At 50.0% G+C, this 288,358-nt stretch overlaps 1 protein-coding gene and 1 long non-coding RNA gene across 10 annotated transcripts in view; both read right to left on the bottom strand.

Moving 5' to 3' along the window:
• Positions 1 to 60,521: 60,521 nt before the first annotated feature.
• LOC103015049 (uncharacterized) lies at positions 60,522 to 218,604 on the bottom strand. 3 transcript variants are annotated; one of them, XR_009006454.1, is made up of 6 exons: positions 218,099 to 218,604; positions 92,086 to 92,153; positions 77,947 to 78,198; positions 68,328 to 70,391; positions 66,595 to 66,638; positions 60,522 to 62,810 (listed from the first exon to the last, which is right to left on the bottom strand). It is a non-coding gene; the product is annotated as an uncharacterized LOC103015049 (long non-coding RNA). The 3 variants fall into 3 exon arrangements; XR_451299.2 differs by lacking the exon at positions 66,595 to 66,638; XR_451300.2 differs by lacking the exons at positions 66,595 to 66,638; positions 77,947 to 78,198.
• Positions 218,605 to 252,622: 34,018 nt separating this feature from the next.
• The window catches only part of SLC39A11 (solute carrier family 39 member 11), a 426,195-nt gene continuing 390,459 nt past the window's right edge, over positions 252,623 to 288,358 (bottom strand). For all 7 annotated transcript variants that reach the window (XM_057535256.1, XM_057535258.1, XM_007185595.2 and 4 more), the window contains 3 exons: positions 257,928 to 258,026; positions 255,357 to 255,515; positions 252,623 to 254,292 (listed from right to left, as the gene is read on the bottom strand). In XM_057535256.1, coding sequence (XP_057391239.1) covers positions 254,214 to 254,292; positions 255,357 to 255,515; positions 257,928 to 258,026 — 337 coding nt within the window. In that variant the 3' untranslated portion in view covers positions 252,623 to 254,213. The remainder of the gene's footprint in view (positions 254,293 to 255,356; positions 255,516 to 257,927; positions 258,027 to 288,358) is intronic.

The raw sequence follows: 288,358 nt of genomic DNA, 5'->3' as shown, positions 1-288,358 counted from the left end.
CCCTGGGGGGCAAAACTAACCCCCGCTGAGAAGCACTGATATAGAACCTCCAAATACTATGAGGTTTATAGCAGGGACTGAAGGAATTATTACTATTATTATGAGTTCATTCTCATTTGTCTGACTGAACTGGATTGGTTGTTGTCACTGAGTAGAACAAGAAGAAAGCTGGGTATACTCATAATAATCGTTATAATTCCTTCATGGAATTAATATATATATATATATATATATATATATTAATTTTTATTGAAGTATAGTTGATTTAAAATGTTGTGTTAGTTTCAGGTGTACAGCAAAGTGATTCACTTACACACACATATGTATCTATTCTTTTTCAGATTCTTTTCCATTATAGGTTATTACAAGATATTAAGTAGAGTTCCCTGTGCTATACAGTAGGTCTTTGTTGTTTACCTATTTTATATATAGTAGTGTGTATCTGCTAATCCCAAACTCTTAATTTATCCCCCCCACCCCACCTTCCCCTTTGGGGACCATAAGTTTGTTTTCTATGTCTGTGAGTCTATTTCTGTTTTGTAAATAAGTTCATTTGCATCTTTTTTTTTTAGATTCCACATATAAGCGGTATCATAGGATATTTGTCTTTCTCTGTCTGGTTTACTTCACTTAGTATGATCATCTCTAGGTCCATCCATGTTGCTGGAAATGGCAATATTTCATGCTTTTTTATGGCTGAATAATATACGGAATTATATTTAAAATGGCAACTCCTCCACCACCCCCAGGACCCCCATCCTCCTCACCTGCTGGGAACACCGCAGCTAAACAGACCGAGGAGGTGTTGCTTTCGTGGCGCTTACATGAGCTGACATATTTACTTGGACTTAAAATATATGCTATTCATTTCATTACTTATTTCATTCACAGACAGTTCAATATCACATCTGTTCTCGGTATTTGATTATGACTTCATATCAGCGTCCTTGATCTTGACTTTAATCTCAAGGGCAAGAATCTTCCCAGGTCTTTTTTAATGACTTTTCATTTTAAAAGAGTTTTCCATTTACAGAAAAGTTGTGGTGTTGGTGGTTAGTGCCGTGACTTCCTATATGCCCCACACCAGTTTCCCCTACTGGTGACCTTTTATACATCCCTGTGGTACATTTGTCACAATTTGTGAACCAGCGTTGAGACATTGTTATTAAATAAAATCCCCAAGTTTCTCAGATTTCCTTAGTTCTTCCTAATGTTCCTTTTCTGTTCCAGGATCCCAGTCAGGACACCACATTACATTTGGTCCTCAAGTCTCCTTACCCACTTCTTAGCTGTGACGGTTTTCAGACTTTCCCTGTTTTTCATGACCTTGATAGTTTTGAAGAGTGCCGGTCAGGTATGTCAGAGAACGTCCCTCCATTTTGACTTGTCTGGTGTTTTTCTCATGAATGCACTGGGATTATGATTTTGGAGAAAGAAGGCCACAGAGGTAAAGTGCCACTCCATCATGTCATACCAGGGGTCCACGCTCTCCCTATGCCTCATCATGGTTGACACTGACCTTGACCACCTGGCTGAGGTCGTGTCACCAGGTGTCTCCACTGTTTTTCCTTCTTTCCCCTCCTTTGCTTACTGGGCTCTTTGGAAAGAAGTCACTAAGTCCCAGCTCCTTGAGGGCAGAATACCTACATAAATTATTTGGAATTCTTCTGCACAGAGAATTGTCTATTCTCCCCCATTTCATTATTTATACACTCGTTTATTTACATCAGTATGGACTCATGAGTATTTATTTTACATTTATAATCCAATTCCACGTTATTTACGTTTTGCTCAAATTGTTTCAGCTTTGGCCTTGGAGAGCTCTTTCACTGGGTTCTGGTGGTCCCTTCTACCCCCATGGTTGTGTATGTGTGTTTTTATTTGGATTTTGTTTCTATTAGTTTGCATTATTTCCTTACTTTCTGGCACTACGGATGTTCCAGGATCATCCTGGATACTTCCTGTCTCAGTCCTAAAATCAACCATTTCTCTAAGGAGCTCTCGTTCTTTTTTACTGGAGGACGGTATGAGAAACAGAGAGCTGAGTATTAGGTGTGCTCGTCGCTGCTGGGGCGTTGTTCATTCTAAGCTGTCTCAAATGACAGGGCGAGGAAATCTATATGTGTCTACTAGACCATGTTCACATACACACGTACATATTTATAAATGTTTCTATATGTAATCATCTGTATCCATATTAAGCTAAACATGAGTTCATGCTATTTCCAACTCAAATCCACTACTCCATGGATGAATCTAGCCTCCTCCCCTTGCTTATCTGTAAATTTCATCCCAACAGTGAGAACCCAGGATCCCCCCATCCCCCCCCCACATTTACTTAACTGTTCGATTCCAATGTACCCGTATCTCAGCATCAGGGCTGTTAAGCCATAGCCCCATGGGAACTAGAGCACTGTTATATACACTTCCTGCTGCCTTTAGTCTCAGAGACTAGTTTCCAAAGTTACTTCGGGCCGCACCTTTTCCTCCCAATCCCTTCAAGGACGTTGTTTCATATATTTGTAATACAGTTAGATTCTTTGGTCCCATCCTGCATTCTATCCTGGGATCGCCCAACTTCAAATAACTTTTAAAAAATTGCATACGTGAAGGTTTGCCTTTGTGCTGTGAAGTTCTATGGTTTTGGCAAATGTATATACCACTACAGTACCAAACACAATTGTCTCATTGCCCTAAAAAATCCCCTGGGCTTCACCTATTCAACTCTCTTTCCCTTCTGAAAAGAACTTCTGATTTTTTTACGCCATCTATAATTTTGCCTTTTCCAGAATATCATAAAAATGGAATCACACAGTTTTAGTTTTCCAGAATAGTTCTTTCTGCGCAGCAAACTGCATTTAAGATTCATCCACATCTTTGTGTGCCTTGATAGTTCATTCCTTTTTTGTCACTGAATAGTATTCCATTGTATATAGCATCAAACGTTCTTGACCCATTCACCAATGAAGGACATCACTGTAGCTCCCAGTTTGGGGGACCGTGAATAAAATTGCCATAAACATTCGTGTGCAGGGCATAAGTTTTCAAATCAGTTAGGTAAATATCCAGGCGTATGATTGCTGGATTGTAGGGTAAGAATATGTTTAGCTTTGTAAGACTTTCTCTGTCATTTTTTGTTTCTTTGTTTCCTTGTGTTTTTAGCAATGCTCATTACTAAGATGTCTGCAGGCAAGTATTTGATTAATAACTTTTGATGTATTAAGGGTCAGACCTTAATTGTGGATGAAGGAAGGGAAGTCCCCGGCACACCTTCCTTCATTGCCAGTATGAGATGAAACCAAAGAGGACTTTGGGTGTGTCTGTATTCTCCTGCTAACCGCTGCAGATTAAGCCCAGAGCTGCGGGTCTGGGACTGGAGCCTCCATTCAAGTTACCTCGAGGACTTGTTAAAATTCAGACTGCTAGGACCCACCCCCACAGCATCTTATTCCGTAGGTCTGGGGTGGGACCCATGGATCTGCATCTGTCAAGTTCCCTGGTGATTGGATGCTGCCGGTCCTGGACCACTCTTGGAGGACCAACTCCCTAGAGGACTCTCTTTCATGCATCCAAACCTGTCGCCACGTCTAGGATTTGCCTTCACTGCTCAGATGGGAGACGAATCTGAACGGAAGAGCTTGGGAAGGTTAAGCTGAGGGTTAGGGAAGGAGAGGCAAGGAGTCTCGACACGTTGACCCTGGGCACACCTGTCTCCTGCCATCCTGGAAGTACATGATTTTAGAGATGAAATGGACTGTCGTGGCCAAAATCCCTTCATTGTAAAAGGGAAGGCAATGAACCCAGTGGGTGGAAGCCATCTCACATGGCAACCAGGGCAGAGCCACGGTGACCTAAATCTCCTGTATCTTCCACGATAGCAGAGCTACTCTTCCTCGTTCAAGGCAGCACAGGTGCCTTCTGCGCTCAGAGGTGACGAAGGCAGAATCAAGCCCATTACGGGAGTGATGGTATTTGAATTGTTATCTCAAACGGAATTGAACAAAGCATCGCTGCTCTCATCCACACCCCCTGGACACACACACGCCCAGGGGTTCACAGCGCCAGCACTCCAAAGAAACAGAGGGTGGGAAATGGACAGGTGGGGAGGATGAAAGATCATGGTTTTTACAGCACCTCGAGCCATCATTTGACCATGCGGGATAAAGAACGCCAAGCACCTGGAAGGTGAGACCGCTGAAATTCTCGACTGAAAAACCGAGGGGGCAGGAGAACCAGAGTTGATGCCTTTAGTCCCTCCCCACAAATAAAAAACTCCAGCCATCTTGTCCTCATAACCCTGGAGATTGCTCACCTGAGCCATTCATCTTATTTGTTTAAGATAAATTCCCAACGAGGTGTTTGGAACCGGATCCAAAAAAGGAAAGAGGTGTGAGACTAGCAAAGGAAGACAGGGTGGGGACAGAAGGCTTTGTCTGCTTTTAAATATTATTCGATGATTTCCTTGAATTTCTAATAAGCAGGTTGAAGTTTAAATTGTAAGATCTCTAACAGAGTCAGAATCCAAACAGTGCAGGAGCCAGCAGACAACAATGGCCATGGCCGGATGGGTTTCAGCTTTGTTCTCTGCAAAGACAAAGCTCCCATTGATTGAGAGGAGACCTGGACGAGAGGAGGGAGAGCCCGTGGAGGGTTTTCATTACCCTGATCATCGTCCCCATGGCCAGGGGACGACGTCGGAGCAAGAAAGCATAGCCTTACCTGGCCAATGTGTTGCTGAGAATGACAATTTGGAGTGAAGCACACAGTTGATATTTGCGGTTCCTCCAGAGCAGGGTGGAGACGTAAGACCAAAAGGAGGAAAAAAGGAGACAAGCCGAGCTCTGCAAGCTCATGCATTCAGCAAAAATGTAAAAGCACAGAGTAGGTTCTTGGTGGCAAACAGCTATGTCCTGATTTGTGCTAGAGGGAAGAGGTCTTGCTGAGGGGTTATGGGAACTGAGGTCCACACTTCCTTCATTTTTTGTTTAGGAAGAATTTGCAAAACCTTTAAGCCAGAAAAGTTCATTGAATCTGTTCTCTGAGAGGCAATGGAGCAGAGTGGTGATGATACCAGGATTTTAGGGTGAAGATTTCAATCCTGCTTGGGATAATTAATATTAAATCACATCTAAGCCCCATATTCCTCGTAGGGCTTTTGTGAGCATTTAAGTGCAAACATATGCCAACATTAGCAGTGTTTTTAGCACTTATAAGCACCCAACAATTTATAGCTATTTTCCTTCGGTCTCCTTGCACCTTGAGGAAAGGGGCTCCGAGTAGCCTTTGACCATTCTTAGGATCATTCTCCATCCAAGGACCTTCAACCGGTTGCTTTCTTGCTGAAGTTTCAACATTTCTCGTTTCTTCTCGAGAACAGCTGGTCCCAATCTACTAAATAACCCCTTTGCACACTTGAAGACCATTATTAGACTCCCTTTGGCCATAAACATATGAAGAAGTGTTTAACATATGAAAAAAATGTTTAACCTCACCAGTAATCAAAGAAATCCAAATCAAAACAACAAAATGCAATTTTGGCCTATCAATTTGGTAACTTTTTTTAATGATAGTACTCAATGCTGGTGAGAGGAGGGTAAGGGGGCAATTTCGTACATTGCTGGTGGGAGCATAAATTGGTACAGTCTTTCTGGAAAGCAATTTGGCAATATGTTATCAAGACCCTGAAAATTGTCCTTACCCTTTAACCCAGTAATTCCACTTCTGGGAATCTATCTCAAGGAAATAATCGAGACTCAGACAAAGATTTCTGCTCAATGGAATTTGCTCTAGGGCACAATATTTTGACTTGTGAATAACTAAAAACTACCCAGAAGTTCAGTGATGCTGAGACACCTATTAAAAAGTTATTCAAAGTCATGTTCACAAGGACTATTCAAGGACGTGCAAAGTGGTCACTGTAAAATGCGAAACACAGGCACACAAACCGGGTACAAAACTAAACACAGTAGGATTTTAGTGGCATAATTATATATACTTACATTTTTATATGTAAATAGAAAAAGACCAGATGCAAACACAGCAAAATATTAACAGTTCTTATTAGAGGGTGATAGAATTATGGGTGCCTTTTACTTTCTTCTTTATAATTTTACAATCAAAAAAATTTGTGTGAGAGCTCTCATGGCCTTATACATGTTTCCTAAGTAGTTCAGTGTGGTCCCATTCTGCCACAATATATTGTCCACAATCTAAACAATGGAATACCAAGGGTTGTAGAGTTTCTCTAAAAAGGGCCAGATAGTGAATATGTTAGGTTTTATGGGCCATACAGTCTCTGTTGCACTTCCTCACCTCTGCTAAGGCATAGCAAAAGCAGCCATAGACAATATGACGAGTGGGCATGACTGTATTCCAGTCCATTTATATTTATAAATTAGGCAGTGGGTTCATTTTAGCCCTTGGTCTTATTGTGATGACCGCTAGACTAGATGATCTGAATCTCTCCCAGCCCCTCCCCCCAAATCTATAGTTTCAAGCAAATATAGTTGGGGAGACTTCTAGAAGGTGAAGTTCTTCCCCATACCCCTGGTGAGTCAATCGGTCCTGAAACTTTTATTCAGAAGTCAGCTAGGGGGGCGCTCTTCATGGGCCTTGTTTATTCACCGCTGACAGGTGACCCCTCTTTCAGATCATTTGGTCCCCTCCCACACTGGTCGTTTTGCACCGTCCACTTTAGCCCTTCCTGCAGATGGGTGGGGGTGGAGGAGAGTTGCGTAAAGAAAGCCAGAAATCGTAGCGATGGCAGGAAAGGGGCTGGGGACTTGGCAGAGTTTGAGATTCCATCTCTCTACCATCCACGTGGCAGTAGAGGCTTCCACGTTCCTAGCTCTGCTGTTCTTCCTTCTGGCCACTGTGTTCCAGAGGGAGGGAAGGAGAGAGGCAGAAGATTCACTGTGCGTTTGCTGTATCCCAGGCAATGTTCGAAGGGTGGCACAAAGATGTTGTTTAATGGGCCCAGTTTTATAGAGAGACAAATCCAACCCTGAGCGGGGCACATGATGCACATAAGTAAATGTGTGAGTATGATAGGAAGCTTTGGAGATTCCCTTCTTGTGACTGGAATCCTTATTCACTCACCTGTATATACACAGGTCCTCACCAGGTGTAGGAAGTCTTCCTCCCCACTCCCAGCTCTCTTTCCCTGTCCCACCTCTGGTTGTATGTTTCCAAAGGAGACACCTTGTCTTGTCTAAACCATTTCAGACATTCGGATCTTGTCCAGGAGGTAGGAATGGCATCTCAGAGCTGTCTGCATATCAGACATAGTGACGCATTAGGAGGTTCTAAGATGAAAGTGACATTCTAGTGGGATGGATCGGGAGTTTGCGGTTAGTAGATGCAAACTATTACATATAGGATGGATAAGCAACAAGGTCTTACTGTACAGCACAGGGAACTATATTCAATATCCTGGGGTAAACCATAATGGAAAAGAATATAAAAAAGAACGTATAGGACTTCCCTGGTGGTGCAGTGGTTAAGAATCTGCCTGCCAATGCAGGGGACACGGGTTCAAGCCCTGGTCCGGGAAGATCCCACATGCCGCGGAGCAACTAAGCCCATGCACCACAGCTACTGAGCCCGCATGCCACAACTACTGAAGCCTGAGCGCCTAGAGCCCGGGCTCCGCAACGAGAAGCCACCACAATGAGAAGCCCGCGTACTGCAACAAAGAGTAGCCCCCACTCGCCACAACTAGAGAAAGCCCATGCGCAGCAATGAAGACCCAACACAGCCAAAAATAAATTAAAAAATAAAAATAAATTTATATTAAAAAAGAATGTATATACGTGTATAACTGAGCCATTTGCTGTACAGCAGAAATTAATACAACATTGTAAATTAACTATACTTCAATTTAAAAAATAAATTAAAAAAAAAAGAAAAAGAAAGAGTTGAGAACTACCAAGTGAAAATGGCCCAAGTGGAAAAAAAAGCCAGTAATCCAAAGGTTCTCCCAAAGTCCTCTTTTGGTTCTTGGTTTTGATTCCCCTGACATGGTTCAGACTTACTATCATATTTCCTCTTGACTCTGAGTCCAGGAGACAGGCACTGGGGTAAGCCAACTTTCCATAGAGATTCACTCCACCATCCTGGTAGTTCAACAGTGATGAGGGAAGAGAGGAAAAGAAGGAGATTTTTGCATTAGAAAAATTAAAAGCTTCAATGTCTTATTTTGCTTATAAAATCTCTCACACCATCACCAAGACAGAAAGTATTTATACGCAACCCTGACCTCCACCTACACTCTCCAGTAGGCTGCTTGTCTTTGACTTGTTTTCCTGTTTAGGATTGACCTTAATGCATATCTTACTCTGATTTCCCTTGGATGGAAGTGTTTGATTATTGTTTTGTTGGAGGAGGGGTGTGTTGAGGGCCCACTGTAATTTCATTATTGCACACCACGTGCTATTTCTATTAAATCTTATTCAATACACACAAATTAGAAATAGCCCAGTGTACAGAAAGATCATAGGATTAGAAGTCATCCATGCCTGCTTTGAAGGTGTGTTCTCTAGAGAAGACAGGTCTCAGATTGAAATGCAGTTCTGTTACTTGCCCCCTTTGTGAATTACTATCTCTCAGGCTTATCTTTTTTCTATTTAGAGAAAAAAGAAAGCGCGGAGGTGGCAGGCATAATGGTATCCGTCAAGCAGAGCTGTCAAGTCAGAACAAGAGGCCACCTGGGAATGCCGGGCACAGTGTAGGTGCTCAAAATGTTTCATTCCCTCTTCACTCCTTAAACAAGAAATGGTGCTACCAGCTCTGGGAGATCCAGAGAAGAATGTGGTCTGGCCCTACCCCCGGCCAGGTGCCCACTCTTCAGGTTGTGGATACAGATGACTCCAACCGTGGGCATCTGTGAATGATCATGCAACGTGCTGTCGGAACAGAGAGGAGGGGGAAATTCTCTCTAACTACTGGTATTAGCGAAGGCTTCAGGGAGGGTGTGGCATTTGAGCGGAGGCTTAAAGGACAGGGATGGAGGTGCAGAAGAGTCTTCCGGGGAGCGGAATGTCAGAGCACAGGCTACAGACGGGGAAGGACAAAACACTTCAGGAAACGATGAAGCGTTCAGGATGGTTCAACACTCAGGTGCCTAAGAGTCCGGAGTGAAGGTGAGACTAAAATAATAAGGAGGCCAGATCATGATGAACTGCAAACCACTACACTGAGAAGATTACACGTTGTGATGGCTGCCCTGAGATTCTGAAACTGGGAAATGACATCTTGAGGATGTCATTTTCACAGGTTGAACACGTATCTCTGTCTGCCCGGGACAGTTCCATCCTGTAACTATTAAGACAACTCCTTTTCACTCCCCAAGGCGTTTCTGTTTGGACACTAAATTATGTGGCCACCCTAAGTTTAGATCACCTTGCTGTCAATGGGGAACAGAAACTGGGACAAAAAGAGGCTAGACCCAGACAGGCCAGTTCAAAAGCCGCCACTCCAAGTATCTGAGTGGGAAATGAGTGTCCAAAGGCAGAGAGCTCATGGGAATGGAAAGAAACTAATAGATCAAAGACCCACTTTGAAGGCAGTTTCAATAAGATCTATGGATTGATAGAGGGGAGAAGGAGTGAGAAATACGAAGGCATACGGGGTGACTGATATCTGAGATAAAAAATGCTGCATGGATGGGGCAGAAGAACAAGGAGCCAGAAGTGAGAATCTGGAGCTAAGAAGAGGTCAGAGATGGAGAGGCAGATCTGACAGGCTCCTGGGTAAAATCCTGGCTGAAGAGGGAGTGCGCGAGACCACCCAGGGGGAGGGCAAACCAGATGACCCTGGGGGAACACAGACAGAGGGTCATGAGGCATGTGCAAAAGAGACGAAGAACCGGGAGGAGGAGAATCAGGGATGCCCGGGGAGAAGGATGTTGAGGATGACTGTTTGGATCAACAGAGCCAGACGGTCCCGCAGGACTGAGGAGGATGGAGGAGGGCCATTAGGAAGACCTTTGATAGCTCCATTTCAGCAGAGTGGTGGAAGCAGGAGACAAATCGCAGTGGGCCGGGGAGTGAGTGGGAGGTCAGGAAGTGGGGTCAGTAAGCGCTGATGATTCTTGGGATAGTTCCGTCCGTGAGAAGACTGTGGTTTGAGGGAATGGTCCAGAGAAAGGAAGCAGTTGGGGGAGTTAAGTGGAACCTGAGCACATGTGAACACCAAGAGGAAGATGCTGGAAAAGAGAGGAAGATTCTAGAGATAATCATTTGGAAGAAGATGGGAGCAGATGCTTTCTGCTTGAGTGGAGAGGCCAGCCATTGACAAGAGGCAGGACTCCTCCTTCTCTGTGGAGGCTGGAAGGAAGTGGGGCTGGACCAAAAGAAACTCTTGATATGTGAGGACGATAAGATGGCAGAGTGAATGGCGGTGATGGTGTTGGCAGCCGTGATAGAAACAGTAGTGGTGCTGGCATTATGCCCAGCGGTTAATAATTATTATTACTTTTCCTCTACATGCAAGTCCCCTGCCTTGTTTAAGTTAATCCTCATGACAACCCTCTTTTACATGGGAGGTAACAGAGTCTGAGAGAGGTTCGGGAAATGGCCCACCATCCACCGTAAAAGCGGCAGAGCACGGATTTAAACCGAGGTCTTCCCGAGGGCACAGCCAGACTCCTGAGCCGCTTGGAGTCCGGATAGACCAGTGGCTTAGTCCTCGCAGCAGAGCGGGAGGTGAAGTCATCTTCTGTGAATGATGGGGGTGGCTTTGGAGGCCTGAGGAGGGAAGAGAGTTGAAACAGCTGCTGTGAAGAATGTAGCGGGGATGGGCCAGGGAAGAGAGAGGGCACGGCAGCCTCCCAGGGGCACGCCGAGAGCTTCCGGGAGATTCACCTTGTTCTTCACCCTGACTCCCAGCCCCATTTCCTGCCGAGAACCCGCACCCCACACTCTGCTCTTTTCTTTTGCTGTTCTCTCTCCTCTTATCCCTCCCTCAAGAGATAGGAGTCACGTGGCTCAAGGAGAACAGGTCAAAGATGCTTCCACCTGCTGGAAGATTGTGGGTGATGGCCAGGGAATGGAGCTGGGGAGGGAGCCCTCAAAGTCTTTGTGCTAACACAAACTCACAGCTTGAGAGGTCTAAGGAAGCAGTGCGTTCAGCGGGCAATAATGGCTGCACATGGAATGTTTGGGAGCCATGGACCAGTTGCTTGGATCCAACCAATAGGGAAAGAGAGCTGGATCCACACCCCTTCCCCCAGGCCAACTGGCCACGCCCCTCCACTCAGGCCGCCAGCTTCCATTCCATTCACTGGCCCACCCATCCCATCCCATCTCTTTCTACCGGAGAGGTATTAATTTGAGTTAGCAGTCAGTAAAGCGAATTCCTTCATTGGAGCCCAGAACTTAAATCTTTACCTCTGATTCACTGATTCAACCGCCTTGAAAATAGTAGCAGACTGAAACACACTGGCCCTCCCTCTTTGGGAGATCACCACTGAATCATTAACCGAAGGTGTTGGCCTTAGGGACAGTCCTGAAGACACAGGATTACTCCTTGTTGGATGTGGCCCGCCAGCACCAACAGAGCTATTAAACCATCGGTTGAATTAATAAAATCCATACGGGACCAGAGTCTAGAAGAAGCTGGGCTCAATTCAAATTTCCATAAAAGCAGCTAACAAAACCAGAGAATTGGCATTCAATTCTAGAAGTGCACTGGCTTCCTGCCTCCAAATGTCATTTTCAACACATCGAGACTCAGGATAGAAAAGCTGTGGGCTGATTCCAGAAGCTTTTATGAAAATCTTCTCAGGGCTCTCTTTTCCACGGGGTTAGAAACTCACTTGTAAGACAGTCATCACATATGATGCTTAAAAACAGAGAAAAAGCAGAGGAAAATGACCATGTCTTCTGTTCAGGCGAAAAGGGAATCATTTGAGGGGCTGCAAGCCAGGGGTGCTCTAATTTCTACATGTGTGGGACCAGTTGTGAGATTGGGGGCAAGGGAGAGAGAGGGGAGATGAAATTTTTCATACAGAATTCTGCTAAATTTGTGTGTATTTGGAGTCTGTGGGCAAATGTTTGAGAAGCAGTGATGTGTGTGTGTGTGTGTGTGTGTGTGTGTGTGTGTGTGTGCATACTCACACACACAGGCTCCCGGCTTCTGAAGAGGTGTGTACCATTCTCCAGCCCAAGTTAAAATCAAGAGCCCGTGCCTCTCTGTAATCCCTGGTTTAAATTGGTTTCTCCTCCCACAGGCAACAAAGTCTCCTGAAAGCCCTGGCCAAGGCCAACTCTCCAACAGCTTACCATCTTTCCCTTAAATCGCCCTGAAAAGAAGCCCAGGGGCAACGAATACCCTCCCTCTTCCAGGCGTTCCAACATTTCTCTAATTAATGCAGGAGAAAATTAATTACAGAGGGATTTTCAAGACCTCGGCATCTAATGACCAGCCTAGCTTCCCGGCCTCCCCCCGCCCGGTCCCCCCCTCCCGGCTCCCTGCAGCTCCCCATTGGTCCTGCCCTCCTCCCCCCTGCCTGGCCCCCTCCCTTCCCTTCCCAGAACCCCGAACAATACCACAGACTAATTAGGCAGGGAAAGAGTTTCTTGGCAAAGACGGCTGAGTGCTAGGTCAGTACCTTGAACAACCCAGAAGAGAAACAAAACAGCATTAAAAGAAAAAAAAAAAAGAAGAAGAAAAAAGAAAGAAAGAAAAAAACCCTGCTAATCCCAAGCGCATTTCCGCCAAATATTCTCCTTTTCAAGTGTTTTCTTCCTGGTAAACAAAGTTCTGTCGCTGGCTCTGGAGATTTTAGGACACGGTTGCTTAGTAATATTGGGGAAAACACGCCATCCTCACCTCAGCTGTATTTTGTTTCTCTTCTCTCTTGCTCACTTCCCCGAGAGGCCCTGACATTCCCACATCGCGAGGGACCGCCTGTTGGTAAAGAAGAACTGGGTTTTCTTTCTTTTTTTCTTTCTTTTTGGTCTAACTGCTTTCCCAAGCCAAGCTAGGAACAGAGATCATGTCCCCTAGGTCAGTCTTGCCCAGGAGGACCCCTCTGCAACAACAGGAAAGTTCTACGCCTGCGCTGTTCAACATGGTAGCCTCGAGCCAGGAGTGGCCGCTGAGCACTTGAAATGGGGCTCATGACACTGGGCAGCTGAAAGTTAAATGTTATTGAATTTTAACTCATTGAAATTTGAAACAGCCCCATATGGCTCAAGGCTTGGAGCGCCACAGCTCCTGACATAACCCCAGCAGAGCCACTGAAGGGACAGCCATAGTGTCTGGGTGGCTCGGTGTCATACTGAGGGACAGAGGATGCTTTAGTGTAAGGAGCACACTGGCTTCCACTTGAATGAAGCCCCATCTTCTCTCTCCGTGGCCTTGGGCATCACTGAAATCTTCTGTTACGTTCAAGACACTCACACAAGTACACCTCAGGGTATGTGTTTGGTCATGGACCCCAAGTCCCCGGCACATGGGTGGGTCCCCTGATGACCCCTTCCACCAGGAGTACTGAATACCGCTGGCATGGGCCCCTTGGCAACTGCTCTTCTGGGCTTACAGTTTTGCTCCCAGAACCCGTGCTGTTTCCCACCTCCACGCCTTTGCCCACACTTTCCCCTCACCCTGCTCGCCCTGTTCCTTTGCCTCAGCTTCAGGGATTCCTGTTCAATCCACAAGGTCCTACAGACTCAGCTTGGGCATCCCCTGAACTGGGAGGCCTTCTCTTCTCTTCTCTTGCCCTCCCTCCCCTCTCTCTGCCCTCTCTATCCAATGTGGCACCCACGAGCTCTGTGTGGCCATTCATCGCCTTGGAGTCCTGGCTAGTGCGACTGAGCAACAGAATTTTTGTTTTTAATTTTAATGATCGATTAATTTTATTATTTAATTGTATGCAATTTTAATGAGTTGAAATGGAAATGAATTGACATTGCGTTAATTGAAGCTGAAATGGCCACATGTGGCTCTCTCTCTCTCTCCCTCTCTCACCACGCCCACACACATGCGCACACCCATGCATCCCACAGTGGCCTGGATGCCATTCTGCAGCCTTGTCTCTGTGAACAGCTGCTCCTCTGCACTGACCCAGGATCTTGTCTTTTAATGATCTTTTTATAAATCTATCATCCCCATTGGAAAGTGAACCCTTAAGGACACAGCCTGTATTTGACTTTGTTTCGTTTCACTTGACAGTGGTGTCCCCCACATCCAGGATGGGGTCAGGTACACATTCATTTCTCCGTAAATATTTTTCAGCCAAGAAACAGCAATTATTCATCACAGTTTACGCCCTACATCAGGGGTCAGCAAACTATAGCCCAGAGGCCAAATCCAACCCACCACCTATGGCCCTCAAGCTAAGGTGTTTTTTGTGTGTGTGTGTGTGTGTGTGTGTTTTAATGTTTAGTTAGATTTTAAATGGTTGCCTACATAATATCCTCGATTTTGTTCTTGGCCTGCAAAACTGGAAAGAATCACTTTCTGGCCCTTTAAGAAAAAGTTTGCCGACCTCTGGTCTAGATCCTAAGAAGACAGGTTGATGAGGCCTAGTGTCACCTGCAGTCACAGAAAAGGAGAAAGCCTGCTTGGGGAGGGGTGCTGAGGAAGGGGCCCAAAGCTCGCATCTTGGGCATTTGCAACAGAGCTGAACCCAGGATGCTGGGTAAATCGGCAGGAGCCGGTCCCCGGGCCTGTGCTTCCTCTAAGCGCCTGCCTCTCCCCACTGCAAACAGCTCACGAGTGGGGCTTGGAGGGGCACATGATGTGGACTTATAAAGTTCTGCCTTGCCCACCCCCGAGCCACGGCAAATGGAAGAGGGGCTTTTCTGGCCTCCGTGTTGTGGTTTGGCTGCAGTAAGTAGCAGTTTCCACTTAAAGTCAAGCCCCCGAACGTGTTTTTCATAGCAATGGAAAGGTCTTCCAAAGCAACAGGCATAGGGCTTGGAAGCAATCATCCGGCAGGCAGGAAGCAATCCGCTCTTCCCTTTCCTGCTAAGACATGAACTGGGGTTTCTAAGAACCAAGGCAAAGATTGTTCCAGGCTCTGAGCAAGGTGAGCGACAGGAGCCCCCAGAGTTACCCCATCACCGTCTCGAGTCCCTTCTTACCCTCCACCCGCCCTCCATGTCTTCCGGACCCCCCAGCTCCGAAACAATTTGCCAAATGTCAGGGCATCTGGGAGCGCCCGGAAGGCGCCCTTGTTTCCCTGCTCCGCTCACTCTTCCCAGTGGGGAAGGGCTGAGCGCACCCAACGAGCTAAAAATTTCCCTGCTGGAGAATCTATTTTCCTTCTGCTGCTGCTTCGCAGCGAAGAGACAGGAAGCTATTTAGATATATTATCTTCTTTTTCAGAAAGTTTAGAGGAATTTTCTATTGCAGTTCACACAAACATCCCGCCTCATGGTCATTTACTCATGCCCCTCATTAGGTCACCAGCGAAGAATGCTCGTCCTGATTAAACATCATTTGACTTGCCCTACACTTGCTGTCCCAGATCCAAGGGAGGAAAAGAGTTTCCCTGGCCTGGTGGTGACCAGCCTAAAGGCCATGAAGGTCCAACATAAAGTGATTCTGACTTCCCAGGGTGCTTTATAGTTTGAGAGAGTAATTTCTATGTCAACAAGTAAGAAGGTGGCCTCTATGAACAGTTTCCGGCCAGAGAATGCTGTCTTTTCAGGGGGAATCAAAGAGAATTCTTGGCAGGAAGTAGTGAGAATGCTGTTACCAAAAATGTGATATGGATTCATGGACTAAATCAGGTCATGGAGATGAATGAGGAGCTGGAAAACGAGACCAGTGTAAACCAGAATGGCTAACTGTGATTGACCTGGTGCTATGCTCTAGACATTCTTCTAAGTGCTTTACGTGTATGAACGCATTTAAAGCTCAAGCAACTCCAGGAGGTAGGTGTTACGAGGAAATTGACCCAGAAAGTCAGATACTCACAGAAATGGCGAGTGATAGAGCTGAGATGTGGATCTGGCCTGAGTTGTCCAACAGGATTTTCTGCAATGATAGACACATCCTATATCTGTGCTTTCCAATATGGTAGCCACTAGCTACATGTGGCTCTTTGAGCACTTGAAAGCCTCGGTATGGCTGAGGAATTGAATCTTTCATTTTTTAAAACTATAATCTATTTAAATTTAAAGAGTCACATGTGGCTGGTGGCTACCATATTTCATTCCCAGACTTAGGCAGTCTGGCTCCAGAATTCACAGACTTAAACATTAGACTATCCTGCCTTTTAAATCAAAAAAGAGAATTTGGAACTATTTATTCGGATAAAGATTAAAATATAGAGACAGAGTTTAATCAATATCTTCAAAGAGAGGAACATATGAGAAATTATACTAAATGGAAATGCAAGAAAGAAAAGTTTGCTTAAACTAAAAAAGTAGGTGTTTGGGTTAGATGATTGGTAAAATATCTGTAAAGGAAAGAGGGTGAAATACCAGCACGGTTTGTCAAGAGAGGAAGTGGTTTCCTTTTGTTTAATCAATAAATTATATTGCGCTCAGATGTGACCTTATTAGGCCCCTGCTCTCTAGAGCCATGTGGTCTAGGAGGAAAACCAAGTCTAATCCCTCAAACAAATCAAGGCTGCATGATCCAGGGTGGATGGTGTTACTCAAGTCCGTTCATCCTGTTGGAATTCAGGTTAGATGTTTATCAGTAACCACAGGAGTGATCAAGGAAGTCTTCCTGGAGGAGGTGGCATTTTAGATGGCCCTTGAAGGAAATGGCTTATATTGGGACAGTAGGAAGTTAGAAAGAATGAATACAGTGGCAGACTTGGCAGGAAAAATGAACTGTTCTCGGTGACTGTCTTGGAGGCTGAGGTACAGGGATTAATCAAAAATGACTCTGAATTTTTTAGCTTGGATAAAAATAGTGGTTCTGGGGTCAGACACAGGAACTTTAGGGGTGGGTAGGAAACAGTTTAGGGAAATTATTACTTTGGTTTTGGGCATGTGGATTCTGAGGTGACAGCTTGTATAAATCTTGGACTAATGTTCACTTTTCAAGAGCCATTAAATATCTAGTTTAGATGGGAATAGGGTGGATCAGAAGGCAGTCCAAGATCACCTCCATCTAACACTGAGAGTTTGCTTTCCCTCTAAGCCTGACAAATCAGACCACGGCAGAAAGGAAGAGAAGCCACAGGACCCCAGACATATCCACGTCACCCACACACACACTGGTGACAAACACAGCCCCTGCTTTCTCTGCTACACTGAGTTGACAGACATCCGGTTACTTCATCTTGGAAGTTATATTCATTTGCTGTTTAGAACGTCCTGCCCAATGACCGATTTTCTTTTAAACGCTTTTTTCCCCTGATTATATTTGTAATACCTACTCACTGCAAAACATCTGGAAACTTCAAAAACAGAAATAAGGAAATGCAATCACACATTTACACACACACAGAGACCCACGTATGTATATGGCTGTGTGTGTTGATGTGTGTATGTATATAGTTTATAGTTTTCACCCATTTGTAGATGGTATTTTAAAATACACTTTTTAAATTTTTAAAAAATTTTTTATTGGGGTATAGTTGATTTACAATGTTGTGTTAGTTTCAGGTGTATTACAAAGTGAATCAGATATATATATATACCCATATATATCAGATATATATATCTGATATACATACCCATTCTTTTTCAGATTCTTTTCCCATATAGCTTATTACCGAATACTTAAAATACATTTTTAGCTCAGAAAAATCTGTACAATTAAACATGAAGACAATGCTAGCAAATTTTTGTTGAGTTGTCAGTATATTCTAGACTTACAGGGAAAAACATCCTTGGATCTCTGCACACAAACACTTCTAGAAGAATCTGTTACTGAAATGAATCTCTAGACTTTCCCCTTATTGCCCAGCAAGTACGTCTTTCACATCTCTTTCCACCATTTGTTTATTTTCCTTTTAACCGTATAGATTCAGAGCTACTTGTAATGGACTGAGAGGCAGCCTGTGAGAGGCCAAGAAGAGCCAGCCATTGGGGCTTAGGAGTGAAAAGTAGGGACCAAAAGAAGCAGGTGACCCACCAATATTCCAAACTTCAAATCTGGAACTCCTGACTCCAAAAGATGCCCCAGACAAGACAACAAACATTGAACCAGCGTAAGGGAAGACCGCAAGCAGACAGATATTAAGAGCCCATGGAGAGAGGGGAAATACTCCCGGGGTACAAGTGGAGTGGAAAAGGCAGAGGATGAGATAGAGTGCGACCAAGGGGAATCTGTGTGTTGTCCCTAAACTGTCCCAGGGAATCAGGGACTGAAATATTCCCTAGTGAATATTACCAGTGTAGACCAGGAATCTATGGGTAATTGAAACACACACACACACACACACACAAACACACACAAGCACACACATATACATAAGCACACGCACACACAAGCATACACATACACACACAAGCACACACACACAAACACACACACAAGCACACACACATACATACACACACACACAAGCACACACACATACACACACAAACACACACACATACACACACACACACACACACAAGCGCACAACCTCAACCAGAGATTCTTCCTTCCTGCCTTGGTTTCCTGGGGCCTCAAACTAAGGGACTAGGAGACACACACCACAAACACCAAGGGTGGATCCTTATCTGGTTCGTTTTTTCGAGAAACTGCTGGCTCCGAGCGAAGCTTGTGGGAGGAGAGAGTTGCCTCCGTGTACACTCCTTAGGGGGGGAGGAGGGGAGGCCCTTCCTCCAAAGATAACACAGCACCCCGACACCGCCTGTGATTCTCTGTGATTCTCGCTCCCAGATCTTCCTAATGAGCTGTCTGGGGGAGCGGGTGGTGATTTTCAACCGTATTTTGGCCCCTACTTGCTTTTGAGAATTCCGTCTCCGCTTTTCGATTTCATAAATGCCGTTTGCAATGACCTTTTCCTCGCTGCCATCTTTGACAGCTTCTCAGGCGTGAAACATATTTTTGTTCATTACTCGGTTGTCCACAACCTCCCCTTGCGACTGTCCAGCCCGGGTCTCCCTCCCTGCACCCTTCACCCCCATGTCAGACGTATAATGAATGACCGTTCCTTCAGACAAGGAGGTTGAAAACTTCTGGTCGCCAAGGCAACGGGGTATCCTGGGGTGGGGTGCTGGGGAGGGGGGCTGGAAGGAAAAGGGGGTGGGAAGCAGGAGCAGAGATGATATCATTCCCGAAGCCTGAAAGCAGCCAATCGGCTCACGGGGATGTGATGTCACCTCCCACCCCACCCCCTTTTAGCCTAGGTAGCCCCACTGAGAATTCTAGACAAGCATTGAACTGAAGTTGTATTGCTGTGAGAGAAAGGGGGTGGGGATGGCCAGGGCGGGGGGTGGGGGAGAGAGAGCTCTAGCCACCCTCTGCATGGCCCGAGCAGACACTAGTCTTCACTGGAGGCAGCCCCATAAAAATGTCATCGGCTTGGGCTCTCCCTGCATTACAACACAATGATTTCTTTGGGGAGAAGAAATAAAAAAACCAAAGATTTATTTTGCAGCCACACCCCCTCCTCCCTTGGAAGAGAAAAACCAACCAACAACAAGTTGTGAATGAAGTGTCTGCAGATCAGCTCCCACCAACCCAGCCTGAGAATTTTCTGAACAGAAAGACAAGAGGCAGCCGCTCACGTGGAACCCGCTGGGCACATGCGCTGCTCTCTGCAGCCCTGGGGATGGCGCAGTGGTCTGGGTGCTGCAGGGTGGGAGCCTGGTCTGGGGCAAAGTTGCCCAGCCAGGTGGTACCAGCCACTGAAAGCACTGGAGGGGAGGGAAGGTGTCTGCCCCCAGGCCATGACAGCATGGGGGGCTCAGTGCCAGGCCCCTAGGACAAGCACAGGCTGTAGCTGTAGGGAGGGGGCGGGCTCATTAGAGTGCCCACCCAAGGGCCAGCATCACCCGGGGTGCAGGGTGTGGGGTGGCGAGAGAGTTTTCCCTTGGGCCTGGGAAGCAGCGTTGTTTCACAAAAGTGTCCTCAAGAGCCCAGCCCATGGCACGGTGTGTCCAGGGGCCCAGACCAGGTTAGGGCTGCTCTCTCCTTAACCTCGAACCATGCAAAAGGTGCAGGTTCCCCAACATGGTCTTTCTGGAGTCTTTTTCTGGAGTTGTCCCACATGGACCCACCTATACCAGCTTTGAGGAAGCAGAAGCAAAGGCCCCATGTCCCCTCCGTACTGTACAGACGTTGACACCAAGGCCCAAAGAAGGGAAGGGACCAGCCCAATGACCAACAGAGTCACCAGTAAATCTGGGGCTCCAACCCACTGTTTGCTGTTCTTAGTCACAAGCCTGTGATACGTGAGTAGTATTTGAAGATGGAAAGCCTGCAATTTCAGCATCACCGGTTCACCATTTTCTTTATTTTTTTATTGAAGTATAGTTGATTTATACTGTTGTGTTAGGTTCTGGTGTACAGCAGAGTGATTCAGTTATATATATATTCTTTTTCAGCTTCTTTTCCTTTATAGGTTATTACAAGATATTGAATATAGTTCCCTGTGCTATACAGTAGGACCTTGTTGTTTACCTATTTTATATATAGTAGTTTGTATCTGCTAATCCCAAACTCCCCCCCTTTCCCCTTTGGTAACCATAGTTTTCTATGTCTGTGAGTCTGTTTCTGTTTTGTAAATAAGCTCATTTGTATCTTTTTTTTTTTTTTAAGATTCCACATATAAGTGATATCATATGGTATTTGGCTTTTTCTGTCTGACTTAACTTCACTTAGTGTGATAATCTTTAGGTCCATCCATGTTGCTGCAAATGGCATTATTTCATTCTTCTTTATGGCTGAGTAATATTCCATTGTATATATGTACCACATCTTTGTCCACTCATCTGTCAATGGACATTTAGGTTGCTTTCATGTCTTGGCTACTGTAAATAGTGCTGCAATGAACACTGGGGTGCATGTATCTTTTTGAATTAGAGTTTCCTCCAGATATATGCCCAGGAGTGGGATTGCAAGATCATATGGTAGCCCTATTTTTAGTTTTTTAAGGAACCTCCATACTGTTCTCCACAGTGGCTGCACCAGTTTACATTCCCACCAACAGTGTAGGAGGGTCCCCTTTTCTCCACACCCTCTCCAGCCTTTATTATTTCAGTTCACCATTTCCTGCACAAGTAATTACGTGGTTGGCATGAGTGCATGATGATCTCCACCCCCTTTCCTATGAGCTGTGAGCAAGGTCTCTCTGCAGACACCTGCCATGCACCCAGCCTGCGTCCAGCCTCCCTTGCCCACCAGCCCTGACACACACAGAACCATAAGGCACAGCCACGCTCCCAAGGGACCCACATCCAGGAGGGGGACAAAACGGGGGTCATGAAAACATGTGCAAATTTTACCCATGAGCGTTATGAATCGGGGCTGGGGACGCTCCAGGGAAGGGGTGACATCCATGTTTTAGCAAATACTTATTGATTTCCTACTCCGTGGCTGGTGTTGAGAATAGAAATATGGCTAAGTCTGAGTTCCACCTTCATGGCACTTATATCAAGGAAAAGAGATTGAGGCTGTAAACACACAATATCTCCCCATGAAAGCTCCAGAAGGCAGGGTCTTGGCTGTATCGATGGTGTTTAACCCCCAGCACCAAGCATGGGGCCTGGGATAGAGCAGACACTCAATGACCAAATAGAAAGATGTCTCTAACTCTGGAGACATGAGCGAGGAAGTGACACCTGAACAGGGCTTTGGGAGATAAGTAACAATTTGCCAAGTGGTAGGAGGGGCACTAATCTAAGTAGAGGGGACAACATTTGTAAAGACAGAGTGTATAAGAATAGAACAGTACAGGTTATGCTAAGATAACAAATAATGCCAAAGTCTCCATGGCTAAAAATAACGAAGGTCTACCTTTTGTTTTTGCTACACGTCTGTTACAAGTCAGCTAGTGGCTCTCCTCCATGCCCTGGCCTGTCCTCCGACCAGGCTCATGGGGTAGCCACTACTGGAATATTGTTGATCACCACAGAAGTTACTGAAAAAGAAGGCTTAGCTCTGAAGTGACAAGTCTCTTCTGCTCACAACTCATTGGCCAAAGCTGGTCACATGATCCCACCCAATGCCACCAGCCAGGAAATACAGTCTTACCACGTGCATGGTGGGCAAAGAGCTGAAAATATTTCATGAGCAGTGTTAATGACTATCATACATGGACACGTGTGTGGCATAGTTGGGGAATATTGTTGGGGAATATGAGCTGGAACAGTCCAGGAAGGCTTCATGGATGAGGTGGGCTTCAACTAGGCTCTGAAGACTAGGCAAGAGCCAGGTAGACAGAAAGAAAAAGGAAGGGCGCTCCTGACAGCAAAAATGCCTTAAGCCAAAGCCAGACACGGAATGAAGCTGGTACCAGGCAGTTGGCTGGGGGTGGGGGAGGGTAGACTAAAGCTGCAGGATTTGGTTATTTTACTGACCGAATGCCGATCCTTTCACAGTGTCAAGCAAAATTGATCCAGCATGCCCAAATGACAGGTGGGTCTCCAGGAACCCAGGCCTCCTCTGCCACGGTTGTCTCACTACACAGACACCACCAAAACTTAGTTCATAGCACCTGGCATCCAGAGCTGAGGGGCAGAGCAGCACTGCAATAAAATCACTAATGGTCTCTGGCTTCTGATAAAACTGGTTCTCGACCGCCCACCTGCCCACTGGGCCCACAGGCAAGGCTACACGGAGAAGACACTGACTCTGTGAGTCACCTGCTCAACCTCGGACATGGCTGCTTGGGGAGGGCAAGGCCTGAACCCACCTCCCACTGTACTAGGGCAGATTTCACAGGGTTTTTTTTTTTTAAGGTTTTTAATACTATAGTGTTATGTATGAACTGGATTCATCGGCTAAAGTGGTGTCTCTGGACTTTACTTACTGAATTTCAGTATCCTTAAGGATTTTGTCTTGTTGTAATCAAAGCAAAAAGAAAATGCTGTATAAAAATACCCAACTTCAGCAATGGTTAACACTCAGATCATATACTTCTTAATAAAGAGCATCTTCTGCTAATTAGCCCTGCAGAGCGAAGTACAGAGGAAATTGTTCAAGTATTGGATTTGAGAATATTGCATATGTTTGACAGAACTAATGATGTATTTAAACAATGTATTATGAAAAGCTAAATTATACAGTCTTGTAACTATGTAGAAAATATAGACTCACATAAAATCAAAATGCTAAGAATTTTTATATTTTTTCAAATTATTTTTTATTGGAGTATAGCTGATTTACAATGTTGTGTTAGTTTCAGGTGTACAGCAAAGTGAATCAGTTATCCATATACATATATCCACTCTTTTTTAGATTCTTTTCCCGTATAGGTTATTACAGAGTATTGAGTAGAGTTCCCTGTGCTGTACAGTAGGTCATTATTAGTTCCCTATTTTGTATATAGTAGTGTGTATGTGTCAGTCCCAATCTCCCAATTTATCCCTCCCCTGCCTTTCCTCCCTTGGTAAAACCATGAGTTTGTTTTCTACCTCTGTGACTCTATTTCTGTTTTGTAAATAAGTCCACTTGTACCGTTTTTTTTTTAGATTCCACATGTAAGTGATATCATGGTATTTGTCTTTCTCTGTCTGACTTACTTCACTCAGTATGACAACCTCTAGGTCCATCCATGTCGCTGCAGATGGCATTATTTCGTTCTTTTTTATGGCTGAGTAATATTTTTATATGGTTTTATATGAAGGGAGTTTGAATGTTAATAAATGTTTTCCACTTTAAAAAAATGTCAGATCAGGGTCCACAGAACCCCCAGCCGGACTGATCCGACAGGGCCAGGAAGAATCCCCATCCTCCAGCGTCCTCGCAAGGCCACCCTCCTGTCCTTGTGTCACACAGTCCCAGCCGCAGCCCCCCGACTAGGAAGCTTTGGAGACAGAAGAGTGTCTGGGAGGAGGCGTGGAGGAGGAAAAGGGCCACAGGGGCAGTGGGACTGGGGCCCTTCCTGACAGTTCAGTTTGGCTCCATTCACAAGGTCAGCGTCCTGCACTCGGGCTCCATTTGTAGCCTGTTCCCATGCAACCTTGGCTTTCTCCCTGCGGGCAAATCAGGGCATTTCCAGAAATGATTATAATCAGCCACGCTGGCCTGAGAGCTGCCCCAGAGCCCTGCCAGGACTAAAAACACACTGTTCTTCCATTTTATGAATGAGCAAACCTGTATGCTTTCTCTAAACGTTGGCGTCAATCACCAGTGTGCATTCCCATCTTGACACAAGGAAAACCACCCCAGGCTGCAAAGATGGCTTCTTCCCTGAGAGGGAGGCCCAGGGGCCACCGCCTCCATTTCTTCTGGGCCCTGGGGAGCTGCCTGCTGGGCTGTCCCCTGGCTCTGTAGAGAAAGCTCTTGCTCAGACAATGACTCAACCCCAAAGGGGCGGCAGCTCACCTCTCCAAGGGGCCCCTGGGAAGAGGTCCAGGCAAGGCCCAGCCACACCTGCTGGGGTTCAGGGCATTCTTCTAAGCTGTCCTCCTGGGAGCTCCAGGTCTCCCAGACCCATGGCTGCACCTTGCCTAGCACAGCACACACAGGGGAGCGCCTGCCTGAGTTGGCCTTTGGAAAGGGGTCTGTGCCGCCGGCTTTTTGTGTAAAAGCTCCATGTCCACTTAACTAACAAGTAATCATTAATATTACCCCTGGCCCATGTATCCAACTGTTAAACTGACGCTAATGAAATGAGTCTCAGGCACCATGACCAATATTAAAACTAAGTGTGAACTGTTAACTTAAATGACCCAGGCTGATTTATATATCGTGCCTTGCATTTAACCAGAATGGACGGTACTTTATATCAAAATGCACAGACATTTCTTCCACTCTGGCTTTATTCTTTCTTATTACTCCCCAGCCCCAGCTGGATCAGACCAGACCACACTGAACGGTCCTAGCCTTAATTGTTGGGATCATAGTTTTGCCTTCTTGTTGACAAGGGATTCCCAGTGGAAGGGAAATTTCATGGAAAATCTAGTGTTGAAAATAATGCAGTGCATGTGACTTTGGAATCTGCTGTGATAAGCAAGCTATGGAATCGGGAGAGAGAAATTATGAATTTGGGATGAACATATACACGCTACTATATCTAAAACAGATTATCAACAAGGACCTGCTGTAGAGCACAGGGAGCTCTACTCAATATTCTGTCATAACCTATACGGGGAAAGAATCTGAAACAGATTGGATATAGGTATATGGATAACTGAATCACTTTGCTGTACCCCTGAAACTAACACAACGTTGTAAATCAACTATACTCCAATACAAAATAAAAATTAAATTTAAAAAAAGTTTGAGTCTTTGTTATGATTAAAAATAAATGTGTGGGGCTTCCCTGGTGGCGCAGTGGTTGAGAGTCTGCCTGCCAATGCAGGGGACACGGGTTCGAGCCCTGGTCTGGGAGGATCCCATATGCCGCGGAGCAACTAGGTCCGTGAGCCACAGCTACTGAGCCTGCGCGTCTGGAGCCTGTGCTCCGCAGCAAGAGAGGCCGCGATAGTGAGAGGCCCGCGCACCGCGATGAAGAGTGGCCCCCGCTTGCCACAACTAGAGAAAGCCCTCGCACAGAAACGAAGACCCAACACAGCCATAAATACATAAATAAATAAATAAATAAATAAATAAATAAATAAATAAATAATAAAAATAATAAATAAATAAATAAATAAATGTGTGGGGCTGGGGGCCCATTTGGGGAGGAGGCTCCCGGAGGGGAGGGACTAACTCAGCAGACTCTGCTTCTCATCTCACCTCTTTGAGGCTGGCCTCCGGGAGGCAGGAGAAGGTCAGAATCCAGAACCGAGTTAGGGAAGCCCTGCCAAGGAAGCCCTTACTTCTTCCCGGGCATGCTGGGGTCAGAGGTCTCCCTTAATTTAGATGCAAGTGACTCATTCATCCCACAGAACACTACACTTACGCTAGCCAGCCCGCCTTTCTCCCAGCCCCACCCCGGCCTCAGGAACACAGCCCATTTTGCACACCCAAGACAGCTAGCTACTCAGCTTCCATCATCTCCCCATGAATCACAGGCTCGGTGTGGGCGGGTGGCAGCCAGGAGAAACATAGCTACAGGCAGCCGTGCTTCTCAGGCAGTCCTCGGCGGGGCACATGTGGGCGAGACCAGGAGACCAGGTGGCCACGGGACCCCGAGGCTCCTCCCTGACAGAGGGCTTGGGCGTTTGGGGTTAGGCAGCTGCTGGGATATTTCCCTCCAAAGATCTTAGAAGCTGGTGCTTCCTTAGCCAGCACTGAGGATGAGGGGGTGCTCCAGGTGGGCAGATAGCATCTTCTCCCTGTAACCACCTGCAGAAGACCAGGGGGACCAATGCAGGGGGACAGGTAAGGAGCCATCCAGCCAAGGAATGAGTCGAGGCAGCCCGGAATAAAAGATGGAGCTCACCCTCCCATCCTGGCCGACACACCTGCCCTCACCCTGCTGTGTAGCTCCAGTCGGCTTGGAGCAGGCTCACTTAGAACAAAGGCTCCAGACTCGCACTGCCAGACTTAAAAAAAAAAAGAAAATCACGACTTCGTTTTGATTCCTAGATTTATCACGTATTAGCTGTGTGGCCTTGGGCAAGTTACCTACCCTCTCTGAGCTTCACTTACTACATCAGTGCCATGGGCACGATAACAACTAAACCACTCACACAAAAGGATAAAGCGAGACGCTACATATAATGCCCTCTGCACAGTGCCTGGCACATGGTAAATGCTCGATAAACATTTTCGTCTTCCTTATTCTTCCCACCGGTGTAAACGTCACCACTGGAGGGGAGGTGCTCTTTCCTAGGCTCCTACCCTTTCCTCACTCAGCGGCTCTATGTCCTCAGGCTTATTCTGCTCACACCGGCTCTCCCTGGGGAAAGGGGCCACGGGTGGCAGGATCTACCAGCTGCCAGTTGGCATGGGGCGAGCTGAAAATCTCCCCGCAGAACCAGCTTTTTCAGCAGGTCCATTTCCACCTGGATTGCCAAGTCCCAAGGCCATGCCCGCGGGGTGTCACGTTCAAGTTCAGTGCTCCCCCTTCCTCCCGGCCTTGCCTCGCCTGCTCCTTCCGAAGCTTTCAGACAACCCCGCTGCCTCCGTCAGGCCCTAACTCGTCTGGCTGGCTTGCCTGGGTCCTGAGGCTTATCCAAACATCTTCATCGCTTTTCATAAATTCAATCCCTCCTTATCAGCTGCACCATCAGGAGGAAGGGCAGGAGGGGCTTGTGACTGAAGTGGGGGAAAGAGAAGCTCTAATTAGCCTCCTTGCTCCGAGGGGTCACCAACAGTTCAATCACCCTGGCTTCACGTGGCCCCGATCACGTAGTGGTAGCCGAGCAGTGCACACAGCATTTGCATCTGTCCCCGCCCCCTGCGTACAGGGCCGGGGTCCTGTCCCTGTTTCTCCTCTGGGCAGGAAGGCCTGCAAGTTGTAAATGGAAATGAGCTGGCTTGATACCCTCCGAACGTCAGTTCTATAAAAACAGCTTTGTCACCATTTCCCAATTCATAGGAGCTTCTCTGATCCGACTGGTCCCTGAATTAACTGCTACCACAGAACCCCAACCTCAAAACACCTCTTATTGGAATGCAAAGTGCTTTGGCCAGTCTTCCAATATTATCTCCAGGATAATGACCTGGAAAGAGTAATGGGCTCGGGAGAGCTCACCGAGACCCTGGATTCTGCCACCCTTTAGCTGTGCAACTTTGGAAAAGTTTCCTTGTCTTAAAAATAAAAAGTGGGGATGATAATACCTTTCTTCTCTACCTCCCATTGCTAGGAGTCCTGAGTCAGAACGTATGCAAATATGCTTCCTTATGTGCCAAATTCTAAACAAATGACACATATTCCTAACTATCCAGCCCACTGGATGTGTGGTAACATATTGCCACAAATAGGCTCAGAAGATGCTCCTTGCATTTTTTATTCGAATCTGCCATTCCTGAAGCCCAATTTCTTCCACAAAGACCTTGACTTGAATCAAGCATCTTGCTGATAGGGTTTAAAAGCTGTGGCTAGTTTTTCACAGTGTAACCCTGTCACACAAATGCCACCCCCAGGCGCCTCTGGACACCGACTCTTCCCGCACATTCTGTCCAGGGGACCTAACACATCTGTTCCCAGATCCCTACCTCAAATCTCCAAGATTACCAAATAAACTGGTTCAATAATCAGCATTTTGAGGACCCTCCTCTGTACTAAGCCGTGTCCTAGCTGCTAGAAAAGGTCCTTGACTTTTTCATGGTTGCCCAGAAGGATTATAGATAAATGAGACCATAGAACTTGTCATCCAAACTGGAGCACTCTTGAGAACGGACACCTGCTATTAGTAACTACGCTGGGAAAACCAGTGTAAACTGGGACTCTCTCGGGCAAATGGAGAGGTGTGGTTATGGATTTTCTAAATCTTGGGAGAGAGAGGAGAGGAGGCAGGAGCAGCTTCTCAAACAGAATTTGCAAAGCGAATGCCGAAGGGGCTAAATGAGTGGATTCTTTGGTCACCGTGCTCTCTGGGAGAAATGGAAACTCTCCTTCTCTAACTTGGTTCATTCGGGGTCCCACTGGGGAATGAGCGCCCCCTCCCCCATGCTCAGCGCAGTGCCTGGCACATTTACATGCAGTATGTGGTGGCCGGCCTGAGCTCCAAGGAAGAGACAGCTCTCAGGGAAAGAGACACAAGCCTAGATTCCCCAAGAGGTCCCAGCCCGAGCATTTATGATTATGATTATAACTGGCGTGTGTGCGGTAACCAGGCCTTCCGAGCACATTCTCATGCATTTTCTCTTTTGATCTGAAGCAGATAATGCAGACGGGAGCATGCGTCTGAAAGGCCACCCTGTGGAACAGCACACTGGCTGAGCAAGAACAAAGACCATAAATGAAGAAGGATGTTTGCACTATGCTTCCCGCTTGCCTGAAAACAGGAAGCTTCAGAGGCCTACTCTGGCGAGGTCTCCACCTCTTCCTTACCCCAAAGCTACATGGCCTCAGAGGCTTTCTTTTTATGACATTTTTTTTAATGCGGCAAATCTCTTCCAAGACCCTTTTTTTTCCCCCGTCTCGCTTTGTTGCCATGAGAAGCAGCCATGTCTGTTCTGAGGGGTCAGTGGGGGAATGAGGATGGCCAACAGCTGCCCCGTTTCCTCTCGTGTAACCTGACACACAACCTCTGCAGGACTCACCTTCCACAAGCACCTTCGAGGAGAAGTTGTCACCCGTGGGGAATGCCAGCAGTTGACCCAATTGAAACAGCTGGGCCGACTTCCAGGACTAATGACTTGGAAGAAGTCAGAGGTGGCAGGCCGTTGAGGTATGCTTTCCTGCAGATGACAAGGGCTGCAAAACTGTGAAACTGACTTGTCATGAGGATGGTATTCACTGACACCAGAAAGGAGTGGAGGAGAGCTCTTTTGCTGACAGAGGAGGACCAGGGACCAGCCAGCTAGCAGCCCTGAGGGCTGGATATGGTGGAGCGGAGGCATGAGAGCGGGTGATGTCTCTGGAAGCAGCAGGCAGAACATGGTCCGACTGGCTCCACGTGTTTCTACCCTGCAGCCTCAGCGCCTCTGGGTCTTCCAGTCTCCTGTTCTTAAATTTTAAACATGGGCAAGAGAAGAAATCTCTGAATCAGTCAGCGTCTCCAGAGAAACAGAAACAATAGGAGAGATATAGATAGATAGATAGATAGATAGATAGATGATAGATAGATAGATAGATAGATGATAGATAGATAGATAGATAGATGATAGATAGATAGATGATAGATAGATAGATAGATAGATGATAGATAATAGAGAGATACATAGATACATAGATGATAGATGATAGATAAATAGATAATAGATACATAGATGATAGATAGATACATACATACATAGATACATACATAGATATTAAGAGATTTGTCTTAAAGAATTGGCTCATGCAATTACGTTAAGGGCTGGCAAGTCTAAAATCCATAGGGCAGACAAACAGGCTGGAAATCAGGTAGGAGTTGATGCTACAGTCTTAAGACAGAATTTCTTCTCTGAGAAACCTCAGTTTTTGCTCTGAAGGCCTTCAACTGGTTGGATTAGGGCCCACCCACACTGTCAAGAATGATCTCCTTTCCTTAAGGTCAAATGGTAGTCAACGTTAACCACAACTATAAAATACATTCACAGCAACATCCAGGTTCGTGTTTGATTAAATACTAGGTACTAGAGCCTGGCCAAGGTGATCCAGGAAACTTGCCATCACAATGTCACTCGTGAGAAGTTCTCAAGCCATTTTGCAGGCTCTGCCATCCTCCTGAACAAGAACACAAAGGTCTACATTCAAGTGACAGCTTGTTAGTGGCAGGAGCGGTGGGAGGGTACTATATTCACCTCTAAATCACCAGCCCACTTCGTAGGCTGCTAGAGTGAGTAGGTACCCAGTCATGTCTCTTGAGTTGGACTGAATTAAATTGAAGATATTAATTTAGCCTCATGAAAAGTTCATGGACCTGAGAATCAGAAGACCTGGGTTCAAGTTCTAGTTTTACCATCAGTTGGCGGTGGTCTTGCAGGCAGGTCATTTTTACTCTCTGGGCCTCAGTAAGATGTATAGAAGTTGAACAGAATGTTCTTCAACCCTCATCAATGATTGTTCCCCATTAAGGACACGTGCCTTAATGCCTTCAGAGGCAGTTGCACTCCAAGAACATAGTGGTAACATCAGAGCAAATTCAAAGAGTAGACAGATGATACATAGACAGATAGAGATCATCTGTAACTAAATATATCAAGTAGAATATAAAATTATATGAGTAGATATGACGGGATCTGCAATCCACACGTTTTAAGATTTGGATCTTCCTCTTTCGTTTCTTAATCTTGGTTCTCTTTGGCCACTCACTGAAAATCTCTGGCAAAATCATATGCTTGGAATTGAGAAATAACTGCAAAGAACAGCCCAAGGACTATGGACTATGTTTACCTGTCTCCATAGCTGAAGATAATAGGGTCAAAGACAGCCACCCTGGAGAAAGACAATAAGTGCAGAAAAGGGAACAGAAAATTTGCAGAAGAAACTCAAATGGAAAAAAGCAGTAAAAGATGCTCCACCTCGTGGTAATCACAGAAACCAACATTTTAACAAGTATTTCTTTTTTTTTCCATTTGACTGGCAAAATTCAAGTGGGTTGATACTACACCGAGTTGGGGAGAGTGTGAGGAAAATGTACTCTCACACGCTATTGAAGCAGCCTTCATCGAGGTCAGCTGGGCAGATCTACCAGATTTAAATTATATTACTTAACCAAATTCTATGTTTAGGTATCTATCCCAAGGAAATACCCACTCTAGGGTGCATGTGTGTGAGTCAGTATGGGAAGGCTTATTGCAGTTTTGTGTGTAACAGTGAAAACCTACAAAAAGCCTACACATCCACAAAATGGTTAATTGGCTTGTTTATATCCAGGGTATGGAATATCAGGCAGCAGTTTAAAAAAGAATGAGGTATCCATAGCTATTGCTAGGGGGAATGGCAGAACAATGTATCTACCAGGGGCCAAATTTGTTTTAGAAGATCTATATTTGTGTGTATATATAGATACACGGATGTATACAAAAATATCTAGAAAAAAATGCACCAGGCAGCAGGAAGAAGAGTGAGTTTGGTCATGGCACGAGCAGAGACTGAATCATTCAACCTATACACGCTTGCAGTGTCTTATTTGTTTACAATAGCAATGTCACCTATCAATGTCACCTGCCAATTGTCACCTGTATAATTATAATAACAATAGAAATAACAGCAACAACAATACTAAAAGGACAAACAAAAGAAAGTGGGTAGATTTTACTGGTGCCTGATATTATCTCAGTGTCGTCCATCCTCTCTACTACCCCAAATTCTCCAAAGCTTAGCTAACTCTTAAGGAATGTGAAAGCAGAGTTCAGTAAATGCCACTGCAATATTTAAATGCTTCCCGTTAACCTTCAGTTATTGCATCAGTCAGGGTCTTGGCAGGAAATGCACAACACACTCAAATTAGTTAATTTGAGGCAAGTTAGTAAAGGGATCATTTTACAAGGTGTGGGCAGGTGCAGGAAGCGGTGAGGGGTAGTACCATCCACAGGGGCTCAGCTGCTGCCCTTGAAAGAGCAGACGCCAGTGAGCACACAGGGGGATAGAGTGGGGAGGGGCTGTGAATACCCCAGCTCCACTCTCCTCCCTCTCTCCTGTCTTCCACCAGTACGCACCATTGTCCAGAACCACGTGGAAACCAGAGAGGCAGAAAGACTTTTGATGCAGTTTATACAGGTTAGTCTCCTGGAGCACAGGTGAGGCATGTGGGAGGGGGCAAACAGGAGAAATCCACACACGTGTTGTCTATTCTAATGAGGGAAGACATGCAAACTCACAATTAGATTTTTAGCTCAAGCATCACACATCCATTTGGATGTACAGTTATCTATTAGTCTGCCCTTTACTTTCCTCTCTACCACTAACTGGCTCTGTGCCTTTGGGCACCCTCCCACCCCAGTCCTGGTCCCCTAACTTCTTGATCTGTAAGACGAGGGTGTTGAGTGGACCTAACTATTGCCGAGGTGCCTTCCAGCTCTAACTTCCATGACTATGAGTCCAGACCTCTGCCTGAGCCTTGAGTCCTTCCCATGGTTGGTAACCGTTGGTGACAGCCATCAGCTCATTGGCAGCAAGAAAACAGCCAGCGCTGAAGGACCGGGGCAGGCTGTGCATCTGCGGGGATTTTCAAGCAGCTACTGCCTCTTCCACGTGGCACAAAGAAGGTAAAACAGCTTTGCAAAAGTGGACCAATCCTTAACACTTCCTCTGCCTGTCTTCCACAGTGGAGTGGTAATTGAAATCCACGTTGTTGAACCCACAGGTGGTATTACTGATTCATCACTTCCAGACAAGAGGTAGGTATTGGGTAAAGGCAAAAATAGGTGACAGAGATTTTCACCTAGTCCAATGCCCCCTTTCCCTTCTATGCCCTGCTCAACCCCCAGCCCCCTGAGTCAGAATAAAGACAATTCAATTCCCAAGGAATGTTACCAAGAACCCTCATTTCTCAGCCAAAGATTCACATCTGAGGAATGTAATATGCCATACACATTTATATGGGCCCCTGGATACCATCGAAACAAGAGGATGGTCTTGTATACAAGTGACCCCATTGTGGTTTGGCCCTGCCCCTCCAAGGCCTTAGGTTCTGAGCTCTCCTCTCTCCCAAAGACAGCCATTCCTTTGAAATCCCAGCATCTCCTTTGTCTCCAGAACATAAGGGCTCTTGGCAGTGACCTTGAACCGAGAGTGCACAAAAGCTGAGACATAATCTAACTTCAGAAGGGTGCAGAACCCAGCTTTAAGCCCAGAAGAAGCTGTAGTCGTGATCATAATGGCTTAAAAAAAATCATTCCCCACCATCTTTCCTGCAGACTTTTGGTTTCAGTATATGGTGAGTTCACTTAAAGGCAAGAATTTTATCGTGCATTTCCTTCTAAAGTGTTACAGCTGTACTTCTACTGGGTAGGCACCCATAACAATGAGACATGGAATGGAGCCAATCAGCCAAAGAAACTGATACTGAAAAAGGAAACACATCTTACCAGTGAGAGACTCTCAGGTATGAAATAAGTCCGCCAGCAATGCAGGGCATTGCTGGAGATTGAGTCACACACCACGTTAAGATCTGTGCCAGGATGAGATACTCAGCGACCCATCTTCCCAGGTATCAGAGCTAAGAAAGAAAGGGTAAAAAGCTCTGAGGAATTCTTCCTCTGAATTTACTTGATTTTGGTTTTCAGGGGTTGAGGGTCCTGAGTATTCTCAGAATTAAATACTCAGGCCCATAGAGATGAGAACTGCCCTCTCATCTATGGACTTCCTAGAGGAAAAAGAAGGGAACAAACAGTAATTGATCATGAACAGACAAGCCAAACACTGTTCTCAGGGCTTTATAGACATCATTGTATTTTATCTTCACGGTGATGACGCCCATTTAAAAGTGTGGAAACAGAGAAAAAAGGGAAATGAAATACATTTCCCAGGATCACTGCTACCTTGCAGGGCTAATATTTAAACCTGGGTCACTCTCACTTGGAGTCCTTGCCCTGTCCACATCAGTGCACTACCTAGACGTGGGTTCAGGGAAACTGAATCTGGATTTAATAGCTTTTGAGATTTCCAAAAGGCATCACTTGTATGTTTCTGCTCTGTGGGCTGTGCCACTCTTCCCAGCTCTGGGTCTGTTTCCCCACCCTCCTGACTCAATGTAAGGGGGTCTGGCCATTGCAAAGGAAGGGCTTGCTAATGAAAAAGAATGGAAAGACTCACCAACCTCAGTACCCCCAAGGCAGAAGAGGAGCCAGGCTTGAAGCAGGACAAGCTCCCCAAAGCAAGTGTGCGGGGATAATGTTCCGGAAGTACTAACCAATGTTCACACTCCTGCCTGCACCTTACAATATTTCCTTGCACCCCTTGGCCTCTCCTCATGTAGTTAGTAAGGCTCTACTGAATCTACTGCATTAGAGAATGGGCAATACAGCAAAAAAACTAGGAAATAATAAATTCTTGTTTTTGAGTTTCAAAGAAGGCTTTGAAAGTGTATAGCAAATACAACAAATATGTATGGGAGAACATATGATGAGGGAGGGCAAAGCAGCCCTCGGATGAAGACTAAGAGAGATTCCCTGCATCAGGGGAGCAAAGGGAGCCAAGCAGAGAGAGTCGATATTCTGGGAACCAGGTAAGGGGTGCTACCAGGAGCCTTGGAGCAGTAGCTGGAAGTGTGTGGCCCTGGAGGGTCTCTGGCTGGGAACAAGAGACAACCTAGCAGTGACCAGCGTGAACGAATGGCCAGAGACCTCTTAATGTATAGTTGGAAGTCTCAGAGGAGTCCCATGTGGATAAATGATGCCGAAGGAGCATGCTTCCCAGCCCCCAGTGCCACTGCATCACCCCCGGAAACTTGATGCAACTCCAAAGACAAAGGTAAGGGCGGGGTGCGGCGGGGAGAACTTGAAATGCCCTGGTGGAATGGAGTTATAAGAAAATCAAGTTGTAGTTCTTGCATTTCTGAGTTTGTAGACAGAGGTTTGCACCTGCTCTCTGAGCCAGGCATCTCTCCAGGACAGACCCCCACCCCCCTGTCCTCTCCCCACAGCACCCAGAGTTCACACCCTCCCCTCCTTACCCCAAAGCCCCTGGGCACCTGCCCCACGGGCGTCTCTGCCACCCAGGAAGATACCCCTGCATCCCTGTGTGCTGCATACGTGGGGCTGGCTCCCTTGGAATCTTGGGCTTCAATACGCCCCATAAAAGACTGCAGCTCCGGTGACAAGCCCATCCCAGCCCGATTCATTGGCAGAGGAAAATGCTGGGGCAGGAGAAAGGCTAAGCAAGGAGAGGACACTCCCCGCCACCCACCCCGGTCTCTGGGAACACCATATCTGAAGTTTATTTGGCCACCCAAGGTGCTGGGCTCTGCCAGACCCGATAACCATTCCGGTCTGACAGGCACCCATGGCCCCCTGGAATGTGCCTTTGGCCCACCTGGTAGTTCTGTTTTCCTTTTCCTCTGAGATCCCCCTGGGCTGCTGTTTTCCCCTCATCAGCCTCCCTCCCCCCTGACTTACACAGCAGGCTCAAGAGATGTCACCCAGCCAACCTGTGAGAGGCAGGTGACAGGATACCCCACCATGGTGATTTTTTTAACTTTTAAAACCTTGGAAGCACTGCCAGGTGCAAAATAGTTTGAGTGGTAATTCTCTGCCTCTCCTTCCCCAAAACACATGTTTGTCTTTCCATAATATTGTTTGAGCATCTGTGATGCTCTGTTCTAGGAAATGGGGACCAGCTGTGAGAAGGGTCTGTGAGATCCCTGCTCCCAGAGGACGTACATGGTAGCCCAGGAGGGCAGACCCAGAGATGAGCCTCCCAGATCCCCCTTCAAGGAAGGACTCACTGCCTGGCCAGAAGGACAGCCTCAGCCACTAGCGTCTCCAAGGTCCTCTTCAGCTTTCAAGCTGAGGTCACGCTCTTCTGGGGCAGCCCCTGGTCAATGGCCGTGCAAGGTGATGGGCAAGGACCAAACCGTGTCCACCCACAGGGGTTCGTCCAGTGGGTCATCTCTGCTCCGGTGCCCCTCACGGGCCACAGAGACTTTCTAGGGCTTCACACGCTGCTGGCCCCTCCTGCCCAAGCCTGCTTCGTCCCCTTCCTTTTATAGGGGTTATTCCCATTGTAGCATCTGCTTCCTGGGGAGCCCATCCCGTACTTGGGGGGGCATGCAAACCAGGGAGGTGGCAAGCAACGACCTGTGCTATGGAGGGAGAACAGGGCAATATGCTAGTGGCTGACTTGGCAGGGGAGGACAACGTCAGCACGATGTCAAGGGCACCCGCCTTCTCTGAGAAGGTGACATTGGAGCTGAGACATGACGGAGGAGGAGTGAGCCATGCGTGGGGCATCGGGGGAAGGAGGCCAGGCAGTGTGGGGAGGAAGATGTGTGGCAGAGGTAGAGAAAGGGGTGCCTGTGGTTGGGGCACAGCCGTGAGCGAGGGGGGAGTTACGGGAGATGAGCCAACGGGGCCGACAGCGCCTTGTGCATCACACCAACGCGCCCAGCTTCTCTCGTACGTGGAGCCAGAGGATGGCAGCCCTGTATATGCCATGGTCCCCTGGGCAACCCCAGACTGTGATGAAACAATAAAACGCGGCGATACCTTGTAATTGAAACACGACTCGGGGCGTATTAGCAAGAGCTGCCCAGCCGATGTGGGCTGTGCCCGAAATGAGACAGGTGGGGATAATTCCAGTTCTGGCCACTCGGAAAACCGCACCGGAAGGCATAAGAGTGAAAGCCGTGTTGCTATGTGAATACCCATCCGAATTTGTTTTAAAAGGTGAATCACTCTCAAACCTCAGGATGTTATTCATAGCAAGTCACTTGCTCCCCTCCTCAGAACTGATGGTGACACACTCGCCTGTCACTTCTCCCTGGATTACAGCGGCTTCCCTGGAGCCGAGTGGGGATGGGGAGCGGGGTTTCCTGAAACGTGGAAGAGCTCCCACCTCCCGCCCGGACACCCGGGACGCAGCAGAAATTCCAGAGAGCCTTTCCCTGAATCAGTGTCTCTCAACTATAGGCAGTTTTGTCCCTGGCAATGTCTGGGGACATTTTTGGTGCCTACAGTTTGGGGGGAGTGGGTAGAAGCCGGGGATGCTGCCAACACCCTCCAGAGCACAGGACGATGCCAACGCGGAGTCATCTGACCCCAAACGCACGTACTGTGGAGGGTGAGGACGCCTGCCTCAGAGCAGGGTCCTGCAGGGTGCTTCCCAGACCAGCAGCTTCAGCTTTACCTGAGAACCTTAGGAACGCAAGTCCCCGCGCCCCACCCCAGATTTTCTGAATTTTCTGCCCCAGCTATTTCCTTCTTTCAAAGATGGCAGAATGAGCCTCAGACAAGACCCATTAAGAAATTCTCAGTGTTGACCTGGAAGAGGTCACCTCGCCCCTTTCCCCATCCGGATCCCAAAATTAGAGCCGATCAAACCAGGAGCGATTCTGCCTTCCCCCCAGGGGACATTGGACCATGCCTGGACACATTTTTTGGTTGTCACGTGGCGGAGGGCGGGGTGCTCCTGGCAGCTGGTGGGTAGAAGCCAGGGATGCTGTTAAACATCCTGCAATGGGAGGACAGCCCTCACCGCGTAGAATGATCCAGCCCCAAATGTCAATAGTGCCGAGTGGAGTCTGAGAAACCCTGCCCTAAATCAAGAGCCAAATTATGCATCTCGGAACCAAGGGATGCTTTCCGGCAGGTGCCTTCAGGTGAGAGCTTACAGCAGTTTGATGAACGTGACCAATGGGGGCTTCCTCGCTGTAATTCTGAAACTGCAAGCACAACCTCTGAATGTTTGCACTGTCCTGCTTATTGTAGTTCAAGTACCAAGAAGGAGTTGCCTTGCAGACCCTCCCTCGCTGGCAATCTCCTAAGGCTGGCTGGTAGGGCCAGCTGGGCTACAGACCCAGGCAGAGGTGTGGGGATGGGCAAGATGACCCTCCCGAGGGAGGTCCTTTCCAGGCAAGCATTCCTATGATAAGAACGTGAAATGTGGCAGAGTGCTGTGTTTTAATTAATTTTAGTCCCTTTCAAGACCACAGTTATTGTTATAAAAACACCGATAATACCAAACATATGTTGAATGTACACAGCCGGCTGCAGCCCTGGAGACCCGGGGACGTGAGAAGTCATATGTCATCTGGGCTGGTGAGAAATCAGCAGGCCCCCTCCCCTGTACCCTCGGAGACCCAGCACCCTCCTCGGTAGGCCTGCTGTCTCTCTGTCACCAGCCAAGCCCCTTCCCAGGCCGGCTTCTCCCCTCCCACCAAAGCTCAGGGCTCCCCTCCCCTTCCCCGCAGAATCTGCTAGTGTGGTGAGGTGTCGGGCCCTCCAGAAATCCAAGTTTAATTATTCTATTGGAGAAAGGGCTGGGGGGAGGGGGAGAGTCAAGAAAAGGCGCATTCTCTCATTTTGGAAGAATGCTTCATTATCTGCCTCTGCAGCGTGTGAAACACCTCTCGGGCTGTAGGCAGCGCTGAATTATTACGTGAGACGCTCAGGCGCCTGCGCTTTCTTCCTCCTCGCATCCCCCCCGCCCGCCCACCCTGCTGGTTGAGGGGTGCGAGCAGCATGGGCCCACTTTCCAGGGAAGCCCGGGAAAGGCCGAGAACTACAGGACAGCTCGGCGTTGTGGAAACAGGCTGCGACCTGGCCCCGTGCCTGCAGCCCCTCCAAGAACTCGTGCCCAGGAAATACGCCCCAAGAAGAGCTCTCAGGCAGGCAAGGACCCCGGAGTACCTCTGGGTCCATCTCCGCTCTTGCAAGAACAATTTCTCCTACATCCTTGGCCTCTTGTTGATCACTTCCGGTTCCCAGGGGGCCCTTGCCTCCTAAAACCACCGAAGTCCAAGTTAAGAGGTTAGGAGTTTCCTTCGTAGCTAAAATGGAACTAGAGAGATCTGCAAGGCGGTAGAACTTTGTGACCGGGAAGTGAGTTTGTCAAAGACTTCCATAGCCACAGTCTCACGTAGCATTCTCTCCTCTTGGAGATGACAGAGCAGGTATTGTGAGCCTCATCTGACGGATGAGAAAAGTGATACCTAAAGAAGTTAAGTGGCTTTTCCAAGGGCACACAGCACTTACGAGGCAGGGTCCTTGGGGGGGACCTGAGGCCCTTGCCCTCAGCAAGACATCATCACCTCGTATCTGCTCACTGACCTGCCCCAGGGGTGGATCATCCCACCCTCTTCTCAGATACTCTCTCCAACCCCGGGCTTCTGCGGCCCCTGGAACACAGGGAGGGTCTGGTCCTTGTGTTCTAGGTGGCGGCCTCCATCATCAGAAGGCGTCCATTCTCAGGTTCATGACACTCGGGTTCAGGGTTACGAGCCAGGTGCTGCTTCTCATGCTGGGTCCTCCCCAGGGAACAGGGGCTCCACCACTGGCCTTGAACATCCACCCTCTTCCTCCCCATCACCACCCCCCTCCTGTGGGATTCCCTGCAGGACTACCCTCCCCCACCCAAGGCACTGAAGGGCAGGCCAGGCCTTGAGTCCGTCATCTATGGACAAACCAAAACCTCTTTCTCATTTGTGGAGAATCTGATCCACCCAACCTTCTAAAGACCTGCGTGGGCTATATTCAATATCCTGTGATAAACCATAATGGAAAAGAATATGAAAAAGAATATATATATATATATATAACTGAGTCAGTTTGTTGTAGAGCAGAAATTAACACAACACTGTAAATCAACTATACTTCAATAAAATTAAAAAAAAAAAAAAAAAAAAAGGACCCGAGTGGGGAGTTCTTTGAGAAGAGCCCCTTAAAAAGAAAAAATGAAAAAAAAAAGAATAAACACACAGATCGGCATTATTGTATATTGTATGATTAATTCATTTAACTCTCACAAAAACTCCATAAGGTGAGTGCTATTTTTGTGCCCATTTTATGGATTAAGTAACTGAAACACAGAGTTGTCAAGTAACTTGCTGGAGGTCACATCACTAGCAAGTGGGGAAAGTATGATTAGACCATTTAAAAAAAAACAAACTATTACTAGAGAGGGAGAGATAATTGCTTATATAGGAGCCATTTCTCCAGGAATCTTTCCAGGAGGATAAAAGTCACCTTCTCATTCTTTGAAGTGTCCTGTAGTTGTGAGAACAAGACAGAATCTCAAGGGAAGATTCTGCCACACATATTCTTAGTGCACGACCATCACTTTCTCCCTTGGATGCTCTCCCACAGCTGTATTAGAATAATCGGTATAGTGAATGCTGGCTGCTGTAACAAAACGCTCCCCAGATCTCAGTGGTTTAACACAAGAAAGTTTTCTTTTTCATTCTTTTCATAGTCCGAATGAATGTTGGATGGGAAACCTTCCAGGTGGGATTTCCGATGATTGCGGGTGCCCAGCTCCCTTGATCTTGTTCTGTCGTACTCTTGGGGACAGTGAAGGAAAAAAGCAAGCACATGGATAACATCAGGAGGACATTTTACAGGGCACTGGAAATGGAGTGCATCCACTCTACCCATATTCCATCACCCAGAAGCTAGTCAGATGAAGGCCCAAACTAACTACAGGGGAGGCTGGTAAATGCTGATTTCCAATGTGCCTGGGAAGAGACTGTGGGATGGAGAGCATCTCGTGGGTCTCTACCATACCACTTCTTCCAGGTCAATGTCTTCAACTCTACCTCCATTGCATGCCCCCAGTGGTCACTCTGTTTCTCTTCAGATGTGGTGCTTAGGATTAAACATGCTCCTCTAGACACGGCCTGCTCAGGCCAGGAGACCCTGTAGCGTCACCTTTGTGGATCTGGACACCATATGTCCATTAAGGCAGCCTACCAGCATTTTTAACATTTTTAGCAAGAGTCACACTGTTGGATCAAATTAGGCTTGTGGTCAACTAAAACCCCCAGATCTCTTTCATGTGAACTGCTGCCAATGGAGGGCTCTCTAATCTAGTTCTCGTGCTTCTGAATTTTGAGACCACATGAAACTGAACAGCAATAGTTGAAACTCTTCCATCTTGTTGGGTTTGGCTGAGCATTTGGGTCCGTGGAGAGTATCAGGGATCCTAACGCTGGCATCCATCATATCGGCTTCACTCCTAGTATCATCGTAGGACTTTCTTGATCTTTTGTCAGGTCACTGATAAAAATTTAGATAAGCATGGAGACCAAGAGCCAGACTACGATTTGAAATGAGCCTTTGGTACTTTGGGTATGGTTGTTTAACCATCTGGGAATCCGCCAAACAAGACTATTTTCCAGCTCACGTTTACTCTTTTAACCAGCCAGTAAAGTCAAGTGAAACTTCATTTATTTAGAGCTTGCTCTGGGAAAGTATCTAATTTCCCCCAATATATCATTCTTATCAAATTCAATATGCTATAAACCCTAGGTAATCCACAGTCATGGTGACTTACTATTAACAGAATTCAAGCTGAAAGTTAGGTGTCCTGAATCCCAGGGCTTCCTACACCATCAGGAATATCGTGTGCACCCCACATACCAAGAAAAGACCGAGGCACGTGGCCTTGAAACAGAAACCAACCCTGCTAAAGTCGTGCCAAGTGGCTGTTAGTACATCCTCTGAAATGCCCACATACTTTCCAGCTTGCAGCTTCCCATCCATCAACCTACCTCTTTGCCCTTCCAATTAGAAAGACAAGAACTATGACTGCCAAATATCATGTTCGGTAAACTACCTGGAGTCATTCAGGTATGACTCATGTCCTGTGTGTTCATCACATGCTTGGAGGTGGCCTCCGGGGGTCTCCCATGACACTGCCCATCAAGGTCAACCTCCACACAGCTCCCAAGGTCAAACTCAGGGAGGAAGACCGGTCTGAATGAGAGAAAACCTTCAGTTACAGAAAGCTGCCAAAAATAGGGATGCTGATACTATTTTCGCCTAGAGGACATGGTCTAGAAAGGCACAGCCAAGAAGAGGTTCTGTGGGATCTGATAAGAATCCTCCCTAATTAACACACAATTGTTTCCAAGTTGCTGTTTCTAAGGGCTGAAAAGCTCCTTGCCTCAGGTAGACCAAAAGCCTCCCCCTCTCCATCAACTATTGTTTCTATCATTAATTCCCTGGACTCAACTTTTTATCATACAAAGTTTAAAGGTAAATCTAAAACATGGTGAAATTATTCTGAATTCTTAATGAATGAAATCCCTGTTAATTACCTTTTAAAAAAAAATTTCAGTTTTCAGGACCTTACTGGAGAATAGGAGAAAATCATGTGTCTTTTGTGGACTTGAGTTTTAATGCTAACATATAATATTTAACCAGACAACTTTCTATGGAAGAGTCAGGCACCGGGCTATGTGCTTTCGTTTATTATCTTAGTTTATCTGTCAAAACAATCATATGAAACACTGAGAATGAATTAGCCCCATTAACAGATGGAGCTAGTGAGGCTTGGACTGGTCACAGTTAGTGACACTTAGCCAGGAATCATATTTAAGCTCTGACTCCAGTAAGACTTTCCTTTTGTAAGGCAATATAGGCACAGTGATTAAAACCTACAGGCTTTTCATGGGCCCATGAAAACATTTGAAAGAAAAGAGAAAGAAAAAAAAAAAAAAACCACTGGCTTCAGAATATAAAGAACTATGAAAACTATCTTTACCAAATGTTCAGTTAAGCATCTACAAAATAACATTGTTAACTGGCCAATGGTAATTTAACTCAATTCTCAAATAGTTATTAATGAATATATAAAGCTTAAATCACAAGAATAGATCTTTTTTTCTGAAATCTCCAAGTTAGAAAAAAATCATAAAAGTCTCCTCATTCTTTTTTTTTCCCATAAAATTATATGTAATGTGGGGTGTGGGTGCATTTTAACTCTTTTGATAAGATGTAGGGTGGAGCCTCCAAAAATAAGAAAGCTTGGGAATTGCTAAGATCTGAAATTGTCTGTGGATTTAAGAGTCTCACCTTATTATCCCTCTGCTGCACTACATTTCGTGTCCAAGTTCATACTTCTCGGTCCCTGAGATGAAACATAAGCCAGTTGTTCTTGGTGATTTTTACATTCATTTACTCATTAACTTTTTCAATATCTTGGCTTTTAGGGTACCATCAAGTTGAATGTATAGGACTCCCCTGGTGGTGCAGTGGTTAAGAATCTGCCTGCTAAAACACAGGGGACACGGGTTCGAGTCGGGGTGTAGGATGACCCCACATGCCGTGGAGCCACTAAGCCCGTGAGCCACAACTACTGAGCCTGAGCTCTACCGTCCACAAGCCACAAGTACTGAGCCCACGTGCCACAAGTACTGAGCCCACGTGCCACAACTGCTGAAGCCTGCGTGCCTAGAGCCCACGCTCCGCAACAAGAGAAGCCACTGCAATGAGACCCCGTGTTCCCCAACAAAGAGCAGCCCCCGCTCGCCACAACTAGAGAAAGCCCATGTGCAGCAATGAAGACCCGACGCAGCCAAAAATAAAATAAATAAAATTTTTTTAAAGTCGAATGTATAAAACGATATTTCTTTATAAATAGTCTAAATTAAGGATTTAAAATACTGTAAAATTAAGGATTTGGGCTGAGTCGGATGGCCTTGGGGACACACTGGTATTTCACGATGATCAGAGCAAGGGCGGAACAATCTAGGAAACGGGCTTTGTCACACGTTCAGCAATAACCCGGCCCCGCTCAAAGGGACTATTTCGCGCCTAGGGACACGGACCAGGCTTCTTCCAGGAGGAGCCGGAAGGGCTGAAGGCACAGAAAGCTTGCCAAACCCCACGTCCACCCACTTTCTGCAGAGAAATCACACGCAGTGTCACCGGTCACGAGAGCCCCGACTTCCTGGAGGCAGTGTCCGGGCGAGGCGTCCTGGGCATTGCCCCCACTGCCAGGAGGCTCTCTGCAGCTCATGAGGCTTTGTCTGTGTCAGAAGCCAGGACAAACAGGCAAAACCAACTCCTTGATTTAGAGAAGGTTCCAGAGAACCCAGCTAGACCTGATGGTCGGGGGCAGGGCGGGGTTGTGTCAGGGCTGAGGTCACATGAGCCCGGCTAACCACCGCTTCAAACACATACCAACAGCACCTGACGCTTTTTAGAGTATTTGCTTTGGAAGATACTTTCGAACATCTGTCCTCTGACCTAAGCGCCATGTCAACTCTGGGAGCTACATGAGGCAGAATGCTTCCACTGCAATAAATAGGTGAGGCTCAGGACAGTTAAGCCACTCCCCCAAAGCCATCCAGCGATGCCAAAGCCTTCATCAGCCCAGGGCCTCTGGTCCCAAGGATAGTGTTTTTGGGGGCTGTTGCCAATGGCTATCACCCATGGTCTGAGCCTCCTAAAAGAGATACCATTGCACATCCTCCAGGTCAGGATACAGGAAAACAAAAGCAAAAACAGAACCTGGAGACTCAGGCCTGCTGGAGGAGGGCCTCAAACTACCCACGCTCTTGATTCCAAAATAGTGTTTGGGCATCTAAGGCCCGGTAACTGAAACGAGGCTTCTCATTTTTGTCCTCGGGAGGAGGCCAGCTGTCCTGGAAGGTGCAGCCTCCCCACAGCCCACTGCCCCTCCCACCCACTACGCTCCTGCTTTCCTGAGCTTGCGGGTAGAGCTGCCTTCTGGCCAGACTAAACCCCATTCTCTCTATGCTTTAGACACCGGGCATTCATCCTACCACGTGGCTTCTACCGCTACGCCAGCCGCTCACGTGGCGGGGGGGCAGCAGCGTCTCTCAGAGCAAGACTGCTGCGTGCTCTGCCACCTTAGTCCTCCCATCACAGGTAAGTCTCCCACACACCTAAGACCCAGGCAGCCCAACACAGGACTCTGCCCATTAGGAGGTGAGCTTCTTGAGGACATTCTGGGTACCGGTTCACCTCTAAAAGCCCTGTCGTGTCCACCATAGTGACTTCTCCCCCTGATCCCTCCCACACATCATTCCATAGGCATTCGTTGAGCTTCCCTGGAGAGCCAAGGCTTGTGTCAGGCACCTGGGCTACAGCTCGTACCTTTGCGGAGTTCATGGCCTAGGGGACCAAACGGATAAAGAAACAATTACTATTCAAACTGATTCATATGATGGGGGGGAGCACAGGGCAAACTGTAAACCCAGGGAAAAAGTTTGTTTAAATGTGTATAACTCAGGGAAGGCTCCCTGGAGGAGGTGATGCTGGAATAGAATCATAAAACCTGGATCAGTTTCTGTTTCCAGTCAGGGCTCTGCTGGGTCATTTGGGACCAGCCCAACCGGGCAAAAACTCTTATCCACATTCACATCAGTAGGTGCAATCTCCCGGGAATATTGCCAGGGTCTCCAGGGACCCCTGCCCCCAAGTCAGTAGCTGGTCTGTCCTATCTCCCAGGTTGGCGGCAAAGTTTCTCTAGAACCTGGAAGCTGCGGCAGCAGGGAATGTTCTGATGAGAGCCTTCCTCATGAAGGCAGGGTGGTGGCCAGAAGGATGAACCCCAGAAGTGGGCTACTCAGAACCAGTGGCCTTTGCGGGTGGTGGGGGAGATGAGGACCCACAGGTAAGCCACCAACCTTGGGCTCTCCAGGCCCCTGGAGAGTGAGATGCCGATTTGGCTTGGCAACCTTCCCAGGTGATGAGACACGGCACAAACCTCAGGGGCAGCCATGTTATTCCAGATGCCAGGCTTCTCTCCACAATCACATTAAGCTCAGCTGTTGTCTGTGCACAGGGACGAGGGCCACCTCCCAGCTGGCCGCCAGGAACGTGTGACCAGCGGCTCCGAGCTGAATTTCTACCCCATCCTGTGACTACCTGCAGGCCGGGAGCGTGTTGGCCCAACCTGGCTCCTTCCAGGAGAGGGGCAGACGCAGCTTGGTCTCTGGGCTCCAGCAGGGTCCCGTGGGATGAGGTCTGACAGCAGAGGGTCTGGGATAACCACAGCGGGCAGGGGGTGCAAACCACAGAATTACTTGAGGGGAGGAGGAAGGACATTACAGAGCAATTTCTTCCTTGCTTGTTATATGTGCCAGGTGCTGTACTAGCAGAACGGAGGCTCAGAGAGGCTGAGTAACCTGCTTGCGGTCAAACAGCCCAAGTGACTGCGCTGAGGTCGGAGCCTGGTTCCTCTGATGCCCCCCACCCTGCTCTCCCCCCCCATGATCTGGCCTGGACAAAAGCCCCTCTTCCACCCCACCCGACTGCTGTTGGATAGAAAAGCTTTTCAAACTGTCCGGAGATCAGGGGAGGGGGGCAGGACAGGAAGTGGGGCGTCCCAGAGCAGGGGCTCAGCGGTGCCGTCATCTGGGCTCAGCCGGGGAAGCCTGTGCGGTGCTGCGGGGAGGGCGAGGATGCGGAGCCCGGGCCAGGACAGAAGCAGCACCCGCTGGGTGGCTCCCCAGGCACGTCCATGCTCTGTTCCCCGGGCGCTCTTGCCCACTGTCCGCTCGGACCCCCCTTCCCATGCCCCAGAGGGGGCCCCCCAGGGGACCTGTGTGCATCCACCTGGAGCCCCTCTAGCCCCCGGCCCCACCACCCACCTCCTGCCAGCTCTGGGGAGCCAGGCGACAACCTCTCCGCCACCCGCGGAGGCGGGTGGGAACGCTGGTGCCTGGCTCGGGAGGCTCCTGGAAGCCCCGGTCACGGATCAGTGCACTCAGCCGTCGGATTAAAGGGGCTCTGGGCGAGCGCGCCTGCACGGCCGGGCCTGCCCGGCCCAGCCACTGGGGCGCCGGGCGGCCCCGAGGAGCTGTGGACGGAGGACAGGGGCTCGGCTGGCCTCAGCTTCTCCTCCCGGCTGCCGCGAAGGGCAGGGCCCCTCGGGGACCGGAGGTGGCCTTTCCTGAAGGGAGGCAGGCTCAGCGTGGCCAGAGTCCCCGGGTGGGCACCCCGGCCTGCTCTGCGGACAGCGTCCCACCCGGGTCTTGTTTAGAGTGAATCACTTGGAAGGGACCTGAAACCGTATCCTGCAGGAAATGAAAGAGCCAGGAAGAAACCAGGTCAAGCTTCATGGATTCAGGCCACCAGGAAGGAAGGCAAGGAGCGCGAGGTTTATGGAGTATCTTCTCCACGCCGGGCACGCTCGGCACACGTGAAACCTCGCCCTTCCAGCGACAAGGTTGGGCTTTACTCCTTTCACAGGTGGGCCAAGACAATACGTGATTGGCTGGTGGTTACCTAAGCGGCAGGTGGCACAGCTAGGATGCAAATCCAGGTGTGCCCAACTCCAGAGTTGAACTCTGTTCTTCATACCCAAGACCGTCAATAAACTGATCTGATGGTGGCCTCCAGACACCCTCGCCTAAGCCCCAACCCAGGAGCACAGAAGCACACAGCATGGAAATGCTCAGAGGCTACCTCCCTCTAAGAGGCAGTAGAGTGTAGACTCAAGAGCATGTAGCCCGAGTTCAAACCCCGGTTCTGCACTTACAAGCTGTGTGACTTCAGGCAAATGTCTTAACTTCTCTGTGGCTTAATTTCTTCCTATGCAAAGTAGAACTATGGATGGTCCACCCTCGGAGCTTCACAGTGAGGATGAAAGGAGGGATTCTGGGTAAAATGTTTAGGCCGGTGCTTGAATGTTGTAAGTGTTCAATAAATTGTAGCTATTATTGTTATTACTGTTACTATCAATGTCAACTCAAATGTCAGAGACCCAGCTCCTGTCACCAGACCTTCCTTCACCAAATCCCCTTGTCTAAACCCCAACCAAGGAGCAGGCTTTTCGGCAGGTTGCTGCTCAGGGCGGTCCCGCAGAGAGAGCTGAGTCAAGCAGGAGGCGAGGGCCGGGTGATTGAAAATAAACACTCATCAGCAGACCACACACTTCACCTCTTGCCCCTCCCACCGGGAACGGAGCAGGAGGAGAGCATGCGGATTCCTCATCCCAGTGGAGTCAAGGCAAACATGTTTTTCTTCTTCAAGGGAGAGGAGGCCACGTGAAACCAAAGGCAGGCATCCCCAGACTACCACCCTGGATGTCACCTAGTCACTTAGGCAGCTGCACCTGATACAAACGTGGGGAGGAGCCGGGAGCTGGGAAATCTGGGGATCATCAGCGGTTAGGAGGCCATGGGTGGGCACCTGAGCCCAGAGAGGGGTCCCACGCGCAAAGATGCACGAACACGCCTTAACTCAAGGGCCCTGGCCTCTGCAGAAGCCACAACCCTACTCAACCTTCCCCCCAGGACACAAGACACAGAGCCACAGGGCTTGGGGGACTCCAAAAGGAACACAGAGTCAGACACAGATGCCCACATAAGGTCCCTGGAGACCGGACCCTCCTTCACCCGCCACCAGGACCACGCCCAGACCCTCTCAGGGTGGTGAAAGTCCATTTTCTTTTGAAAGACAAAAGCATCTCCCCCTTCCTCCTTCCTCATGGGCCTCTGCCATAATGTGTTTCTGCAGGTTACCCGTTCTGGTATTTAACCCACGGTCCCGCCAAGGAAGCCTCCGTCTGGGTACCCCAAGGGCCCCGGGTTGCAGCCACACTAAAATAGGATCACACCTTTTAAAAGATATTTCCACCTCGCAGCCTGAAATCAGACTTCACCTTTCTCCCATCCTCCACAACCACCATGCTGGCCCTCTACACACACACACACACACACACACACACACACACACACACACACACACACACACACACACACACACACACACACACACACACACACACACACACACACACACACACACACACACACACACACACACACACACACACACACACACACACACACACACACACCCGTTTCGCTACCAGACTTCCCTAAGCCAGTTTAATTGAAAAGGCATGATTTAGGCTAATTGACAGCAGATGGGTTCAGCTGCAAAACGCAGAGAAGCATTTGCTGAACATGATTTACAGCAATGAGGCAAAACTTTCTCCTTTTTATATCTTTCTTCGAGCTCCACGGCCAAAACACCTCAGCAGAAATGAGAGGAGAAAAAAAAGTAATTAGTGTTTAATTTTTTAACAATTTTTAACTCCCTTTTTAATTGCTTTACATAAACCTGTCCTAGAATTTTACAGCCTTCAAATCTCTGTCTAAGTCTGGTCCTTGTTTCTGGTTTTAATTACAGGGAGGCTTGTCTGGCACATTAAATTAGAAGAAGAAGAAGAAAAAAAAAAGAAACACACACATGCACAATTTCAGAAATATTTTTCTGTTGGACTCCCAGCTGAACATCTAATATTTCAGCGTGTGGACGGGAAAGCTCGGCCCGGGAGGGCTCTGGTGGAAGGAAAGTAGACTAAGGGCTTCTGCAGCATTATTGCATCACCTCCTAAACTGTCTCTTACTGTTATTAGGATTGAGAGACCAGTCATAGGACAGCGTCTGATAGCCCACAGTGACCCTGAACACCTCAGTTTTGCTCAGAAGGCTTCCCAGAGAAGCTGGGCGTGTGCAGATGTCTTAGGCTTTGGGCAGACCTGAGGTTCTTATTTCCAAGCCAGGCCATCAGATCTTCTTCTCACGCCTCGGCAGTCCGTTTTAAGCAGGACAGGGACCAGTGAGGAACACAGCGTGCACAAAATGAAGGAGATGGGCCCCCGCAGTGCAGGGCGGATGGGAGCAGATTCAGGCTGCGGGATGACCCGGAGGCTGCCCCTTTGCAGAGAGAGCCGAAGCCGGGCCTGGACCTGCAATGACCGGCGGAACTTCCTGTGGTTTCCAATATGGCAGCCACTAGCCTCCATGTGGTGGTTTAAACTGAAATGAAGGAACGTTTAATAAAATCTAAAATGCCATTCCTCAGTTGCACTAGCCGCATTTCAACTGCTCTGTAGCCTCCTGTGGATAATGGCTCGTTAATGTATGGTACACGTATAGTGTATGGTACACACTATAGATCATATAGCGTACACGTGGGGCGTTTCCATCTCCGAAGAAGGTTCTGTGGCACTGGGGTGCTCCGGACTCTTGCTATTGAAAGTGTCGGCGGTGTGGGCGTCCCCGGGGGGGGGGGGGCTGGAAAGGCAAGATCTTGGGCTTCACCGAGACTTGGAAACTGCCTGCTAACAAGACCCCAGGTGATCTGAACACACATTCAGGGTCACATCCCTGACGCAGTGTGGCTGGCTGGGCCTGGAACGGAGGAATGGTCCGTGGATCCCCTTCAAGGCGTGCTCAGCGCGTGCAGATGCGCGGTAAGGGGGGGGGGTCGTGCCATAAGATGCCCTCAGGACACAACCCCGCAGGGCTGAGGCCCCCCGGCTTGTGTTCATTAGCTCCGAGGCCCCAGACCCCCGTGGCAGACCCTGCCCAGGCCCGCCCTGGGTCCCTCCAGAACTCACGCTGGGAGGCAGAGGGCTGCCTGGCGCCGCTGGGCGGGTAGCTCTGGGGGTGGGGCCAGGCCAGCACGGGCTTCCCACACATGGTCATTACCTCCCGAAAACCCGGGAGTTATTACAATTAAAACACGTTGCAGGGGGGAGAGGGGGCCGGGGGGAGGTCCCGTTAGGAAGGAACACTGGGATTAAAAGAAATTAGGGCAGTTGCCATGGCGACACAGCCAGGCCGGGCCTACCCTGTGATTATTTCAGTGGGAACGAGATGGGGGCAGATGGGGCTGGGACGGGGGGGTGCTGGGGAACCGTACCCAGCTGCACGGCTCAGATCTATGCTTTTCCTTTCAGACTGGGACACAGCAGCCCAGGAAATTCTCCCGAGGCTGATTCCTGACGGCCTTCCCGTTCTCTGGAACGACTGCTTATCCCGTGGACCACGGTGCCCCAGGAAGTCTACACCCCAGGCCTCAGTCTGGTTTCTTTTGAAACCAGGAAACACCCAAGAGGCCCCCTGCTCTCATGACCTCGTGGGTGGAATGACCTGGCCTGGTTTCCTATCAGCTCAACTCCGGCGATTAGGACACCCGGGGAAACCCAGCCACCCATTTCTCTCACCTGAAACGGGAAGCACAGGGGTGTGACGGGCGGGGTTGGAGAAACAAGGGGTGGGGATGTCTTGGAAGGGGGCCCATGCTAATGTGGGAGACAGAGATCCATGCCGGGGCTGCCTCCAGGTACCAGCAGAGGACTCGGGTCCTTGCAGAAGGGGAAGCCTAGTTTGGTACAGCTACAGGGCCTGCAGAAGAGAAAACTGTAATTAGCTCTCCGTCTCGCTGCTGGTCTCCTGGGGAGGCCCAGCAGCCCTGAGCAGGACGGAGAGGCTGTTTGGACACCTCTGGGGGAGCAGGAGAGGGGCGGGGTGATGGGGTGAGAGAGAGAAGGATCCAGTCTGCTTCTCCAGGCCGCGTAGCCGGCAAATCCCCATCTTCTCCGGTCTCATTTCCTCTCATGCCACCTTAGTGGGCTCAGGCCACAGGGAAAGGGCTAAAAGCACTAGCCCAGGTAGAGGGGTTTCACGCATAGGGAGGTTGGCTTCCATCTTGAAGGTTAACCTGACCCCAGGCAAGTCCTTGGTCCTCCTCAGGCACCCAGGCTGGAGACCTGTGAGCTGCCAAAGCCGCGGGCAGGAGACCCCATCTCGGAACCTTCTCCTCTCCTGGCCCCTCCCTCCCTTTTGAAGGCTGACTAGTTCCAACCCCAGAAACCACTGTCCCTCATCCTGACCTTCCGCAGAGCTCTCCCTGTTTGTATTTGCACCATCCAAGGTGCTCCTACGTAAAATGCATGGCGTCGATGGTAGACCCAAGTGCAAGACTTGCCTCAGTCACGGACTCAGGGCGTGAACTTGGGCGGCTCCGTCAACATCTCCAGCTCACTTTCCTTCTCTGCCAAAACACCATCTCATTCACAGCGTCATCATGAGGATGTGAGATGGTGGACTTCTGCCGCAACCAGCCTTCCCAATTTGCCCCAGTCCCGGGGGCTCTGGCGATGCAGAACTTTCAGTTTTAAAATCAGGACAGTCCCCGGCAAACTGGGACATGTTGGTCACCCTTCCAGGTACATGGTGTGCGTCTTGGAGGTCCAGCTACTATTGTATGTAGGGCCTTTGCTCCCTTGTAAAATTCTTTATACATTGTATGTATGTACACAAAAGTATGCATATATATATATATATATATATACACACATACATACATGTGTACATATAGGCATGCGCCTTTTCCAAAGAGATAAACTGGGAGGTAATTATTCACATGTCAAAAAGAATATTTACCTGGCAAAATGATAAAATGTAGCATTCTTGGGACTCTGTAGATGGAAAATTCAGAGAAACTAAGCTGATGGATTAGAAAGCGACGAGCAGTCCATTTCCCAACTGAGATCCTTTCCTTTCTGGGCGAACCCCGCAGCATTTCTAGAAGATTCTTTCGCACCCAGCATTGCTGCCCTCTTTCTGGGGGGGAAGCCGAGCACACAGCCGCCGCTGCCAGCCGCTTGTCTGGGGAAGTGCTGTCAGGAGCGGCGGTTTTCAAAAGGCTCCTGGGTGTGCTCAGCCCGGATGGGAGTTCTGAGCTGGCGTTAGCTTTTCATCACACAAGCACCCTGTTTATTTTTCTGCCCTCACCTCAGTTCAGAGAGTTCATAGACTGCCAGGTTTTAGCAACTCTGAAAGAAACTCCAGGTGGAGAGTTCACACACAAATCGAAAGCACCAATATCATGTCATCTTGCCCAAGACTTTTTTTTTTTTTTTTACCACTTAGTTCTTGGAACAATGCGTAAGAGGGGATAGGAGAGAAAGGGCGGGAATGACAAAGGGGTCCCCATCCCCTCCCGGCCCACGTCCATCTTGAAAACCCAGAGGCACAGCTGACTGGTGCAGGCAGCGTGGCCCTGTAAGGGGCTTTCAGGAGGGATGGAGTGCCGCAGGGCAGGCCAAGTTGCAGTCCTAGCTGCTGGGCCATCATCCATGGCTCCACCACAACGGACCCCCAGCCTGGAGCTCCAGCAGCAAAGGCCAGCTGGGCAAAGCGGGTGGCACCGAGGACCCCGTGTCTCTCCACCTCCCCTCCCCTCCACCTGATGCTCTCAGGTGCAGCCGGAGCCCCGTGGCTACGGTCTGTTTCCCTAGCTTCGCTCACTCCCGGTTCAAACCGGGAAGAGAAAGGGCCCAGCTGGAAACACATCCTTTCTCCTTCAAGGTGAGGTGACAGCGGGGCCAGCACAGCCAGGGCGGAGGATATTAGAAGGTGCTGAAAAGGGAGAACTCTCTTTTCTGCTCGTTGGAGGGATCAAAGTCCTTATTTAATGAAAAGAAGGCAGATCACCTCTGTGCTCCCCGGAGCCCCAGCCTCCCCGAGGCCAAAGCAGCCCCCGGCTTAAGGCTTGTATCCAAGGGAGCAGCAAATGGTCCACCTGCCCTGTAACACCGGGCAGTTGTGCCAGGGACTTTGCAGTGATGTCTGGTCTTATTAGCTCTGACTGTCATTTGGTGAGAGGTGCCCCCCGCATCTCCGAGACTAAGGCTCAGTCTTGTTTGGAAGAGAAAACTGAGCTAAAGGATTCCTGAGCCCCTCCCCATACACCCCATCTCCATCCTACCTACTTCTTCCATTGAGTTTGTCAAGCTACTTTGAACTCTCTCTCTCTCTCTCTCATCTTTAACCTCTTACAGGAGACGATGGGCCTTTTTTGTGTGCCTTTGTATCCCATGCACACAGTAAGCACTAAATAAATGTTCGTCTATCTAAACAGATTCTTTACAGCTTTCCTACTATGTCTGTCCAGGGGGTACAAAATCTCTATGGTACCCAGGCCAACGCCCCAGGAATCCAGGCAGGGTATCCTGGCCTTTCCTTGCCCCTCACCTCTCCTTTTCCACCAATTTTCCCGAAGGAGGCCCTCCTCACACCAATTAACAACGAAAAACTGCAAACAAGCCTCAGAGGAAGAAAAGTAGTAAAGAGAAAATACAAACAAACAACAACCGGGAGAAAAGAAAGAATGCAATGTGCATGAGTCCAATAGACCATGAGCTAGCATATCCCAACTCCCCCACCACCACCCCCCCCCACAGGGAACCAAACAGGAAATCTAGAATCATTACCAAATGTACTTCCCCTTCATGCCTTGCCCCAGGCCCCCGGGGTCAAGGATGCTCAGGCCCAACTAACCGGCTGGAAGCCGCAGGAGGGTGGGGCTTTGATGGATTGATTGGCATTTCCTCCCTCTCTCTTCCCTCCTGCCCTCTTGATAGGCTTTCTCGGTGGATGGCTGGTGGGAAGGGACGGAAGCCTCTTGCTGCCTCGGGGAGCCGCAGGGCTCCGGGCTTTTCCACGCAAGCCTCCCACGGTGCTGCCACAGAAGGGGGCAGGCAGCTGGTCTCCCTTGCCCCACTCTGCAGGGAGCCCTGTGACAGCCCTGGCTTTGGGAGCAAGACCTCTTGCTCTTCAAACAGATCAGAACTTTTGGCATGAAAATAAAATCTGTTCCAAGGAAGCAAGTTGTAACCCTTTTGGAGTAAAACGCAGGCCACGAGATCGAAGTAAAAAGTCAGCAGAAACCAGAGCTACAGGGACTGTGAGTTCAAGTTCATTCTCCATGGGTTATTCCTTCTGCGCGGAGCACAGCCAAGGATTGCTCCCCGGCTCTGTGCTAGCTGTCTCACCAATCCATCGAGGGTCACCCAACTCTTTTCTGTCGGGGGCCAGAGATAAATATTTTCGGCTTTGCAGGCCCCAGGGTCGCTGTTGCAAATGCTCAACTCTGCCATTACAGCACGAAAGCAGATGCAGACAATACATAGATGAAGAGGCGGGGCTGTGTTCCAATAAAACTTTATTTATAAAAACAGGCAGCTGGCCAGACTTGACGTGCCCACGGGCTATAGTTTTCTAATTTCTTGGCAAAGATTGTGCAGACAACAGGGTAATGTGATAGTTAAAGAGTATGGCCTTTGAAGTCAGGCGGACCTAGTTCATACCTCCGCCCGAGCCTTATTTATTAGCTGTGTTACCTTGGGCCAGTCACTGAACTCAATCAAGCTCAACTTCCCCATCTTTAAGATAGGATACTTATGCCTGCCTCATGGGGTACTGTGATGATGAAATGGACTAACAAAAATCGCCTGACAATCAATGCTGGCTGTCAGTCATTCTCGTCATGAGGGAAAGGAGGTGGGTGGCTTTGAGTCTTTCGTGGCTGGAAAAGCCTCTGCACACATGGGTGATGAGGGTCCGCAGCGTCTTTCTGTGCAAAAGTTCGTTTCCTGAAATTTAATATTCCATCGATTCCCTTCGTGACATGAAATCAGCGCTTGCACATTAGAATCATCTGAGGGGTTTTTCAATCTCATTGCCCATGCTGCAGCCCGGGCCAATTAAACCAGAATCTCTGGGGGTGAGACCCCCCCCAACTCCCAGCCATCCAGTTTATTTTAAAGCTACCCAGACAATTCTAGTGTGAAACCCAAGCGGAGACCCACTGGACTACTCGGATGCAGAGAACACGGAAGAGTACTCTCTTCCTTCTTGCTCAAGGTATGGTCCAGGCACGGGCAGCGTCAGCCTCACCTGGGAGCTTGTGAGAACTGCAGACTCGGGCCCCACTCCAGACCTGCCGGATCAGACCCTGCATTTGACAGAATCTCCAGGGGTTTCCTGTGCGCATCCAAGTTTGAGGAAAACCAATCTATTCCACATGGGCCCCAACAGGCTTGGTGCATTATCAGAATCCCTTGCAAAGCTCAGAACATTCCTAGACCTCATCACCAACTCACTGAATCTGAATTGCTATGGGTGGCCCAGGGCTTGGTACTTTCCCCCAATATTTTATTTGAAAACGTTCAAACACATAGAAATGTTATACCTGCATACCCACCTAGACTCTGTGATGTCAAGATGCCACTATGTTTCATCACATATCTATGCATCTATCCATCCATCGACCCATCTTACTTTTTAAACATAGGTCAAGGTAAAATGCAGACAGCAGGAGCCTTCAGCCCTAAATATTTCAGTATGTACGTGACATCGCTAATTTTTAACAAGGTTTCCTTGATGAGGCTATTCATCTAGGGACAGTCTTTTTCTCTGTCCAGAAAGAACAGTACTTAAGACTTGGTAAAAAGCATTCCTCTCCCTCCTAATTTTAAAAAAGGGATACTTCAGCCTCTCTCAGTGCTATCACTTTCAGTATTACCAGATGATTTCTGGTGTTTGACCTACTTCCACATTGCTCCATGAATCCCATCTCCTTTTTCCCTTGGTAGGACGTTAGAAGACAGTCACTCACTATTATCTCTACCGGATCTCTTGTATTTAACTCTGTTAGTCACTGGATGCTCCAAAACCTCCCCTGGGGGACTTCCCCGGTGGTCCAGTGGTTAAGACTTTGCCTTCCAATGCAGGAGGCGTGGGTTCGATCCCTGGTCAGGGAACTAAGATCCCACATGCCATGTGGTGCAGCCAAAAACTTAAAACAAAAACAAAAACAACCTCCCCTGGTGCTTTCCCTCCAAAAAGCATCTCCTGGCAAAACACTGGATCTTTTCAGCAGTGCATCTGTGGAAACTAATAGCCTTCCTCTGCACTTTCCAATTCCGTAGCTGAGACGCTGTGGAAGAGGCTTAAGGACAACACGCTCTATTGCTGCTACTTCCAGGTTTTGGAAAACCGTGGACCAGAGAGCAGCGATCTCAACTATACCTCTGGTTTTCCCTCCATCTTGGGTTTACTTGGACCGTTACCTGCCGAATACAAAACTCCAAACCCTGTCATTCAGGGCTGATGTGAACCCCAAAACTTATCAGAGATATGTTTCTGCTAGTTTAACCCAGAAAGGAGGCTGGTCCCAGGACACAAGGCAGGACCATTCATTCTAGTCAACAACTCAAGCGGTTTTAGGAAAGAGGCTCTGCCATTCCAATAGTGCACCAGCTCTGCAGAATCTTTCAGAATCTTAGAGGTGGGGCTGCATTTGGAGCCAGTCCAGCCCGCAGCCTTCCAATCCTCCCCGAGGCACTCAGACAGACAGTCATCAAAGCCCTCAGGATAAATTAATCAGAGTGATTGCCCAATCATTGCCCAGCGATTCCCAAATACTCTTTTCAACAATCTACCAAAAGGCTGTCCCAGAGTCTGAACACCGCCCAACCACACCAAGTCACTCTGTCTTACATAACAAGATAGAAGGGCCAAGAGTGAGGCAGTAGTCACTCAGAGTTTTCACCTACAAACCTAAAAAGGCCTGGGTTCTCTGACCCCCACCCCGGCCTGCTTCATGTCCGGACCACCCACTCTCTGTTTGCAACTGTCCCTCCACCCTTGAAACCTGACACCCTCCTCTGTAGGAACCACCCATGTTTAAACAAATAAATATCCCACAGTAACCAGTTCCCCGGTGGGATTCAAATAAATGTCCCAGGAAGGAGTGAGGGGGGAGGGCGAGGGTACCCTGGGCCTTCTGTGCAGCTTGGCGGCCTCAGAGCGTCCTTGGGCGGGGGTTTCGCTGCAACCATTGGGTCCGTCGGTGCTTATGTCCAAGACTAGCAATGAGACCCGCCCCCCAAATCGGGGAGGGACTTCATGGGTTGAGGGGTTCTGTACATGCCTCCTGGGGAGGTGGCGGCTGCTGGAACTCGGGGAGGAGCGGCAGGGATGCTGGAGAGCGGGTGCTCAGTCAAAGAGGAAGACCTCCCCCCCCCCCCGAAGCTGTGCAGAGATTCCCTCTGAGCTCCGGGGTAACTCAGCCATAAACCCTGAATTCCCACTGCCATTTGGGAAGGTGGAAGGGTGGGTGGCGGAGAGGAGAAGGAATCGGCTCTCGATGACTCAGAAACACTTAAATATAACCCAGAGACTCGCCTGCAGTGAGGAGGGGATGGGTGGAGAGAAGCAGGAGAGACCCACAAGTCAAAAATCTCCCTGCCTCTGACTCAATGGAGAAAACCACCGGGCGTCCTCGGTTTCACGGAACGCGGACGGCTGGGAATAAAGGCTCAGCTCTGTCACGGGTCGGTTGGTCCACAGAGTCACTAATGAAAAGGATCTTCAAGTGTATCTGAGAAATCAGAGGGAAGACGACAATTGCCCCATTGCCACTTTAAGAGAAACTCCAGGAGTGGCAGTCTTCCCCCAACCCCCACTGGAGGGAGGAGAGTCTGGCCCTCCCTCCTCAGAAGCTGCCCAGTGGGTTTATGGATGGAGGAAAATGTGGACGAGACCGTGCTAGAAAGCTGGCCGCACACCACTAGTGCATAAGGAAGAGAGGGGGGATGAGGGTGACCACGTTTCAAAAATAAACACAAACCCCAAAATAAACACTGTTAATGGAAGTGACTAATCAAGGGTGTGCTGAACTTGGTGGTTCTTGATAAGATACAGGGGGAAATGCACTTGGAAAAAATAACAGATTTTTTTTTTCCCCCTTTGATAAATAAAGCAATGGGGAGAGGGCAGGGGGGTGATGAGGGTTCATGCTTGTTTCAACCTGGCAGCAGAGACTGAAAAAAAGCACAGTTTCTCAATCCTGACACTATAGACATTTGGGGCCGGATAATCCTTTGTAGTTGGGGGCCTGTCCTGTGCATTGTAGGACGTTTAGCAGCACCCTGGGTCTCTCCCACTAGATGCTCATAGTACCCTCCCCTCTAGCTATGACAACCAGAAATATCTCCAGACACTGCAAATGGCCCCTGGGGTGCTGGGTAGGGGGACAAAACCACCCTTGCTTGAAAACCAGTGGTTTCAAATCCGGAGCACAGCTGAGTTTGAAAGTCACCTACGGGCTCCTGGAAGGGCTCAGAAGGACCAGGCAGCTGGCCAGCAGGAAAGGGATGTAGCGTCTCATGCATTTGAACATTCACTGGTCAGTAATGCTGTGCGCCAGCAGGAAGCCACCCACTGGCCTCCAGACCCACACGCCCAGAATCCTGTGGGTTAGGGAGGCCCTAAGATTTAGCCTGTTAGCAAGTGGGTACACAACTCTACTGCTTCCAAAGTTCTCCAAAAACTGTTGCCATTGGTCTCAAAGTTGCCTTGGCCGGGAAGGTGAGTGACTCTGGCCCATTTCACAGAAGAATTCTGCAGAGAAAGGACATCAGGGGTGCCAACTGGAGTCCAGTGGGCAGAGCCAGCTGTGTCACTCAACTCCAAAGGGAGCTGCAGGGGGGCCCATGGGAGTCACTTCTCAGACACCAAGTTTCTCTCGCAAGACAAAGACTGATGCGAGGGCAAGGGATGGGAGAGGGTTTTTAAAGACACGGAAGTCCCTTGGCCACCCACAACTTTCTCTCTGCCCACCAAGTTTCCTGTATTTAGCACAGCTGTCTCTTTGGTGGGGGAGGGGAGGATTACCCAAGTCCTGTAAGCAAAGAGTCAAACACCTCCTGCGCCATCTTTGCTGGCAAGCACCTCCACGGGAACCACCTTTAGTCCAGGCTGCCCCTGTGTCCAGAAGAGAATCGCATCCGAGGTCATTCTGCACCCACGCAGCCTGGCCTGCTGTGTCATGAGTCCACGGGCAGCACACATCACCAAAGCGGGTATTTGCTGCAAAAGGGCTTTCTGTTGGACGGACTCAGGAATTTTAAAATGTCGGGTGCCTATGTCACTTTGCAAGAGGGAAAATAGTTCCAGGTGCTGCTACCTTGCCTCCGTAAGCTCTGCCCAGAGATGGGCTGCTGGGCTGGAGGGGAAAGGTGATGGACGGGGACGAGATGAAGAGGGGTGAGAAGGTTATTGGCTGGTGCATCCTGCTGTGAGTCTTCGCCTTTGCCTCTCCCTCCCTCCACCCCCAATTCTGGAAGCCACCTCTCCGCCTGGCCGGGTGCTCTCCTCCTCAGCAATCTGCTTTCCACCAAAAAAAAAGTGTTCTAAATAGAGCGGAACTGAGAATGGGATGCAGCCCGGATGAAGTCTTCCCCACCCTGGAGAGCCCAGCGTCCCCGGTGGAGGGCTGGTCCACCCCCAGTGCCTCTTATTCAAAGCATTCTTGACCCTGGAGCGCCCAACCCTGACGGCAGGCATGAAGCTACCATGAATGGATTTTGCTTCTACAGCACTTTGCCTGGACTGGATCCTTCCTCCCTCCTAGGCTTTCCAGATACCTTCTCTGGCCTCCTCTCCCTGCAGGTACTACCCTCTAGGCATCCAGGGAACCCTATTCCAGGTGGGGACCAGAGGCCCGATGCATCAATGCTCACCATCAACTTGCCGAGTGAGGTTGGGTGGCTTAACTGACCCACCTGAACCTCAGCATTCCCCAAACCGAGGTCCACGAACAAGGACCGCAGTCTCTCATCACATCAGATTGTTGAATACTAATTTTTATTAAGTTAGAGACTCCCATTGCTCTCAAAGGGGCCTGGGCACCAGGCTGGGGGTGGACCTTTAGACATATCTCCTCCTGTGTTCTGGAAAAGTCTACCCAAGGCTCATCCCCACCAGGCACAGAGCCAGCAGCACATTTTGGGATCGAGGCTCAGCACATGGTTCTGTGCATTTCACTCATTAACACACACGAACAGGATTATTCCCATGCCAACCAGGTTTTATTAATGAGGGTCTCACACCCCCTGGAATAAGAACCCTTCAGCCCTCAGAAGGCAGGGCCGTGAGAAAGCCCACATCCTCCAAAGAGGAAAGTGTCTCCAACATCCTCCAACGGGCGAAAGGTCTCGCTTCGCCCTTCCCCACGTCACCAACTCGTGACCCAGGTAAGGCCCAGGACAAGTGACCCTGTGACAGCTCTGGGATGTCTCTGGGAGAAGGTTTGGGAGTGGCAGTTGGGAAGGCCATTTGCAGGCTGGGGCTCGTGGGGAAGCTGTGGTGGGGTGGCAGAGCGCACCCTCCAGCCCCCGCCCCTTCCTGGTGCCGCCCTGAGTCCAGTCTTTTAAGGACTCCAAAGCCAGAGCCACCCCGTGTCTTGTCCGTGAGTCAGCGGCACTCCGCTCCTCAGGGCCTCTCTGAATTCAGCACCACCAAGAACACCAATTCATCCAACCAGGCAAAGGCAAGGAATTTAGAAAGTGAAGTGAACTTAGGCAGAAAGTAAGTTATCACCCACACTGACCACTGTCTGCTTAGGGTGTGCCTTCCCTTCCTCCATCCCAGCACAGAAGGAAAACAGGGCAGAGGGTAATGAGGAGGGGGAGGGGGAGTTTAAAATATGCAAATAGGGGCCCTTCATAACTATGCATTTCTAAACAAGTAAACAAGAATAATCATTGTTCCAAGTTGTTTGCTTCTTTTTTTTTTTTCCCCCGCCAGTTACATCTATTTCAGAGCTAGGAAAGAATAAGTTAATCCTCTCTATCTCCTTTCTTACAAGTCTGGTTCAGAGCCCTGGAAAAAAAATTAAAATGCTGAAACAAGGTATTTTTTCCCCTCTGGATGAACTGCTTTACAATAAGCTACCTGCTGGGGTCAGGAAACCTGAGATCAATGGCTTTCTGCTCCCACGAAAACTCACAAGGGGGATTCATGCTGAAGAGCTTTCTCAAAGAGACGGTCACCCACACACAAACCTTTGTATCTGTTCCAGCTTTTATTTGAAACCATTTCTCTCCTCTGCTTCACCTCCTTCCCTCCTTCCTTCTCCCCGGAGAGCAGCTTCCATCCAGGGCAAGATGCCCGCCATGTCCTTGCCTTGTCTGGAGGTGAAGGAGTGATGGAAGAGACGAGAGAAGGAAGGCTTGGGGGGTTGCTCCCAGTGCCCCGGGAGGGAGCACAGTTTCTTTACTATTAGGTGTCTGATGCTCAGAAGGGGGAGAAACGGTCAAAATCAAAATAAATAGCCAACGGAAATAGGCAGCCGCTCCCTGGGAATGGTAATTGCCCAGAATGAACGTTTATCCAAACACATGAGGAAAATGGTTCCTGTTGAAGGACCGGGCTAGGAGCACTCCTTACTGGAAAGTAAATTTGTTTACCACGTTTCATTTGTTCCTTAGTTTTTAATGCTGTTCTGGCCCCATGTCCTGTAAACAGACCAGCTTTTCCATTCTCCGGCGGCGCCAGGAGAGCCGAAGACAGAACAGACGAGCTGGTGCTAGAATCCTGAGCGACTGAGGTCTCACAGCTACAAGAACCCACGCCCAGCCGGGGGGCTGAGAGAGGAGCTCACTGGTCTGCAGTGGAGAGGAAGGGTGTGATGTGAAATCTAGGTGTGGAAATGGGGAGAAGCCTGCCTGGCTTGTGAGATCAGCTCCTTTCTCTGCCCGGGTAGAGGAGGCAACAGAAAGGGCTTCAAGAACTCAATGCGTATGTCTGATTGAGTAGTCTGCAGGGCTTCCTTAGTCAGTTGAGGCAACTGACAAGTTCTGGAGAGAACCTGGACTTGGGGAGACAAAGCTTGACCGGTATTAGAGTCAGATGAAGCTGACGTGGTGCTGAGGGTCCCCAAGAAGGAGAATCGCCGTTCCGAGGGCTAGTATCCAGGCATCATCATCTATACTCTCGGCTGGCAACCCAGCTCTAGCCCCCAAACCAAACCAAACAACCGAAAGGGCTCCCCACAGCTGGAGAGATTCAGCGATGCCTTGTCCACACTGGGGAACCGTAGATGTAGTGGCGGAGTTCGCATTTGAAGTCTCCTGCTACCCAGGCGCAGAAATCACGTGAGCCCAGAGTCACGGCAGATGGGCCCATACAGTTCCACGTTCAGAGCGTAGAGCGAAGAGCCCACATTTATCGAGCGCCGCGTCCCTGGCACCGTTCTAAGTGCCACGCCTGCAGTAACTCGTCTAAACCTTGCAACCACCTTACGAAGCAGTTTAAAGATGAGGTTAAGTTACTCCTTGGACGTGTCACTGCTAGAGGTCTGGTGATGTCCTAAGACAGGAACCTGAGTCTCTGAATATCTGCATGAAAAAGAGCATCCTGTTTCCACCACAGCCAACTCACATCCCCCTGGAAAATGAATGGGAAAGAGGCATTAGGTAAAACAACAGAGATTTGGGGCTATTTTGTTACAGCAGCCTACAGTGACTAATACAGTTTGCACAGAGAAACTGTACCACTGCCCTTAGGGCAGGGGCCTTACGGGGTGTGCTCTAGGGCAAGTCATTGAACCTCCCTCACCTTACTTTCCTCACCTATAACAAAGAGGTCTTAATACCATCTCACAAAGTTGCTGTGATTCCAATCAGAAGCTTTGGCAGGACCTTTTAAACCGTAAAGCACTGTATGTAAGAGGTTGGGCTGTATTCTTTCCTGAACTGCCTGATTTTTCTTGGCCAAGTGTCTTACCATCTCTTGAATGTCTGAAATTGGTCTTGGTGACCAGAGCCCACAGATGACCCCCACTTTGTCCAAATTCTAATTTTACTCATTTGTACAAAGAAGAGGGGGCAGTCTTTGAGTTCTTCTCTTCCCCCAAAAGGTGAAACTTCTGCCAACCTTTCTGCTCTCCTCCCCACAGAAGGGTTGGTTCATCAGATAGCAAATGGGAACAGACTCTCCTCTCCCGGGGTCTGCTTGCTCTCAAATGGTGCGTCTCCCACCTTTGCCTTCTGTCCCCCCGTGGTAAGCCCTGGAACCCAGGAGGTCCATCCCCATTAGCAGGGGCTCTGCTCATCATAATCCAACTTCTCTGTTTGCGACTTGCTGGAAACATTCATGACAGGGTGAAGAGCAGGCAGCGTTATCCACCCAGATTCTCCAGTAATACTAACCATGAGTTTATTTGGCAAATGCGATTGATGATTTTGTGTGCGCCATTCTTGTCTGACCAGACTGTAAGACCCCGAAGGCAAAAGACATCTCATACGTGTTGTGTTTTTCTTCTGTATTTCTCCCTATTAGACACTGTGAAATTCTTTAGAAATTCTGACCTAAACTTTTGATTTTAAATTTCTCTTTCCTACCTGAAAAATCACCCCTAACTCTCAGATAACTGGCAAAAACCAGACATATTCTATTTCAAGAAGAGATTCTGCAGGGAAAGCAACCCATCAAGGAACAAGCACATTTTCTCTGCTGTTCAGAACACACTTTATTGATTAATAGGCAGACAAAAAACAGGCAACCTTAGTGGTATACACAGTAACAGATCACTAATAGGGAAAGTCAACTCAACATCTCCCTTGTATATCTACCAGGTAAAAGCCACTATGATACAACTTAAGAGCTCTGAACTTCAGGTGTCCAATGACTTTGGTATGAATCCCAGCTCTCACATATAAGACTTGAGCAAAGCCATGGATCCTTGTACATCTCTAATTTCTGAGGATGAAATGTCAATCACAGTGCCCGCCACGTGATCCTGAACATTACTGGGCATTTTAGGGATACATTTCAAAGTGTACGGAGTGACCCTGTTCCTGCTTTTATGAGAGAGAGAGAGAGACAGACAGACAGACAGAGGAATGTTGGGAGAAACAAGTTTAAAACAAGTTCAGTATAAGCATAGTAAATGACATACGAAAGGTGTTCTGGTGAGGAAGGAGGGATCAGTGTTTTGGGGTACCTAGCCAGTGCCAGATGCTTTAAGAGAATATGTGACAGAGGGAGAGGTCACAACTGGTTGAGAGGGAAGAAGAAACCCAAGAAGGCGTCCTAGAGCAGGGAGCATCTGAAATGAGCCTTGAAGGATTAACAGGATTTCAGTAGCCTGGTGGCCCAACATAGATCTTTTAAAGCATAGACTCATCCAGGAAGAATGGCCAGAGGATTAAGACTCATGCTGAGTTCAATCAAAAATCACTACTGGAGTGTGAAAGGAACTTTCTTAATTAAGCAATTCCAGAACATTCCCAACTCTTGACTGCATGAGCAGTGGTGGGGAACTGCCCGTCATATCCGGGTGGGCTGGTAAGATGCCTCCTCCGCGGACGGTGACCAGGGTGGCCTGGAAAAGGGCATAGGGGTGTGACACGGAGCAGCGCACCTTGGTGTGCTGTACCCCACAGTGGGTGGGTGTTAGCGAACACCACCCAGGAGACGCGAGTACCCCGGAACTGCAGCGCTTTAGAACAGACTGAAGATGCTTACGGCAAAGGGTAAGGTAAACTAGATGCCATCTAGTTTAGTTTCACTGCAGCTCATACGTGGAAACAGGATAGACTGGGTGGTTGTCTAGCCCCTGGAGGTCTGGATATCTCACTCCATGTGATACTGACCAGGGTTCTTGGCCTTCCTCAATCGATCGAAATTGATCAGAGGCCAGATAAGAAATTCAGGCAAGGCTTTACTGGGGCCCCTGCTGCAGCAGTGGGGAGCAAAAACAAGTAACAGGTCCCCTTGATTGCTCCCTGAGGGGGTGTGAACTTGTTCCTCATATGGGGTGAGGGGAGGGGTGTGTCCAGGGGTCGGGCCGGAGCGGTGGCTGAGGTGGTCTGCCCACCCCTTTGGTGGTGCTGTGTGCAGGGGGGCCTGCGCAGGACCCTGCTTTGGCTCCCGACACCTGTTTTCGCTCTTCAGAAACAGGCAGTTGGGTTTTTGGTCTCTTTGTATCTTGTTGTCCAGAACTTGCCCCAACTGCGCATGCACGCAGTTATTTTTAGTCCCTTATAGTTTCTTTGTATTTTGTTGCTCAGGAGTCGTTTGTGCAGCTGCAAGCACTGCAGCAAAGGGTCCCAGGTCCCAGGTCCCAGCCTGTCTCACATGGGGAGTGACAAGCTGATCAGTTCATCTTTCAGCACGTCAGGCTGGAATCATCTGTCACTGTGAAACCACTTAGAAACGGGAGATCTGTATCTTTTATCCAACGGCTGTGGTGATGCTTATTTTAAGTTTAATGAGAGGCAAGAGCTTCACCCAACAGCCTGGGACCTAACTTTTCGAAGAGCTCAAGGATGGAGGAGATGCCCGAGGACCACCTGGTGGGCTTGCAGCCCTGAGCCAGCGCGCCATGGCCAAGGGTAACCCCCAGGGCAGCCGGAGCCCTGAACACAGGTGACTTCACGCCCAGGACAACAAGTCTTCCACATCCTGCGCTCCCCGCCTCTCCAAAACCCAGGCCTGAGCTACCCTTACCCTAGAAGGTGGGAGTGGGGGGCAGGCAAAGGAGGAAGGAAAGGAGAAAGAGACGGAAAACAATTTTTAAAAAAAAAACCCTTCGGCAGAACCTGATAACCTGGAGTACACGGTGATCAGCGCTGGACAGCATACAAAAGCCAAAAGGGAGGTCCCAGGACAGGTCAACGTAAGACTTAATATTTGCCTTTCGCTAAGCAAACTAAGAAATCCCCTACAGTTTTAGCCACGCAGAGCTCCCAGTTTTTATTTACTGGTCAAAACGGCAGGTGGGTTTTTTCCCCCTCCCAGTCACCCCAGGTAAACAGCAGTCCCCCTTCCCCTCTCCGGTCATCAGTCTCTGTGTCTATTTGCCTTCTCCCTCGACAGACTCTTGCTCCGTGTAGCTGACAACAAGGGCAAGCAGCTTTGAAGTAGTCTTTGGTCATGGACTTCCCAGGACAGCCCCGTTTTTGGCCTGTGCAGCCGAAGGCAAAGGCAGAGAGAGCTACTTGTCAGACATCAGCTGCGTCAGGCAAGGTTTAGAACTTGACACATGGGAGGGACCTTGGAGGATCATCAAGGCCACCCACTTCACCCTCCCCTCTCCCATTTTATTGATGAGAAAACTGAGAGCCGGAGAAAAGGCTTGAGTGATTTATACACGATCTCGGAGCAAGTTGAAGTTAAGGCAGGACTAGAGCCAGAGAGAAAAAACAAAAAAAAAAGCAAATCTTACCTACTGTATAGCACAGGGAACTCTGCCCAATATTCTGTAATAACCTAAATGGGAAAATAATTTGAAAAAGAATAGATACATGCATATGTACAACCGAATTAACTAACACAACATCATTAATCAACTATGCTCCAATATAAAATAAAATTTTTTTAAAAAATAGCAAATCTCTTAAGTCATGAATTCTATCCAATATGGCGGCATTGTGGACGGCAGAGGTAGAAGAGGCTTTGGGGAATGTGTGGCCTGACTCCCTCATTGTACATGGAAGGACTTAAGAAGGGGGACTTTCTGAGACAAAAACTTAGGTCTCCTTGTCTTCTGACTCTGTGCTTTTTATCAGCATAAGACACCTGGACCCAGAAGTAAGATGCACTGTGGCTCAATACCCGATGAAGAAACTGACATTCGTGGACACTTGGCGGCCCATCAACTGCTCTTTAAAATTCTGCTTCCCCACCAGGTTGAATATCATCCAACCTTCTCTCCCAGGTCTCTCCCACTCTGCCAAAAAGGCTGACCTCCCCCAGGCCTGGACCATCCCTCATCTGATGTGGGAAACAGGATTCCTGCATTAGTCAGAGGTAGATCTAGATAAGAGTGATGCTTTAGACCACTTCAGGCTCTGGGAATCTGGGATTCGACGTGGATGAGAAGATAAGAAAAGAGAGAAAAAGAGGAAATTGTTGCTTTTGGCACAGCAGTGGGACTTCTTCTGGAACCAACGACCGTGTGTGGGATATGATCGAAGGAAATATCTGAAATGAGTCCATCTTTTAAAAAAGAAAAATGACACCCCCAGGAGCTGGCTAGCATTCCTTCAATGGCAGTGAAGGCAAGGAGAGTCAGAACAGGGGCAAAGACCCAGGTGCACAAGGTCGAGTCTTAACCTCTACACGTGGGTAATGAGAGAGTCCTTTCTAGGTGTTTGTGTGCTCATCTCCACCCTGACAGGCGATGACCTTCTGGGGCCACACCACGCAAGATGAGCATGATTAGCTGGAGGCCCGTGTTCCAGGGCTCCAGACGCTCATGCTTGTCTTTCAGCAGAAAAGATAGAGACATGATCCCCTCGGCAAGAAGCAACAACTTCAGGATGGCATGCCATCCTGAGAGCCTGGCTTTAGCGAACCTGAAAAGAACCTGTAATTTGCCTTCAGATTGTTCTGACTTGTCATGAACACCCCACGCTGGGCTGGCACAACCTTCTCCTCCTTCCCTGCTACCACCACCAAGTTCCGCTGCCTTATCCCAGATAAAGCCAGTGTCTGGAAAGGTAAGGGTGAGCTGGGTGGGGGGGGGGGTCCCCATTCAACACTATCTGAGTTAAACTCAAAGGTTATCTAGGAGACTTCAGACAGAAAGTACACACTTAGGCCCAATTTACATGCCCCTGATATTTTAAGGGACCCTAGAGTTCAAAGGGATTTCAGGAAGTCTTGTAGCCAACTCCTTCCCTCTCCAGACAACACCATCCCAAAGGTATTTAGCTCTTAGTCTCGCTAAGATGCAGAATTTTCTTCTTGGCTCATTATTCTACACAGTCTGTGCTTGTATGATACGCATGCGCACACACACACACGCACACACCATAGTCTTTTTTCCATTGTTTCCAGTGGCTGTATTAGTTTTTGTTTCACAGTGAACTGTTTTCTTCTCAATGGAAAAGATTCACTTCACCTTTGTAAGTAGGATTGTACGGGAAAGGAACCCCTGGTACCTTGAATACCTACCATGCCCATCTGTCCACAGCACGCTTCTGAAGGATGTGGTCTCAGCTGGTTCTTTATAGCCAGGTTTTGATTCAGTATCATGCAGTCCTGCCACCTTGGAAACAACTCATGTGGTCAAGATCGGTTGGTGCGCCTGGTCCATCTAGAGGCTGCCCAGTGGCCAATGAAGTGGCCAGACGCAAGGGCTCTGAATGGCATCTGGCCAAGCCAATCAAGAGCATCAGCCAGTTCCAGCAGATGAAGTAGAAGCAGAGGCAAGGTCATCGAGTCTCCAGTAGGGTGACCAGTTGTTCCAATTTGCTTAGGACTGCCCCAGGTTTAGCACCAAAAGTCCTGCATCCCAGGAAATCCCTCAGTCCCGGGCAAACTGGGACAGATAGTCACCATCAGCCCATCACCATGGCAGTCTCCTAGAATCAGGAGCAGCGGGTGCTGATGCCAACGGAAGATCAAGGTGAGCATGGTGGTTCAGTTTTGCTATCCCTGGAAACCACCCACTGAGACTGGGTATCTTGAATGACTTGGGCTTCTTGGGAAGGCCTGGGTGGGCAGCTGCTGAGTAGACTGTTTCCTTTCTATCAATACGTTGTTTCCATGGCAACCTGAAACACACCAGCATTTACAGAGGTGATATAAATGGGTCTGTTTTCCTTAAAACCCGAAGGAAGCTAATGTGAGGCGTGTGTATACTGGTCAAGGAAGGAAGGTGAAAGCCCACAAACAAGCTTCCCATTTCAATAGCACGAAACATCCCTCAGAGGTTCCCCTCATTTGTTTGGTGGTGAATCTGAGACGCCAAGATGGACCCCATTGCTCCCCTGACAAGACACTGACATCACTAAATGGTCATACATACGCAGCATCTACAACCCAGGGAACATGTATACGTCTGGCTTGAATTCTTTTTACAAAGGCAAGTCATCCATTTGCTTTGGAAAGAGAAAGTACACACATCTCTGGCTCTGCATTTTGGACAAGGTTGAACCACGATCAGTCTCCAGGAAAAGTTTTCAGCCACATATATGGTGGCTACAGAGTGAAAGGAACAAACAGGACTTGTGTTTCGTGGGGCCCCACCTATGGTCGGGTGTAGGTGTCACCAGCACACACTGGAGGGAGAGGGTCCTCAAGAAACACCATCAACTCTGGTCGCTGGATACTCTGTAATGAAGCATCATGTTCTGACATGGACCTCAACTGCCCAGCTGGAAGGAAGAGAGTCTTCACAGTGGACCATGCATCTGTGTAAACGAAGGCGTATTCATTTTCTGCTCCTCCAGACGCACACCTGCATGCGATCCAAACCAAGAAAGTTGAACGTGGGGGACGCTAGCCTTCAGGATCCAGCTCCCTGCCGAAGCCCCCTCCAACATCCTAGCATATTAGAGCCTGAAGGATTTCCGCACAGATGCGCAACACTCTGGAGCCTGTGGGGGCCAGATCCCACATAGATGAGAAGGGATACTATTCCAAGGCTGCTTGTACAGCAACGTGCAAACATCGGCCTCCTCAGAAGAAGCAGGAGCAAAAAGTAAGATCCCACTGACCTACATGTAGGTAACTATTCACTCTGTATCTGGGTGGGAGATAATGGAGCGAATGAGAAGAACTGCTGAGTCCAAAGGCACAGCAGACGTGGCGGGTGCAGGGGGCAAGAAAGGGTGGGGCAGAAAGCCCTCTGGTTCCCAAGGACTGGTACAGGGGAGTCTTAAGACCAGGCAGCAGCAGAAGAAACGTTTCCCACCAGAAGGAAGAAGAAGGCCCGGGACCCTGGCATCTTCTTTAATTGTAGGTGGCCTCCAGTTCATGCAGGTCAACACAAGACACTATTCCTCAGGGCAAGGGTCTTTGCTTTCTCCTCGAATGTCTTCTCCAATCCAGAAGTTTCTTTATTCTCCAAAATAAGAATTCTCAATCAAATCCAGAGCTCTTGCCTCTTAAGAGATGGTCCTATCTTAGCCAGGTCCTGTGGTGGTCCTAGTGGCAAACTTTGGCTCCACTAAGGTTCCTGGTGGGAAGTGTGGGTGAAGAGGAACAGCTCTTTACCTGTCCTGCCTTCCAGGCCTGTGGACCAAAAAACAGCGTAACAGTGAGATTCTGGCTTCTGTCCTTTCAACAGATGTCCTTCAACAATGAGCGTCACCCTACTGCCTTTAGTCCAGAATGTTCTAGCTACTGAACAGAACACACACTGCTTCTAAAAGCATTATTTTCATTAAGGAAGAAGAAAGGCCAATTTATACCATTCAAGGAACTCCCTGTATGCTGAATCATGGCTGGGAACCCTCTACACAAATCTCACCACTACACCCATAACTGATTTAAAAAAAAAAAAAAACAAACCACTGAATACAGCCTGCTCAGAGGAAGTGGAAAATTCTGTTTTTCAGCATGTCTCTGTTATGTCCATGAGATATGGGGCCGGGGGCATGGAGGTGTCAGACTACCCAGTTTACACATGGGAAAACTGAGGCACAGAGGGCACCAATGTTCTCAACATAGGATGACAAGCACCTGGTCCCTCATCCTAATGTGCACTTCAGCTGGAACGTCTCTCTGCTTTCACAAGACCCTTAACAACTAATTAGGAGATTATCCAGAGTGGATGGGGCCCCTCCAGGGAAATGGGAAGATACGACTTAACACAGTTCCCTTTCTGTAATGCTGATTGCAAGCAAATGAAGATGCACTTGGACTCGTCATGCTTTCCTGGCTTCCCACCACGCCATCTACCCCATTTCTGAGTGACAAATATGTTCATTACCATTAAATGCCCTCAGGGGACATCCCCATTTGAAAACTGCTGAGACCTATTCACGAACCCAGGTAATCCGGGCTCCACGTCTCTGGTTCCAACAATCACCATCAACCTACGAGGAATAACTTGCAAATCCATGCGTTCACAAGCACCACATTGGATGAGATGCCCTGAACGCAGATATAAACCAGACAGGCAAACCCCACCCCTGTAGGTCATAGTAGGGAGGCAACACTGTAAAGCACGAGGCCAGAAGGACAGCAATATCTGAGGGAGATGCACTAAGGCTTCTGGGGGCAGTCGGGCAACGGGCTCCCTCCGTCCCCCTAGAGACCGGCGAGGGTCGGGGCTCAGGCTGGTTCAAGGCAGCTCTCCTTCCTGTGGGCTTTGGCTGAACCCCTGGCGGGGCTGTGGGCGGCTACCGTGAAACCAGAGAGAAGGGTGCTGATTGTCAGAGATGGGAGGACACCACCTAAGGGCCTGGAGGAGGTCGAGCAGGGAGAAGACGGTTCAGGACACTTGTCTGCAGGAGAACTGTGACGGGAGAGAGAGTCTGCATGTGCACGAGCCAGCACCCCAAAAAAGCCAGCCAACGAGCCTAAGCAGAGGCACCCTGGTGCTCCGGGCGGCTCTCCGATCGGTGGCCAAGAGGGACACCAGACACCTCGCCCAGGTGTTGTCCAGGCCCTCCGGACACTCTCTTTCCTTTGGACCCCCAAACGCCCCCAATAACCTCAAAGTTCTGCTGAACGTTCTGGTTTCCTTTCCCCTCCTGGCCAGCAGCCCTCTGAGCTGCCCCAGAGGGAACCAGGGAGAAGCCCTTTCCCCAGGGAGACTCAGGCAGCTAGCAAATTAACTGGCAGCAGCCCGGTGAATCACACAGGGACTTCCTTCTTGTCGCCCGGCAACCACATGCACTTGGCAGTGGGACATTAAACACAGAGGGGAATGTCGGGAGGCATGGGCAAAATAAAATAAAAAGCAAAACACACGACCCCACCCCACCCCTCCCCGGACTCATCCCAGCCCGGCAGACCCAGCCAAGGGGGCTGGGGGAGGGGTGGAAACGAGGGCATCGACCCAGGGGAGGAAAATGAGGTTAGGACCAGCCTAAGCAGAGCCTGACACTCGCCCCTCCTCTCATCAAACTCTTCTAGGTGCAGCATTTGTATTTGGCCAAAGACACGCCTCTATTAGCTTAGAGAAAGGCAGTGGGGCCCTTGGATTAGCAGGCACCTAGAGATTTGAGAGATTACTTAGAAACCCAGCCCGGAGGGGTTAGGACCTGGGACCGCCAGGGCAGCTGTTCTTGCCTCTCCCTCCAGCATCATTCCCCAGGTTAAGTCACTCTGCCACCTCTAGGGCCGGATCCCCTTCCCCAATCTTCTCCCACTTGAATGTTTTCATGCCCGTTTCTATGGCCACTAGGAGCTGGTTAGACAAGCCTCCAAAGCACCACCTGGCCCTTCAGACCCTGCCTCTGGCCTCTTTGAAAACTCCCGGGACGGAAGTAAAATGCATGTAGAGTTGACATGTGGAACAACCCATGGGAGAAAAACTGGGGACCAGGAAAGGAAGAACAGCAGCAAGACGGCCCCTGCGACGGGCTGAATATTAGCCCCCAAAGATACTCACATCCTAATAAATCCAGCAACCTGTGAATGTTACCTACTACAGCAAAAAGTTAAGCATCTTGAGATGCAGAGATTATCCTGGAATATCGGGGGAGCCGGGGCAAATGTAATCACAGGTCTCCTTATAAGAGGGAGGCAGAGGGAGATGTGACACAGGAGAAGGAGCAGGAGATGTGATAACAAAAGCAAGAGGCTGGAGTGAGCGATTCAAGGAAGAAAGCATGAGGCAAGGGAAGCAGGTGGCCCCCCAGAAGCTAGAAAGGCCAGGAAACAAACTCTTCCCTAGAGCTTCCAGAAGGAAACAGCCCTGCAGATACCTTGACTTCAGCCCTGTGAAACTGACTAATGTAAGAGACTGTTAAGAGAATAAATGAGTCTTGATTAAAGCCACTAAGTCTGTGATAATTTCATGGCAGCACAGAGGAAACTAATCTTGTCAATCAGGGCGTATCTTGTCTGTTTCCCCACAGACCTAGAGAAGAGGGTATCACAGCATAAATACCGATGACAATGGGGAATTTGGCTTGGGGAGGTCTAACAGCCACTCTACAGGCTGAGAAGGAAAAAGTCAAGTCTCTGAGAGTAACTGAGGCAAGAAGCAGCCCAAGCTTTGAAGTGGGCTCTCAGATGACACCACTGGTGACCGTCACTGGGGCCAGTAGCTTCATCTCCGAAAGCCTCAGTTTTGCCATCTGCAAAAACAGAGATAATATTATCATCTGCCCTGCAGAGCTTTTAGGATTAAATGAGATACTGCATGAAAAGCACATGGCACGTGGCAGATGCCAAATAAATGATACCTCTTAGGAAGGATTAGACGTGCAGATATGGGCAGACGCTGTTAAGTGCCCATCCCAGTATCTCTTCTCCCTTTTCTACTAAGCAACATAACTCTCATTTTTGGCTGGCACATTGTGGCCCAGAGTAAAAAGACTATGTTTCTCAGTCTCCCTTGGCAGCTTAGCTAGGGCCATGTGACTAAGATCCGGTCAAAGAAATGGATGTGAAAAGTGTTGTGGAACTTCTGGGGAGGCTGTTCCAAAGGTGTTTGAAGGAGCCCCATTTTTCCCTATCTGCCTTTACTCCCTTCTGCTTTCAGTGAGGACATAATGGCTGGTGCCCCAGCAACCATCTTGGACTTTGAGGGGCTCCAATGAAAATGGGAGTCATGCACTAAGATAATCTAACCAGAAGGTGGAAGCCTGGATCCCTGATAACTCCAGAACTGCCATACTAGCTGTGGATGGCCTTTCTTTGGATTTCTGTTACGTGAGAGAGAATGCTCTTCTGCCCTCGTTATTAAGTCACTGTTATTTTAGACTTTTCTACTAATCATAATGGATCCAATATACCACAGACCTAGGGAAACAGGATTCAGAGTCATCCTAGAGTAGTGGTCCTCAATGTGCAGCCCTTGACAACAGCTTCAGAAGCACCTGGGAACTCAGAAATGCAAATTCCCAGGCCCTACCCCAGACTTACTGAATCAAAACCTCTGGGGGTGGAACCCAGCATTCGGTGTCTTAACAAGCCCTCTGGGTCATTCTGGTGCACACTCAAGTGTGAAACCACCATTCTAGAGCAAGGTTTCTCAAATTCTGGCACTAGTGACTTTTGGGCAGGATAATTGTTGGGCGGGGGCGGGGGCGGGGATGCTGTCCCATGCATTGTAAGACGCTCAGCAGCACCCCTGACCTCCACCCCCTGGAAGCCGGGAGAAGCCCCTCTCAGTGCTGAAAATGTCTCAGACACCGGCCTACATCTGGGGTCGGGGGCGGAGCGGGCAACAAAATCGCCCCCTGTAGAGAAACACCGCCTCTTGAGTAGCGGTTCATTCTTGACTTTGGCTGCACATTAGAATCACCTGGGAAGTTCTTCAAACTTCCTGGGCCAAACTTCTCACCCCAGCCTGGTGAGGTCGGAACCCACTAGGACGGGACAGGGCAGCAGTTAAAGCTGTCCAGGTGATGCCGACATGAGGCCAGTGCTGAGAACCGTTGCACGTTGCAAAGGGCCAGTGGGCCCAGAGGAGAGCCTGCTCCAAGCCGGAGAAGGCAGCGGCACACCTGAATCCGGACGATGGCCGGGACACAAGATACTCCTAGGCAGAAACCGTAATGAGGGCGACCCGGGTAGACTTGGGAACGAACATCCCAGCTGCCAGACGGGGTGGCTGGATGGCGTGGAATTCCTGGTGGCTGTGTCACCTCGTTTCCCATCAGAACGGGGTGGACACCTTTCAGTGTCTCCCATGAATAACAACACAAAGCCTCAGTTTCCTCCCCTAATGAACCCAGCACACAGTGAGCCAGCTCCCACCAGGCACCATAAACATGAGCTCACGCAACAGGAACAACTGTCTCAATGAAGACAGCGATACAGCGATGGGGCCTATTTAGAAACGAGGAGCCTACGTTCTCCATCCAACTGGTAAACTCCCCAGGCAGTGAAACCAGAATCCTCTCACAGGGCTACGCTCTGAGCAAAAGGAGAAACTCCACACGTATTGAATGTAGCCCTGAAAAGAAGCTTGGCTGGGGGTCCCTAAGTAGGTCGGAGTGGAAAGGGGGGAGAGAATTAAATGAGAAACCAGCCACCAAGCAAGAGGGAGAGCTGAACAGGTTGACAGGTTGACGCTCTGACTTGGTGAAAAGAAGGATGCAGTCATGTGTAAATTCTCTCTCCTGCCGGGACTTTTTCCTTCATTATTTCAGCCCCAGCCTGCCCGGCTGAAATGCTCAGCCAAGCGTTTCCTTGTTTCCTTTGGCCCAAATCGTGAAGTCCAGGATGTCACTGGGGGAGGCACGGGGAGGAGGTGGAGGAAAGGAGGAAGAGGAAGAAAAAGAAGAGGAGGGGAAGGAGGTGGTAAGGAAAGAGGGAGAGGAGGGACACGAGGACGCTCACAGCACCAGGATGAACCGGCCTCTCTGGTCCCTGCCTACGTCAGCCCCGCTGGGCCGCTCGGATGGAAAGATGAGCACGAGGTGTGAGTCTGGAGCTCCTACAGGAGACGCGAACTCCCCGTGGGTCTCTAAGGGGAGAAGGCTCAGTGGGAATGGAGCTTCCCAGCGTGTGCCCTTCCCTCGCTGGGGGTTCTGCCAGCCCACTTAATGCACCTGACTGGAATAAGGTAGAAGAAATCTGGCTGCCCTGTGCCAGTGCTATCAAACAGGCAAGGAGCCCAGGGGCCTCTTCTGTTCCCAGAGTCTTTTAACAGGTTCCTGTGCAAAGAATACATAGGACTTTGCGGCTCCCACTGACCATTTCCAAGGCTCCCACCTTCCCTTCTTACATACCGCCCTTCCTCACAGAGTCAGAATGCATCTCATTCTTGGGCTTCCCTGGTGGCGCAGGGGTTAAGAATCTGCCTGCCAATGCAGGGGACACGGGTTCGAGCCCTGGTCCGGGAAGATCCCACATGCCGCGGAGCAACTAAGCCCGTGCTGCACCACAATTACTGAGCCTGCGCTCTAGAGCCCGTGAGCCACAACTACTGAGCCCGCGTGCCACAATTACTGAAGCCCGTGCTCCACAGCAAGAGAAGCCACCACAACAAGAAGCCCACGCACCGCCACGAAGAGTAGCCCCCGCTCCCCGCGACTAGAGAAAGCCCGTGCGCAGCAACGAAGACCCAACGCAGCCAAAAATAAATAAATAAAATAAATAAGTTTATAAAAAAAAAAAAAGAAACAGAATGCATCTCACTCTTAACTACAACCCCTGGGTTCCCTCCAGCCTGTAAACCTTGTGTGCAAATGTCCTGACTCTTGCAAATGCGTTGAAAAATAAACTTTAAAAAGCTTCCAGATGTTCTGTTGTAGGGTGGTGTTTCTCTGCTCCTGTCTCCAGGGGCCCACGCACGATGCCCAGCAGCCTGACTGCCCAGATGAAATCTGAGGTGGCCAAGAGGCACTGCCAGGGGGCAGGGGGGCAGGATGCCCTTCCCCCCAGGACCACACTCCGCCACTGTCTCCATCACTCTATCCCCGCGAAGATGTGACCTTACACACCCCATTGATTCTTCCACCATCCCCCATGCCCGCCCTGTTTCTGTCACTCTTACAGGTGAGATCTACGACCCTGAGGTTTGATCCACATAGGGCAAAAACCTTCAAAATCAACAAAGGAGCAAGTCTGCGATTCCCAAATGATAAGCTTTGTTCTTTCTGAGCATACACCTCATTTCTCCCTTAAAATTCTTTTGTTTTTGGCTGCACCGTGCAGCATGTGGGATCTTAGTGCCCTGACCAGGGATCGAACCTGCGCCCCCTGCACTGGAAGGGTGGAGTCTTAACCGCTGGACCTCCAGGGAAGTCCCCTCCCTTAAAATTCTTATACCAACTGCCTCTGTAGCATACAGTCAAGGACAAAACAACATGGAGTGGCTCTTCCACGTAAGATGTTAAACCATCACCTGAAGGTACCTCTTAGGAGCTGGACCAGCCAGAACAAGGGAGTGGAGTTTGTGACTTGTCAAGGCCCCTCTGGGGCTGGTGGCCTCTGATCTCTAGAAAGGAAATTGCCAACGGGCAGCCTTGTGCACACACAGCCACGCACACACCCTTCCCAACACGCACACACCTGAGGGCCCGGGACTCTTTGCACAAGGTGACGCGGGCTCCCTTTGATGCTCGCCGGATGTGTTCCCATTGGGCGAAAACCAGACCTCAATAAAACCCGGCATTATCAAGAGGCCGGTGGTGGGTGATTGCACCGGCCTGTTATCTCTATGGCCCTGGGTGGGGCTGCTCTGTGGCTCTCCATTGAAAAGCATTAACTTCTAGGTGGATCAAAGACGCTTCCGAACCGGCCGGCCCAGACCCCTTGTTGATCCGCAGGGTACTGTTCCCAAAGATGGACTTTAAGATAGTATGGACCCCAGTCCCAGACTCCCTCTGTCCTCTCCTTATCAGGCAACATGTCCCTCGGGGGCCGCCCAACGGCCAATCACAAGGCCCTTCTCCTCTCCCTCTTCAGATGGCCCATTTAACAACAGCAAATGAGGGACCAGGCCCGGGAGTGTCCCAGCCCTGCTGCAACCATGGGTATCCGGGGACAGGGAGACACCTACCTGGGGACCACGAAGGAGCTCCTCTCCCCTCTGTGAGTCACGCCAGGAAGGGGGTTCCAGAGAGCAGGGCATTTACTACACCCTTCCCTCAAGAGGGAGAAACTGACAGCCCTCACACCCGGTCCTTGACGTCCCTTGTTGGACTCCACTGCCTACCTTAATGTTCAAGGCCTGCGACCCACCCGCAGTGAGGACACAGAGGCACCTCTGAGCTGTCTGGATCTGGACACCAAGACGGACTGCGCATCGGCCTGGAGAGAAAGAGCAGGTGCACTGAAGGCAGGCAGGTGCTGGCAGGTGTTTGGATGCCTCCTGAACCTTCCTGAGGCCCACGCAGGTCTGGCAGCTGGAGGGGTGCGGCCAGGTGTTTCTTCTTTGCATTCAGAGTACCTGGCTTACTGTGTGGACCTGAAGAGGCACGTGAATGAATGAATGAATGAATGAATGAACGAACGAACGAACAAGTGAATCACTAGCAACTCAGTGGCATGGACACTCAATCCTACCAACGGGAAAAGCTTCAGGGAGCACATCTCACTGGAGACACCTTAGCTCAATGACACAGTGTCAGATCGAGGTTCAAATCCTGGGTGCCGGGCAAGGGACCTCCATTCTCTTTAATCCATCTGTAAGCAGGAATAATGGTCATAGCTCCTCCATCGCAGGGTTGTTAGGAGGACAGAGGCTCAATGAGTAGTGTTTGTCATTATGACCTTATCTCCCTGTAGCACTGTCTCTATTAAAGAATCCAGGTAGTACGTTTCCAAGGAAGGAGGAAGTAAGTGCCTTGGTTATATTCCTGGTGTAGCCCAGACCTAAGGGGTGTACAAAACTCCAGCTCCATCTTCCATCACTCCTTTTTTTTTCCCCTTATTTGATCCATAAAGTTGTTTCTAGCATTGAGATTAACCCTTACCTCTTTCCATGCTCTCTTGACGGCCCCTAAAAAGTCTGGGAACTCCAGGTGCAGGGAGCTGGGGAGGCAGCCACGAGTCATGAGCAGGTGACAAAGGCCGTGCACAAGGCCACTGACAGAACAGGACCGCGCCCTTGACTCCAGCCTAGCTGAGGCCACTGGGAACTCCACCTCTGCCGTCATGTAAAGGTGAGATGCACAGACCCCCTCTGCCTTCAACTCGTACGTCCTTCCCTGGCTTCTCTCATGCTTTTAACGTGTGTCCTGTCTTCCTTAAACCCCCGGTTTGTCTATCTCTGTCTCACTCTCATTAGAGACGCCACAGCCTGAAAAGCCAACCCAACAGGGAAGGATGCCTACGGAGCTCTGTCTTGTCTGCCCCGGCCCTGGCCCCGGCCCCGGCCCGGACAGCGCGTGGTGCACGTGTCAAGGTGACAGGGAAGCTGGGTCTCGGCGCCCTGCGGTCACGGCGGGGCCAGGCTGTTCCCCAAGGCGGCAGCTGGGCTCTCAGAGGCGCTGGGAGGTCAGGCAGCAAGTTCACAGGACAGGCCACCCACACAGCACATCAGGGCCGCGGGGCTGTCCCCCGGGGCCAGCTCGGCTCTGGCCCTCGGCCCTGACTCAGAACACTCCACCATATGGCCTCCCTTGGGGAGAATGAGAGGAAGAAAAGACTGAAACCAGGGGCAAGAAAGAGCCGCACCTCCCTTGACGTGCCAGGGGCCCTTCCTGGACACGGGGGTGTGGGGTGCAGCTAGCACTGACCCCACCAGGTCCAGTGAAGGACAGAGGCAAGCCTGATGGCAACATGCCCGCAATGAGACTGGGTGTCCCTCTCTGCAACCCCCAGATGTGTTTCCAGGGTTTGATGTGAACTCGAAAAACCCTGAACCTTAGGCTACTTCACACTTTTCTAATTAAAGACCCAAACTGGATTGTCATGTTTGCAGAGAGAGCTTTGACCAACAGTGTAGGCAGCGGAGCAAAACAGGAAGAGAAGGATCTTTCTCTTGTTCTCTCCCTCCCTTCTTTTTTCTCTCTCTCTCTTCCCTCTGCAAGTACAGAGGGATGGGGCGGCGGGGGGGGGGCGCAAACAAGATCTTGGCAGCCGTGGCCTCTAAGGTCCCCTGGAGCCTGCCTGTGTTCTGTTGAAAGCTTTTCTCTTTTCTTTGGTCCCATAGACACCAGTCCCCATCCCGGTTGGTTGGGCAGGGGTGGAGGTGGAGGGGAGCCGGGAGAGGCTCTGGGAAAAGAGAAAGAGGCGAAGAACAGATCTTCGGGCACAGCTGCCAAGAAAAGAGCCCGAATGCCTCGTCTGGGCAGAAGGCAGCCTTCCCAGGTTCCTTGGCGTGCTGGGACTTGCTGGAAACCAGAGCCCTGGCTGGCAGGACGAGGGCGGACAGTGGAACCAGCCGAAGGAGGGGGGCCCCAGGGGGGAAGAGGGGGAGGTCTCAGTGAATCATATAAATTAGAGACAGAAGGGATGTCAAGCCACCTTCACTTCCTTCCTCTCCTAATGGGAATTATCTCATTAGCCCCGAGCTTCCTAGAGGCTAACTTTAAATGATTCCTCTAACGGGGATTTCAATCTACAGCCCGCCCCGCTGCCCCCACTTCCCCATCAGATCTGACTCCAAGGAGAGCTAAGAAGGGCTCTTAAAGGGACAGTAGCAAAAAGACACCAGATAGGGAGGGTGGGAGGGAGACGCAAGAGGGAGGAGATATGGGGATATATGTATATGTATAGCTGATTCACTTTGTTATAAAGCAGAAACTAACACACCATTGTAAAGCAATTACACTCCAATAAAGGTGTTAAAAAAAAAAAAAAGGACACCGGTTCAATCTATTTAACTCTGCAGACTTTCTCCAAACATTTCACGCAAGGTTAGTTTCGCCCTTTCACCCTTTATTTCCACTTACAGGAATTTATTGTAAGAAAATAGTCATGGACACGGTAATAGGCTCAATAATGACACGCCTTAACGCGCCCCTCCCCCAAGATAGACATATTCTAATCTCTGGAACCTATAAATGTTACCTTCTGTGGCAAAAGGGACTTGGCAAATGAGATTAAGGATCTTAAATGGGGGAGATGATTCTGGATTATCCAGATGAGCCCTAAATGCAATCACAAGTGTCCTTATAAGAGGGAAGCAGAGGACGATTTGACTCCAGAGAGGAAGACACGATAGGACCGCAGAGGTAAAGACGGGAGTGACGTGGCCACAGGTCAAGGTATGCCGACGGCCTCCAGAACCTGGGAGAGGCCAGGGACAGTTCTCCCCCCGGGAGCCCCCAGAAGGAACCAGCCCTGCCAACAACTTGATTTTAGCCCCATAAGACTCATTGTAGACTTCTGGCCTCCAGAACTGTAAGAGAATACATGTGTGTGTTTTTTGTTTTGGTTTTTTTTGAATTTTATTTTATTTATTTTTTTCTACAGCAGGTTCTTATTAGTCATCCATTTTATACACATCAGTGTATACATGTCAAACCCAATCGCCCAATTCATCATAAATGTGTGTTTTTTAAAACCACCAAGTTGGTGGTACTTTGTTACAGCAGCCGCAGGAAACTAGTACAGATATGAATACAGTTCTTGCTACCAGGATTGTCATCAGGCCTTATTTCACAGCAAAAGAAAAAAACAAAAAAAGCATTGGAAATGTTCAAAAATTACCATGTCATAATGCTATGATGAAATAACACCCATAAAAATACAGAAAAACTATTTCATAATAATGGAGTAATATATAACTGAATATGGATCCTAAATATTTTCCTTGCCTTTTGTAAATGTTTCTAATGGTGATCATCTTATAATTACTTCTGTCATTGTAAAAGTCACATATTTATTTGCAGGGTGGTATAAGGGTTAAGGTTGGTTTGATCCCTTTCCATGAATAAAGAAGGAGGAACTGGGGACCGTTTAGCAGACAGAGGTCAGAGTCAGAGAACCCAGGGTGGGTACCTTTCTGGGCTCTGAAGACTGTCAAGTTTCCTGGGAAACGGGTTCTCCTCTATATACACCACAGCCTGGAGGCGTGGTCCTCCACCCAGGGGCCCCTCTGGCCTGCAGACCCTCCTCCCTAACAGACGAGCCTCCCTGACGTGTAGCCCATCCCCCTCGGCCCCTCACCTCAAGTCTGCTTCCTCCAGGCCCCCAAGAAGCACGTTTCTCTCTGCCTCCATACTCTCATGCTGCTCTTCGCAGCTGGACGATGTATTAGTTTCCCGAGGCTGCTGTAACAAATCACCACCAACAGGTGGCTTAAAACAACAGACGTCTATCTTCTCGCAGCTCTGGAGGTCAGAAGTCCAAAGTCAAGGTGTCGGCACGGTTGGTGCCTTTCTGGAGGCCTTGAGGGAGCCCTCTCTCCCAGCTTCTGGTGGCTCCCACCAAAGCCTTGCCTTGTGGACGCATCACCCCACTCTGCCTCCAAGTTCATGTTGCCGTCTTCTCTGTGTCTGTCTCCCCTTCTCTTCTCTCCTAAGGACTTGCCATTGGATCCTTAACTAACTACATCTGTAAAGACCCTATTTCCAAATAAATCCCCACTGTGAGGTTCTAGGTGGACATGAATTCTGGGGGATACTATTGAACCCCCTACAGGTGGTCTGCAGCTCCTTTCTCTCTCCACTTCTTCAAGTCTCAGTAACCTCAGTCTCCTTTGATTCTTCCAGGTCCCAGAAGTCAATCCCTTTCAGAAGTATCCAGAAGCAGAGGGAGCCTCCCTCAATGAATGAACTTCCCAACAACTGGAGTTGCCAATGTGAGAGTGGGTGGCCTTAGGAGAGATGGAATTCTCTGTCGTTGGAAGTGTTCACGCAGGAAACACCTCTCTGGAAAGACGTACAGGAGGTCCTGGGTGTGAATGGGGGATGGGATTAGGTAGTCAAAAGAGTTGGGTTTTATGAGAACAAGGATGGTACCCAATGCATTCAGCACAGTGCTGGGCACAGAAAAGGCACTAAATAGATGGTTATTGCCCCATCAGGAAAGAGCCCTTCAATCTCAACAGTCCTCTTTTCAATGAATGCATGGAACACTACAAAGCAACATAAACTAAGGATTAGATGATTTGTGTATTCAACAACTACTGGTCAAGCACCTCCTTGGTATACAGCATAGGATCGGACACTCCTATGCGCCTCTCTCTTCTTTGATGGCTAGAAGGTGACAAATCAGGACAGATCATACGGCAGGAGACACCAAAATCACCACCCCAATGATGACGTGGACTCGGCGCCACCAGAGTTCCTACGTGGGCAGTCGGAAGGTCTCTTGGGAAAACCTAAGAGGCAAGACCCTAGGATCTCTTTTTTTTTTTTTTTTTAATAGTAAGGGTTGCGATTTTTTAATGGATTTTTAAAAAATTTATTTATTTATTTATTTTTGGGTGTGTTGGGTCTTTGTTTCTGTGCGAGGGCTTTCTCTAGTTGCGGCGAGCGGGGGCCACTCTTCATCGCGGTGCGTGGGCCTCTCACTGTCGCAGCCTCTCTTGTTGCGGAGCACAGGCTCCAGACGCGCAGGCTCAGTAATTGTGGCTCACGGGCCCAGCTGCTCCGCGGCATGTGGGATCTTCCCAGACCAGGACTCGAACCCGTGTGCCCTGCACTGGCAGGCAGATTCTCAACCACTGCGCCACCAGGGAAGCCCCGACCCTAGGATCTCTTTTTGCTCCTGCCCTGTCCACTAGGAAAGGGAGAGAAGGCAGAGGAGCACGCCCTGCGGCTGCCAAGGGCAGGCTGTCTGTTCAGGCTGGAGCCCAGACAAAGCACACGCACCAGGCGGTGACCTACCAGCTGTGTGAGGCCCAAGAAGCTCTTAAGCCACAGGTGGGTGCCTGCGAAGCCACCTTCCCAGGAGAGCGCAAGCCTCGGGCCCTGCTTTACTGCTAATCACCATAAGCACCCCGGTGTCTCAACCCCAACCTGGGTGGCCTTTACCACTCCCGGAGCCCTGTCACGTGCTCAGTGCCCTCAGCTGGCCTCACACAGACCCTGTCAAGTAAGCAGGACAGGCGTTGTTATGATTCCCACTTCACAGATGGGGAAACTCTGCTGCAGTAGCTCGATGACTTCCTCAGGGCCACCCAGGGAGTACGTGCCCCAGTGGCTAGCCCAGGGCTCCTTCCATAGCCCAGGGGGCAAATGGTGACCCCACCCTCTCTGTACTGCCCCCCAGGACTTTAGGGCTTTACATGTGGCAACAAATATTGGGGGATGGCTCTTCCCTCTGGGCAATGGGTTTCCTTTTTGGACCCTGGGAGCCTGGCTCACCAAAATTCCCACCTCTTCCCATTCAATCTGTCCTCCTGTTTGACGCCTGGAAGTGGAAGGGCATGGACTTGGGGGAGGGAGGGAGGAAGGCATGGCTTGTGCCCGGGCTGGGCCACCCCAAGAGCAGTGAAGGATGCTTTGGGGGATCTGGGAGGATAAGCTGCCCATCGTGTACTTTTTTATTTTTAAAGATTTTTTCGATGTGGACCATTTTAAAAGTCTTTATTGAGTCTATTACAATATTGCTTCTGTTTTATGCTTTGGCTATTTTTTTTTTGTTTTTTTTTTTGGCTGTGAGGCATGTGGGATCTTAGTTCCCCGACCAGGGATCGAACCTGCACCCCTTGCATTGGAAGGTGAAGTCTTAACCACTGGACTGCCAGGGAAGTCCCCCCACTGTGTCCTTTTCCAGGCATGGAAAAGAAAGAGGAGAGGGCAGAGCTGATTTGAATGCCGTGCTCAACTCACAAGCTACGGCTTTCCCAACCTGCCCCGTAAACATGCTCAGAGCTGGGCCCTCTGTTTCCCTAAGCTGTCCCAAGCAGCCTCAGGACGTGGTGGGCTGCCCGCAGAGCGGAAAGGAGCAAGAACGCTACCCTCTTCTGGGGTCACAGGTCAGTAGGGCCTGAGTTGATGATCCCGGGTCAGGGGCCTCCACGGGAGGTGGCAGAGTTCCTCTTCGGCGGGGCCCCTGGACAACGTCGCCCACACCACCCGAAGCCATGCACTGCAGGTCTGACGGAGCCCCAGAAAGCAGAACTCTGGGGGCAGCACCCGCAGGGCAGGGAGTGCAGGCAGGCCGGGCCAGCCCATCCGCAGCCCACTCCTGGAATGCCTGTGTTCGGGCTGATCTGTCGGCTGTGGTTTCCCCTCACCAAACCTCGTCCTTTGCGGAATCTGCACCCCGAGGGGCACCTTGAGAGATGCTCTACAACTAAGAGGTCCATGGCCTCTTCTGCACTTGGGGTCAGGCCGGAAGGAGCCCTAAGAAGGTGAGTGGATGGTGTGGGAGCTGTGAGCAGTCAGCCCGCCTCCAGCAAATCCAGGCCAGCGTCCGGTTCCCATGACACTCTTACCGGCAGCGTTAATAACTAACCATGTCCCAGACAGGTGCTGGCGGCCTGGCCTTAGGAGTTCTCGTTCAGGGTTGAAAGTGAGTCACTTCCCTTTTATCGTTTGCTAGCAGAGTGAGTCACCGGAGCTTCACACAAGCTCTCACACCTTGGCCAAGGGACATTCATGCCCATACCTTCGACCACCTGTTTTCCAGGTCAGCTGAGCCCTGTGGAGCTGACCCTCATTGGTTTAGGCCAAACAGCATCCCTGGTACCCAGCCTCCCCCCTTCCTGCTCTTCGCCCCACTCCCTCAACTGGAACAGTGAGTCCTGACCCACCAGGAGTCCGGAGAGAGAGCTTGACGGGTGTCCACCCAGGCCTGAGGCTGGGTGAGGTCTGTGTCACCTTTGACCTTTAATGGCGTTCTCCTACCTTCCCAACCCTCTGTCTGGGAACGGACTAGAAGTGGAAAATTCCGGAACTGATGAACCAAAGGACACAACTGTGAGGCAATAAGTCAGCTTCCCTCTTGGGAATAACAGGGGTTGAAGGTAGGTAAACTGAGTCCCATTGCTATTAACATGTTTCCCTCCTTCTTGTGTCGGGTGAGAGCAGAACTGGCCACCAAGGCCAAGATGCTGGCATCAGGCTCCTATGGTGGGTCTGGAGTAAATCTCTCAGGAGGAATCACCCAGATAGACATCTAATAAATCTCATCCGGGAAAACAAACTCATATACCTTTTTGGGTAATCCTTCTTTCCCCACTCATGTATGGTCTCTCCTACAAAATAATTTTTTTTTTGTAATTAAAAAGACAAAGTTAGAGAGAGAAAAGGAAAATATGAAAATAAAGCACAAGAGTTAAAAAAAAAAACAAAACCCTCACTGAAATAGTTTGGGGATTTACTTTTTTTTTATCCTCAAAAAGTCCCTCTCGCTACCTGGTTTCTAAAACAGACAGTAAACAGAGATGACATCAAATTGGATAGCAACTGGGCGTCTCCCGGCCAGGAGCTGCCGGCAGGTGTGAGACTGACAGATTGAGAAAAGATGACACTATTTCTATCCTTAGAAGATGAAAACCAAGGAGGAGAAATGACAGCAGAGGCTGAGCCCTGGGTGTGGTGAGAAACCTGACACCCTGCCAGCCGCTGGCCTCTTGGGTGAACTCGCTTGTCTAGATGGGGCGCCAACGTGGAGCTCCTTGCTGGTGAGCGTTGTTTATCCCCCCACCTCTCAGGTATCACAGCGTGACTCATCCCCGGGGGGCTCAGAGAGGTCAGGCTCTGGCTGTCTTCGCTCCACGGAGCACCCCGTACTTTCCAAACTGCATTTTGAAATCCACTGGCTGTGGCAGTGGCTTTGGCCTGACCCCTGCAGGGTGTGAGGTGCTTTCCCTGCTACACACGTCCCGCACATAGCATCTGCCTTGATAGCACTGAGGGGACAGATGCCAGGAGAGAGACTCCACCCCCGGCTGCTGGCTCGAGGGACCGAGTGAATCATGAGGTCTGACCAGTGACCACGATGTCCCAGGGTGAAGTGGGAGGCCTGGGGACAGAGCCCGCTGCAGGGACCAGAGCCATGGTGACTCACATTTGGACCCCGAGGGAAAGTTCCGTCGGCGCGTCCTCTGGATGGCTCTCGTCCCCTGGGTGAGGTCATCCCCACGGCCGCTCAGAACTGGGACTTGCTTCGTCTTCCCAGAGCCCCAGCTTTTCCCTCTCAATTATGGTTATGGCAGGAATCACCATTTTAGCTGCCGCACCTCTCCCCTACCCACCACACACACACACACACACGCACACACACACACACGCGCACACACACACACGATGGATGGACCGGAGGAAAGAGCCCGTCCTCCCCCGGGGTGTCAGATTTTTCATCTGTAAAAATAGTTCCTCTTCCTGATGATCTCACACAGGAGCCTCTGGGGCTCAAGGGCAGTGAACATGATGGTTGGTTGAAAGGAAGTCTGCTAAATCAATGCAAGTCGGTAATATTTGAATATTACTGTTTACGACTACTGCTCCGTGGACCCAGCCATCGGGCCACCACCTCGCTCCATCTCCCTGGGCCATTTGGTTGGGAAGTAAAAGAGTGCAAGGCGATGGGTAGGAAAGTGTCCCCAGGAGAGCCGGTACCCAGGAGCTTGGTGCGGCCATTTGGAAGTACACTCAAGTGTGGGGGAAATATGCAGCAAAAGACTCCACTCCGCCCTTCGTCTTTTCCTTTCTCCAAGCATTTCCAACAGAGCGCGGACACATTTCTAAGGCGTCGTCAGGTACATGGGGGTCGGGGTCACAGTCCTCAGCTACCCCTTCCGCCATATGTGTGAGTCACAGAGAAGTCCCCCAAAGATGGGCACTAGGCATTCCATTATGGGCTGAGTTTTCTTTCTTTTTTCCTTTTTTTTTGTTGTTTTTTTAAAAAAATTTTATTTTATATATTTTATTTTTATTTATTTTATATATTTTTATTTTATATATATTTTATATTTTATATTGGAGTATAGTTGATTTACAGTGTTGTGTTAGTTTCAGGTGTGTTATGGGCCGAGTTTTCAGTGCACCTGCCATCATAGGGCATTTGCTGACAGCCAAGACCGGGTCTTCCTGGCAGCATTTTAAGAAAGACCCTGTATCCGAGGTGAGCTCTGGACCACCCTTAGCGTGCCCACCTTGGTGGTCCCTGTGACCACAGGACAGGAAAGATGAAAGAAGAGCCGTGACCTTCCTACCATTATGTCGTGCATCCCTGCATTTGTCAAGGCCCACGTTCTCGGGGGGAGGGGGAAAGGGCATGACCTTGAGCAGTCACTCCTGGTCACTCCGAGGGGTGAGAACCCCACTGCCAGGGGTCCTTTGAGAGCAGCCTGCACCCCTCACCGCCCTGACACAACTAGAACGGGGAAACAGGGGTAGCTGGTCTCTCTCCTCCTGTACTCTTTCCCCTATTTCCTCTATTTTTTCCTCTGTCACTGCTATTCTTTGCTGCCGAGTCTGCAGCCTGCCCGTGAGACCCCGGGTGACTCCACCGGCAGGGACGAGGGGAGACTAAGCCCCAACCCCAGTGCAAGAGCCTCTGCTGAGTAAGGCAGGCACAGCCGTTGAGACTCAGCCCCTGGGAAGTGGCAGTGGGAGTTCCAGCTCATCCCCACCTTAAACATCATTCTATTGTCACGTGGATGTGAGCGAAGAGGAGAGAAAAGGCACCTTCAATGTCCCTTTTGTTCGTACCCTCATCTCTCAGCTGCCCCGGCCTCTCGGCTTCCATACAAGCCCCTAGTAAGTGGGCTGCCGGCACGGCTTCGCTCCAAATCCTGCCATGGCTCCCAGGGCCCTCGGAGGGAAAGCCTGACGGCCCCAAGGCTCTCCCTGGCCTGTGCCTCATCCCCAGGCACTGAGCTCCCCCGCTTAGCTCCAACCCCACCTGCGCTCCTGTCCTCAAAGACACCAGGTACGCTCCTGCCTCGGCCTTGACGGAGCTGTTGCTGGCAGAGACCTCACCTCCTTGAAGGCCGGTGCTCAGATGTCACCTTCTCGTCCGACCTACTCAAGGCTGCAACCTGCCCTCTACTCCCCAGCCAGCACATCTGAACAGCTCCTGTTTCTATTTTCTTTTCCACAATGCTATCGCCTTCTTATGTACTAGGTAAGTCAATTATTTACTATTCTGCGTATTATCTACCCGCCCCCAACGCCCCCTAGTCCCCCCGCACTGGAAAGCAAGCTCCATGAGAACAGGATCATGTTCTCTGCCTAGAACAGTCCTGCCACAGAGCAGGCACCCAAGAGCGATCTGTTAGATGAATGAATGAAAGAACGAATGAATGAACGAATGAAAGAATGAATGAGGGCATCACTGCCATCCCGATGGGGTAGGGACTGTGCCTCTTATGGAATGAACTGGCATTCAGGTGGTGGTGGGGGGGGGTCGTCCCGGGAGGGAGGGGAGAGGGCGGGCTAAGGCAGAGACTGCTGTTCTCAGAAAGGCAGTGCCCACAATTTGCCTGGAAATCCCCCTGGAGTCACTCATTAACCCCCCGCCCCCGCCCCCATGGCTCACACACAGCCTGTCAGTCACCCAAAGCCACTCAGCAGCTAAAGCCTAACTTAAGCAACTGACTCTCCTTTCCAGGCCCATCCTCCCACCAGGTAATCCACACCATCATCGTCCGAGCACCCAGTCTGTGCAGGTCCTAGAATGAGCAGCGAAAAAGGGGTGGGATAAACAAAACACCCGAGTAACAGAAAGCAAGCCCCACCCGCCTCCGCCCAGTCTCAAGACACCGGCTGGGGAGGTACAGCAAGATGGCAGGTGAAGTCCTGAAAGTAAGGTCATGTGGCGGGTGCAGGAGCCGCCGGTGCGGCGGGGCCCTACAGGTGTGGGGTTTTGAGGAGGTGAGGCACACAGATGGGGACACAGGGAGAGGGTGGGGAGAGCACAGAGGCGGGGTGCACAAGTAATCCAGTCTTGGGGGGTAGGATCCAAAGCAGGTGAGCTCAGCTGAAAGGCTTCAAATTCGAGTGGGAAGTGGTGGGCGATAAGATTAGGTGCCCAATGAGATCTGGTTGCTGAGATGATTAATAGAAATCCATGGAAGGTTTTTCGTTTGTTTGTTAGTTTTCAGTCAGAAAGCGACATGATGAATCCTGGGTTTAAGAAAGAGGCTTAGGGGGCTTCCCTGGTGGCGCCGTGGTTGAGAATCCGCCTGCCAATGCAGGGGACACGGGTTCGAGCCCTGGTCTGGGAAGATCCCACATGCCGCGGAGCAACTAGGCCCGTGAGCCACAATTACTGAGCCTGCGCGTCTGGAGCCTGTGCTCCCAACAAGAGAGGCCGCGATGGTGAGAGGCCCGCGCACCGCGATGAAGAATGGCCCCCGCTTGCCGCAACTGGAGAAAGCTCTCGCACAGAAACGAAGACCCAACACAGCCATAAATAAATAAATAAACCCAAAGTTTTAAAAAAAAAAAAAAAGCTAATGTTTGAAAAAAAGAAAGAAAGACTGGAATTCCAAAGGTTGGAGCCCCTAGGGTGTAGCCCAGCTTGTGCTACCAAAGTCAAGAGCAGCGGGGCGGCTGGGAAGAGAGAAGGAACAGACTGGAAAATCGGGGTTGCAGCAACATGGATGGACCTAGAGATTGTCATACTGAGTGAAGTGAGTCACACACAGAAAGACAAATATCGTATGATATCACTTATGTGTGGAATCTAAAAAAAGGGTACAAATGAACTTATTTACGAAACAGAAGTAGAGTCACAGATGTAGAATACAAACTTATGGTTACCAGGGGAGGGATAAATTGGGAGATTGGGATTGACATATACACACTACTATATATAAAATAGGTAACTAATAATGACCTACTAATTATAGCCCAGGGAACTCTACTCAGTACTCTGTAATGGCCTATATGGGAAAAGAATCTAAAAAAAGAGTGGATATATGCACATGTATAACTGATTCACTTTACTGTACACCTGAAACTAACACAACATTGCAAAGCAACTATACTCTAATAAAAATTTTTTTAAAAATTGGAAAATTGCTGTAGAGCAATTGTTGGGACTCGGTATTCTAGTGGATGGAGGGATTAGCATCACTCATTGGCTGCCTTCCTTCTGACTGATCCATGTAGATAATGATAAATGAGCATGAGAACGAATAGACAGGGCACCTATTGTGATCTATGCTTTTTTGTGTTATCTCATTTAACTCACGACCTCCCCTGAGGATAAGGCATTAGCATCACCAGCTTACAGATGAGGAAACCGAGGCTTAGTAATTTACCCGAGATCATGTCCAGAGCTAGTAAGAAAAACAACAACAACAACATTGACATTGATTGTATGCTTCGCATGTCCCAGGCACGGTGCCAGGCACCTAACTCGGTGTATTCTCTCATTTCACATCACACCGTGGCAGGGATAATCCTTATTATCCCCATTTTACAGATGTGGAAACTGAGGTTTGGAGAAGTGAAGGTCACCAGCCTGTGGTCACAAAGTGAGAAAGTAGCGGAAGTAAGATTTGAACCCAGGACTTCTGGGTCCGTGCTGTTTACCCTGATGCTAGAGCAACAGTGGTGAATTTGCACCATAATCTCCCAGTTCCAAAGCCCTGCTTTGCATAGCACAGCACGCCCTTTATTAGACCATCTGCTGCCTCCAGTCAAACATGCCCACGTTCCGAGCTTCCAGCTACCTTGGCAGGACTGACGTGTACGTGTGCCTGGGACGTACAGCCAGAACTGCAACTTCTGTGGATGATGGGGTCTAGAGAGCTACAGGCAACCCAGCCCTCGCACCCAGGGAGCGGCCCCTTGCCCCACATCCTGCTTTATTAGGGCCAGGCTGCAGTCAGCAGCATTCCAGAAGCCCTGCGATCCCCTTGAATCCTGCAGTCAGTCTCTGCTCCTGAAGAGCAGCAGGAGAAATCCGTATGCCCCCTTGTCTCCTAGACCTGCAGCCTTGGAGTCTGATGAACCTGATGGTTCTCCCTGCAAAATGCAAGACATCTGTGTCCCACCTCGGACCCATGCGTCTAAAGAGCAGGCTGCAGGAACACTGATTCACGGGGCGCCTGGCGACTGGGACGATTCACTGTCACTCGGAAGGGAAAGAGGTCACAGCACCGGTGCCAGCTCTGGCTTTGAATCCTGGCTCCCTCGCTAATTAACCGTGCAGTCCCGGGTGAATGACGGGACCTCGGTTTTCTCCTCTGTAGGCTGGGTACAACATGACTGATTGGCTTGGGCTGTGAGAGGTAAGAATGAGTTCATCTAAGTAAAAGCTGTGAGAGTACAGCCTGGCCTGAATTAATCGTGATGACTGTTAGAATTTATCAACCTGTGTCTCTGGACCCTCTCTGATGGCCAGTGCAAGGCTCCGGTCTGCCAGTTGCCACTCCAGGCGGGCACGCAGGCGCGTAGGGATATCGGGGCAACCAGGTATGACACGGAAGGAGCAGAACCCCCAAAGCAAGAGGAGCAGCAGGGCTGTGCCCTGATTACCATGTGCAGCTCACCTTTTATCTTGTCCTTCTTTCTCGGTTCCAAGCACCTACTCAGGTCAGTCACGAACCTCTGATTTCACCTGGAAAAAGAAAAGGAGGTTTACAACAGGAAACCGGGTAACGAAACTCATCTTCAAGCTTAAAACGAATGCCAGCCAGCCTCCCAGGGACACAGGAGTTTATAGCCGTTTATTCTTCAATATAGAATAAAACTGCATTAATTCAGAATAAAGGGAGAAATCCATTTCCTATCCATCGTATACATGGCAAACTGAAGAATACTTTCAAAGAAATACAGGTTATCACCATAATAAACTAGATCTAGAATAAACTAAGACATGAATGGGTATGACACTGGATAGTCATTTTTTTTTTTAAGTTATAACGAAATTTAAATTCACAATGGACCTTTACTACAAAATTAATCTATTGCCACAGTCCTGAGTTGGGAAGACTTTTGCTCAAAGATTTCTATGACAGTATTTCTGAATTTTTATACACTCACGTTTGAATTCATTGAATGAGATAACACATGAGGAACACCTAGCTCTGGGCACTCAATAAATATTAGCTATGCTTTTATTAATTTTACTCCTTTGCGGGTTTCTAGAGAACGAGGCTATTCCACGCCACCCGTAGAATTCCTGAGCAAACGTACACAGTTACCAGCATAGCCGCTGTTGCTGCAAAAGAATAGATATGTAATCTTTAAATCCGACCTCTATTCAACCTAATTCAGACACCAGGAAGAGTAGTATTTCAAAAGGTGTTTAAAGATAATAGCTTCATTCTAAGCTTTGCCATCGTAAGGCTCAAAGAAATCACTCTAGACCCTTAGGTTGGCAAATGAAAACAGAGAGAAGAAAGAAAAAGGAGGAAAACAACACCATCAGGTTTGAAACAGAAAACCTGTAACCTTCACTCACAAGAGAAAGGATTGTTTGGGTGGCGTTCTGTTCCTCCGCTGGACGCACACCCATCATCGTGGGGCTTGGATCACTCGCTAGGTTTCTAGAGTTTCCGAGGATGGGGCTGGGCTGCAGCCGCTGGATCAGGGTCCCCGTGCGCTCCAGCACCCCCTCCCCCAATCCTGGGGACATGTTCGCTGGGCTGGCTTCCTAACCACAGCCAACCTCAAATGCAGTATAGGCCTCTTGACCATGGAGCAAAGAACTTGACAGTTTTAGCTCCGATGAACCGTGCAGCTCTTGGGACCTAACCAGACAACTCGCAAATGCTAGAAAACTCATTGAAAAGAAGCAAGCAAAACAGCAATATGCTCTCCAACTCCAACCCCAGCATCCAGAATGGATTCCCATTCCTGTTACTATTTTATGCAAAGCCATCCCCCTGCCCAACCCATGTTCAGCTTATTAGGTGGAAAACATCCGATAAACTCATTCAAGCTCAAGCCTAGGTGACTGGAAATGATTCCAATCAGCCTTCCAGGGGAGACGAGAAATTTAACGCAAGTGAATCTAAACTCACCCTGCCCCCATGACATCTCAATCCAGCCAATTTAGCAGCAGAAATTGGAGGGGAGATAGTGGGACACTCGAGGGGGTCTTCTTTAAATCTTATGGTGGGGGAATGAGATGGGGAGGGGAGGGAGGGTCCCCAGACTTGGCTACTCACTGAAATTGCCATTCCCGCTGCCCAAGGGGAAGCCTGGGTCCCGCCCTCAGTGGTTCTGATTGGTTCTGATTAAGGTCCGGGCACTGGGTTTTTTTAAAAAAAGTTTTTTTTAAGTTCCCAGGGAAAGTCTAACATGCAGCAAAGTTTGAGGACCATCTGACCACCTGGAGACTCAGTAGGTCTGACGTGGCAGGCGGAGATTCTGCATTTCTGACGAGCTCCTGGGTGAACCCAACGCTGGTGGTCCACAGAAGCGAGAGCTTGGAAGGGATCCCCTCACACACCTCCTTATCCCCCCTTCCCCAGAAACCTCATGCAAGCTGACCCCTCCCCGCTCTTCCGCTAGGGCTTTCCCCTCTTCGCCAGCTGGTTTCTGGACCTGCCCAGCTGACTCCTGCAGTGTAGGAGGGTGAGAGAGACATTACTTGTATCCCAAGAGAGAGCGGCCCCTCCCCCTCTCCTATAATCCAGTTCTAGGCAATCCAGCCTCTAGCCTGAAATACATTCCTAAGAACCACTGCTTTGAACAGAGTGGTTTGTGTTTGCTCTGCTCTTTAAAACAAGCAGGGGTCTCTTTCCCCTTTGCTTTTCTCATCGCCATGGCCATCCAGGGCAGACAAGATGCAGGGCCTCTCGGGGGGCTGGACGGAGCACAGACACTTCCTCTCTCTGCCCACAGCACACTGGCTTCCACATCTGCCGAGGCTGCACGCACACCTCCCCGCTGCCTTTGCATCTTCAGGGCAACAGCGGGAGGCGGAGCGGATGATCCTCCCTTGGAAGCAGGCCAACAGCAGCACGCCACGCCCAACACCAAACCTCCAAGGAAGGCCAGAGACTGCCACAGGCTACCCACAGCCTGCCCCCCCAAGGTCCCTGCCTTCCTCCTGCACCTCCCAACCCTGACAGGTTCCTTCCTGACATCTCGCGGATGCTGTGAGCCAAACATCACCTAGTGGTTCTCGGTCCAACCACCCCCAACCAAGATGGAAGGGGCAGGTCCTCCTGGATAACTTGGACTGAGGAACAAAAGGCCCGGCTGGTGAGACCCCAAGAAAACATTAGCCTGAAACATGTCCCGTCCCATAGCAGACTGCTGCAGGAGAAGACCAGGGTGGGGAAAGAAGAATAAATGGGCTAGAACACAGGATTTCAACACATTGTAAGCGAGAGCCCCGCCTCTGGCCAAAAAGGGATGCAGTTTGGGGGAACTCTTGAACCTTCTGAGTGGGTCCAAAATCACAGGGGAGGGACTTCTACAAAACAGGCCACGAAGCTGTCAGGACACCAAACTGCCAGGTCCCCTTTCTAGGAACCTACCTGAGGCCGACACACCCACTGGGCACACCTGCCCAGGACTCAACGATAATTTAGGGGCCCACGAAAATGTTCCAATTTCTTTTAAAATTAAAAGGAATAATTTGACAATAAGGTTAATGCCTATGTAACAATGAATCCAGCCTGGATTATATTCAGCCTTTTATGGAGGCGTAAAATACCATGATTGATTGATTGATTGACTGATTTTTACCAGGAAAGGGGCTCCCAAAGCTAAAAGTGCCTAAGGTCACAAAATTCTTAATTCAGCCCTGAATTTGCCTACTTCCTTCCAATCTCCCGACCTCTCAGTCTTTACTGAGACCCTCTGTTGAGCGCTCCCACTGACCACCCCCCCCTGCAGCATAAACACTGAGCATACAGACCACCCAGGCCTATAAAAGATAATTATACCATCTAATCTGGCAAATTCACACGATGAATTCGAGGGTTCGATCAATAAGAAAAATGAACCTGGATCTTTACCGGTATTTGTCTCCAGGTCAGGATTAAGGTTTATTTATTTATTTATTTATTTATTTATTTAAATTACCAGCTCCTGATCACTTTTAAATAAAAATTCTTGGGCTTCCCTGGTGGCGCAGTGGTTGAGAACCTGCCTGCCAATGCAGGGAACACGGGTTTGAGCCCTGGTCTGGGAAGCTCCCACATGCCGCGGAGCAACTAGGCCCGTGAGCCACAACTACTGAGCCTGCGCGTCTGGAGCCTGTGCTCCGCTACAAGAGAGGCCGCGATGGTGAGAGGCCCGCGCACCGCGATGAAGAGTGGCCCCCGCTCGCCGCAGCTAGAGAAAGCCCTCGCACAGAAACAAAGACCCAACACAGACAAAAATAAAAATAAATTAAAAAAAAAAAATTCTTTCACGCGTGTTAACCATTAAAAAATACATAATACTTAGCTCAGTTTTTCTTGGTTTATGAAATATCTATGTTAATATGAAAATAAGTAATTTAGAATTATGATTAAAGTGAGCACTTGCCTACTGTTATTGTATCTATTTTTTCTCATCTAGTACATATTTTATACTGTTGTACACCCCCTCTTGGAAACATATTTTCCAGGGACACAGTGTTGAAGTGCTCTGTATGCTGCAGTTTAACAATCAACATTTATTAAGAGCCAAAAAAAATTTTTTTCCTGCTGTAGAAGGGCACAAAGGCCTTTCTCTGCCTGCAGCCCCTAGTAAGCCTCTTAGCCACCATCATTATGCTATTTCTATTTGAGGATGTAAAATAGAACTACACTGGTCTCCATTTCACAGGCTGCTTATTGGTGCTAAATTAAACCATGTGTTCAACTGCATAGCACATTTCCTGGCCCGTAGTAAGTAATAAATAAATGCTAGCTATTATTATTATTGTAAAAAAAATTACAGAATTGCATAGGTTATAAAAACAAACCTGGAAGAAAAAGCAAAGGTTAACAGCTGTCATCTAGGGGTAAGTAAGTTGATGCGTGATCTGTGTTCTCATTTTTGCACGTCTAAAATGAACAGACATTGTTTGGTAAAGAAACACAAAATGTCATGGTATTCAATAAATAATAAAAATGCAAGGGATATTCATCGTCTTGAACTAGAAATAAAACTATAGATGCAATTTTTAAAAACAGTCAAAATAGAAGTTGCAGGATGGCTTGTGAAATCAGAAACAGCTTGGAAATCAGGGATCAATGGCTGCCAGCTTGACCCAAAGTTGGGGTTTGAGGTGCAATCCGGCAAGGGTTCCCTTGGGACCTCCTGCACGATCAGGGTGAGACCAGAAGTCGGACACGCCCAGACGGCAAGGGCCGCGGGGTGATCTCAGAGGCAGCCTGAGATGTCACTGATAGGAGAGCAGCGCTTTCCACTGAAGGATATGGTCAATACTGGCTTGAACTGTGTACTTGACCAAGAATGCTCGCCCTGCTGACAGGCTGCAGCCGCAGGGCTGAGCAGACCTGCTCTGTGGCATTTTCCAAATACCTGCCTTGTTACAGACAGAGGGCTCTCTGATGGCATTCACGTTTCAGTTCAGGACCTACCACTTCTCTCCGAGCCTGTTACCGGACTCCAGGCTGCAAACAGAGGCCAGGCTCCACGACGCAGCTTGCAGGGGCCGTGTGGGAGATAAGGGGCCTGCTGCCCCCCCAGGAGCGTGGACAAGAGAGAGGGTATGTGAGCCTGAGGACCAGGATCCTCGTGGACCCCGTTCGGGCGCCCAAGTCTCACAAGATTGCCTTTCCCCTCTCTTCCTTGGATCCTCTTCTCCCTCCTGGTCCAGCACAGAGGGGAGCCCTGAGGCTCAGTCCTCAGCCAGCTGAATTTCCACCCTTTCCCCTCATCCTTGATGAAAGACTCCCCAAAACCCCAAATCCCTGGCCCTAACCTTTATCCTAAGCCCCGGTGTGCCAGCTGCCTACAGGGCAGGGTGATCACCGATTGCCAAATCATCTCAAATTCTCCACATCCAAGTGGTACCTCTTCTACCACCTCAACCAGGCTCCCCTTGGAAGCTCCCCACTTCGGTGCATTTAGCTTCACTCTCTCCATCACCCAGATGGGCAGCCCTCCCCCTAACACTGAGCATTACTCTACCTCCAGTTGGTTCTTCTGCTAATGTCGTTCATGGTCTGTCTTCTGTTATATCCCCATGGCCATGATAACAGCTCGGGCCCTCGATAACCTCAGGTCCATAATGTTCCCATAATAAGAATGTCATTTTTTGTTTACTGTGTCCCAGCCCTTCACATGTGTTCCTTACTTAATTTCTTGTCTGGTATCACTGCTCACCTTGTCTACTATTCTTCCACACACTGGCTCTATTTCTGGGCTGGGAAGCTCCAAGCTCTTCTGTGCCTCAGGACCTTTGCACTTGCTGTTTCCTTAGTGGAACCACTTCCCTTAACTTCCAAAGTCTCTGCTGCTCAGACAGCACGTTCTCCGAGAGGCTCAATTACATGGGCCACCCAAGCAGTGCAACTCGGCTGTGTCCTTCACAGCACTTAACCTAATCTGAAATGACCATATTTGTTTATTTCATTTTAGCTTGTGTTTCTGCCTACTAGATCCCCGAGTGCAGACAGCGCGTCTGTTTTGTTCTCCATTGTATGATCAGCACACATTGTATGGTACAGCCCGCTTTTGGCTGAAGGAATGAATGAATGTTAGTATCCCTACGTAAAAGATAAGGTAATTGACGTACAGAAAGATTTAACACTTGCCCAAGGTCACGTGGCTGTGAGTACTTGGGTCAATATTTGCACCAAGCTCCTCTGGCTCCAGGGGTGAAGCTAAGTGCAACCTTGTTACTCTGCCTTCCACTGTTGCAATAACCCCCAACACGGGCTCCTCAACTTCAGACTTGCCTATTCCAGTTCACTCTATAAAGCTCTCCGGCTTATCATCCTGAAGTATCAGTTAACTCAGCCAGACTCTGCCCAGCAGCTGTCGGTCACTGCCTGCTGCCTAAAATCAGAGGCCATGCGCACGCAGATCCATCCTCTTCTCTCTCCAGCCTTGCTGTAGGGCTGCTTTGCAGGCCTCTCAGCCCATGTTTGCTCCCCACAGCCTGCAACACCTCCCTTGCCCTGCCACTCCCCAACACCTTCCCTTTAAGCCCGGCCCAAATCCCACCTGACTTGCCAGTTGTCAGTGAAGGCTCACACTTGACCCACAGGACTACTGCCCGTACCCCTACGTTTGTGCTAAACACAAGGTCCTGGAGGGGGTAGGTTATCTATTTTCTCTCCCCAGGGAGACCTTCAATTCCTTTGGGTAGGCAATATGCCTCACCTGTTTGGATTCCTAAGCGCCCAGCACAGCGTACAAATCATTCATCATAGCAGCGACGTGCTCTGGCCCGTGGTACTCCATAAATGTAGGTGGCTGATCTCAGCAACGGCAAAGCCCTCCCAGGATTGCTAAGCCAGAGGAGCTGGACTTGCTGCTTTGGGTAGCTCTCCGAGCTCCCATCTTTCCCAATCCACCTCATTCTGGAGCTGCTAACATTGGTGCTACTTTGAGCTCTCTCCTGGGTCTTCACTGAGCAGAGTTTTTGACGTGAGCCTAAAACAGAGCCCAATCTACCATGCTTTAAAAAAAAAAAAAAAGTGTTACAAGCTTTCTCTTTTAAAATCACATCTTTGCCTCAAGGGACACCCTCTGAATATGGCGTGTACCCACCAGCGACACGGAGGTGCAGTGTCACCGGACAGGGATTAAGGTGTTGCTGTGGTCCAGTGCCACCCCCAGCCTGCTGAGGGCTGACCCGCGAAGGTGTGTGAGGCCCGGGTCACCCACCCTCCGGCCCGGGTCACCCACCCTCCAGCCCAGCCTGGGCCCCCGTGTGTCAGTTTCACCATGGTTGAATGGAAAATAAAATGCTCAACTCAAAAACACTTTTCCAATGATATTTTAAGGAAAAATGAGATCACAGAAAGTCAGGGAGGTAAATTTAAACGGTGTGACCCCAAGCAACATTTTTTTCAAAGAATTCCCTTGAGACGATTGCTCACCAGATTTGGGGGGGGGGAACACATCTGGGGAGACCTTAGCCCCAGAGACCACCTGGGCGGCAGCAGCAACACTTACGCTAACAGGAAGAGCCCCGATGATGCTCCGTAAGGCCACACTCTGACTACAAACAGGCCTAAATGGGCCCCGAGGTCCCTTACGTTTGCAAAAGCGGCCGACAGCCCCCGTGCCAGCCAGGTCAACATTCCACCTCTGCCAGGGATACCAAATGTTCCCTCAACCCACCCCAAGCCCAGCTCACTGAGCTATGAATAGTTATTAACGTTAACTCAGGGCGTTAATTAAAAAGTGTTCAGCCAGGCAAATTCTCATACTTTTAAAAAGCCATTTGGGCAATCGTCTTTCCATGCTGCAAACTTTCCAAACAGGTTGACATTTCACAATGTTGTTGTTTTAATCAAAACACGGGGAAAGAGCCGGTTCCCGGTTTCAGTTTTCAGGTGCCTTGATTCGTGGATGGGCAAATCCCCACTTAATAGCTGTACCTCGAGGCCGGGGGACAAAGAAGTTCCCACCTCCCAGGGTTGGTGTCTGGGCTGGCCAGGAGGGGAGTGGTCACAGGACCTGACGCGGCCCTTCTTCTGTCTTCCCCCCTCTCCCAATGCCCAGCCATCAGCTTCCTCTGTTGCTATTCCAGCAAACTTAGGAGTTAGGGGGAAACGGGGACTAAACCCTTAATGGTTCTCCAAGTTCTTTCTTAAAGCAGCAGCACTCAGAATCAGGCGGGATCATATGAGTGTGAATCCCACCTCTGCCACGTAGTACAAGCCTTGGGCTTTTCTGTGCCTCGGTTTCCTCATCTGTCAACAACTGGTATAAAAATAGCACCTCCCTATAAAGCTGTTTGGCGGGTTAAATAAATTAGCATTGGTAAAGCACTTATGACAGTGTCTGGAGCGTAATAAATGTTATATATGATAGTTTAAATGCCTCCCCTCCTCCCTAACGAACTCAGATGCAGGACCCCAGCAGTTAAGTACAGAGTTGGACCTGCCCGGGCTGGCGGGGGTGTGGATGCCGGGCCACCAAGTGCCCTGCTTCCCGGGGAGCCACTGAGGTCCCTCCAAGGCCCAGGTGGGCCCCGGGGACACAGTGTGACAGCTCATTCTGGGTACTGAAGGCTCTCGCCCTTCTGTTTGATGCACAGAAGCTTGCCCCCATCAGGGCATGAGCTCTCCTGGGAAGCCTGGGCCAAGCACTGCAGTGCCCCCCCACCCAGGTCCCTGCCGTGTCCAGGGCAGGCAGATGACAGATGGGCAGCCAGCGTGAGGTGTGAGGTTTGGGAAGGATGCACACTCACCCCCCAGCCCTTCCTCAGGACCACAGCGTGACCAGCCGGCCTGATGGACGCTGGATGCCGATAGCAGGCCCCACACACCGCTGCAGGGAAGGAGGGGCTTTCTTAAGGAAAAACCACCACGAAGCCGCCCAGCAATCCTATAACAACAAAACACAAAACACAGGCGGGCACAGACCTTGTCTAAAATCACTGCACACCACAAGGGAATTCTGATGTTGACAAAGCACCTACTATGCGCTCCTGCTTTTAGAGGAGGTGCCAGAAATGCCAAGCAGGAAGGGCAGGTCCCAGACTCCCCAGGGTAGAAAACCTAGTGGGAAAAGATGACACTGAAAACAACTGATGCTCATATTTTGTGATACGTGTTATAGCGTATTACATGTGGGTATATTACATATTCTATGTGTACATTATAGATTACATCATATGTGTTATATGTATGTACATACATGATATGCCCAGTATGTGCAGTGAGTAACTGGGGGAGAACGCAGCTCCCACCACCCTGGGGGCAGGTGGGAGCATCTGGGCAGGTGGGGAGGGAATGGCTGCAGGGTCATTTGCCAGACGGTTCACCTGGCTTAGTGGAAAGGAAGACGCTGGGCCTCTCCAGGTGTGAATTACCACTCTGACAATTTTTAGCTGTACCACCTTGGGCACCGGCATTTTTACCACTTTTTTGAGCATCAGTAAAAAGCGCATAGTCCATAGTCACCCGCAGGCAGGCAGACAGAAGGTGATCAATAAATCGCCAAGGAGAGAAAGCGAGAACGCTTGGCAAAGGCAGTGTCCGAATGAGGCCGTCGGGAGGTGCATGGCTCAGCTCAAAGCCAGAAAAGCAAGCGAGAGGCCCTCGTGGGAGTCCCGGGGCAGCCCAGCCCCGACCCTGCATTTATGCTGCTTTATCATCTCCATTGGCAAAATCGGGACCATCGTTCCTCCTCTTCCTGTCTCCCTGGGATGTCTGGGGACACAGGAGAACCAGGCTGGGGGCTGGGGGAGACGGGGTGGAGATGTACCATTTCAGAAGAAAGGCAAGCCGTGAGCAGGAGGGATGATTATTTTACTTGTGGAAGGCATGTGTGGGCAACGGCTGCAGGTTTCTTTGGGTTTATCAGAAAATCCTAACAGAAGAGGGGTTATTTAACCGAGACCGGGAAAGGAATGTGCAGATATTTTAAAATATTAAACGGAATTCCTAAGGCCTCATAATATGACGCCTCCTTTTCCAGGCTTGGCTGACTTTAAAGCCTCGAGCTGTGACTCGGGGCCGGACAGATCAGAGCGTTGATTAACTTGGCTTTCCCGATCCCAAGGCGACAGGCCCCTCTCGGGACCGGGCAGCGCGGGGACCCAGCCTGGCCCCACATATGGTCTGACACCACCAGCTCCTGGGCTGTGTGTGGAGCGTGATTTTAGACAGTTACTTAAACGAGAGTCAGAGGTAAGAGAATGGTGAGTCTCAGTCATCACATTCCAGGCTTCCAAGGAGACCAGGGACCTGCTGGGACTCTCGGGCCGCACACCCACCAGCCTATGGACAGACGTGATGGACCCGGGAGGAAGGCTGGAGGAGATGGAGGGAAAAATGGAAGAAGTCCAGACCCGCTGCCAAAAGACTCAGAAACCCGCAAACACAGGGCTAAACGGCCCTTTAAGAGGGCAGCAATTCGCACACGAGGGCATATGTGTAAAGGAGCACAGAATAAACACATGCCTGGACACCCCGGGGCTTGGAGTCCGATGCAGAAACTGGACACAGCCCAACTGTGCAGTGCACACAAGGCACACACACATACAGGCTGTCAAGCCATGCCTTACACTAGGACACGAGCAAGCAAAGTTTTATCAACTCACGGAGCTGAAGGGTCAAGTCCAGAATTAGGCAAGAGATCGTGTGGGCCTATCGCCTAAGACGTTTCGTTAAGAAGTGGGCGGAATTTCTATTTACGTAGGCATAGGCGTCAATACAAACTTCAGCGTCACTGGTTTCTCGGAACACTTGGTATACATTCAGCTCCTTCTACCTGGCTGTTCGGAGACCACACAGCTCTCTCACGCTCTTGTAAATTTCCAGCTCGTCTGTATTCTAAGAGCCTGTGGCCCTGTATTAACTGTCCCTGCTAGGGTGGATGCCCCGTGAAGGCATGGTCCACACTGACTCATCTTTTCACGCTGCTGGATTCATGTAAAAACCCTTCAGAGTTTCTCCTTAACAAATCCCACTTCCCCAAACCTCCTCCATTCAGGATGGAGATGAAGATTATTCTACTGCCTTATATGTAGGTAGATCTGGGGGTGAACAATTCTGCCACCATCGGATTCCAGGCCATTTCCAACGAATAACGGGCAGAATTTCCCACTACAAGGTGCAAGGGATTGTCGAGAAAACCAGAGGCTGTAACGTCTGCCACTAAATGGCTTAGGAGCCTCATAAGTTAGAGAAGATAACGTCTTCCAGTGTTTCGCTGGTGTGAGTGATAGCTATTGAGTAGTTCTGAAAACAGCCAGCATTCGCAATCACGTAGACAAGGCAGCAGAGAACAAGGGGATCCACAGGAGACCAGGAGCCAAGAAACCTTGATCTAGAGCAGGGTTCTCAGCACCAGGCCTAGAGACATTTGGGGCTGGACCATTCTCCGCGGTGGAGGCGGTCCCGGGCACTGCAGAATACAGGATGTTCGGCAGCGTCCCCGATCTCGACCCACTAGATGCCAGTAACATCCCCCAGTTTTGACAATCAGAAATGTCTCCAGACCACTGTCAAAGAGTGGGTGCAAAATTGTCCCTGGTTGAGAATCACCGGGCTACAGTCAGCTCAGCCACGAATTAGCAATGGAATCTGAAGACTGTCAGGGGCCTTCGTTTGTCAGAGGCCTTAAGTTTCTCATCTAAGAGATGGGGCAATTGGACTAGATCAGTGTCTCCCAAAATAGGGGTGATATATAACCTAGTGGCACCTGGGATAAATTGGCCACACTCCAACATGACATAAAATGACACTGAGTCACACAGAAATGCTTTTCCTTTTTCTAGTCTCTTTTCATCCTTTTTTTTCCTTTTTAAAAAAAATTTATTTATTTTTGGCTGTTTTGTGTCTTCACTGCTGCACGTGGGCTTTCTCTAGTTGCAGCAAGTGGGGGCTACTCTTTGTTGTGGTGCGCAGGCTTCTCATTGCGGTGGCTTCTCTTGTTGCAGAGCACGGGCTCTAGGCGCATGGGCTTCAGTAGTTGTGGCACGCGGGCTCAGTAGTTGTGGCTCGTGGGCTCTAGAGCTCAGGCTCAGTAGTTGTGGCGCACGGGTTTAGTTGCTCCGTGGCATGTGGGATCCTCCCGGACCAGGGATCGAACCCGTGTCCCCTGCATTGACAGGCGGATTCTTAACCACTGCGCCACCAGGGAAGTCCCATCTCTTTCCATCCTGATCAAAGCAGGAAGAACATCTCCAATTGATGCTTCCAGTCTTGAACACCTCTACAATTTTCTAGCTACACAAAAAGAGAAAGAATACTTCTCGGGCTCAGAGCCTTGGGAAAGCCACAAAATCTACATCTTTTACGATTTCATCGTATCTTCTATTTACACCCAGTGATCCTGGACTCCATTTGTGATAGTGATACAGGGTTTCCTTTTAAAGTGTGTTTAAGTAAATTATGAAACTGGGTATAAAAATATTAAGAAAATAATAGTACGTGTACCAGTGTACACATACCAGTGTGGCAAAAATCATAAGTCTTAGGAAGCGCAGGAAGGGTTAACTCTGCCCTTCCCCCACAAATTTTTAACTACCCATTGGACATTTTCTTGGATGCCTCAGATTAATCTCAAGACTTGAGGTGACATTAATAATTTGAAAGTTTTTGAATCCAAGTTCCCTCTATAGTTCTGTTGTAAGGCTTGGTCATTTGTTATCTATTATGGGTTGAACTGTATTCCCCTACCAACCCCCCCAATTCATATGTTGAAGTCCTAACCTTCAATCCTGCAGAATATGATCTTATTTGGAAATAAGGTTGTTGCAGATGTAATTAGTTCAGATGAGGTCATACTGAAATAAGGTTGGGCCCCTAATCCAACAGTATTGGTGTCATTATAAAAAGGGGAAATGTTTGCTGTACACCTGAAATTAACACAACATGGTAAATCAACTATACTCCAATATAAAATAAAAATTAATTTAAAATAAATAAACAGGGGAAATTTGAATACAGACACACACACAGGGAGACTGTCCCATGAAAGTGAAGGCAGAGATGAGGCTGGTGCTTCTACCCACTAATGAATGCCAAATATTGCCAGCAAACCATCAGAAGCTAAGAGAAAGGTCTGGAACAAACTTCTTCTCACAGCCTTCAGAGGGAACCAACACTGCCAACACCTTAATCTTGGACTTCTAGCCTCCAGAGCTAGGAGCCAATATGTTTCTGTTGTGTAAGCCACTCAGTCTGTGGTACTTTTTGTTATATCAGCTCTAGCAAACTCATACATCATCTTAAACTAGTTTGCTAGTTTGGCAACTGTATTTTGAATTCCTGAATCTCCTTACAGGGCAGCAAATGCAGACATAACTTGCAGAAGAATTTGTGTTCATTTAGAGATGGGCACAGATGACAAAGGAATACCAAAAAAACAAAAACAAAAAACCAAACAAAACCCTCTACACCATCTGTGTTTATATACATTTTTCTATGTTTGCCATAATTACATCTTTGCAAGTTGCATAAATTAGATATTTGCTCATTGCTTTTTCTTCTCTGGTTATCTACCCTCAGTCAGTCTCCAACTGTGAAATATGGGTGCCTGGCTTTGTAGTAAAAGGAGGCCCAGGGTGGAGGCAAAGCCAGACCTAAAACTCAGGTCTCCTAGCACAGGCATTATCAACTAGACCCCAGAGCCTGTAGGATTCACACTCTCCTCCCCGGAGAAAATGTCTTGGGCCTCTTGTGCAGACATTCACACCAACTGGGCCTTTCAACCAGAAGGTTCTGGCTATCCAAAGATGCTTGGAAAAAACGCCAAAGTTCCCAACATGTGGGCATCTGAAGATTCATGACCAAACGCAAACTCTCAGTTTAAAGGGATGCTGCGGTGAGTGAAAAAACCCATCAGCCCTTTGAGCCCTCCTGCAGAAAGTGCCAACCTGACATGGTCACAAGATAAGCAGCTTTGCAGGTGACCAGGGCCACCTTCCACATAGCCAAGAGTAGAAGGAACTAGAGATTTACCTTATACGAATGCCACATCAGAACCCAGGACTTTTAGAAACCTGCCAAGTAGCCAGGACGTTGCAACTCCATCTTTCCAGTTAAGAAACATGCCCCTGCAATGATTCATCTCTGCAATAATGGCAAAGAAACTCATGATCCTGCTGGCATTTTTTTCCCATCTAAAATAAATACACCATAATTCTGCACCTCTGATCGCAACTGTAAGGTTGAGAGATCAATAATCAGGCTTGAATGTTAAAAGGAATTCCTTTTTTTCCCCTTCTCTGGAGGCAGCCAAGTATAAACCAGAGCCAAGAGAAATGCAGGAAGCCGGAAAGCACAAGTGCCCAACTGCAGCCATGTCTGATCCGCCATATGCACCATTCCCCAGCTCCCATCCTGGAGGTATTAATTCAAATACTGATTGGGCATCTATGGGGTATCAGATGCCATGGTGGCAGTTGGGGCTTCGTCAGTAATAAGCTGACAGCCTCTGCCTGTCCTGCTGGCTGGTATTCCAGGCAGGCTCACAGATCATGAACACAAATAAAGACAAACATTGGATTATCAATGATAAAGCTTCTGTGAAGAAAAAGAGAAGAATGCTATGGGGGTGGGAAGTGAGTTACAGTGACAGCAGAGGCCCCTTGAAGGAAATGACATTAAGCTGATACCTGAAGGGTAAGACTTAAGTTAGCCCCGTGAGTTAACGCAGGGAGCTATCACCTGCTGTCTGTACCCCAGGCATAACTGGGGTGGACCCCAGCTCCAAGGCCACACTGCAGAGAGTGGCAATTCTGAAATGGTGAAAACAAAAAACAACTAGACTTGAGAGAACACAACACCCATGAGTATAACAAGCCAGGGGAACACTCATTTTCACAGAAGTGCAGACGTGACCTCGAGGTGAGGGGAGAAACTCAGGGAGCCCTTGAGAGCAGTGTTTCCTTGCAGCACCTGCCACTGAGCTGAGAAGTTCGGAAGGGCCCAAGCAGAACCGTGAGATTGTACTTTTCTGGCCCTCTGGGTTCTGGGAAGGCATTGATGAGGGCCTCAAGCATGACCACTCAACTTATCACCATGAGTGAAACTTGATTAAAATAAAAATAAAATAAAATAAAGGCTTCCTGATTCCTAGCCTCTGGTTGGGATAACCTTCCCGAGGCAAGCCTGGAAAGTCCCTAGGCTGCAAGGTCACCGGGGCTCAAAGTTCTCCTCTTCTCGGCACCACCCATCAATGGAAAAGTACTGGCATCTCCATGGCTGGGTTTCTCCCAGGGGTCCCTGCTGGGGACATGTCTGTGACCCCTATCCACCCCCCATGGGGAAATCCCAGCCCACTGGATCGAGCCTTAACCTCCCTCTCTGGCCCAATTGGTTTCACACCCTCGAACAACCCTGCCCGAATAACCAAGCAGTCACTCAGGGCCAGGAGCCAGGAAATATGCCTTGAAAAGCAGTAAGCTCTTCAGCTTTGACAGCTGGCAGCTTGGCTGGGACACTGCCCGGAGAGGACAAGGAACATGGTGACCTGGGGGAGTGGGAAGAGGAGGAAGCCCCCATACCCTGTATAATAACAACAGAGGGTCAAGTCTCCCGGGACACGCAGTCATCCTGAAGGGGGCGCTTCCCAAAGTATAGGGAAAGCTCTGGCACGGGAAGGCAGCGGTGGACACTAGGACCCTCGGGTTTCTCTTCATAAGATGACACACCTGGCTGGCCAGGGCACACCTGGACTCCGGGGCAGGCCAAGCTCTCCAACAGTTGTTCAGTGTTCCCTGACCTGGCAGCCAAGCCCCTCGCAGACAGGGGGGCGGTTTCTGCTCCTTGGTGGGCCACGCCCTCCCCGGGCACATATTCTCTCCGGCCAAGTGTTTCGTCCAAGCCCCGGGCCCTGACCACAAAAAGTGCCCTTTTCTTCGGCGGGCTCACCTCAGACGTGAGGTACCACAGAGCCAAACCGCCTGCTAAAAGGACATCCCCAGCACATTTTTTTCTCGTCAGAGGGGCCGTGGCTGGCGGCCACAAACAGCACACCCTTCCCCCTATCCTGGGGCCCTCCAAAACTGCTCCCTTGGTCGCTGCTTTATTTATGGCAGAAGAGCAGCTACCTAAAGGAGCTGCTGGCTTAGGTAGGATGCTCCCAGTTGACCCAAAGCAAGTGGGGCACATTTCTGGTGAGAGCCAAGCTGTCGAACGGGGTTGCACGTCAGTGCTGCTGTACCCGCTCCAACATTTCAGTAAAAATGCGAAATATAATGGCAACGCCCTTCCCCAGGGGTTTGGGGTGGCGGGGGACCGGGGAGGGGTGGGGCGAGGGTGGACGACAGCCCGCGTGGAAATACTCCAGTGTGCCCCGGGAAACGTTCCACCCGAGTGGTGGGAGAGGAGGACACTCTTCACAAACGTTTAGACGATTTCTTGTTTTTAAAAAAAAAAAAAAAAAAAAAAAATTTTTTTTTTTTTTTTGGGTCGTACAAAACCTGGTTGTGAAAGGAAAAGAAAATGCCAGCCCTGTTTGACAGACATCAGATTTATGACCGTTTTTTAAAGCCTCAAGTACGTCACAAGAACTGGCCCACCCACTGTCCTGCCCCAATTGTAAACACGGCCGGGGGCCCAGTCCCACTCTCCCCCTATCGGATCTGTGGTCCTCCACCTCTGAACAGCCCTTGTTCCCGTCCACTGGTCTCTGCTGGGTTAAAAAGATGCCTGGCTGTATATATATGAAGAGTACACCATGGAGCTCTCTGAGCTAAACCTCCAAGACAAACAGGGCCGGCTCACGCCTCCACCGTCTGCAGGCAGGCCGCAGATGTTAATAAACAAGGTTGGGGTTTATGGTCTGCCCATTGATTTCTCCATCCATTTTACACCCGACAAGTCAGGAGACCGTTTTGTTTTTTTTGTTTGTTTTTTTTTCCCCCCCCCACCTTGCCTTAACGTACAAACTCAGTAAACTGTTGTCAGGCTTGGCGATAAATTTATGAATTTTGGCCTCCAGATGTGGCTGGAAATAAAAGTAAACACAGGGAATGAGCAACTGCCTTTCAGGTTTATGCCCGGTGAGGCTGAGTCTGCAAAAACCAGGGCCGAGAGAGACTCTCGTCTGCCCTTTTCAATGAGACACCAGGAGATAGTTTTCTTAAAGGTAGGGATGCTGTTCAGAGCAGGAAAGAGATGCCAAGGTCCTCTGGACAATTTTAGGGTGAGGATTAGAAGGTAGAGATTTGGACTCCCATCCAGAATCATTCACAATCGAATCCCTCACTGGCCTGGTGGGTCACAGCCATGGCCTACAACAACTTGGGCCAGGACACAAGCCTGTCGGAAGAAAGTCTTCAGATGAGAAAGAACCGAAAAAATGCCTTTCATGAGATCTTCTTTTCTGGTATCATTTATCCAGAAAGAAGAGACACGGAGGTATTCAGAAAAAACCCAAAGGGTCAAGTGTAAACTGACAGGTGTGTCTATTCCAATCACAAACCAATAGGTTCTACTTGATTTTGTAGGTCAAAGGCTTGAAGGCATTTCAAATCAGAAATCCAGCTAACTAGCCACAGCGAGACACAGGACAGAAAACACCATATGCATCTGAAAAAGGCCGTGTGTTATAACTTGGCATTTCTTATGCTTCTTCTTTAGAAGAAAAAGAGAGAGAGAGAGAGAGAGAGAGAGAGAGAGAGACAGGGCCCTAGGCATAGCATTTGAGTGAAGTGAAAGACTGTGTGTCTTTTCGGAGTGCGTTTGCTTCAGCGAAGTCATAAAACAAAAATTTCATAAGGCAAAGGTTTCCTTGGTAACAATTCTGTGGAAATATCTGTGAAGTCGTGACCAACTGCACATACTGAAGATGCTCCCCCCCTGGAAATGGCTTGGCAAGGGGGGAAATGACAGGCTAGAGTGTGTATTAACAGGGAGGGAGCGGTTGTTGCAACCCCTCTTTGTTCCAGAGAAGAGGCTAGTCACTCATCTCCAAAAATCGAGTAACAGAACTACGTTTGCATTAAGACTGGATCCAGGAAGCCACTGGGAATTGAAGCTTCGGGGAGAGGTCATTAGCAATACACTTGGGACTTATATTAAAAGAAAATCGTTTGGGTTTTACAGCATTGGATTTTATACCTTGTTTTGTTTTTTAAATGGAACTCTAAGATGAACCTTAAAGAATTCTTCCTCTGGATGAGAAATCACAGGATCATCAAATTATATATCCTCAGGAAGATTCATGAAAGGTCCACTATCAATTCTCCGCCTCTGTACTTTGATGAAATCACGGGCCACAGCCATGGAGCGAGCTGGCTCAGCTTATAGACCTGAAGTGTCCTTTATTTAGCCTGAGGTACGCTTTAACCTTTCTAAAAAATTAGGTGATTGGATGTAACAACGGGAGACTTTTAGGTTTTGCACAAAAATCTGGATTTCTGGATGGTCTTGCAAAATGAGAAGATCTGGCAACCTCACACCTATGTTCCTACACAGGAACAAGTAGTCAGAGCCGAGAAGCAGCTGCCTCTTTAAGGCAGGGCATGTGCTCTCCAGTGTACTGCAATCCACACCCTGCCAAAGCACATGCCTTATTCATTTGAGTTACCTTCCTGGACCCTGTAGGCATTTGAGTTTATAATTCCTGGTAAGAAAAAAAAATCATCTCCACTCTGAGGTTTCTATTTGATCTTTCCCATGTGAATGTCAACAATGGATGTTGATCCACTAAGCCCTTCTACGTACATATAAGTAACATGGCTTGGTAAAAAGACACTCAAAAGTAAGAGACGAAAAAAATAAAAATAAAAAAATAAAAAAATAAAAAAGAGACGACTTAACATCAGTAACTGTCACTCTTAGATTTTCCAGTGCAAGCCAGTAGCACTTTCAGTGCTGTGACACTCCAAAGTTCCTAACCGTGAAACGACTTAAGCAGATATATTAGATCTTTATAGATGTGACTTAACAGCAGCATGAGAGGACCCAAGAAAGCAACCAACAGACATGAGTCATCTCTCTCTCCTAACACATTTTAGTAACTATCACATATGGATCACAATATTAATATATTCTTAAGGGACTTACAATACAGTAAGTGTGCATTTGTTAAACACACGTGAATCTCAGTCAAGGATATATGAGTGTTTCTTATGCCATTTTTAGAATGTTTGAATTATTTCCAAACTGAAAGTTTAAAATGTGTGAGCACGTGCACGTGTGTACAAAAGCAAGACACGGCACACAAGCGGATTTTCAGCACAAATGTGTGGGACAAGCCCCTTGGAGTGGGAGGAGTGGGAACCAAGGATGCTTTAATGTAGGTCTCACACACCGGTAGCTCTTAGAGTTAGAAAGGTGGGGTTTTCCAGACAAAGGGAATAAGAACTAAGATTAAGCAACTGGAACCTAAATGCCTGCTGGGGGAAAAAACTGCCCAGAACGGACTGCATACGTCAAAGGGGAATGGCTGCTGCTGGAAGAGTCTGGGAGCCTGGGAGCCTGGGCTGGACCTGGATGGCAGGTTAAGGAGCTTATTTTCAGGATAAAATCCAGGGTAAGGGCAAGAAGGCTTTCAGCAGGAGGTGGCATACGCAGAAAGGTGCATAACCTACTAGTGTGTAGGACAGGCTGGAGGGATGGAAACTTGAGCCAGGAAAACCAATTAGGAACCACTGCCAAAGTCTAGGTTGGTGGTCACCAAATGGCCACAAAATTAAGGTCAGGGTCCCACAAGACGTAGGCACACTGAGCGCTGTTAGAGGACTGAATACATAATGTCTTACGTAAACGTTGTATTTTTCAAATATTTGGTGGACAAATTACTAAATTATTACCCAGTCAATAGGAGTCTGTGAAAAAACGTAATATTAAAACAGGTCTTCACATTCAAAAGGGTGGGAAGCTTTGAGGGTGAGGTGTCAACCTCCTGTCCAGGGTGATACCCCGGAGAACGGGGGAAAAAGAGGGCAGGTAGACGCTAAGTGCTGTACAAGATGCGGGAACAATACTTTTAGTTCAATTGTAACACATCCTGTTAAAGACCGCAGAGTATAACGCACACCCAGCAAGTACCAAAGAATAAGACATAACCCTTGTTTTTCAAAAGCCAACATTCCAGGTAAATATTAAATCATAGTGACCAGCTGAATCACTGCCAAAAGGTAAAGAGATAATGAAACTTAGCGTTGACGTCCAGACAAATGATTTTATCCTAATGAGAATGATGAGGACACCCAGAGCAGAGCACATCCGGGACCAAGAGGCCATTGGACTTCAAAGGTAATGAACTTGAGGAGGTGGACCTAAAAAAAGGACACACAGAGCTGACATGTGAAGAAATCTCAAGGCTATGGATGTAAGTTTGGGAGTCGTTTTTTCCAAGGGGTGTGGCTAAAACCATGGCAGTGGGTTGGAATTTATAGAGACCGAGGGCTGAAGCTTGTCCATGAACAGAAGGTGGGATGAGAGGGAGTCTGTGGGTGGTCAGTGTGGAGTGGTCAGGAGTGAACACAGGGAGGAAAAGCTAAGAAAAGGCAACCAGATCTGAAGTGGTTTGGAGGGACCCACACAGAAAAGGTATAAAAGCTGGAGTTGTATTTCCAAGAGGAAAGGATGGCTGAGTTGTTAAAATAAAATGCAGGATTCACGGCAATCTCCTCCTCTCTGTGCAAGGAAAGAAACAATGAAGGAGCCATGTCTGAGAAAAGTGCTAAGCTAAGAAAGGGCCTTATCCATGGTCACAGAGAGGGTAAGAGAGAGAATTAGAGAAAAGAGAGGGAGTGATCATTCATGTCCATTTTCTCAATCACAGGAAGGATTGTTTGGGCTCTCAGCTCGGGAGAGAATCGCAATCCAGGGTGAGAACAAAGCAGCCATGACTTGAGAGGAACGGATGGGGACGGAGGGGCGGCCTCAATGTCAAGAATGAACCAAATGGATCACGGTGAGGATGAGGCATGAACAAACCTGCGGGGTTGGGCTTCTGAGCTCTCTCACCTATACAGTAAGTCCCCTACATACGAACCTTCAAGTCGCGAACTCTCAAAGATGTGAACGTGCATCTGGTTCCAGCAAGGAATCGGAACCTGTGCCGTCAACGCCAGGCGTGAGTGAAATTGCAGCTTGCCCTCCATCTCCTGTTGCCGACAATCCTTCAGCTCTGCCATCTCCCACCTCCTCTCCCTCCTCCAGTCAGTACCTCTTCTTGCCTGTTCCCTCGATGCCAGCCCCTGTATGCCAGCTGTTGTACTGTACTGCTGTACATTTCAAGGTACTGTACTGTAAGATTAAACATGTTTTCTTTATTTTTCGTGTTTGTTTTCTGTATTATTTGTGTGAAAAGTATTATAAACCTATTACAGTACAGCACTATTTAGCCGATTACGTTAGTTGGGTACCTAGGCTAACTTTGTTGGACTTACGAACAAATTGGACTTATGAACGCACTCTCAGAACCGAACTCATTCGTATGTAGGGGACTTACTGTATTTGTGATTTGGGGAGGGAAGAGGTTAAGTGGGATGATTTGGGGAAGGAAGGGGTTAAGTGGGATGATTTGGGGAAGGAAGGGGTTAAGTGGGATAAGGGAAAATGAGCACAGATGTGTCCAGCAGGGAGAGGCAGGAAGAGCCTGCAGACAATGGAGAAGGACAAGGCAGAGACCCAGTAATGTGCCTTGAGAGGGTATTTTTAATCCCAGTGGGAGCCCCCTCCCTTGTCTTCATCCCATTCGATCCGAGTATCATTTACCTGGCTTGGTTAGAAACCATGGTAACAGGAAGCCCGAAGAAATGACTGAAATGCGAGGAGGACACAGTGCCACACGGGGCCACACTTCTGTTTTCTGGGGAACTGGATCCTTTAGCAACAAAGGGCGGGGTGACAAGCGGGCCTCTGCTGACGGTTCCAACAACCGGATTTGACCTTTAAGGGACGGGTGAGATGGCTGCGGCAGTGGATGGGCGTCAACGGAGCCCGGGTTTCCAGTGTCGCAGGAGCTCCGGGGCCTCTGGGCCAGGAGCACCCTCTCTCTCCCGCCAGCTCATGCCCACCCCAGCCCTGCTCTCGTGGTCCTTCTTCACATCCTACAAGTGGCAAGTGACCAAGTTCATCAACGGACGCAGGAGGACCTGGTCTAGACTCTGCTCCTGCTCTCAGGTCTTAGCGAGTGGCTATTTGCTCTGCATTCTTTTCCCCATCCATACCGGGTGCTTCATAACCCCAACATCAAAAAGAAAGGTGCTGTGGACTGAATACTGTATCCCGCCATATGTTGAAACTCTAATCCCCAATATGATGGTATTTGGAGATGGGGGTCTTTGGGGGGTAGTTAGTTCGTGAGGGTACAGCCCTCATGATGGGATTAGTGCCCTTATAAGAAGAGACAAGAATTAGTCACCAAAAATTAGTTCATAAATTCAGGGTAAAACACAGTCCTTCCTACCTTCCAGACAGGAATTTACTCTCTCTCTCTCTCTCTCTCTCTCTCTCTGACCCCCCACCTCCCTGCCGCTGCTTCCTCCCTCCCTCTCTCCTCATAAGACTACAACAAGAAGACATCTGACTGTAAACCAAGACCCTGACCATGCTGGCACTCTGATCTTGGATATCCCAGCCTCCAGAACCCTGAGAAATAAATGTTTGCAATTTAAGCTCCCCAGTCTGTGATATTTTTGTTACAGCAGCCAGAGTTGACCAAGACAAAAGCAAAGGCTTTAGATGAACACAGCGCTGAGCTGGGGCTGTCCACTCCTTCACAGACAAGATTTAAAGCAACCCAGAATGTCCCCTGCCCTATGCCAGGCACACATGAGGATCTCCGTGCCACGAGAAGTTTGTCCAATCCACACCTGGTGGCACTACCAACATAAACAAAGACTCCACTCCACCCCTCCAGCTCCCACTTGAAGTACATTTTCTGCCTTGATTTATTCCAGTCTGTGGTGGAGCGTATTGAAGGGCCAGTATCACAGGATCCCCACGTGGCTCCCATTGGACCATCTCCCCTGAAGTGAGGAGACTCAGAGACCCATGGTGATCCACTGGCAGGTTTCAGTGTCTATTGAATCCTGAAGATTCTACTCTTTTATTTTTTGAACCCTTGGGAAATAGTATGAGATGGCTGCTGTCACCCTGTAGCTTCTGTCCCCTAAGCCCGCCCTGCTGGTTCTTTTCCCTGACGCCTCCCGTTGGCTCCCCTCCCGGCCAGGTCCAGAAGAGTCTGGGATAAGCGCAGAGGAAATGCCGCCGTGTCCACAGGCACCCAGAGGCTGCTCGCGCCACGGTGGTCCTTGTCAATGCGGTCACGGCTCGTAGCCAGACACCCTCGGCCCTTATGCTCGGGCCCTGCCAACCACAGACGTCTGCAAACAGAGCCTGTGAAAAGGAGCATTGCTCCAGCCCCACTCCTACCAACATCCTGGGAAACAGGGTCCACAAGGAAAATATTTTCTTAAAGTAACTCCCTGGTTTTGGGGGGTTTACCTGCCATAGGGGAATTATTTATTTATTTATGTATGTATTTTTAAAGAAGAGCATTGAGCTGCCCCTGTAAGAGCTGCCCTCGGAGAGAAGGGAAAAGAAATGTCACCCTCTCTCTCTCCAGACCCGCCTGAATTTGAGGTTTGGCTCAAATACCAAGGCAGGGCCGGCCAAGAGAAAGGTGTGGTGCAGGGAAGGCCATGTCCAGGAGTCCGGCAGCTGTAAACTTGAATCCCAACCCTAACCTCACCTAACTCCCAGCCTGGAATGCTATGACTCACTTCATCTCTCTGGCCTTGGTGGTACCATCCAGTAAAACATGGGACTCCTGACCTCACTGGGGAACAGGGAGATTAGCTCATGTTTATCAAGCTCTTTGAAGATGAAAAGCGCCTGTGCCTAAAGGGGGCTGTTATTATTATAACTACCTGTGAAAAAAGAGAAAAAAAGATTCCCATCTAGGCCTACTGATCAGCTCCAGCACCCAGGGAGGCAGAAGTACAGGGAGTCCATCCTTGCAGGCAATAGCTCTCAGCTGCTTACGCCAATACTCACACCCACGGCACTGAGACTGTGTTTCCCAAAGCTTGGGATGGGGCACACCAAGGGGGTCACCCAGATTTATTTCCGGTGGTGGGCAGACAGCACAAAAGAGCACCAAATCCCAGCAGAAGGAGGCAACTCTCTTTACCTTCTTCTCTTTTAATCCTACGGATTACCTGCAAGGAGAAAAGCTCGGTTCGGTGCTGCCTGGGATGTCTGTGACATCTCCCCACGTGCTAATTTCCCTTTATTATAAAGAGAAAGATAGCCTCAAGCCCAGAGGCTTGGCAGACAAGAGCATCTACCTAGAATTTATAAACATGGTTTTGATTTCAACGTGCTCATTATTTTTATATTTACTTTGGATGTATGGGAAGTGATACTGGTTCACTAAATTTCATTTAAAACTAACGTTTCTTTACCCCAGCGTTTCTCAACCTCAGCCTTATTGGCATTTTGGGCTGGATAATTCCTTGTGCCGGGGGCTGTCCTGTGCTCTGTAGGACGTTTAGCAGAGCCCCTGGCCTCATCTGCCCACTAGATGCCAGTGGCACACGCATCCGTCCCTCCCCCTGCAAGTGGTGACAGCCAAGAATGTCTCCAGACTTTGCTCCGTTCCCCAGGGGGACAACACCCCGCCTCTGTTGAGAACCACTGCTTTTATTTTTTAAGTTATAAGTGATTTTATAAGCGATTACCAAAGGGGAAAGGTGGTGGGGGGAGGGATAAATTAGGAGTTTGGGATTAACAGATACACACTACTATACATAAAAGAGGTAACTAACAAGGACCTACTGTATAGCACAGAGAACTATACTCAGTATTATATTATGTAATTACCTATAAGGGAAAAGAACCTGAAAACGTGTGTGTGTGTGTGTGTGTATAACTGAATTGCTGTGCTGTATACCCGAAACTTACATGATATTGTAAATCAACTATACTTCAATAAAAAGTCTTTAAAAAAAAGAGAACCAGTGCTTTTAAATCAAGTCACTTAAAAAAAAAAGTAATAGAATTAAATAGTAAAGGTTGGACTAAAATGGCTCCAGTTTGGGAAAACCTGTAACAGAGAAGCAGTCCTTCTTGGGCATGTCTGCTTCAGCTCCAGAACCACAATTTAAGGCCCCAAGGGCAGGCACTGGTTCTGGATCCAGATACCATCTTTCCCAAAGGCTCCATTATGGCAGGGGCCTTGTTTGTGCTGACGGATGGACAAACGTTCCAACCATTTCTGGAAGACACAAACAAGAATGCTTAGGAACCATTTTCATTCCAGGCTCCTCCCAGGGGCCATGCTCCGCTTATCAGATCTCCAGAACTCAGCAGACACCTGCTTGCCATGGCTGGAATAACTGCCTGGAAGCCAGAAGGAGGATGAGATTGGGGCAGTCACTGGGAACCGTGGGCGGAGCCCATTCAGAAATGTCTTGAGGCCCCAGAAGGGCCTTAGGACATCTCCCAGTTCTTTCTTCCAGTGGGGAAACTGAGGCCCAGAAAGAACGGCTCCCCGTCATGTGTCCCAGGGCAGAGTCCGTCTGGAACAGAACAGGGCCTCTTCCAGCATTAATTTTCTCCAGCACTGCACTGTGCATGGCAACATGCAGGGTAAAGAAAATGCCACCGCCCTCACACCCGAAATATGAGGCAAAGGCTTATGAATGGGCCGCTTTCAACGTTCAAAAATCAACAGCAGCAACGTTATATAAATGAACTAATTAAAACCTGCATTGGCAACCACTCAACAGCAAGAGGAAGGCTTATTCCCTCACCACCTCCAGCCCAGCACCCACCAAGCACAGGCTGTGAGAGCCACTATCAAGGCCCCTCAGCACCGCCATGGCTGCTTTCCATGAGATGTTTTCCTTTCACCTCTCTCTCCCCTCCCCACCCCGCCCCCCCCACCCCATCCAGCATATTCATTCCTCACCTCCTTCTCCAGAGATCACAAGGAAGTTAAATGGACAAACTTCCTGGTTCATGCAAAGTTGAGACTGTCAATTAAATAGACGCTGGAAAAAATAGTCTAATTTCGAAGACCTGGTGTCAGCTCTGCCCGAGATACTTCTCTATCTCAGGGACCAGCACCAGGCATCTAAAACAAAGTCCAACTCACAAAAGGAACTACTCTGGACCATCAGCAGAAAGGATCTAAGAGAAACAGGGATGGTACTTTCTCAAAGCACTCGAGCCCTGTCTCCTGGGAGAATCAAACCAAAGTAAGATTGTGGCAGATATTAACATGGCAATTTACAACGGTTGTACTATCAATGGGCCATCCTATCAATCAATAAATCAATATGCACTGAGCCTGCCACATGAAAGCCCAGAGCCAGCCCTCCAAGGACCATCCAGACCCACAAACCACGGTCTGAGCCCTAAGAACCCTGCATCCCAGCGTCCACTTAGACAGATGCCACGGGATAGCACGTGATCCACTGCCAAATGCACGGCACAGTTACTAACGCTGTGAAGTCAAGAGAAAAATTTCTGAGGGCCAAGGTTATGGAAGAGCTGGGTCTGGAATGCTGAGAGAAAGACACAGGCCTGCAGAGAGACCCCAGGCTGGGTATTCCTGGCAGGAGGACAGGCACGGGCAAAGGCCATGCGGTGAGAACACACAATTCTGCGCGCTTGTGCAATTTCTCTGCAGCCCAGACAGTGACGCCACTCAGCTCTACGCCATCCACCGAGTCAGGATGCACCCGACTGTCTATTAAGCATGATACGTACCCTCCAAAAACAAAAAAACAAAATCAGTGCCTGAACTCGTTTCTGTTCAGCTTTAGAATGTAAATGATTGTTTTTTAAAATAACAGATTTCTACTTTGCTCAGAAGCACTTAACAGGAAATGGCATTTCTTTATTCAAAAAGCATCTGCTCTGTTCCCATTAAGTGCCAGCACTCTGCCAGGCTTTGGGAATAGAAGGAATGGACTCCACTCTCAGGAAACTTTCAGTCTAGATTGGGATGCTGAAGGAAGGGGAAAAATAAATAAAATTTTAAAAATTAAGAAAAATTTTTTAATCTGTACTATGGATAAGTTACAACGCTGAGTTTAAGACCACCATCTTTTCCCACCTCCAACATTTATTCAGCCTTTATTGGTCTTCCAAGTGCTTGCACGGACATGGTCCCTTTTGAAGATGCACACAAACCCCTGAGAATGAGCCAGGGGTATTACAGGCTCTGAACAAAGCCCAAATAAGCCCCCTTTGTCCCTGAGAGAATCAACAGTCCTGGTGGCAGGATGTACGGCAGGTTCTATAATCTGATTAAAATCGCCTGTCGGCAGTTTTACACTCCCTTGCTCATCCTAATATGAAAAATAACTTCTTTCCTGGAGTCTCACACAGGTAAACCCAGTGACATGGGAAGGATGGATGGTTGAAGAGTTGTCTTTTGTGCCCAAGAGTTGGGGACAACTTAGGTGTCCATCACCAGGAGAATGGACCCATAAAGAGTAGTGCATGCACTCTGCTCCTGCCTAGATCAGGAGCTCCCGAACTTTCTCTGTCGAGGACCAGACAGTATGTAGTCTCTGTGGGCCAGGCGACCTCGGTCACAACTACTTAACGCGGCTGCAACGGTGAGGAAGCAGCCACAGATGACACATAAATGGCTCGGCGGGGCCGAGTTCCAATCAAATTCTATTTACAAAAACAGGTGGCAGCCAGTTTTGGCCCGAGAGCCATTGTCTGCTGACCACTGGCCTAGAACATTCTTCCCCTAGACACCTGCCTGGTCTCGTTCAAATGTTACCTCCTGAGAAAATCTCTCCTGGCCATCCATCATCACTCTATCCCTTGACCTCTCTCTTTTTCTCCGAGCATTGATCATTTCTGGATCTGTGAGTGTATCTGTTTATAGTCTGCTATCTCTCTAGTGATGGAGAATGGAGACTTTTCTCTGTTGTGTTCACGACTAGCCCGTGGCACTTAGTAGGCGCCCAGTGGATACCTGTGGAGTGAATGACTGGCCGTTGGCTCATCCATCCGTGCATGTCACCCAACAATGCATGTGGCTCATACTTTAGGGCAGGAGAAGACTGAGAGGTCAGCCAGGTTATCAGACCACCTCCCCGCCCCAGGGAGGCTGCGTGCAAAACCGCCCTACACAGATCTCTGTCTTTTTTCTCCCCACTTTCTTTCTAGAATCTCCAGAGAAACCAGACAGTGAAATGCTTCTTGGTACCAATCCCAGGTCATTGCTTTGAGTCGCTGCTGAGAAGATCCCATGAGCCAACGACATTCTCTCTTAGAATCTGCCAACCCTTCAGAATATTCCGCAGAGGATGTTAAGAGAGAGAAGAGGGGAAAAGCGACTCCCAAGAGCCCACCCTACATTCCCCCCCACAAACCTAACCCTAACCCTAACCCTAACCCTAACTCTAAGTCCTACTCAGGAGGCTGAGCAAATACCTCTCCTTGTCTAGTTATTGTGGGTCCTTGAACTCCAAACCGGTTTCTCAGTGCTGACATAGTGAAACCTGCCTTCCTAAACCCCGGGGCTTCTCAAGAAGCCAAAGCCTTCACCATTGCACAGCCCACAAGACTTTGCAGAGTGGATTATAATCCCCAGCCCCTATCCTCCCTCATGATTCAAAACTCAGCTAATCTCTACTGACAGATTGGGGCTCAACAGTTCTGTTTTTCCCCAGGGCCGGGGGAGACCAGACAGGACTGCCGGCTGCAGAAAGGACATAATCCCACCAAACCCATGAAGGAACCAAACTGAAGCTTTCCCCTCCAGTGACATCTGATGGATCGCCAGTCCAGGGCTGTTCCCCCACGCCGGCCACGCCACTCATTTTTCTACTTCCTGCTCCTCGGGACATGGAAGGAGCTCCAGATATCCTCCAGGTTCCTTATGGCTCAGTCTCAGGGGAAGTTTGTGGCCACGCTTTCTGTCCAACCGGTTCTGCCTTTTATTTTTGTTTCAGGGAGGATTATCGCCATGGTGATATCCAGGTGACAGGGACAGGAGGGGGAAGAAACCCACCTGTGTTCAACCTGTAATCCCTGAGAGCATGTCAGAAAGCAGCAGCCTTGGAAAATGAGAACCCTGGCCGCTGTTTGGTACCCATCCCAAGACAGAATAAACTAGAAAACAGCTGAGCTGCGGCCGACAGGCAGCTCTCCTGGAAGGAAACTTGGTCCCTCTGGCCTCCTCAGACACTCTGCAAATCACCCCCCACGAGGAGGCTGGCCTGACAATGTCTTCGTTTTCACAAGGAGCGTGGCAGAGAGGAAATAGAAAGCAAAGTCCGTGATGAGGAAAAAAGGAAAATACTTCTCGAACGTGTTTCAGATAACTCTCCACGACCCAAGGATAACCACAGCACGTGTGTCTCCTGCCCCGGCAGTGCTGGTCATTTCTGTGATCGCTGTGCCCACCAACGTGGCCGCCTTCTCTGCCCCTCTACCCTCCAGTGGGTGGGACAAACAGCACAGAAGCCAGTTCCTGGCTATTAGCTCAGCAGCCCGTCCACAACGTCCTCTCTCTGCTCCTAGGGAACGGCCAGGCCCCCAAAGCTACACCTGCTCACAAAGAACACGAGGAAATGAGGAATTCACTGGAAACCCACCAACTAGGTTGGGATGAACCACCCTAGGTACCCCTGGGGGCTACCAGCACATACACAGGAGACAGACGGACTCAATGGGATACGAGTTTATAAATATGAACGTCTAAGTGTAGGTTACTGTTTTTAGGAAGCACTGCTTTGGTTTCAATAAGCATTGTGTACTAGTGCGTGGGACGAACCAGCTATCCAGCAAACATCACGGATCAGCGGGCTTCCACAGCCAAGTCACGTCCCCAGTTCATACACCACGCCACTGACCCTCATGTGAACCCCATCACAGCGCCCTGTTTTTTCATTTAATTGGTAAGGAGGCATCCGCTAGATTCCTCCTCTTCTCGGCTCCACTGTCCGTAAGAGATACTCGATTTTTAAAGGTTTTCAGGTTCTTGCTACCCAGGAAGGTTGGGACAAGCTAAGGGCTTTTCCACAGGAGGGCATCACAGGTGAGCAAAAATAAAGATCTTATAAAAATATAAAACAAAGATTTAATTCAGCAATGACTGGTAACAGTGCAAAGAGAAAGGCTACCTGGTATCTGGTCATTTGGTAGTCAGGTTTGTAAAAGAAAAGGCAGTGGTAACAGAGGCTGCTGTGAGGTCTATTCTTTCCCTTATGAACCACCCATGCAGAAGAAGCCCTGATGGGCTGATTTGTCTAGAAGTTGCCAGAGCTGTACGGCTGAGGCTGGGAGAAATAAGCAGCTGTAGAGGGCTCGCCTGGCCTTTCTGAAATCAATTAAAGGTGGCCAGCCCCCTCTAACCACGCGATTCAAGTGTGCGGGCAAATGAGGAGACCCCGTGGTTGAATCGGTAACGTTTCTTGCAAATCATGGGTTTGGAGAAGGGTTTTGTGGAGGGAGAGTCTTTGAGAAAAATGGTGGGATGGCTACAGACAGGCAGGTTCTCCAGCAAAGCCACGTCTTCCCTGTGATGGTGGAGATGAGGGTCCTCACCAGCCTCCACGGACACAGAGTCAGCAGCTAAGAGTGAGGTCCCAGAATGGACCAGACATGTCCTTCACAACGCGAGTGTGTGCACACGCACACACACGCACACACACACACACACACACACACGAAGGTTCAGAGCCTCATCTCCTTTGCCTGGGATTTTTCACGCTGGGGAGCTGGGTGTTACCCATGGGAACAAGGTCCTCCGAGGCCACATGTTGTTGAAACTCCTCTCCCAGGGCTGACGTCACATCTCCCAGACACTGGCTCCCTTGGGAATGTGTGAACCGCTCCTGCAGAGCCAGGAGCAAAGGCTGGGGTGATTCATAACCTGTGCTCTCAGTCGGGTCACCCATGGATTCGTGGTTTCCATCCATTACTCAGTCTCGTCCCCGAGCCCGTCCCGGTGGCTGACCCCGGGCCTGAGGCCGCTGCTCCCAGCCTGGCCTTCGCTCCGTGCCGGCCCTCTCTCCTGCATCGGTCCCCAGCACACTCACTGGGTCCCGTGAGCAGCAGGGAGTGGGAGCAGGGATGGGGGTCCCAGCGGGCAGAGAGAAAAAGGCAAGAAAAAATGCTCCCTTGGTTGAAAAATTCAAAGCTCAGCTCCACTGTCACCTCTTCTATTTTTTTGCGAATTCCTCCCATGTTTTTTCCTGATACATGTTCTAATAGTTATTATCATTATTGATGCTATCATACTGTTTTGCATCTTGTCACTTAACAGAACACCTTGAAGACCCTTCCATGTCAGCACACACAAATTTACCTCACTGTGTTTTTGTTTTACTAAAGTAGAGTTGATCCACAGTATTGTGTTAGTTTCAGATGTACTGCAAAATGATTCACTCATACATATATTTTTTTCCGATTCTCTTCTGTTACAGGTTCTTACAAGATACTGCATATAGTTCCCTGTGCTATACAGTAAATCCTTGTTGTTTACCTATTTTATATATAGTGGTGTGTATCTGTTAATCCCATACTTCTAAGTTACCCCTCCCCCCTCCCATTTCCTCTCTGGTATCCCTAAGTTTGTTTTCTATGTCTGCACTGTCATCTTTTTTAAATCACCAATGACACTTCACTCAGCTTACTCTTCTCACCATAGCCCCTAAGTTTTGCTTCTTCTGGGGTTTGTGATTCACACATTCGAGGGTCCTGGCTGCCGTAAATCCTTTCTATAACAAGGTGGAATGAGGCGGAATATAAACAGACAAATACACACGACAGGTGAAATAAAACGAGCTCCCCAAGCAAGGCTCTGTTTTCACAAGTGGGGTCCACTTGGAAAAGGGAGGAGGGACGGGGGGATGGAGAGGTGCTGGGCCTGACCCCTGCTCTCCTGGCCCTCCCACCCCTGTTGGTACTGACCCATTCAACAACCTGGCGGGTTCTCTCCTTAAGGGACTTAAGAACACACCGCCTCTGCAAACACTTGGGGCCTGGGGGCCTGAAACTCAGCGTCTGTTTCCGAAAAAAATAGCATGACCATCACTTGCAGGATTTCCAAAACTCAGACCCTGTTTCCTGTTCTCCTATTTTAAAATAGCAAAGCTTTATCTTCTTTTCTGACTGTGAGTGGGCTTTATTGCAATCAGCATTAAGCCTATAATTTTTGTTCTGGGTGCCTACACTCACCCTCCCTGTTTAATAATTAGTCATCTAGAACAGGGATTGGCAAACTTTCTGTAAAGGGCCAGATAGTAAATATTTTCAGCTTCATGGGCCGTATGGTTTTTATCACAACTACTCAACTCTGCCTTGGCAGTGTGAAAGCAGCCATAGGCAATATGCAAACAAACGGGCATGGCTAAGTTCCACTAAAACTTTATGTATGAACACTGAAATTTAAATTTCATATCATTTTCACGTGTCAGAAAATGTTACTTTTTAAAAGAAAACCTTTAGTGTGAAAATGATTCTTAGCTCATGACCTATTCAAAAACAGGTGGCAGGTTGGTTTTGGCCAGAGGGCTATAGTTTGCCAACACCTGCCTGGTCTAAAATCAAATATTTAAAGGGAAACCCTCTGTGAGTTCTTTCTTTCGAAAAGAAATGGAAGAATAATAAGAGCTAACATTTATTGAGCACTTACTACACGGAAGAACTCAACATGGAAAACTTTTTTTATTCTCATCATAATACTCATCATAACACTCGAGGGTAGGTAAATATTATCTCTGTTTTGTAGATGGGGAAATCGAGGGTTATGAGAAAACAGTGGACATGTCAAGTTCACACAGCAAGGATTTGAACCCAAGCAATGGGACTGCAGACAGAGACACAAGGACACACGTGTTCAGCATCCTTGGACAACATCATAAGGAGCAGATGATGAGAAGTAGCCACCTGTCTCGCTCAGGCGTCATGTGACTAGTTCAGGAAAACCTCGCATCCCAGGCCCCACTGAGGAGGGACACCCATCTCCTTCCTGCGCCAATTCCTTCTCAAACATCCTCCCAAGTGAAACAGAGCTCGAAGAGACTCCAAGAATAGCTAGCTTTTGGGTGAGGGAAGAGGGTGGTACATTTTACAAACTGTTAAGTACTACCTTGCGGGGTGGCTCACAGAAAGTAGAGCAGTGAAGGGATAAGCCGCGGAGACGTGAACCTCAGGTCATTCGTGTCAGCTCTGGTGGGTGAACTGGCTCACTGGCTCCCGAGGTTCCACTCCCCGGCTCCCCAGAAGTAGGGTTCTGCCCACTCACAGCCCCCCACGAGAGGCCTCTGCCTTTCAGCCACTCGGGTCTCCCGAACCTTCCGTTTCTGCCTCTCTTCCCACGGCTGGCCTCCTCCTTCCAGGCTGGATGCAAAAACGCCCTGGTGTTTCTGCTGCCACCCAGACAGAAGCGGGGCAGGGAAGAGAGCTGGGTGGCTGCTTTCCATTCCTTTTAGGCTCACTGCCCAATTTCTTTCCCATCCCGGGCACCACGGCGCATCTGGGTAGGAGATCATCCCTTGGCCGCTCTGGTCTCACCACACCCGGTGGAAAGCCATGGATCCTGGATGTAAACCTACCAGAGCGAGAGAAAGCTTCTGCTGGAGCAGCACCTTGCCCACCGGACACACACGTGGCTTTCCTGATCCTCAGGGCTTCTGGAAGAGGAGGCCCGACCCACCTGCCTCGGCACTCCGAGGGGCCGAGCAGGCAGGAGGCAAGCTTCTCATTATGTAAAGCACTTGGCTCTTTCCTCTTTCTCTGCATCCTGCTAGCAATTTTGTATCCGGTTTGGGAATTCCAGGAACATCTGCCATTGTCTTCTGCCCAACCACACTTGTGCGAGCGGAGCCCCAGGGCGTGATCGTGTTCCTACCTGCCGATGCCCTGTCATTAGCTGTGAACTGAGCAGGGAAACACACAAAACCGCGGCCGGCAACCACACCTGCAGAATTCCACCTCTCTGCCTCATCCCGCTCAGACCAAAGGCACAAAGACCACGTCCCTTTCCTGCAGGGAGAATCGCAGGGCACAGAGGGCCTGTTTGAACAGCCGACATCCTCTAACCAAACAGACGACACCTTGTCAACACTGCACTCACCCGGCATCTCCTTTCGTGTTAGCTTTTGAGTGGCAAGGTCAGGGGAGGCCGGGAGGAAACAGGCGAGGTGCAGCTGAGTTCAAGAAGAAGCACCAAAAGAGCCTTATCTACGGAACAGAAACAGACTCACAGACATAGAGAACAGACTTGTGGTGGCCAAGGGGGAGCGGGGGAGGGAGAGGGAGGGACTGAGAGGTTGGGGTTAGTAGATGCAAACTATTACATTTAGAATGGACAAACAAGGTCCTACTGTATAGCACAGGGAACTATACTCAATATCCTGTGATAAACCAGAATGGAAAAGAATATAAAAAAGAATGTATATATGTGTAAAAAAAAAAAAAAAAAAAGAAGAAGAAGACCAGCTTGGGTTAGTTCTATTTCAGGCAATGCAGACGGCCTCTGTTCAGATCAGACAGTGACTCCTGGGAGAGGAGCACCCAAAATACAAGAAACGGTCATCTCTGGAGCCAGCGACTTCTTCCTGCCTCTCTGAACTTCAATCTGTAAAATGGGGTGAAACCAGAGCCTACCATTGCTTAACGAACTAGATTTTGGTGCATGTAATGCGTTTACAGGGCTGCACAGGCCACAGCCCACACTGAACCGATGGTTATGGTCAGTTATTATTATAGGTCTGCATCCCCATTATAAACCCTGTCTTTCCTCCCCCACCTGCACACTCCTGGCTCCCTTCTGTGTCCCCCTTGTCTTACCTGCCTCTACCCAGCTTATCACTGCCATGTTCTCCAGGGTCCCATCCTCACCCTCCCCTCCCCTTCATCTCCCAGACGCCCCGCTATGGGTCCACCCTGGGGCTACATCTTTCCTGGGGGTGGGTGCACATCCCCCGTCTCCCCAGCGTCCCGTGGCACAGGGAGGTTGACCATCCCTGGGCCCCACTCCACCCTCTCCTCCACCCCGTGTGCTTTCTTTGTTCATGTGTTTATTTCCCACCATCAGGCATTCGCTCAGCTCCAAAGGGAACTAGACGCCACGCATACATTTATCCCTAGGATCTGGTATTATCTGATGCAGAGAAGGAAGCCAATAAATGTTTAAATAAATAAAGCACTACCTCTGGCCTCTCTTCCTAATTTCAAATTCCCATCTCCAGCAGCCAAGAAGACATCTTCCCATGAACAACACCCAAGCAATTCCAGAAACTCATCGTAACCCCTCCTGCATTATCCATCTCGGCTTACGCATGACACCCAGTTAGGACAAGAGAGACACCCAATTAAATAATTAGGGAAATAGGGAGGACCCACCTATTAGGTTAGACTTGGGCTTATACTTGTGACATCACCTTGGATGACCTCTTAACCCCACAAGCATTCAGTCCCCACGTTGTCAATTTCGCCCCCCAACGTCACCTGCTTCATCACCCCCTTCTCTCCACCACTGCTGAGATCCTGTGCAGACGCTTGTTGCTGGGTCTCCCATCTACCTTCTACCCCTTGCTCACCTACCTTCTCTCCCTCCCTAGCCTCCCTCCCAGTGGGCTCAGGTCGAGCCAAGCCCTAGCTCAGAAGCCTTCCAAGTTCTGCAAACTCCCAGGCCTGCCCAAGATCCTCCCTCTTTTTTACCCCACCCACCATTTCTCTGCTCTAGTCCTCCAGCCTTACCTGGTCCTAGGAAGTCCTGCCCAGATCCACTTCTGGCCCCAGGGCTCAAAGCATGCGTCCACCTGAAATGGCCATCTTTCCTCCCCCACTCCAGCTCTGCCATGAAAGCCGGAGACCCTTCGAGGCCTCCTGAAAGCTTTTATTCCTCTCTGACAACTTTCTGCATCTCCCCTAGACACTCCTGCCCGGCACGTTCTCCCACTGAAGTCGCCCGGATGCTAAGCCTGCACTCACACACTCTACCTGTGTTATGCTGTCTGCCACCCCCTTGAAGAGAGGAACCAGATCGTACACTTCTAGAAGGGCCTAGAAGAAGCGCTTTGCACATGGCAGCCACTCATACATTAGGCGTGTATATATAGGAAGAGGACACATAAAGGTACTTTTCCTCCTTTCATGCAATGACCACTGGGATAAGCTCTGTACAATGGGCACCAGGGTTCACATTTGCCCCCACCAGGTAGGACTCACACTTCCAGAGGCTTCTCCGTGGAGGCCTTAGGGAACAGTGGGAAACCCTGACACGCCCTTCCAGGCTCTCCAACTCCCTTCAGCTCCTGCATTCAACCATTCAGGATATTTGACCCTCATGTAAGATTTTGTTCACACCAAGGGATAAGCGGCTACAACTTTTTAAACTACTAATGTACTCCTTAAACAAGAGAAGAGTGAGGCCCAGAGAGGGGAGGTGACTTGCCCAAAGTCACACAGCTACCGGGAGGCAGATCTACCTCCAAATCGGCCAATGGACCTGCACTTGCCAAATAAGTCTACTTTCCAGAGAGAGGTCCTGCAGCTCATTGCAGGGAAGCACATGCACACACCCCAAGGTCATCACCTGGTGGGTAACTCAAGGCTTCTGCTAAGGCAGAGAGGTCTCAAACTCAGTTGTCTTCAGGGACCAGGTGGAAAACAGAAATGAGTGAAGCTGGCTGAGCATAAAAATGAATTAAGAGGTGACGGGAATGGTGACAAACCCGAGGAGGTGGCACTTTGCAGCTCCCGGAGTCTGTCGCCAAAGAAGAAGACGGGCTCTGTCCTCAGTTACCAGAGATCCAGAATTATATGAAAGACCCACAGTTGAAGTACTGGCAACTAACGCAAACCATTTCAGCACAAGGTCTATGCACAAAATAAACACACCCATACCCAGATCTCCAGGGCCCTTTGTTGGTGAATCCCACCCCTGAGAAATGCCTTTCTGGTTGAAAGATCAGTTAACGAGACAAAGAGAAGCAAGGTCAGGGATCCAGAGGTTACAATGAACGTTGGGTCTGAAAGAAGCCTTCCGGTATAAAATATAATTTCTAAAAGTGAGTCAATTTCAAACAACCTACAGAAATCCCATCCTTGTATCCGTCATGCCCATGCAGCAGCTCGGGATAGAGGATGTTCCGGGGAGAACAGGCAGTAGAAACAAACCAGCCATGTTTTTCTAATAAACCTCTTAAAATGCTCTCCTTAAGTAACCGCGGCTCTGATTTTAGAGTAAGAATGACAACAATAAATTAAAGCAAGGAGCCCCAGCGGTTTCCAGCTGGAGGTTGCTCTCTGACGGAGCATCTGAAAATTCAGACGGACGTAAGTAGGAGAAATGACCCTAGTTATCAGGGCCAGCCCATCTCCCACTTCCCTCTGCATCCCGCCCCTAACACACAATGATTTACAGAGACTTGGGGAGGGACCTCTCGCTTCCCCTCTGCAGAATTTATTTCTCTTTAATGGGCTGCCATGCCTCCCGTTCCTTCTAATCTCTTCCTCTCCCTGCCGGCTTGCCCTCTCCTGCCTCTGCCTCTCTGCTCTTCCAAGCGACAGTCAGTGGGGCAAGGTGGCAACACGCTACTGGCTGAACAAAATGGTTCAAGGGGCAAGCTGAAGGAGAGGAAGTGGCCTCCGGCTGTAGGGGCTGGCCTGGCAGATGTGGGTTTCCCTAGGCCCCCACCTGGCTTTTACTGGGGAAAGAAACTTATTAAAGTGAACAATCCAGCCTATGGTGAAAACTCGGAATGTAGCAGACAGTGCTGGCCATGGCGCGGGGGATGGGAGATTCAGTCCCTTTAAGGGGGACACAAATGATTTATGCTCCTTGCACACGGCTCCAGGACTAATGGGGACCAGGATCTGTAATTATACAACCACTGCAATTCCTCCAAATCCCTAACCCTTTCTTACTCCCACCCAGTTCTTGTCTTTTCCAATAAGCGACCGCTCTTGAACCCTGGAAGCCAGAGGTTAAAAAGCGATGGAAGGTCTTAGAAGTTACATACCGGCTGGTGAAGGTTCCTACCTTGGACTGTGGGAAGGTCTCCTCTAGGGGAGAGCTGAAAAAAATCCCCAGTCCAAGCAATAAGCCACCTGTTTGTCACATGTTACAAAGCTCCTTCTTTAATATTAGTTCCTTAGATCTTTGCAGCTCTGCTAGGTCAGTGTGACTCTACTTTGTGAATGAGGAACTGAGGCTCATAGAGGTTAGATGACTTGCCCCAGGTCACACAGCCAGCTAGCGACAGATCTTCTTAGCCCAAGTCTAGAATGATTCCTACTTAAGTACTCCTACCAGAGTTGTTTGGGAGCAGGCAAAAAAAAAAGAAAAAAATATATATATATAACAGCGAAAAATGCAAATATTAAAAGTTAAAAGAAAAGATCTAAAGGCCCATCTCAGGTGACACTAGGACAGAAACAGTCAAGCAGGCATCCTGCTAATTCACATTTTTCTTTTCAACAGCAGGAGAGGATTTTCCTCCCCTCAGCATCCCAGAATTATGTGCTCTCTCTTCCCTTCAGGCCCCAAATGCCTTTTAATCTTCGCAATAGCTCTACAAGGAGAGCCGTGGGGCAGGAGACTGTCAGGGATGACGGACTCCAGATCACCCATAACTTCGTTGGAAACCTGCACAAGCTCCCTAGAGGCCAAGTAACCCAGATGGCTCCTCTGAGAGGAGTTTTCTCTGGGTGGAGCCAAAGCAAAGTCAAGGTTAGGCTGTGGTCTTCAGGCCCCAGACCCCCCAGATTCTCAGAAAGAAGGGTCTCTGGGGACAGAGTCCTTGTGTTTCCACACCTGGACGTAGGCTATCTCCACCCTGGTAGACAGACAGACACCTGGGGCTACTTGACGGAGTCGGCTAGAAGTGAAATGCATATTTATGAAGAGTGTAGGTCCACATGAGTTGTGAGAATCTCACAGTTCCACTGATGGTCTATATGAAGATAGACTCGAGACCAGGTGGCCAGGCACAAAGGCTCCATCCAATGTGAGTAAACTTCAAGGCCAATCCATACCACAGGCTTGGTAGACCAGTAGATCTTCTTTCTTTTCTTTCTTTCTTTTTTTTTTTTTTTGCTTTGTTCTCTTTCCCTACAGGGACTTCCATGCCAAGGTTTCTGGCTGGCTCTGACCCTCCTAAGAGCAATGGGGAAGGCTGTGTTCACTTTTGCCTAATCTATGCAAAGCAACCTCCTTACGACATCAGGAAAGGCTGGTCCATTATTCTAGCTTCAGAGATGCAAGTAATGGGTCCCCAGCTGGACTTGACTGGGGTTTTGCTCATAGAGGGGAAGGCTTTGGAGAGAAAGAAAGGGGACCCTTACCAGGAAAGCTCACCCTCTCTTAGAAAATTAGGAAGTTGTGACCTTTAGTCTGTGGGTCACTCAGCTCTCATTACCTCCTGGCTACCCTCCTCCCTCAGACACCACCTGGATCCAGGTCTTATTCTCAGCTGGCTGCCCACGAAGCCCCAGCAGGTGTTAACTGATCAACAAGGTAGTAATTTAGTCATATATATGCCTAAGTGTAGCCAACCCCTCTCAGGGCCTTCTGCAGGTCAAAAGAAGATTCTTTTTAGGCGAAAAATCTCTAAAATTCAAAGGAAAGGTGCTCTGACACAGGGTTTCTCAACCTTGGCGCTCCTGATCTTTTTGGTTGGATAATTCTTTATTGAGGGGGGCTGCCTTGTGCACTGTAGGATGTTTAATTAGCAGCATCTAAACTGGCCTCTACCCACTAGATGCCAGTAGCACCCCCTCTCCCCACGAAGTTGTGGCATCAAAAATGTCTCCAAACATTGCCATTCGTCCCCTGGGGAGGCAAGATCGCCCCTGATTGAGAACCACTGATCTGATGGTAGAGGAGGGGGGTAGAGGGGAGAACGAGAGGACCCATTTCTGAGGCCCCGTCAAATTGCATCACCCGGGCAGCTCCTTAACCAGGCCTGCCCATAAAACTCTGACCATAGGGCATTTTGGAAACCTCAAGGTGATACCAGCAGAGGGAATGACATGGCCTTCTACATCAGAAGCAAAAGCCCAAGCAAAGTCATATTTCCAGAGTCCTCAATCCTTGGCAGTGGCAAGAGAAAGAGAGACTGTGGACGTGACAGCTAAACCCAAACGTTTTTGAGAAACCAAGCGCCACTTCTCAACTCCTTGCCTTTTCAAGGACACGACTTGTCTCTTGATTGTTTTGCTTTTGGCGCCTTCTTTGTCCACCATCATTATTGCTCCTCTCTCCCTTCATCTCTTCTAAGGAAAAGTCTTGTGATGTTTCTTATTGGTAGAGGAGGAAAGAGGGACCCAAGTTGGTTTTTATTGACCTGGGCAGGTGTCTGTCGGGCCCCTGAAATTCCCCTGGAAGCTGGAGTCAAGCTAGGACCCTGATGAAGATGCCGAGAAAACAGCAGAGGAGAAGGGCGGGAGGCAGGCCCCTGATTAATTGAGAAAACGCAACCGTGCCACGTTTGAATAAGATTGCCCCGTGGAATGCAGGGCCCTTTTTTGTGTGTTCATTCGTTTGAAACAAAAGCGAATAGAGTGGACAACAAAGGGGTCAGGGGGAGGAGACACCGGTAGCCAATGGATTCCTGCGAACAGGCCCTGTTGAGGAGATGGAAGTGCTACGGTGACAGGCAGTCAAGAGCATTTGCGGATGAAAACTGTCCACCTAAGTCCTTAAGCTCATTTTTTATTCCTGTCTCTGATGAATAGTTTTTCCCCCAAATTTAATCACTTAAACTTCCTCTCTAGGCCAACACTGTCCAGAACAGAAGCCACTAGCCAATAATCACTGGAAATGTGACAAGTCCGAATTGAAATGTGCTGCTAAGTGTACAATACACACCGGATTTCCTAGACTTTGTATGGAAAAAAGTAGATTATCTCAGTAATAGATTTTTTTTATATTGACTGCATGTTGAAATAAGATTGGGGATATATTGGATTATATAAAATATATTATTAAAATTGATTTTATCTGCTTCCTTTGTCTTTTTTTAAATGTGATTACTAGAACATTTAAAATTACATACGTGGCTTGAGTTTTATTTCTGTGGGACGGTGCTGCTCTAGGTTAATAGTTCTCAGCTGATGCTTTCTCCCTCTTCTTCTACCTCTTCCCCTTCCTTGCAGACCTACCTCAGATTATCTGGATCCTTTTAAAGAGTATATCAATCTTCACTCGTTTGCCAAAAACAAAGTGTCTTCTGTACATAAAGCACTAAGTTGGCATCTGTGTGGGATACCAAAATGAATCCGAGTCTTGGATAGAAGATCAAGGCTCTGAAGGACCTGATACAGCCCATAGCCCTCGTTTTAGAAGTGAGATTGAGAGAGCTGGCCCCAGGGGGTCCACCAACACAGAAACTACAAATGGTCTCCCCTCCCAGGCCCAGCCGCCATGTTGGATCGATTCCATCTAGGCAGCTGGCGAAGCTTAGCTTCCCCTTCAACACAGAAGTGACTTTTCTGGTTCTGCTTATCTTCCTGGTGACACTAACCCTGCCACCTGCTGTCCCTCTATATATCACGGCTTTCTTCTTCCCTTCCCTGGTTAACACGAGGACTGTACATCTGCCACAGAAGAACCTGTTTCGGGTTCATCCAAGCCAGCTCCTTCCCTGGTCGAGGGCTTTGGTTGGTCAAGTCAGGGCAAGTCCAAAAAGAGAGCAATGGGAGATGGTTAAGAAAGGACATTTGTCATCCCAACCTACGGCATGGCCTTGGAAGAATAATTTTCATCTAAAAAGTCCAAGTTAAGAACATCAGTGACCGGTACCGTTAACTAGAACAGGGTTTCTCATTTGGGAGCAATTTTGACCCTACCAGGTGGCAATTGGTAACATTTGAAGATATTTTTGGTTTTCAGAACTGGGGTTGGGGAACATTACTGGGACCTAGTGGGTATAGGTCAAGGGATGCCACTAAACATCCTACAATGCACAGGATGGTGCCCCACAAAAGTGGCCCCAAAAGTGAACAGAGCTGAGGCTGAGAAACTCTGACCTGGAATATGGAGGCGACCAGCATCCTGCATCAACCACCACCAAGCAGGAGCTTGCTCTAATCTCTGGCATCAGCAAACATCCATCCTCCCCCAACACCACCTTCCAACAAACACTCCTGGGCATGGATCCAGGAAAACCTGAAGGATCAGGGCAAGAAGAACAACTGCGAGAAGAAAAACAGTACAAACATGATGAAATAAATTAGCCCGGCTAATTACCAAGTGTCTGACATAGCACCTGGAGCAACAGCTGGTGTTACACCGAATTGAGCAAACATCACCCCCAATTCGGGCAGGCTCTGGGCACACTGACTTGCTTCTCCCTGCCTTCTTCTGGCAAAAGACTTGGCTGAGAAAAGACTAGGCAATAAAGTCTCAGAGCAGAGTGCCCGCCCTCTGGAGGTGGGTTCCACGCCACAGCTGCCCCAGATGCACCTGCACACCCCACCAAGGGCATTCCCAGAAGGGACGATTGCTCAATGCAGTAAAAGCTCCTCTTGGGCTGAGGTCCCAGCTTCCCAAGCTGCTGACTTTTGCAACTTACCCAGTCTCCTGCCACCATGAGTATTGTTTGACTTTTGCTTGGGAAATATCCAAACAGAATGTGACTGCCCCTCTCTCAGCCTGTTTGAACCGCTTCTCTATTCTGTTCCTCTGGGCCGAATTGTATTTCCTTGATTTCTCAATTCTGGAAGACCTGCTATTTATTCTATGAGGCACCCCCACGAAGACCCACAGCCCTGTGATGTTCCCCCTGGGCAGCATGGTCTAACTAGAAGCTGCTGAGCTGGGTAGACTCTCTGGGCTACCCAGTGGCTCCGCGTGACAGCCATGCGGCAACCAAACACTGCCGCATCATACGTCTCCCCAGTGCCCATGCCGCTTCCTCCCTGTCACCACTGAAATGAATCACGACCATGCGGACGCAGGTAAAGAGCGCCAGGACTCCTCTCAGGGGCCACATTTCATTTTGATTTAAAACCTGCTGTCAAAGTGATTTTCCCAGATTGCACACTTTACGGGGTTGAATAGCGGCCCCCAAAAGATACGTCCACATCCTAACCCTCAGAATCTGAGACTACGTCCTTATTTGGGAAAAGGGTCTTTGCAGGTGAAATTAAGGATCTCAAGATGAGGTCCTCCTGATTACCCAGGTAGGTACTAAATCCAATGACAGGTGTCCTTACAAGAGACAGAAGAGAAGACAGACACACAGAGGAGATGGCCATGTGAAGATGGAGACAGAGATTGAAGCGTGCTGCCACAAGCCAAGGAAAGCTTACAACCACCAGAGGCTGGAAGAGGCAAAGAAGGATGCTTCCCTAGAGCCTTCAGAAGGAGCCCAGCCCTGGTGACACCTTGATTTTGGACTTCTGGTCTCCAGGACTACGAAAGAATAAATTCCTGCTTTTTCTGCCCAGTTGGTGGCAATTTGTTCCAACGGCCCTAGGAAACTAAACTAATACACACGTTCAACCCCACTCCTACCTAATCAACAATGTTGCCCATGTATACGGCTTGCTTAGCATAAACTACGGAACTCTGGGCTTGAGTTGTGTGTTCATTAATTCACTTTTATTAGACATCTATCCTAATCTCACCTCCTGGAGAGTTTCCATAATAACTCCATCAACAATGGTCTTTACTCAGCCCTCACATACCCCTCTGCAGCCTCTGGTCCTGCTTCCAGTTTTTTCATATCCTTTATTGCTCCCCAGCATTATGTATTTATTTGTAAACTTGAAAATCATCTGTCTCCACCATTTGAATATATGCTCCTTAAGGGCAGGGGCTAGTTCTGCTTATTTACTGCTAAAAGTCCAATAAGGAGAATGCCTAGCACATAGTAGGTTCTTAAAAATATTTGGTTGGATGAATAGAGTCATAATCCTTACCTTCAAAAGCAGAGAATCTAGAACATTCTACTGTCTTCTAATTCTAGAGCATTTTTACAAATAAAGAAGTCTTCCTACACCCTCCCTTCGGGTTACCAAGGTCTTTTATACATATCACAGTAGCTCCATGGGTTAGAAGCACATCAAGATTTGCCTTTGGAAAAAATGGGAATTTTCTCTGAAGGGAAATTCCTGTGCTCCTGGTGGCTAAAGTACATTGCCTAAAATGCCCCTAAATTTTTAGCAAATGACCAGTTTTTTGCATCTCCCATTTCTAGCACTTTCATTAAGAAATACAAGTTCAGGGGCTTCCCTGGTGGCGCAGTGGTTGAGAGTCTGCCTGCCGGTGCAGGGGACGCGGGTGCGAGCCCTGGTCTGGGAGGACCCCGCATGCCGCGGAGCAACTAGGCCCGTGAGCCACAACTACTGAGCCTGCGCGTCTGGAGCCTGTGCTCCGCAACAAGAGAGGCCGCGACGGTGAGAGGCCCGTGCACCGCGATGAAGAGTGGCCCCCGCTTGCCGCAGCTAGAGAAAGCCCTCGCACAGAAGCGAAGACCCAGCACAGCCATAAATTAATTAATTAATTAATTTAAAAAAAAAAAAAAAAGGAGAAAAGCCCTTCCCGCGATGCACAGGTAGTTCGTGCCCACATGTTAAAAAAAAAAAAAAATACAAGTTGAGATGCGCGGTGAGTGATGATTTAGGGAAGAGATGGCGACTCAACACGCAGAGGTCACTCTGATCCACAGACTGATGCACCCCTGAGCAGCCAGGGGCTCGGAGTGGATGTTGCCTGTAATGTTCCTGCACACCTGAGGACATTGATGCCCCTGAAGTTACAAACAGAAGATCCAGTTGGACCTCTTCTTTAGGAATTCTAGACCCAAGAGCCCTCCATGTAAAGGAATTACACCTTTGGTCAAAAGGTGGTTGCATTTCTAGCTCAGCCCAGATGAGAGCAACAGGACCCAGATAACTGGCCATAGAGAAAGCTCCGGGCTTTCTGGAAGGCATAAATTCACTCTTTCTAGCCTTTAGGTCTGCTAGTAACATCATAGAGCTTTTTTTAAGGCAGGATAATAAGTAAACAGACGTCTTTAGGGGTTTGATGCAGAGGGGCATTAATAGGAGGAAAAACTTGGAGTAAAGGAGAATTTGAAAGCTTTAAAGAACCTTTGACCTTCCAGAGAAAGCCAAAAATAGTATTTGTACTTCATCTGCATTCAGCTGGAATGCTTACAAAAACTGGTCGGGATAGTGACACCTTTTCCTAAGCTTTCCATCAAAAGTGGTCTGTCCACCATATTGTTTCCCTGGCCCAAGGACCATGTTGGGAAAGGAAGTCCACCCTTAAGAGACAGTGAAAAAGAACAAAGTGATCTTCATGTAACAGAATTCAAAAGTTCATTAAAATGGTTTCAAATTTATATTGCAATCAACTTTTTTTTTTCAGTTTCTTTTTCTAAAATTTTATATCAGAGTATAGTTGATTTAAAATGTTGTGTTAGTTTTGGACGTCCCTGGTGGCGCAATGGTTAAGAATCCGCCTGCCATTGCAGGGCACATGGGTTCCACCCCTGGTCCAGCAAGATCCCACACGCCATGGAGCAACTAAGCCCGTGTGCCACAACTACTGAGCCTGTGCTCTAGAGCCCGCAAGCCACAACTACTGAGCCGACATGCCACAACTACTGAAGCCTGTGTGCCTAGAGCCCATGCTCCGCAACAAGAGAAGCCACTGCAATGAGAAGCCCGCGCACGGCAACGAAGAGTAGCCCCCGTTCGTCACATTTAGAGAAAGCCCGCGTGCAGCAACGAAGACCCAACGCAGCCAAAAAATAAATTAATTAATTAAGAAAAAAAGAAATCAAAAAGGGGAATAGAAAATTAAAAAAAACATGTTGTGTTAGTTTCAGGTGTACAGCAAAGTGATTTAATTACACATATACATATATCTATTCTTTTTCAGATTCTTTTCCCATATAGGTTATTACAAAGTACTGAGTTCCCTGTGCTATATAGTAGGTCCTTGTTGGTTATCTATTTTATATATAGTAGTGTGTATATGTTAATACCAGCCTCCTAATTTATGCCCCCCCACCTTTCCCCTTTGGTAACTGTAAATTTGTTTTCTAAGTCTGTTTTGTAAATAAGTTCACTTGTATCGTTTCTTTAGATTCCACATATAAGCGATATCATATGACATTTGTCTTTCTCTCTCTGACTTACTTCACTTAGTATGATAATCTCTAGATGCATCCATGTTGCTGCAAATGGCATTATTTCATTCTTTTTTATGGCTGAGTAATATTCCATTGTATTATACATACCACACCTTCTTTATCCATTCATCTGTTGATGGACACACAGCCACCAACTTTTTAAAAACTACCACTCGTCGAGTTTTGGTGAAATATGAGAGAAGAATATTCACAATTATCTAAAAAGGCTATGAATATAGTTCTCCTTTTTTGTAGTACATATAAAGATGAAGCTGGATCTTCATATACTTCACAGCAACATACATCTCTATAGACTGAATGCAGAAGCAGATATGAGAATCCAGCCACATTCTATGAAGGTAGACAAAGTAGAGCTTAGCAAATACAGAAAAAAAAAATGCCACTCTTCTCAATTTTTTTGTTTTGGAAAATACAACTATCTTTCATAAAACAATATTATAAGGTTAAAATGCAGTGGGTTTATTATTATTTCTAAATAAATAATTTCTAAGAATTTCTCGGTTTTCATTTCTGACACAGTCAATACCATAATTGTGACCAACATAAAAAAGCTCTTTGGGGCTCTCAGTAATTTAAGACTATAAAAGAGTCCTGAGACTAAGAACCACCACTATAGAAGAATACTTGACAATTTTGCTAACTAGGGAAAAAAACAAATCGTAAAAGATTATGGTAAATGTCTGTGATCTTATTTTCTTCTTTGGGTTTTTTCCCTAGTTCCAATTTTCTATGAATACACAGTGCATATTATATTTAATGTTCTACAGATACAGCAATAGGTGAATCAGTAGATAAATGCTTTAAAAATTATTTCAGGCCTTCTCCCATCTGGGCCTCTCTAGTGAAGTCCTAGCTGGTGTCTGGTACATAATAGTAGGCTGTTAGTAGTTCTTCCAAACGGCCTGGAAGAGTTTTTCACACAAGGCCAATGACCAGTTGGCCTAGTATTATCATGTTTTAGGGAGGTTTGTCTACTTTAAAACAAAAACCAAAACAAATAAATAAAAAAATGCAGGTGTATCTCATACACCAATGCAGCATTTAACCAACTCCTGTATTTAATACTGTTTTCCACAATGCAAAGAACAATATTTAGAATGTATCTTCGACTTAGGTCCAGCATTAACAATTACGAAAACAAAATCTAGTTTATTCTGGGAAGTGAGAGAGTTATCAAATTCTCAAAACAACAACAACAACAATATATGATCCTTTCAATTCAAACTTTTTTTAAAAAAAGCTATGGGAGACAGCAGGAAAGTCATAAAACTAAACCCAGGCTGGCTGGGGCTGGGGAAGGGCTCAACTTTGAAAAGAAGGTTGGGGATTGAAGCTTGGCTCCGTTTCTTGCTGTGAACAGGGAAAATAAGCCTAAACAGCACCGTTCACATATCACTCGAAGATGCTAAGGAAAGAATAACTGAAAAAAAAAAAAACCAAACCTGCCTGGTCTTTTGGTCACTTGGCTCTTCCTGGGTGGCCCTGAGCAACCAACTCTGAGATTTCTGATTCTGCAGTCACAAAAAGAAGGCCATGGGCATTCCCAGAGGAGCAGGGAGAACCCGAGAGCTGCAGACCAAGGTGGCTGGTTCTACGAATTTCTGGAATGGGCGCCCTGGATTTCGGAAGCTCTCCAGAGACTCGGCCTGGTCCAGAGGAGGAGGTGCCCCCAAACTCCGTCCTCTCCTGCATGGAGAACCACCAGGAGACTAGGTCTGAAAACCATTCCTGTTGACATGCAAGCAGGCGGGGCACCCAGTGCTGTTTCCCGAAGGCCCAGCATCGCAGCCCCTGAGGCTATTTCCTGATCAGCCCCAAGGCACACAGACCCCTTCTGAGGTTTTCCACACCACCTCTCCAGGCGGCTCTGGCAGGTCCACAGGGCTCCCCGGGGCTGCGTAATTAGCGGGCTCCAGGCCGCCCAGCCTCGTATGCTGTGGTCCCCACCCCAAACACAGCCTCCAGACCCCTCCCCACGGGCGCCACTCCTGCCGCCACCCCGCACACATCCCCACCCTCCCTTCCCCTCCTCCCCGCCCCTCCTCGCCCTCGGTGGGTCCCCACAAGGCAGCTCTGGGGCTGCTGCCACCCCCCGCCACCCTCAAGGATGCTCTCTAATCCTCTGGCACACGCAGAGCCAGTGGACATAATGCCGCTGTCACCACCTCGGAGCCAAACTCAGTCTCACCCCATTTGGAGACTAAGCTCTGGTGGGAATAAGGAAAATGCAGAGCGCTAAAACAGATACCGATCTCTCCCCGAGATCCAGTCCTCCCCATCTCACTCCATCCTTCTCCCCACCCCCACCCCCCGCAAAATCACAAATTCCACTATCGGAAGGCAAGGTCTTAAGAGGCCATTGAGTCCAACCTCAAAATAACTGTGAAATGTCTCTCTCTAAAGGGCTGATTCCACGGCCACCCCCCTTCTAGATGTGCACGGGCTGTGAATGCACGGTCACGGACATGCATTTGACCGGTAACATTAAACACACAACAAAACACGATCTGTAACTGTCTCCAGGCCAACCGGGTCCCTCCCCTGGGCCACATGGACACCCTACTCCCCACCCAAGCATTCGTGATGCTCTCTTCAAATCAGCCTGGAAAAGGCAAGAGAGAACACACCACTTGATGAGTTTTCCATTTGCAAGAGTAGGGACCCGAGAAGCATACCCTCTCTTTGTGCTCTACAGTTTACTTTCAGCTTCAGCAAGCGAAAGGATTTTTTTTAATATAATTTTTTAAAAAAGTTATATGACTTTAATTAAATGCACTTATTAAAAGGGTGAAATATTTGGAGAGGCCATTTTTGCGCTAGAGGCACATTTTCCAGCGTGCTGTAGAGCGTCTGCATCCGTCCGCTCTAGGCAATTTTTAATACACAAATAAATCCGCACCTGACGTGCTGACAGATTATTATGCGGTGTGGCAGCCAACAAAAGTAAACACAGGGGCACGTTTTAACCTCTTGCAGTCCCAGAGCTTTCCCTGCTGGGCCCAGCTCAGGTGGACTGGGGCTGCTGGCAAAGCCTTTCCTTCCAGAGAGCATTGTCCTGTCCTGGGGCCTGTCCTGTCCCTACAAACAGGGGGGCTCCTCCCCCATCAGGCTGCCCGGAATGTGGCATGAGCCAGGGGACAGGGGGTGACCAAGAGAGGGGACAGAGAGGAAGACGGGCAACATGCGGTGCACCCTGCCTTCCTTCCACCCTGTTTATACTACGGCCATGAGCTCCACGGGCTTCTGCACAGCGGGCCGGTCAGCAAGCTGCCAGGGCAATCCTTCCAGCCGGCAGAGCTGGCTCTGCAGATGGCGAGCCCGGCCAGGTGTTTCTCCCAGCTTTGCCCAAAGTGCAAGTGTCAGGACAGTTACTAGAGAGCTAAAGGGGCGTCAGGCTATAGTATATTATCTCCAAATACGTTTTACCTCCAAACCCTCCAGGGTACGGCTCATTAACCCACTTATTATTACCACTAATTTAACAGCCATTGATGCTTCACCACTGTTATTTCTCTCAACAACCTTATTATCCTCCATGTACAGCAGAGGAAACGGATGCTTAGAAAGAGTAGGTGACTTTGCCCAAGAAATCCGTAACATGAGCCCAAAAAGCACAAAGACGCGATCACATCAAGCTTTAGCAACACCCTGCCGACATATTTCAAATTATGACTGCTGGAGAAGTAGTCTTATTTTTTCTCTGTGGATAATATTGAGAATACATTAATTTATTTTTAAAACAACAAGAAAATGTGGGCACAATGAAATGTCATCCAATAAACAAAAAGCAATTCCTGCAGTGGGTGGAAGGTTGTACCAGGTGCCCTTCAAGTATCCTGCCAACACACCTCTTTGCAGAGCTGACTGCTCTGACTCTGGGACCCACCCCCAGCCCTAGGATTTCGGGGAGAAGCTTTGGTACAAGCTTCCCATTTAGCAAGTATCTTCATTTCCATCCTGCCCCTTCAAGGCACTTGGATTGAATGCCCCCTTCCATGCTGCTTGAGAACTCTGGGATTGTGGTAAAGGAGAAAAGACTTCTCTTTGTGGTCACGCTTTCCCTCTGGTCTAGGAAGGACCAGCAAGCTTTGCATCATCACACTGAAAGCTTCTGCCGCCGGAAGCTAAGAGATCCAGTTGGCTGTTACCGGGCAGATGATCTTGCTTGTGGACATTTGTCAATCTCCTGAGTTTGGGGAATGCCCCTGCGGGCCTGACACCTGCTACTGAAGCGGAAGATGTCTAGTCCTTCTTTCTGCAGTTTCCCTTGCATGTAGGGACAGACCAGCGGGCTGGGGTCCCCCAGTCAGTCCCACCCATGCCTGAATTTGAGCCTGGAGCAATAATACAAAGCAACGTAAGTCCTGAGAAATCCTCTCTGGAGAGGATGCGGTAACAGCAGCCGCAGAAGGGATGGACTGCTTGGAAAGGCAGAGGCTCTAGTTCAGCCTCCTGCACCCAGCACCAGTGGTGTAGGCTGTGATGGAAGTGCCCCGTGATTAGAAGCGATGTGGTCATCAGACCAACTTGACAGCATTTGAGGCATGTTCCTGGCTGCAGAGCCTCCAAACCTGGTTCCCCTACCCTCATGGAGATGCTGAGCTAATGCAATCTGCTTTTAATAAATCTTTTTCCAGCTTAAATTAGCCAGGGGTGATTTCTGTTGCTTGCAAACAAGAACTCTGATGGATATAGGATTCTGTACAAAAATCCTGGCACGGGTACTTGGAAATTATAACGCTGAACCTCTTAGGTTGGGTTTTTGTGTTTTTTGCCTTTATGAATCTTAACTTTGCATTGCAATAAAATATACAACAGAAAAATGCACATTTCATCAGAGTACAGCTCATTGAATTTCGCCAAGTAAACATATCCATGTAACTAGTACTGCAGATCAAGATGCAAGATCATTACCATTACTCCCCGAAGCCCTTCTTGTCAGCACCATCAACCAAGGGTGACCACTATCCTGACTTTTATCACCTTAGATTAGCTTTGCCTGTTTTTGAACTTCATGTAACTATAGTAATACAGCACATAGTCTTTCTCTGGTCTGTGCATCACCTCTGTTCATCTTCCACTCAACATTATGCTCGGGAGATGCCTCCATGCTGTAGCTGTAGCTCACTCAGTTTTGAGTGCTGTATAGTATTCCAGGGAATGAATCGACCACAGTCTTATTTATTCATTCTACTGCGGACAGGCATTTGGGTGCTTTCTAATTTGGGGGCTATTTCAAAAAGGGCTGCTATGCACTAGTTACAATAGCCAAGACATGGAAACAACCTAAATGTCCATCGACAGATGAATGGATAAAGAAGATGTGGTATATTTATACAGTGGAATATTAGCCATTAAAACGAATGAAATAATGCCATTTGCAGCAACATGGATGGACATAGAGATTATCATACTAAGTGAAGTAAGTCAGAAAGAGAAAGACAAATACCATATGATATTACGTATATGTGGAATCTAAAATACAACACAAATGAACATATCTACGAAACAGAAACAGACTCATAGACACAGAGGACAGACTTGTGGTTGCCAAGGGGGAAGGAGGGGGTCGGGGAGGGATGGATTGGGAGTTTGGGGTTAGCAGATGCAAAGTATTATATACAGAATGGATAAACAACAAGGTCCTACCGTATAGCACAGGGAACTATATTCAATACCCTGGGATAAACTGTAATGGAAAAGAATATGAAAAAGAATGTATCTATATGTATTACTGAATCACCTTGCTGTACAGCAGAAATTAACACAACATTGTAAATCAACTATACTTCAATAAAAATTTTTTTTAAAAAGGGCTGCTACGAGCATTCTAGTAACATCTTTGGGTGCAATGTGAACATATTTTTGTTGGGTATACATCGATATTCATAAAGTATATATATGTTTAACTTTAGTAAATGCTGCCCAACAGTTTTTCAAAATGGTCCTGTCCATTAGAATGACTTTAACTGAACTCCCAGAACAATGTTTGCCCCTAAGATATACGACACTGGGGAAGAATGAGAAAAGTAAGGAGAGCCATGTAGGTAAAAATTCATATGGGGACATTTTCCCCCTCTTAAATGATCCCATGGCAGACGTATTCAGAAGCCCTGGTATTTGGCACTTTGCCACTGGCTTGACCCGGGTGAAATGATTGCTGACAGGTCACCGTGAAAGTCAAGGGCACAGCTGGAACAAGACTTCTGAACTCTTGGCCTTTTGACCCAGCAGCAGAGATTCGCACATTCTTGGCGGTACCACTGGCCCCAAGAAACCGGCAGCCAAGTCTCCGCACCTCATATAGCATCACCTCCTTGCCCAGCATCCGAGAGGAGGTTAGCATGCGGACTGAATGCTCTCGGGCCCAGCAGTAACTGATATCAGGCCGCCGTGAGGGCCAGGCACGATGGAAATCAGGGCAGGAGTCGTGGGGACTTGAATACATTGAGAGCCAATGTCTAGTCTTAAGGTGACAGCATTACTCAGCTCACTGATTTTTGCCATCTGGGAAAGAAAAGCCCACTGCTGCCAGATTTTCTCACCTTTCAAGAGAAGCTGGAAAACAGGATTTTTAAATGAGATATTGCAATTGGCAATATTGGCGACTAACTTTAAGAAACCCATAAAAAAAATGAAATAATGCCATTTGCAGCAACATGGATGGACCTAGAGATGATCATACTAAATGAAGTAAGTCAGACAGGGAAAGACAAATATCTGACATCACTTATATGTGGAACCTAAATATGATACAACCATAATGGAAAAGAATAGATTTTAAAAAGAATGTATATATATGTATAACTGAATCACTCTGCTGTACAGCAGAAACTAACACAACATTGTAAATCAAATGCACTTCAATTAAAAAAAAAATAAAATATGATACAATGAACTTGTTTACAGAACAGAAATAGACTCACAGACATAGAAAAACAAACTTATCGTTACCAAAGGGCAAAGATAGGGGGAGGGATAAATTAGGAATTTGGGATTAACAGGTACACACTACTTTACATAGAACAGATAAACAACAAAGACCTACTGTAGAGCACAAGAAACTACATTCGATATCTTGTAATAACCTATAATGGAAAAGAATCTGAAAAAGAATATAGATATATGTATATGTATAACTGAATCACTTTGCTGTACACTTGAAACTAACACGTTATAAATTACTCCAATCAAACATTATTTTTTTAAAAAGAAAAACACCGAACACTGTCAGCCCAACAAAACACACCTATGGATCAGATCTGGCCCAAGACCCACGGGTTGACTGTCTTCGACTCAGATGGACTCAGCACTGTACATTCACCAGAAGAGGTCTTCTGTGACCTGAATGAAAAGAACTGACTGTGAGCTCCGGGGAGCAGAGACAAGAACCAAATTCCTTCTCTCTTACGTGGATGGACTCCCTCCTTACCGATGACCCTTTTTGTCACCCTGATTAAGTCACCATGAAACTTAAAGCCCTAAACATCGTGAACGCCTTGGACAAGGTGCCTCACACCTGAAGGAGAAGAGCTCTTCCCGCTCTTCGCTCTACATCTGGCAAGGTCGTGTCATGTAATTATTGGGGTCGCTGCCTCCGCCCCCAAGCCCTCGTTTCACTTGGCAGAATCCAAAGGAGTCGACCACACCTGGCGAGGTGAAGCACAGCCTGAAAAACAAGGTATCCACGAAAGAAGTCATCAATGAGAAGACAGCCCCACTTCAGCAAATCAGGCCTACTTGCCCATCAGCCCCATTTCCAGAAGTGAGTTTTCAACACTTTACTGAACTGAGCCAGCTACCATCGCATGTAGGAGAGCAGGCCAATTGACAATTTTTTCTACTTCTCCTCCAACTATTAAGCACAGCTACCATCTCCCTGCTTCTGCCCTCATTTCCTCTATCCAACTGCCGTCAGAAAACGCATCTTGCACACATGCAAACAGACGCACACACACACACACTCAGCAATTCCAAGAGTGAACAGGTGGGAACAATCTAGCAACAAACAAGGATAGAAATAAACTTGCACTTATTTTTTCCTGGCCTCGTGTCCCACTCTAGTTCCTAGTTAGGCCAGGCTCATAGTGGGCACTTAATAAACATCTGTCAAATGCCTTTTAGTTCCCAAGACGAATTTGAAAAGTCTCATATGTGCAATTAGCAAAGAAGCCAACGGCCGCTTCGTAATGACATGAGTGCTTACCAAGGATGTGTAATCTCGCCACACCCCGTAGGCAGGTTAGGACAGGTGTGTCCCCCCCAGACAAGAAAAGAGAAGCACAGAGGGCTGCCGAAGCCACCTGGGCAAAGAGCAGTCAGAGAGGAGAAAGGAAAAGCCTGTTCCAGACCGTCAGCCTACTTCCAGAGTGGTCACGTGTCATCTGGTGACCACGATGATTATTCAATAAATTAATAACCTAAGTGCTCAATAAACATTAGCTACATACCAGACACTTTACGTCATGACCTAATGTAATTCTCACAACAACCCTCTAAGGTTTGATTGCAGAGTCTTAGGAGGATAAATCGCCTGCCCAAAGACAACCTCAAGATAGTCTCATAGGTTCTCAAGTGGGGGATTTGGGGAACCATGATGCGGGGACATCTTGGCTTTGTCACAATGTGTGGGTAGGCAGGTGTCATTCCTGATGAATATCTGCATCACGCAAGACTTTCCCTACTTAAACACCAGCAGCACCCCAGTTGAGAAACACCGGTTTGTTCGTTTTTAGCAAAGGCAGAGCCAGGAGCTGAACTGGGAAAAGTCAGCCTCCAGAGTCTCTGAAATACTTACTTCTCCATCCTGCGATTTCAAAGATGGTATTAACGCCATGTGGACTGCTTCCTGGTAGAATGACTGATTGCCCTTTGGGCAACATCTTAGAATAACTTCAGCACGGAGAGAACAGATCTTGATTGAGAACAAAAAGGGCGTCTCTCCAACAGAAAAAAGATTATCCCCTACAGGGGATATAGCTCTGAATTTAGTGCCATGAGGACGTGTTTTATTTTATTATTATTTTTTGAAAGACAGAGGCATTGCTTCAAAGGCTGCAATGTCACAGAAGAGAGAGAATTGATAGACTAAAGCAGGCCATGAGCGGCTCCCACATGACCAGTAAAGATGATACATGCTCAAAGATTTGAGTGCTAAGGGAGACTCTTCATGACTCGGGTGTTCAGAGAAGGTGTCATGAAGAAAGTAGGACTTCAAAGGGGGCTTTAAAAGACAGGACTGATTCCAATCAGTGGGAGAGAAGGACAGAAGGAAATCCGGCGTGCAGAAGTGAGAACCAGCCTCGGAGTTGAGGGGCACTGAGAAGACCATCCTAGATGAATCACAGATTCTGTTTCAGAGCAGAAAGGGGTCAGCCTAAAAAGGACTGAGGAAGGATTCCATCGATATCCAAGGAATTCCAATCTATCTTGTAGGATCTAGAACTCCATCATAGGTTGTGCGTAGGGGCAATGAAAGTGATCATTTCAGAAGTAAACAGACTGGACAGGCATGGGTGTGGGTGAGGGGCCAGTGAGAGGTTCTCTCAATAAATCAGGAAGCACCTCCATGAGGCAGTAGCAACAGAAACAGCCACCAAGTCCTGCCAATCCCTGCTCAATACCCCTTTTTGTGTTCAGTTGGATAGGAAACCTCATCGGAGACCTGACAGAAGGGGAAGGGCTGAACCTCACTTCATTTTTTAGAGTCTGATAACCAGAAAAATGATGGCACTACTGCTTTTAAAAAATACTGAGGAAGGGGAGTTGAGCCACAAAGCATTCAGCTAGAAATATGGAGGGAATGGGAAAAGGTAACGGAGGGGTCAGAGCTGTGATTCAGAGTCAGTCTTGTCTTTCTCAGATACAAGATGAGACCTCTCCCATCAGCCAGCTTTAGGGACCAGCATCCTCAACTTCTCGCGCTAACGTCAGGTCGGCGACTCCCACTGAAACGAGTCTCCTGATACCACACCCTCACGTAATCCACCTTTGAACTTAGGCTGGCCCTGCGACTTGCTTTCACCAACAGAATGTAGCAGAAGTCATGCTGTGCTAGTTCCAGGCCTAAGTCTTAAGGAGATCTGGCAGCCGTGTAAGCCGTCATGCTGCCCTATAGGAGGGATCACGTAGAGAGACCATGTCGAGAAAAAGATATCTTGAAATGATCAGGATAATACAGAGAAAGGGCCGGTGTCCCAGTGACCCAGCTGAGCCCAGCCCGCAGCTGAATGAAACTTCCCAAGCAACTACCACCCAGACCAACAGAAGAATCACCCAGCCAAGCCCAGCCCAGATTCCAGAATCATGAACAATAAAACAGTGGCTGTTTTAAGCCCCTGCGTTTTGAGGCGGTTTGTTACACAGCAGTAGATAATTGATACACCGCCGCAAGGCCATCAGCTGTACCAGAGTGCCCTGCTGGTCCGTGCAAAGCTCTGCGCACGAGCACGTGTGTGCCTCTCCTTAGCGATGAGAAGCATAAATATAGACAGCAGCGATACAGAATCACTGCCTCCTACAAGTGATTCTCAACTTCCTGGTACCCAAGCTTAGCAAAGAGTTGGCCCTAACCCTAACCCGAGCTAGATAAACATTTGCAAAATGGATGCATAGCAACCAATCTCATTTTAATAAACTCTAGAGACGCCTGTCCAAAGCTTACTTATTCCTGCAAACCTTCCCAGGAACTCATAACCTTCAACGTCAGGAAACATTACTCTTCTCCAGAATGAGTGGATGCCAGAGGGTCACCAAGTCCATGTTCGCCAGCTCAGCACCACCCTCAGCTTCACCCAGCTCTCCTTTCATCAAGAAAGAAGGCATGGGCTTCCCCGGTGGCGCAGTGGTTGAGAATCTGCCTGCCAATGCAGGGGACACGGGTTCGAGCCCCGGTCTGGGAAGATCCCACATGCCACGGAGCAACTAGGCCCGTGAGCCACAACTACTGAGCCTGCGCGTCTGGAGCCTGTGCTCCGCAACAAGAGAGGCCGTGATAGTGAGAGGCCCGCGCACCGCCATGAAGAGTGGCCCCCGCTTGTCGCAACTAGAGAAAGCCCTCACACAGAAACGAAGACCCAACACAGCCATAAATAAATGAACAATTAAATAAAAAAGAAAAAAAAAAAAAAAAAAAGAAAGAAGGCATTTGACTCCAGCAAATGGAGAGGTGCTTTTTCTGCTTAACAAGGACCTCCCAGGGATTTTGTTAAAATGCAGATTCTGCTTCAGTAGGCCTGGGGTGGGGCCTGAGAGTTTGCACTTCCAGCAAGAAGTCCCAAACTATGCTGATGTGGTGGGCTCAAGGACCACACTGCATGGCTCTCTCATTTTATAGATGTGGAGGCTGAAGAGCAGAGAGAAGGTTCTGCCGCTAATTTCAGGTCCCAGACCAGACTGCACGCTCCCCACGGAAGGGCTGGGCTTAAACCAGGGTGGGACGTCAGGGCTGCCCTTACTCAGCTACAGAAAACCAGTTCTAGCGCTGTAGCTCCCCAGCCACCCTAAGAAAAGGCTTGCTGCGTTGGGATCACCCACGGAACTTATAAAAGGCAAGTTCCCAGGCTTTCCTGCTGGAGACGGACTCAGTGGACCTGGTGTGAGGCCCTGGAAACTGTGCCTTTAGAAGAGCTTCCTGGGTGATTCTGATACACAGCTGGGTTTGGGATTATTCATCTAGACTCCCTGGGAGACACGGACCCCGAGAAAGTGAGACTCAAAATTATTAACTAGCCGATATGTAGTGAGGGGTTTCTACATTCCAGGCACTCTTATTAATTCCAGGCACTCTTATTAATTCCAATTCTACTGATTCCAGGCACTCTGTATTAAATGATTTAAACTTCACCACAATTCTATCTGGCAAGTACTATCGCTCTTCCCATTTTACAGAGGGCAAAACCGAGGGCACAGAGCAGCTGTATAACAGCAAAAGTCACACCCCTAGTAAGTGGCTGAGCCACGATCAGAACCCAGGCATTTAGCTTGTGTCCACATCGTAGTAACCGCTATGTTCTATTCCTCTTGTCTACAGTAAAAGTAAGCCCCTTGGAAGATCCCAAGGGTAAACTCTGACCCAGCAGAGTAGTATTTTTCCAGGGGGAGAAATGGCAGATCTGAGTCAAATTGGGGAGACACTGGGTTAAAGCAAACTAAACAGATTTCTTCCTGCAGAACTTCTGAGACTTCCCCCAGCAGATACAAGCATATTAATTTCCAAGGCGGGGGTGAGGGTGGGATGTGCATTTGGCGACATTCTCCAAAGAATCCTTTTGTGCAAGAGTGGAAAGACAGAGAAAAGGGCATCTCAAGGTACGAGAAGGATGTCAGGAAACTCCCCTTGGGAACCACAGGCCCAGAGCTGTGCTTCTCAACCTTTCAGGCACCCACAAACCACCTGGGGACCTTGTGAAAATGCAGCTTCCCGTTCAGTAGGCCTGGGTGGGGCCCGAGTCTGCATTTCCAGCTGCCAAGGGATGCTGAGGCCGCAACCCGCTTGGCGTGGCGAAGGCCTGGAACGCGGCGCTGGCCGGCTCTGCCCTCTTCTACCTCCCCAGACACGCCTTATTCCAGCTCACCATCCCCAAGAGAACACGCCTTACACACATTTCCAGGGGCTCCGGCCACCGCTTACCTCCCCAAGCCTGGAACTAGTCCACACAGTGCAAGTTTCATCACAGACCCTCGGGGGATCCAGACGCTTCTAGAAAAGCATCGATCCCAAGGTCTGCACCCCAGCCCTTCTCTCTGTCTTTTCCACCCATCGCACCCCTGCCCTGGCCTCCGAAAGCTCTCGTTCTGAAGGTGAGGTCCACTCAGCGGGCAGCCTCACTCGCAGCAGGGGAAGCAGAGGAGGTGAAAGGAGGATAAAGCAGGGAGCGAGGAGGCCCCGTGAGGTCTTGTGACCGGCTGGGCCTCCTGGTGCCGCCGAGATGGCAGTGCCAACACGCAGAGCTGAAATCCTTGGCCGGTCTCCGAAGCAAACACCCAATCCAAACAGGCCCTGGTGTGTCTCTGAACAGACTGTGTAAATAAGTGGGGGGAGGGAAAAAAAAAAAAACCCCAACTGGCCACAGATCCCGCTTTCAAACACGTTGAAACAAAATAATCCCTCTCTCTCTCTCTCGCTCACTCCCTCCTGCTCGTTCTTTTTTTTAAAATTTCCACTGGTGCCGAGGCCTCAGCGGAGCCCGGCCGGCGGCTTGTCAGAGCCTGCAGTCTACCTGTCCTGCATAGGAATGAAGCCTGGATGCGTTACATGATCCGCCCGCGCTGCAGGCCCGGGAACCCCAGCTCCTGCCTTCCGAGTCCAGGAAACAGAGAAAAAGCTGTTCTCAGAGCTCCGCCGAGAGGGGACACCCCCCGGGGGGTGGGACAGAGGGGAGCAGGATAGGCAGGGGGGAGGCGTGCTGTATGGGACACGGTCCAATCACCCTGGCTTTTAAGCCGGGTGGCCCGGTCCCCTAACCCTCAGAATCACACCCTGCATCCAGACAGCAAGCCCCTAAAACAGGATGTTGATGCCACAGAACAGAGCCGGAAATACAAAGCAGATCAGAAGGAACTCATCCTGGGGAACCTCTCTCCAGGGGTGTCTGAACTCTGAGTGTGTGTGCAGACAAGGGGGCAGCTTTCTTGTGGTTTGTTGCTGGTTTTGTATCGGGTTTTGAGCTTTCTAAGGGCAGGGGGGAGGGGGGACCGGGTCCATGAGTCACCGGCAGAAGAGAACCCACCTCCCCCTCTCTCTGCAAGTTCAAACAATTGAGCTGTCTTGCCCAGTTTCTTGCCAATGTCTCTTACTCAATCTTGGATCAAAAGGGCGGTGGAGAGGGAGGCCGGGAGGGGAATCCAGACGGTTCTCTGCCTCTCACATCAGGCCCAGATGTTAGAAGGCTGCTGTGGAGACAGGACCCAGAGGGGAAGGCAGGTGAAGAAACGGTGGAGGGTGATTTGACGTGCGGAGCCCTGGGAAGCGACGCCGAAGTGAACCTGACGCAAAGGACCAACTGCAGGGAGATTTCCGATCCCTGTCGGCTCACCAGCTCTCTCCACGCTCTTATTTTAGAAATAGGGCCGTGACTCCATCCTTCACAAAGGCTCATCCCTGTAGGCATCTCAAGTTGATTATTTACAATCGTCGTTACTGAGAAGAGGCCAAACTCAGCCGGGTGAGCCCCAATCGCCCGCGGCTGGGCAGGAAGAGAAGTCTGGGTCCCGAGTCCAAGAATATCATCAAATCCTTATGAAGCATCCATTGTTGTAATTTTAAAACACTGGTTTGAAGAGCCTGTCTGAGATTATCCAGGTCTGTGGGCAGAGCCAGGGCCACACCCATTGCGGGCTTTATGCTTCCTTTTCAAAATTAAAAAAAAAAAAAAAAAAAAAGCCCTTACACATGGATCTCCATTGAACATGGAGCGTACACTCGGTCTGCAGTCATAGACTCGGGACAATATACTCGAGGGAGAGCCCAGAAAAATCGGAAGAGATGATCCCAGCTTTTAAGGAATTTATATCTTTGCTGGGAGAGATCCACCTTACCCACTGGAGTTGAATGGCTTTTGAGTCCCAGATCGAACACACCTGTAAACGCAATGATTCTGCAACAAGCTCTCCCTCCTCCAGTGAGCTTTCTGTACCAGGCGTCACGCTCGGGACGTTCTCGGCTGGGATTCCAATCCCCGCAACCACCTTGTGAGGTGGAGACCACGATGATCCCGTGGCACCGATGAGCACATGTGGCCTTCGGGGATAAGCCACAGCCGGGTCACTCACGCAGGTGACAGTGTGCACTTCCTTCCCTCAAACCTCGCCCAGCATTGACCACCTTCTGCCTGGAAGTCCAGCCGCTTTCATTCACCTTCTATTCCGAACAGACAGAGCACCCGAGGCAGGCACCATGGCTTATTTACTTCCAAACGGCCCTCAGCCCCCAGCTTAGCGCCGTGGAAACAGCAGACCCTTAGACAACGCTTACTGAATAAGTGGATAAAAAAACTTGCAAGAGGGAAAAGGCAACTCTATCCCTGTATTCAGATATTTATTGAGTATCTCTTATGTGTCTCTCATTCTGCTGGACACGGGGACCCAGCTGACCTGAAGAGCCCTCCCCGGTCTCAGGGGCTAGGTCTGGTGATGCAGAAGGTCCTAGAGTCACAGGAGTGAGCTGTGCTTGCCCAAGTCCCCGAGGATACCTGCTGTGCTCCCCGCACTGGGAATCTGATGGAGACATAGTGCCTGCCACGGAGACGTTTATCCTCTACGGAGGGAAAACAGATCCACAAGAGCGAGACTGGAAAATGGAATCAGAAAGTTCTGGTTTCCTAAGAGAAAGGAAGGTTCCTGAGGTCCTCAGAGGTCAAACCAGAGGGGAGCTGGCCCAGGAAGTCATCCTTACATCAGCATCCCTCCTCCTGCCCTCTCAACCCACAGTGTGTCTAAGCAGAGGCAACACGCATACCGAAGAGTGAGGACACGAGGTACCACCCACACACCCACCAGAGCGGCGGAACCAGTCAAAGGTGACAGCACCAAATGTTAAAGAGGAACAACCAGAACACTCACACATTGTCGGTCAGGGCGTGAAAGGCTGCAGGCACTTTGGGGAAAGGTCTGGTGGCTTCTTATAAAACTAAACAGATACCTACTCTGTGACCCAGCGATTCCACTCCTAGTTATTTACCCAAGAGAAATGAAAACATGTGTCCACAAGAAGTTCTGTTCAAGAACGTTCAAGGCACCTTTATTCAAAGAAGCCCCATACTGGAAAGAGGGCAGGTACCCATTAATAGGAGGATGGGCGAACTGTGGGGTAGTCAGTCATCTGATGGAGCAGCGCCGGGCGCTAAAGAGGCACAGACCCCTGCTACACGCGATAACGTGGATGGATCTCAGAAACATTGTGCGGAGTAAAAGAGTAAGAGGTACAGGATGGAATACACACCGCACGCCTCTGTTTATATGAAGTTCCCCTTAGAATCGGCAGAACTAATCTGGGGAGAAAAAGAATCAGCTGAGTCATTGCCACTGGGAGCGTGAGGGTGGGGACGAACTGGCAGAGGCCATGTGGGACCTTGCTGGGGTGCTGGTAGCGTCTGTGTCTATGGGACACGTCCGATTTGTGCGGAACAGTGCACGTAGATTTCACCTTAAAACGAAACCAAAAACACCGTGCAACCAAATATCGAATTCCAGCTAATGATATGCATGCTGTAGTATTTGGAGGGAAGCATATGCATGCGTGTCACTTACTTTGAATGGATCAAAGAATATGGGACAGTAAGATGCCTGGAAATTAGGCTGGATATGTGATAAAGCAAGTCCAGCAAAAGTCAATTATAGAATCGATGCAGTGGGTATATGGGTGTTCAACGTATGATTCTTTCCATTTGTACACATATTTGTAATTTTCCATTACAAAATTTGGGGGTGTGGGGGGATGAAGCGCATCTCAAACAGCTTCATGTGAAAAGAACATTGATGTGGTGAGTTTTCAGAGCTGTTCACACAAACCCATGGAGAATAGATTTAGGAGGCTGGGGAGAGCCGAGAGGCAGGCCAGACCTGGGAGAGGCACTCAGGGCTGGGTTTAAAGCCACCCGACGTAGAGATTCACTTCGGGGTCTGGGTCAGGACCAAAGTCAGTGCAGCCTGCGTCTGCAGTCAGTTACTCTGCACGAGATACAATTTCCTGTTCCTCGGATTCAGCACCTCTTGGACTTGAAATACCTCTCACTAAATAGCATTTTGATGAGTTAAGTGGAAATGATTCAGAAACAAATGGGTTAAGTTTCTCGGCACACGTACAGGATTGAAGCAGGAAATAAAAAAGGGAAAGGAAGAAGGGACATCATGGGGCAGGGGAAGGGTCCCTGTTTCAAACTGTGCACAAAACCACTTTCCGAAAAATACTTGACTGACTCACTGATCTCCATCTCAGATACCAAGGGCTTCTGGGGCCCTCCTCTTTAATATTCAAACGACTTTGAAAAATATTTCTCCTCCTGGAAAGCAGAGGGGAGAGGAAATGCTTTGAAGCCCTCCTAGTTATTTAATTTTTTTTCCAAAGGTAAAGTAGTCTATTTTTAGCCAATATTAAATAAACGTCTTCCTAAATGGTATGTTCAAAGCCTTTGAGCCTCTGATGTTGGTTGGGGTGTTTTTTGTCTTGTGTTCTGGAGAGTGAGTGAGGATGGTGCCTCTCCTTGCCAAACGTTCCAGAATCACAGAACATTAGACCCAGGAAAACTAAGCAGCCCATATGCTATTATGGAGGAGACGGGAGGCTCGGACAGGCTCTGGTGACCTTTCTAGAGAGGTCAGCAGTGGCCCGGCTGGTTTCAGAATGCAGGTGGCATGGTTTCCAGGGCAGAACATTCCATTCTCCGCAGGAAAGCACCAGGCTCCGGCTCTGAGTTGACCATCCTGGGGTCAACCTTCCTGGACAGGCGAGTTTATGGAAACATCTTTTATCAGTCACCACAAGGGATGATGGCCACAGCCACGCCCCCAGGGACACACGGAGACTTCTCAAGTACTTAGAGGTAAGGTAGGGCAAGGACATTTGAAGTCAGTGCACCTTTATGAGAGAAAATGGGCTGAGAGGGAGAGAGAAAAAAAAAAAAATCACACCTACGAAGGATTTTTTCCCAATTGGCCCCATTTAGGCACAACATATACAAATGCAACCCGCAAAGATTATTTGGGCACAGGGCACGGGACGGTGGGAATGAACTGGGAACAGCAAAATCATGATTCTCTAATACTCAACGTTTTAGTAACAGCCCATAAATTCTTATTGAGTGAATTAACAAATAAATATAATTCACACTCTCTTCTATCATATAAGTGGTAATGCTTAGTGTAAAAGTTTTCAGAAAAGATGTATTCAGGGTAAGACACAACAAACATCAGATTCTCTTAAAGACAGAGACACCTAGGCATCCACTGTTAGTAACACAGTATTACTTTAATTAGCTCTTAAAAATGGCCTTATGAGGGCTTCCTTGGTGGCGCAGTGGTTGGGAGTCTGCCTGCTAATGCAGGGGACACGGGTTCGGGCCCTGGTCTGGGAAGATCCCACATGCCGCGGAGCGACTAAGCCCGTGCGCCACAACTACTGAGCCTGCGCGTCTGGAGCCTGTGCTCCGCAACAAGAGAGGCCGCGGCAGTGAGAGGCCCGCGCACCGCGATGAAGAGTGGCCCCCGTTCGCCGCAACTAGAGAAAGCCCTCGCACAAGAAACAAAGACCCAACACAGCCAAAAATAAATATAAAATAAATTTTTTAAAAAATGGCCTTATGAGATCAGGGTCATAAAACCCATTTTACAGATTCTGAAAAAATGATCCACAGACAAAGTAAGTAATTGGCCAAGACCACACAGCTGGATTCAAATACAGGTCTCTCTGATTCCAGAGAGACTTCATCATATGCTCTTCATCATAGACTATCTTGCCTGCCTGTCTGTACCCAGAAGGAAGAACTAAAAATCCTGCAGGACTCTCTGAAATCTAATGGAGCGAGAGATAGGCTATTGGATCAGAACAATGATAACAACAAAATTATATTCGTATGCTACTTTCCTTTGCCAGACGGAATGAGCTTTATTGATTTTTTTTAACCTAAAATAACTCTCATCGTAAACTAGAAAATTAAGATCACCTATAATCACAGCACTCAGAGGTAGTCTGTTAATCTTTTAGTTGAAAATCCTCCCCAAAATTTTAAGTGTTCTCATTTGCTTTTTTTAAACTTTTTATTTTGGAATAATTTTAGATAAACAGAAAAGTTGCAAAGGTCGTACAGAGTTCCTGTGTATCCTTCACCCATGAAGGATAAAATGTCATGAATATTTTACATAACCATGGCTAGCTGTCAAAACTAAGAAAGGAACATCGGTACCTTACTGTTAAACACAGATTTTATTTGGATCACCCCGGTTTTTCTACCCATGTCTTTTTTCTGTTCCAGGATCCAGCCTGGGGTACCACCTTGTAGTACACGCGTATAGTTTTTAAACAAATTGCTTTTTCTCAACCGTGCGTCATGAACATATTTCTGTATCAACATAGATGTCCAACAGCATTTTCAACAGCTCCCTAGCTTACCATTCTATCAGTGGGTGATACCTTCCTTTCGAAGGGCATTTCCATCAGTGTAGGACAGGCAAACATCCCTGCTGGGCACACCTGCCTGAGATAGCATCAGGATGAATTTCTAGTACACTGAGAGCAGGTCAAGAGTATGTCCTTCAGGGCTTTTCATTCACTGGGTCACACTCTCCTCCTGAAAGCCTGAACCCACTTGCCTCCCCGCCAATAGATTAGTAACTTTAACTGAGATTCATTTGGGACCATAAAAGACTGTCTTGGTAAACCAACTCTTCCATACTCTAGAGAGGCAACCATGGGATGGGAAAGAGTTAATGGACTTTCAAGACAGTCATTTCCCCCCCAATACCAGACTGATCATTTTCAAGAGCCACCCCGAAATTACACCTTCATTCTCTCCCATTCCAACCAGCCCCACTCTTTGGGCCTGACGGACGGCGAGATTTTCAGGCCTTTGGCATTTCAGTTGTGGAGTTACTTTCGGGGTACGGGGCAATCCCCACTGAGTTTAATTTCCTTCTCATCGCCCTGTAGTGTCTCTTGAAACTCCCCAGAAGGGAAAGCTCTGAGCCGGCTTGTGCAGTAATGCATGTAGCAGGAAGGACAAAAGGATTTGATAGTCAGCAAAGTTATATGCCTTTTTTTTTTCCTTCTGGTGGTGAAAGGAACAGGGGGAAGGGTAGTGATTACAAAACTGCTTGCCTATCTAGAAACAGTTCAAAGAGAGCTTGAACCAGGGACCTGCCCAGCATGCTAACCGTGGCCATGGTCTCTCTTCCAAAAGAAGCCCATATTTTATCTGGAGACTCCATCCTTCAACGCAAAACACTTTGTCCCCGTGCACAGCAAAATGTTATATATTTGAGATGACTGGAGGAAAAAAAAAAAAAAAAAAAGGTCACAGGCTAAGTTCAGAGAAATGGAGACCTACCCCACGCTGGGGAATTCTTAAGTGCCATCCTGGCTTGCAAAAAGAAAAGAAAAGCAAAGCAAAAGAAAAAACAAGCTACTGGTCAGAGGGAACGCACTTCCATGCCAAACTCAGCTTGAATTAATACACAACACAACCTCTTAGAGGGGGAAACACTGCTTTAAACTAAGAGTCTCTTCTCTAAAGGCAACTGATTAAAAACAACAGGAAGTTAAGAATATTCTGGGAGGAGAAAGGGCTGCCCCGTGAGCTATTTCCTTCACCCCAGTGTTTGCAATCTTGTCGCTCTGGTCAAGGCCACACCTTCAGGTCAGGAGGGATCAAGTCTCTGAGGCTAAGGATGCCAGGTCCATTTCCCACAGAAGAACAATGCCCATACTCTTGGACTTATTATCTCCCTGGGGCCTCTGTAGGTCTGCTTGAGTGGCTGGGAGAACCCATTTCACTTTTGAATTCCACCCAGAAACCACAGGAGGTTCTGCCCAGGGAAGAGAAAAATCTAACTGGTTGCAGGGATGTAGGGTCTGCGCAGAGGACATTCCTGTCCCCCTCTCCCAAATGGGCCCCTGGCCGTTATGGAGAAGAAGACTTCAGCTGAGGAACAGCGTATAGAATCTGAGTATGAGGAAGAAAAAAAATAGGCTTTCAAACAGAGGAGACGTTTTCTCCTGTTTGCTGATGAAGTACTGTAGTCATTCAAGAAGAAGGAGTTACTGCACAGAGAAACAAAGCCTTAGAAAGCAAAACACCATTGTTCGTGTCTTCCAGGGTGAAGCAGCCCATTTCTGCTAATGGAGTCCTTTTAGGCCAAATTGGAGATCTCTGACATTTAGGTGATTCAACCTATCAACCTTAAATTAAAACTCAGGCCATTACAAGATCAGACCTTAGGATTCGAATCACGTGAGGGTATCAGTGTGTGTTGGATCGTGAAGCGGAATTTGCAAAAAGTGACCACACTTCCATGAAGCTTGACCAAAGCCCCGAGCTATAAGCAATACTCCCTCAGTGTTGTGTTTGTTTTCTTTTAATTGTGAATACTTATGTGTGCTCAGGAGGCACAGACTGCAACAGAAAGAGGAACTACAGACAGACCTTCGTACTGTAAATAAAACATGCTGCTGGGATCAAATAAAACTTGCCGCAAATTAAGCCTGACGTTTAGGAATATCCACGGTGTTATGGCACTATGCAGAGCTCCAGCATAAAAGACAAACCTCTTACAGGGGTGACAGAAATGACACCTCTGAGGGCAGAGGGAGGAGGGAACCAGGGAAACAGAGAACTTCCTGTAAGTCCCTCTACTGGCTGGGTCACCGACGCCTTAGCCAGGACGCAGACGTCGGCAGCCTGGATCCAGAACGCCACCCCAGGCCGTGCCGCAGCATAAACAAAACCACATATTCCCTTGCTCAGGGGTTTTATTCCAGTCAAGGGCGGGGTGGATGTTGCAGACCTCAGAGTGGGCTTGGAAGCACCTGCTGGAAAGAAGGGGGCTGAGGACCCCAGACATCCCCTTCCTCCCCGTGTCTCCAGGTCAGAGAACCCAGAAGGCGTACTTCAAGGACAGCCGTGCCCCTCCTTTAAAGACCGTCAGTTCCTTGTTCCTTCATATCATCTGTAATCACTCCAAGTACGTATTTACTTGCATTGTAAGCAAATGTCTGTAAGAACTCCAGAGCATTTTCAGTGCCTTTGAACTTGGTTTGGCCGGTTCGTCCAGTGTCCTTTCCTAGTTTGTCCCTATCCCCTCCAGCCTCCCAGAAGAGGACTGGTTTAACCCCTGGGTCCCTCTTGCCGGCCCTCCTTACTGTGCCTACCAAGAGGTGAGCAGTGAGAGGAGGGCAAGGGGAACCAGGGCATCCCTGGACCGGCCACCCAAGCCTTCAGGCTGTAGCAAACAGATGGCGTGGGCTGGTTGGGAGCTGGGCAGGACGTGGCTGCGCTCTCTGCCAATCTCCCGGGAGGGAGCTGAACTTGGCCACCCATGTGCAGAGGGCCTTATATTGCATGTACACAACCAAGGCAGGAGGCTGGGGTCTACCAGATGGCAGAAAGTTGGACTGCAGGAGCTTTGGGATCATCCGTCCATTCACACATTTAACAATTAAAGAACCTGCTCTGTGCCAGGTTTTGGAGACACAGCGTGGAAGAAAACCAGCCACCTCCCCAGTCCAGTGGACGAGAGACCGACATTAATCTAACAGACGCGGTAACGCATCTACGGCTACAAATTGAAAAGAGCCTTTGGAGGGTTGGGAACCCAGGTGGACCAGCCTCACTGACAAATGAACTTGGCCTGCAAGGGTAGAGGTGAAACCCAAAGAAGCAACTGTTGATCTGCTCTTGACTTTGGGTGAGTTCATCCTTGGAAGCCTCGACTTCCTTATCTGTAAAATGGGCCCATCTCCATGTGGCTACTGGGAGGCTTAAATGTGAAACTGCGTTTTTAAGGACTTCGCTGAATGGCAGCTCTCAATAAATGTTAACCTGCTTTATTAGGAGGACCGCTTAAAATAAAGGGATGAGGCTAAAGCCCACAGGGCCTGCCCTGAAGACTCCCTCCCTCAGCAAAGCCAAAGAGACCCACCCTCATCTCTTCCCCGGCAGACAGGCCTGGGCTTTCCCCGAATCTCGGAAGATTCTGATAGATTCTGACCCTTTGCATTCCCTGATCTAGCCCGATTCCAGGGAAAACCTCTAACCAGTCCCTTTATTTCAGTCCTGGGTCTCTTTAAGCAGCCGCTGCCAGCTCTGTGGGAGATTCGTGGTGACTCAGCCCTGGCCCCGGAGAAGCTGGAGGCTCTATCTATCGCTCAGCCAGGCTGTGGCTCTGAGCCCGCGAGCTGCTGGGAGGAGAGAAAGCTGTTCTCTCGGGCCTCCTAAAGCTCCCTCCCTTCTGTTTATCAGGCTTGCTGCATCCCCACCACCATCCCCGAGGTGCACACCGCACACGGGAGGCTCGCTGCATCCTCCCAAGGGCTTGAAAGGCAAGACAATCGCCTGCCTGGACCCCAGGAGGGAGCCAAGCAACTGGCAGAGAAAGCAAAGACTGTTCCTGACTCCTTCTCTTCCCTCTCCCGTTTGAAGCAGCTCACCTGAGTGTAGAGAGCTCTGCTCCGTCCCTCCTCGGCCAGGACGCAGGAGCAGTGAGGGAACCGGCAAAGTGAGGGCAGGAAGCCTCGTTCCAAGCTGGTGGGCCCACAAAGTCCAGCTGCCCCACTTAGATCGTAACTGGCCTATTTCCACCCGTTTCCAAGCAACGGGACACCAAATCCATAGGAACCTGAGCCCTGAGCCAGCAAACTGGAAGGCACCGGGACCACTCTCCCTCACTCCCCACGTCACAGCGAGTGGGGGGCTCAGGCTTCAGGGGGAAGAAGACGCAGTCTCTGCCCAGAGCTCAGGACCCCAAGAAACCTCCTTTCAGGGCTGAAGAAGAAAAGGAGCCTCAGCCTCCTGCAGGCAAACGACAAGGTCACCCAGCGAGGGGGCAGCTCGCTCAAGGGTATTCTGCACGCCCACCCTCCCCGTCCGCGGATCCCTGCTTGTCCGCGGTTTAGGGGTCCTCCAGGTACCCGCGCACAGCCGGGCCAGCCTCGGGGAGTTAGGACAAGGCTGCCCGAACCCTTCCTGCTGACATACAACTTACCTCCTCTAGTTCAGACCTCCTCTGCTTAGCATGTTCCTTAAGACATTTGGGCAAAGACCTAGCAACTGTTACTCAATTTCCCTAAAAGAAAAGAAAAATCCCTTTACCCGTTTTTATCCGTCTCCCTAGGACCACTTTCTAATTCCATTATCTGAAACAGTGTCATCTCAAGGGTTAAGTACATGGAGGGATGCCTTCTCAGGTACTCAAGTCTGTAGGTAGATAGAGTTGCTAGGCTCCAAACTGAAATCTTGGGGATATTTTAGGAAGGGAGCCTGACATTAAAGACGAAAATCCACTCAACCACAAAAAAAGGTGGGTTTCTCTGCATGTCAATTAGAACTTAATAAACCTGACTTTACGAAAGTATCTATAGGTTCATCCTTCCTAAAGAAAAAATACACATATATACACACACACATTATTAGAGAGAAAAAAGAAGGAAATCGGCATGTTTTTGCTTGACTGAAGTGGGGTCTTTTTTTTTTCGTTCAGGGAACAAAAGTGGGCTGAGTCCCAAGGGCCAAGCAAAGCAATGGACACATCTTTCTGAGGACCCTGTAGCTGGAAGGCCAGACCTGTGTCTGCCCAGCTCCCCTGAAAGGCCCACGGAGCACCAGCCAAGAGTGAGAGCCAGGCTCTGTGCAGGGAGCGGCCCACCCCCTCCCCTTTTTAAAAAATTCATTTTATTGAAGTACAGTTCATTTACAATGTTGTGCCTATCTCTGCTGTACAGCAAAGTGACTCAGTTATACACATACATTCTTTTTTTTTATATTCTTTTCCATTATGGTCTATCACAGGATACTGAATATAGCTCCCTGTGCTATACAGTAGGACCTTGTTGTTTCCCTTTGCACTGCAAGACACACACGGGCTGAGGGCAAATGAGTCACAGACGTGGAACCCAGCAAGGAACTTTCACACCTCATTCACTACCCACAACAGCCCTCAATGGAACCCTAGGTCACGTGCCCACCAGCATCTCACAGACTGCTTCACACGCTCACGTAGTAGGTGTTCAAGAAACTTCGAAGAATTACACTAAACCTGCTGCAAATAAAATGAAGCCACTTCCCCCCTGACCCGTGAGGCCTGGGCCCTCGGGATGCATACTAACTCTTTCACACTTTCCAGACCCCACCTGTGTCACACGAGATTAATGAGTGCCATGTCACCAACATCCTTGGGGTCGGCCTACTGGAATGGAAACAGGAATGAGGAATAGCCTTAGAATGGCAGAAATTCCCAAAAAGGTGGCAAAAGAAAAAAAAAAAAAAAAGCAGAAACGGGGACATGTTGTTTTGTGGCTGATTTCTATAGAAGCAAGGTTTTCTCCTTGTCACAGACCAAACCATGATCTGAGTTTGGAGCTTTTCAGAATCCTGAAAACCAGCAAATGTACCTAATTAAACGATACACTAAAACCCTGTGCACTTTCCAGAAGTTGCCAGAAGTCTAGAATGGTGAAAGTTGATGGGGAGCTGAGGGAGGGAAAAGTGCACTGATTTTTTTATCCTATGTTTTGTTAACAATAACCAATTACTGTCCACATCCTAAACGTCAGACCCGATGCAGTGATTTATGGTTATTAGCGCATCTAATCCTCATACAGTCCTCACAGACCTAAAGGATGGGCACTGTCATCCTTATTTTACAGGTGGAAAAACCGAGGGCTCGAAGCTAGGTGAGGGCAGAGGGAAGACTCAAAGGCCCAGCTGACTCGAAGCCCACATGCCTAACGCTGTTACACGGACTCTCTGATGACAAGTGAGGGCTCTTCTAACCCTTTGTGCGGAGCCCTGGTGTCTGATGAGGAACTGGTCCTAGGATCCATCAGATTTCCGATCCACAGGATGGAAGGATAGTAGCACTTGGCCGGATCACAGGGGTGGAAAGCTGCCCAGGAGGGCCCCCTCCCCACGCAGCCTTCCCCAAGCCCCACAGCTCCAGACTCTGAAGCCCACATGCCTCTGCCCAGCCTGGCAGACAGGGAGGGCCTGGAGGGTTCCATGAAAATCAAAACGACCTCCCCCAGGAGGCAGTGGAAAGTTTCAGGTAGTAGCAGACCGCTGATGGAGCAATCAGAGGCTCAAGCCTCCCAGGACCAAGCTAAGACGACCCCCGACACCCCCAGCAACTGCCCCATTGTCCTTTGGAGGGGGTCCCCCCCACCCCGCCCCCGAGCAGAAGACAAAAGTGAATCTCCGGAACCTTGAAGACATCACACTAAGTGCAAGAAGCCAGACACAAAAGGCCACGTAGCGTGTGGCTCTGTTTACGTGCAATACCCAGAACCGGCAAATCCACAGAGACAGAAAGTAGATTGGTGGTTGCCAGGGCCTACGAGGAGGGAGGGAGGGGGGCTGACTGCTCGTGGGTGTGAGGCTTCCTTCTGGGGTGATTTTTTTTAAAGTTCTGGAACTGGACAGTGGGGAAGGTTGCACAACATTGTGAATATACTTCGTGCCACTGATCGCAAGGGTAAATTCGATGCTATGAGTATTCTACCGTAATTTGGAGGCGAAAAAGTGAAACTCTGAAGAGCGCTTGAACTTATTCAGTCAAGCGTGAGACCAAACCGTGGAGCCAGATCTTAGGCTCTCTGAGGCTTAGAACTGGACGTTCCCCTAAGATCCTCCAATTTATAAAGCCCGTGTTTAGAGAGAGGGTGGAGTGGGCAGCGAGGAAAGGAAGAGGCCTGAAAGGCAGCCAGGCATCAGAGCCACAGGCTGCGGCAGCTCCAGGCCCCGAGCCCCACCCCCCCCCCCCCCCGCCTCCGCCCACCTGGCGGGCATCGTGGTGACTTTCTTGGGGCTGGGAGCCCAGCGCTCTCGGTCCGCACCACAGACTCAACAACGGTTTATCTGCGCTGGGCAAACAAGGCAGCAGTAAGTGGCGGAACTCTGACAATATTTAATGATTCAGGGGTGGAGGCAGCTTTGCAGGATGCAGGAGGGCAGGCAGAAAACTCCAGGGGAAATTCCGTGGGGGGGAAGATAAAAGGGGCCCGTAAAGCAATTTTGACAGGTTAACAGACAGGTAATATTCCAACACTGTTTACTTAACCAGGCTAGCGCGGCATGAGGCCCCGATAGCCTCCGCAGCTGATGGTTTCACGGAAACAAAGATCTAGTCAGAGAAAACCAAATAACGGCCAGTCAGATGCTGGCAGCCGGGCCTGCCTCTCCCCCAGCTCGGAAGCCACCCGGAGATGCTTCCTGGAGACCGATCTGGAGAGATAACTTCCAGCGAGACGGATGTGGTACAGGAGCTGCCACCTAGGAACAGCTCCTTGAAAAGGCCGGGGCACACACGACAGGGCAAAATGCCCCCATGTCCCACCTCCCACATCAAGGCAAGTCAGTTCTGAGATTCTCAGTCCTAGAAAGACAGCCTTGCTGGTCCCACCCTCTGTCCCAGGGCTGCCGGTTCAGGCTATTTAGACAGCAATGAAATTCATGCCAGCTCCAAAATTCCAACTTATCCATCTATATTCAAACTCCTGTTCTGCCATCTCTTACCTATGATACTCAGGATAGGTTCCTGAACCTGCCTCCACTTCCTCATCTATAAAATGGGACCATAGTTCTCCCAAGGCTGTTTTAGGGTTAATTATGTGTTCATGTAGTTGGTATAAATAGCAATACTATTGAATACATACTTAAACAACTAATAGGAATAGATAAATAACGTGAGGGTTGAATGGACCACACTGCCTAGTGATAGTAGGTCCCCAACACATTTTAGTTTCCTTTGACAACTGCCTCTACTACCCACCTGCCCAGATTGAGAATGTGATCTGCCGAATATAGCAGAACAACTTACAGACTGGAAGGTGCTTGATTTTTTAAAAGGTATGAAGGTTGTTCAATCTCCACCCAAGCTCTCAAAGAATGGGGAGAAAGCTCCTTATGGGGAATAAAAGAGGTGTCGCCCTGGCTTAGGTACCAGAGTAAGTCACCAAAACCACCCCCCACTCTCTGACACCTTGGCAGACACACTCAGCTACTTGATATAGTTCCATGTGCCTGTATTTCTCGGAGAACGTAAAAGTTCTCAAAGCCATTGAACCAGCACGTAAGGGGTGCCAAGATTCTGACTTCATTTCCTACAGGGTTCACTGGCCTCTGTTACAGGACACTATTTTGAGGTTGGATTATATATTTTTAGGTTATTTGGAAAATCACTGTGGCTTTAAATAATAAAATTTTGAGTGACATCTGTCAGCCCTGATTACCGTGAGTCTGCTAAGCAGCGTTTTCTTTCTTTTTCATTTTTTAAAAGTGCAATGAAGTAAGTGTTACCCAGAAAGGTTTGTAAGAGTCTAGAGGGTTGTGTATTAAACACTCTCTTGAAACGGGTCCCAAGGTGTGGACCAGAGACCTAGCTACAGGCCTGAGGTGGCGTGCCCACGAGCTGAACTGGCAAACACTGCTGGAAACGTGGGGTCGGAATCAGAAGCTCCCGCGAAGAACCACAGGGGCATCTGGTCAACCTCCTTCATTTCACCAGTGGGGAAGCAGAGGCTGAAGCGGGTAGAGGCAGGTCTCCTAAGGCTCTGTCCAGTGCTCTCCAGCTTATCTACGAGGGCCCTGCACTTCCTCTCGTTCCATAACTTGGAGCGGCACACCAGTGAGAGTTGCCTCCTGCTGTACCAGCCAAGGAATCATCTCACAAAAGGAGCCCTCCCATGAATCTCTGTCCCACCTCTTTATCTTCAGGATGCAATCATCATCCCTACTCAGGAAAGCGCGTCTTCTGTTTTTTGTTTGTTTTTGTTTTTTTGTTTTCTGTGGGTTTTTTTGGCTGCGCCATCCGCAGCATGTGAGATCTCAGTTCCCCAAACAGGGATGGAAGCCACACCTAAAGCGCATCTTTTGTAACTGCCTCCTGGTTATTCATCATGTGAGTCTTACCTAGTGCAGGACTGGTAGTTTAAGAAATACCTGTGGCTACTGCAGTTTCAGTCCTGAGGGGAAGGTGCCATTGGCAAAATGCACTTGGAATACCTGGGCTCAGACAGCCTCTTCCTTAGAGAGCGGGGACCCCTGGACCAAATATCTGCCGAAAGTCATCTACACGACCCACCCCCACCCCCGCCGCAGTCACCACCAAGCTCTGTATCAATAATGCGTTGATTCTTCCCTTTGGTAGAGAAAGCCATGGGGACATAGGTCGTTTGCCTCTAAGCCCTCAAGGTAGTATCTGTGAGTGCCAAGAACATGCTGGAAACTCATCCAAAAGGGACAAAAAAACTGTTCAAAGAGTCAAACAACTTTTTTTAGCGGGGAGAGGGAGATGAGGATTGGAAACAAAGTCCGAGCAAACCTCTGGGCATTATAATCATCTGCCGATATGATTTCACAGAATCCTCCTTTTTCTCCCCACCCCACAAAAAAGTTTGAACAGCATACGTTTAATGTCTGAAATTTTGTGCACCCCTCTCTCGTTAGGATGTTAATTTAGCGCCTAACACAGGAAACAGTCAATGAATATTTGATGAGTAGATGAACAAATTTGGAAGGTTAAGCGTTTTAGAGGAAACAGTGAGATGGATAAATGCATGTAACGGGAGCACACACTCTGTTACAAAGATCCTGGGATTGGAGAGGGGTTGGGAGTTCCATTCAAACTGATGGGAACGCCAAGGGGGGAAAGGGGGGACTGGGATGAATTGGGAGATTGGGACTAACATATATACACTAATATGTATAAAATAGATAACTAATGAGAACCTGCCGTATAGCACAGGGAACTCTACTTCACTTCGCTGTACAATAGAAACTAACACAACATTGTAAAACAACTGTACCCCAATTAAAAAAAAAAGTCTCTGGGCTTTGAAGCATCTTTCCCCATAGTGACCTCTGTGACATAGGGAGGGCAGGATTATTCTCCATGTGTCACCAAGGAGAAAACTGAGCACCAGGCACGATGATGAACCTCCCCAGAGTCTCAACATGAATTCACAGAAAAGCTGGGACCAGCACTCGGCTCACTCATCTTGCTGGGTATTTTCGATTTCTTGAAACGTTGTTTTAGAGACTTAAACCTCTCAAAAAATATATCTTCCACGGCCCAGCCAAAGCCTTCCAACAACACTAACTGAAGGGACAAGGAAATGATCCCACATCCCACCAGCCTCGTCAGCAGCTGATGCCCAAACAAAGTCCCCGCATGTGGCCTTTACACCCAGGAAAACAATCCTAATCACATTTCTGGAAATCGACAAGAGGCGGCTGGCCAAAAGAGGGAAGGATCAGACCACACCTCAAAGCTCTCTGCGCAAGGCACACTGGAAGTCAGAAACACTTAACCCACACCTGGAAGTCCCCCAACAAGACGCCAGCTGCCTGGTCAGGAACATGGTAGGTTTTTCATACACGCGAAATTAGGAAGACTCTGGGTCCATGATGCACCTGCATTAGAAGCTCTACGCTCAGGGGCCAGGTGGGGTGCAGGCGGGGTGGGGGGAGTGATGAATTGGGAGTATGGGATTAACAGATGCACACTACCATACAGAAAGCAGGTAAACAGCAAGGATTTACTGTATAGCACAGGGAACTCTATTCAGTATCTTGTAATAAACTGTAATGGAAAAGAATCGGAAAAAAGAATATAGATATATACATATATATGTGTATAACTGAATCACTTTGCTGTGTACCTGAAACTAACACAGTGTTGTAAATCAACTATACTTCATTTAAAAAAAAAAAAAAAAGCCCTATGCTCCAAATGAGATCTATTATTCAGCCTTAAAAAGGAAGGAAATCCTGACACAGGCTACAGTGTGAATGAACCTTGAGGACATTATGCTCGGTGAAATAAGCCAGTCACAAAAGGACAAATACTGTCTGATTCCACTTATACGAGGCACCTAGAGTAGCTGAATTCCTAGAGACGGAAAGCAGAAAGGGGCTTGCAGGGGCTGAGGGGGCGGGAGGAATGGAGAGCTGTTGTTTAACCGGGACAGAGTTTCCCTTTTGCCAGATGAGAAAGTTTTGTGGATGGACAGACAGCGGTGACAGTCACATAACAATGTGAATGTACTTAACACCCCTGAAATATACACTGGAAAATGGTGAAAATGGTCGATTTTATGTTATGTACATTTTACCACAATTATATAAATACATAATGGGAAAAATAATTCTATGCTCAAAGGGTAATCTGAGTTTCACCCACCTTCTCCCCGATAGGGCAGGAAGCAGGAAGGAAACTCCCCCAGCAGACATGGTTTCAAAGTCATGGTGCCTATTACTCTTTCACCAGTGGCCCCAACACAAGACAGGAGCCAATGTGAAGGGCACAAAGTCTCCCCCGGCATTCTGAGACTGTGTCCTCAAGGGGAAGCTAAAACCAACTAACCAACCAATCACCAGGCAGCTCACTGGAAAGCAGCCTTCAGTTCTGGAAACAAACAGACTCAGGAAAATCAACGTGGATTGCTACACATGAACTGTCCAAAGTCCAGAAAACTGCCACTCTTTAAAGGAGGCAGAGGAGAATGAATTAAAAACCAAGAAGGAAGAAGCAACTGAGGATAGATAAAGAAGGACCCCCCGTGCAGCCAGGAGGAAGACTTCTAGAACGTGGCCAGCCAGGCAAAGCTGACAAAGAAGGTTTTTCAAGCATCCTCTCTCCCGCTGGGCAGGCAGGAGTTCTCTCTAGAGGAATACATTATCTTTAGCCCCTTTCTAAGAAGTCCGCTCCAAGAAAAAGAAGACATGTTTAACCAGAGATACACGCACGAAAGGGCAGCCGGCTCTTAAAACTTGGGCCATAAACGTGCTCGAAGGCTGATTTTGCCCTTAAAGGAAAGAAAATTTATGGTTTGTCAGATAAGTAGAAAGGAAAACCCTCAGGATGGAAACCTGGCCAGATAAAAGTCTACAAATGAGTAAAAAGTTTTCTTAAAATGCAGTGTCTAAATATTTCAGCCACAAAATCGTCCTAGGATCCACCAAGCTTCATTTGTAACTCCAACCAAACACAGCCACATCTCCACAAGAAAATATTCCTTCCTTTCTTTGTTGGACGGGTTTGTCTGTGGACCATTTAGCTGGGAGAGTGTAACCCTTCCCTTCTGCCACATTAACGGTACAGTTAACCGGATAGTGGTTAAGGGAGAGCGCGGTTATTGACTGAGAAGGGACAAGATGGTACCTTCCAGATGGCTGGAAATATTCTATTTCTTGACTTGAATGGTGGTTACATGGAGGTATACATATGGAAAAAATTCACTGAGCTGTACATTTAAGATTTATTTTTTGGTTTGTTTTTAATTAATCTTTTATTGGTGTATAGTTGATTTACAATGTTGTGGTAGTTTCTGCTGTACAGCAAAGTGAGTCAGTTATACATATACATATATCCACTCTTTTTTAGATTCTATTCCCATATAGGTCATCACAGAGTACTGAATAGAGTTCCCTGTACTATACAGGAGGTTCTTTTTTTTTTTTATAAACATCTTTGTTGGAGTATACTTGCTTTACAATGATGTGTTAGTTTCTGCTTTATAACAAAGTGAATCAGCTATACATATACATATATCCCCATATCTCCTTCCTCTTGCATCTCCCTCCCTCCCACCCTCCCTATCCCACCCCTCTAGGTGGTCACAAAGCACCGAGCTGATCTCCCTGTGCTATGCGGCTGCTTCCCACTAGCGATCTATTTTACACTTGGTAGTATATATACGTCCATGCCACTCTCTCACTTCGTCCCAGCTTACCCTTCCCCCTCCCCGTGTCCTCAAGTCCATTCTCTACGTCTGCGTCTTTATTCCTGTCCTGCCCCTAGGTTCTTCAGAAACATTTTTTTTTAGATTCCATATACATGTGTTAGCATACGGTATGTATTTTTCTCTTTCTGACTTACTTCACCCTGTGTGACAGACTCTAGGTCCATCCACCAGGAGGTTCTTATTATCTATTTTATATTGGGTTGGCCAAAAAGTTCGTTCGGGTTTTACATCACACCTGACAGACACACCCGAACGAACTTTTTGGCCAACCCGGTATATAGTAGTGTGTATATGTCCATCCCAATCTCCCTATTCATTTTATATATATTACTCCCTAGTAAAAAATAGACACACATGTATACATATAGATTTTCTAAAAAAATCACCACAGGTTTATTTTATGCCCAACTAGAGCCAAGCTGTTTGTTTAAAAGGGTCCAAATCAACAGTTACTTCATTTCCCAAGCTCCCACCTCTCCTCCCCTGAACCCCACATTCCTGTTGTCTAAGCTGGTTCTACCAGCAAGCCATCTGGAGGAAAAAGAGTAACTGAAACTCACTTCAAGTAGCTTATGTCCTGTTTGGATGGTTTTTGCAAGATGGTAGACTGAAAATGATAAAAGCAACTAGAGATCCTCACCAATCAAGCTCTCCCCAAAGTGTGCTGACACCTGTCACTCAAGAACTTTAACAAAAGTGTCCTCTTCCTGCACTAGAGGACAACGTAGAACGAATATGCTGTTCTCAACATGGCAGGCTCTCAAATACCAAAATCCGTGGCTATTCTCACTTCGATTCCCTTTCCTCCAGGTGATTCACTCATTCAACATACAATACTGATCGGATGACCACAATAGGACCACTATTTCTTACACAGCCTGATTTTTCAGCACCTGCCCCAGACTGTCCTGGCTCCACTCCCCCAAATACACTCCTATGTATAGGACCCCAAAATAACCAAGTACTCTTAGTACTCTGTGTGGCCCAGAATAGATGATTACTTTCCATTATCTGAACATTGTGATCCTATTAATGCAGCTTAGTGTTCCAACCCTATGACTGACTTCCAAAGAATCAGCCCTTTTCCTCCCTTGCACATTTATGATTTTGTAGCAAATGCAGGACCCAACATTGCTGAGTTTTGTCTTGCTACTTTCAGCCCATCATTCCTGCCCTTTGTGGTCGTTTGGAACGCGATCCTCTTTGGTGTGCCGAATGTCCTCCTGGCTTGGGGCCATCTCTGTAAAAGTCCACCACTCTTCATCCAAGCAAGATGCCAGCAGCCACTGCGGACTCCCACATGGTTCAAAACCAGCCCACCCAAACTGGGGGATGCAAATACACTTAAATTTTCTAGTATCTACTCTACAATTTCAATCTCGTCCAGAAGCACATCAAAAAGGACCGTCATATTTCTTGAAATCAGGATGCTCTGGCCTGCAGCATTCCTCTGATTGACCAGCCCCAGAAAACTGTGTAAAGTCTGTGCCAGGTAACCGCTTTTTCTTCTCCACATCCATCCATGTTACTGCCAACCTCCTGCTACACAATTAGGAGACTGTTTTCTTGTCCTTGTCTACTTTCCTCCTCCTGTCATCGCTCAGTCCCCACTGGTCTTGCTAATTTATCCTCTGGGAAATGTAATGCTTTCCCCACGGTGTATGTAATCACCATCCCCGTGGGGGGTCACACTGGTCCCTTGGGTCATTACAAGCACGTGTTTGTGTTCGATACAGATTCCCAGGCCTGGTTCCGGACCCACTGAGTCAGGCTCTGAGGGTGAGGCTCAGAGTTGGTGCAACGAATCAGCCCCCGAGCAGAGAGCAATGCAGCCTGGGAAACATGGGCTGAGGCTGACTCAGGTGCCCAGGCTCAGGAGAAAGAACGCCAGGTCTAGCTGGTCTCCCTGGGACCGTCCATCCATGCCCAGCTCCCCAGGGTCTCCCCTGCTCCCTTTGTGATCACATCATTTCCCTGCTTAGCCACCCACAGCCTCCACCTTACCTGAGCCCACAAATCTGCACTGTTCTATCCGGCGCTCCATCAGCTAGCTTCTCCCCCCGCCTTCCTGACCTCAGCTCACTCTCAACAGTCCCTGCCATCACGTCCCCCAAACCTGCAAGGTACCCCACCTCCCCATTTCCCTCCACCCCCATACCCACCTCCATGGAATGCAGGAGGCTCGCCTTTAAGGACCGTGGTGCTGCATGCCCAGGGCTCCCGGACTTGGGTTCCCACGAAGTTCTCCTCACTCTCTCCGCCATTCTCTCAATGCCCGGGACGCCCCTCGCCGCCCCAGTTCCGTTCATTCATTCGATGCTTTTTCAGCTCACGTACATCGATCTGGCCTCCTCTTTTGCCCCCTCCTTGCTGCCTTCTGCCCCCAGCAAAGGTTTCACACGCTCTCCTTGGCTGGCATTTTCCTAGACAACGAGGGGGGTAGCAGCCCTCTTGGGTCCACCCAACCTCTGGCATGATAACTCTTAGAGGCCTGGACCTTTCCATTCCTTACTATGCCTGCTCACAAGGGTCCCTCCCAGCCCACCCTCCCCAAAGGTCTTCAGGTTGCCTTAGAAACCTACAAGTGCCGTCCGTAGGAAGACCTGAGGGAGGATTAACCGTCTGTCCTTGAGGACCATGCTGCATTGCATGGCCTTGGAGCATCAAAATCAGTGTTTTTCCTTCAAGTCAGCACAAGGAAAATACACTCACTGGGAAAACAGAAGCCCCCAGAGCCCCAGCACCCTCTACCAGCCCCTTTCCAGAGCTGCTCTTCCCCTGGACTTGGTCGCGTAAGGAGATCTGCGTGCCTCATCGACTGCACCAAATAGAAAGGGTAGCCCTCATGGTTCCCGCTAAGGCATTCATTTGTGGTTTTTATTTATAGTCCTGCGTATATTTGTGCACAAGTAGATATGCCAGCCAGGAAGCATGGGCCCAGGTACACATGCAAGTGCACACGCACACACGCACACACACGCACACACACACACCCCCCAGAAAAAGCAACATTTATTTCTAAGTACGCACAGCCCAGTTAACGATAAGTCCATTCACTGCTTCTAGGAGCCAAGAACCTATTAAGCTTGACATTTTCAATGCCAGAAACAACCCTAAAAATAAACATCTAGTCATCCGCTTTCAAAATCATACAAATGAGTGCAGATAGTAGGAATTCTAGCAAGTGTTCTCCCTTTGCTCTGAATTAATCTAAGAATTTGGAAAATGGATGGGGAGCATCTGGCCTCCAAAACTGATCCCCAAAGCAACCTGTCTCTGACAGTATGAAACCATCTATTCTCTCTGCGATTGAGGAGCTGGCTGCTTGTACACAATTCACTCAGAGACCCTTTAGCCATTTAGTAGGTCCTGAAACGTGTTCAGGTAGTCTCACGGGGGTGGGGATGGAGGACAGAGAAAATATTCCTAACGACGCAACCCATTGGTCGCTATGAACCACAAGGCAGCAGGATGGACAGGCCAAGAGAGAACCCAGGTTAGACTATTCCTTGTACTTTAAAATATAACCACCCCACTCGCTGAAATTCCGCAGAAAAAAATCCGGTAGTTGATGTGAGGTTTCCAGTAACTCTCTCTCCGCGCATTTGTTTCTTTTTTCATTTTGATTATCATCCAGGACACCAGCTCCTTGGCTGTCCTTTCTCACTCACTCCCATGCCTATCCGGACAAAAGAATCAGAATTCCTCTCCTATCCACCCACAAAGGCACTTGATGAAAAAAAAAAAATTCCCCGCTGGAGCTATCTGGAGCCTGTGATACAAGAACAGAGCCTGCAATAATGTTGCAGGTTGCAGCCCATGAGTTACCCAAATGGTGGGAAAATTTTTGTTGAGCGCACACAAGCCAACTGGAAGAAACGGAAAATGTTCTCTGGCTAGAATAGCTTGTGCCTGGACCCACGATTTAATAGAGAGGAGAGGCCAGGAAATAAGCATCCTCAGTAACTTGTGCCTGGGTTTAGGATGAGAGGGGGCTGGAAACCCATATTACGTATAGTCTACAATATGTCATTTCACGGTGGCATGGGTTCAATAAAGGTGACTTCCAAGAAATTTCCAGGCTGCAAAGAAATGTCCAGACCAAACCCCTAGACCTCCTAGAAGTATCGGTTCATTTCTGTTGTCTATAATCTCCCAGGAGGGTTTTGACGTTAAAACTTGAAAAGCATTTCATGGAAGAGAATGCCTTCTGCATCTTGGCTGTGTACGCTATCCTCAGCCTCTTCCTTGTATCCACCCACTCTGGCCTTTCTCCCATCTTCAGCACCCTCCCAATAAAGCCCCCCTACTACTCCAAGATATGCAGCCGAATGCCTTCCAAGGGGGTATTAGCCTAAACTCAGAGTACGTAAGAACACAGAAGGCGTGAAAAAGCAATTTAAATGAAAAAACACACTAGCTTTGACCATCACAACACATTGGTTATCCATCATAATTACACGTCTCCGAAACTCAAATTCCAGCCATCAATTCAACCCGCACTAAATTCCAATCACTCTTGAAAGGAAACATATCACCCCAGTTCAAAGCAACATAGTATATGAATATGTCAAAAATAATAGCCAAGGTTTCACAAGGATAATATTAATAGTTATGTCAAGTTTTCCTTTGACAACTGTCATCCATCATAAAGTTTCTCATTCTTTCATGAAGAAATACACTAAGGATACAAGAGGAAGGAGGGAAAACTCTGACGAGGAGGGGGAGAGAAGTGACGTTAGTTATCTTATTATCAGTCAGATAATAAGAGCTAATGTTTTTTCGAGCACTACTTCCCTGATCGAGCTATGTGTTTTTACATGCACTGTCTCATGTTCTCTTCCTCAAAGCCTTTGCCTCCCAGTGTGCACCCAACTTGCTGTATTACCATTCCTTAAAGACACCCCATCAAGCCTCTGTGCTCCCGTACATGATGTTCCCTCTCCCTGAGACGCCCTTCCTGTCTCACCACCTCCCTGAAACATTCTTTGAACACCTCTTATTCTTCAAGGGAATAAGGGAAGTCTTCCCTCTGGCCCCAGAGTCACCCATCACTCACTGCTCGCCTAGAAGTCCAGACTTCTCTCCAGCCACTCATCACAGGTCACTGTCACCACTCATTCACAAGCCTGTCTACCCATCACCTGAGAACTGTCCTCAAGGGCACTGATCTAAATGAACCTTTGTCTCCCCAGCATGTCACACACAGAGCCAGGCCAACAGGACAAGCTTAACAAATATTTGTTGAATAAAGCAACAAATGAATACACTTCTCCCATGAAGATCTACAGATAAGAGGCTTTAGTTTTTTAAAAGCAAAGCACATATCAAGACTCATTCCAGGTACAGGTGTTTACCAGCGGAAGACACACACCTCCACCCCCAGGACAGTCCGTGGGGATGGTGTCCAGCCTGCAATTTACTTAAGCAAATTTCTCCACTGTCCATTTTTTCCCAAGCAAACAACTGCTTTGCTTTTTGCTCTCTCTTGCTAAGAATTTTCAGAAAGTGAGTCTTAAAGGATTTCAGGCAAGGGTGGGAGGGTCAGGCCTCACTGTATTCATCTGATAAGGTTGAGGTCCTAAGGCCAAGCAGGGGCAGCTTGATCCCCCCCATCAGTCCAGGGGTAACAGCTTCTTCACCTGCATTTCAAGCAGGAGAACCACCCACTCACTGCCTGCAGGAAGCCACCCCCGGAACCAAGTCACTGGGCTGGGAGGACATTCAAACCGAGGACAGAGGGTTCTCCTCCCTGCTGGCCGTGGCCAGAGCTGAAGGCCCTCGGGTGCGTGCACACGGCTGTCACCATGCAGTCGGTGGGTTGTGTCTTAGATGCCTTTTCTGGAGACATTTCTTAGAGATTCTACTGGTAAGGCAGAAACCCCAGAGGGGTCGGACCGCAGCACGTAGCTGTCTAGCTGGTTCTTGGATAACTGCCAGACAGGAGATCAAATCATCTCAGGAGCCAAGCGCATGTTCCTCTGTCCTCTTTGCCCAGAGGGCTATCACCGCCCCACCCCACCCCCCCCCCCCCCCCCCCCCGCCGCCAGCCCATCATCCCAGGCAGCCTCAGGGAGCAGGGCAGCGGGCTGGTGGGTCAGCCGCTGGGGAATCTTACCTGCAGCAGGCCCTTGGGAGGGTAAGAGAGCAAGTCAGTCATTTGGCTCCTCTGAGACCTGTGTGTGTGTGACCTCCAGACCCCAGCCCAACCTCATTCAGGTGGGTGGTCAGGCAGACAGATGAGGGTCAGGTTCCCAGCTCTGCCCCCAGAGAGCTGTGTGACCTAAGGCAAGGTGCGTAACTTCTCTGAATATGTTTCTTCATTCATAAAATGTAAATAACTCCTACCTCTCAGAACTGTGGAAGGTATGGGGATAACCTAGGCAGAACACCACCATCTGGTCATAGAACGTGGTCAATAAACAGAAGCTTTATGGTATTTACATTACATTTGTAGTATTTACATTGAGCGTTTAACTCTAAGCTCCCAGAGGGCAGACTTCCTTCATTTCCTACGAAGGGTGTTCTTAGGACAGGCCTGACGCAACACAGCGCTGTTGGGAATACCATGCTCTACCTGTTGGCAGGATGTACACATGGTGACACACACCCAGTAACGCACAAAGGCCTCTGGGACAGGCAGACAAGAGGCTCACACAGCATCAGCCTTGGCCTCCCCACCTGGGACAGACAGGAAACGCCAACATCCACCCAGGACCTTTTCCATCACGCTTCCCAAACTCCATCACCACGGGGCTATTTCTAGGGCATCTCCGTCCCAGCAGTAAATCCACAGGCCGGCCACCAGCATCATAAAATGGAAGCAGCAATAACACTCGCTGAGTGAAGAGTCACCTGTGGGAGCCTCAGGGCAACGTGGGACCGCACAGTGTGTTCTCAGGATAACCGCGCCTTGGATGGGACCCGGGGTGGGGACTGGTTTCATCCAGTCACCCTGATCTGCCGGGGGACCACTTCTGGTTTTCACAGGCGGTGACTGGCACCCATCTCAACTGGACAGCTACTCAACTAAACAGTGTGTGTGTGTGTGTGTGTGTGCGCGCGCGTGCATGCGTGTGAATCTTCCAAAGCTGTACTGTGCTCTCCCAGACTTAGTGACTCAGGATGGAAAGAAACGTCAGCAAATCCTAGGGAGAAAACCGATGGAGTCGGCTGGACCTGAAAAGGAAACAGCTCTGGCCCACACCGATCCATCCAAAAGCCCCTCCCCACAGATACCTAGCCCGGCAGAAAGTAAATGACATCACGCTGGCAAAGCCGTGTCTCCTGGTTCGCCCCGAGTCCAGCCTCCTCTTGCCGGCCATCCTCACCCTCTCCAACGGGACAGGGTCTGAAGAGCCCGCATGCCTCCTCGCTGATTGATTCTGCTTCCACTGAAGCTCATTCACACCCAAGTGTCACCCCGGGCACTGCCCTGTTAAGCCTCGCCCCCTGAGTGTCCAGTGAAAGGACTTTTTCTTCCTTGAAGGAATCTGCAGAGGTACAGCAACACGGAGACGGGGGCCCTTAGGCGTGGGAGCCCCAGAAGTCGCCCTGACCTTTCACCCTGCCCTGGGGGGCTTTCTCTGCCTCTCCTCCCAGCTCCCCTTGCAGGGGAGATGCTTTGTCTCGAGGCATCGCCCAGTCTCATGCCCTGGGTCACGTCTTCTAGCGTCCGTGTTCTTTTCACCTCCAGGAGTGAGATTCTCCACACACATGCAAGTGCACGCACGTGACACACACACACACACACACATGCTTGGAGGCGTGTTCTCCATTCGTGGAAACAAGACATGATGATATGTTTATTTTTCAGGTCTTATGACCACAGTTGAGCACGACCATTACGGAACACCCTGCTCCTTTGTTCAAAACTCCAGGGTTGTTTACTGTACAGCTTCTAACGCGGGGAACGGGTCCCCTGGCTTTTGGAGGAAGACATGCACAAAGCTCTCGCAAGGCCAGCATGAGCTGCCTTTGGCCAGATGCCTCCGCGTCCAAACCCACGGGGATGGGGGTGTAACGGGAAAGGGTGAGGGCGGAGTGGGGAGTACCAATCACTCAGCAAAAGGTTCCCAGGCCACAGCTCCGGGTCCCCGTGGCTGCGCCCGTGCCTGACATCCGAGCGACTTCGGGCACGGGACCGTGACCTCTCCGGGTCTCACCTCCCAGCATGGGGACCACAACAGCGCCAGCGCTGGGCCCTTGTGAGGATTAACTGGAGTCATCTCCACGAAGCCCTCAGCACCGCGGCTGGCTCACGGGAAGCGTTCAATAACCACCAGCTCTGAAGGAGTTACCATCCGTTATCTACACTTCCCTCTCAGCCACCCTGGGGGTGGACCGCGGGGCATCTGCTCCATCTGTGGCCCGTCGAACTGAAGCCGGGCGCGGGCGTGATCCGCCCGAGAGCACGGAGCACGAGGCCGGCCGAGCCGGGCTGCAGGCACTGCTGCGCGTGGCTGCGGAGGGTCGTCCCCGCCACCCGGCCCCAGGGCCACCGCCAGCCAGGGGACCTGAGTGCCACCTTCCCGGGGCCATCAGGGCTCTGGTTCCTCTGTCCCTGTCCCCTGAGTCCTGAGAAACCACCTACCCCCAGAAGGCAGCCAGGCAGCAGGGAAATTTTGAAAAAGAAGAGAAAAAGAGAAGAACGCTTTCCTGCTCCGGGGCAGGTACCCCGCTGCCCTCAGAGGAGAAGAGCTCTCCAGGCCTGCCCTCCTCTCTCTGTCCCTGCCCTCTGCCGCTCTGGGTGGGCACACGGCCTGCTGAGTCCCGCACGGCGGCCTCCCTCGGAGCTTCCAGAAGACATCAGCTCGGGCCGCCCCATAGCGCCCGCCCTGGGAGGGGAGCAGGCCTGGGGGAAGCAGCCTGAAGCCCCTACACGGGCCTGCTGCATTTGTCCTGCGGCCCTCCAGAGGGGCAGGGGCCTGACTCTGTGACCCCTGAGCGCTGCCTCTCCGGGCCCAGACCCCAGGCAGCGGGGGAAGGCTCCCACCGACATGCAGATAGATGCCAGGAGACCCCAGGCAGCTCGGAGCTCGGAGGCCTGGGCGCTGGATCCGAGAGGGGGCCGCTCCCTCTGTGACCCGAGACCAACCGGGCCAAAGAGCCCCATCCGCCCAATCCTGCCCTCCCTGGAAGCTACGGTTGCAGCATCCTTTTCCAAACGTCTGAATCATGGCTTCCATGAGAACTTTTCACGCAGAAACCTAGCTGACAGCCGCCTGCATGTAAAACTTCAAAAGTGGACCCACTTCAGTGTGACTTTCAGAAGCTGGCTTGCCAAGGGAACACGTACACCGCGTATTAAATTTAAAAGCCCAGCCATTCACTCCAGTGAATAAACGGATCCCGTGAGGCGGATGATGGGCGACAGGCCTGTGCAGCGAATGACAGTAAATCTTGGAACCAAATATCAAAATATACAAGTCCTTTCTAGGTGAAAAATCGTGGCTGCTTTTGATTTCCTTCTTTGTGTTTTTCAGCATTTTATCAAAGCCCGCTGCAGAATGTTTGGAGTCGGATAAAAAGCTCCTCTTTGAAACGCCTCCTTTTTTCTTCTTAATTTTCTTCTCTTACATTCCACTCCGGCCAGCTCGCTTGAACTGGGTGTTCAAACACCTTTCTCTCCCAAGCACAAGCCCTGAGAGGCATTTTCCTGGAGCAACGTTAGGGCCACGGGGAAGCTTAAACAGAAGAAACAGACCAGCCCGGCCATTTCTCCCTTCAATTCCTCCCCCAAATCAGAGTAGAGATTAAATTAAACTTCATGGCTTCAGGGCTCGGGGTAACTGACCTGGTAAATAGCTATTGGTGAGACCGCAGAAACGTGGTACAAGCACATAAACAAATGAAAACAAGAAAGAAAGATGGTTTAAGAAGAATAAAATCAGTGGCAAGAGTCCTCTGCATGGCCAGGCCAAGGAGGGAAAACAGTGCCAAAGACCCGAGCTTCTTCCCTAGGGGGTAGTCAGTGGGGAGGCCCTGGGCGCTGAGCAGCGGCTTTGTGCTCCCGGGAAAACTGGCCGGAGGGGAGGGAGGGGGTGCTGCGCCCCACAAGCCGGGCACAGCCAGGCGCCTGGGGTTACCGGGCAGTCTGGCCCCGAGGCGGCGGCAAACGCACCGCCCGCGCCCGGTGGAGCCACAGCGCCACCATGCGGCCGCTTGGAGAACAGCCGCGCAGGACTCAGGGAGGAGGACCAGGGCTCCCAGCCTCAACTGGCCCCGGGTAGGGTCTGGAGCCAGGCCTGGGCCCGCCAAGCTGTCACTCCGGGCCCCGAGGCAGGAGCCTGCAGACGGACACCAGCTGTCCAGGCAAGCTACACAACCCAGGTCTGGCCTGGAACCGGCGGCCCCAGAGGATGCTCCGGGGCTGCTTTTGCAATCCCAGACCCGACCCACCCCTCTCCTCCAGCAGCTTACTCCAAGTGAAAAAGGTTTGCTTCCCAGAAAGAGTGGGGTCAGAGGAAAGGGGAGGTCTGATGGGCAGCAGGACTGCCGGTCACACCACCCAGGGTTGCACGGAGGCACACACAGCAATGCATCGGGAATTCAGCCTCAGGCCTGTGAGACGGGCCACTGGTACACGTGACCCCAGAGAGTCTGGGCTACAACCTAGAACACGTCTCTCCCGGAACACAGCCCGCGATCCCATGTGCCTCCCAGGACAGAATCTGGTCCTCAGAAACAAATGTTGCGATTATGGGGAAACTAACTCAAGAACATGTGATCTCCATCTTAGACCACTGGAGGAACGTGACACAGGGAAAAAAAAGAAAATCCTTAGAACGCCAGCCGGGAATATGCATATTACTAAGAATATTATATAACAGGAAACCATAGCAAAGGCATTGAGCAAATCACTTTATACCATCATCTTATTTAATCTTTGCAACCACCTTGGAAGACGGGCACTTTTCTGATTTTTGTTTTACAGAAAAGGAAAGGGAAGTACCCAGAGGTTAAATAACTTGCCCAGGTCTGCAGCGGGCAAGCGGCAAAGCCAGGCCTGGATCTCGGAGCCTGGAGTCTGCTCCTTTGCTTTCTGCCTCCTCAGTTCTGTCTTTCCACCCAGCTCCCCCTCCCGAGAACAAATCCAGGTTTTGTGGGACCTGAAGCTCGTACATTTTTCTGGAGGGAGGGGCAGTTTCTTTAAGAAAAATAATGAGCTTATAAATACACATGAGTGTTTAAATCCACACCCCGGTGCAGGGCGTGGAGGGCCCATGTAGGTGAGGGGCTGGTGCTTCATTATCTCCAGGGCAGTTCCACCTCTGCTCTCCTCCACCTCCCCTACAGCTGGCTTTCCTGAATCACTGCATTCTCCCCTCCCGGCCGCTGCTCAGGCCCCTGCAACTGACATCCACGCCCAGCTCATACCTGAAACTGCTTTAACTCAAGGTCACCCAATGACACCCCAACTGCCAAGTATGATGAGTACTCTGCAGCCCTTCCCTCCTGGAGGAATTTGCAGCCCTGATGACATCTCCCCTTCTGGAGACTCTTCTAGCATGTTGGACACTACCATCTCCCGGCTCTCCTCTTGCCATCTGGCAACTCTTTCTCTGGGTTCCTCATTGGTGGAATTTCTGTCTCCTGTTCCCAAAATGTCCTGGTGAGCATGGGCAGAGGAATGAGGGTAACCTCAGAGACAAGCCAAACCCAAGGCTGCACCCCCGACCCCTGGTTAAGAGCTGTGTGACCGTCAGCAAACTAGTCACCCTCTCTGAGCTCACTGTCTCTTCTGCATGATTAGGATTATACACCGTAAATTATTTAGAAGGTTAAATGAGATAATATATGTAGTATGCTTAGTAGGATGCCAGACACACAGTAGGGCTCCATGATCACTGAAAGCCATGGTCAGCCCTGAGCACTAGATTACTATTTCTAGCGCCTACAGGATTATCTCACCCATGGGGCCCTCCCAGGAACTCAGCTCGTCTAAAAGCGCTCTTCCCACCACCCACAAGCCCACCCCCCCCCCCCGTTTTTCTGCTGATTTCTGAATGGTACCACTGACTATTTGGCATGGAGACAAGACATCCAGGACCCATCCTGAATCCACCCCTCACCACGCCAAAAATCTCCCTGGATCCACACCTAGGGTCCCCCCTCAAGCCACACCATCCCAGCCCACTTGTGCCCACGTTCTCCTGATCTCGCCCTTGGACCTCTGACCTGCCTCCTAGATGAGGGGCTTCCCCGCTGCCCCTACCCATCCTCCTCGCCAGAAGGCTGAGCATCCTCAAACCATCTCCGATCATGCTATTTCTCTACTTAAAACCCTGCAATGTCTCTCCTTTTCCATCAGTATGAAGTTCAACACGACCACAAAGCCCAGGATTCTCGGGCTCCTGTCGCCCATGTGTTTGCATCATCTCCCCCTAAACCCATGAAGGATTCTCCTAAAGGAGTCTCCCCTAAAGGATCCGCTCAGACATCCCAAACTGTCCGCATTTCCTCTCCCCTCTGTGCCTGTGCCCGCACGAGTCCGCCACCTGGAATGCCCACCCCTTTCTCTACCCACCACCTTCAGAGCCCAGTTCAAATGTCACCTCCTCTTGGAAGCCTGCCAGGATGCCCCCTCAAAGTTCAGGACCAATTCTCTGTGCATCCTGCGTATACCCAGATCACAGCACTATTCGAACCCTACAACAGTAGTATTTACTTCTTGTTTCAGAGGCTATGTGGTAAGTTCTCTGAGAGAACCAACATCTTAAAAGAAAAGAGAGTGCAGTGGTCAGGAGGGTGGCTTCTGGAATCAGACACCCCGCGGACAAATCTAGCTCTATTTATCCTGTCGCCACAGCCGGGTGAAGTTACATCATTTCTCCAGCTTCCATTTTCTCATCTATCTCATGGGATAAGGATGGGATGTCCCTTAGAGGGGGTAGGAGGGATGAAGTGGAGTGCCTGACACAAGCCAACGCGGACCAAGAGAAGTAAAACGCCAGCCCCCTAAAATCTTAAATCGTCTATTAGCCACATTGAAGAGGTTAAAAGAAAGACAGCTGAAATTAATTTTAATCATGTTTACTTAATCCAATAAATCTCAAATCTTATCATTTCAACATAAAATCAATATTTTTAAAAACTATTCATGAGCTCTTTTATGTTGCTTTCTCCCCACTAAGCCTTTGAAACCCAGTGTGCGTTTTCCACTTAGAGCACATCTCAGTTCACACGAGCCACACCTGACCTGCTCCCAGGCCACGGGTGGCTGCTGGCTGCTGTCGTGGGCAGCATGTTCTGGGTGACAACCCCCGCCCGCCCACGGAAAGGACTCCTGGAAGCTTGTGCCTGGCTTCCTCCCGACTCCACCCCACACGCCTTTTCCCTTCGCTGATTTTGCCCTTTATCCTCCACTGGAATAGCCATGGGCACAACTCCATCGAACCCAGAGAGCTCCTTGGATGCAGGTTCTTCAGTACAGCATGTTCGCTCTGGTCTGCAAGGCTGGATGGTCCCTCCCGCCTCTGTGCCCTCCCCATTCCTAATGCACAGCCCAATCTTGACCCACAACCATCAGAGGCAACAATGCATTTAAATTTCTGAGCCAGCGTCAGACAGAGGGGTCCATTTTTATTCATCTCTGCCTCCCAAGGCCCAGCACATCACTCCGGAGGGTAATTAAATATTTCCTGAACGTTAATCACATGTACTCTCTATTCCAATTGCCTTTATAGCTGAGGGTATGATAAGCTAACATGAAGAGTTTTAAGCCTACAGCGTCATAAGCGAGAGTTTTTATTCATTCCTCCCCAAGACACAGGTGCTATTCTTTCCATTTCACTGATGACTCAGAGAATTTGCCCAAGGTCACTCAGTGAGTACATCCTGCCCAAAACACATTTATGATGTGGCAAACACTAATTACTCTTATTTTCAAACAAATAGAAGGTGAGCATTCAATGTCCGGGCTGGCTGTGCAGTGCCATCTGTTTGGTCGAGGCTGGCTTGTAAACGGCCGTGACTTCTGTCTTGCTGCACATCTCTCTCACTCTCGCTCTTTCTCTCTCTTCTCCAGCTGCTGCAGTGTGGCCTGCCCTATCGAAGGGCCCTCAGTCCAACAGCCTGCACGGGACCCAATCTGGCCGACAACCGCTGAGTGAGCCTGGAGATGGACCCTGCCCCACTCGAACCATCAGATGAGTGCAGCCCAGCCATCACCTTGACCGCAGCCTCCTGAGAAACCCTGAGCCCCAGGACACAGCTAAGCTGCGCCCACATTCCTGCTCCACAGAAACATGAGATGATAATTGTTTTGAACCGCTGAGCTTAGGGGAATCGTCATGTAGCATTTCCTTCTCTCTGGAGAATTGCTGGTGTGAGCCAACAAGCCTTTATATCATTCACCTAAGTGCCTGTAGGGTCATGAGCTCTGCCATCCCATAGACCTTTGAGTTGGTTGGGGTGGAAACCCCTGGGACAAGAGCATCTCCTTTAGACCCCTAAAGCCCCCACTTTACCCAGCTCTCCTCACACCTCCTCAGATCCATCCCTTATCAGCATCTTCCCCTTTTATACACACCTGCACACACACACACACACACACACACACACACACACACACTGGCCCCAAGTGTGTATCTGCCTCGCAATTTATGATCCAATTACAAAAGCCATCAGGATCATGCACGTGTGTATTAAATAGAAGCCAGTGAAATCTTAGCGGCAGAAAAACACAAAAGGGTAGGCGGGGAGGGTGAGTGCCTCTGTGCAAGTGGTCCATGAGGGGTCACAGGAGATACCTCCCAAAAACTTGAAAAAAATAAGAAAAAGCGCTTCCTGTGAAGCGTCAAACTAATTAAGTCGGGATAAAGAGAGAAGACAGTCCCCCAGACGAGTGGCATTGGGATGCTTAGCGGGTCACACTGATGGGGCTAAAGCCGGCAACACGGAGGCAGTGGCCTCTGCGCACACAACTCACACGTGCGTGCACACCTTCCAACACGTGTGCACGCCCACCCCTCACACATGCACTCACGCACCTGCGCACACGTGGACTCACACATACACTCACACACGCATGTGCACTCCCATGTGTGTGCACATCCCGCCTACACACACAATCACACGGATACACACCTGCACTGACACTCCGTGCACACACACACGTGCACACACACACCCCAGGTTCAAAGAGCCGACCCAGGCAGTGCGTGCTCAGCTCCAGCCGGGGAAGAAGAGGCTGTTTCTTCGACACTTGAGGGCATGTCTCTCTAATCACTAACCCCACGTTCACCAGGCAACAGCCGGGATAATACGGTAGCCTCTTAGATGCCTTGAAACCAAAGAAGCTGCTGCAGCAGAAACCCCAAGGATTCCAACACGGGAAAAGGAAGGCTCCTGCTGTCAGAAGATCCATCCACACCCCTCCTGCTCCCTCCAGGGCCATTCTGTCCTCAGACACCCGGTCATCTCCAATCCTGATGGAGTCGGGGCCCGTGACACCAATTCCCAGACCCTGGAGAATGGCAGGTCCGCTGCAGTGAGGCCTCTGACCCCTCTGAATTTCCTCTCAGTCCAGGCACCACTGAATGCTGGCTGAGCCGGGGGCTGGGGGGCAAGAAGAGGCCGAGGGGAGGAGCGCGGGGTGGCTCCCAGTACCCCGGGTCAGCGGTGCCCTCAAGGTGCCACCGTCGATGCCAGGGAAATCACCGAAGCTGGGACTGGGTGAGTCAGCGCTGCTGGAGGTCCAGCCCCAGGTGGCCTGGCCATGGCCTTGGAGAAAGCCCTGAGCCGCGCAGCCTATCAGCCTCCTCGACAGGAAGCTGGGAACGACGCCTGCATCTTCGCGCATTCTCGGGGTTAGGTAACAGCGAGAACTTCTGTGCCCGATGGACGGGGGGCGGGGGCAGCGACTTTCCCAAAGGCGCGCTCAGCAAGAGCAGGGCCCTGACGGCCATGGGCGGAGGCTGAGCCCTGCTGCGTCTCCCAAAAGAGGCAGCCAAAGCCCCCAGCCACTGCAAGGGGCCCCGCCGGGGCCTGCTACCAACAGAGCCTCCCCACTCCCGCCCCCCCGCCCCCCGAGTCAAAACGCAAGTGAGTCATTAAACCTGCTCATTTATCATGGGCTTTAAAAAAACCTAGAGCTAAAAGAAACCATCAAGCACTATCCCCTCAAAACCCCAAACTACACCTAGGGACTGTCCCTCCAAGCTTGAAAGGAATGATTCCGTGATCAAGACAAGGAAAAATGCGTTTTAATAGGCATCCGTGAGCCCATGCTGATATAAATAAATGACTGAATGGATAAACTCAAGGGGGAGCAGAAACAAAAAGTTCCATACAGAAGAATTCCAAACAATGTATGTAGATGCTTAAACCCCTCCAGGAAATGAGCTTGCTTCCCCTCCCGCTGAGTGTGGGCTGAGCTTGGTGACTCTTCCAATGAAGAGAGGACGAAAAGGGAAAAGAAGAAATTTCCAGTGGAGAAACCTGGCAGCCCCCACATTATCCAGGTGATCAAGGTCAACACCATGCTGATATCACATGCCCCTGATACAATATCATGAGACTACTTCACCTCTGTGGTATTCTGCCCCAAACCCCAGTCCATTATGAGAAAACATCAGACAAACCAAAATTGAAGGACATTCTTCAAAACACGTAACCAGTACTCTCCAAAATCGTCAAGACCAGACGAGAGTAAACGCGATGTGGGATTCCAACTGGATCCCAAACAGAAGGAAGTTATTAGTGAAAAATCTAGTGATACCCAAGTAAAGTGTGTGGTTTAGTACACACATTGCAACCATGCTAATTTCTTAGTTTTGACAACTCTCCCAGGGTTATGGAAGATTATGGGGAAACTAGGTGAGGGCTATGCAGGAACTCTCTGTACTTAACTTTGCAACTGTTCGGTAAATCCAGAATTATTCCAAAATAAAGAGTTTATTTTGGAAGGTGTACTTGACACAGCAGGTGGATAACTAGTTCAAACCATCACCCCCCCACCCCCCCAACCCCCCCGCCCCCTGCCCCCGGAACGATACGATAGGATGACGTCAGAAAGTTGTGTAGTTTCATTCCACGATCCATCGTGAAAGGCAGCAGAACAGCTACTGCGTGCCCGGGCTTGATTATCTTTAACCCCCAAGCCACCAGGAGCACCAGCCTCCCTTTACATGGCAAACTGACTGGGGGGAAGTTAAATAATCTGACAAAGTCACACAGCATTCCGGCGTGCATCGGATCCAGGGCTGGCCCCAAAGCGCGTGTTCTCTTCCACGAGCCCCCACTGCCCCTTCCCAGACTGGACCCATGGAAGACCACCACCTCATCCTATCAGAGCCCTGGGTGCCCTTCCAGGAGGGGTCCTCTGTCAGATGCCTTTCCCAGTCCCAGCTGCCGGAGTGACAGGTTCTTTTGAAAGCTGATACAGAGAGGAACCACTAGGTGGCGAAAGACCCCACCAATGCCAAGGAACAGTGTCCGCCAAGGACAAGAGACCACACCCAGCTCAGACAGTTCTCTGCCTGAGTCCCAGCAGCAAAGCTTGTTGTAAGCCATTCGGGGCTTTCGGTCTTGGCCAAGATTTGCGTAAGGGTAGAAAGGAGGGGTGTCCCTCAACCACTGGTATAATTTTGGAGGTCCAGCTGCAGAACTAACCAAAGACTTATTCCTTCCTTGGCAAAAACCGGTAGACAGCTCTGAGCTCCTTACATAGGGGCACACCCCCAGATACACACACACACACACACACACACACACACATATACACACGCAGCGGGGGTTGACCTTTTGATTCACTCTTCAGAGTCAAGGTTAGCAGGACTCATCTTGACAAACATGCTAACCATCACCACCCTGGAACACGGACATAGGTGCTGGTCCCCGTCTTTGAAACCTCAAGAGCTCCAGCTCCAGAACCCGACTGCCCGGACTGGAAGCCCAGCTCCGTTGCTTACGAGACATGTGACCTTGGGCACCTGGCTTAGCTGTGGGCCTCACCTTTCTGGTCGAACACCTGGAGATGGGAGCAGGACCGAGCCCACGAGATTCACTGTGACAATTAAACAGATTAACAGGTGAAAGTCACTTAAACCAGTGCTTAATAAATGTTTGCCACTTTTTGTTGTTGTTTCTCCCCCTTGAGGGGGTGTATCTGCTCCACCCCTCAACCCTCCAGCCCTGAAGAGAATAGGATGCCTTCATAAGGGAGGAGACGGTTGCTATGGCAACCCTAGAAGGAGCCCAAAGGGACACCTGCCCTGCTGTCTACTCAGTTGTGAGAACCGAAGGCTTGGTTCACAGGGTATCATCACGACTTCTAGGCCGTTTCAAAGACCCACCATAGCAGACCACACACCTCCCTCCGCAGGGAGGACATGGGGCAACGTGCATCTCCAGGGAGACTCCAGAAAGTTCCCCGGGCAACGGTGCGATGTTTTATCCCTGCTTTACTGAGAGGTTTTGTTCTGTTTTTTTTTCAAGGTCAAGGCGAATGTGTAGGCACAACTGCTTTTAAACCTGTTCTAGGCTCAGACCCTGCAGCTTGGAACGACTCTGGCACCTGACCTTGTGATTCTTGTTACTCGTGTGCGGAACAGACCACTGTGCTCTGGAGCCAGCTGAGCTGCAGCAGAGCAGACACAAGGCTCCCACTGGGGCAGGAGCCCCTCGATGTTCACAGGAAGGTGTCAGCCTCCTCCTGTCACCTGGGCAGGGGGCGTCTGCTTCACACACACACGCACACACACCCACAGAAGAGCTGCCGCCAGGGCGGGACCCGCAGAGCAGAGCTTCCAAAGTTGTGCCGGGGAAGATTCAGCAAAAGCTCCACTGCCAGCAACCATTCATGGAGGGGAGAAGAAAGATGCGCACTGAGCCGTTCTTTCTAGACCAGCGGGGTCCCCAGCCCTGCAGCATCAGCACCACAGGAGCTTAGAGAAATGCAAATTCCTGGGCCCGGTCTGAGAACTACTGAATCAGACACTCCGCGGTGGGACCAGGGGTCTGTGTTCTAATGGCCCCCCTGGTGGCTCAGATGCCCTCAGGCTGGAGAACCACCACCCTGGATATTGGAAAGGGCACTTTCGTTACACCCAACTGTCAGTGCACTGCTCTGGCATTTACACCACAGGCCTCTTTAGAGGGACGCGACAGGGCACAAACCTAGACGTTTCTTGAAATTCAGAATTCGCTGTGAGAACAGGATGCTCTGGGGAGCCCAGAGTTCCCGGGCGTCTCTACTGGTGATACACACACAAAGGGGTCTGATGAGAATTGACAGAACTGGTCTAGAAAGCTCTCGAACACTCTAGACCATATCTGTGCCATCCTCTGCGATCATATAGGGATTATAGATTTTATTTGATCCTAAAATATTTTATCTTGGCTTTATCCATGACTTCATCTTATTTTTTCTACCTTTATTTTTCCTACTTTTTTTAATATAAAAAAAATTTAAAATAAGCTTGCCTTAAATCCTTTTGGTGACAAAGCTAGCTTTAAATATGTTTAATATTTTTCAAAGGCACGTGACTTTTTTTAAAGCAATGTCCAAGCGGGGTGAAAAGGTAGGCTGGATTTGGTGTTCTTTCAGCCTCAATCTGAAGTTGGGGAAAATTTGTAGAAGCACCTGCAATAATCTGACGTGAACACTAGAGGGCACCACAGCCCACGAGTCTGGCTGGCCCAGCAGCGGCCCCGGGCAGGCTCCAGGGATGGAAACATCAAAATAAGAGAAAAGCCTACTTCAGACCCCATAACCGTCCGAACTGCAGGAGACTGCAAGATGCTGCCAGATGCAGGCCCTCTTCGGGCTCACACCTCCGAACCCCCAGGGCAGTCAGTAATTAGGTGTCTAAGGGCACGGAGAGCTGCAAACCTGGGCCGCTGGGTCTGCATTTGGATTAAGCTCCGCTGTGTGTCAAGCGCTGTGAGGATTACAAAAAACCGAAAAGACGATGCCACTGAGCATGTGCACAGCACGTCACTTTACAGAACATCTTCTCCTATACAGACACCCGCGTGCACAGTGCCTCATCACACCGTCAGGGCGCCCTGGCGCACAGCTCCATCAGCCCACCCTGCAGGTGAGGGAAGCGAGCCCCAAACATGCCAAGGGACTTCTGCGGCCTGATGTCTGGGCTGGCTGGTGGCCGAGCTTGGGGAAGTGCAACTCAGACCGGGCAGTTAGCACTTCAGCACAGCACCTCCCCAAAGGCAAACAAGAGCCTGTTCTCAGGAGTGAGTCCTGCCCTCAGCGACCTGGAGGTGGGATAAACCTGGGGGGAATCACTGCTGACAAAGCTCAGGGCAGGTCCCCAGGATCCTCGGCCCATTGCCAGCCACGCAGGGGAAAAGCCACCGCTCGGGGGTCTGTAGCCCCTTTACCTGCCCTGTGCTCCCCCCACCCCGGCTCTTAACAGCACTTGCAGCTTGTGCTGTACATTGCGACATCACATCTGCTGCTGCATCGCTCTATAAAAAGTAGGGTAGGGACTTCGCTGGTGGTGCAGCAATTAAGAATCCACCTGCCAATGCAGGGGACACAGGCTCGAGCCCTGGTCCCCGAAGATCCCACATGCCGCGGAGCAACTAAGCCCGTGCGCCACAACTACTGAAGCCCGCGCGCCTAGAGCCTGTGCTCCGCAACAAGAGAAGCCACCGCAGTGAGAAGCCCGCACACCGCAAAGAAGAGTAGCCCCCGCTCGCCACAACTAGAGAAAGCCCGCGCGCACCAACGAAGACCCAACACAGCCAAAAATAAATTAATTAAAATATATATATACATTAAAAAATATATATTAGAACAAAAAAGTAGAGTAGGAGTGTGGGTGGGTGTGTATGTTCCCCACCCCCCAGAGACATGTGGGCCAGGAGAGACCTGCCTGTCCTCGCTCCCATTCACCAGCCAGCAGTGTCCTGCCCCAGAGAGACTCGGAAAATACAAGAAAGAGACAAGGAGCCTCGCCACGAATCCACAGAGACCAGAGGACATCCCAGGCAGTGCTCCTGCCCCACGGCCAACAGGGACCGTGGCTTCCCAGGCAGAGGGTGGCCGCCCTCCCACCCAGGCCGACTCCCCGGGCACAGCTGATGTCGGAGCCAACAGGCCAGGACTGCCCTGCAAAAGGGCACAGCGGGAGTAGCCACCGATTTTTTTGTAGCTACTTCACCTTAAGGTCAAAAATGTGGGTTAAATACTCTGGCTCCATTGTTCTAGACATATTCCCTTTTTGTCCTCCACTAATAAATATTTTATGTCAAAATAATCCCCCAGAATGGTTTTCTGGCAGAGAATGACAACGTCTAGCTTTCCGACATCCAAGAGAGGGATGAATCTGTTGAAATCCACATAAACCTCAAATGATGCATTTCCCCTTCATGAATGCCACCTCACTGCAGCCCAGAGTGACCGTGAATTCCTGCCTGGTCTACATCGGTGGTCCTCGGAGCATGCCACCTTGAAATTCTTGGCTACATACACAGCCTAAGCCAGTCCGTACAGACCGTCACGCCCCTCTCAGCCCTGTGTCCCTCACGATGCACGAACCCAAATGCCGGGGGAAAGGGATCTGGAAGTAGGCTTTGCTTTGGGCGGAGAACTATATTCTAATTCATCCACCTAATTCCTGAAATAAGGCTCAGCAGAGCCCGTGCTTGGAGCAGATGTGAGAGAGCCCTTTTCCCGGCCACCAGGCTCATTGGCGTCCACACGGAGGATGGATGGAGGGGGTCTCGGTGCCGAGCTCCTGGGGGGAGCTGCAGTCCCTCTCTGGGACCTTCATCTCAGAGTGAGCGGCTCGGCCGTGGTAAGCTGGGCCGGGAGGCGCAGTGCCAGGAACCACGGTACTTTTACAGGCCCGTGAAAGTGTTTTAATTTCTTTTAAAATCAGAAGAAAAAGGAACACAAATTTTCAGGCTGGAGAAAATGTTTTAATATGTAATATTAATGTAGTCATAGTTATACCAAAAGAGTTACAAAATTTTTTTTTTTTTTTTAAAGAGGAGGGGAATGACAAAGTCAAACGTGCCCGGGACTCATGAAAGGCTGAATGCAGCCCTGAGCAGCCTGGGGTGGGGAGCGACGGGGGTCCCAAGTAGGACAGCTTAGGCACACTTGCAAGGGGCTGGAAGAAACCCCTCCTCCTCGGCCCTGAGGGTGGAGCTTCTGCATCCCTGGCATCAGGACCACTGACTCCATCCTGCTCCCTGTAGCTTTCTGCCGCCAGGAGACTCTTTACAAACCAGGCGCACTTGGCAAAGGTTCTCATCCAATCCCAGGGCCAGTGGGCATACAAGGCAAGAGGGGACACCAGAGGGCTGGGTGGGCACAGAACGCCAAGTAGATGAAGCTCGGAGCCTTCCCCCCAAGACAAACCCCCTCGCAATCCATCTGCTCCCTTTCCGTTTTTATTTTAATATTCACCTACCATAAAACTGTACCATTTTAACCATTTTCAAGTGTCCAATTCAGTGGCACCTAGCACATTCCCAATGTGGTGCGAGCATCACGCCTCCTTGATTCCAGAACATTTTCATCCCGCCAAAAGGAACCCCTTGCCTACTAAGTAGTCACTCCCCATCCTCCCGCCCTCCTCCAGGCCCCGGGCAATCATTAATCTGCTTTCTGCCTCTATACACTGGCCTATTCTGGGTATTTCACATAAGCTGAATCACACAGTGTGTCGTCCTTCTGTTTCTAGCTTTCACGGAACAGAATGTTTTCAAGGTTCATCCATCGCTGTAGCATCTACCAGTACTTCATGCTTTCTACGTCTGAGTAACATTCCATTGTATGCGAACTCTCATTTTTTTTCTCCCCTTTATAGGCATGAGAGCACTCAGAAGGGAAAGCAAACCTCTGTGATGGTTATCAAACTTCAGGGGCAAGTGCTCAGCTCAGTGAGAGATATGGGTCTTAAAAACAGAAGAGTGGGCAAAGGCATTTTTAAATCGCAGAGTGTGCAGAATCAGATACACATACAAACCATACAAACATCCATGTGGATGTTTATGGCTTCTGTCCTAATGTCCTCCCCTCCGCCCCGTTATCCAGGGCCTCGGGAAGTCCAGTTCTGATTCAGCACTTGGATTAGGGGATTCTAGAAGCAGCAAGGAGAGCTGGGTCTCCCGGACTTGGCTGTAAACCTGTTTCACCCGACATTCTGGCAAACGCTGGCTGTTGGGTTTCCCACCACCTTCATCCGTGGAGTGGGGAGGGAACTCACCATGTGTCTAGGGAGAAACAAAGTCAGAAAGGGAGGGTGGGAGGGAGAGGGAGGAGGAGGGAGTGAAGGAAAGGCTAAGAGGTGGGAGACGGCAAAGAGGGCAAGTCTGGAGAACTCGGGGCTCGCCCTGAAGCGCCCGGGAAGCACCATCTTTCCAAGAATGAGGGTGTTTTTATTTGAAGTGAAGGAGGACGAAGAGGGCAGAGCACGAGCCCCAGAGCGAGAGGAGCCGGCTGAGATCTCCGCGGCCACAGCTGACCGAGTCCACGGGCTTCCGCTGGACCACATCTCCAAACGCCTGGTTGAGAGAACCAGGAATCGGGGGCACATTTTGCCCCTTTCCCCCAACCTCCCTGGAGCTTCAAGGAACTGGTTATGGTTGCCAGATCAGGGACTCACGTCAGTTCAGATGTTTCTATTACTAAAAAGAAAGAAAAAAGGTACACAAGTACAAAGACGTTTATGGCAGCCTTGTGCTGAAAAATGGAGACCCAAGAGCCCCGCACTGGGGACTCGGTAAGACAACAACGGTCCATTGACTCACTGGCCCTCGGGCCTCGAAGGATCCTCATCAACGCTGAGACACAGGAAAGCCACCCTTGCTATAAAAGTGAAGAAGAGAATGGAATCTGCACTCTGTGTACATCACACCAACGTGACATGGACACCCTTCACCATGTCCAAGGAGACATCCGACATATTCCATCTTCAAGGCCCTGCCGGGTGTCCGAATTTTCTGACACGGTTTTAATGTCACAGCGGCCATGAGAATGTATAGTAGCAGCCTCGGCGACAATCATTCGCAATCTGTTTGCTTCCCTGACGTTCCGCATTGCCTTCCCTCCTCCTACGAAAGGCCTTTCTTAGACAAGCTCTCTTGGAGTAAGCGCTGGCTGCCCTACCACACGCGCGCGTGTGTGTGTGTGTGTGTGTGTGTGTGTACACACGTGAGTGCCCGTGCGCACACACACACACACCCTGCACTGCCACTCAGCCATTCTCAAGGCGGGGCAATGGGTGGCACTTGAGGCCAGGACGTCAGCACAGGGAGCAGAATTAGCTTTTCTCTTTCAAGGGGTGTTTGCTTAACACTCAGAGCTCCTGAGCGGGACAGGGTCACGAAAGGAGGAAGACCTCTCAGCACCTGGAAGGAATCCCAGGGCAGGCGGCTCCCTCCGGTCCAGCTCTTCTGTGCCCCCTGGTCCTCCCAGTGGGGGAGGGCAGGAAGAGAGGGGAGGGCAACGGGTAGAGCCATGGGTCAGTGAGGCCAAAACAACCTGGATGGAGGGTCCCCAAGGGACACGGAGCCAACCCGGAGACTCAAGTTTCTCCTTCAAGTGTCCTTCCAGAATTCTGCACTCCACACAGAGCCTGGACGTCCACTTCAGGGGACAAACAGTCCTTAAGCTGCAGCTGGGTGCCAAGCAGGTCCAAGAACAAAACCGAAGAAGGGTCTTCAAATACTTCCAGGATGTGGAGTTTGAGAGGGGAAGAAAAGGAGAAGCCAGAGGCCAGGAATACGCCTGTTATCTGAAACACCCAGTTCCGCCAAAAGGTAAAATGGAGAAAAAAAGTTTCAGAGCATCGTTTATACGATAAAAGTCGGCCATCTACTACTACTCAATAGTTACATTAAGCAGATTGTGATGTCAGTTTTGCAGAATATTGTACAGGCATTAAAACTAAATGCAAAGACGAGGAACATAAGAATGTGAAAAACAAAAGGTTAAGTGAAAAGTGAGAAATCATGTGCTCTGAGATTATGATTCTGCAAAGTCCACAGAAAATGCAAACCCTTGATGATGAGGCAGGGTTCTAGTGAGAGGGGTTTTTTAAAAAAATATAAAGTTGTTCTGAATAACAAATATGGTTTAAACAGTGGTGTAAAACAGAAACTCCCCAGAGCACCTGGAGAGGGAGGGCAGCGGAGAAGAGCACTGACTGCGTGTCCAGGAGTCCAGCGTGCTCACCCCCAGCCCCGGGGTCAAGTCCGTCCAGAGTACGGAATCAGCATCTGCCGTCATGTTTCCCCACCCCTGACAGCCAGGTCAGGAGCGGCCGCAGCCCTGCAGCCTCCTGACGGGAGCCCTGGGGGCTGCCTGTCTCAGGGCAGAGCTTCCCACCTTCTCGGCCACGCCGGGGTGCATCCCCGCCGGGAACAAGTGCTCCCCGCCGCCTCCAGCAAAGCCTCCTGAATTCTTCTGCCCACACCGCAGTCCCCTCTTCGCTCCCCACGTCCCAGCCCTCAGTGTTCCGTGTCCACCTCCTTCCTGACGATTCCAAGCGGCACTGTGGTCTCCCTGACCTGGGAGCTGGTGTTCTTCTTCATTCTGCCTTTATTCACTCACTGCCCTTAGGCTGTTCACTTCATACCTTCTCTGCCAACTCCGGCTTCGGGATCTGAAGGTCTGGGGCTGCGTCTGCCTCACCTCCTCCTCCCCTGCCCGTGCCAGACAATCAAGACATGTTTGCTGACTGAATAAATGGCTCCTCCTCCCCCCTGTCTCCTTGGGTTGGGGTTGAGGTGACAGGGAGGAAGAGGCCCGAAAATGAAATTAAATGGCATTTTTGCTTTTGTATGCAACAGCCTTGAGAGTCAGCTGGTGGTGGGGGGGGCGGGTGGGGAAATCAGCAGTGCGAGGAGCCTTCGAGAGGGAAGGGATTTGCCAACATCCTCCCAGACCCCCTCTGCGGGGACCAGGAACAATGATATGGGAGGGTCGAGTCCTTCCTGGCTGGACCAAGTTCCAATCTTCCACTGACTTTAATTGCTAGGAAACAGACCTTCACCGCCTGTCATCATGACGTAAGTCACAACAGCCGGAAGGAGGCAGCCAGGTGCATTATAGCTGGCTGGCAAGGTGGGACGCGCAGATCGGGAGCCCGGGCAGGAAGTGCTGAAGACAAGACACTTCTCAGACCCCCAGGGCCAGCCCACACTGCACCCCACCCCAGGCACCCGTGTTGCACGTTTCCGGTTAACCCATTCACTGCCACGTGCTGAAGTCTGGACACACACGCTAGACTCAATGAAAAGTCGGTGGTGGCCACTTTCTCAGAAACATACTAAGCAAAGGAAGCCAGATGCAAAAGACTACAGATGCCTCATTCCACGGACACGAAATGTCCATAAAGGCAGGTTCACAGAGCAGATTAGCAGCAGCTCAGGGCTGGCCGTGCGGACGCCTCAAACAGGCATCGAGGAGACCTTCTGGGGTGGATGGAGATGTTCTGAGTCTGCATGGCGGTGATGGTCGCACAATGCCGCACATTGACTAAAAGTAACTGGGTCGTACATTTATAACAGATGAATTTTACAGTATGTAAAGTACACCTCAATAAAGCTGGTGTAAAAATAAAAAGCTGGGGCTTCCCTGGTGGCGTGGTGGTTGAGAATCTGCCTGCCAATGCAGGGGACACGGGTTCGAGCCCTGGTCTGGGAAGATCCCATATGCCGCGGAGCAACTGGGCCCGTGAGCCACAACTACTGAGCCTGCGCGTCTGGAGCCTGTGCTCCACAGCAAGAGAGGCCGCGATAGTGAGAGGCCCGCACACCGCGATGAAGAGCAGCCCCTGCTCGCCAGAACTAGAGAAAGCCCTCGCACAGAAACAAAGACCCAACACAGCCAAGAATAAATATAAAAATAAATAAATAAATAAAAGATTACTACAAAAAAAAAATTAAAAAGCTGGTGGCCAGGCAGGCAGCTCAGACAGAAAAGAATCAAGCATCTGTCTCAAACCTATGACTTGTCATGAGTGAGCTTTACCGCGAATGTCCTTTGCCCTCTAACCCCGGGGGCCGCAGCCCCAGCTGACAGTCAGCTGGATAGACTCCAGGCTTCAAGGTCCAAAAGGCTGAGCCCCTCACCAGCTGTCTGATCCTGGGCACGCTTCCCAACTTCCCCGAGCCTCGGTTTTCTCATCTGTAAAATGATGCTAGTAATATTCACCCGCATGTGTCATCTCACCAGAAGGTGCAGGTCACAGGCCCTCCAATGCCACTTTTAGTGCTTTTTCCTTTAATTTAACAGGTACTTAAAGAGGTCTATGCAGTGTGCCTGGTACTATGCTAGATGCTTTAGGGGATACAAAAGTAACAGAAAAGGGCTATTTTCAAGTTTACCGCCTTGTTGATATACTTATAAAGCAACTCGAGGTAGTTAAGGACAAAACCTCATAACCAGGATCTAAAAAGTCAGTCCTAAGGTCAAGGGGGCATGGCATGGAGGGAGGGGTGCTCAGAGGAGCTGGGGGCTGGGCCAGCGTAGACCAGAGGCAGGAGGGTCGGGGAAGAGCAGGGCTTTCCAGTCCCGAGGTCCGGTTTGAAATCCGGGCTGTGCCACTTCCCAGCTGTGATGCTGGGCAGACACTCAACATCTCAAGCCCCATCGGGAATTCCTTCCAAGGTCTGTGGCAGGAGGAACGAGAAAGGCGCAGGACAAAGACCTACTGTATAGCACAGGGAAGTGTGCTCAATACTCTGTAATGGCCTATATGGGAAAAGAATCTGAAAAAGAATAGATACATGTATATGTAGAACTGAATCACTTTGCTGTACACCTGAAACTAACACAACATTGTTAATCAACTGTACTCCAATATAAAATAAAAATTAAAGAAAAAAAGAATGTCACAGGGCCCGGGCACATAGCAGGTGCTCAGTTAGGATCAGGAGAACACACTGAGTCACAACGGAGTGAAGACTGGATGTGGAGCAGCCGTGAAGGCACTGGCCTGGCAGAATACCATCTCCGAGCTCCCCTCTTCCTCCCCTAGAAGCCCCCAACTCCTCTCCTCCTCGGCTCTGGGTCCCTGACAAACAACGAAGGAGGCCCCGACCCCAAACAGTTAATAGGGAAGACAAGAGCCATTTCCTTCAGGGAAGAAACGGTCCCACTTGGCGTCTGTCTCAGCCCAAGTGGGCCATCTTCGTGAGCCCGACGTGTCATCATAAATGAAAAATGAGGGAGGACCAAAGGCCAGAAAAAGAAGAGGAGACTCGCACCAGCCCGCGTGCAAGGCCCAGGAGTCGGGGCTGGTGGGCAGCCAGAGTCAGCAGGGCCAGCTGGGGGTGCGGGAGCAGGGCAACAGGAGAGGGCAAGGTGACCAGCAGGACCACGGCCCTCCCCAGCCAGGGAAAGAGCCAAATCCCCTCCTTCCACCGCAGGGGGGCAGGGGTGAACCTGCTGCATCCTCTGGGCTCTCCCTCAAACGCAAAAGATAGAATTTTGATGATGCAAACACCCTCCTCCCAAGCAACGTGTCAACAAGGAGCAGGAAGAGGCCTTTTGACCCTGGGAGGGAGCACAGGCCTCAAGAGTCGACAGAGCTGGGCTGCCAAGTGGGTGACCCTGAGCCAAGTCCCGCGACCTCTGTGACCTCAGGCAGGCTCTGCCACTGGGAAAGGAGGATAAATGACAGCCCTCGGGGGCCATCGGGAGGGTGGACATAGCCACGGAATGCCTGGCACAGAGCAGCCCACCAGGTCACTGGCAACATCGCCTGGTGCTCGGAGCCCAAGGGCTTGGGTTTGGGGCCGGGCTGTACCACTTCACAGCTGTGTGATTTTTGATAAGTTACTTGCCCTCTCTGTGCCTCGGTGTCTTCATCGGTAAAATAGGGACGACAGTAACACCTACTTCATAAGGTTATTTGAGGAATAAATGAGCGTGTGTGTGTGTGTCTGTGTGTGTCTGAGCACACCTACATGCACGTGTGTGCGCATGAGTGTGTGTCTGTCCTAGAGTGATGGATGTTTGGAACACAGAATAGCAGCAATTGCTATTATTAGCTAATACCATTAGTGCTTGTTATTAACTCTCGATGGTAGCTGAGGTCATAACAACCTCAACATTGCAGCACTTCCTTCTCAGACCACATGTCTCTCTCTCCCGTCAGAGGCAGCCTCAAGGGGGTTAAACGGTCCCCTGGGCTGTCCCGGAGCTGAGCGTCCACAGCCAGCACCAGGACTCCCCATCACGGCTCCCAAGGGCAGGTGGCCGGCAGTCCAAGTTCACCCAGCGCGGGCCTCTTACAGGCAGTCAGGGCTGCGGTCTGGGGAACTGGAGACGCCCCCAGGGGGACACCCAGGCCTGGCGGAGGCCGCCACCTGCACCCATCACGTGAACAAGGGCAAGTTAATTCTCCAAGGACCGCAGGGTCCTACCTTCTGCCAAAGAGAGAAGGGTGATGGGAAACTACTTAAGGCCTACCAGCCCGTTGGGTTAAAAAGCAGATAATCATGAGTTAGAAGTCTGAGTCACTGGGTTTGGGGATACAGGTCCACGGGGGCAGCAGAGGCGTCTGTGGAAAGATGACATCGTGGGGAGGTGCTCGGGGGTGGGGGGGGGTGTCTTGGAGGGTCTCCCTGCTGCTTCCAGACACCTGAGGTCTCCGTCTATACCGTGAGGCGAGGGGAGCGCCCTTCTCCCCACATCCCACAGGGCCTCACCCAGCTTCTGGGGGCTTCTCCAGCCACCCTGAGCGACAGGCGGAACTGCAGCCCACCAGAAGCCTCCACGTCAAGGCAGACCCTCTATCCATCCTCTCCCCCCAAAGCCCAGGTCTCTTCTCCAGGAACAGAGCGGATAAGGAAGAGGTTCCCCCGAATCTGCCCCAGAATACAAGGCATCGGGACCGGCCACCCGGAAACTTCCACCAAGCTTGGGTCTCCGGCTTCTCAAGCCCCTTTCAGGGGCCCAGGCTCAGGGGACAGAAGCTGCGATTCTCTCTACACCCGTGTCCTCCCTGCACGCCCTCTCCCTGCCCCCGGCCCTCGCTGGCCCCGACCTCCCGAAACAAAGGTGCTTTCTTCCCTGCTCCTCGGGGTCACCACATTTTCGTCAAACCTGTGCTTGTTTTCTTTCTGCTGGGGCCCATCTTGGCCGGCCTCCTCGGGCACCACCATACCCTGGAGACAAACCCCGTATTGTTTCCATAGACCTAATAAATGACAACACTCCGCACCTCTTGCCACTAACCCTGCTCGCCCGCCCAGCTCCCCCACCCCGTCCCGTCCCGTCCCGTCCCGTCTGAAGTCTCCCTTGTGCTAAGTGCCGCCCTCCCCCAGCCAAAGAACAGGAGGCTTATGTCAAGCGGGGAGAGAAACCGGCTTGTGCTGGAGGTGCCTCCCCGTCTGGGTGCTATCAGGTGAAGATCTGGTCCAGAGAGACGCTGCATCAGTGAGCGACGTCCATGAGCCGGGCCCTTCCTCTCTGCCTCCCACTCAAGCCTGCAATGGAAGGGAACGGGGGAAGGTGGCCAACGGTGCCGCGGAAGGATGCTCAATGAGTTTTCCAAAACACGTCTTTCCTCAGCAAGCAGGCTTTTCCTCGCCCTTTGACAAAGTCGATGACGAAGGGGGTAGGGGAGGCTTAACAAGCACAGCCTGACTTCTCTCCCCACTGGCCCAGTGGATGAGGTCGGTCAGGCGCCGTCCGGAGGGGACCGCGGGCGCCCCGGGATGGGTGATCATCAGTGAGGAGGGCTTCTGGGCTGTTTGGGTGTGGGATGTGCCCGTGTGCGGGGTCAGGAGCCGAAATACGAGACACGCGTCACGCCACCCAAACACAGATTCGCGCACGGATTGTTCTGGAGTCTATAAACGGTCCCCTGAGCCTCCAGTTTTCGTTGAGGGAAAAAGAAACCAGAAAGAGACAGCAGCTGCCCAACCTCCGCAGCCAACTGCTCCGGGCCCCGACCCCACACTCAGCAAGCCCGTGCACCAACCACCAGTCAGGAGAAATCCACCACCCAGGAGATGGGCACCTTGACTTCCGACCCCAACCCGGCTCTGCCTGCCCTGACGGCCCTCGGCAAGGCCGGATGGGCCAGTGGGCTCTGCGTCCTCACTGCTGCCACTGCAAGAGCCCTCCTCTGGGCAGGGTGCAGGGAGGGGTGACGTACTATCCAGGGCAGGAGCGACTGAGCCAGGGGGAGATGCCAGTAAAGAGCCGGGAGACAGCTGAGCCCACGGACACGCCCAGACACACTCAGGAAGCCACACGCGGGCACCTCCTAAAACGCGATTGTTTTATGCGCAGGGCTGGACGGGACTTGAGAGCTCACCCCTGCTGTCCTGCTTACAGATGGAAGCACAGAGCGGTAGAGGAACCTGACCAAGATCACTCGTCCAGGAAGGAACGAGCTAAGATTGGGACCTAGAGCCTTCGAACCAGGGTCCAACATGACTCCCGCCCTCTCCTCTGTGGCAGCCCTCTGGAGATCAGTGAAACCCAAAGCTCATGTGAGGAGTGGGTCCCGTACACCCACCTGGATGAAATGAGGGTTCACAGCCTGGTGACGGGAAAGAAAGGACCGGGCACACCTGCCAAGGCAGCCACCCTGCCAGGAGGGACAGGGGGACGGGGTGGGAGCCCAACACACACACACCCACCCGCCGTCTGGCCCCAGCTGGTGGACGCTGCCATCGCGGTGTAAGCGTCCCCGGGATCGGCAGGGGCGTCAGGCCAGTAGTTCGCACTTCCTGGGTCTGGTTCTGGAAGACTGGTCCAGGGACACACCGAAGATGCAGAGACCCTCCCTCCAGCGGCCCAAGGCGAGGCTGCTGCTGCTTCTCCAGGGAGTCCACCCTCCGGCGCCGTCCTCGTGCCCATCGTCACCCGCTCCCCGCCCCCACCCAGGACAAGCGCTCTGTCCCCTCCCTGCTCTGTCCTTCCACCCAGCGAACTGTCCTGTGTGCAGCCACTGGTGCCCGAGGTCCAGATAACCGCGGAACGGAGCCCAGCTGGCTCGTCACAGGGGGCCCCTTTGGCTCCACCCTGAATTCCCCATCCACCCTCCCCAGCCTCTCCCCCAGCCTCTCCCCCATCCACCCTCCCCAGCCTCTCCCCCAGCCTCTCTCCCATCCACCCTCCCCAGCCTCTCCCCAGCCTCTCCCCCATCCACCCTCCCCAGCCTCTCCCCCAGCCTCTCCCCCATCCACCCTCCCCAGCCTCTCCCCAGCCTCTCCCCCAGCCTCTCCCCCATCCACCTTCCCCAGCCTCTCCCCCAACCACCTTTCCCAGCCTCTCCCCCAGCCTCTCCCCAACGCCGCTGCCTGGAACCTGCTCTGAGATCCGCCCCTCCCTGGGCAGGATGTCCATCTGCAGAGCCCAGGAGAGCTCAAGGTCTCACCAAGGTCTCTCCTCCACCACTGTCCAGCGTTTCGGGGGCAGCTCTCCCAGTTCACACTCTGCGCAGGCCCAAGAGGATAAGGCAGGCTCAGCCGAACCAGGGGAAGACCCGGGAGCCTCCTGCCGCTGGACGCCTGACCGCCCTGGCGGCTATGACATGACAGCACGGACTCAAGCCCGGCTGGGAAGGCCCTTCTCGCCACCGCCAGACCCCCGCCCGGCTCCTCCAGGCCGCCTACCCCCGGATGAAGGAGGAAGGATGCGCTGCAGGGTAGAACACAGGCAACCTGGGAATTTCAGGAGCCAGCCCTCCGGCCCCCGACTCACACACACCCAGGTCGATCCCCAGGGCCCACCGCTACGCCCCAAGACAAGAAAATGAGAGGAGGTGGGGCACAGATTCGGGGCCGGGAGCTGGGTCAGGGTTCCCCTCTCTAAGACGTGAGTGGGGAAGGCTTTTCCTCGGCCACACTCCAGCAAGGTTTCCCAATCCTCTTGTTTGCCAAAGCAGCCGGGCGCCTCCTTCCCAGCCCCAACTGAGCCCACGGGCTCCAGCCTCTCTGCCGCTTGCCCAGTGGAGGAGCAGGTGCCCAGGGCGCTGAGCCCTCCAAGGGCACATGGTACCAGGGACGCAGGGCAGACGATGACACACAGCAAGGCAAGGGCAGGCAGAGGCTTTAGAATCAGACACGACAGGGCTGGAAGCTCAAGCATTCCACTGCTGGGCGACATTAGGGGAGATGCTTTCCTTCTCTGAGCCTAGCATTCCAGGTCTGGAAGACGCTGTAAGGACTGAGACATCGATCCACGTGCAGGGCATTCAGCATGTTCCACAACTGACAGCCCAATGTGAAGAGCTGCTCACGGAAACCTCTCATTTACACAACTGCGTGAAAAGCTCTGAACCGTGTAGTCAAAAAGGGCTACACCACATAGTGACAGGTACGGCCACCTGGGGAAGCAGGGGGTGTCCACACACCCACACCCCCCTAGATGGGATGCACACCGACAGGGCACACGGGCGCACACGCACCCAGGTGGCCGACTTTATCCATGATGTTTGCTACCCAAAGTCCCTCAGTTCGAACATCTTCTAAACATACACACACACAGCTGGGGCCTGGCCCACCGAGTGGGTGAGGTGTTTCTGGGTTATTTTTTTTTAATCCAAATAGATAACTGAAACTAGGAACTTCTCCCTGGCAAACCAAGAGAAACTTGCCAAAGAGCATCCCAGCGATTTAGAGAGGAGAGGGGAGGTAATTCCAGCAGAGTTACAGCCACTGCCCCATGCTGAGATTTCCCCCCAAAATAAAATGATAAGATAAAAACCCCTAACCCTCCCGCAGCCCCCTCCGAGGTTCCTCAGACCCCACCTCCCACCCCATGTCCAGCACGAAGTCTCTGCCGGTCTCCACGCAGGGGTGAAAATAAAGGGAGTTTTGTCCTTCTCCCCTCCTCGGCGGGTCTGAGTGAGTTTATCTGACACTCCAGCAGGCTTTGTAAACTGAGTGTCCCAGGATAAACGCTCCCTTAAGAGTCGCTTGGCCTGGGACAGAGGGACCCTCTCCAGAGGAGAATGGGAGCTTGTTCCGATGGTCTTTTAATATGGGGGGCGGGGTGTCACCGAGGACAGGCCTCCAACAGACTCTCACAGAACGGTCTCTGTCCCGGGGCTACAATGGAGGGAATTCTTAAAGACACAGATGCTGAAAGGGGGAAGGAATTTTTTTTTTTTTTCCCTAAGAGGAAGGGAGGGAGGTCAGGGCGGGAAGGAGAGGGGGTGTGGTGAGGCCTTCTCACTCCCCAGAACAATTCAGGTTATAACAAGGCATCTCAGCCTGAGAGCAACAGATAGGCAAGCAGATCAGAGGCCCCACAGAGCAGAATTTAAAAAAAAAAAAAAAAAAACAGAAAGAAAAAAGAAAAAGTTAAAAAAAAAAACCCACTTCATCTGATGTATGCGGCCAAGGGTATGGCCATGTTACCCCATGATTTAAATATGCCAATCTTGTTCAAACTTGACTCTTGTAAACATCTGCTTTTGCTCAGAATAAAAGATGAAGATTTGATACCAAAAAAAAAAAAAGAATTCTACTCGAATCTGTTTGCTTTACGGGTTCCCGGTCTGCTTCCCAAATCCAGGATGTGAACCCCCCAGCCAGCAGGAAAGAATCATATTTTTTCCTACGTGAAGGGCCTCTATTCCATTATCAATCCTTGGAAGGCCGTCTGAGTCCAAACGTTCACTCTGGGAAAGGGGGAAGCAGAGCCCCCGAAGGCCCTTAAATAAATAAAATTCTCTCCATCCACAGGGAGAGGAGGGTCATTTATTCTTCTAGTTCTTGATTTTGGTACAGGGCCACCCTAACAGATTTCTGAAGACGTCCCAAACTATCACAAATGACGTTTTATAACGACTGCCCTGCGAGCCTGTTGTATGTTTTGATTTCGTTTAAGTTGAACTGAGCATTTCTCCAAGAAGTCAAGCTGTGCTCCACAAAGAGCTGGGAGCGGTGTGCCCACTGGGGGGGATCAGGCATTTCTTCTTCCCCACCTTGCTCCTGGTCACCTGCCCAAAACAGCGAGGGAAACAAGGAGACATCCTTGTTCATCCTCCATGCTGAAATAAATCAAGGAGTCACCTAGTCCACACCTAAAGTACGCAGGGAGGAAACCGAGGCCCCACGATGTGACAGAACTTGCCCCAAACCACAAGGCAAATTTGGAGACTGAAATGGGCAGAAACCAGGTCTCCTGGCTGAGCGACCATCTTACAGCACAAGGGAGAGACACGTGCTCAGGACACCACACCAAGCAAAGACCAGTAACACCTTCTGAAAGCAAGACACGTAGCTGTTTTTCCAATGGCATGTGTTGGGATAATCTAGCCAGAGGCCATGGACCCAGCATCCACAGACACAGAGCAGCAAAATGGCGGAACAGTGTGGGCCTTGGACCTGTCAGGTCACCGAGTATATATTGTCTTTACTGGAGTCGGCATCAGGCCAGTTGCTATGAAATCGGAGGTTGCACACCTCTGATTTCATTGAAGAAAAAAGATCCATGCATGTGAAACAATATATAGCATTAGGCAGGCAGTATATAATGTTATAGGTTATCAGTGCTGTAGAAGTTCAGGAAAGGAAAGATTGGATGAAAAAGAAAACACTGCAAAAGTAGAGAGTAAGTGCCCGGTTGGTGAGTTTATTCAAGTCTAATCCGGGCAATTACCGGACAAGAATATTGGATTCTATGGCCCCTGCACTGGTGAATGTCACTGACCTTGCACTGAGAGAGTCCAGGGAAGGAGAGTGGAAGGACACAGCCCATGAGGAAAGGAGCAGCGAAGAGGTCACAGGGAAGAACAGGTTGAGATAAGCTCATCGCAGACCCCGGGAAGGAAGAGCTAACTGCAGCGCCTCCTCTCCCCAGACCCCGCCCCACTCAAGCCAACAGAGGTTCCTGGGGCTGGTCATTTGCCATATTTGCCTTGCACATCCGTGGGGACATTCTTTACATAAGTCATCACACATAAGCCTATGGAGGCTGCAACCTAAATTCTGTACTTCCAAGAAGAAAGCCAAAAGTGAATTGGACCTCTTGGGTAGAAAATGGGAATTTTCCTCCCCAATTAAACCCAGCAACATCCGAGCAAAGCTGTAACTGCAGGCCAAGCAGACAGAGCCATGGAGTTGGTCCATTTCTTTAAAATCGACACAGGGTTTAAGCCAAGAAGCGGGGAGAGAATAAGTGGGAGGAGAGATCCAAGATTCAGTCCACCTGGTCCAATAAATGAGACGTGCTCCGCCTCCCATCTGCGTCCTCCAACCTCAAGGACACAGAGGCTCCTTCCTCCACCCCATCCAACCACGTCCATTAAAAGGGTCTCTTAATTGTGCGAAGGACAGAGTACACGGCGGCTGATGGGAGTGCAGCTTAGATGGGGCAACAATTTCTCACCTGATCCTTATCCCATTTGGAGGTGACAAAGGTACAGCGTTGGCAGCTCTCTCCAATGTCCAAGTATAACATCAGAAGGGCAAGACTAGCCATGGGTCTGCTCGGCAAGCGCAGCTAAGCTTTGAGCTCATGGAGTAAAGTGTGCACAGCGCTGTTCCAGTGACTGAACGTTAGAACCTCAACACAACACTTCCACCAAATGCCGGGACAATGGGCCAGTCTGCTTTCCTGTCCCACTCAAATACACGCACCCACCCTTCCAAGCCCTCTTTATCCCCAGAGTCATCCTCTACCTGCCCACAATTGCGCGAGATGGAAAACATGACAGGAACCCAACTCGGTATGCCCTGGCCTCAGCATCCTCCGTGGGATTTCAGTAACAAGGGACAGGATGCTGACGCATGGTTTGGACTTGTGCATCTCCTAAGTGAACAGAGTCAGGACCAGACTATGCGGAAATCTGCTGGTTTGTAAAGCAAACAGACCTGCATCTGGATCCTGACTCCGTGCTTGCCAGTAGGGGTGTGCAGTGACTTATAGCTCTCCAAAGCAGACTTCACATCTGTAGAGAGGAACGTGAGGATGGCAAAGCAGAAGAGTGAGACCTGGGGGAAACGCCTATACCTTGCAGAGCAGTTCCGGAGAATTCCTCATCAGGGAAAACTCTAGTAGATGCATCTTTCAGTTAATTTTGGTGTTAACGGTCTTCACATTGAATTCGCTGTCCCATCTGCAGAGAAGAGTGAAGTCTATTTCCAGCTCCACTCCCAGAAAGACGCAGGGCCTCGCCTCCACCAGGAGAAGGAGGAAGAAACACTGCTTTAGACTTATCGGTGGGTTACTGGGGAGGAAGAAGTGAAGGATGGGTGAGAGCTCTAGAGCCGCTATCAAATCCACGTGATTTGTGACTTCTAGCACTTTTCAGAAAAAGCAGGGAGCCAAGCTTGCAGCTGGATGAAGACAGTCACGTGCCAGCCTGGAAGCAGATCAAGTTCGGGCTCTGCCGCTGACCAGCAAGGTGACTTTGGATGAGTAGCTTAAGCCCTGGAAGCCTCAGCTTCCTCATCTATGAAATGGGGCAATGCTAAATACAGCGGCCAGCAGCCTCCTGGGACATCATCACCTCGCACACCCCCTTTCCTCCCACTCCACCACCCTCCCTAAAAAGGCTGTCGATACTCCAGCCGCAGAGTGGAAATAACCTATCACCATGACAAGGAGCTTTTCTCCGCACGATGGCAGATGAGGATGGCTGGGAGCACCTGCCAGGGCAGCAAGGTTTCCTTTAGGAGCTCGTACAACCCACAAGCATGAGTCACAGCTTCTTAAACAAAGGCTACCTGTGTACCGTGAGGACAAAGCAAGGAAAACAGGGTCGCCCACCTTGAGCTCAATAGCCTGGAGAGCAAGGCCGTGTCTCTAACACGGAGCCCCCAGAAGTTGGGGCACAAGCTGGCCCAGGGATGTGCAAACACGATGGAGTCATCTACGTCGATCCACTTGGGAGGCCGCTCCAGAGGGAGCCCTCCATCTGACCAAACGGGGTAGCCCGTCTCCTCCCTGGGCTGCCGAACACAGGAGCCCGGCGAGAAGTTGGCACAAATCCACTGGCCCCAGCTCCCGTCATGGGGCTTCTCCTACCCAGTACGGGACACACGTGCCCCTGCAAGGTAGACTGGGAGCAACGCCACTAGTCAAGAGGTGCTCAGAATTAGGGAAGGTGCTTTTCTTCACTTTGAAGAAAGCTCAGTGAGAGATGCCACTCTAAGCAGTGGCTGCTATTCCCAGGAACAGCCCTTCTGTGCAGGGAAATGAGAACCCAGTCGCGGGTGATGCACTGGGAGGCTGGACTTCCCAGCTCCCCGATGGAGCGACACTATGTCCCTTGAATAAACAGACCCTCGGAACTTCCCTGGGGGTCCAGTGGTTAAGACTCCGTGTTTCCAGTGCAGGGGGCGTGGGTTCGACCCCTGGTCGGGGAACTAAGATTCCCACGTGCTGCGCAGTGCGGCCAAAAAAAAAAGGAAAAAGAAAAAATGGACTCTCAGGTTCAGAAATTCAGAGGAAAGAACTGCTGAGGTTCATTCACCTGCCCTGCGCTCTCCCAGGTCCTATGTATCCAAAGGTAAACAGAATCAATACCCTGCCCCTACCGTAAAACGCTCTGCTGTATTATCCAGTAGCCCAATTCGTCCACGGCAAACATCTGGTGTTGTCTCTCTGCACCTTTCCCGCCCCGATTTGCAGAATCCCCGTGGCCCTGGGGAGGGAAGCTGCCTCCACCCACAGACCCAGGTGTGAGGCACGTGAGCACAGGACGCAATCAGGGCATTCCACCTCCGGGCCACAGGGATGGGTCCAAGGGTGAGCGCACTTCCCGGGTCGTCACGCGGGGGTGCTGAGCCAAAGGCATGCTCTTGCGTCTGCCGGGTCTGCAGAGGCAGGGGGCCTGCCGATGCTTCTGCTCTTTCTGCTTCCACTAGGGAAGTAAAGCTAAGAATGAAAGGAAGAGGAGAAAAACAAAGAGCCAACAAAATCCCCCAAAAGCACAGCACCTAGACTTCACAGTTAGGTGGACAACCCCAAACTCATTGGTTAAAGCCAGTTAGAGTTGGTTTCTCTGAAACTTGAGCTAAAAGTGACCCACCTAAAAATACCCTTCTTTTATGGATGAGGAATTGAACGCAGAGAGGCTCAGTGACTTGTACAAGGTCACACGTGCATTGGTGACTGGGGCGGGACGGGGCCCCAGTGCTGGGCACGCACCGCGACCTGGGTTGGAACCGTGGCTTCATCCTTCAAAGCTTTGGGGCCTTAAGGATGTTCCTTAAACTCTCTAAGCCCCAGATGTCAGAGACGAGAGTGCCCACACCCAGGGCGGTGAGGACCAAGGAAAACGGGCTCTGGACCACTGCTCTGATCCGCCCGAGGCTGGCTTCTCTCTCTTCCCAACGTAACAGCGCTCCTGGTTGCCGGCGCTGGCTGGTGGATCCCTTACGTGGGGATGTGGAAGGAATAGGGCTGCTTGGGGACAGGCGACATCCAAGGGCCAGTTTGACCAGTGAACGTGGCCACACAAGCATCTCCCCCACGTCAGTGTCCTACAGACAGCTGCCCAGGGTGACAAGGGCAGAGACAAACGTTTGGAAAAGAGGAAAGGAGCTGGGGAAGGGGGGGCGCCGGGGGCCAGGGTGAAGGAGGAAAGCAATTCCAGGAAAGGCGGAAAAGCCCAGTGGCCGGGGTGGAACGAGAAGCCAGGGCCATCTCAGCTCCTTGGCTAACCACATTCCTGGTTCCCATTTCGGAAATTTAATTAAAAACCCAAACATCTATATTTCCCAACTGGCTGGCCAGTGGCCACGGATTCCCTTCGATTCAGAGAAACTCCCTCTGCGTGACCCTGGGGCCATGACACACGCCCGGTGTGAAGCCAGAGGAGGAAGGGTCGCGGGCAGGGGTCACGGGGTGGCAACTCCCCCATAGAGAAGAAAGCCTCCTCCTGGCTTGGGACGATCCTATTCTGTCACCCCAGCCGTAGGAATGGCAGCTTTGTTTCTCGTTGCTTCATTTTAAAAATTAAGAAAAAAAATCATGATAAAAAAATAAAAATGAAAAAGAACCACAGAGACACAAGGTCACCTTCCGCCCACCGCGTAGGGGCAGGTGCAGAGGCCAAGAGAGGCAAAGCCGCCCCGCATCTGGGGAGCAGACCACCCGGCCCCCGGGGTCAATAAAACCACTTACTGCCGGTGCCTTCCCTACGGCCACCGTGAGGCCGGACACATGTGCTTGGGACGTCGGATGAGAAACGGGATCAGGCAGAGCTTTCAGGGCTCACGCACAGCTTCGGGAAGAAAACCCGAGACCAGAGGCGCTCATCCTAACCCAGGCACCGACCCAGGGCTCCGTCAGAGCTGCCGTAGAAATCCGACATCTCACCCCCAGGCTCAAAAGGGCGTGTCTTAGGACACTCGACTACACAGAAAAGGGTTCTATGGAAAAGCAATTTATTTTTCCAAAAAAACCCACACTCAGCAAACTTCAAATATGCAATGTGACCATGCAGGACACGTGGACAGATAGGGTTCTCCCTGAAGTTCTCTCAGATCATGAACCCACCTCTGTCTCCCCAGCCCTCCCTGCCCCCTCCCTCCCCCACCAACACTAAAAAAATAGTCACTTTTCACAGGTGTGGGAGGTGAGGGGTTAGGGGCTCGTTCTCCTGGGTCGGTATCTAGCTGCGTCATTTCACTCATCTGTGCCTTAATATCCTCTTCTGGAAGATGTGGATGACACTTGTTTCAACAGGTTGAGGGGTGGCACCAGATGGGGTAGGGACATAAGAGCACTTGAAAGACTCCAGTGCAAATAATGGGGGCGTAAGGAACCCACCAGATCACCAAACGTTTTCATTTAGAAAGAATGGATGCAGCAGACTCAGAGCCGAGGGCCCCCCACGTAAACTCTCTGCACCTTACTTCCCTGGGCTCTTAGCTCTTTGTGAAGATTCTTCCTCAAAGTGAGAAGGAGATCCCAATGGCTCCCTGAGTATACACTGGGGGAAAAAATCTAACCGTCCTAGTCAATTTGCATTTAAAATTAGTCAAGTGCCAATTCACATCCACTGGGGTGGTGACTATTACTAGAAAAGGAAGAAGGAAGGGAGGGAGGGAGGGAGGGAGGGCGGAAGGAAGGGAGGGAGGGAGGGCGGAAGGCAGGGAGGGAGGGAGGAAGGAAGGAAGGAAGGAAGGAAGGAAGGAAGGAAGGAAGGAAAGGGTTGTCAAGGATGTGGAGAAACCGCAACCCTTGTGCCTTGCTGGCGGGAATGTAAAATGCTGCAGCTGCCGTTGGAAAACAGTATGGCAGTTCCTCAAAAAATTAAACGTGAAATGACCATATGACCCAGCAATTCTACCTCTGGGTATACACACAGAAGAACTGAAAGCAGGGACCCAAACAGATATTTGTACCCCTACGTTCAGAGCAGCAGCATTCATAGCCAAGAAGCAGAGGCCACCCAAGTGTCCATCAACAGATTAATGGATAAACAAAATGTGACGTATACATAAAATGGAAAACTATTCAGCCTTAAAATGGAAGGAATTCTGACACACACTACAACATGGGTGAAGCCTGAGGACATGATGTGAAATAAAGCAGACACAGAAGGACAAATATTGTACGATTCCACTTACAGGAGATACCTACAGTTGTCAAAATGATGGCGACAGAAAATAGACTGGCAGTTACCAGGGGCTGGGGGCTGGGGGAGTTAGCGCTTCACGGCCACAGAGCTTCAGTTTGGGAGGATGAAGAAGTTCCGGAGACGGACGGTGGTGATGGTGGTACAACAAAGTGAAAGCACATAATGCCGCTGACGGCACACCGAAAAATGCTTAAGGTGGTCGATTGATGTTATGTCCATCTTACCATAATTAAAAATGGTTTAAAGTTTTTCAAAAGTTAGTTAAGTGAAGAAGGTACAAGGGCAGAAACGATCACTGCCACTTGGAGCTCCTGAGGGTTTCACTCGCATACTGAAGAATTTGTCCCCAAAGGTCAGCATCTCAGACACCTTCTTTTCCACGCCTGAAGCACAACACTGGCCCAAAGAGCACTATCGCCCAGGTGCTGACCCGAAGCAACTGCACCAGTGTCTAAAGAACCATCCAAGGACTTCCCTGGCGGGCCAGTGGTTAGGACCTCACCTTCCAGTGCCGGGGGTGCGGGTTCGATCCCTGATCAGGGAGCTAAGATCCCACGTGCCTCGTGGCCAAAAGACCAAAACATAAAACAAAAGCAGTATTGTTAACAAATTCAATAAAGACTTTGAAAATGGTCTGCATCAAAAAAAAATCTTCAAAAAAATTAAAGAACCATCCAGCAGGCACCAATATTTGCAGAATTAACTAGCGAGGGAATTTGAAGCAACGGATTGGAAATGCGTCTATAATTAGGGAGAGGGAATATACTCCATTGGTGGCTCAGAAAGCATGGCCGAAATCCCCAACGGATTATCTGATGGAACTGCTGGGCAGGCGGAGATGGTCTCTCCCGCCCTGTCCTGCTTGGGCTCTCAGACCAGTGAAAAGAAAGGGGAGGAAACTGCTAAAGAGAAATGAGGTCAAGGGCCCACGTTTCAGGCAAAGGCGGCGGGTCTGAAAACCATTAAAATCAGACCCTATAAGAGGCATTTTCCAAACAACTGGGACCCTCACGGACCCGAGGGGAGGGACTGATTTATTTCCGGAGACCCAGAACCACAATCCCTCTGTCATTTGCCCGAATGCGGCTGCTTCTGTTTTCACCATCTCCAGAAGGCAACTGGTTTCAAGACTTCTGTGTAAAAACCTGTACCAACACACCAAATACGGGAAGAGGTGATGATTCACATTACCAAAAGAATTCTTTGACAGAAACTTGCCACTTCAGCATTCCTGTAGCTTACAAACTTCCTCCAGGCCTTTCACATATCATGTGATCAACCGAGATTGGTTTTGTATAGATATTCTTCCAGGCACAAACCTAGTCTGTAAAGCAAGGGAGCCGGAGTGGTTTCGAACAGACTGTCTTTCGCCAATGGCATAGCTCAAAGAGAGGAAATCCATCCAGGACCATTCCTGTCCTCCTGTGAAATGAGCTGAGTGCATCCATCCTGTGATGAAGGGGGTGCTGACTAGACGTGGGGGACCCCAACCAGTTCCACGATGACAGTGGACATTGCCTAGGACGATGCTGGCCAGAAAGAGAAGTAGCAGGGTCTGCCTGGGCACACAAATGTCCCAGGGAGCTGCCTCTTAAAGCTGCCCAGGCTTCCAGGGAACTCACAAACCCCAGAGGAGAGGCTGCAGATCTTATACCTAAAGCCCAGAACTGCAGTTCTTTATAGTTCACCCCAATGCAGCCACTTCTGTCTTCACTGAGTACAAAGGGCACCAGATTTCAAGACTTCTACGTCACAACCTGTGCCAACAAAACAAGTAAGTAGATGTGGGGGCCAGACCAGGTGGAGGCAATCCGGGAAGACTTCCTGGAGGAGGAGGAGGACAGAGAAGCTTTGTGGCTGGGTACGCTTGAGTGGGAAAAGGCTCAATTCTGGCTTTAGCTGGCCAAGAAGTCAATCAACTCCCTGTTTCTTACAGTGTCCACCTGTATTAAAATGGCCTGGGGTGCTTGTTAAAAATACCAATTTCTGAGTGCTACCCCCGACATGTACCAAAACAGAACCTCTAAAGGTGGGGGGAGGGTGGGGATGGTCGCTAAGAATACTCAGATTTTTACCAAATTCTCCAAGCACTTCGTTTTTATGCAAACCACAGGGTGCAGGCCAGGGGGCTGGGGGAGCAGCTCCAAGTACACTGGCTGAACCGGGTCCATGCTGATCTGGGAAGAGCTGGGCAGGGAGGACCCATGAGGAGTCACCGAGGAGAGGGACAAGGCAGGTGCAGACAGAGGGCTGTTCCAGGACTGTTTAGTCACAACATCCCCCAAGCCCTCTCCCACCGACACTTCCTGTTATGACCCTCACTGGAGCTGGCTGGTGATAGAAAACGTCTGTGCCAGTGCACAAAGGGCAGGGGAGAAAGGGAAGGAGGGAGAGAGAGAGAGACAGAGACAGAGAGAGAGGATGAATATCTTTCAGTTTACAAGCTATAACAGGAAGGCTGGGAGTATAAGAAAAATCACGTCTAGGCGACCAGACCCTAATAGTAATGAGAAACTCTATCTGGACAACAGAAGTCTGGTTGGTTGAGATTTAAGTAACCTCAGAATTTCCTTATCCCAAACAAACATCACCTACACTCTAACCGCGGGCAGCCACCCCCAGCTGGAGAAGACAGCCCGAGTTTGCGTGTGTATTGTCGGTGGAAGGTTTGGACTACTGTGATCTCTGTTGCAGGCGGCAGGAGAAGGGCCTCTTTCATGAGTTTCCTCAACTTCACACAAGTGCTCTCTTACGCAAAGACGCTGGGCCAGCCTCCATCCACATGGGTGGCTTCCAAATACCCCTCCAGGCTGGCTCTCCTCAGCCCTAAAGAAGAGGGGGATCCCCCCCTCCAGCCCAAGATTGCTGGACAAAACCCTCAGTCCACACTGAGGCACGAGCGGAAACCCATGTTCCCTTAGATCTGCCCAGATCACCAGTAAACGCTGCCTCTGCTGGGTTTGCACACTTCGCGCCTGACACACCTGCTGCTCAGGCGGTGTGAATCACAGGCGCGGCACGCTGGACTCGCCGCCGGCGGGTTCGGGGCTTGACAGCTGGCTCTCACACACCCGGATGTCATCGTCCACCTACACACACCCCCAGGGCACGCTGGGACAGATCAGGCTACAACCCAATGTCTCCTAAACGACTCATTCCCAGGGGAGGTCCATGGAAGGAAGGAGAAGGGTACACAGAGATGCTTCTCCCACTGATGGTCAAGGGTCCTCTCCCCTCTACACCCTGGAGGGTCTCATCTGCCCTGCTGGCCATAAACAGTGAGGAGGGGGTGAGTTAACCTGGGGAAGAAGATGGGATGGACTTCTCAATTTTGAACCTTCTCCAGAATAAAGACCGTCTGCCTAGATGAATAAGCTTTAGCGCTCTCCTGTAGCACAGCGCTTATCGTTAAGGATCCTATATTGTACACTTAAACATTTGCTAAGAGGGGAGAGCTTCCATTAAGTGTCCTTGTCGCCAAAAGATAATAAAATAATAAATAAGAGGGCGGGAGGAAACTTTTGGAGGTGATGGGTATGCTTACGACAAAGATTGTGGTGACTGTGGTGTCAGTTTCACAGCGTATACTTATCACCAAACTCAGGAGTTGCAGACATGAAACATGTATAACTTTCTGTATGTCAATCATGCCTCAATTCAGTGATCTTTAAAGAAGACAGCCTGCTGAATCCCTCTCAACTTTCACTTTTTTACAAGACAGCACTTTCTGCCATGCAGGATCCTGAAATGGATCCCGGACCAGAAAAAGGACATTAGTGGGACAACTGGAAAAATTTGAATAAGGCCTGGAGATTAGTTCAAAGTATTCTATCAATGTTAATCCCCCACTTTGATCATCTCACTGTGAATCTATAAGACGTTAACATATAGGGAAGCTGGGTGACAGGTATAAGGGAACTCCGTGTACTCTTTGCGCAACTTTCCTGTAAATCTAGATTTCTATCAAAATCAAAAGCTGATAATAATTTTTAAAAGGACAGCATTTTAAATCCAGCTTCCTAGTAAATCTTAGTCTCTGGTATTGCTAATATAATTTCGACCCTAGTCCTGAAGGCAAATTTCAGGTTACTCTCATAACCAATGCTGATCAACTCTTTGCTTCAGGAAAACCAAAACGAAACAAAAACTGCATTCACTCAGTAAGCATTGTCTGGGCTCCTACTGTATTCTGGCTCCCAGCTGTGGTATTATCTGCTGGCTAAGTGGTGCAATCTTCCTCCAAGCCCACCTCGTAAATGTCTACCAAGAGGGGCACTCCTCTGATTTTAGACATGACTGACTTAGAGCAAAGAGAGTGATTTCTGGGAATTTTCCAAAGGAAATAATTCAGAATGTGCAAATCCTTACGTACAAAAGACACTCACCAATGCATGAATTCAAAGGGTAAAAATCTGGAAATACCTTGGTGTCCAACAATGGGAGAATTGTCACGCAAACTATGATTCAATGCCTGCAGCGAATACAGTCATTATGTGGGGAAATGTTCAAAAAAAAAAAAAAAAGTGAGGGGGAATAAAGCGGGAAACAAAGTTGTATATATTGCAGGATTTCAGCAGTGAGGACGTATGTCAAATTGCCAGCATTACTGTGGGAACTGGGTGTTTCCTTTCCTGATTTTTGCTCTTTTTTGCAGTCTATAAAAGACAGAGAAAGGGCACGGATTACCTTTAAAATCAGACAGGGTGCAGAGGCAGGGCTTCCGGCCATCAGTGGGACAATTTCAACAGTTGCTCTCCCAGAGAGGGTGGGGAAGGGCCACAGGGTACATGCTGCGCCAACGTGGGCAGTTCCACGGACCTGGGTGTGGCCGGGGCACAGGCTCCTGGGGGAGGGGAGGTACCAACACACATCACCTTTTTTCTTCCCGTGGTGCCTGGCTCTCCCCCTCTTCCCAAGCAGGCGCTCACGGGGGGCACGGGCACCCTGCACACAGTCCAAGGGAGACCCGTGACAGCTTCCAGAAGTGTTCTATGCAGGAGGAACTTCTGGGCAGGAAATGGATCATCACAGACAGACTGCCAACAGGGCTGGAGGGAGGGGAGGGAACCCCACATCTGGGAAAGCACCCCCAGGAAACCATCTTCGGGGGAAAGAGTTGAGGACAAGTGCCAAAGAGGGAGGAGGAAAGGGAGGCCCCCGGTTTATCTGTGCATCAAGGCGGATTCGCTCATTCATTCAACAGACAGCTACTCTACACCTACTCAGTGACAGGCACGGCGCTGCTCCAAACAGCGCGCACACAAAAGGACAAGGAGAGGAGGGCGCTATGGACTCAGAAGCAGCTTGCTTCCAGCTCAGGACTCAAGACTACGCCCCTCCCCACGCTGGCCGGGAAACCTCTTCCATTAACAATTTGCACTGACGGCGGGGGGCGCGGGTACGCACTGGGCCGAATGCCTGCTACCTCCCACCCGTTCAGAAAGCCGCCTGATGGGTGGCGCAGTCCTTGCAGTAGAGCCGCTCACCAGCAACCAGGACCGGGGACCAGGGACATTCACCCCCCACCCACGGCGAGAGGGGCTCCAAGCGCTGCGCCCCGATCGCATTCTGGGTCGCCAATGGGCAGACGACGGGAGCTCACCGAGGCGGCTCAGCTCCCGAGGTAACGGGCCCTGCGGGGCGACGAGGTGAGAAGGTAAGTTCGATGGGGAGTCGGGCGGGTGCGCCCAGGACGCGGGCCTCTCCCCAGCCTGGGGCTCTGTCCCCCGGGGCAGCCAGCGGCCAGGCGGCGTTGGGAAGGGAGATGACCGAGAGCGCCCAGAATGGGCGATGACCACCGCCACCGGGCGAATCGGCTCCGCTTGGAGGCAGAGGGATGGCTAAAATGACCTCTGGGAAGATGTCAATTACAAGAACAAAAATTTCAACCCAGAACCTCAATACCTTCATAAAGCGACGCAGGGGGTGAAATCCCCCCTCTTCCCCCGAATCGCGGGGAAACTTACCTACAGGTAAGGGACGCGACTGTTAGGTAGAATGTGCATCAATCCACGGATGGAGACGAGGTTGTGGGTCATCCGAGCCCGGCCGAGACGCACCAAGTAATCCACGTTAGGGGGTCCGGAGGCCCCTACCCCATTCCCCACTTTCCATCCAAGGCCAAAGAGCCGGCAGCCCCGGCCTCTGAGTCCGGGACACGCGGAGATCGCGCTTGGGTTCGCTGGCCCGGGTTCCCCAGCGGCGCCCCGGCGACCCCGGCGAGCGCATCCCGCCTCCTCGCGCTCGGAGAGCAACGCCTCGCCTTTCTTCGCTGCGCATCGCCAGCGCGACCCCAGAGATCCCAGCCGGGAACCCCTCTGCCGAGCCCGGGAAAGCGCCAAGGGCAATCCGCTCCGGGCCTGGGGTTTGCAGGTCCGCGGGGCCCGGGCGGCGGGGGCTGGGCGCCCGCCGGGCAAGAGAGACCCGGATGAGAAGCACCGAGCGGGGGCTGCCAGTTACGGGGTGTGACGCCCCGCGGACACACCGCCTCGCCCGCGCCACCTCCGCGCTCTGCCCGCGGCCGGACCATTCTGCCTTTAAATAGCAGCCGGGCCCAGGACGGGGCGGGGCGGGGAGGGCGGAGAGGGCGGGGAGCGGGACGAACTGTTTCGTGGGAGATGTAGTTCCGTCTTCCAGCCACAACAAACGCAGAGCAGCATAGGAATGGTTGGGGTCCGCCCGCAACAGCTGTCCTCCCCTGCGCCCTAACTCCAGAGACAAGGCTGGGATTCCAGCCTCACTGCCAGCTCCGTTAGATCTAGGCTGCCCTCTGTGCATAAGGTGGGTCACACCAAGCTAAATTCTGCCCAGGACGACCAACCTTAGTAGCCCTGGAGTCGGGCAAACCCAGCTAAGTTGCAACCCCTGCCTGCCAACAACTAGCTGTGTGACCTTCACGTTGGAGTTACCATGTATGCCTCGGATTCTTCATCTGACACAGAGACAGGATATTAGTATCTGCTTCCACTGGATCGTAGAGGGAGGTGACCCTCCAGGGCGGCCTGATCTCCCCATCCCTAAGCGCTAAGCAAACTTGATTTCAAGGCTCCACTTGTGCAAACCACTTGCCACCCTGAGACCCTCCTAGATTAAAATTCTGGAGCTCCCACAGCCCGGTCAATCAGGCTTCAATTTCTGCAGCCGCCTCTCGTTCATTCACCACCTGCACACACTGGACGCAGGAAAGCAGGAGTCAAGCCAGAGGGGCTCACTCAAGCCTGAGGAAGAAACAGCACCGTGATAACCGCGTGGACGTGAAAGAGGCCGTATGGACCACGGGCACCTAACCCTGCCTGGGGGCAACAGCCAAGGTGTCCAGAAGGCAGGTGTCTGACCTGATTCTGGAAGGAATAGTTAGGAAGTAGCCAAACAAAAAGACACAAACACAAAACAACCACAGAGGAGGGCAAGAGAGCCATGCATATGGAGGAAACACTGAGGGTATAAAAGAAGGAAGGGGGAGAGGCTGAAGAGGAGGGGGGCGGGCTTGTGTTAATTTCCTGGGGCTGCTGTACAACTGCGTGGCTTAGAACTACAGAAATGTATCATCTCACAGTCCTGCAGGATATTTATTGATATGTGTATACACGTGGGTTAGTATGCACACATGTGTCTCCCTGCTCTCTCTGCTGAGAGGTCCTAGAAGCAACGATACCCCAGTAGCAATAAGCACTAGAGCCATGGTTTGTTTCTAATACCACTGTCCAATAAAAGGAACCAGGGCTCCTTGGAGAAATGGCTGATTCTAGGACTGAGGCAGGAAATATACAAGATGAGCCTGGAGCATCTGATAGCCCCAGAAAGTAAGACTGCATGAAAGCACATGCACACACGCCACACAGTGATGGGGTACATCAAAAGGATACAGAAACCAAGTCAAAGAGCTCCTAATGGCCGAAGTTGGGGAATGATCTGAGCAACAAAATAAGTACAATAGTGTAGGATTATAACCCAAAGTATAAAACAAATATTCATGATTCCATACGGATATACATAGATAATTGAATAAATAAATATATGAGGGAACATAAACAAAATTCATGTCGATATTCTGCCTTGAAGGAACTAGAGCCCAACTTCTGGCTCCTTCAGGGAGGGCTGCTCTTCCTTCCAAGAGTAAAGTGTGGAGGGTGGGCAGGGGACAGAGAACTCCCCTATCATCTAAGCATGAGAAAAATTCCAGTGCAGCGACATTCTACAAAATGCCTGACCAGTAACCCTCAAAGCTATTGAGGTCACCAAAAATAAGGTGAGAAACGTCACAGCCCAGAGAAGACTAAGGAAATATGCAACTAAATGTAATGTGGGACCCTGGACCAGAAAAAGAACATAAGATCAAAACTAAGGAGATCGGAATAAAGCAAGAGTTTAATCAATAATAATGTATCAATATTGATTCATTCATTGTTGCAAGTAAAAGACGCTAATAAAAGATGCTAATTAACAGGAGGAACTAGGTGTGAGGTCTATGGGAACTCTCTGTACTATCTTTGCAACTGTTCTGTAAATCTATTCTAAAATAGATTAAAAACATATATATATATACACACACACACACACACACACACACACACACACACAACCCTTATAAATATCTCACCCACCTGCAGGTGGTAAAAAATTGCAGTATCTACTCTCTCATGTATCAAGTTTCCGCATTCTGGGAGCAGGTTCATAGTTCTCTATTCTGTTATTGGTCCATTTTTTTCTAACTCCATGCCATCATCACACTGCTTTAATTCTTATAAAATTCTTAGATCTTAATATTCAGTGGGACATTTCACCCACTTTCCTTCAAGAGCTGCTTGGCTATTCTTGGACTTCTGCATTTCCAAATTAAATTCAGAATTAGTGTGTTAAATTTCAAATACATATAAATGAAAATTGTGGAGGAAGAATACCTCCAGAAGCCCCTCACTGCTCACAAAATTACATGCAAACTTGACAGCCTGGCATCAAAAGCCTTCTATGGTCTGACCTTATCCAACAAACCCCCCTGTACTCCAAGCTAACTGGAATATTTGCTGTTTCCAAGCCGACCTCAGCTTTCTCTAGTCCTCACTGTAGATCCAAGTGCCTCCTCTACCCAGACTGCTTCTGCTTATGGAGCTCTGTACATATCTTCTACCTACCTTCCAAGGCCAGCTCACATGCCACCTCTTCCATGAAGTCCTCCCAGATGTCCATGACCTGAGAGAACTCCATTCAACCAACAAGCACTTTGAGTCTTTTCTAGACTAAGTTTCTTGAGGTCGGGCATTCATTCCTCTTTGTCATGATCCTCTTATCCCCAACGCTGCACAGAGTAGGGGCTTCAGAGGTATTTGGAAATTCGATGTAGTGCTTGCAATAGGGTTCTTGGCATCAGCGTACACTTGTTTTTACCGGTAGCGCCAATACCAATGTCACAGTTGCTGAGGTTCTCCGTTCTCTGGGAGCTTGGTGTGTGCCAGGCACTGTCCTTAACATTTACGATGCATCATGTCATACAGTCTCTCAATACGCCAACGGTAGGTGCTATTATTAATCTCATCTTAGAGAAAAGAAAAATCAAAGCTGGGAACAGTTAAGCGATTTGCTTAATGTCGTGGGGCAAATAAAGAGCAGAGCCAGGGCTCGAACCCAGAGGCGTCTCTCAGAAACATCTCTTCCCTACTCCACGCTTCCAGATAGTGGGGCTATAAATTTCCGGGAAGCAAGGGCTGAATCTTCTTACACCTGTACCTGCTGCACCAGAGTCTGTTCCAGGAGGAGTAGGTGCCCTGCTCAAGCTGGTGTCAGAACGTGGCTGGACAGGTCGAAAGCACCCAGCACAGTGTCCTTCCTATGACAGGTGCCCGATAAATGTTAGTGACCCCATGATTCCACCTGCTCTCGGGTCCTTCCTTCTGCCCCATCCCTGCCCCACGCATGCTCTTCCGTCACCCATTCGACTCCCCCTTATCGAAAGGAGATGCCTCCAACAGCCCTGCAATGGTGACAAACAAAGTGATGGATCTAAATGGACCACAGTGCAGGAGACAGGGGTCAGTGTGATGGTGGGAATAAGTAAAGCACTGGCTTGGGACATGAGTGCTCAAAGCCAGACACCTTGTCTTCATCAATCAACATACATAACACATGGTATGAGGGCACAGGTCTGCGGGTCATGACTTTGGGAAAGTCTCTAAGTTTCCATTGTTTTGCTCATCAAAAAGTGGAAATCTACCTAAGTAGATACACTCTGAGGCAAGAAAGCATCAGGTTCAACGGGTGATCTGAGCCAGACTAAATCCTAGGCTCAAAGCCCAGCTCTGGTACTTTCTAGCAACAGGGTACTGATGGATCTGTCCTCAGTGTCATCATCTGTAGAATGGGGATAATTCATAGGGCTGTTTCAAGGCACAAATGAGTTAAGAGCTGGAAAACATTTGGGACGGTGCCTGGCACAGAGCAAGCACTCAGTAAATACCAGCTCCTCGGTATGCTCCTGGGACTTGTTCAGCTCTTTGCAGGAGCATCTCAGAAGTGCCAGGGGCTTAATCCCTCCAAGGAAAACCCTCAAGCAACGAGGGAAGGAAGTTATTGGTTAAATATCCCATCCTTTCCCTCCTTCGATTTGGCCATTCTGAATTTTACTCTACCCAGTTGCTCAAAGGGTCTCCAGTAAGATTCAGCCCTGGATGCTCAAGGCATAACCTCTCCTTAACCCACCATTAACTGACTTCCCCCCTCCTGATTCACTCCCAGCACCGCCATCCTTCAAGGTGCTTCCAAAGATAAACTCCCAAATCAATTACTTACACTCAAGTACACGTCTGCTTTGAGAAGAATCCAAAATAAGACACCACCCACAAATTGGCTTTCTTTTCTAGATTCTTTATTCGTGCCTATGATTTTCTAAGTCTCCCAGACACCAGGGTTGAAATCTTTGCATCAGTTTTGATTCTTTTGCTCCATCCCTTCTCCAAGCCCTCCATGCCTGGAGATGTCTGATTTCCACCATTATTCCTACCCTAGCTCGGGTCCTCATAACCTCCCACCTATTACTTACACCATTCTTCCTGCCTGGAATGTTCCTCCACCTTTGCCAGGCTTGTCCTTACTGAGTGGCATCCCTATGCCATGCCCTGTGCCAGGCATGCCCGTCAAGGCTCCTCTGGGCTGGCCTTCCCTGCCGCCCCATTCCGGTGCTGGCTCTCTTCTCAGAAGCTGCTTTACACCGTGATCCATGCCGGTCATTTAACATTGACAACGTGCTCTTTTGCATCACTGATTATTTGCATTATTGGCTCCTCCAATAAATTGTATTGTCTTAGGGTCAAGAAGCATATCATATTTTTAAAATACCCTCAATAGGGCCTTATGTCCACATTGGTTGGTTCCATTTGGCTGACAAGCTTACCTCGGTAGCAAGGTAAAGGCAGGTAAATGGTGTCCTGGCAAGTGGACAAACTTATTCATTCCCCACATTGTACTGAGTCAACCCCCAGAATCTCAGCCACAAAGCTCCATCCAAAGCGCGATCTTACAGCAAGCTGCCCAAGCTGGTAGAATTAATTGGCTGCCCCTACATGCCAACACCACTCTGCCAGTCAGTATTTTTGACAGTTTATGGCATCATGAGGGGTTAAGGTGGGTGGTGTTACCACATATAAAAAGGATAGTGTCGGGACTTCCCTGGTGGTCCAGTGGTAAAGAATCCACCTTCCAATGCAGGGGACGCAGGTTCGAGCCCTGGTCAGGGAACTAAGATCCCACATGCCGCGGGGCAACTAAGCCGGCTCGCCCCAACTACTGAGCCCGTGCGCCTCAACTAGAGAGCCCGCGTGCCGCAAACTACAGAGCCCACGTGCCCTGGAGCCCGCGCGCCACAACTAGAGAAGAGAAAACCTGCACGCCGCAACTAGAGAGAAGCCCGCGCACCGCAACTAAGACCCGACACAGCCAAAAATAAATTAAATAAATAAATAAATAATAAAATTAAAAAAAAAAAAAGAAAAAGAACAGGGCTCAAATGGTGACATCCCCACCACGGCTTGCCAGGTCTCACAGGACCTGGCCCCCCCACTGTAAAAAAACAACAAAAAACAACAAAAAAAGGATAGTGTCGGCCTGAGAAGTGCTACGAAGGATGGAAGTTGGTAGTTTTCTGCCTCTGCATGGACCTGGGGGCCACTCACTCACTCGATCATTCATTCATTCAACTGTTTGGTACCAAGTAAGCACCAGACACTATGCAAGGCACTGGGGGTATAATTACAAAGTTGAGAGTCAAGGTCCTTGTCCTTGCGGGGGAGACAAACAATAAATAAGTGAATAACCAAATTAAATACTTGCAGAGTGTGATAAGAAATAAAGAAACCAACAAGGATAGAAAGAAGAGGCTATAATAGAGGCAAAAGAGAGTCTGACTTGGAAAGGCTTCTCCAAGAAAGGGACAAGTTACAAAACTGATTAAAACTAGATCACTGCCGGTGCACACACCTGTGTAGCCAGAGAAGGCTTCCTGGAGGAGCTGGACGCTACTTTGGCTTTAAAAGCAGAGAAGTGTGGTCAAAGGATGGTGTAGAGGTGGCTGAGGCAGAGGCTAAGATGCAGGAAAGAGGTGCGTGTGAGGGAGATGACCAGGGAGAAAAGAAAGCTTGCCCTCTTCTGCCTGAGGACATTATCAGAACAGGTGTGACACAGTCTACCCTCCAGGTGGGACGCAGCAGCCAGTTTTCCTCCACGTCTCCCATGATGGCAAGAAGCTGTTGGACCCAGAACGCACATCTTCCCCTGGAAATGCAGCAGCTTCAGAAAGCCCCGGACACCCTGGCGCCCGGGCCCAAGGTGACGGAAGGAATGGGACCCATCTAAGAATACGCCTTCTCCTTTTCACAGAACTAGCAAAATTAAATACAGCATCGCACAGAGGGGTCCCCGGGTGTGTGTGGTGGGGAATCAGAGCTTGGGACTGGCCCTGGGGTCCTCCTCGGGTTAGCAGGAAGCCCTACCCTGATTTTGCGAGAAGTTTTGTGATGCAAATCGTCTCAAAGCACTGGTCCAGGCCTTCACCTGAGATGCCCTCCATTCTCCCTTCGGTCATTTCTTCCACTCCAGGGAGGGGGTCAGATGGGTGGGAGATGTGATTGAGTGGCGCTGGGAAAATGCCTCGGCCCCGCCCACTGCTCCTACCACCCCCCACCCCCCCAGGAAGGAGGAGACACACACCTGCCCTCCTCTGAGAACACAGAGGCTTTGTTTGCTGGAGGTTCGGAAATCACCTCCTCAGTTACCTCAACCAACCCTGAAAGTTTGGGCTGGACGGATTGAGGGGCAGAGCGGCAGAAAGGAGGGGTAGCTAATAACAGCCAACAAGCACACCCAAGCCTGTCCCCCAGCCCCAGTGAGGTGGGGCCCACCATGACCCTACCTCCCTTACAGATGACACAATCGGTTTAGAGAGGACCGAAGACCTTGACCAAGGTCTCATGGCGGGCTTTGAACTCCAGTTATTCTGACCATACAACCTGTAGCTTTTCCTTTGACATCCCCTACCTCTCTGCCAGCCAGACTTCAGAGCAACTGAAGCAGTGGGTCTCTATTGCTCTAGTGAAGAAACTGCAGGTGGAACGATGTAAGGGTGTTGAGGGGATCAGGTGACTGCTCTGGGAGAGGGGGCTGGTGAACACGACAGAAACTTGCTCCATCAGTCCAAAGAACACACAAAGATGGCCACAAAGGCTTCGCTCCTCCTCCCACTGAGAGGTGGAATCTCCTAATCTCTCTCTCCTTGTTGCTGGAGACGAGTGACTTGTTTTCATGCCCAAACGCACGTGCTAGGAGCAACAGTCCCAGATTTCTGAAGCTAAATTATAAGAAGCCATGCAGCTTCTTGGCATTCTTGAGCCACCATGGAAAATTCTGAGTAATCTGACAGCACCTTGGAGAGACCATCTGTGCTCTGGCCAGACCATCTGTGCTCTGGCCGACCACCCCAACTGAGACATCTCCAGCCAAGTGTCAGAGATGTGGGTGAGGCTACCTTGGACCCCCCAAGACTAGCCACGTGCCAGCTGAAAACCACTGAATGGCTGTCACTGATGCCACATGAGACAGAAAAACTGCTCAGTTGAACTTCGCTCAAATTCTGACCTACAAATCTGTGAGATAGAGGTCAAGGTTCGTGGGTTTTCAGCCACTAAGTTTTGGGGTAGTTCTTTACACAGCAGTGTATCATTGCTGTTTATGGAATATGTATAAACATATTCCACACTCGGATGACTGTTTTCTTTTTTCTTTTGTGAACAAGGAAGCACATAGCCTTAATTGCCAATAGCAGCCATCTGCACCCATGCCAGCAACTAGCCTTAGGGTGAAGGCATCTCTGGGGCTGGGAGGGCTAAAATGAAAGAACCAGGGTCCCCAGTGACATCATTGATCTATTGAATCCACTGGTTCTGGAGCCTGTCCTACCACTAAAACTCTTGCTATGTGAAGAAGTACATGTCATCACTGTTTAAACTCGTTAAGTTATGTCAGGGTTTGTGTCACTCGCCCAGAAGGCATCCTTGACTAACCAGTCATGTTGACTGCTCCAGGCTGAAGTTTGAATGCCTAGCACACTCTGGTACTGACTCTGCTGTGCGATCTTGGTGAAGTCACTTGACCTTTCTGGACCTGTTTACTCCATCTCAAATGTGGGGAGACTTTTCCCTATCCCTCCTTATTTTGCAACATGACCTTGAAAATCAGTGAGCTGCAAAGGGCCTATAGAAACCTGAGGCAGTGTTGGGATTTATGTATCAGTTTCTCCCCTCTTGCATCTTAAAATCTAAGAGGCTTTGCGACATCCTTTTACAAACATTATATCATTCAAACTTCATGTCCATACTTCAAGGTGACAAGTACCACACTTCGAGGTGACAAGTACCATGATTCCCACTTTGGGAGATAAGGAAACAAGGAGTGACTTGCCCAAGGTCACACAAGCTTCGGCTTGAACCCATGTCATCTCACTGATGGTCCATGATCACACTGCCTCAGTCACCACCCTATCAAATACCTAAGCTGCATCCATCCACAGTCAGAAAGTAATGAGTTATTCCTACACTGGCACTGCCATTACCCCATTTATTTATTTGCTTAACTGATAGCTTCTGTCTATTAAATTGTGAATATGTCAAATGGTGCTTGTTGAACTTAGTAAAGTCTCTTTAATCCTCATTACTTTGTTTCTAAAAAAAATTGCTGTTTAACAATGCCCAGAAAGAACATTAATTTGCCTAGTACTCCTCCCTTCCTCTGAGGACAGTTTCTCTTCCCACCATGTGAAGAGAGCAGACCTGCAACAAGAGAGAAGAAAGCTACCCTGCAGAGAAAAACAGTACCACACGTGTTCTGAAGACAGACTATATTCTTCCCAATCTGCCTTTGATATTTCATTCTTCCATTTGGGTTTATTTTTTGCCCCCCAAATCTTTCCAATCAATTCCTCTTTGGGTCCATGCTAGTTCCAGCTGGGTGTCTATCACTTGCAGCTAAAGTTCAGCTCCAAAACCATGTGCTAAGAGGTCGTGATAAAGACAGCCACAGCAACTATCAAGATGGGAAAGCCATCACAGCGTGGTGTGCATGCACGCATTTAAAAATAGACTGAATGGAGGTTCCTCAAAACACTAAACATAGAGCTGCCATATGATTGGGCAATCCCACTCCTGGGCATATATCCAGACAAAACCCTAATTCAAAAACATACACGCACCCCTATGTTCACAGCAGCACTATTCACAATAGCCAAGATATGGAAACAATCTAAATGTCCATCGGCAGATGAATGGATAAAGAAGATGTGATATATTCGATATATATAGAGATATCTCTCTCTCTATATATAATACTACTCTGCTATAGAAAAGGATGAAATAATGCCATTCACAGCAACATGGATGGATCTAGAGATTATCACACTAAGTGAAGTACATCAGACAGAGAAAAACAAATACCGTATGATATCACTTATATGTGGAATCTAAAATGTGACACAAATGAACTTATCTACGAAACAGAAACAGACTCACAGAAACAGAGAACAGACTTGTGGTTGCCAAGAGGGAGGGGAGAGGGCGAGGAATGGATTGGGAGTCTGGGATTAGCAGATGCAAACTATTACATATAGGATGGATAAACAAGGTCCTACTGTATAGCACAAGGAACTGTATTCAATATCCTGTGACAAACCATAATGGAAAAGAATATGAAAAAGAATGTGTGTGTGTATATATATATATATATCTGAATCACTTTGCTATACAGCAGAAATTAACATAACATTGTAAATCATACTATACTTGAATAAATTTTTTAAAAATTAAAAATAAAAATAGACTGATACTTATAGACTATCTTCCAGCTAAAAGATTCCCTAAGTTTTAGAAGAAGTCACAATAAACTTGAAAAAGACAATTGCTCCTGTTCAGAATTCCCTTGTGCTTAGGTAATGCTGGCTCCACTATCGGTGACCCATCATAGCCAAAAAAGTCCATCTCTATCGGCACCGCAGGAAAGAAAGCAGAAGCTGATCAAAAGGCATGGCTTCAACGTGGAACAGCAACTCCCCTTAGTGTTAAGAGGAAGGTCTGAAGTCACCTAGGTAAGTCGGTTGAAGACACAATATGACAGAGAAGAATCCAGAAATGTTAAAAAGCAAGAGATGAAGAACCAGTACATTAACATTCAGAAGGATGAAGGAAACCTTGACAATTTCTGAAATGTCAGCTCGTAAAGCTTTTCTGAATTGTAATGATTATGTGCCCGTTCCTTAGAAGGCCTCGGTTGGTCAGGAATATCATCTGTGAGAAAGAGAGAGGATACTTTCTGTGTCTCTTTTGACTCTAATTTTTGTATTATTCAGGATCCTAACAGCATCCAGATGGCCCGACAAACTGGGGGACTGAAGAGAGCTTAAGAAAGGGACTACATACGAGGGGATGGGAAGGAAAGGCTCAGGGAAACCAACAAGCGAGAGGGCAGAGCCTCAGGACCAGCCACAGTGGTGAGGCTGGACCCCCGCTAAGTCAGCAGGAACAAGGGGAGCCGTTGTTTCCAGAATTGAGAGAGGGCAGCTACACAGGGAGAACCACCTGCCCAGAGCTGTGGCCACTTGCCTTTCACCCGCCAGTCTCTGGCCTGTTGCTCCCCTGGCTGAATCCAGAGGCCAAAAGAGCCTGTTGATTCCATGCTGATAGGGCAGCTCTGGGAGCACAGAGCAGGGCGGGGAAGGGTGGAATAGGACCGGGACGGGCAAAAGGAAGAGATCCAGCCCTTGTGGAGGCATCAGAGTGGAGAGCTAGGGAGAGGTGACAGCCCTGACCTCCCCCCAAAGCTCCAGACCTCCATTTCCAACTGGCTCTGGGACATCTTCCCCTTGGTGGCCTGCTGGCCTCTCAAACTCAGCACATCCAAACCACACTGCTCATCTTGCTTCTCAGTTCTGGTCCTTCCCTGGACCTCCTGATTTGTTCTATTTCCCTCGTTCTGTCCTGCGGGTCACCTCGGCTTAAAGCCTCAGGGCCACTTCCCCTCTGCCCCCTCCATCAGTTGCTAAGCCCTACATTATCCTATGCTTCACCATCTCACCCATCCTGTCTCTTCTCCTTTTCTTCTATCGAGACTGCTGGCATCTTCTTCCAACTGGTTTCAACATTGTTAACACCCTCCCCTTTAAATGTATCTTACACACCGTAGCTCGATGCATCTAAAACATACCACGGGTCTTGATTCATCATACCACGACTTAAGCAACCCAGCTTCTCCCCGTTCCCCAGATATGCCACATGCTTGCCGGTCTCAATTTCTCTGTTAAAACTTTTCCCTTGTCTGGAGGAGGGACCACCCTCCATCTTTACTTCCTGGAGCCCAGCCTTCCTTCATGCTCCCCAAAGATTCTGATCTTTCCCTCCTCCACTCTCCTTAGATATTTTTGCTTGTACCTCTCTTAGGGCATCTATCCCATTCTACCTTATATAATCATAATCTAAGGGCATGCGTTCTCTCCTAGTTTCCCTACTACATTGTAAACTTGAGGCAGAAAATCACGCCCTGTTCTTTTCTGTAGTTTCCCCTAGGAACGAGCCAACCAGCCAGCTCATTGTAGGTGTTTAATACTGTAGGTGTACAGAATGAACGGATGTGACTATCGCTTCGGAGATTTTCCACAGGCCAAATGTGCAGTCTCCTTCTTGGTGTGTCTCTCTTGTCTACATCACGATGCAAATCAAGGCCAGCCCTAATGAGCCTCCACATTGCTGGTGGAGCTCATGACTAACCCCATAACAGACCTGGACTGCCTTATGAAAGCACTTTTCAAATAGCTTTATAGCACAGCCCGGCACACAAGGTTGGGAATAGATATCTAGAGATTTATCGGATCATTAAGGGAAGTAGGAGGCAATAGGTATTGTGTTCATCTACACAGTAAGGGAGACCCAGGGCACCTAAACCACCCCCATGCTAAACATCAGCCCTCGGGCTCCGTGGCATCCACAAGCCACCCAAAAGCACCCGGCGAGGTCTGGATGAGCCCATCCCGGGGTTCACGTAGTCAGGGAGAAGAGGCTTAAAGTCTGAAGTCTGCGATAATGGGTACAGGTCGGGGAGGCTGGGGGGGAGGCGAGAAGAGAGGGATTGTCAAAAGTGCAGTGATTTAGTGTCTGTCTCTTTCTCCCTCTCCCTCCCTCTCTCTCCCCCTCCCATCACCCTGTCTCTTGCACAAGGAACTATTGAGAAGGGACAGAACAAACGCGCCCTTATGCAGCTCCCGCGGAGTCTCGGGGCTTGTCCGAGACAGCTGCCTGTAGCACGCTATGGTTACTCATTACCCGGGTTCCCAGGCAGGAAAAGCAGCAAACTTAATAGACCCGAACTAACCCTCAGCACAAACACTCCAGCCGTAAATAAATAAATAAGTCAGGTGTACCAGGACTGGGGGAGGGCCGGCGGGAGGGGAGGGGAGGGGAGGCAGTGCAAGCTGACCGATGGGGGGAAACAAAATGAGGGTTTCTAAAAGGGGAGGGGGAGGAGGACAGAGGAAGGAAAACTCCCTTTGGAGGAAGGACAGAGGGGTGTTTGTGTCGCTGGCTTGTCCGTGCCTGCACAGTGGACTCGAGTCTCAGCTGGCCATTCGCAGAGGTCGCGGAGAAAGAGGACTTCGAGAGGAAAGGCAAGAAGGCCCCATTTCTCCAGCTCCCCGGCCCTCACCCTCCCGGGCGTGACTTGCTTCTGGAAATGATCACCTGCCACCACATTTGCTGGGGGGAGAGGTGCTGTGAGACATGGCATGAGTTTATCTCCCGCCTGACTCCCAAAGTAAATGGTCTGGTCCACAGTCGTCACAACACCCATCGAACAGATGGGAAGGGTGTAGACGGATGGCAAAGCCAGAGGGACTAAGAGGCAGGGCAAGGGCTGGCATGAGGACAGTCATAGCCCCCAGTTTTAAACTATCTACACCATTGGTTCCTGACCGGCAGTGGTCTCTCTCCCCTCCCCCTGCGGACACGGTCTGGAGACATTTTTGGTTGTCACAGCTGGCGGGGGGTGGGGGTGGTGGTACTGGCATTTAGTGGAGAGAGGCCAGGATTCTGCTAAACACGCTCCAACGCACAGGACAGCCCCCAAGACACAGAACGCTCCAGCACTGAGGTCACAGTGCTGAGCTTGGGAAATCCTACTCTGGATCTAATTCTCAGAGCCCAGCCCGCAGCCCGGGCCACCTCTGATCTCGCAGATGGCATCAGTCCGTCCATCAGCCTGTGACAGTCCCATAAACCCACCCATTCTTCCAGGATGCATGAGGGAGGGAAATCCTAGACCCACGCGTGCCAACAGTGCCGTAATCTCCTTTTGACTGACTCTGGAGACAAATCCACAGAGGATGTGTATGAATCACACTGGCATTCCTAAGTCACTGCCTGACCATTTAGCAGCTTGGCCGAGTAATTTCTGTACCAAGGGGTGCGGGCACCCATTACTTTGTCTTAGAGTCTCTGCCAACCCTGGCACATTGCGGGTTTGGAAGGTTGCGTTTGGGTTTTGCTTTCTCCTTACTCAATCTGTGGTTCGCTAGTGGACCGGTCTTACACGAGACTCTCACCCTCACTGGACCTCAATTTAATAAAGTCAAGGTGGGCAGACAGGGTCCCCAGCCATCATCTCATGACCACTGCAAAGTTTAATGAGCTCTTTCAAGAGTTAAAGTGGTCCCAGAAGACCTCCTGCAAAGATGAACATGACCTGATTATGGGAGCCAAGTATGCAGTAAGTGTGGACCACTTCAAGGGCCAGCATGAGGTTTGTTTTCCAGTGTGGCCCTGGCCGCCAAGTGTTGGTGGGTCTAGCACAACCCTCCGTGTATTTCTGGAAGACTCTCGGTCTTTCCCCAGCTGCCCCAGGAATTGCTGCTGTAGGGTCAATGATTCTGTTGCAGTTGAGCTACTTCCTCAAAGGGGTGGGGGAATGGGGGGATGGGAGAGGGTGATGTACATATGCATGTAAGCGGGGTGTGCTGTGTATGTGCATGTATGTGATGTCTGTGTGGTGTGTGTGCCTGCATGTGTTGTGTATGTGTATGTGGTGTGTGCATGTGTGTGGGGGGTGTGTGTGTGTGTGTGTGTGTGTGTGTGTGTGGCCAGACCAGCGATTAATGCCAGAACAAGAGGGCCAAGGAAGATTCCAGAGATAAGACTGTCCTAAAACATTTCTGATTGATGGGCACCTTTAGGAAGACAATACCTGGAGTCTAGAGACTCCAGAAAGAGGCTGTCTGACTTTAATTCCTGTCTCTGCTGCTTTAGAGCTACATGACCTTGGGCAAGGCATTTAACTTTCTGGTTTCCACATCCCTATAATGGGATAATAAAAGTACCCACCTTGAGGTTACAGGAATTTGTGAATTCATGTCAAGCACTTAGTGCTGGGCGCCTGGCAAGCACTCAGCAGATGCTGGCTACTCTCATTATTGCTGCTTTGGGAGAAAGTTCTTCCTGGAGTCTAACCTAACACCGCCTGCTCCCGCCCCTGCTTCCCAGGAAAGCCATTTCCCCTGGGCTGATCACACCTCTGCCTACGGCTCCTCTGTTGGCTTCACTTGCCTCTCAGTGGAGACCTCAAATCTGCCCACTGCATCTGTTCCCAGGCCAGACAGGAAGCGACAGGGTGAGCTGGTCACCAACCTTCTGCCTCGGGGACCCCGAAGCCTCCCCTGGTGGCCCAGAGAAAGCCTGGCTGGGCTTTCCCCCACCGACGCCCACAGCAGGCGCCTGCCTTCCTCGGTCCCCCAGATGCCTGATGACAATATTATTGCCACAATAAAGCAATGACGGCCACTATCAACACTCAATCAGCCTGGCCTGCCCTTCACAACCGGTTTGTCAAAGCTGCCCCTCCTTTCCCTGCTGTTAGCTCTCCGCTTGCTTATCTGCTCTGGAGACAGAAGTCTCTGGTTGAATTGTGGCAAATTAATTATTGAACTTCATAGCCAGCTCCTGCCCACGCACACGACAATCAGTCCCATTGGCCGCCGAGGCGAGGCGGACTCCACCGTCACCGCAGGCCAGCCGGGGAGAAAGTCAGTCCCACCCCCGGAGACGGGCTCCCAACTGCTGAGCCAAATTCCCTTCCTCTAGGAAGCCTTTCCCAACCCTTGTGTCCCTGATACCTGAGTGAAAGAGCGTCTTTATAGCAACACCGGCTGCAGCAAACGCTTCCCTTATGAATCAGTAAATGGTGCTGGAGTCACGGAACTCACCAGCTTGTTTCCGCTGAGCCATATAAGCCCCCGTGCCTGGCTCAGAGCAGATGTTTAATCGGGGTTGAACTGATGAAGGAACACAGATGAGTGTCCTCTCCAACTCAATCCAAGCTACCGTGTAATCGTCAATATATACAAAATAACATCTGTAACTCATTTATTTAACCATCATTCATCGCACTTCCTCCCACGAAGTCTCGGAGGTCGGCACTGGTACCATCAACCTTGAATTTACAGATGAGGCACAGAGCGATAAGGAGGTTAAGTCACTTGCCCCAGACCTAATGGCAGCAAACCAGGATTCAAACCCAGGCAGAGTCCACACACCTACGTATCACGTCACGCTGCTTCCTGTGTAGACATCACCCTTACGGGTGGGTAACAGGAGACCTGGACGCCACCGCCCACCTTAAGTTCTGGAACGTGATCGGTCCCGCTGACATTCTTTGCACAGTCCTCTCTGCTCCCCAGAAGGACGAATACGCTGACTTCTGTTTATTATTCCCTTTACTTTCGGTTTGACTACATGTGTATCGATCTCTAAAAACACGTTGCTTAGCTTTGCTTTTGAACTTCATCACGATGGTATTAGGTTCCATGCAGTCTGCAACTTCCCCGACCCTGAAGTGATGAACATATTTTCCTGTGTTTTCTTCTCCTCCACCATTTTTGTTTCTCTCTACTTCAACACTCCTGGGTATCATCCGTGCTATTTTAATTTATATTTCAGGATATACTGTTTACATTCCCCTCTTTATCCAGTACCATGGAAGGCTCTCTACAATGAGGATCATAAAACGGGACCCAGGCTGGACAAAGGGTCTCTGGGCGCTTCTGGGCGGCCTGGGAACGGCCTTGGGCATACAGATCAGCATCTCCTGGGTGTTCCGTGACCTGTGGGGCAACATCCCAGGACTGCAAGGTGGTTAAGAATGAGCTTTGGAGCAAGCGTCTCCTAGGTTTGGATCCCCCTGTTATCAGTTACTGGCACAACTGTGCTACAGACGAACCACGGGAGCACTCGGTGTCTTACAGCTAGAGGCATTTATTCCCACATTTGCAGGCCTGCAGGTTGACTGTGGTTCTGCCAACGTGGGATGGATGCCACTGGGCGACGTGGCTTGAAGTTGCCTATTGGCTGAGCTTGGATCCCAGGCTGGATCCCAGGCTATGAGTTGATATTAGTTTCCTATCACTGTGCTTAACAAACTACCCCAAAGCTTAGCAGCTTAGAAAAACAACGATTTCTTTCTTTCTCACGATTCCTCAGGTTGGCTGGGTAGATCTGCTGATCTCACCTGGGCTCACTCGTGTGGCTAGGGTCCCAGATGGCCTCACTCAGATGTCCGGCAGTTAGTGCTGGCTCTCCATTGGGGAGCCCAGGTTCTCTTTCTCGGGGACTCTCAGTCTCTAATCTGGACCAACGTCTTCACAACATGGGGGGCTCAGGGTTCCCAAGAGGGAGCGTTCAATATGCAAGGTCTCCTAGGGGCTCCGCTCTGGAACCCACACACGTCACTTTGGCCACATCCTATTGGTCAAAGCAAATCACGAGGCAGAGAGACGTAGGAGACATAGGCTCCCCTCTTGATGTCACCAACGGCAACTTCACATTGTGAAGGGGAACGGACTCGGGGTGGCATGATTCATTGGTGGGGCAGGGCAGAGAGCGGGTTATTCACTCGATCTGCCCCAGGTGGGTTCAGATCCGCTCCACCTGTGTTTTTGCCAGAGCCAAGACTGAAGGGCCAGCAGAGACCTGGGACATGCTCTTCTCGAGGGGGACCACAGGAGCCCAAGGCACCAGACCAGGAAGCCTCTGCTCCTGACCTGGGTGCTCACGTTCCAGTGGCCAAAGCAAGTGACATGGCCAAGGCCAAGATCCCTGGTGCAGGGAGAGCGGGGAGAGGAAGAGGGTGCAACGGAAACGGAGCAACCGTCAAAGCGATACTAGGACCTCTGTAACTTCCAGTGTTTAGTGCTGGCCCCCAAAGCACGGGTAACTCCTCCTTTGGAGGGTTAAGGCAGGGGTGACCCACTTGTCCCAGTTTGCCTGGGACTCTCCTGGTTTTAGCTCTGAAAGTCTCACATCGCGGAAACCCCCTCTGTCCTGGGCAAACCGGGATGGTTTGGGAACCCTATTTTGAGGACTAAACCTCCCAAAACCCCCAACCAGCTTTTATTATGAGGACTAGCCCCGCTCTACAGAAGCAAAAGGCAACTTCTCGCGGCCACACAGTCGGTGGGAGACTCTGTGTGTCCCTCGGACCCTTTCCAGCGGCTGCTGCCTACACCCCTGCCCTGCCCCTCCTCTCGCGAGGTCCTCTCTCTGTGGTCCTAGTAACAGGCCCCCTGGAGGAGAACGGCCGCCTTGTAAAGAGAGAAACTGAGGCCCAGAGAGGTTAAAGGGGGCAGCTGCTGACAAGAAACGTGGAACACCTGGGCCGGGCTGCAGCAGAGGGGGCACCCTGGAAACGGGGGCTGACCCACAGAAACAGAGGGTCTAGCCTATAAGCAGGGGGAGCTCCCCAAAGGCGGGCAGGCCGGCCGGCAGGGGGAGGGCTGGGCGGCCTCCACGTGGCCTGATCATCGGCCGGTGTGGCTGGGAATGGCTGAACCCTGGGCGAGCTTCTCACCCTCCTGTAGCTGCAGGCCATCAGAAGAGAGCCCGGTGCTGGCTGCAAAGTACTTTGGTTAGTAACCTTGTAGGCAGCTCTAGAATCTTTGGCCTTATGGTGGGGCTTTGGTATTTTAATTTGCATATAAACTACTTGTGAATCTTGTTTAAAAAAAAAAACAAAAAAACAAGAGGAGTTTTTGATTCTGTGGAGTGGAGGCCAAGACACTGCATTTCTTGGAGGAAACCAACACTGCTAGCCCGGACCACACGCGGATTACCAAGGCTTTAAGTTACTGTCTGACCCTTTCTATTCTGGTGAGTGGATGCATACCCCAGAAGGGACACCATTAGTAGTTCAAGGTTCTGCAGTGATAACTTTCTCTTCGTTATCTCCATTATAATTTGAAAGCAGAAAATTTGTTTTGATTTTTTATTTCTCTGTAATCATTCCTCACTTGATTATTTTTTAATAAATGCTTGCTCAGGGCTTCCCCGGTGGCGCCCAGGGACACGGTGGTTGAGAATCTGCCTGCCAATGCAGGGGACACGGGTTCAAGCCCTGGTCTGGGAGGATCCCACATGCCGCGGAGCAACTGGGCCCGTGAGCCACAACTACTGAGCCTGCGCGTCTGGAGCCTGTGCTCCGCAACAAGAGAGGCCGCGACAGTGAGAGACCCGCGCACCGCGATGAAGAGTGGCCCCCGCTTGCCGCAACTAGAGAAAGCCCTCGCACAGAAACGAAGACCCAACACAGCCAAAAATAAATAAATAAAAATAATTTTAAAAATAATAATAAAAAATAAAATAAAAGCATCTCCAATAAATAAATAAATAAATAAATAAATTCTTGCTCAGGTTTCACATGTACAAAATCTCCCTGAATCCTACTGAATGTATGACTCAAATTCTCAGAACTAGATTTTTTGGTTACAATTAATTTCACAGTGGAAAAAAAAAAGAAAAGAGCCCTGTGCTAATCCACCCGGAGCCGGATTCCAGTCCTGCCCCGGCCTCCCGCTCACTCGCTGTGTGGCCCAGGGCAACTTGTCCCAGCCCCCTGGGTGGGTCTCAATTTCTCTGTTCATGAACCACCTTCCTGACTTCCCAGGCATCACTGGGCCCCTCAGAGCCAGGAGGTACCATGACAGGTCAGCCCAGATGAGTCCCCAGACGGGGTGGTATGTTCTACCTTTCTTGAGGAACTGATGAAGAGGAGACCTGCTGTGATGGAAGAGTTGTTGGATTTGGAATCAGAACACACAGTTCGGGTCATGTGTCCTCCATTTAAAAGTCACCCTTCTTCTTGAAGCCACGGTTTTGCTTGAGTGTGAATCACAATTCTTGGCCGTGTCTTAGCTCAGCTGCTGTAACAAAATACCACAGAACAGGGGGCTTGAACAGCAGACATTTACGTTCTCCCAGTTCTGGAGGCTGGGAGTCTGAGATCAGGGCACCAGCATGGTCAGATTCTGGCCTGAGCTCTCTTCCTGGCTTGCAGATGGCCACCTTCTCGCTGTGGGCTCACAGGGAGAAGAAAGGGAGATCTCTCTCCTTCTTCCTCTTATTATAAATTTATCAGATGTTATCAGATGAGGACACCACTCTTATGATCTCACCTAACCTGAACTCCCTCCCTGAAAGCCCCACCTCCAAGTACAGTCACGCTGGGGGTTAGGGCTTCAATGTGAATTTTAGGGGGGTCCAATTCCACCCACGGCACCTTGCACTTGCACTGATCTTTGGGTCAAATTAAACGGACACGTGACCAAGCTCAGGCAACTGGAAGGTACACACCCGGGAGAGGGTCCCGGTACCGGGCTTCTGCTGGCATATCAGTCAAGTGCTGAGTGAACCAACTGGGACCAAACTGACGAGGATGGGGGGCATGATACCACAGAGCACCCACAGTTTTCCCCAGGTCCCTCAGGGAGTCCCAACTCTGAGGTCTGGGATTGCCACTCCTGAATCCCCGTCCTGGATTCATTCCTCTTCCGAGGGCATTTGGAGGACAAATACTTTCCGATCGGAGTATCTTCCAAATACTCAACATCTGGAAGGACCTGTGACAAAGGCCCCCTTTGTGTGGCAGGGAAATGGGCTGGCGATAAAATACAGCACCAGATCCCGGAGAGCTGGGAACGGCAGGGGGGCAGAGAGGGTGAAGGAGTGAGCGAGGAGAATGGGCGTGAGAGCCAGGTCAGCAAGAGGTGCGCCCAGGAGAGTAAGACAATAAATAATGGCCAGCGCTTGTCTAGAGCTTCCCGTGCGCCAGGTGTTCTTCTAAGTACTTTCTGTTTTTAGCGCCTTATTTATATCAAAGAACACTGAAGAGGTGCTCACGGAGAGGGAAGAGGATGGATCTGAGAGCACGTGGGGAGGGATACTGAGAGAGAGGTTGAAGGAAACAGAGGGAGGGTGCAGAGACGGAGGAGTTCACGCAACAAGGGAACATGTTTCACGTCTGAACAGGGCCAGGCAGAGGAACAAATGTTGCTGGAATGTTCAAAGGGGACAGCATCCCAACTCCATTTCTAGCCAGATGATTTCCTCGCTTCCTCAGAACCGTGTGCAGGTACACACAGGTACAGGTGTGCTTGCAGAAGCCTCGGTCCCTCTGTTCCAGCAGGCGGCCGCGCCTGCCTGTGTGTGTGTGTGTGCGTGCACGCGTGCGCCTGCGGGGGCTATGATAACCTGGAGTAACAGAGCACGGGATGCCGTGGTGCTTCCTACCCGCCCTGCAGCAACCCCACCTCCACCCCAGCATGGCTCCAGCCCCGAGGCTGTCCCCAAACCTGACAGGAGCCCCCTCTGTGGAAAGTTCCTCAGAGACTGAAGGTCTGGGATGCCAAAATTCCTATCAAAAAGCCAGGCATGGAGAGCTACGAGGACACTGCTTTCCTAAAGTATCTGAAAATCAATTCAGCTTTTGCAGAATCTCAGAATCTTGGAGCTGGAATGAATCTCAGGAATCTGGTCACAAATGGGAAGGGGATGGATGACCCTGGTGACACTTGTTTAAAATGCAGATTCCCAGGCCCTGTCCTAGACCCACCCAATGAGCAGGGGTGGGGAGAGGGAATCTAGGAATTTGCATTTGGTAAACTCTACAGGTGATTTTTTTTTAAACTTTATTGAAGTATAGTCGATTTACAATGTTGTGTTAATTTCTGCTGTTACAGCAAAGTAACTCAGTTGTACATGTATGTACATTCTTTTTTGTATTCTTTTCTACTATGGTTTATCCCAGGACACTGAATATAGTTCCCTGTGCTCTACAGTAAGACCTGTTGTTTATCCATTCTCTATATACTAGTTTGCACCTGCTAGTCCCAAACTCCCACTCCTTCCCCTGGCAACCACAAGTCTGTTCTCTATATCTGTGAATCTGTTTCTGTTTCGTAGATATGTTCACTTGTGTCGTATTTTAGATTCCACATGTAAGCGATATCATATGATATTTGTCTTTCTCTGGCTTATTTCACTTAGTATGATAATCTCTAGGTCCATCCATGCTGCTGCAAATGGTATGATTTCATTCTTTTTTATGGCTGAGTAGTATTCCACTGTGTATGTGTATATATCTTCTTTATCCATTCATCTATCGATGGACATTTAGGTTGCTTCCATGTCTTGGCTGTTGTAAATAGTGCTTCTACAAACACTGGGGTGCATGTATCTTTTCAAATTAGAGTTCTGTCTGGGTATATGCCAGGAGTGGGCTACAGGTGGTTTTTTAACGCACACTCAAATGAAAGAAGTCTTGGTGCAAATCATGACCCACCTTCCAGCAGAGCAGCACTGACTAATCTGAGACACACGCTGTTCATTCAGTTCTTGAACATCTCTAAGGCTGCACAGTTGTCAGCATTCAGAAAGTCTTTCCCAACTTTCTTTTTTTAATATCTAACCTGTATATTCTTCTTGAGCATGAACAAAGCGCTGGGTGAGCTCATTACATATCACCTTATTTAATATTCGTGACACGCCTCTGAGTTACATACAGGATGGAGGCAGTAAGAGAAGCAGAAGAGAACAAGAACAAGGGAGGTCACAGGAACAGGGGAAGAGAAGAGAAGACATTCCCTAGTCTCCTGGCTTTGGGGAAGCAACAAGCTGACTTCTTGGTGTGTCCCTGTCACTTTTACAACCAGAGTATGTCGAGCGGCATCAAAATTCAGAACTGTCACATTTGGAAAAAACAAATTCTACTTTTGTTTTGCCAGACTCCCTTGCAGCTAGGATTGGCCATATTACGTAATGAGATGTTCCAGGAAGTCTGCTGAGTTGCAAACATTTGCTGTGTGTCAGTGGCTGCTTATATTATATTGTCCCGAGGTACACTGAAGAGGCAAAGGAACTGGAAGCATTGGTTTCCTCCAAAGGCAGAGTGTCAGGTGGGGTGGGGACAGCAGATACCTTGAAGGTCTGCACCAGGGGCTGCTAGAGCACCCAGACCCCCACCCCAGAACATCCCCACACTGTGCAGTCACTTTCACCCCTAACCCAACAGGAGCCTGAGGATTTAGTTGCCAGAGAAACTGAACGAGAGAGAGTCCAGACATGGGCACTTCCGAGGGCAGGGGCAAAGTAGGGAGCAAAGACGGGGATACTGAAGGAATGTCCACCTGCCCCTTCACCAAGTCAGGTCTCCAAACGTTACTGCTCAACTTACATCCCCCTGACAAGACACATCTGGGCTCCTCTCTGGTAAAATTAATCATCCCAAGAGAAAAGACCCAACAATAATGATATTTGAGGGCCCTCAATGAAAAGTTTAGTTTTTCCCCAAATGCCTTCCATGGGGCTGACTAGCTTTCACATCCCATCCAATCTCACTCCTACATACAGAGCTTTCAATGAGAAAAGCATCACCAGACATTGGGGGAAAGTTCCAAGTAGGACAGACAGAGACCAAAACAACAAAATGAGGTAGGGGTTAGGGGGAGAAGAAAGAAACCCGGGGGAGATGGAGGCAATGCAGGGAGCAGAAGAAAACAGAAACATAACAAACACCACTAACTCCTTTCGTTATTATCCTTGGAGAGATAGAAGAAAGTACTGCATCCCAGAAATAAGAACAAGAGACCCCAAGAAGAATTATTATGGCAATTTGAGCCCTTGGACATTAAAAATGTGACAGCAGAAATTGAAGAGAAAAAATCAGCAGCAGAATTGGAATATAGTGTTAAAAGAACCAAGAGACAGAAAAAGACCGGGTAAATCCAGAGGAATAAGAATGAGGCTCAAGCCAGGGGTGCCAAGACCCAACAAAGAAAAATTCCAAGAGAGAAACAGAAAAAATTAAGGGGAGAAAACTGGGAAATAAATAATATAAGAAAATGGACATGAGTTTCCAGGTTGTAAGGGGGTATCAAGGGCCCAGGACAAAGAATGAAAACAGACCCACACCAATATCCTGTATCGTAAAATTTCAGCTCATTAGGAATAAAAAGAAGACCTTCAAAGGAGGGAGGTAGGAGGGGAAGAAAGGAGACAGAGACAGAGATCTCCCGTACAAAGGACCAGGAATCCAAATAGCATCAAACTATTCAACAGCAACACAGGAGAGAAGGTCATGGCGTCTCGGCAGAGGGGAGGGGGAGAAATCATTTTCTTGCCTCTTCCAGCTTCTAGAGGCCACCGGTATTCCTTGGCTCACGGCCCCTTCCATCTTCAAAGCCTGCAATGACCAGTCCATCTTTCTTACATCACATCACTCTGCCCGCCCTCCCCTCCTCCCTCTTCAGCTTATGAGGACCCGTGTGATTACACTGGACCCACAATCCAATGGAGAGGATCCAGAAGGATCTCCCCATCTCAAGGTCAGCAGATCAGGAACCTTAATTCCATCTGCAACCTGGATTCACCCTAGCCTGTAACAGAAGATAGTCACAGGTTCTGGGGCTCAGGATGTAGACAGCTCTGTCTACCAAAAGGGGCATATTGCAGCTTTGTACAAAATCTGGGTCATTTTATTTAGGAAAAAGGGGAGAGGGGATGTAAGGCAGGCACACGCGAAGGATCACGGAGCAGAAAAGGTAAGAGGAGGCAGGGCCCCCCCCCCATAGCACCACGGAGCCCCTGCTCCAGTCCCACACTGGACCTCTATCACATTTTAAATTACGAGAGAGAAACACACACTCGTTTGGTGACGCTTCCGTAGGGAGACTTTTGTTGAATGAAGCTCAATCTAAAGCTAAGGGAACTGTCACTTTCCAAGGTAAGAAGTCGACAGATAATGTCTAAAACCAAAACAGGGAGCGATGTGAGGACAAGCATGGTGTTGGGAAATATTAGGAGGTAAACAGCCAAAGAAACATCTACAGGGGAATGGAAAGAGATTCCCAGCTGAGGAAGAGGAGGGGAGAGCATCGCTGCATTTCTTTAAAAATGTCGTCACACTGTTTGATTGATTACGCTTCATTTACCTGGTCCTTAATAAAAATAAGATTTTAATTTTAAAAACGATGAAAATGGTTTGGAGCACTATGGCAACAACCCAGAGGTGCAAGGAAAATACCTACCCAGGTGATGTTCCCTGGCTGGGGTGGGTCAGGCTGGAGGAGCCTCCTGGGAGACGGGAAATGGTCCCCGAGGGTGCCAACGGGGAGCACAGCCTCTGCTCAACAGGTAAGGAGGTCCAGTGCCCCCCTCCTCCCCATGCAGCTAAAAAGCGCAAGAGGTCAGGACAGGATCCAAACTTTCCCATCATCCCTCACAACTTGCTGTTTTTAGGAGCCGCACTCCAAAGAGCGAACTAGGAGAAGAAAAGTCAGAGGCCGGTTTCCAGGGAGAGGAGAGTGACCACGGCCATTCCTCTCTGCACATCTGCTGCTCTAAGCCTGGCCCTGGGGAACAAAGCCAAGATCTTAATCACCCAGTGTCGCTCTGGCACGCTGAGCCTGTGATACACCTGTCTCCACCATCAGGCAAATGAGTGGGTTTGCAGGCAGGGGCCTGCCCCGCCAAACAATGCACCCCTTTGTCCCTGCCCAGAGCTCTCAGGATCCGCAAGGAGGCCAAATCCATCAGCGCCTGTCAGGGCCCTTGATGCACACAATGCAAGTTATGAGCCACATTCTCCGGCAAAGCCCCAGGCTTCCAGCAGGCAGCTCGAGCTGACACGCAAAGTGTCAGTCAACCTTCCACAAGCCCGGGGTGGGGACCCGGGTAAGCTGTGGGGTGGTGGCGGGGGCGGGGAGCAGGGCATTAGCTCTCAGTCCCAGAAGCCAAGCAGGGCCAGAGAAGGTGTCCCTGGAACTCTGATGCATCCTTTCTAAAAACCAGCCCCGAGCGAGCTGCATTAAGAAAAATCGTCTTCCCGTGTGAGCAGAGGGCTCTCCCAGCTACTCGGGCACAGAGGATGGGCGCATGTGCAGGGCATGTCCCCACCCCTGGCTCACGCGGCCAGCAGTTGAAGGTCCCAGAACCCTGCCTGGGAAGGAGGGAGGATGGAAGGATGAATTCCCGAATGAGATTCCCTACAAATGTGACACCAGCCAGAAAGGTGTAACTCTGTCTTTTGTAGCCAGAGAGGTGGCAGGCGCTATAGAAGTTTGGGGGTTTTGTGTCCTAAGAGAACCCACAAGTGGCCTCTGCGGACGCTGCCCAGGTTATGTGTGTATTTTGCGACCAGCTTTGAGAACCATCCCTGGCCGCCCTATTGTGTCCGGCCAGCCCCTCCTTTCCCGCTCTCCATCCCCGTGACCCCCAGTCGCCGCGGCCAGGAATACACAAGCGCTTTCCTTGGGCAAACAACTGTTTCTTCACAGAATCCTAGGTTGGCCCCAGCACTCCACACAGAGAGCAGGGACGGGAGAGGAGGGTGTGTCCCTCTGGGGTGGGGTCGCTAGCACCATCTGCCCAGGCCGTGTGTGCGAGGCGAGTTCAGAGCTACGATTAGCGCCAACTCGGCCACACTCCCCGGACCCCATTCCCCGGGCTTCCCCCGCAGGCTTCTTTACGGGAATGGAATGACATAATGAAGGAGTTTTGAGAAAAGCACAAATTCCTTTAGCAATACGGGATATCTGAGCTGAATCATACTGGGTCATATTTTATTGTTTTTGACCCAAGGCCACTGGTCAACTTAAAGAGAGGGAGTAAGACATATACAATATTTAAAGTAAATTATATAATGTTCCTTTGTGTGTATCTAAGAAAAAACCTTTCCTTTTCAAGATACATACGGACCTGTTTATGCATAAAATGACAAAATGTCTGAGCTTTTTTTGTTTGTTTGTTTAAAAATAATGAGGAAGGGCTTCCCTGGTGGCGCAGTGGTTGAGAATCCGCCTGCCAATGCAGGGGACACGGGTTCGAGCTCTGGTCCGGGAAGGTCCCACATGCCGCGGAGCAACTAAGCCCGTGCGCCACAACTACTGAGCCTGCGTGCTGCAACTACTGAAGCCCGTGCGCCTGGAGCCTGTGCTCCACAACAAGAGAAGCCACCGCAATGAGAAGCCCGCACACCGCAACGAAGAGTAGCCCCCGCTCGCTGCAACTAGAGACCAAAAGCAGCCAAAAATAAAAAAATAAATAAAATAAAAATTATTTAAGAAAAACAGACAAACAACCAACACCCATACAAAAATAAATAAATAAATAATGAGGAAGACGGAGGTGAAGGGGGTCAAACTGGCCGAGGGGGGGATGGTTGTCGGAACTGGGTGGTGGATACATGGGGTTCAGGACATCCTTCTGTTTACTTGAGTGTAGGTTCAAAATTCTTCATAATAAAAAGGTGAACAAAAACAGACTTCAAAGAGAAAAAAAAATGAGTAAAGAATAAATCTGCCAGTGTAAGAACTTACATAGGCATTGTAAGGCAACTGATCAGATCTGGTCTTGCTTTTACATCGTAGTGGCTAAAAGAGACGTGGTTTTGGTTTTTTTAACCAGACAGTATAAAGGTGACTAAGTCCCTGCTCATGTCGGACAATGAACCACTCGGCATTTTTGGTAGGACTCCAGAACAGCATCTAGTGACACTGACTCCCAAAGTATGTCTGCTGTAGTACAGACTTATGTCACAGAGTAGAGATCGGGGGACTGAAGGCAGCTCCTAAACTCAGGATACACTGTGATCAAAGTTGTAGGGATGGTTTTAAAGAAGACGTCACACATGAGAATAGACTGGTGGTTGCCAAGGGGGCGGGGGTGGGGAAGGATGGACCGGGAGTTTGGGGTTAGCAGATGCAAACTAGTACTATAGAGAATGGAGAAACGACAAGGTCCTACTGCAGAGCACAGGGAAGTATATTCAATGTCCTGTGATAAACCATAATGGAAAAGAGTATGAAAAAGAATGTATATATAGGTATAACTGAATCACTGTGCTATACGTCAGAAATTAAGAAAACATTGTAAATCAACTATACGTCAATAAAATAAATTTAAGGAAGGAAGGGAGGGAGAAAAATAAAGAAGATGTCACAAAGACTTACTGAGTAGAAGGAAGGGCAGATCGGCTAGCTATCATGAGTGGCAAAAATCACTCGTCATCACCTGGTCCTCCCAGGTAAAGCATCACAAACAGCCTGAAGGACATTGTCATTATTTCTGTAGGATTTTTGTGAGAGCAGCGGCTCCACTTTTAACTGGTACATTGCTCACGCTGATGGTATCTGCCGAGTCTCTTCCTCTTGCTGTTTTTGTTCTTAGTGGACTGAGGTGACGATTAGAGAGGTAATATCAAAAATCACCAGTTAATGCCTGAATCATAACACCTTGACATCCGAATGCATAGGTGCTAGCTTTCCTTCTCATTGGCAAGATCCTAACCTTCTCAACTTATTTAAGCATCTAACACCCTGAGCTGTCTTCATCCCTCTTTGCACCTGCCAACAAAATCTAAATGAGGACTGGTACTGACCCATGCATGAGACACGAGCAACACAGGAAGTCAGTGACCGAGCAATACAGCATCAGGTGCTGATGGGTCATAACTCCAGGGGCCCAACGGTTGGGACCAGCCTCCCTGACCACTAAAAGGAGGGAGGAAATGGATGTGCTGAGCTGACAGTGGGAGGAACCTGGGTGTGGCAGAGAAGGGAGTGTTTCCGGGGGAGCCCTCTACCCTACTTGTTTGCTGCACTTTCCCAAACCACAAAGCCCTGCTAGGAGCTCCCCTGCCAAGGCTGATCACAATCTCCCGTGCTATCTGCATTGTCATCTCTCATGCAGATTCGCAGTCAGTGCTGTGAATGCTAAGGGCGCTCCCTTGGGGAATCCTGCCTTTTCCCAAAGCCAGGTTCTCTGGGCATCCCGGCCTAGAGCCGCACATTTCTCCAGCGGTGGCGATGTTGCCAACTGCATCCCGGTTAACTTCCTTCTCTCCTTTCCTACCTGCCCTTCTCCGCCAGCCCTACCACAACCCTAACCTTACGATGAGCCTAAACCATGCTCCCCTTTGCGTCCTGGCCTTTCACAACGAATATTCAGGATGACAGAGCCCCTTGAGGAAAAGATCTCACCCAGCTCTCCCTTTAACCTTGATGGCTGTGTCATCCAGCCAGAGGCTGTCACTGTGTCTGGCGCCTGGGTCCCCTGAGTGCTAGGAGAAGTGGCCCTCTGCCTGGTGGGGCTGTGAGGAGGAGGATGGGAAACTGGCATCCGAGTTTTTCTGGTTTGGAAAAAGAGGATTTTACTTTTCAGCACCTGCCAACCTGACAGGTTTGCCAAGAATTTTACATTTGCCAAGAATTCTACATTAAATAAATACACACCTACATCACCTCCACCCCCCAAGCAGGCATAACCTACTGGGTAAGGAAACAGCTCTTAGGAAGGAGGACCATATGGGTTCATGAACCTTTCTGGTTTCCACAGCATAATCCATTCTCACCTCCGCCAGATGACCTGAAACATCTCCTTTGTGTTCAAGTTTGGGTTCCAAAGCAAGAAAGTTAAGGCTTGATTTTGACCTACAAGATTGTTGTTCTTTTTATCATACAAGTCTATTATACACATTTTGAATGTACAGGTATATATTAAAAAAAAATCCTTGGGAACTTCTAGGTCTATATGCTCTTATAGATCTGGTTACTGGACTCTGTTTTGGGGGTACTGTTGACCTTTCCTTTTGCCTGCAAAGTGTAGCCAATGGCTGAGCCTTAGATAGCCATGGCCATGGAATTCATCGTGTTGGGAGCTGATTTGCAAAAGTTCCTAAATCTAACTAAAGGCAGTGACCAAAATGAAGACATCTCTGCACTTAGTTTGTGCTAGCTCGCTATACAACAGCAGAGAACTAATACAACGACCCTCTCCTACCAAGTGACCAAATATGACCAATGTCTACGTGGAAGAAACTTGCAGATTCACGAACCGTTTACTTAAGAGCAGTCTTTTTTCCTTCAACCTGTGTCGTAGGCTTGCAGTACACGAACGCTTTCACGTTCCTTATAATTTCACATATTCAGTTCAATCAGCATTTTCACTGAAAAAGCAGGAAGGGAGCAGGTTCCTGTTCAAGAAAACCTTTCATGGGGCTTCCCTGGTGGCGCAGTGGTTGAGAGTCTGCCTGCCAATGCAGGGGACACGGGTTCGAGCCCTGGTCTGGGAAGATCCCACATGCCGCGGAGCAAATGGGCCCGTGAGCCACAATTACTGAGCCTGCGCGTCTGGAGCCTGTGCTCCGCAACAAGAGAGGCCGCAACAGTGAGAGGCCCGCGCACCGCGATGAAGAGTGGCCCCCACTTGCCACAACTAGAGAAAGCCCTCGCACAGAAACGAAGACCCAACACAGCCAAAAAATAATAATAATAAAAAAATAAATAAAAATAAATAAATTTTTTAAAAAAAAAGAAAACCTTTCATGAAGTATAAACCTAAGTACTAACCTTACATCAGTTCATTGTTCTTTTCCACGGGACACCCTCCAGGGTGTGGTAGTGACCAACGTAGGCTGCAGACCCCCGTGCATATTGAACTCTATCCCTAAAAGGCAAAGGTCCGAGAAGGGAGTACACCTGTCACACCCTTACCGCACATCGGGAAAGCTGAGACAAAACGGCTAAGGGCCTCTCCTCTCTTCGCACGTTCCCCCACCCCACCGTCCCCGCCACCCTCCCGGCTTGTCCTGTATTTTCATTCTTCCCTGGTACATCCGGGGCTTCTTGGAGGTCACGGCCCCCGCATCAGTGGAGGGAGATGCTAGCCTGGCCTTCATCCCCAGGGCTGGGTCCTCACCAGCTCCAAAGAGCCTAGATCCATACCCTTCCCTGCTGATTGGAGAGAGGCCAGCGAGAGACATTAATTTTATGGCTCGTAGTTTGCCAGAGAATGGGGGCTACATCAGAAAAGATCCCACACAATTTCCAGTCTGATCTTCTAACTGCGGGTAGGATCATGGGGTGCAGGGATGCTGGGATACAGGTTCCAAGGTTTACCCTGAACAAAGAATCGTATGTGCCTGTCTTTGGGCCACATAATCCCGTTGCCCTTTGAGCTCATCCATCCACCCACGTCTTCCATGTCTTGGAACAGAAGGCAGTAGCAAGTGCCCTAAGGATGCTGGGGGGCCCTGAGGCTGTGCAGCCCCATCAGAAGCTGCAGACCTCTCAGTGACAGCTCTTGGGGACAGACGGTGGCCATGTAAGGCCCCTTTGCGGTCAAGCCTCTGGCAGGGCCAGGGCACCGTCAAGAAGATGAGAACCAAAAAGAGAAGAGGGTTGAATAGGTGCAGGGCCCGAGGTGGGTGCAGGGCCGCTGTTTCCCACAACTCCGGCAGCCCAGGTCCAGCCTCCCTCTTGCGTTCTGCTGGAGGGAGGGCAAGCAGTCCACTTGCCAGGAGGAAGAACTAAACCCGCCTGGAGGAACCTCCCTGCCTAGGAACACGCTGCAGGGCTGAGCTGTGTTAGAAAGACGGTCAAAACGTGAATTCACTACAGAGGACTAGGGAAGTGTTTGCTGACGCCTCGAAATCCCCTAGGACTGCAGGCCTCCCCGCCCTGCGGTCAAGCGGAGTAAATTTAAAGCACGCACGGGGACCAGAGGTGCACCTACCTTAAAGCCAGCGAAGCCTGAACTGCAGCGACGCTGGCTCACAGGCGCCCCTCCAAAGCTTTGTGCCTAATTTTGTGTTTTGTACTCGAGTACTGTTTTTCTTCAAATTACACAAACTCCAGATTCCCCCAAACCCGGGTCCATCATCGGAGGGGACAAGCTGGGAGTGACCAGCCGCAGTCGGCAGGAGCCCCGGGAAGCCAGGGGTCCCTTTGGTGGAGTGGACTGGCCTCGCGGTAGCCCAGCGGCGTCACAGGGGATGATGGTTACGTCCCTCCGCAGGCGGACGACGGAAGGAGGCGGTCCCAGGGCGCCGGGAACGCAGCGGGCAGCGTGCGTGCAAAGCCCCGCCCACCCGCCCCGCCCCGCGGACCCGCCCCGCCCCGCCCCGCGGACCCGCCCCCGCCCCCAGCAGGTAAACAGCGCCGCGCCAGGGCCCCCGCGGAAGAGCCTCTGCGCCGAGCCCCGGGAACGCGCAGCTGGGCTGGGAGCGCACCTGCGGGCAGGCCAGTCGAGCCCAGGACAGTAGCCAGGCGGAGATGACCCGAGAGCTGGGGAACCCGCGCCTCTGGAAGACCCTGCCGCAGGGCCGACCCTGGGTGCTGTAAACACAGAAGACCGGTGCCTTTCGTTATGTGTAATCATACCTCAATTTAAAAGGAAAAAAAAGAACAGCCCCTGGGCTCTCATTTAGCCAACTTTCAGGGATTCAACCAACTTTTACGGAAAGTGCAGGTGTGCAGGATGTTGCATCAAGAAAGCCCTAAGGAGGAGGGACGGGAAGTCCATTTGGGCACCCTCCGCGCAAAGCAGAAACGATTCTGCCGCTGCCCAGCACCACCTTGGCGAGTAAGACTCCTGGACCTCCCCGGCCTCGCTGTTCAAGTGCGGTTATAATATAGAAGTCAAGGAGGACTCAAGGAGATGACGAGGGCGGGAAGCACCCTGCCTGGCGCACAGTCTAACCAATGGCCTTCTGGTCCCTCCGTCAGCACGGCAGGATGAGAATGTCCCCAAAGCAGATCCAGACGCTCATACCTTCCCCCACCTCCCCACGTCCCATACCAGTCCCCTGGGATGAGTCAAGGTGTCCATCAAAGGCAAAGCCTTGAGGGAATGAGATGTTTCTGCCATCAGACAGTCAGGGATCTGAGAGCCAAGAGGCAGTCCTGGTAAGTGGTGCTAGCAGCTTTTAAAAAAGACAGTTTCCAAGTGACTGAGAGAGGAAAAACTGCTGAGCCTAGTTCACCGATGGCTCTGCTGATATGCTGGCCCCATCTAGAAATGGACTGCTGTGGTGTTAGAGTTCCACTGAGGGTAGCAGGTGAAGAGAAGAACTCCCAGTGGGGAGAATTCTAAGCACCCATTTCTACGTCCGCTTTGCCTGGAAGGAAAGATGATTTGATGCAAGAAGCTACACCAGTTTATGAACTGTGACAAGTGGTCTGGCCAAATGGTCAAGCACTGGAAAGAAGCAAGATTAGAGGTCTGGTGACAGAGACGTTTGGGGAGGCAGAGATGGCTGCGCCTCTCAGGAAGGGGCAAGTGTGGAAATAATTGTCCCTCGAGTGAAAGGTCACCCATAGTCTCCACTGTGGAGGAGACTCTTACTAATTAAGTGGCCAAGACTATCTACGAATGACAGTTTCTTTCCCCGGGGACATTGTTGCTTTCTCAACTGATTCAAGAATAAAAGCGGCCATGTTGCCAAAGATGGAACAATGCATGGATTCAACCACTTGGCTGTCCATCATCCATCAGACCTGGCCAATGAGTGCACATAGCATTGGTGATTGACCCCTGACCCCAGATACTGATGATACTCCAATGGTCCCACACACCGCTTGGTTGCAGACTGATTACTTTGGACCTCTTCCATTACGGAAGAGGCAGGCTCGTATGTCTGGATTTCGAATAGCCTTCCTCTCCGTCCTATCATCGTGGCATCCTATAACATTAGTTCTGACCAAGGGATTCACTTTACAGTCAAACAGGGAAGGCAACAGGCAGGTGTCCTTAGAATTTGATCCCACCATCCAGAAGCAATCATCTGTTTTGAACTGTGACACGAATTATTAAAGATTTGGTTTTATGACTAGCTATGAGACAATATCTAATGAGGTTGAGATCCTGTTGGCTAAGATGGGTGTTTGTTCAGAATGAGTATTCAGTATGTGGTGTTATTTCTCCCATAGCCAGACTAGGCAGGTCTGGAAGAAGGGAGAGTGGGGGTGGTACCACCCCCATTTTACCAAATGACACTCTCTTCAACGTTGGGCTCCACCTGGTTAAGACTGTTTGAATCCAAGAAAGGAATGCTCCACCACTGGGCGGCTAGCCACTGGGGGAAAAGGGAATTCTGAAGTTTCCATTGTGTGAGCGATAGCTCCGTTATCTAAGCAGGGAGTTTTGTTTGTTGGTTTGTTTTTGTTTTTAAGACAAAACAGAGCAATCAAAGTATATGTAGATGTCGAACAGCAAAAGAGTGAGGCTGTCATAAACATATTTTTTTCTTCTTTTGGCTCTCCACCATCTGAACTCATTCCCCAAATTGGAAAATCCATTATTATGTGAGTCTTAACAAGAGGGCAAGACCGGTTAGTTCCTGGACACAGGATCTAAACTCTGCCAGCTAGATGATCCTGCCCTGCTCAGAACGCTGAATGTGAAGCCAGGACACAGAGAATCAGGGTCACTTTAGAGCTCTTTCCCATGGTGGTGATGGCAGCAGTTTGAGTAATGGTCCAGTTTCGAGGGACCATGGCATCCAAATCAAGCTGTGTTTGAGATGCGATTGGGCCATAGTCCCAGACCTCTAGTTTTCTTGGATCCAACCCATTTTCAAGCCCGATTCTCTATAGATCCCATGAGCTCCCTGATAACCTTCCATTAAATTCTTTGCCTAAGTAAGCTGGAGTTGGATGCTGTTGTCTGCAACCGTGAATCTAGCTAGCCCTTCTCATGTGAGCTCTTTCCTTTGCTTCCCCTGGTGTTGGGTAGGGTAGATATTAGGACTAACTTTAGTTAGTTCTTATATGATCAACCCTGGAAAGAAGCAGCTTTGAGAAGGACTGGACGTAGCACAGGTCATCCACAACAATATCCCCTTTATTGGTATTAATCACAGTTATGAGGTCTTGTCCATCAGAAAGAAGTCTGCATTATGTAGAACGACATACAAAGACATAAAAATACCCATATGCCAACCACCAAACCAACGAATCTCCACCAATCAAGCCTCTGCATGTGTCTTCACTTTTGATCATCAGTGCTCCGGAAGAACGTACATAGATCTAGCGTAGGGTTATAGGGCATTCCCAGAACAGAGTATTCACCCTTGGCAGCAATGAGACATGTAAACGCAGGGCAGGCACTGATAACACAGTGTCTGAATACCTGCCTCCTGGGCTGCCTGCCTTGTCAGCAGAGCCCACTCAAGGTCCCAAAGGCTCCTATAACCAGTGAGGACGGCAGGCCTTAGCTATGTTGGAAGCAGACAAGTTATGTCACCCCTGATGGAGCAGCTGTGTGTATAAGGGAGTAGTCTCGTTCAAGTCATTCTTTAGGGTCATTTTAGAATGATGACTTGACTCAAATTTACTTTAAAAGGGAAATGTAAAAAATACCTCTTCTTTTCCTACCCCTTTTCCTGTCTTATCCTGAGCTCTCTGGCCAAAATCCAGCAAAGCAGCTTAAGAGCTCTGGGTCAGGTTATAAGTTACCGAATAGTCAACAGAGAAGGACCCAGTGCAGATTCCAAATGTCTTTCGTTCACTTAAATGAGCTTAAGTGGCTCCCTCCGTAAGTAAATGAAGGAGTTGAGTTCTAGCAGTTTGCTGGTGTCCCCAAGTCTCTTAGAAAAATGAAGCCTATAAGCTTATCAAAACACATGTCTGGGGGACTTGGAAACCACGGCAAACCGGTTTGCTCTTGGAATCCAGAGAGAGCAGAGGTCTCCGATCAAAGCTCTACCCTGTCCTCTTTTCACAGGGCTCACTGTGTGTTCACAGTTGTCCTAATTCCCTTAACTTCAGTAGTGTCAATCTTTGCCTTAAAAAAAGAGAAAGAGAGAAAGACTAGCTGATTTTCTTCCCTTTGTCTGTGTCTCGCCCCATGCAGCCACCCCCCCTTGGGGGAGGCAGAAGAAGGCATGTTCCTCCTTGGGCCTTGGGAAGTAGGTTGCTTTGTCCATGATGCTCCTGTTCCAGTCTTGACGGACAGAGGATCAACGGTAAAAGATCGGGAAGGACAGGCAAGAGCTGTCCTGGCCATTCTGCTCTGAGTCACTAGGCGAAGATGCTTGGGAGACTTCTCTCTCGGTAGCTTGCTTCTGTAGGTGACCTTGAGGAGTTGCCATTGAGTCCAGTGAGGGAGACCAAAGGTACAAAAGCAGAGACTTCCCTGATCTGTAGGTCCTTGGTTTTCCCACCGAAGAAAGATTCCATGTAGTGGCCAAGCAAAAAATCTGTAGTTCCGTGACTACCTGAAATTCCAAATAAAACCACTATCTCCCTTAAAAGAAAACTAAAAATTGTCATAATCAGAGTCAATCAGGATAATGAGACAAAAAGGAGGGAAAGGAAAAACGTTTTGATGTGAAGAAAGAGGCTGTGGTCCTGAAGAAGCCAATCCCGGCCGTTTCCTCGTGCTGCCTTTCCCGGGGTCCGAGGCACTTCAGCAACTAGCCCAGACCAACATCCAACGACATCATCACCACAAAACCCAGGATGGAGGCCCAGGACGCCAGTTTCCCGTTACCACTAGGAGGGAAGGAAAGGAAGAAAAGGAAGACCTTGATGCACTGCGGGACCGCGTCCAGGCTGAAAGCATCCTCCGCAATGTCCAATTCCAAGAGAAATATGCTACTACTATTAATAATAGTCATAATAATATTGACTTGGGATTAACAGATACACTACTATTTATAAAATAGATAAACAACAAGGACCTACTATATAGCACAGCGAACTATATTCAGTATCTTGTAATAACCTATAGTGGAAAAGAATCTGAAAAAGAATATCTATCTATCCATCTATATATATATATATGTATAACTGAATCACTTTCCTGTACACATGAAACTAACACAGCATTGTAAATTAACCATACTTCAATAAATAATAAGTATCATTTATTGGGGCTTACGATATATATGCCAGGCAAACTGAGTAACTCATGTAATACCAAAGGATAAACACATGAAATCAGTACTATTATTATCCCCATTTTACTGTGGGGAAACTGAGGCATAGAGAAGTAAGTAACTTACTCAAGGTCACCTATCATGGCTCTGCAACCCATGCTTGAATAATAAAAAGCAGCAATGATTTCCTGAAGATATTATGTAATCTGACCTTGAATACTAGCCTCAAAATCATTCTTCTATAAAAACCAAAACGAAACAAAGAGAGGAATCCTCCATCCCCAACACTTGGCCTATAGCTAGACAATGAGAACCTGAATGAATAGCTGTGGTCAACATTTAAGAGCTCACTTCTCCCTCATTCCAGCCCCAGATAAATCTAAAGAGAGAGAGAGAGAATATATGAAAATAATAGTCTGTTTCATTGGGGGTGGAGGGCAGGGCATGTATGCCACTGCCTAATATCACCTGGTCTGACTCTCCACCCACCTGGCCGTTATTCCTCTTTTAGTTTCAAAGAACGCAGTTGGGGAGGGGGTGAGGATGATCTTGGGACGGGGCTGGAAGGGGTGGGAGTAAAGAAAAGAGTAGCAAATAAAGACAGGGAAGATCCAGAGGTGGGGGCCAGCCGGGCTGGGACAGAGGGAAGGACAGGTGAGGGAGGGGAAGCTCTCCCACCTGATGTGGGCTTCGGGGATGATGTCATCCATGATCACATAGACCATGGCGCCGGCAGCAAAGGCCAGAGCATAGGGCAGGATGGGCTCCGCCAGCACCACGGCAAAGGCACCAAAGACCCCGGCCAGAGGCTCCACCATGCCGCTGAGCTGCCCGTACCTAAGGAGAGAACAGAGACACGTCCCACCGCGGGGAGGGTCAAGCAGACACAGGCACGCTCAGACTGCTGACTCAGTTCTAGAAAACCATGCATTGTCTTCCACATCGGATCGGCATGGCAGTGCCAGAGCACTCCGCTGTTTTTTGTTTGTTTGTTTTTACACCACCTCTGTCTCCTTTCCCAACTCCCTATTACAGCGTTACAGGAGACACCCCTCCCAGGTTTATTTTAGAGCTTTAAGTTTCCCACATTGTCCTTTTAAAATAACGACATTACTGAGATATAATTCACATACCAAATGGTGCACCCATTTAATGTGTACAGTTCAGTGGTTTTTAGTATATTCACAAGGTTGCAGCCATTTCACCACCATCTCATTCCAGAACATTTTCATTATCCCGAGAAAGAAACCCCACACCCACTAGCAGCCACTCCCCATTCCTCCCTCCCACCAGCCCCTGGCAACCACTAATCTGCTTTTTGTCTCCAGGGACTTGCCTATTCTGGATATTTCCTATAAACGGAGTCATACAATAGGTGATCCTTTTTACTGGCTTCTTTCACTTAGCATCCTGTTTTCTAGGTGCATCCACGTTGTAAAAAGTATCAGGACTTCATTCCTTTGATGACTGCATAATATCCCACTGTGTGGATACACCACATGTTATATACCCATTCACTGGCTGACGGCTACATGGTCTTCTGAAGGATAGGACACTTGACGAGGAGTGGTATGGACATTTCCCAAGGACGGCTGTGCCTGGTATCTTTGGGGGTTCCGGCCACAACGGCACCCCTTCTGAAGGAGCTGTACCCACCTACCTCTGCCGACAAGGTGGACCTACCTGGCCGTGTATATAGTGAGGGCCTGTCCCCACTACCCTCCATCTTGGATTAAGGTGAGATTTCTCCTTTCAAAAACTCCCTTCATTTGAGCTAGTGAGAGTGGGTTTCTATAGGATGAAATCACATGAGCCCTGATTAAAACAGCAGTCTACATGAGCCCTGAAAATTCAGTGCCAGGAGGTAAGCCAGTACCTGAACCCCACGGCTAAGCCCTACCGCCAAGAGACTCCTGTACAGGCTGAACACCAATACACGAGGTGTTGGGACATCTTTCCCACTGTTCCTTGCTGTGGGCACTTGGCAAGATATTACTGGCTCCGAGCCTCAGCCCCTTCATCTGTAAAATGGGGGTGAGAGACAACTTCCCCTCCATTCCTCCCCAGATGACAGGATAGGACTGTGGACTCCCACCTCCCCCCACTTCTTCCCGGCCAGGAGCAGACGGTGGGCACGGGGGAGACACTGTTTGGACCGTAGCATCCTCCAAGGGGCCACCGCTTCCTGGCTCCGTGCTCGCACGCATGGGCCTGCAGACTCTGCAGCTCTTGAGTGTGTCCAGTTAAACAAACACTTTAATCTCAGGGTCTGGACACTGACCACAGATACCCCCCTTCCCTCCCCTCCTCGCCCCTGGAGTCTCTCCTGTATGAGATGGCAGTCACGGCTTCCGGGCTCACGGAACTCACATTTGAAAAAAATTTCTAGGGCCATCTTGCTCTGCCCTTCCCCCGAAACCTCTATTCCGTAGTCTCCAGCAACAGAGAAAGAGATGACACAGGATGGAACTAAAATGATTTAAGTATATGCAAGAACCTGTAAGTCACAAGGCCCTATAAAATGGAAGGCGTTTCTTAATTGTTGTTATGAGCGGTCCTTGCGTGCTCTCAGCGTACATTCTAGAGCGGCGGCTCCTTCCATAAAGAGGGGTTCTGAGGCTCAGAGTCCTGAGCTGAGGGGCAGAAGAGACTGCAGCCTCGGCCTCACCACTTGATGAGCTGGCTGGTGACACTCCGGGCCATGATCCCCTCCTCTGAAACCTGGGGCCTTACCTGACAGGTCACTGAAAAGGTAAAATTAGGGAACAGACTGGAAAGCCCGTTGGGGGCTATGAAAACACGAAGCGTGAGTACCACAGGCATCACCTTCCCAGATGCTGTTGACATAATCCTGGTCTTCGCTGTGACAAGGGTCACGACAGGAGCTAATGGGATGACTCTTGAGGACAGGCTGTGGTGAGTGCGTCTCCTTAGGGCATGGGACAGGGAGAGTGGACACAAGGTCTGCCTTGGTTCTCCCCACCCGAGAGAGAAAACCCCACAGAGTGGGCGTGTCTATCCCTGGAGGGGTTTTGGAAATAGGAAACACGGGCTGAAGGTCAAGAGATGAGTTTCTGGAGGTTTCTCCCAGCTTTGGGGGTGCAGCATTCAACCAGGTTGTTGGTGTTTCCAGAAGCTCTGGATTCACTTCCGGGCCAGAAGAGGCTGCTCTTGCCCGCAGGAGGACTGCTCTGAGCTCCACATCGGACCCGACCCTGGCCTCCGACAGTGGGCATCTGGAGCACTTACCAGAAGGCTCTCCAGGTGGAGAATCCAGCCCCTCGCAGCGGGAGGCTGACCGCGAGGCCCTCCGGGAAATTCTGGATCCCAATTCCAATGGCTAAATTCCTGAAAGACCAAGAAGGCACGTGAAGGCGGATGTCCAGAACGGAGCGCCCACACAGACGGGGGCCCTGGCCTCTGTCCAATGCCCTCCTATGGTATTAGAGGCCCCAGGGGATCCCTGTGACAGGGGAGGCAAGGGGAAAGCTTAGGGCATGCGTGCAGGTGGAGAACACGAGGAGGAGGGGGACACGGGTCCTCCCCGCTTCACGCTGTCCTTGGTCCCTGGAGATGCTCCATGTTTCTGGACCTTACAGCACGGCGGGGAGCACGCTGGTTGGGTGTTAGGAGAACTCGAGTTCTGCCACTTAGCTGCACGACTCTGCACAAATCGTTGAACTTCTACACCTCGGATCTTTGTATGTAACGTGCAAGGGGTCACGTGGGGATACTAACTTCAGCCATGAAGGATTGCTGTCACCCAATGGCCTGATTTCATGCCTATAAAGTCCCGAGCACATATGAGGTGTCCAGCACTTTGGGGGTTCCATTCCCTTATGGCATAGAGATGGAGAGATCACATTTTGTCCAGAAGCAACTTCAGAAACGGGACAAGGAAGAATGGATGCAGACTCCGATGGGGACCCAGATCTGGGTCTGGGCTGGGCTTCCCCATGGGCGCTCTGCATGCTGCTCTGGCACTGGCACTGCACTTCTTGGGGCCCCCGGGGAGCTCACGGTGACCCTCTGCCCTCCTGCCTCTGCAGGACACATAGGGGCTGGGCTCTGCGAATTGGTCACTTGGTCAGAGCCAAGCCTTGAGAGCCTGCTTTGCACACAAACCAGGTATTGGAGTACAAGGGAAGGAGAAACAGAAAGAGACGGGGACAAAAGCGATACGTGACCCCCCAGGGAGGTCCCCAGGCACGCACATAAATTAAGAACCCTCATTCCCCATGCAGCAAACTACCATGACTAAACTGCATGTCCATTGGCAGAGGAAGGAAAGGCAAGATGGGAAGGAAACAGGGTCAGTCTGAAGGCAACAGGAAGGCAGTTTTAGGGTATCTCCCCAGACGAGATTCTACCTTGGCTGGACAGGTCCACGAGGACTCACCTGGTCACTAAGGATCTCAAGGGCATGAGATGTGGGTGCCGCTTGGCAAGCAATGCTGGGATGTGGCCTGAGGGAGTTGTGGATGGATTGGATAGAAAAGGGAAACTCCACTGTCACTTGGCTTTCCGGTCAATTTGCTCACGTCCGTCTACCTTGCTGCCAACAGGAATCCACCCATGAGCTCTGGACAGCGGCCAGGGAGTGCTGTCGACCAGCAGCCGGCTCTACCCTGTCCTCCTTGCCCACTCACCCACCCCAAGATCCTGGGACAGGGACACACTTCCATTAGGCCACAGCCTCCTGTTCTACCTCCAGCAGAGAATACCTACGATAATCCCCAGTGTTTAATATTTCATCTCCTTTTTGTTTGAGGGCCTGAAACTCAGCCTGTGTTTTCTTTTATTCCCCCAACTCACGCATGCATCCTTCATACGGGACTCATAGCTCCAGACATCTTGGGAGGAGGGAGCCTCCACCTGGGACCTGCCAGGTCAAGGAGACTCTTAGGAAGATCCTGACCCTTCCAGAATCTTGGACTTACATTTATCTTGCATGGGCTTCATTTAATCAACTCTCATCCTGTCCCTTCTGGACAACTTCATGATGTTTCCCCTCAGCATCCCCCCACCAGCGCATCAAAGTGACAATGAGCCTCTGAAAAATTATTATTAGTCTTTTGATAAAGGAACTGTTCTGGTGGCTTAGGGCTGCCAGGGTCATTGAGCGTGTCCCCCCAAAGCCAGGCAAAACTCTTCATAAGATGAAGTGGGCAGACAGGAAGACACCCCGCCTGGCATGTCCACAAAGGGCCCCTGGCGGTACCGCTCAGTGGGCGCTGACCTCCCCTGCAAGGTTACTGGCATCCTTGCCTACGTTACCTAAGGCAGCTCTCTCCTTTTACTTCTTAGAGAGGGAGGGGTTCAGACATGCTCTGACCTCATCCCAGGAGCCAGAGGACAGCAAACAGGGCCAGTAAGTAAATATTTTAGGCTTTGAGGGCCATCGGGTCTCTGTTGCAACTATTCAACTCTGTCACTGCAATGGGAGAGCAGCCAATATGTAAAGAAAAGTGCATGGCTGAGTTCCAATAAAACTTTATTTATAAAAGCAGCTCGGGGGCCGGATTAGGCCCACGGGCTGCAGAGTTGGCAGACTCCTGCCCTAATGCCTGAGGGGTACAGAAAGATCCGACAAGACGGAACCACAACCCTGGGCCATGAGCCCCCCGCACCACCCCGAGGTCCTCGCCGCCCGGCACACAGTAGTTAAAGTTTGGGCTCTGCAGTTCGTCTTCTTGTGTTCGACTCCTGGGCCCACGATATGTTGGCTGTGCTACCTTCCATTCCCCCCGCCGTGAAATTCAAAGAACAATACAACCCCCGGCGTCCCAGGGTTGCCAGGATGATGACCTTGGACGGGCCCTCTAAAGCCCTCGGCACACAGGAGCTGGCGTGTCCTGAGGGCCTAATCAAAGTCTATTGTGGGGTGGAGGTGAGCGTTATCACTAAGGTCCCAGTGTGAGCTGATGACAGGAGGGGTGACAGAGAATGGGACTGACTGTAGGACAGTCAGGGTCAACAAGAGGACTGACTCAGCTTCAGGAAGCAGAGCTGGGCCAGGGTGGGGCTGAACCCTTTCCATCTGGGAGGTCTTCCCAAGAACTCACAGGTCCCATTTCCGAGACAGGCTCAGAGTACTTGCCGCCCTGGGTCAAGACTCATGCCCTTGCCAAGTCCTGCGTCAGACAGATCTGACTTTGGCCCACCTGTGCTTACATCCCCACCAGCACTCGTTCATTTGTTCTTGTTGACACTTCTGTGAGACATTTACACCCCTGTAAGGTTGGACAGGCCAAGCGTACCTCCTTGGAGAGCCGCTGTGAACATGGAGGTCTTTCTGATACCGTGCTCCTGCGTGCTGGTCAGTCTGTTCGCAGGGCACAAAAACTCCCAGGAGCCCCGGACTCATGATTCCCCTGGGCGGGCATCCGTCCCCTGGTCACCTCCAGGGTCCATCCCCGCTGAGACCCAGGAAGTGCCCAGAGATGGATCCTCCCCTTGACACAGAAGGGACATGAGCTGCTGGGAGGGCTTACGGGGCACTTTGATGAGCTTGGACTTGACTGTCCTGCTGCCTTTCTGAGTATGGACATCTGCAGTGGATGACGAGCCTAGAGGGTCGCCTCTGGGTGACCCTTGAGAGTTTGTCCGAGGCAGAAGTACCTCTGCCAGGTGAGGGCTGGGAGTGAACCTTGGCCCACACCTTCTCCACAGCAGCCCAGATCTGCCCCAATTTCACAGGAGACAACGAGAGTAGGAGAAATTAGACAGGGTCCAGAGAGAAATGTGGCTTGTGATTTTTAGGCAAAAGCTGCTGTTCTGCTCCTTTGCTTTCTAAACAGTCATGTGTGCAAGGCGGTGAGCCCTGCTGGCCAGCTAGGATTCCCCCCTTTCTGAGTCCCTAGCCATCACTCCCCAGCCAGTCTAAAGGGCAGGGTAAAAGGGTCAAGAGTGTCCTTTCTTGCCTCAAAAGGCCCGAGGACAAACACCTCTGTTGTCAGGGGCGGGAGGATGAGAGCCGGCCTCGGGGGGTGGGGCTAGGGGCTGGTTTGGGGATCAGAGTCAAGGGTCTCGCCTCTTCTCACCTCCTGGGTCCCGGGTCTAGGAATCCAAACCCAGCTTTGGGTCACTTTGTCCAGCCTTGCTCAAGTTACAGGACCCTGACAAGCATGCTCCCACCAGCCCTGGGCAGGAATACAGCCTCTTCTAGAGGCTTCTGCTGTCACTTTCATAGCCCAAGCTGACCCTGACCTCCTATTCCAGGAGTGGGGAGCATTTGAAATATATTTCTGGTGATGGAGTGAACCTTAAGGGCAAATCCTTGCCAATAGTTCATTAGCCCCTGCCCTGCCTTCTTGGACCGACCCTCACAGCGGGGTCTTTTTCCTCCAAACCTTTTCACTATCCCCTCACTGCCCCCCAGATGGTTGAGTGAATACAACCAGCTCCTTGACCTTTTGCAAAGGTCCAAGGTTTCTTTCAACGAGGAAGGTCAAGGTGTCTGTCCAGGCCTTACATCCCTCGTCTGACAGCACTTTGCAGCTGGCTCGCTGTGCAAGGCCACCGCCTGTCCCCTGTGCCCACAGGCGGGCGCACGACTCACCCCAGACCTAACCGGGGAGGGAGCTGCCGCCCCATGTCGCCAGTGAGTCGGAGGTGGGGTCCCCCGTTCAAAGTCCTTGCCATGACTTGGGGGTGACTGCGGCCGTCGCTGGGCGGGCTCTGGGGCCTCCTTGCATCCCGCCCGGGAGCCGTCATCCTGATAAGCAGCACAGAAACCCCATTCTTCTACGCCTGGTGAGCCGCGTTCCCTGGGCCCTGCCCCGGCTCTGGCACGGGGCTGCCAACCCAGCCAGGCACCACACCCTCGGGATCCTGCCAACCTTTGTCAGCAGGGCACCGCCTCACTGGGCGACCGTGGAATCTCTCCTGAGTGCACCTGGGCTCCTGCAGCCCAGAGCAAGGGCTGGACTGCAGCTTCTCTGCCCTTCCCGCCTTCGTATACGTCCCTTCTTAACGTGGCTGTCCTCTGCACACACACACCGGTGCATCATGTTCCCTTGGCCTCTGTGTGCTGCGCGGCTGTAGGGGTGACCCCATGGAAGGGCTCAGTCCCCTCCACACCCTCTACTCTGCTCTTCCACTTGCATCAGCTCAGGAAATCGAATGAAACCCCCTGGGTATTCTGATAAGCTGTGGCGTCAGGCAGCGGGTCTGCAGGTTTCAGGAACGTGATGACCACGTCGAGGACCACTGGCCTAAGAAGTTATCAAAGGGGATGAGGATGAGGATGGCGGCCACGCCCACCTCCAACTCAGGAGCCCCCGCCCTGCTACCTGACACCCAACAAAGGAGCATGCCAGGGCCAGCCCCTGCTGGGAGCCGAGGACACCAGCGGCCACTTGTGACTGAGTCAGGCGGCCTGCAGACTAGGTCGGGGCGCTGGAGGGGATCCTGGGAAACCGCAGGAGCATCAAAGTGGAGGGCCACTGGGGACACAGGACATTTCAACAAAAGTGATAGGGGATAATGGCCACCGTGTGTCCAGGTGCGAAGGAGCAGCAGTGAAGCCGGGGCTCAGGGGAGCAGGGCTGGTCCCTCGGAAGCCCGAGCTCAGAGCTGACTTAGGAGCAGTGGGGGCCGTGACTGGCTGGCAGGGGTGGGCGTGCAGCCTCCACGGGCGCTGGGCGCGGAGGCTGCTCCAGGCGCGCTCACTCCCTCCTGCAGCCTCACTGTGCTCCCCCCGTGGCCTCCACACCTATGGACACCCTGCCCCTGCCGGCCTCCCCAGGGCATGGGGCTTGCTGGGCTCTCCCCTCCATCCTTTACACTTGGGAAGGGAAAGCCCGAATGAGAGGCTTCTTTTCCAGGATGGGCTATGAAGATTCCAAGCAGGATTCAAAAGCAACAGGAACAAAGACGCAGACGTAGAGAATGGACTTGAGGACACGGGGAGGGGGAAGGAGAAGCTGGGACGAAGTGAGAAAGTGGCATGGACTAACATATACTACCAAATGTAAAATAGATAGCTAGTGGGAAGCAGCCGCATAGCACAGGGAGATCAGCTCCGTGCTTTGTGACCACCTAGAGGGGTGGGACAGGGAGGGTGGGAGGGAGACCCAAGAGGGAGGAGATATGGGGATATATGTATATATATAGCTGATTCACTTTGTTATACAGCAGAAACTAACACACCATTGTAAAGCAATTATACTCCAATAAAGATGTTAAAAAAAAAAAAAAAAAGCGCAACAGGAAAAGCCCAAACCCTGGCCCTTCGGAAGACTCGAGGCCCCTGCCTTGTGTGTCTTGTTCTTCCGGGCAGGGGCACAAAGGCACCATGACCAGTCTGGACCTCAGCAAGTCAGCGGCAGGGAGAGGGAAGTGGGAATGAAGGGTTCTTTAAGGAAGAAACTACAGGCTGTCCCTGACAGGGTCCCTGCCCTTTGGTGACAAGTCAAGCTCCACGGTGACCTGTTCCCCGGGACTTAAGGGAGCAACGAGGGAGGGAATCCTGCGAGGAGGGCCGGGAAAGGCTTGTCTATGGGAGAACAGGGCCGGGAAAGGCTTGTCTATGGGACAACAGGGCCGGGGAAGGCTTGTCTATGGGAGAACAGGGCCGGGAAAGGCTTGTCTATGGGAGAACGGGGCGGGGCGGCGGGGAGAGGGGGGAGAGCAAGTGGAGGGAAAAGAGGGGAAGGAGGAGGGAGGGTTCAGGGCAGGGTGTCATGGGGCAGTGGTGGGGGGTGATGGCTCCTGGGGGCTGGGCTGCACGTGCAGGGGCTCTGGGTAGGTGAGCCCAGGGTCTGTCCAGAAGGGTTACCTCTGCAGGGGAGCTGGATTTGGCTTGGACTGTTCACACTTCTCTTTTCCTCTCCCTTAAGAACCTGACTTTTCTAGGAAGGGCAGACCCAGTCCAGCTGTTTTTAAAGTTCATTTCCTAGGAGATTTTTTTTTTTTTTTTTTCACATGCCAAGATGGAAGAGAGAATGGCGGGAAGGAAGAAGACAAAACCTCTCTCCTCCCCTGACCTGGGGGAGGACGTGAGCAGCCACGGCTTCCCTAACCTCAGAGCCCCCCCGTCTGCAGCGTAAGCAAACGCGTAAAAGTCACAACTCCCCGACTGCAGTCTGAGTTTTGTGATGGTAACTGGGGTGCCCAACTGCCCCGGTTTCCTGGGACACTGGACGTTCGGTGCTGAAACGAGGGCTGTCCGGGGCCAACTGGGATGAGGTTGGTCATCCTTGGAAGCACCCAGAAGCCTGGTGGGTGGCAGAGGCAAACTTGGGTGAGAATTTTAATTTGCCGCAGAGGATGTGCACACCATCTTGGAAGCTGAGATGTTGTTTTGTTGTTGTTGCTGTCGTTTTTCACTATCCAACGCTGCTGATGGTCTAACGCAAGTTCCAACCGCTCCTGGACCCGTCAGATACATCTCCCTCCAGCCCTCACCAGCCCCAGGAGCGTCAGGTTGGTCCACAATGAGTGTGGCCCTCTGTCTCCAGCCCAGCCCCGAGCTGGCCGGGCACGGCAGGGGCAGGAGAGGTGGCCTCCCTGCAGTGACAAGCGGCAGGCACTTTGCTCTCCGTCTGGGGTAGGGACACAAGGGGACTGGTCAGCCTGCTTGGGGCTAGAAGGCAGCTGGAAACCCCGGGGCTGGGGGGACCTGGAGGGGGCAGGGAAGGCACGGGGCTCACCCCCAGGTACTGACTCTCTGCAGACAGAGTGGGTTGGGCCCATGGGGGGTGCCAAGGAGGCGCAGGCGGGGCAGTGGGTGCCCACGCCCCAGTCTGGATGCAAGGGCGGAAGCCAGAGCCCCAAGGTGCCCCTCCACTGCCTCTCGTATTCCTTGCTCTCCCAGCCCGCAGGGGCAGATGGCCAGGGCCTCTGAGGTGCAATGCTGGTCCTCCAGGCTGCCAGCTTGGGCGGGGTGGTGCTACCCACCCTCACCTTCAGATACCAGTCATCCCAAGAGGTGGGCGACAGGAAGGAAGGCCACCCCAGTGGGCAGGTGCTTCTGCTTCTTCTTAGAGGCCTGACCCCCTTTCCCTCCAGGGGCTGCCTTCCCAGCTCCAGCTCCACATCAGAGTTAAAAGTCACCCAGGCTGCGGGGCCTTCCGAGTCCCCTTGTTCAACACCTTCTTTGTTAGTAGAAAACAAAAGCACAGAGAAGTTCAAGGTCTTTGCAGGCAGTGTGACTTGCCTGCATCCCCAGGTGCACCGCTGTGACCCGCTGCGTCGTGTCGGCTTTTACTTTGTAAATCGGGCATAAACTGCCCCATTTTCAGGGCTCTTCTGAGGATGGGGGATAGTCTCTGTGAAGTGCCGGGCACAGCTCACAGCCCAGAGTGGACGCTCCTTAAACGGCAGCTTGCGTGAAAACTGCCCGAGGCTCCTGAATGAGCCGGACACTCAGGCCCCTCGGTCCCCGCAGCCTGGTGGCCTTTCCGACCTCACACGAATTTCACCTCCAGCTCATGCTCCTAACCCTTCCAGATTCTGTGACCTCCGGGTCCGAACCAAGGCTGGCCATAGCAGCTGGCGGCCAGTGGGGACCCTCTTCTCAGGAGTGACCCCAGAATCCAGCACTGAGCCCCAGCCATGTGTGAGAGCTCACGCGGCACACGAAGATGTTGGGAAGGGCCCCCAACTTCAAGGGGTTTACAACCTAATAGCGGGTGAAGAAACCCGCCTACAAATGCCTACAGGGTAGCACAGAGCTTGCCAAAGGCCATAAGAGAAGCACAGAGCCTACAGGGAGGAAGGTGATCCGGGAATCCTTCCTGGAGAAGGTGGCACTCAAGATGGACTTTGAAGGGTGGGGAGCCTTTCGATAGCTAGAGAGAGATGGGGAGATGCTTCTGCTACAGGAAGAAGCGACGATGGAAGCATCAGTGTGAGATGCTAGGGCAGGGCAGTCCAGGCCTGCCCTTCTCTCCCCTTCCTCGATTTAAAGCCAACGCACAAACAAGAGCAGAAAGTGCTTTGGAGTCAAAGCCCGTCTCTCCTTGGCATCATCTTCTAAGAATCTTTCCCGTGCACAGCTGAGTCTGCCGGCTTTTCAGGACAAGTGCTAAATGCCCCAGCTCCACCCCAGGGCTCTTCGCAAGGTCAAGTATGAGGTTGCATCCCAGGAGTTTACACCCATCTTTGGAGACCGACCCCTGTGCTGAATGAGACCCTTGAAGGGGGTTCCCTTGAAATCCATGCCTTAGCCATCTCCACTCAAGCCTTTCACTTAAGAATGTCTCCAGGGGACTTCCCTGGAGGCCCAGCGGTTAAGACCCCGCGCTTCCACTGCAGGGGGCGTGGGTGCGATCCCTGGTCGGGGAACTAAGATGCCACACAGCCAAAAAAAAAAGGAATGTATGTCTCGGGCCTTGAGCTTGGGGAAAGCTTTCAGCAAGGGTCGGCAGCAGCACAAACCCGGTGCCAGGAGCAGCACAGATCCCATTGCAACAACCTGCGGCGGAAACCAGCTTCTCTTTTGTTACCACGCCCGTCAGAGGGAGACTAAGGTCCTCCGGCTGGAATGAGAGTGATGATAATCATCTCTGCCGTTTATGGAGTGTTACTAAGTTTCAGGCATGGTTGGAAGCATTTTACATGTAGCAACACACCTCACCCTCGCAACCAACTCCTAAGTGTTTCCTACCATCATTATCCCCATTTTACAGATGGGGAAAGTGATGCACAAGGTTCAGTGACTTGTCTCCAGGGCTACCCAGCTGGGAAGTGACAGAGGGTACTCTTAACCACTATTCTATAAGCCTCGGGTCCTCTGGGCCTCACACGGACCCATCAAAGCATCGTGGACACAGACAGTTACCTGGGCTCAAAGCCCCAGCAGAGAAGCAGGTGCTGCCTCATGCCTGCTGGACCAGTGAGCTGAGGCTCTGGCCCGCTCTGGTAGACAGGAGAGAAGGCCAGGTGGGGCAGATGTTAACAAGTGGCCTCCAGGGTTAACGGGGTCAGAACATCCTATCTACAGCAGGCTTCTTGACCTTGCCACTCTTGACATTTTGGACCAGTTCATTCTCTGTTGTGAGGGCCCGTCTTGGGCATTGTAGGATGTCTAGCAGCACCCCTGGCCTCTACTCACTAGATGCCAGTAGCACCCCGCTAGTGGGGACAACCAAAAACACCTCCAGACATTGCAAAATGTCCCCTGGTTAAGAACAACTGACCCAGAGTAAGCAAGAGTTTAGGTGAACTTGCTTCTGCAGCAAATATCTGAACACCGGAAACTGCTCAGACTGCGCAAGAAGAACCTCTGATCTTGTGCATCTTATTTGAGAATTTCTAGGCTCAGTGGAGTCGAGTCTTCCAGGGAGCTTAGCTCAAGCAAGACAGATTCCTGGGATTCAAGGTAGAAACAACGCCTGAGAACCACCAGGCCTCTGCTCCCTTGTCCCAAAGGCAGTAGCTTCCGAAGCTCAAGGCTGCACAATTCTGGGGGCACGCCGTGTGCTCGGTGAATGGCAGCCCCGGAGTTGTGCAGTGGGGCATTCCTGCTGGAGCCCCAAGCACAGATTATGCTCAGTGTAGGCGTTAGTTCTGGGGTTGGAGGTGAGGCGTCCTGGGGAGGTGGTAGAGAGAGTCCTGGTTTTCTCTGAAAATTGGCAAGTGAGCGTCCCTGCAACCCGCAGCTTGGCTCTCCAGGCTACGTCCTCTGGCCGGCTGAGTATGCAAGGAGCTTGGCATATTCCTGACAAGACCTGCTTCACCTCGGCTTTCAGATCCTCCCATGAGCCATGAGCGTGTGTGTTCTTGCGTGGCAGGCCCTTACATACTGTTTTGATTGTTATCACCCTGCCATGAAAGGCCTGATTGTTCAGGCTCTGCGGTGACATCACCGGCTTCCCACTCGAGCAGCTCGTTGAGGTGTCTGATGAGCCTGCAGGTGGGCTGGGTGCTCCCCGCAGGGCTGCCCGGCCCTACCTGCTCAGTGGAGCTGGCTTAGCACGCAAGGGATCTTCCCCCACCCCTTCTTTCTGTTCTGGGAGGCTTACTGCCACGGGCTGGAAAGGTGAGATGACCCATGGGTTCCCTACAAGTCCGCCGCCCTCCCCAAAGTGGGCGGGGAGCAGCCCCAGGAAGCCAAGCCACAAGGCAGGGTGGTGTCTGCGGGTGATTCAGGCCACCTCTGTGCACTTCTCCTTGTCAGAAAGCAGAGAAGCCTACACACAGCTAGGGGATCTCTAGGTCCCCGAGGGATGCCCTGGGGACCTCTAGCTGATAAGTATCCCAGCAAGTCAGTCAAGCCTATGCACAGACCAGGTATGAGACTGCCTTACGCGATGTGAAAAGCACCCAGGGGTACGTACCTGAGAGAAGTATGCTTATATATTCACTCAAAGACATGTACTAGGAGGTTCACAGTAGCCCTATCCATAATGGCCCCAAACTGGACATGAAGCAAGCGCCCGTCCAAGACAGAATCAATCAATCAATCGTGTTCCGTTCCCACAATGGAATACAGTGCACAGCAGTGAGAATAAATAACCTCCAGTGCCATGCTACAGGGTGAAGCATCTTAGAGGCAGAATTTTGACTGAAAGAAGCTAGACACAAACCAGTAAAATGCTCTGTGATTCTATTTACAGAAAGTCTCTAAACAGGCAAAACTAAGCTGTGCTTTCTCATCCGTGAATTGATATGAGGTGCCGGTGGCCGAGAGCAACAATTTTTTTGGTTAATTCTCCCTAATATACTTGGAATTTTATTTTATTATTATTATTTTTAAGCCATCTGCTCCAGGAGAGAACCAAGAAAAGTCCATGTGTATACAAATCACTAACCCTGCTAGAAAATAAACCCAGCGTGGTATACTTATCAGAAATAATTAAACTTTAACTTTTTTTATAGTTAGGTCAAGAAATATCACTCTCGGGACAGTGGTTAAGAATCCACCCGCCAATGCAGGGGACACGGGTTCGAGCCCTGGTCCGGGAACATCCTACATGCTGCGGAGCAACTAAGCCCGCGAGCCACAACTACTGAAGCCCACGTGCCACAACTACTGAAGCCCGCACGCCTAGAGCCCGTGCTCCGCAACAAGAGAAGCCACCGCAATGAGAAGCCCGCGCACTGCAGTGAAGACCCAACGCGGCCAAACAAAAGTAATAAATAAATGAATAAATTTTTAAAAAATCTATTAAAAAAAAAAGAAATATCACTCTTATTTTAAACACAATGCATTTGAGCAAAATATAGGGACTCTAGAATAAAGGCAGGAATTCAAGTCCTGGGTGGGGGTCAGACTTTTGGGAAGAGCATAACCTCCTTTTAATAAAGATGTTTCATTGAAGCTGAATGTACGTGCAGAGAAGAGCACATATTATAAGTGGCTGGCTTGATGTCTTTTCAGAAACTTGCTGAATTTCATGAAACCCACACCCAGATCAAGAAACGGAACAGTACCGGCACCCAAGAGCCCCTCAGCCCTGGGCTTCCTGCTCCTCACTGCCCTGGCCCCAAGAGGAGTCATGATCCTCACCTCTAACCCGCGAAGCTCAGGGGTGCCTGCTTTTGAACTTCACATCAACAGTTTAGGCGGCCGTGTAAGACCCCAGTCGAGGGTTATTTGGGGGTTTGGATGCAAGGGCTTTGCATTCTCATCTCCCGTGAACTTGGCATGTCGGTAGTCTCCTTAGTACCTTGGACCTCTGTACAGGCGCACCTCGTTTTCTGGTGTTTCGCAGATATTGCGGTTTTTTTTTGTTTTTTACAGATTAAAGGTTTGTGGTGACCCTGCACTGAGCAAGTCTATCGGCGTCGTTTTCCCAACAGCATTTGCTCACTTTGTGTCTTTGTGTCTCATTTTGGCAATTCTCGCAAATGTTTCAAACTTTTTCATGGTTACTACATTTGGCATGGTGATCTGTATGTAATATCTTGGATGTTACTACTGTAATTTTTTGTTTATATTTTTTTAATTCAAGTATGTACATTGTTTTCTTAGATATCACGCTATTACACAACTAACAGATGACAGCGGAGTGTAAACATCACTTTGACACGCACTGGGAACCCCCAAATTTCATGTGATTCGCTTTGTGGCAGGGGTCTGGTGTCTCTGAGGTGTGCCTATATAGGGTATTTCCTCAGGATACCTAAGTTCGTCCCTCTGCTCTCCTATTCACTGAACGCTGTAATCAAGTCCAGATCAACATTTTAGGGGAGGGCTTGGGACTAAAACATTTCGTTCTCCAGCACACGAAATACCATTGCAAACCACTAAAACATTTTCCAGCATTTTGGCACTTTCTTCTAAAGGGCGTTTTAAAGTGCCTTTAAAAGCATTTATTATTTCTTTCACTTAGGAGGTATAAGTGCGTTTTCCATTTTGTACACGTAGGAATCAAGGCCTAGAAAGGGTGAGTGATAAACCTGAGAAGACAGCCTGGGTCACTGCAGTCGGGGAAACGGTGCTGGACTCCAAGCCCTTTCCCACACCTCCTCTCTCAGGGAGAAACAGTACACGTGGCCAGTGAGCCAGGTGGGACCCCCCCACCCCCGCCACCATCTTCTCCCTGGTTTACTGGGCTCCTTGCTTTTCCCCTTGCCCTTAGAGTCTATTCTCTGCTACGTCTGCTACGTCTGCTTATGATGCTTCTCTGCTCAGAACACTGTCCCGGCTGCACATTTAACTCGGAGGCAGAGCCCAGGTCCTTCCCATGGCCTTGGTGACCCACGTGCTCCTGCCCTCCATTCCTCCCTGGCCTCTTCGGGTACACTCTTCCCCTGGTTCCTTCTACTCCAGCTTCCGGCCTCCATGCCCTTCCTCAAATGTGCTTGGCTACTCCCACCTCAGGGGACGCTTCTACTGGAACATTCCTTCTCAGGTATTTGTGCCTCACCACTTCACCTTTTTAAAGACTGAGCCGGGGCTTCCCTGGTGGTGCAGTGGTTGAGAATCCACCTGCCAATGCAGGGGACACGGGTTCAAGCCCTGGTCCGGGAAGATCCCACATGCCGCGGAGCAACTAAGCCAGTGTGCCACAACTCCTGAGCCCATGAGCCACAACTACTGAGCCCATGTGCTGCAACTACTGAAGCCTGTGTGCCTAGAGCCCGTGCTCCGCAACAAGAGAAGCCATTCCAATGAGAAGCCCGCGCACCACAGCGAAGAGTAGCCCCCACTTGCCGCAACTAGAGAAAGCCCGTGCGCAGCAACGAAGACCCAACGCAGCCAAAAGAACAAAAACAAGACTGAGCCGTATGACTTTTCCAAGGCTGGGTCATAAAAGACACTGCAGCTCCCGTCTGTCTCTCTGGACCACTAGCTCTGGGGGAAGCCAGCTACCATGTTGTGAGGACCCTCAAGCAACCGTAAGGGGGCTCCCACGGGACAAGGAGCTGAGGCCTCCTGCCAGTAGCCGTGCGGGGGCACCACCTTGGGGAAGCGGATCCTCCAGCCCCCGTCCAGCCTTCAGACGACGGCAGCCCTGGCTGGCCTCTTGACTGCAACCTCAAGGGAGACCCTGAGCAGGGGGACCATTCAGCAGAGCCGCTCTCGAATTCCTAACCCACACACACAAAAAAGTGAGATAATGTTTACTGGGTTGAGCCAATGATCTTTGAGCTACTTTGTTATACGGTAATAGATAACTAAGACAGCCACCTTCTCAGTGAAATCCACCCTCATCCCCTTCTCTAAAATGTAAACCACCCCAGCACTGTCATGCCCCCTTAACTCTAGTCTATTTTTCTTTTTTGTTCTTTTTTGGTCAGCAACTCTTACCTTCTAACCTACTGTATAATGTACTCATTTTTTATTATGTTGATTGTTCTTTTGTCACCCTCCCATCTGACCTGGCATCAGAACAAGCTAGGAACCTTTGTCTGTTCCCCGACGTGTCCTGAGCACCTAGAAGAGTGCCAGGTGCGCACAGCGATGAAACAGACCTACGTACAGACAGGGGCCAGTGAATTCTAGCAAAGGCTGAGGTCTTGTCGGCTCCCAGACGCAGGCAGTCAGTCAGCAGTGAGCATGTCACAACTCCCTGGACCCTGGTGTCTTCGGCTGTACAGGAAGGAGGTCACACTGGGCGACCCACAAGCCCTTTTCCAGACCCTAAGCTTTGTGGCTCCCATACGATGATGGCCTTGTGGGTTGTCCAGAGTCCAGGGGCTGCAGAGACAGGCCCCCGCCTTGGCCAGAGCTCATTTTCCTGTCTGTGCACATCTGGAAAGCCAAAAAACCAAGACCATCGCATTGTGCACATCTGGACGGCATAAACCGATCATGCCAAGAGGAAACTCCGAAACGGCTGCTCAGCGAAAACTGCAGCACAGGCCACACGAGATGGGCTGAAAGGCTCCTTTCTTTTGCAGCCGCAAAACAATCTTCTGGGCACGATCTCAGAAGCTGAATGCTCCGCGGCTGAATAACATATGCTCTCAATAGCTTTCGACGGCAGTCGCTGCCACACTGCCTTCTCTGCCTGGCTCTCGGCCAACGCAAAACTTAAAGAACCGGGACATTTTCCCCCGCTCCTCCCTTGTTCAGACCGAACTATACCTTCAGTTATCCTCGGGGCCTGTGTACCAAGTTCAAAGCTGAACACCACCTCCCCCTCCTCCTCCGCCCCTTCCTCCTCCAGGGAAAGTAACTGGACCGCAAGCTTAATGCAAACTGAACAAGGAGCTTTGAGCTCTGGTGGGAAATCACTGGCTGTGTGCATGTAGTTAGAACGTGCTTGACCCTCCGTCCCTCCACCCTTCCGTGGCCGGGAAGAGATTACTACCCCTTAACATGTAGTCAGTCTGACAACCAGTCTGGGCTCCCAGAACAAAGAGGGAGGATATTCCTTTGCAAATGAAAGGAGTTTCAGGGGCTCGGGACTTCCTGCTAGCTCTTCAGCAGTGCAGGGAGGGGGAGAGCAGGCAGGGAAACGTGGGGTTCTCTACACCTGCAACTTCACAGCTGGTGACGTCAACGGCTTGATGGCCAGGACAACCTGGAACACAGGAAGACTCAGGTTTGCCACAGGGAGGCTTTGGGTCAATGTCCTGCGAACAAGGGGGACGAATACAGAAGACCTTGGGGTTGGGGTGTCTGGTCATCCTTCAGCATCCTTCTTTAGACTTCTCTTAAAAGTACAGGAACACAGGAAGTTACAGCCCTGAAGCCCAGCCCTGAACCCTTGCCCTCAAACAACAGCACGTCCTCAAGACTCAGAACATCGACGTCGGTGATACCACTTTCTACTCTGAACCCTAACAGCACTGAAGGCACACGGCCCGGAGCCCGCAGTCCCCTGCCCCTGGGTGCAGACTGGACCTGAAGAAAACCAGGCGAGTTGCTGGAAAGAAATCTGAAGGAAGAGGAAGCTTTTTCGTCCTTGTGCTGTGTATTTTTGGGTTGCTTTCTAGCTAGCTGGAGACTCAGAGCTTCGCCACTGGGAAATGTCTCTGTTTTCTTGGCTTCTCAGTATGGATAATCGTCAGCTGGAAGGTTCCGCGCCCGCTGCTGTGCACGTGCTACTGATGACACCAAGACGGTGGGCGAAGCAGCCACCCCGAATCAGAGCCACTTCCTTTAGAAATGCCTGGCGGTGACTGCAGAGGGGCCCGGCTAACAGCAACCACAGCCAGGGCACCACTGTGACTTACTGAGTACTGTCCAGGCATCCTTTGGGTTCACCCTGGCAGTGACCCGATGGAGGAGGTGCTATCAACCCATTTTATAGATGAAGAAACTGAGGCTTAGAGAGCTAAATCTCTCTCCCAAGTTCACCAGCCCGCAGTCGCACAGCTAAAATCCCAGTTCAGGTCTGCTGATTCCAGAGCTCAAAGGCTTCACCCATGCGTCCTATGCCGCCCACCACACTCTGCACACAGGGCAGAGCGACAGTGGATCTTCCAGTTTACGGCAGAGGCGGGGCGTAGCCTGTGATTATGAGCAGCATTTCGTATCATGAAGCCATCTATCACCAATATCCCACTGCAGGGTGGGACCTAGCACAAACATTGAAGAAGATCCCTGTTTGTTTAAAACATGAATGCTGTTTAATGATCTTCAAAAGAGGTTCCCGGTATTTTCAAAGGAATGGCTGGCTTCTGACACATGTCTGGCGTCCTTTTCTCTCTGGACCAAGTCAGTAACTGCAAAGAATTCCTTGGCTATTATATGTAGATCTTAATGGTTCAGTGGGGGGGAAGTGCGCGCACACGTGTGTGTGTGTGTGTGTGTGTAGTGTGTGTGTGTGTAGTGTGTGTGTGTAGTGTGTATGAGAGCGTGTTCATCCATCTATAGAAAGAACAATAGTTTCACACACACACACACGTGAAAAAGAGCCCCTCCCCCCACCACATACATGTAAAACGTGTCAGTCATCAACAGGCCACCACGCTCCCTTCTGTAGCTACGGCAGACATGTTCAACCACCCAAACGCCTCCTGTGTCTTCCTGGCTCCCCCTGTGACAAGACATCCCGGGAAGAGCTTCAATGCCGACAGGCTGGGCACATCCCTATGAGGCCGAGGAAACTGGCAGAGAAGAGAACCCAGGTCTCCAGCCGCTGCTCTCTGAGTGCTATCGGTGAGTGACGACCCCAGCAGGGGCCCCGTGTCTCCTGGGATCCTAGAGCCGGGCCTCCCCAGGCCTCATCACTCCCGCCAACCTTAACAGCGTTCGCCACGCCCACGACTCTTGCACGATTTCTTGCTTTAAGTCAACTCCCTTTCTTTTCTTCAAATTTATTTTCAAGTAAAGTTGTAAGACTGCTGTAAGCGGAAGAAACCATTATTTGCCTGGCACAGGGAGTAACTGTAAAGGCACACATGTTGAAAGCAAATCAGAAATGGTGGGTCGAATGGAAGCAACCTAAGTGCCCATCGACAGACGAATGGATAAAGAAGATGTGGTACATATATCCAATGGAATATTACTCAGCCATAAAAAGAAACGAAATTGAGTTATTTGTAGTGAGGTGGATGGACTTATCGAGTCTGTCATACAGAGTGAAGTAAGTCAGAAAGAGAAAAACAAATACCATATGCTAACACACGTATATGCAATCTTAAAAAAAAAAAATGGTTATGAAGAACCTAGGGCCAGGACAGGAATAAAGATGTAGATGTAGAGAATGGACTTGAGGACACGGGGAGGGGGAAGGGTAAGCTGGGACGAAGTGAGAGAGTAGCATTGACATATATACACTACCAAATGTAAAATAGATAGCTAGTGGGAAGCAGCCGCATAGCACAGGGAGATCAGCTTGGTGCTTTGTGACCACCTAGAGGGGTGGGATAGGGAGGGTGGGAGGGAGACATAAGAGGGAGGAGATATGGGGATATATGTATATGTATAGCTGATTCACTTTGTTATACAGCAGAAACTAACACACCATTGTAAAGCAATTATACTCCAATAAAGATGTTAAACAAAAGAAAAAGAAATGGTGGGTCGATGTGGATGTGATGGAAACCTAGACGCTGGTGGGTGGTCCAGGGAGGGACCCCAGCCCCTTGCCACCTTCTACAGTAAAATCTCCAATAGGTGTCTTCCACAGAAATTCCAGATAACTGGGGGGTGGGGTAGGGGGAAGATTCCCAGTGCACATGGTGTCTGTAGCCTGGATGATCACATTGTTCCAATACGGTGCCCGGGAGGCAGATGAAATTAGTCAATACGCTTAAATTCTGCAAATGGAGCCTGGCACACAGTAAGTGCTCAGTAAACGCTCACTGCTTTTCATCATCTACAGTGTGCAGAGAAGAGGTAACAGAGCAGGCCTGAGACTGCTCGCCTCCTTAGAAAGGCCTGTTTGCAAGGCTGGCACTTGGCTGGCATCTTAGAACTTGAATGGTAAACTGTCCCCTCCGCTGATAGAACACTTTCCCTAAATGATAAGAGCGTTCACTGCACCTAAGCTGTTTGTGCAAATAATATTGTTTATGCTGAGCACCTGCTTTCCTTCCAGGAGCCTGGAATTTTAGCACATGGTAGGCAGAGGGCACTGTGCGACCGGCCCCCAGTAAAATCTCTGGGCTCTGAGTCTCTAATGAGCTTCCCAGGAGGACAATAATTTGCACGTATTGTCACAATGCACAGAATTAAGTGCATCCTGGGTGACTCTACAGGGAAGGGACTTTTGGAAGCTTGTGTCTGGCTTCCTCCAGACTTTGCCCCGTGTGCCTTTCCCCTTGGCGGATTCTGCGTTGTACCCTTTCACTCTAATACATCTTAGCTGTGAGCGCGACTATATGTTGAGTCCTGTGAGTCCTTGAATCGCAAATCTGGGGGTGGGCTCGGGGACCCCCAGCGCAAGAAGCAGCAGCAGGGGCTGGACCCAAGGGAAGCGGCTCACAGACGCGTCACAGCCCAGCGTCGTGGGTGGAAGGCAGCCAGGGCCCCTGACTCCGTGGACTGGAAGTGGGGCCTCAGGGTCAGGAGGGCCAGTGGGCTGGAAGAGGGTTGGTGCATAAGCCCGAGGGCCAGAGGTCACAGCGGGACCACAGGAACCAGCAATAGAGGCCAAATGGAGACGATGCCCAGTGCCAGGTGGGCCCTGTCACATCACGGTGGACACTGCAGGGAGAAAGGGCGGCATCCGACCAGATGCCTCTCCCCTCGGCCAAGTGATGGGGGACGCTGGCAACTCGGATCTCCTCTAGGGAACCGGAGAAAAGGGAGGGGGAATCTCCAACTGACTGTGTTTACATCCTGAGCTGAGCAAGTTTAAAAGTAGAAGTGACAGGGCGGTCTTTAAAGGGCATGTGTTTACCAGTCAGGGCAAATGAGGGCTCAGCGCAGGGATCCCGGGGTGCGGGGCTGGTGGTCCTTACACCTCAGCGTGCATCGGAATCACCTGGAGGGTTTGTTAAAACAGGTTGCTGGGCCCACGCCCGGAGCATCCCGGAGACTGGGGTGGGCTCCGGGAACTTACTTTTTTAATGAGCTCCCAGGTGACACGCATGCTGCCAGAAGACGCACACTTTGAGAACCACTGATACAGAGCCATACAGTTACGTGTCCCACGTCCGGATTGTCTCTGAGAGAGGAAAACCTGAGGAACAGGCCTCTGCAGCTTAGGAGAAGGAAGAATTACCTGCCCCCAAACTGTATGAGCAGTGCTAGGCAATGCGAGCTTCAAGAGTCCACCCCACGGGCAGCCGCCGGGCCCACGTGGGGCGGCTGGGCTCATCAAGCAAGGCTGCCTGGGCAGAGCTCTGGGGAAGGGGAACTGTGGCTGGTTCCAGAGCCTTCCAAGAAGCTGCACACGGCGACGCTGTCTCAGGGACCCTTCACCAGGCATCGATGTGCACGGGACGCCCCAGCCAATGTCAGTGTCCAGGCAGGACCCTCTTCTCAGCGGGCAGGTCCTGGCCCTGCTGCGGGATCCTCCCACCACATGGGCACGCGTTCTCTGCTCCAGAAAGGGCTGCAGGCATCTGGGAAAGCGACTTTTCCCCGCTATTTCCGTAGACCAAGGAGGCGACTTGGCCTCCCGGGGAACACTGGTCATGTCTGGACACATTTTTGGTTGTCACATCTGGAGACAGGTGACTGACAGCGAATGTGGAGAAGCCGGGGATAATGCTGGTACACATCCTACGACACCCAGCCCTGGCAACCACGAATCTGCTTTCTGTCTCTGTGGGTTTTCCAACTCTGGACTGCATATAAATGGAATCACACAAGATGTGGACTTTTGTGGGTGGCTTCTTTCACTTGTCACAATGTTTTCAAAGTTCATCTGTATTAAATTCTGTGCCAGTGCTTCATTCCTGTTTATGGCTGAGTCAACATTTTATTGTGTGGCTCGACCACATTTTGTTCATCCATTCATCTGTGGCTGGACACGTGGATGGTTTCTACCTTTCGGCCATTGTGAACAGTGCTGCTATGAACATGGGTGCACACTTTTTTGTCGGAACACCTGTCTCAGTTATTTGGGGTAGAAAACAGGAGTGGAATTGCTGAGCCGGATGTTGGGGATTTGGTGCTTGTCTGAGGAGCAGCTGGAGACTTTGAAGTAAGAGCCACATGATCAGAACGGTGTTTCTGAGCCTTCGCTATGCTGGCATGGGTAGAGGATCGGTGGAGGCAGGAGTGGCCGGCAGGGGGATGGTAGTTCAGGTGAGAGAGGTCAGACGAGAGTGGCAGGGGGAGGAGAGAAGTGACAGATCCCATCCTCCTCGTTCTGCCATCCCCTCCTGCTCTTCCCATCATAGCTTTGGACATCTAGCCTCAGGTGAGAAAGAACCATTTTCCCCTGAAACTACCAGTGGGTCAATAGCGGAGCCTAGTGCAGGCCAGACAGGTGTGTCAAGCTGATTTTGAACTTCCTTCCAGCTGGACTCTGAGAAACTCACTGGCCCCCCAAAAGCTTTACATGATCTTTTTATCTTCTGACCAAGCCGCGTGGCTTGCAGCATCTCAGTTCCCCAAACAGGAATTGAACCCGGGCCACGGCAGTTAAAGCGCCAAATCCTAACCAGGGAACTCCCTACGTGGTCTTTTTTAAAGCTAAGAGTCCCCATTACTATGTCTGGAGGAATCTTCGTGTCCAGACCATTGCCTGTAACCTGGCCATGCAGCTCAACTCCTCGCCTCCAGTCCCAAGGTGATTTCCACCCTAAGGGATGCTGTTTATTTTTTTTTTATTTTTTATTTTTTTAAATTATTTATTTATTTATTTATTTTTGGCTGTGTTGGGTCTTCGGTTCGTGCGAGGGCTTTCTCCAGTTGCGGCAAGCGGGGGCCACTCTTCATTGCGGTGCGGGGACCGCTCTTCATCGCGGTGCGCGGGCCTTTCACTATCGCGGCCCCTCCCGTTGCGGGGCACAGGCTCCAGACGCGCAGGCTCAGTAGTTGTGGCTCACGGGCTTAGTCGCTCCGCGGCATGTGGGATCTTCCCAGACCAGGGCTCGAACCCGTGTCCCCTGCATTAGCAGGCAGACTCTCAACCACTGCGCCACCAGGGAAGCCCAGGATGCTGTTTATTGAAATGCAGTCTCTGCTATCTCTGTATCAACCCTCTTGTTTATATAACTGCTTGACTTACGAGTCAATCTCCAGCGCAGGATGAAAGTTCAAATCTGAATAAGTTAAGACCTATAGCATTACCTTGAGGCACCGTTTCTTTAAAACAAAAACAAAATGTCAGCGACACAAAACAAAATGAAAACGGTCCACTGGCACCTCGTCCCTCTGCAGGGGACCAGCCTCTAGGAGAGGACCTCTTGCCCGGAGTCTTTACAAGGAGCTATTTCCATTCCTGTTCTATAGTTGAGGGCGGTCCAGGAAGGTGCGGGCACTAGACCCTTGGACTGAAAATATGTCACGTGGCCAAGTATCTTCTGAAGAAGCCTTTGCTTCCTGCAAAATCTTCTGGGTGCCTCCAACCTGCTACTTCCTCACAAGCAACTGTGCTTGGCCGAAGACCTATTCAAGACCTTCCCATGTAGCTAGCTCTCAACAGGTCCCAGGTGGAAGGAAGGAGGGATGGGCAGCTGAATGGAGAGAACAGACACTCCCACGGAACAGAGAAGAAAGACAGCCAATGCCATGATCGCTTTGGACTTGCTACTGCATTTCCTAGAGGCTGATTTGGATGACAAAGAGGACAGAATTGGGTCAGCAGGGGATTTCACAACCCACACTTGACCTGTAACAGCTCCTGCTGAGAGGCGAAGGGGTGACCTGGTAGAAAACTTCATGTAGGTAACCACAGAGCCGGGAAACCAAAGCCAGACATGGTAGTGGAGGATGGGTTCCCCAGACAGCCCTGAGTCTCTGCGATGCCATCGCCTGCATTTCCCTGGAGATGACTGAGTCCAGGCTTCCTCTCGGAGGTCTGGCAGCTTGGGGCCCTTCCCAGGCTCAAAGCAGGGAACCATCTCGCCTTTTCAACACTGCACATCCGACCGCTGCTGGCAGAGGGGCCCTTTAAGTCCTGGGGTTGTGCCATCCAAGAGCTTGGATTTCCCAATCGACATTTCGAGGGTAAATATTGGCAGTGACTCACAAGAGAGGTTTTCTGATCTCGTTTTGGCCCGCAAGGAGCCATGGGGTTAATTCCTGTTAACAGCTTGGGATTATCCACAGGCTACGTCCTAAGGTGGGTTTGTCAGGCTCCCTGGACAGCTCGTGAGTCAGGACCCACTCCCCCTCCCGGGAAGCATCTGGGCTCCCCGCACCAGAGCGCTTACAGGACCACATCCTGGAGAAATCAATGATGCAGGTGTCCAGCTTGTGGGCTGGAGGCCGTGCCCAGGCTCGTGGGACAGGCAGACAACTTACGAGCGAGGTGACACATCATAAAAGTGAGCAGTAAATGCTAAGAAGCCGACAAGCCAGGACAGATGGCCTTTCTCTCTGACCAGGGAGGCCGATGGAGCCCCCACCCTGGGTTGGGGCAGGCCGGACAGCCAGCCCTGACAACAGTGACCGAGTATAACTCATGGGACTTTCCTCCAGACCCTACAAAGCTACTGTAAACCCGGGCTTCTGCAGCCTGGGGTCCCTGTGGCTTGAATTTGTCAGCACGTGGGTTGTCCCAGGTTTTGGTGAAACGTCAAGCTCATGGGTGACAGCTATGTCACCCCATGGCCTCTGACTCCAGCTGACCCGATTCAGGATGGGCCAAGCAAGGGACAGAAACAGTGCTGAGCAGGAAAATGATCTTCTATGAAACTTCGCTGAACAGACATTCATCTAGTTGACAGAAATGTCCGGAGTGCATCCTAAGTGCCACATTCCATGCTCTCATGAGGACCAGGGGCAGACAGGTGGAGAATTTCAGGACAGGACCTAACTTAGAAAGGGTGGTTAGAGATGGACTCTTCGAAAAGGCGAAATTGAAACTGGGAGTGAGCCTCAGGGGAAAAGATAGTTCTGTGCAGAGGAAAGAGCCAGAATAAAGGTGAGCGAGACCTTCGTGTGCTCAGGAAATGGGAAGAAGTCCTGTGTGGCTGGAGCCTACGGAGTGAGGGGGAGACGGAACTTGAACTTTATGCCGAGTGCTACGAGCCCTAAGAGAATGACTCTCAGGAACATGGCACAGGCACAGGTTAGTTCTCATGACGGGTTTGAACCAGGCCCCTCGTGCTCTCTGCGTGGCCTCTGCTGTCACACCCTTACAGATGCAAGACAGCCAGCTAGGATTAGGGGATGCTCTGGGAACACGGGCAAGTTTCTGCTTTCGAAACAGCCCGATTTCCAGCCTCTGAATGAGATCTATCCATGCCGGACCCCGTGACCCCCACCTGCAGGACCAATCTTGGTTGAACACGCGATACCCTTAGGAGTTCCCAGTCCGGTAAGGTGAGATTCAACATCCCCTCTTCGCTGTTCTGCAAACTGGGTATCTGTCTTTTTCCGACGCTTGAACAAGTCCCTGCAGCTCAGCTCTGTGTCTGGCAAGCTTCCTGCCTGATGCTGAGTTTTTCCAGGACTGGAGCGTCCTCTCACTAGTTGCCTGCCCCTCTGCTCCAAGAGCCCACGTCCTGCCAGGACCATCGTCCCGTGTCTAGAGCCCTGCTGTGTGGCGACAAAACTTCCCAAAGCCAACCGCGATCTGCCTGTGCTTTCAAATAGCGCTCGATCCTGAATCCTGCCACCGTCATGCCCCACCTGCCTCCAGGACCCCACGTTATGCGTTACTCTCGGCTGGTTCTTGTTGGTAGAGACGGCTGCCCACCACCCCTCCCCACCGCCGCCTGGAGCCCTTCCCTGCAGACCCTGCATCTGCCTGGCTGGTGGAGCCTTCACTCAACATCTGGAGCTGGGTGCTTCCATCCAGGGAGGAGGCTGCATCCCAGGGCCACGCCTCCGCCCATCTCTTCTCCAACTGCTGCTGTGAATGCCCAGCTGTGGCCCGAGATATAACCACCCAGGGTGCCCACCTGAGATGCCCCACAGGCAGGCATCAGGGATGCGTTCTAGTTTATGAGGGGAGATTGCGAGCAGACTGACAACCAGCAGATTTCCCTATAGTTGCAGTAGAGGAGGTTTAAATCCGAGTGTCATCAGATGAGGGACATAACGGGACCTCTGCAGGTCACTTGGTCCCTCTCTCTGCCACTTGCCACTAAAGGTGGAGAGTGTTGGGACTTCCCTGGTGGTCCAGCGGCTAAGACTCTGCGCTCCCAACGCACGGGGCCCGGGTTCGATCCCTGGTCAGGGAACTAGATCCCGTGTGTCGCAACTAAGAGTTCACACGCCACAACTAAAGATCCCACGCACCGCAACTAAGTGTTCACATGCCACAACTAAAGATCCCGCATGCCACAACTGAGACCCGGTGCAGCCAAATAAATTAAAAAAAAAAAAAAAAAAGATGTAGAGTATTGGTGCTACCTGGCAAAACATTCACCCCATGGCCTTGTGGCCAGGCAAGAAGTCTTGCAGGCTGTTTACTAAAAGAGTAAACAGGCTCTCAAGAGGCTTCTAGAATAGCTACTTTCCAAATTTGTCAGGCTGGGAAACGCTTTTCCTCCAGCGAAGTCTTGGACAGAAGCACAATACTGAAAACAGATGAGAACAGAGCCTGGCTCCCCACTCCCACCACGGAAACTCTAGAGACAGTTGGAAAACCGTTGTGGAAAATTCAGAGATCCTAAGCAGCGGAGCCGTAGAACCCTGGGAGGGTGAGGCATGGAAAAGGGAATGTCCCTAAATGCTAACAGGGACGCAACGACAAAATCCTAACAGCCTTTCGCTGTTAATAAAATAGTAAACATGTTCATATTTATACAAATATATAAAATATGTCTTAATGATAGCTACCTTTTACTAAGCAAGTGCGTGCCCAGGCTGAGCTAAATGCTCCGTATGTTCTGTGGTTGAACCTCCAGAATCTTTGTCAAGTAGGTGGAATTATCCTAATTTTATACAAGCAGAAACTGAGGCTCCAGGAGGCTAAGTGACGTCCCCAAGGCCTCCCCCGCCCTCCCGAAGAGTCACCATTTAAACCCCAGGTGTGCCCTACTTATAACCACTGGCATCGGAGGGCAACTCTCTGTGAAGAGCTGCGTGACTCCAGTCCAACGGCCCAAGCTGATTACAAACCAGGAAGAACCCAACGGCTCTAGAGGCCACTTGACCTGATTGTCAAATGCTCTGGGCTGACTTGCTTGAACTTAAGGAAAGACAAATGTGCTTTGACACCCCAGATCTCTCCCGGGCCTGCTGGGGCCTGTTTCCACCCTCTTGAATGAGGAAGCTGTGCTTTGCAGGCACCCGGCAGAACGAGAACAGGCCCTCAGATGCCTGAATGAAGGGGAAGGAAGGACAAAGTATCGCCATTGTTGGAGATGGAAGCCGACGCCAGGCGACAGGAGGGCCCCGGGGCCAAGCATTACTGCAGCAAAGGGATGATGTTACTATTTTCCGGGCAAACAATGTCACTTTTCTAACTGCAGACCATGCAGCCACGACCTGACTCTGGACAAACAGCTCGACCCAGGCCAGGCCAATTGTTGGCTGCCAGGCCATCACACGTGTGTCCAGGGCTGGGCTGCCCTCCCCCTGGGACAAACGTCCCCTCTGAGGGCTGCTATACAGGAGAGGGGAGATGCATTAGCTGCCCCCTGGGTGTCCCCTAGAGGCTCCCCGAGTTTAACAGGGCTTCAGCTGGCAACGGGAGGAGGTCGTCAGGATGGGAGCTGTTCACAGATATGTTTCCTGGAGGCCTCAAATGGCCAAGTTACTTTCCACAGGGCAAGGGATGGTTTCAGGCAGACCAGAGGTGACCATAGGACCCCAGGGGTAGGGATTGGTGTCACCTGTCATGTGTACATCCCTAGAACCAAGCTGCTGGCTCTGATGTACGGGGGTCCAGGAAGAGGTGGGAAGGGCAGGATTCCCCTTGCTGGGCAGGCTGTCTGGGTGCTCAGGAAATGGTGCTGTGACAACTCCATCCCCGACCTTGCTCCACACGAGAAGCTGTCAAGTTCATCTGTGACATCTGTCCACTCACCCTTTAGGCTCTGGGCTCCCCTCTACTCCCAGACACCCAGGGTTCTGCCTGCCGCCCAGGCTGCTCTCTGGTGCCCAGGGCCCCTCTGGGAGCAGGCATCTGAGGTGGGCCAGCCAGCGCCCCACATTCAGCCACCTGTGCTAGGGAGTCCTCCTGGACTTTTTTCTTTTTTTAATTGAAGTATAGTTGATTTACAATGTTGTGTTAGTTTCAGGTGTACAGCAAAGTGATTCAGTTATCCATATATATATATATTTCAGATTCTTTTCCCTTAGACGTTATTACAAAATATTGAGTATAGTTCCCTGTACTATCCAGTAGGTCCTTGTTGGTTATCTATTTAATATATAGGACTGTGTATATATTAATCTCAAACTCCTAATTTATCCCTCCCCCTCCTGATCTCTGGAGTCAAAATCCTGCACAGGGACAACCTTGTAGGTGATCAGCCAGATCCTTGGTTTCATGCTAAAGCCTTATACGCGTGATTCTAAATGCAACTGAAAAGATAAAATCTCACCTCCTCTCACTTTCCCAAGACAGATATATGGAGGAGGATTTGCCTTTCCTAAGAAATTAGCCAGCTCTTACAAGTGATCGTTTGAAAACTTTCAGCTGGGCCCTTGTGCAGCTACTGAGGAACACGGAAGGCCTGATGGAGCACCATTTAAAAAAAGGAGGAGATTGCACACTGAATGCCCATATGACCCAGCAATTCCACTCCTGGGTAGATGCCCCAAAGAATTGGAAATAGGCACTCAAAAACACAGTAGTAGTACATTCATAGCAACACTATTCACGATCGCCAAAAGGTGGAAACAACCCAAATATCCATCAGCTGATGAACGGATAAACAGAATGTGATACACATATAATAGAATATTATTCAGCCATAAAAATGAATGAAGTACTGATAAAGGCTGCAATGCAGATGAACCTCAGAAACATCATGCTCAGTGAGAGAAGACAGACACAGAAGGGCACATAGTGTATGATTGCATTTACATGCAATGTTCAGAACAGGCAATTCCATAGAGACAGAAAGTAGATTAGTGGTTGCCTGGGGCTGGGGGCAGGGAGAATGAGGAGTGAGCGCTTAATGAGGACGGAGTTTCCTTTTGGGGGATGCAACGTTTTGCAACTCGATAGAGGCAGTGGTTGTGCGCCACTGTAAGTGTACTAAACGCCACGGCATCTTGGAGAATTATTCACAAGTGGACACTATATGAATAAAGCGTGTGATTGCACTAGACTCACACGTGAGTCACGTCCACGTGTAGGTGCCTTTCGTGCCTGAATGTTATCTCTAAAACCCTGATGGATCCTTGCATACATGTGGATTTCCGGACCAGATATTTCTCTTCCGGCTTTGTCACTGCCAAAGTTTGGTCAAGTGGGCTAAGTAGGCAGGGTGACGTCTGGCGTTGAGGAATCAGGAGACGGGGGACAGGCCTCTCCCCCTGAACCCAGGGAGCCTTGACCTGACCCAGGGAAGAGCAATCCGTCCCCCTGCCGACCGCGACTGCACGGCTATCTATTTGTGCCGAGCGCGTAAGACTGCTCAGATCCCGGGGCAGCGAGGTGGAGTGGGGTGAGGAGAGAGAGGAACATCTACACATACGCACCCAATGTCCACGAGACCCTGTGCTCCCCGGTGAGCCGGCGGCCGAGGGAGAGGGAGAAGTAGAGAGAAAGGCACTGAAAGGTCATGGCTGCATCTCTCAGCAGCATTCTGTCAGCTCTCTCCCTCTCCTCACCCGAACGGGGCTCTGATCTCGCCAGGGTCCGCTTTCTCACGTGAGACCTGTTTGCCAAGAAGTGACAGCATGACACGCAGCTGGAGTGCACCCAGCACGGCGCGAGTGTTCAAATCTGCCAGCATCCCACTGGTTTTATCAGATGTCAAGAACCTTCACAGAAACCAAACATCTGGATCGATTTTCAATTCGCGAGAGCCCTCAGACGAAAATGTAAGAAAAGGGCTTCCCTGGTGGCGCAGTGGTTAAGAACCCGCCTGCCAATGCAGGGGACACGGGTTCGAGCCCTGGTCTGGGAAGATCCCACATGCCGCGGAGCAATGAAGGCCGTGCGCCACGACTACTGAGCCTGCGCTCTAGAGCCTGCAAGCCACAACTACCGAGCCCACGAGCCACAACTACTGAAGCCCGCGCGCCTAGAGCCCGTGCTCCACAACAAGAGAAGCCACCACGATGAGAGAAGTCCACGCACCGCAACGAAGAGTAGCCCCCCGCTTGCCGCAACTAGAGAAAAGCCCATGTGCAGCAACGAAGACCCAACGCAGCCAAAAATAAATAAATGAAACAAATAAATTTATTTTTTAGAAAAAAGAGATTGGAAACTATTGATTGCCTCTGATGAATTTATGAACGAAGGGGTGTCACTTCACTTCTGAAAAAAAAAAGAAAATGATAGAAAAGAAGTACTAATGTCGGAATCCAAATCCCCCCTCACCCCCCCACCAATTTAGGCTGAGCCTCCCCGTCAGGGACATCCTCCAGCCACCCCCTCTCCAGTTGTCCTCTCGGCCCCCAAAGGGTGTGTGAGCTCCCAGGCCCTCAGAGGGCCACTTCTCCGGAGCTGGCCGTCCAGCACACTCACAGCCTGGGGAAGCTCCTCCCTCCCTCCCTCCCATCTTTAATCAAAACAGACGTGGAGACTGTGGAGCAGCCCGAAAAGAGCGCTCGAACCAGAACCTGCCTACATGCCGGGAGGGTCCTGGCCTGGAGAGCACTTGTAAACGTTACTAAAATACTTTATTTAAACATTAGATCAATAAACCGTCCGTTCCTTGGGTGGTCCCGGAGTGGCAAGCGTCCTGCTTTCCAGAAGGGTGGCAGGTACCCCATTACCTTGGGAAAACCGCTTCATACTCAGCAACACTGGGTCCACCAGCCAACCGAGACCCCGAGCAAAGGGGACCTCAGTCTCCCCGGCCCCCGGCCCACCTCTGCCGACCACGGCTGCCCCAGCCATCTTCCCAGAGCACGGAACTGGTCACACCGTCCCTCTGCTTGGAAACCCTCCCCACCATCTACATCAGGGTCGACAAATGACGGCCACCAGCCACGGCTAACCTGTCCCGTTTAGGTAAATAAGAGTTTTATTGGCGCCCAGCCAGACCCCGCCCATTGGTACCACTGTTTACGGCTGCTTGGGGGCTACAAGGGCAGAGCTGAGCAGCCGGTGCAAAGCCTCAACGTTCGCTGCCTGGTTCTTTAGAGACACAGGTGGTCACCTTGCTGTGCCCTCCTTCCTGCCCTGACGCGCGAGGGGACGGTCTCAGTCTGCGTGCCGTGCTCAGGGAGTCTGGGGGGAAGAAGAGGGTGAGGAGAGAGAGGAGGTGGGGCCGGGGTCCCCGGCCTGCAGCCACGACTGGCGGCCACCGCCTCCGGGAAACAGGGCCTGGCAGGAGCCGAGGCAGCGCGAGGCTCTCACGTGCTGAGCGCGCATGCTCTGGGCTTCCGAGACCAAGACCAGGGTCGCTGGGTGCTGTGTACTCGACCTCCCAAGATGCACGGTGAGGTCACTACTGGACTGCGCAGCGTAAACTTAAACCAAAGATGGTGCTTATTCTGAGCATTTTGCTGTGCATTCTCTCATTTATTTAAAGTGCACTCAGGAAGGCGGCTCCGGGACATTCCCGGAGCCCTGGTATCCTTTGCGGCTTCCTGGTCTGGCTCCTGTTTCACAGGCTTCACAGGAACTGTGTCCTGATGTCTCTCAGGGTTGACGGTCCCCGCGACCTCAGGGGCTGGCCACCCTGCC

This window comes from Balaenoptera acutorostrata, chromosome 20 (assembly GCF_949987535.1).
Source record: "Balaenoptera acutorostrata chromosome 20, mBalAcu1.1, whole genome shotgun sequence".
Taxonomy (NCBI): Eukaryota; Metazoa; Chordata; class Mammalia; order Artiodactyla; family Balaenopteridae; genus Balaenoptera; species Balaenoptera acutorostrata.
The sequence above is the reverse complement of the archived record's forward strand: the minus strand, read 5'-3'. Positions and strand labels throughout refer to the sequence as shown.